General features: G+C 43.0%; 2 protein-coding genes and 1 pseudogene across 2 annotated transcripts; 2 read left to right on the top strand and 1 right to left on the bottom strand.

The window, feature by feature from the left end:
• Positions 1 to 59360: 59360 nt before the first annotated feature.
• On the bottom strand, positions 59361 to 217154 carry LOC145391857 (protein argonaute-2-like). Its single transcript, XM_080266344.1, has 17 exons — positions 216948 to 217154; positions 215572 to 215788; positions 166512 to 166695; positions 147003 to 147144; positions 143935 to 144069; positions 140917 to 141109; positions 135306 to 135445; positions 98150 to 98374; positions 95054 to 95239; positions 85469 to 85644; positions 84447 to 84619; positions 83870 to 84036; positions 68726 to 68910; positions 66582 to 66782; positions 63201 to 63318; positions 59773 to 59945; positions 59361 to 59514 (listed from the first exon to the last, which is right to left on the bottom strand). The coding sequence occupies exons 1-17, from the start codon at positions 217152 to 217154 to the stop codon at positions 59361 to 59363; spliced, it is 2976 nt and encodes a 991-aa protein (XP_080122470.1).
• Positions 217155 to 244250: 27096 nt separating this feature from the next.
• LOC145391855 (uncharacterized) lies at positions 244251 to 245381 on the top strand. The gene has a single exon (XM_080266343.1). It carries the CDS (start codon positions 244251 to 244253, stop codon positions 245379 to 245381), a length of 1131 nt encoding a protein of 376 aa, XP_080122469.1.
• A 14758-nt stretch (positions 245382 to 260139) lies between these two features.
• Positions 260140 to 260258, top strand: LOC145392008 (5S ribosomal RNA; annotated as a pseudogene).
• Positions 260259 to 288358: the final 28100 nt, after the last annotated feature.

Here is a 288358-nt window from a genome sequence, read left to right as displayed (position 1 = left end):
GAAAATTTTGAAAAAATAAAAAATAGAATGCAAAGAAAAAGTAGGAAAAAACAGAAGAAAGGGAGAAGAAAAAGAAGAAAAAAACAGAGGGAAAAATAACAAGAAGAGGAAAAGAAGAACAGAAGATTGGTGAGAGGGTGAAGGTATGAACTTGGTACAGGTGTGGTCGAGTCCCACGCCGCTCCACCAAACTTCATCTCGCCTCCTACATTTCTTGCAGGTTGTGATGCTGTAATTTAGCGCCTAGATCTAATGTAACTCTTAGTGGTTGTGATGAAAGTGTTGATAAATGTTATGATAATGATCACGTGGATGGTGACTGTGATCGTGGTTGTGATGATGGTGACGGTGGTGTAGGATAGTTTTGAGCAGAACAATGATAATTGCATGGACAAATGATAGTGGCTGTCATCGTAGTGATATGGTGAGGATTATTGTGATGATAATGATAATGCAGGCTGGTTTAGACGATAACTTTTTTTTTTTTTTAATGTATCCCAGCAATTTACAATGGTATATTAGAGACAGAGAAGAGAAAGAAAAATGATGGGTGAAAAGACAAATTAGGAAAAATATTAGAAGCAAACAAAGGAATGAGTAATAAGAGATTTAATACAGGAAATGAGAGGTAGAAATGAGAAAGGAAAATAAAGAACAGGTCATAAAAGATGAAAGACAAGAGAAAGAAAGAAAAACAAGAAACGAAAAAGAAAGAACAAGGAGAAAGTACGACAAAAATGGAGACATGTAAGAAAAAGAAGAAGGCAAAAGTAACGTAAAAGAGAAACTAATAGTAAATTAAAAAAAAAAAAGTGAGTCTTATCTGAATCCAGAGTGGAAATAGAGACAGCTTGGTAGAATCTCCGGCCGCTTCACCTTACTTCACCTCTGCTCTTGCTTCCTTGTTGCTGTATTGCTGTAATATAGTAAATTAAGAAAAAAAAAAAAAAAGATCAAGAGCGAGGACGAACGAGAAAGGGTACTGGGAAAATTAAAACAGAAAGAAAAAGAGTTGGATTCAGTAGTCCTGAATCGTTAATGTGAAAGTGTACCAGTGATGCCTATAAACCCAGGCTGACTCCACCCGTGTGTGTCTTACTGATGCTGGGATATTAACTTTCTCAGGTTCCTATGACTCACCCGTTTCTGAATTAAAATGTGTTGCTTTGGCAGTAACAGGGTATTAGATCCACCCACAATGGCAGGATTAATGTCAGAAGTATTAATTTTTTCACGCTTATCTGAATACCGTCATCTACCGTTACCTTCCTTACAATACAACACTTGTTACCACCTGCATAGTGGTAACCAATTTACACCTCAGTTACTACCGTGGCAACAGATTACCATTATCAAAAAGCTTTATTATTATTATTTACTTATTTTTTTTGCTTAAATGAAGACTGAGAATCTCTATTCCAGCCAAGGGATGGTTTTTTATTTACCTGACAAGAATTCAGAGGATCCTGAGAGTATTTATAATGTTACCATTAACTCACATATAATGGGGTCAGCTCTAGTGTTCTATTCCAATTAACGCCAGACGCTTTTATTTAGGTATGAGTGAAGTGTGGGAGACTGTGATTTTTATTGTTACCATTAACGCTATTACGGTCGACGAATCTAGTGCTCTACTCCATCTTACTCCACACAACTGCAGTTAGCCAGAAGAAACTGCTATATAAACAGTGTGTCCTTGTTTTAACTCATGGAAACGTGGAGCCTTACAAAATTCTTGGATGGTAAACTGAGGAATGCTCGGAGTTCAGTTGAAAGGATTTCGTTAGGTGCTACATGGAGAGATAAAAAGAGAGCTTCCTGGATGAGAGGATAGACGAAAGTACAGAATATATTAGAGTCAAAAATCATCAATGGATATGGGCAGGTCACGTCCTTTGTTGAAAAGATAACAGATGGACAACGAGGGTAACTGAGTGGCGGCCCAGAGATGGAGTGACAGGAAGATGCAGGCAGAGGAAATGATTGCGAGATGAGATTCTAAAATTTGCTAGGACTGGATGGAACAGGCTTACGGCCAACGGGTCAGAAAAGAAAAAAAAAATGGGAGAGGTATTTGTCCTGCACTGGACTGACTCCGGCTGATGGTGATGATGATGATGATGACGATGATGATGATGGTGAACCTACTTTTTCACTTACTTTATTTAAATTTCTAGTTTTCTTTTTTCTTTCATTCAGTTCTTATATATTTCTCTTCCACGTTTCTTCCCCTTTTTTTCATTATTTCATTTCTTTTCCATAGATTAATTTTCACAGTTTATTTCCACTTTCTTTCTTCACTAGATGGCACCAATAAAACCACAAGATCAGATGATGAATGAATGATGAAATAGGGGCCAAGATGCAGTAAGGTGTCTCGTGTTCCACTCCACTGCTGTGCTGGATCCTTCTCTCTCTCTCTCTCTCTCTCTCTCTCTCTCACCCTTGTTTCTCTTTCGTTCTTCACTCCCGTTTTTGTCCTTATTTCTTGATCTCTTCATGTTTTTTTCCCTCGTGTTTCCTCCTGTCTTGGGCCTTACTATATTGTATTCCTATCATTTTTTAACTCTGTTTCTTTCTGTCTGTCCCATTTTACCAGTAAATCTCATATTTCTATCCATGTATTTCTCTTGTATTTTTTCCTGATGTTCTTTGTTTTTCCACTTACTCCCGTCCTCTTTTCTTTTATCATTACTTTGCAACATCACAAGCTTCAAGAAAGGTCGGAGGCGAGGTGATTTAACGGTATCATGATCAATAATAACCTACCGTAAGTCTACACCACCATCATCATCACTACCACCACCAACCCCATTATCATCACCATTATCATAATGATCAAAATAACTATTAGGTATCACAATCATCATCAGAACAATCATCCATACGGTTATCATTGAAAGGCTATCATCATCACCGCCACCATCAGCAACAGCTACATAGTTGTATGCACTATATAACAGCATTACTACTATAACAGAGGTAGGAGACAATGTCAAGTAAGTGGCAGGGAACTATCATAATGTACGTGTGCATCCGTTCTGTACATCCTCTGCCTCCTTTTCTGTTTTTCTTTCCTCTCTAGATTCTTTCCCTCATGATTTCATATTTGTTTTCTCTCCCCAGTTTCCATTGTTCCTTGTCTTTTTCGTGTTGTTACTTTCTCCCTTTCTTTCCTTTTCCTTTAATTAAGGTGGAAGGTGAGAGGAAATAAGATGCAACGGCCTGAGACTCTACTACAGGCTTACCTAGCGCGTACCGTTACCTGCTGAGTTAATCGATACTCATATTCCTGCTATATTTCTCCTTCTGTTAAATTTCTCCTTCTTCTCTATCCCCTCCTGTTTAATTTCTCAGTTTTCACTCCTTTTGAATTTTTCGTTCGTTCTTCATTTCATTCTTCTTTTCTTTTTGACCTCATCTTTCTCTTCTTCGTTTTGCCACATATTCGGTTTATTTGTCAACGTCATATCCTTTCTTTCATTCTAAATTTTTCGTTGTATACTCTCATTCCTTCTTCTTATTTCATTACCATTTTTCTTTATATATCTCTACTGTCTTAATCTATCTTCTCAACATCTGTGTTTATATATTATATCATTTCTTTTTCTCATTTTATACATTTCATTTCCTTACTTCAATTTTCGTCTTTCTCCTTGTTTTCCCTCCATTTGTGGGGGGAAATTTAGAAAAATTTAGAATATACCCCCGGTAGTGTCGTAAATATTTAACTGGCTAATCACTTGCACTAAAGAAGACAAAAATAGGCCTACAATTTGTCCGGATATATATGTCTTACTCCCAGGACTCACCTGGATCGTAATGACGTGTAGGTTGTGTTCCCTACTAAGCAACTAAACGATCTATTTAAGGATCCTCAAATAAAAGCTGGAAACCCTGGTGAAATATTATTCGCCCAGTCTTTCGCCACTAAGGGTCATTTAGTTACTTAGCTTAAGAGTAGCAATGGAGAGGCTTTTAGGTTGTTGCCATATGGTCGGAGTTGTTGAAGATGTTGCTAGTTGCTAGTGCTTGGCGGATTACTGGAGGTTACAGCCTGGACCAAATACGTACTTTTTACGTAAGCATTACTATTTACACTATTTATAAATTAAAGTGAATTGATAATGTTCATTCCCATCTAGGAGGAAGCACTGTCGTAAATTAATTAATCAGTTCAGTCTGTCCCAACCGAATTCCCTCTCAATACCACGTGAGTGGTTAGACTGCTTCCAAGCGTGACTAAGGCAAGACTGGGACTGCCTTTGACTCGACTCGAGATCATCTGAGACTAAGACTCAATGAATTAGGACTGAGAGCGTGGGCGAGAGCCCGAGCAACTGAGGTCTCGAGACTCATAATTGACCGAGGCATAGCCGAGACTAAAACTTAAGACCTCTGGAGAGAAGAACAGAGGCGATCCACCAATCAAATAACTAAAAATGCATATGTGCACATTCCATCCATGGCTGGGAAACAGACTAAATTATGAACCATAGTATAAATATACGTAATCCTATATACCCATCACCCTGGGTTACGTATAATACATTATACTTCCAAAATACGACTGCCCATCACCAACTAAAATAAAAAGTGGGAGGAATTATTCCTAAATTTCCGACATCCTGGGGGCCAAGAAATCTAAACATCACCCCGTTTAATTAACTCCCCCAGGTGAGCTCGGAACCGTTGTGCGGCTCCCCGCTGTGGTCTATCTGAGCTTCCCGCATCTGTATCCCTACGGCCATGAGTAACGTCTCCGAGTGTTGTATTAAGCGCCTCCGGACGGGAACTCACGGCTGTTTCTAATGGATATAATTTATTGATAGTCCTGAGTACAAGGCCTTGGGCAGTCTTTAACTTCACTGTACGAACTATCCCTTGCTTATCCGGATAGCATTCAATAACTTTCCCCAATGGCCAACTATTCCTTGACTTATCAGTGTGAATTAACACTACATCCCCCTCCTTAATATCAACATCCTTTTTATTAGCCGACTTTTGGCGTACATGTCTATCGAGAAGGGATGACAAATATTGAGTTTTCCATGAATCCTGCCATTTGTTAATCAATTTGGATAACTGATGGTACTTAGTGTTCAATTTATCAGCTTCAACGTAAGAGGGATCCAAATCATAGGGTGCCGTAGTTATTGCAGGCAAGGAGTCCAATCGATATCCACAAATAAGATGAGAAGGAGTGAGGGCTTCTGGCTCATCGAGGCTGTTAAGGACATACGTTAAGGGGCGGTTGTTAACACGGCATTCCACTTCCGTAATTATAGTGTGTAAATCATCCATGTTTACTGGTTTTCTGAATAATACCTTTTTAAGACACCCTTTTACTATGCCTATTAGTCTCTTCATAGAAACCACCGAACCATGGAGCTCTCGGCGGTATGAATTTCCACTCACATTCTCTGCTGGTGAATTCATCTTGGACTTCCGCACTCTGCAGGACCTGATGTAGAAGTTCGGATCCTAATTTAAAATTAGAAGCGTTGTCACTGATAATTAATTTCGGGCAAGATCTTCTCGACACAAATCTCCTAAAAGCATTCAAAAAAGTTTCGGCAGTTAAATCTGTGACCAACTCCAAGTGAACTGCCCTGGTGACAGCGCAAGTAAACAGTACCACATACACCTTTTGCTCTTGTAGGGTGTCTGGTTTCAAGACTTCCATATAGCCTGTATAATCTAAACCGATTATTTCAAAGGGTCTAGCTTCTTCCACCCGCTCTTTAGGTAAGGGTGGTGGTGAAGGATAATGATACGGTCGTCCTTCTAACCTCTTACATGTATAGCAGGATTTAATTGTAGATTTCACAACTTGTCGGCCTTTAGGGATCCAGAAGTTTTCTCGCAATTTGCACAATGTATCAGAAACACCACCATGCAAAGTGGTTTCATGAGCATATAGGACCAATAATTTCGTCAAATGTTGCTGTCTAGGCAACAACAGTGGAAATTTAGTGTGAAAGGGGAGACCAGCTTGGTCCAGCCTACCACTACATCTGATCAAATCATTGTGCTCAAATAAGTTTAAACTCTTAACCAAATCTGGCATCCTTGTTACAAGTGGTTTCTGAAAATATTGGTAAACTTCGGGGAAGCTACTCTTCTGTAAGTATAGCAACCAATATTGTTGGGGTTTCATTAGGTTTAGAGTTTTGTTCCCCCTAATCTTTTGCAAAAATTGGAAAACCAAACTGGTCATCCTTATTAACTTCTTCCAACTACCAACTCTTTCCGGATCAAACAAGGGTTCAAGTTCTTTTTCCTGAACTTCTAGGACAGTCAGCGCATTAGGCTCCATCTTCGTCTTAAATTTCTGTTCTGGCCAAAGATCTTTATTATTCAACCATTCCGGACCATGAAACCAGGAGTCACTATTTATAAATTTATCATAAGTTAGGCCTCTAGTTAACAAATCAGCTGGGTTATCTTTAGTTGTGAGATGGAGATAATAACAGTCAGGATCAGCATCTCTCATATCTTGTACTCGATTTTTGACATACAAGATGTTACTTTTATTGTTCACTACCCATTGAAGGGCTACTTCACTGTCTGACCATATATAGGTGGTATTAATCTTTATATTACTTAAGGTCTTCCTGATATACACCCCAAAATGGACTGCTACATACATGGCTGTTAGTTCTAACTGAGGTAAAGTTTTACCTTTTAGAGGAGCTACTCTTGCCTTAGAAGATAAAATTATAGGAACATCCTCATAATTACTGATGTAAGCAACTACTCCATAAGCCTTGGGTGAAGCATCACAAAACAGATGTAAATCATAGGAAGAACCTTTTCCCACCATTCTCGGAAATTTAACACTTGCTAGGTTGTTGCATTCTTTTGAGAGGGTTTCCTAACTCTCCAGCAAGTCTGTAGGTAAAGGGTCATCCCAGCCTAATTTTCTGGTCCATGTTTGTTGAATTAGAATTTTTAAAGGAATAGTTAGGGGAGAAATTAGTCCTAGGGGATCAAAAATTTTACTAATGTTACTTAATAAAGATCTTTGGCTATCAACTGTATCCCACTCTACATTTTTTACATTAAGGACATCAATGTCTGGATCCCACCACAATCCTAATATTTTATTACAGACTTCAGAATCAGAATTTATTTCAGTGGAGTTAGATGTCCACTCCTACAATGGCATGTTAGCCTCTTGCATAATCTTGTTGACTATCAGATGAAATTTCTTTAGATCCTCCTCAGTATTTACTGTCCCCTGAAGATTGTCCATATATAGCGAATCTTTAATTTGGTTAGCCACTTCTATATTTTCTTTTTGCTGCTCTAAGTGATAATTTAGCGTCATTTGCAACAAGAAGGGTGAGCTAGTGGCTCAAAAAAGGACTGATTTAATTCTGTAAGTTACCAGAGAACTGTTATCATCATGAGGATTACTTGGCCACAAAAATCTGGTGAAATCCCTGTCTTCTTCTTGAAGTCCTATCCGTAAAAAAGCTTTGCTGATGTCTGCTGTAAAGGCATATTCATTAGTTCTGAATTTTAGCAGCACATCTAATAGATTTTTGGTTAGAGTTGGACCAGTGTACAAACAATCGTTCAAGCTGTTAGTGTGGGAGCCTAATTTGGCACTACAATCAAATACTATTCGCACAGGTGTAGTCTTACTGTTTCTCATTACTGCCAAATGAGGAATATAATGAGTATTTTGTCCAACCTGTGCCTGCTTAACTTCCTCGATAAACCCCTTTTCTAAATGACTCTTGATTAACTGATCATATTTATCTAGTAAATCTCCTTCACCTTTGGGTCTCTTTAAATTTGAATTTAGGCGATTAAGAGCTAATTTATAATTTGTGGGCAAACTAGGTCGATTAACTTTCCAAGGAAGTTTTACCCAATATTGGTCATCATAGTATTGAACAGTCTTTTTATAATTTTCAAGCACAAAAGCTTCTTCGTGAGTTACCTGTTCAGGTTTAATGCCAATGCTATCCATTTTCCACAAATTGGAAATGTCGGGCTCTTCTGAATTTAGTGAGGCCTTAAGTTTAGTGTAGTCTTTGTCAGAGGATTGGAATTCATCATTTACTTTACCACTGAGAGTGGTGACATAGGCCTTATGGCCTGCAATCCTCCTTGACAAGGACATATTGAACCAAGTCTGAAAATCAAAATTAATAGAATCACTAAATGTAGCCTACAGCAATGAAACCACTAGAATTAAATTAACTAAATGTACATAGAAGAATTCAGCATCAAACAGCAATACTAAGAATGATACATAAATCTGAACAACTAAATTAATAGTACAATTAAATTTAGATTACAAATTAAAGCCTTCTAGGGGTTACTACAAAATTAATCCATATTTAGTTTGTGTTAGCAACCCACTGATCATAATGAAATTTAATAGCTCCTCGCACCTTGGCCCAAATTCTACGTCTTCCTTCCCAAGTAGGGTGAATTTGGTCCATGACTCGTACCTCCAGAGGATAGGTCTTACCACCAAGCAAAATAATTTTCCCTTTTAGTTCCTTGGTTATTTTCTTATTAACCGCGTTCATGATCTTATTGTAAACAATGGGATCCACATATCGAGGATGATTATGTGGATATTCCCTCTTTTCTACAGTGCATATCACACATTTAGCACCTGCATCTTCTATAGCCTTATTAATTTGTAGTAGTGTAGCCACTAAGTCCTGCACGTCGGTTGACTCATTAATATCGTTTCCCCCCAACATGACTATAACCAAATTATAGCCAGGTCTAAGTACTTCTGCAAATTCCTCGTACTCAAAAAACTTGTCTGCTCTGGCACCCCCTACTCTGATCATCTCCATGGTCACCAAGGGCCATGGTGAAGGCACAGACAACAAGGTGTCACAGGTGACCAGAGAGTGGCCTATATAAGCCACCCGATAATAATTTAATTCCAGAGCAGTCGCCATGCTGGAGTGTTAACAATCCGGTTCGAAGGACCACTTTCTGGGGGGAAAATTAGAAAAATTTAGAATATACCCCCGGTAGTGTCGTAAATATTTAACTGGCTAATCACTTGCACTAAACAAGACAAAAATAGGCCTACAACACTACATAATTTGTCCGGATATATATGTCTTACTCCCAGGACTCACCTGGATCGTAATGACGTGTAGGTTGTGTTCCCTACTAAGCAACTAAACGATCTATTTAAGGATCCTCAAATAAAAGCTGGAAACCCTGGTGAAATATTATTCGCCCAGTCTTTCGCCACTAAGGGTCATTTAGTTACTTAGCTTAAGAGTAGCAATGGAGAGGCTTGTAGGTTGTTGCCATATGGTCGGAGTTGTTGAAGATGTTGCTTGTTGCTAGTGCTTGGCGGATTACTGGAGGTTACGGCCTGGACCAAATACGTACTTTTTACGTAAGCATTACTATTTACACTATTTATAAATTAAAGTGAATTGATAATGTTCATTCCCATCTAGGAGGAAGCACTGTCGTAAATTAATTAATCAGTCCAGTCTGTCCCAACCGAATTCTCTCTCAATACCACGAGAGTGGTTAGACTGCTTCCAAGAGTGACTAAGGCAAGACTGGGACTGCCTCTGACTCGACTCGAGATCATCTGAGACTAAGACTCAATGAATTAGGACTGAGAGCGTGGGCGAGAGCCCGAGCAACTGAGGTCTCGAGACTCGTAAATGACCGAGGCATAGCCGAGACTAAAACTTAAGACCTCTGGAGAGAAGAACAGAGGCGATCCACCAATCAAATAACTAAAAATGCATATGTGCACATTCCATCCATGGCTGGGAAACAGACTAAATTATGAACCATAGTATAAATATACGTAATCCTATATACCCATCACCCTGGGTTACGTATAATACATTATACTTCCAAAATACGACTGCCCATCACCAACTAAAATAGAAAATGGGAGGAATTATTCCTAAATTTCCGACATCATTGTTACTGCATCACAAGCTACACGAGAAGAAGCTGCCTGAAACTTTACCTCAAATATATTAACACCTTTACCATTAATACATTTTCATTATGATTATCTTCCTTTCTGTCCTTTCTTTCCTATTCTTTCCTGCTAATCTCTCTGTCTTTTCAGTTTCTATGTCTGTCATTTTCATTACGACATCGTGTATTTACGTCCTTATAAATTCAATACATATCATCCCACACTGTCGCTGTCTTTCATTCTCTCTTATCTCTACTTCGTCTTGCATTATATGAACATCTCGATCTGCTGACACTCCATATTTCCTTATTCTTATAATTGATTTTTTTTTTCTGTTAGCCTAAATTTTAAATTCATCAGTGTCATTCTATTTCCACTATAGTATACCATCACAGTGCCCAGGTAAGGTCGGAGAGTAAATAAAGTAAGGAACAATGGCCTGGGATTCTACTACAATGATACCGAATTCAAACCTACTTAGGTCTGACGTCCCTCTTTTTATCAAACCCACAACTCGCGAAGCAAGAGCGAGTGCCTTGTTTTAGTCAGTCTTCGTGTGTGTGTGTGTGTGTGTGTGTGTGTGTGTGTGTGTGTGTGTGTGTGTGTGTGTGTGAGCATTCATTCATTCATCATCCAATCCTACGCTGCCCCATGAGAAGCGTAGGAGCCCGAGGCTAGGCAAGTTGGTCCTGACATATAAGATGAGAGTGCCCAGCCTCACTCATCCCTGAGTGGCATTACGTGAGCAATCAACTCCAACCATCCCTTGGACATAAACCTTTACCGGCTCAGTCCGATTGGAGCCCTGTAATTACCCACTAAACCACCAGGCGCCAAAATTTTGTTATATGGTTACCACCTAGCGTAGTAAATGGTTTCCTGGTGTACAGGAAACCATTTGGCTTGTCACTCAGTGTAGAGTCACCCACAGGCAGAAGGAATAGGAAAGAATGAAGGAAAGAAAGACAGAAGAGGGAGCGTAAAGTCACCCGTAGGCAGAAGGACGAGGAAAGAATGAAGGAATGAAAGATAGAAGAGGATGGAAGGAAAGATGGATCAAGGAGATGAAAGGGCAGACACCCGAGAGCAGCATTACATCAAATTAATTAAATTGTTTTAGTCAATATTAGTTAACTTGGTGGATGTGCTAAGGGTTAACTTATGAAAAACAATCGTTTTGAGAAAACTAAGTCAGAGGTCAAAATCCCAGGAAAGCTCAAACACTGACCAGTAAAGTCAACTTAAGCAGTTTTAATGCACTTTTGATCAAACTTAAGGGAAAGAGCTTCAGGATATGGCCAGAATGAAATGGTTCAGTATTGAAAGAAATTAGTCAAAGGTCAAGGTCACAGGGCAAGATTAAAGTTGGACCCATATGTGTGTTTGTTAACAAAATAACACAAGCAGTTTTGATCCAGTTTTAATCAAACTCGGTGGAGAGTTTAAGGGTCAGTAAATGAGTGTAACTAATGATTTGAGATCTCAAAGATCAAGGTGACAGGGACAGGTCAAAGGTCAACTTTACAAGACAAAAGTCAACTTCAATAGTTTTGATGTGATATGAATAAAACCTGATGGAAGGGTTAAACCAAGGAATCCAGTCTTGAGAACAATCGGTCAAAGGTCAGGGTCGCAGGGCAAAATAAAAAAAGGACCAGCGTGTTTGGTTGTGAGAATAATAACTAAACAGTTTTGATATGAACTGGATCAAATTAGGTGCATGAGTAGACGATCACCCAAGAGGTTGACTCCTTGGTTTTGATAACAGTAGTCAATGGTCAAGGTCACAAGGCAAAGTACACTTAAATACTTATAATTACATGTAGATTATACTTTTTGCAATTGGTCAGGTTCATAAAGTAGTACAGATATTAGATTTCCACAACAGCCATTCAGAGGCCATTCAAAGGTCAAGGTCAGAGGGAAAGGTCGAAGCCCAAGATCACTGGGGAAGGTCAAATATCAGGGTCACAGGAAATGGTCAAAGGTCATGGTCACTGGGAAAGGGCAAAGGTCAAGGTCACTCGGTATAGCAAACTCAAACGGATCTGATGTGATTTTGACCAAGTTGGTGGTAAGGTTAAGAATTAGACAAGAATGAAGTATTTTTATTTTGGTAATCTGTCGAAGGTCATGGGCAAAGGGCAAAGGCAATTATTCAGTCCTTAGACCAGCTGGTGGTCGCAGGTGTTGCACTATGTGTGTGCTCTTTTTCTTTTCTTTTTTTTCATTGTCTCCCTTTCGCTTACTTTATTTTCTGTCATTTTTTTCTCTCCTATTCACTTTTTATGTTCCTTATTGTCTCTTTCTTTTTTTTTTCCTTGCCTGTTTCTTTCGTCCATTCATATACCTGGTCTATTTTTTTTCTTTCCTGTAATACATCGTCACACCCTGCCATAAAGGAAGAACTCGCAATCATATAGGTTATCTTACATACACTTACCGGCTGTACTATTGCGGTCAGGAGCTGTTAGCCACCCTCGTCCAGCCAACCCGTTTATGTGGCAGAGTCGCATTCACGAGCACGGAAGTTGCCTTCTATGTATTTCTGTCGAAAAATATCCTTCCAGCTTTGGGCTTGTACTTATGGATAAAGCAATAGTAATATTTACTCTGAAAGTTTGACTCTGATAACACGACTACATCACACTTAATAACTTGCTTCTCGTACAGAGCCAAGCAAGTGACAGATATTTGTATTTGGTTCCACTCCATGACTTCCTTTAGGTTTGAACCAGCGAACACAGAGTTAACAAGTTCGAAGCACTGTTGCCAGCACACACACACACACACACACACACACACACAGGTGGGTGCCTCTGTTAAAAGTTGGATATTTTGTCCCATCTATTTTAAATATCTCCATGCATGTTTACAGTACGTGTATGCCCCTATGGACCTATTTTCACCCCATGAATATTTTTATCAATGGACATTTTCACCACTCGGAGCATAATCCGCCATGGACCTATTTTCCTTAATGATTATTATTTTTTTTTTAAGACTCCTACTTTTCTACGTAAACCTATTTTCCCAGGAACTAATTTTCCCAATTGATGTATTTCCTCATCGTGGACCAATTTTTCCGTCGACCTTGAATCTCTCCATGGATGCTGGTTTCCTACATGGACATATTTTTCACAATGAACCTATTTTCCCCATAAACCTGTTATCAGACGTGGTTATATCACCCACTGATGCAAGCAGTTGAAACACAGACCTCTTAACCAACAGACAAATTGCAGGATGGACCTGTTGTAACCCACTGGATATATATATACCTACTTCAGTAAGATTTCAGAATAATATTCCCTGTGGACCGATTTTCCACACATTGATCTATTCCCAATTCCGACATATTCACTCAAAGGACCTAAACCCAGAGGCCTGTTTTCCCACAATCTGTCCATCCACCTATACACCCATCCAATAACGCACATACCCACAACCTTACTCAATATAGTATGTCTCAAAATTAGGACGAGATAAACCCGTCTTTTGCCTTGTCCTACAGGTAGCTCTACCACCCACCCCACTTGAACAATACACGAACCCCACTCCACCCCACTTAACCAACCCAACAACCCTTTCCCTCCCTCTCGGCCACCCACTCCACCTAATCCGCCTGTGAAACCACCAGCCTACATTGACCAATTCACCTACCCAGTCACCAACCTACCAACCCGCATACCATGCTCCACTAGTCGGATGACATGGAATTCATTTCACACACACACACACACACACACACACACACACACACACACACACACACACACACACAGGCAGGGTGGATTTCCTTACACGAAAGATAAGTCTCACCGCTTAACTCAGTCTATAGGTAGAAATTAGGACTCTACAAGGAGGTTGCCAGGCCGATACAGGGATAGATATGGGCTTCATTCCGGCTACATACACATGATTTTATTCGATACGAGTTAATAACCTGCTCGAGCTAAACAGGGAATTTTTCTTTTGGCTGATGACGAAGGAGTTTATTTATCCCAGGATAACGTCTCGTCGGACAAAATGAAAGATGGGTTTTATTCTGGGTAACGCCAGATGACTTTGTCAAATTATTAGCCAGGCCGCGTAACTGTTAAATGCCTTATGTTCGCATTTTTTTCCCCTGGTGGTTGGCAACTGGAGATTTTTGGCAAATTCATGAGTATTTTTCTCATTAACCGGATATCCCTTTCTGGACAGAGAGGCAAACTACTTTCTTAGCCCATTAGTGCCCAGTGTCCTCAATGTAGGACGGAACTGGGCATTGTCAAAATTTATTAAAGAAGGGAACCCGGGGAAGGGACCTATGAGCTTCGCGACTATGAGCCGACAGGCGGAGGGCGGTACACCTAGCACCCTTCCAGCAAAATCCCTCGCACAGGAACTCTGGGAGCCAAATGGGATAAGCACAGCTTTTTGTTAAATCAACAGCATTTATCTCCTAATTCATTATTCCTCCGATAGCAATAAAAAAAAAAAAAAGACCCTTTCTCACAGAGCAAGGCAAGTTCTAGTGACTGATGGAAGAAATATTCATATTGTGGCCTGTTTTCAATGAAGCACATGAATCTAAGGTTTCTCATTCTTTGAATTTCCCTGCGCCAGTGTGCCTCCACCTCATTTCTCCAAAATTCACAGGTGTCCACCATACACGCTCTCTCTCTCTCTCTCTCTCTCTCTCTCTCTGGGTAACAAATGAATGCTTCAGACTTGTTCACTCCTTGTCGCTGATTCAGATCTACAGTACAGGAAGTCGTGGATTGAAGTCAAAGATACATATTTAAGTCACTTGCTTGGTATTGTATGAGAAAAAATAGTTACTAAATAATAAATGTGATATATTCGTGCTATCAGCGTCAAACCTTCAGAGTAAATATTACTATTGCTCTATCCATTAGTACAAGCCCAAAGCTGAAAGGATATTTTTCGACAGGAATGCACAGATGGCAACTTCTGTGCTCGTGAATGCGACACTGCCACATACACGGGTTGGCTGGACGAGGGTGGCTAACAACTCCTGGCCGCAATAGTACATCAGCATAATCATCATTATTACTACCATCAACACCACCACCACCACAATCATCATCATCATCATCATCATCATCATCATCATCTTCTTCTTCGCTTCTACTATCTTCACAATCTCTCTACCGTCTTCAATAGTATCCCAAAATTATCATTATTATATCAAAAGCTGATCTATTTCATTTCCAGCAGCAGCATCTCCAACACTACGCCATCACCACCATTAGGTACTGTACATTAGATCAAAGCCACAAATACATTACATAGTCACAAGCTACAAGAGAGGCAGGAAGGTAGATGAAGTAAGGTGCAGCCACCGGGGACTCCACTACAGGTGTACACAGTTCACACCTTTACCAATCAGGTTTGGTTTTCCTTCCGTCTCCCTTCCTTTCTGTCTTCGTCTGTCATTTCACGTTCTATTTCATTATCGTCCGCCTGTCCCTCTTGTTTAGTTATCAGTTTTCGAGGTTCTTTCCCCTTTTTAATTTAATCTCTCTCTCTCTCTCTCTCTCTCTCTCTCTCTCTCTCTCTCTCTCTTATTATTATTATTATTATTCTATCTGCCTTTACTTCTTTTCGCCCTCCTCTTCTGCTTTATTTTCTTTGTAGCCCTTCCTTATTCACCATGTTATGGCAATAAGACACCAGAGCCCAGATGTACAAACGGCCTTAAGGATACTCTCTGCCTTAAGTCGTGTGGCTTAAGGCCGTATATCGCTAAGGCCCATGCACGAATCTCCTACAGGAGGAACAGCCTTACCGTATTTTGAAAGTAAATAATGTAGCTCCAATTTTATAATCTCTACTACACACACCGGACCAAACTTGTTAATGTTTGGCTCGGTATGGAGTTGGTGGATGTGTGGATTAGATCGTGCTTTACGAAGGGAATGGAGGTTTAGGAATCCACTGAATCCCGTTAATATAAATGATGAACATCTTTTGCTACGGTCTTTCGTCCCAAGGAACAAAATCCCTGATTTAACAGAACCTGAGCCACTCGACACTCCCATGCCATGCCTACCCACACAAGTTTTGGCAGCCTAACGCAAGTGAGTGTTTTCAGAGTATTGTTAGACTTATGGTATTCATCAGTCAAGTGTATACAGAGTGATATCAGGTGTGACAGATGCTTTAATGCCAAGCGTTGAAGCCGAATGAGGTTCGAGACTACCCCTGGGCATCAGGTTTTGCAACTCGCGACAAATACGCACGCTTTGTTTAAAACATGTTGTTGAGCAGGTGTCCAGAGTACGTCTTGCCAATAGGATGATGGATGCTGGATGTTAAATATATATCTTTGCGCTAAGATAATACATTATCAGAAAAAAAAGTGAAGAAATTGTGGTGAAGTTTTCATCTCTACTCCTTGATACAAGGATAGATTTTTTTTTGTTTTTTGTTTTTTTCAAACAATGTACATTTAAATTGCACGATTCAACTGAATGTGTGAAATGATGTCTAAACTCGCTTATAATATTGGCTACGAAACTGACTCGGTTTTCTGAGGACAGGATATTAATAAGTTAATCATTAAGAGTCAGTGGCATGGCTGTGGCGCATCCTGCATGGCGTTCAATGCGGCACAACTATAAAGAAAAATAAAAAGCAAAACAATATGATTTGGAAGAAAATTCCAATTTCTCCTTAACAGTCACTCGATTTCAGCTTGGATATGTATATACATTAACCCGTTCTCAGAAGATGAAAACAGGAAAAATCATAATTATTTGCGATATTAAAAAAAAAAAAAAGTCAGAACTCTTTTGAAAAGGTTAATCCCTGATCTCGCTCTCAGGAGTACCTTGGCACCAGCATGAAATTTTCGTTGTCAAGAACAGACCTTGGGGACAGGGTTAAGTATAGTGTGTGTGAAGCGTACACCTTGACGCCAGGATTAAATGTATTTTGTGTCAAAGATACACATTGCGGTAAGGTGACAGTCTCCTGGTAAACACGAAAGCTTTATATCAAACTTTATTGTCGAATAAGTGGCAGGACGACAAATTGGTTGCAAGGTGTCTCTTTTTCGGCAAATATATACGCTATATGTAAAAGCCTGACCCGAGCTAATTTCCAAAATACATCTTACCGCTAGGATGACGCATTCTCTGTTGATTGAGCTGCTTTCCAACATGATGACACATTAACTGCCAGGAAAAAAAATATATATAAAGATCTTAGAGCCGAATAGTTATCACAACTACATCTTAGCTCTAGGACTGTTCTCTTATTGTCTTAAAGAATGAACGCATAACTGCAAAACTAAAATGAATAAACTCTTCTGTTGAACAAATCTCGTCAAGAAAGATGTCATAACTCGGTTACTATATTACCGAAGAAACTGATCTTGTTTTCTTCTCAGAGAATATTAAACATAAGCTTAACCATAAACTGTGAAGGCCATAGCTGTGGTGCATCTAACAAGGTGTACAGAGCGGAACAAGCAAAAAAAAAAAAAAAAAAGACGCAAAACATAAGAGTGACTCTCTTAAAGCATACTCTGCTTACATCTAAGAAACCACCAGATTGTAGGTTGGCTATGTGTACCGTACATTAAGGCGTTTCCAGACGCTAAACACATTAAAAATATGAAATAAATGTGAGATCGAGTAACGAATCTGTACTCTTTTCAAGAAGTTTTTACTTGTCCTAGGAGTCAGGAATAAACCCTGACGCCAGGATTCGTGAGTACACCCTGATGCCAAGGATAGTTACATTTGGTGACAAGGGTACACCATGGTGTCAGGATGATAGTTTCTCGGTAAAAATGTAAACTTAATGTCAGGCCTTGAAGCCGAATAAGTCTCAGGACTACACCTGGGCAGCAGCGTATGCTACTCGAGAAATACGTTCGCTTTGTATAAAAACATTTTGCCGAGCAGGCGTCCAGAGTACATCTTGCCGGTATGATGATGGATTCTGAACGTTAATGTATGTTTTTGCGCTAAGATGATATATTACCAGTAAAATAAGGGTTTCAAGAACTTTGAGGCGAATAGTTTTCATAACTACGTCTTGAAGCAAGGATAATACTATCTTATTTTTAAATGATGTACGCCTATTTCGTACGATTCAGCTCGGTGTTTGAAATGATGTCTATACTTGGCTACAACATCAGCTATGAAACTATTTTAGTTTTCTGAGGACAGCATATTAAAAATTAAGTTAACCATAAAGGGTCAATGGCATAACTGCGGTGTATCCTGCATGGCGTCCAATGAGGCACAAACAAAAAAGGAAAAAAATTAAGCAGAACACAAGACTATTTAGAAGAAAACTCCATTTTCGTCTAAATAGTTACACGATTTTAGATGCGGTATATAATATATTAACCATTTTTCACAAGATAACAACAGGAAAAACCGATATTATATACATATGACAAAAAAAGGAAAAACCAATATTATATACTTATATATATAAAAAAAAAAGGAAAAACCAATATTATATCTATCTATCTATCTATAGCCCGACGCCCTAATCCCGCAAAGGGTGGCCGCAGACAAAACGCCTCCAAGTCACTCTGTCACCCACCATTTGACTACCCTCCCCCCAACTCACGCCCCCCTCCCTCATATACCTCTCAACTCCATCCCTCCACCTCATCCTCGGTCTACCCCTCCCTCTCCCTCCCTCCACCTCACCTACATACACCCTCTTAGTCAGTCTTTCATTCTCCATTCTCTCCACATGTCCAAACCACCTCAGTGTATTTCTCCTAATTTTCTCAACCACATCCACATCCACCCCACAACGTTCCTTCACTTCTTCATTCGTCAACCTGTCCCTCCATATCACTCCACATGCACCTCTCAAGTAACTCATTTCCACTGCTCTCATTCTTGACTTGTTCCCCTCTTGCAAGGTCCACGCCTCGCTTCCATACGTCAGGGTAGGGATCACAATACTATCATGCAGTGACTTCTTACCTTCCATACTCACCTCCTTATTTCTCACCTCTGCTTTCAGTGAACCAACAACCTTCCTTCCCTGCTGTACCCTTCACGCACTTCATCCCCCAAATTTCCATCCTTACTCATCACACTACCCAAGTACTTGAATGCACTCACATTCTCCATATCCTCACCATCCAACCTCACTGCACACTCTGTGACTTCATTCCTCTCAAACACCATAACTTTACTTTTGTTTACATTAACTTTCAGCTTCCTCCTCCTACACACTGTCCCAAATTCATTCACCAAACCTTGCAACTCCCATTCATCTTCACTCAACAATACTGTATCATCAGCAAACAGCAACACCGGAAGCTTCCAAATCTCACCCTCATTCATTAGGGCCAGCTCCACATCCACTGCCCTACCTTGCACCTCCTTTACAACCCCATCCATATATATATTAAACAGCCATGGAGACATCACACACCCCTGTTTCAGTCCCACATTGAGATCAAAGAACTCACTCAGCTCACCATCCACTCGCACCGTAGCCCTAGCTCCCTCGTACATACTCTTCACAGCACTCAACAATTTCCCCTCCACTCCATATATTCTTAATACCTTCCACATACCTTGCCTATCTATTCTGTCATAAGCTTTCTCCAAGTCCATGAAGGCAGCATACACTTTCCTTCCCTTCTCTAGATACTTCTCTACTAAACATCTTAGAACAAATATCTGATCTACACACCCTTTTCCCTTCTTAAATCCCCCTTGTTCTTCTCCAACTAGCTCCTCTGTCATATGCCTAACCCTATCAATGAGTATTCTACCATATATTTTACCAGTCACACTAAGAAGGCAAATACCCCTATGGTTACCACATACTTCTCTCTCTCCTTTTCCTTTGTACAGAGGAACAATTATACCTGATTTCCAGTCCTCTGGAACCCTTCCCTCTTTCCAAGCCAATCTACGCAATTTCCACTTCCACTCCACAACAATCTCACCCCCATATCTCAGCATTTCACCACACACTCCATCAATTCCTGGGGCCTTTCCCAGCTTAATCTTCTTCATCGCTTCCACTGCTTCTGCCCTACTGATCTCTTCCTCCCTCCTCTCATCTCTTCTTCTCCCAGCCATTCCGCAACCACTTATACTCACACTGCTCTCACTCTCTACATTCAACAAATCCTCAAAATGCTCCTTCCATCTCCTCAATTTCTCTCTCTTCTCCACCAACAATCTATTATTCCTATCTTTCACTCCCCTATTAATTCCCCTTTCACACTGCCTTACTTTCTTTACCTCCTTCCAAAACAATTTCTTACTCTCCCTCCATTTCACACTCAGATTCCTCCCAAACTCTTCATCCACTTTCTTTTTACTCTCCTTCACCAGTCTCTTAACCTCCCTTCTCCTGCTGACATATACCTCTCTCTTCTCTCTCTCATCTTCTCCCCTATCTCTACTCGCCAACCATTCACCATATGCCTTCTTCTTTTGTTCCACAGCTCGTTTCACCTCATCATTTCACCATGCTGTCCCTTGCACACCCTTGCATCTCCTCCTCACTCCACAAACCGCCTCATATGAAAAAAAAAGAAAAAAAAGTCAATACTCTTTCGAAAAGGTAATTCCCTGGCTTCGCTCTCAGAACTACATCTTGGCGCCAGCATGACATTCACGTTGTCATGAGCAGACCATGGCGACAGGGTTGAGTAGAGCATGGCGACAGGGTTATGTATACTTAGTGCCAAGGGTACACTTTAACACCAGTGTTACGTATTCTTTGTGTCAGTTATACACAATGGCGTTAGGTTGACGTTCTTCCGGTAAATATGTAAGCTTAACCCAGTGGCTTCAAGATTTCCTGTGCGAGGGATTTTGCTGGAAGGGTGCTAGGCATACCGCCCTCCGCCTGTCGGCTCATAGTCGCGAAGCTCGTAGGTCCCTACTGCGGGGTTCCCTTCTCTATTAAATTTTGAAAAAGCCCAGTTCCATCCTATATTGAGGACACTGGGAGCTAATGGGTTAATTGATATCAAACTTCAGTGTCGAATAAGTGCCAGGACGACAAATTGTTTTCAAGTTATCGTCTTTTGGGGAAATACAGTATATACATTTTGTGTAAAATCTTGCTCCGGGTTTATTTCAAAATATACATCTTACCACAAGGATGGTGCTTTGTGTGTTAATTGAGAGACATTCAACCATGATGACACATTCACTGTAAGTAATAATAATAATAATAATAATAATAATAATAAAAATTTTAAAAAATGTGAAGATCTTAGAGCTGAGTAGTTATCACAAGTACATCTTTGCCCAGGGACTGTTCTCTCTTTATCTTAAAAAATAAACGTTGTAGCTCAGACACAAGTTGATCTTTAACCTTACTCTTAAATTGACCTTTGTACTGAAATTTGTGTCCCAGTGTTCTTGCCTGACTCATAACTCTTGCAGAAAACTTTATTCATATCAGATAAAAACAGACCATCTTTTTTCTTCAGATAAAAACAGACTTAGTGTAGCTTGCCGTGTGCTGTTGCTATTTGATCTTTCCTTCTGACCATTATATTTGGTTGACTGCTCTCACAATCGAATCCTTTTTGTTTTACCTGATATCAGCTATCCCAGAAAGTTTGTTCTAAATCACATAAAAAGTTTTCAAGTTCCCCTTGCCCTGTGATCGTGATCTTTGTCCTATTGTTATAAAAGCAATAAATTAACTCTTTGGATGACCTCCAGTCTCTCTCCTTAATGTTGTTTAAAATCAGACCAGAACAGTTTCAGTTATTATGCTCACACACACACACACACACACACACACACACACACACACACACACACACACACACACACACACACAGGTCGAAATTTGTCCTGGCTGTGACCGTGCGTTTATACTGACAGTTCTCAAAATTGAATCAGCTAATTCTTGCTTTAACTTCTCCTCACCCCCCCACCCCCCCAAAAAAAAAGTTTGGTCTGAGTTAACAAACTAAACAAAGTTTTAAGGTAATTTAGCTGGCCCAAACTTTGACCACGCCCTGAGACCTTCATGTCTGACCTGCATTAACAAAAAAAATAAATAAATAAATAAATAAAATAAGGGGGGAGAGACGGAGGCTTTATTCACTGAAAAATCATCAGTCCTTTCATCAGTATTAAAAAATATGGAATAATCGCACAGTTCTTTGTTGCTTTCTTCATAAGTCCATACGCCAATCAAAACATGACACGTGCCTTCGCTTCGCGAGGGCGAATGTATTGCTCACCTACAAAAATACTAATTAATAACCCATGACACCAACAGGATGAACTAAAACTACAATGAAAAAGTAAATTCTACAACAGGACCTAAGACAAACTATTGATAAAACATCTACAGAAAATAGCTGGAAATAAGACAAATGATTCAGCGACTTCTACTTATGCTCACGTCTCTGTTTGTTATCACTGCTTTCAAAGAACCAGCAATCTTTTTTCCTTGTTGTATCCTTTCAAGCACTTCACCCTCTAAACTTCCACTCTTACCCATCACACTACCCAAGTACTTAAACGCACTCACATTATCCATTTCCTCCTCATCCAACCTCACTGTACATTCAGTGACTTCATTTCTCTCGAAGACGATAACTTTACTTTTCCCTACATTCACCTTTAGATTCAGTTTCTGACACACCTTCCCAAACTCATCCACCAAGCCTTGCAGCTCCCCTTCGTCTTCCCTTAACAACACAGTATCATCTGCAAACAACAGTACAGGAAGTTTCCAAACACCGCCTTCTCTCATTAGGGCCACTCCAACATCTACTGCCCTACCTTGTATCTCGTTTATAACCCCATCCATATACAGACTGAACATCCATGGAGACATGGCGCATCCCTGTTTCAATCCAACTTTCAAATGGAAAAATTCACTCAGTTCTCTGTCCACACACATTGCAGCTTAGCACCCTCATACATACTCTTCACGGCCTTCAACAACTCCCATTTACTCCTTATATTCTTAGTACTTTCCACATCCCTTGTTTGTCCACCCTGTCATATCCATTCTCCAAATCCATGAAGGACACATACAACTTCTTTCCCTTCTCTAGAAACTTTTCCACTGAAGACCTAAGAATAAGTTTCTGATCTACACAACCTCTTCTCTTCCTGAAACCACCCTGTTCTTCTCCAACCTCTGTCATTTTCATAACTCTGTCAGTAACTATCGTACCATATACTTTTCCTATTACACTGAGAAGACAAACACCCCTATGATTACCAGACACTTCTTCTTACCCTTTTGAAATGCTAAAGTAAATAAATATATGTAGTTTGTGAGTTATGGACAGATGAGTGAGTGAGTCTGCTGTTGTCATCATTGGTCTCCGTCACTCTTACTGTGCAGGTAATTCGATGGCAAGGCACCACATGCATATTTTCATACTCAAAACTCGGCCCTGCACAACTCTGACACGATGGATCACTCTAAACTAAACTGAACACTAAAAGTACTCGATTGTCAAGTGTTAAACGAAATCTTTCTAGTTCATTTTATGAATCGATTTCATTCAGTAGAACTAACGCTGGCGACTTACTGTATATAAGCCAAATATAAAACATCTATCTGTCTATTGCCAGACGCCTTAATCCCGTAAGGGATAGCGCCATCATCTACTCACTCAGTGCAGTGATACTATATTCCAAGATAACTACACTAAGTAACAAGCTAACTGATTTTCTTTAAACAAGAAATCTTGTTTATGTTTATGTTTACTTGATTTATATATTATTCAGGGGTTTTCTGAATATGAATGTCAATCTTGTTAATGTTCTGAACATAGATTCAACTTAGTTTTTTCGAGTAATTTTATTTTCATGATACTGTTTTTTTTTTCTTATGGTATTATAACTGATAATACAATTATTTTATTATGTTAAAAGCATACTGAATGAATAAAAATTATGTAAGCTAAAAATATATGCCACAGTATTCATTACATGTGCAAACTCTCAAAATTTTTGCAGAAATTAATAAAAATTTTACTTACAGAAAAATTAAACATAAGGGAAACATGGTGGATTGGGTGCACGTGCCGTGTCCTGGGCAACATATGTGCAAATTTTAACATTTGTAACTTTGTCCATATGGCAGAAAGCCACCAATTAAGCTGGGGTCTTTCAAGATCCCACTTGGCGTTCCGGGTTACGAATTTCCACCTGGCGTACGAAGGGTTAATACACTGGGTGGTAGCCTTATAGCCAACCAATACGTGTTCCCTATGTGTAACAAGTGGGTTGGGGAGGGTTAGTGCCCCTCTCCAAAAATAATAATAATAATAATAATAACTAAAAAGACAAACAAAATAAGAAATGAAAAACTGCTAGTTCTTTTATCTCTGTGGGAATACATACCCAATAAAAGAGAGAGAGAGAGAGAGAGATTCATAAAAGTCCTCAGTATCGAATATCTTCTCATCATCCAAAATATTTCTTGCATATTAGCTCGCTGACTGCGTACGACTGCCGAATAAAACGTCAGACGTCTACCCAGAATACAGTACCAACGATATGAAAAAGTTACATGAGTTACATTGAAACCTTTGACAAAGTATGTCTTCTCCCCGTGGAACAGAGTCGTTTCCAGTTGATGAGAATGAAATATCTGCATTTGAATACTGTACAGTAGTAGAATGTTTGATAATTTAGCGGAACAACCAGTCTCTCTAACAGTGAGGGGGAATAAGGTAACTAAGGTACATACGGGGAGAAAAAACAGACTTAGTTTCCCCCATCAATTCGACTGAGTGCAAAATAATATATACTTTGCTTGTAACGTATTCTGTTAAATACATATCTGAACAGATGCTACTTGTCTGGAGCTAGGAAAATGGTCCTTTGCATAATTGCATAACTAAGAATTAATATTGAATCATCATAGTTGAACTAAAAATGAGTACCTTTGCGTTGTCATTCGTTGGTCGAGCACACATCATCCTTTATAATCAGCGCAACACAATCAAGAAAAGATGCATTGAGACCACTACGTTTTACGATTATGGCTCAGAGTGACCTTTTGTTAACTGGCAATTCTGGTCAGGTATACATTTGCTTGAATGCCAAATCGTCACACTCATTAAAAAAAAAAAAAAAAAAAAAAAAAACTGCCTGTCATTTTTCGGCGATTTCTGGATTTTTGCCTAAATTAGTTCTTCATCACGTGGCGCACCTATTGGTATAGCTGCCTTTGTCAGGTCTAGGGTGTGAGCGGTCTAGGGTATGAGTGAATAAACATTGAATTAATATGAAAACTAAGAAAATTAGACTTTTTTTTTTTTTTCGATTTCCAGAAAAGTAGAAAAAATGATTTAGGCAGTTTTTTTTTTTTTTTTTAATGGAGGTGACGAAATACTATTAAGTAAACGAGTGACGGAGTAGAATAATATGCAGCAGAAGAGAATAAGCGGTGAGTGAAATATGAATCACGAACTACCAGTTCACAAATCATTTTGTCCTGTGTTAAACTAGAGCAGAATTTCTCTGGGACCTGCGGCGTGGCTCATGTTTCAAGAAGTTTGCTGTAAAATGTAACTAGTCTTAACAGAGAGATCCAGTATATACAATTATATGGAACCACTTTTGTCTCAGTAGGAGTAGACTGTAGCACCAGTCGAGCAGGGCATTACTCCCAAGGTGGATGGAAAGCTGATGACAGGGAGAGCTGGAGCTCCCATTTCATCAGCCCTAAGGACTAACTCCTGACCATCCCGCTTTGCTGAACTTTTTCAGTGTTTCAGTAACACAGAGAGTAGGCCATCATGCTCTCCAATACAAGTTCCTCTTACTGTCAGCACCAATCTACATACCCAGTACACACTACACGTCCTATTCAAAATTAGCAAAATGGCGTCGCAGCATCAAGCCTCGGAGTCCCCAGGGAGGGGGACCATAAATGCCCCCACCATCTAGTCCTCTTCCGGTGACGACACAGAGATATGCCTGGAACTATTGTCTGACCCACTTCTTCATTTCTGCAACAATCGCAGCCTTTCCTCTAACTTTCTGTTGAGCACCATCTCACCTCCTCTAAACCTCACCTTCTTTTCCTAACTGAGACTCAGCTGTCTGAGACGACTGATAGCAAACCCTTCTCTGTATCCTACTACCTTTTATATACTCATTTCAAGGCCAAAGGTGGCTGTTGTGCATGCAGGTATGTACGCAACGATATATCTTGCTCTCGTGTTCCTGAACTTGAATCTTCCCATTTCTCTACTCTCTGGCTTTGGCTTTCTTGTCATTCTTTGACTAAATATATCTGTATTGTTTACTTATCCTAATTCTACTGACAATCAAAAATTCTTCGGCTACCTTACTTCCAACATGGAACACATTCTATCTATTTCTCTTTTCTCTGAAATCTCCATTCTAGGAGACTTCAATGTTCACCACCACCTTTCGCTCTCCTTTTCTCTCACTCATGCACCTGGTGAACAAGCCTACATCTTTTCTATCCTTAATGACCTAGAGCAGCTTGTACAGCACCCTACCCGTATCCCTGACCGCCTTGGAGAGAGTTCCAACATATTTCACCTCTTCCTTACAACTAATTCTTCAGCTTACACTGTTAATCTTTTCTTTCCGTTGGGTCCCTCCGACCACAACATTATCACTTAATCTGTCCTATCGCTCCAGTGCGGCCTGTGGATCCTCCAAAGAAACATCGGTTGTGGCACTTTAGAACACTGATTGGGAGGCCCTAAGGCAGTACTTCTTTGATTTTCCCTGAAATGATTATTGCTTCCATGGCCGAGAGCCATCTGAGTGTGCCTTGTTCATTACTGAGGTTATTCTCTCGGGCATGGAAACATACACGCCTTTCTCAAATCCTTTGACTAATGCAAAAAAAAAAAAAAAAAAAAAAAAAACTTGGTTTAATCACGCTTGTTCTAATGCTGTCAACAACAAGGGGAAGGCCTACAAAAGGTACCAGAGCCAACTCCCTCGTGAACCTTATCTTCTTTATGTTTCTGCCCGGAATCGCACTATTTCTGTTCTTCGCTCTGCTAAAAATAATTTCATCCGTACTAAATGCTCTCAACTTTCCAACTTGAATTCTTCCTGCTCCTTCTGACACCTTGCCAAAAACCTTTCTCATAGCTTTACCTCATTATCCTTCCCTCCTCTTTTCCATGTTGATGAATCTAAAGCTATTTCTTCTACTGATAAAGCAGAACTCTTCGTCCAGTCTTTCTCCTCCAATTCCACTAGACGATTCCGGCACTGTCCCTTCATCACTTCCCCCCCTCTGACTTCCTCATGGCTGACATTAAAATATATTCAGTTGATGTATTCACTGCCATAACTGGCCTCAATACTAAGAGGGCATATGGGCCTGATGGGGTCCCTCCTGTTGTCCTCAAGAACTGTTTTTCTGTCCTTACACTCTGCCTAGGTAAAGTCTTTCGCCTTTGTCTCTTAACTTATATCATTCCTTCTTGCTGGAAGTTTGCTCTCATTCAGCCAGTCCCAAAGATGGGTGACCATTCCCAACCCTCTATCGTCCAATTGCTTTAACATCCTGTGTCTCAAAAGTTTTCGAGTCAATTCTTAATAGAAAAATTTTAAAGCACCTTTCCTATATCACAATCTTCTTTTCGATCGTCAGTATGGGTTCCGTCAGGGTAGTTCCACTGGAGATCTTCTCACCTACCTTTCAGACTCCTGGCCATCCTCCTTTCGGGACTTTGGCGAAAGCTTTGTCATTGTAGTTGACATCTCAAAGGCTTTCGATTGAGTCTGGCATAAATCTTTAATTTCCAAACTACCCTCTTACGGTTTCTATTCTTCTCTCTGTGCCTTTAGCTTCCTTTCTGTTCGTTTTATAGCTGCAGTTGTAGACAGCCACGTTCTTCCCCTAGAGCTATCAATAGTGGTGTTCCTCAGGGCTTTGTCCTATCATCAACTCTCTTTTGCTCATCAAATGGCCTTCTAAGCTGTACAGTCACGCATAAAAGAAGTGATACCTCGCTAGCCAACCCCTCCGCGTTTCATGTAGTACTACTGTAACCTTTACAACTTCAGGTGATTCGAATTTAGTTTCACATCCTGATGAACAAACGTAGACATGCCGTGTGCGAAAATGCTCTTCATAATATTGCTTTGTATAATAAATACTGTAATTTAAAAGACGGCATGTCTTCATGATGTGTAATTTCGAAGTAGGCTACAACACCATGGTGAAACAGAGACACCTCTATGGTTTAATTGTTTTGACGAGGTTTGTAAAGCAACTACATTGTCTGCGTGTAGCATTATTTATAGCACCTGATGCTAATATATATATATATATATATATATATATATATATATATATATATATAAATATATATATATATATAGATAGATAGATAGATAGATAGATAGATATAGATATAAATAAAAAATATATATATATATATATTTATATATATATATATATATATATATACTGTATATATATATAGATAGATAGTTAGATAGACAATAGATAGATAGATAGATAAATAGATAGACATAGATCCATCCATCCACCCATCATCCAGTTCAACGTTGCCCCATGAAGGGCGTAGGAGCCCGGGGCTAGGCAAGTTGGTCCTGACATTTAAGATGAGAGTGAAATATATATTGTTACGGAACAGAGAAAGATAATGTACACTTTAAGTGAGAATACTAAAAATCACTACTGTCCCGTAAAGTTCCAGGTTCAAAACAAAAGAGTTAGGTAAAATTACAAGTTAAAGTTTAATGCTCAAACTAACAACAAAACATTCAGGACTCATAAGGATAATGTAATAGCAAAAAACAAGTTAAATATATGGTTAACTGCAATAGCCTCTATTAACACGAAATTAGCAAGAGTAAATTTATCTAAGTCAGCCTTGATAAAATGAGAATACTAGATAATACTCAGTGAATGCAAGATATATTATTACAGATACAAATATTATTAATAAGGCCTGACACCCAAAACACATGAATCACAAAAACCTCACTAGGCCTAAGAATTAACACCGTATGCTACACAGTACAAGAAAAAATGCAATAACAGTAATACTCAAATTACACAGCTGCTAGATGGTTGGAGACTTCCTCAGCACTCACAATAATAACAACTGTACAGGGGAGGACAGAGAAGTGAACAAAATGAGAAGTAGATCTAAGTGGCAATAATGCAGAGACTGAGCTCATTATATAGGGGCCGGCAGAGCTTGATACAACTTGTAAGAAGGACGCGCAAATGAAGCCATGGGGACAAAGAGTTGACAATCCTGCTCTGAACAACAGAAAGAACGACTTACTTTACTATAAGGGTAGAAGGGGGGAGTGAGGTAGAACACGCTCGTGATCAGACATGCAGCATACTGTACGTTAGAATTACACAAAGGATGATGAAATCATAGGCTATGTAACACCTCCCCACAAAGAAAAAGAAATTTACAAAGGAAATTTCTTATTACTCTAAAACAATCTGTCTAAAGTCTAGATAAGCAATCTGCAATAACATTTTCTTTCCCCTTGACATGTTGTATGTCTAATGAATACTCCTGAAGAAGTAGACTCCATCTTGTCAATCTCTGATTTTTATCTTTAAACTTACTAAGGAATTTCAGTGGGTTATGATCGGTATAAATGACTATGGGGACAAAACCAGAACACAAATAAAATGAAAAATGCTGTAAACCCAAAATCAAGGCCAAAAGCTCTTTCTCAATAGTTGAGTAGTTCTTTTGAGGTGGAGAGAACTTCTTACTGTAATAAGATACAGGGTGTTCAATACCCTGATCATCCTCTTGCAGCAAAACAGCCCCAGCTCCTGTATCACTTGCATCAACAGCCATCTTAAAAGGCTTAGCAAAATTTGGAGTAGCGAGCACTGGCTGACTTAATAGGATAGCTTTAAGTTTGTTGAAAGAAGATTCACAGTTATCGGTCCAGACAAATTTAACTCCCTTTTTCAGTAGATCTGTAAGTGGTGATACAAGAATTGAAAAGTTAAGAACAAATCTCCTGTAATAACCTACCATTCCCAAAAATCTTTGTAGCTCTTTCCTACTTTTAGGTCTGGGAAGATCACTTATAACCTGAACCTTAGCTCCTGGTGGTGCAACATGTCCATCACCAATTACGTACCCAAGGTACTGAACTTTAGCTTGACCAAACTCACACTTTGATAAATTAGCTACAAGATTAGCCTAAACCAAACGCTCAAGAAATTTACTGACATGGCATAGGTGATCTTTCCAGTTGTCACTGAAGATTAATACATCATCAATATAAACAACACACCCTGCCAAACCCTCTGTTACAACATTCATGAGCTTCTGAAATGTGGCTGGTGCATTCTTCATACCATATGGCATTACAGAACATGCAAAAGTCTTTCCTAGTGTTACAGAACATGAGATCTCCCTAGCACGTTCAGTCATAGGTACTTGCCAGTATCCCTTTAACAAATCAAATTTACTTATGTACCTAGCCTTTCCGATCTTGTCTATGCAATCTTCCACGCGAGGGAGAGGGTAAGTGTCTGTTTTGGTTATCTGATTAACACGTCTGTAGTCGATGCAAAGCCGCTGTGACCCACCTGGCTTAGGGACTAGATTGACAGGAGAACTCCACTCTCTCTGACAGGGCTCAATCATCTTGTGGTCCAACAGGTAGCCAAGCTCCTTCTGGATGAGAGGAACTTTCCCTGGGTTCACACGGTAAGGAGGCAGTTTAATTGGCTCTGCGTCTCCAACATCGACATCATGCATCAACACAGTGGTTCTTCCTGGAGTAGCACGGAACACTTGGGTACTCCTGCAGTAATGCCGAAAACTCCTGCCTTTCCTCGGGAGCTAGATGAGAAAGCTTAGTCTGGAGATCATTCATGATATCAGGATTCTTCCCCAAACTATCACTCAGGCTCATGCTGCATGGGAGAACTTCACTTGCAGACTCGGGTGGAACAGCTACAGTGCAGACTGGGTTATTTTCCTCCCGCCTGTGATATAACTTTAGCTTGTTGATGTGACAAAGTTGCTTGTTCTTTCTACGATCTGGTGTGGCGATGACATAGTTGACATCACTGAGTTTCTTCTCCACGAAATAAGGACCACTAAACTTGGCTTGAAGAGGTTGCCCATGCACCGGTAGCAGAATCAAAACCTGATCTCCTGGCTGAAAGTGGCGTAACCTGGACTTCTTATCATACCAAGTCTTCATCTTCTCCTGAGCAGCTCCTAAATTCTCTCTCGCCAGCTGTAAAGCAGTGGACAGCCGTTCTTTGAACTTCATCACATACTCCAGCAGGTTGACGTCATCTTCCTCCGACAGCCAGCATTCCTTGAGTAACTTAAGGGGTCCTCTTACTTCATGGCCAAACAGTAGTTCAAAGGGTGAGAAGCCCAGGGATTCATTTGGAGATTCTCTTGCGGCAAATACAACCAATGGAAGACCTTTGTCCCAGTCTTTCTGATGTTCCAAAACAGTATTTCTTGAGCATCAATTTGAGTGTTTGATGATATCTCTCCAACGCTCCTTGGGTCTGGGGATGGTAAGCTGAAGACGTGATCTGGGTGATGCCCAACTCTTTCAGAGACTGCTTGAAAACATTTGACATGAAATTACTTCCCCGGTCTGACTGCACCTCCTTGGGCAGACCAAACTTTGTGAAGAACCCTAGCATTTCCTTAACCACGTTCTTTGCTGAGGTATTTCTAAGTGAAATGGCTTCAGGATAACGAGTAGCCATATCAGTCAGGGTCAACACATAAGAAAATCCTGAAGAAGTCTTAGGAAGAGGGCCCACAATATCCACCAACACACGGGTGAAAGGCGCCTCAAAAGGAGGAATGGGAACTAGAGGTGCAACCTTTTCGGTCTGATTACACTTCCCCACAACTTGACAGGTGTGACAAGACTTACAATACCAGGAAACATCCCTGAAGATACCTGGCCAGTAGAAGTGTTTCAAAATGCGTGCCACAGTCTTCCTCACTCCAAGGTGTCCTGCCAAACTGGAATCATGAGCCACTCTAATGATATCCTGCCTACAAACACGACGGATGACAACTTGAAGTACAACCTCCCACTCACAGTCGGCTGATGCTGTTGGGGGTCTCCACTTCCTCATAAGTACTCCTGACTTTATATAATAACAAGTAGAAGCACCAGCTGACTCTTCCTCACTGCAAGCAGAGTTAGCTAGACCTTTCGACTCAGGGTCAGCAACCTGCAACTCAACCAACTCTTGACGAGACAAATTATCAACACTACGGGGTACTGTCTCATCTGGTGAGTGGTCCAAATTAGCAAGAAAAGTGTCAGCTAGGATAACATCATCATCATCATTATCCTCTAAGTCACCAGTAACTTTAGACTTAGCCCTAGTGACAGCACATGCAGGGAACACATCAGGGACATCACAATTCTGGGCCGCAGCCACTGGCTCACTAGACAACTGAGGAGCTGGACACACTTGACTTCCACCAATATCATTTCCAAGTAAGAAAGTTACACCTGACACTGGGAGTGTCTCAACCAACCCAACCATAACGGAACCATTAACAAAACCAGACTCTAAATTCACTCTGCACAGAGGGACAGAGAAGTAATTATTCCCTACACCTTGTAAGATTACAGTTTCATCAGAGGAATTAACATTAGAGCCTAGAAAACTGGTCAGCATAAGGGATTGGCAAGCACCTGTATCACGATATATTTTAACTAATTTCCTGTCATTACTGTCCAGAGGACTGACAAAACCATCAGACAGGAAATTAGCACATGAACTCTTGAGAGTGTCACCCACGTTACTGCTCAAAAGAGGAGCTCCATCATGAGAATTTAATTTACCCCTCAAAGCAGGTTCAGTTAACTCAGTTAAAGAATTCTGGGAACTCTCAAGGGTGGACACTAGACCAATTGACTGAATATTTAAAGACTCCTTTTTGTTCACATCACGCTGTCTCCTGAAACATTTCTCCGTAGTATGACCAAGCTTACTACAATAAGTACATTTGCTTTTCTGAAATCTAGAGGTGGAGCTGGTATTTACTTCCTGAGAAACATCATCTTTATTCTCTTTCCTGTTACCTGTACTCTGAGTAGAGGCAACGTACTTACTCTCAGCTTTCCCTTTTTCTTTAGAATATCTCTTGTGAGTGAGAACATATTCATCAGCTAAAACTGCAGCATCAGACAAATTTTCTATTCTTTTCTCATCAAGATTTAGGCTTACATCTTTATTAATACACCTTTTGAAGTCCTCCAGCAAAATCATCTGTTTAAATTTGTCAAAATCAGAATCCACATTCTTAGAATTTAACCACTGCTCTAACAGATCTTCTTTGATTTTTGCATACTCAACATGGGATTGTTTATCTTGCTTGTAAGTTGTCCTAAATTTTACTCTATAGGCTTCAGGAACAAGCTCATAGGCCTTAAGAATCAAGCTCTTAACTACATCATAATTATCAGATTGATCCTGAGGCAAAGATGCATAAGTTACTTGAGCTTTACCGGTGAGAACAGTTTGAAGGAGTACTGGCCAATACTTTTTGGGCCATTTAAAACCTGTAGCTACCCTCTCAAACAACTGAAAATACTTTGTTAAATCAGATTCATTAAAAGGAGGGACAAGTTTAACATTTTTAGCCACATCAAAATCATCAGAGCTAGATGATCCAGTTCCACCTTGTTTCATGCGATACTCATGGTCTGCCTGAATCCTAGCTAGTTCAATTTGTGCCTGAGCCTGTGCCTGTGCCTCCTGAATACGAGCCTGACACTCAGCCTCAGCCTCAGCCTCCTTAGCACGAGCCTGAAAGTCAGCCTCCTTAGCGCGAGCCTCCTGCAGGGCTAGCTGTAACTTAGCTAATTCAATCTGCGTTTGCTCATTTGGAGGAGTTACATTAAACAATCTTTCATTAATCATGTCAACAATTTGATCTTTAGAATGATGAGAGTGAACAGCAATTCCCAATTGTTGAGCAACAAGCTTAAGTTCATTCTTTGTTCTGTTTTCTATATCACACACTGTTTGCACGTTTGACAAAAAATCTTTGGCTTCATCAAGCGTAGTAATAGTGGACATCATGAATAAATCACAGTCACAAAATATCAAGCAATATCCTTATGATAATATCCTGAATATCCTGATAAGAGGTCGCCAAATTTATGTTACGGAACAGAGAAAGATAATGTACACTTTAAGTGAGAATACTAAAAATCACTACTGTCCCGTAAAGTTCCAGGTTCAAAACAAAAGTTTGGTAAAATTACAAGTTAAAGTTCAATGCTCAAACTAACAACAAAACATTCAGGACTCATAAGGATAATGTAATGGCAAAAAACAGGTTAAATATATGGTTAACTGAAATAGCCTCTATTAACACGAAATTAGCAAGAGTAAATTTATCTAAGTCAGCCTTGATAAAATGAGAATACTAGATAATACTCAGTGAATGCAAGATATATTATTACAGATACAAAATATTATTAATAAGGGCTGACACCCAAAACACATGAATCATAAAAACGTTACTAGGCCTAAGAATTAACACCTTACGCTACACAGTACAAGAAAAAATGCAATAACACTTATACTCAAATTACACAGCTGCTAGATGGTTGGAGACTTCCTGAGCACTCACAATAATAACAACTGTACAGGGGAGGACAGAGAAGTGAACAAAATGAGAAGTAGATCTAAGTGGCAATAATGCAGAGACTGAGCTCATTATATAGGGGCCGGCAGAGCTTGATACAACTTGTAAGAAGGACGCGCAAATGAAGCCATGGGGACAAAGAGTTGACAATCCTGCTCTGAACAACAGAAAGAACGACTTACTTTACTATAAGGGTAGAAGGGGGGAGTGAGGTAGAACACGCTCGTGATCAGACATGCAGCATACTGTACGTTAGAATTACACAAAGGATGATGAAATCATAGGCTATGTAACACCTCCCCACAAAGAAAAAGAAATTTACAAAGGAAATTTCTTATTACTCTAAAACAATCTGTCTAAAGTCTAGATAAGCAATCTGCAATAACATTTTCTTTCCCCTTGACATGTTGTATGTCTAATGAATACTCCTGAAGAAGTAGACTCCATCTTGTCAATCTCTGATTTTTATCTTTAAACTTACTAAGGAATTTCAGTGGGTTATGATCGGTATAAATGACTATGGGGACAAAACCAGAACACAAATAAAATGAAAAATGCTGTAAACCCAAAATCAAGGCCAAAAGCTCTTTCTCAATAGTTGAGTAGTTCTTTTGAGGTGGAGAGAACTTCTTACTGTAATAAGATACAGGGTGTTCAATACCCTGATCATCCTCTTGCAGCAAAACAGCCCCAGCTCCTGTATCACTTGCATCAACAGCCATCTTAAAAGGCTTAGCAAAATTTGGAGTAGCGAGCACTGGCTGACTTAATAGGATAGCTTTAAGTTTGTTGAAAGAAGATTCACAGTTATCGGTCCAGACAAATTTAACTCCCTTTTTCAGTAGATCTGTAAGTGGTGATACAAGAATTGAAAAGTTAAGAACAAATCTCCTGTAATAACCTACCATTCCCAAAAATCTTTGTAGCTCTTTCCTACTTTTAGGTCTGGGAAGATCACTTATAACCTGAACCTTAGCTCCTGGTGGTGCAACATGTCCATCACCAATTACGTACCCAAGGTACTGAACTTTAGCTTGACCAAACTCACACTTTGATAAATTAGCTACAAGATTAGCCTAAACCAAACGCTCAAGAAATTTACTGACATGGCATAGGTGATCTTTCCAGTTGTCACTGAAGATTAATACATCATCAATATAAACAACACACCCTGCCAAACCCTCTGTTACAACATTCATGAGCTTCTGAAATGTGGCTGGTGCATTCTTCATACCATATGGCATTACAGAACATGCAAAAGTCTTTCCTAGTGTTACAGAACATGAGATCTCCCTAGCACGTTCAGTCATAGGTACTTGCCAGTATCCCTTTAACAAATCAAATTTACTTATGTACCTAGCCTTTCCGATCTTGTCTATGCAATCTTCCACGCGAGGGAGAGGGTAAGTGTCTGTTTTGGTTATCTGATTAACACGTCTGTAGTCGATGCAAAGCCGCTGTGACCCACCTGGCTTAGGGACTAGATTGACAGGAGAACTCCACTCTCTCTGACAGGGCTCAATCATCTTGTGGTCCAACAGGTAGCCAAGCTCCTTCTGGATGAGAGGAACTTTCCCTGGGTTCACACGGTAAGGAGGCAGTTTAATTGGCTCTGCGTCTCCAACATCGACATCATGCATCAACACAGTGGTTCTTCCTGGAGTAGCACGGAACACTTGCGGGTACTCCTGCAGTAATGCCGAAAACTCCTGCCTTTCCTCGGGAGCTAGATGAGAAAGCTTAGTCTGGAGATCATTCATGATATCAGGATTCTTCCCCAAACTATCACTCAGGCTCATGCTGCATGGGAGAACTTCACTTGCAGACTCGGGTGGAACAGCTACAGTGCAGACTGGGTTATTTTCCTCCCGCCTGTGATATAACTTTAGCTTGTTGATGTGACAAAGTTGCTTGTTCTTTCTACGATCTGGTGTGGCGATGACATAGTTGACATCACTGAGTTTCTTCTCCACGAAATAAGGACCACTAAACTTGGCTTGAAGAGGTTGCCCATGCACCGGTAGCAGAATCAAAACCTGATCTCCTGGCTGAAAGTGGCGTAACCTGGACTTCTTATCATACCAAGTCTTCATCTTCTCCTGAGCAGCTCCTAAATTCTCTCTCGCCAGCTGTAAAGCAGTGGACAGCCGTTCTTTGAACTTCATCACATACTCCAGCAGGTTGACGTCATCTTCCTCCGACAGCCAGCATTCCTTGAGTAACTTAAGGGGTCCTCTTACTTCATGGCCAAACAGTAGTTCAAAGGGTGAGAAGCCCAGGGATTCATTTGGAGATTCTCTTGCGGCAAATACAACCAATGGAAGACCTTTGTCCCAGTCTTTCTGATGTTCCAAAACAGTATTTCTTGAGCATCAATTTGAGTGTTTGATGATATCTCTCCAACGCTCCTTGGGTCTGGGGATGGTAAGCTGAAGACGTGATCTGGGTGATGCCCAACTCTTTCAGAGACTGCTTGAAAACATTTGACATGAAATTACTTCCCCGGTCTGACTGCACCTCCTTGGGCAGACCAAACTTTGTGAAGAACCCTAGCATTTCCTTAACCACGTTCTTTGCTGAGGTATTTCTAAGTGAAATGGCTTCAGGATAACGAGTAGCCATATCAGTCAGGGTCAACACATAAGAAAATCCTGAAGAAGTCTTAGGAAGAGGGCCCACAATATCCACCAACACACGGGTGAAAGGCGCCTCAAAAGGAGGAATGGGAACTAGAGGTGCAACCTTTTCGGTCTGATTACACTTCCCCACAACTTGACAGGTGTGACAAGACTTACAATACCAGGAAACATCCCTGAAGATACCTGGCCAGTAGAAGTGTTTCAAAATGCGTGCCACAGTCTTCCTCACTCCAAGGTGTCCTGCCAAACTGGAATCATGAGCCACTCTAATGATATCCTGCCTACAAACACGAGGGATGACAACTTGAAGTACAACCTCCCACTCACAGTCGGCTGATGCTGTTGGGGGTCTCCACTTCCTCATAAGTACTCCTGACTTTATATAATAACAAGTAGAAGCACCAGCTGACTCTTCCTCACTGCAAGCAGAGTTAGCTAGACCTTTCGACTCAGGGTCAGCAACCTGCAACTCAACCAACTCTTGACGAGACAAATTATCAACACTACGGGGTACTGTCTCATCTGGTGAGTGGTCCAAATTAGCAAGAAAAGTGTCAGCTAGGATAACATCATCATCATCATTATCCTCTAAGTCACCAGTAACTTTAGACTTAGCCCTAGTGACAGCACATGCAGGGAACACATCAGGGACATCACAATTCTGGGCCGCAGCCACTGGCTCACTAGACAACTGAGGAGCTGGACACACTTGACTTCCACCAATATCATTTCCAAGTAAGAAAGTTACACCTGACACTGGGAGTGTCTCAACCAACCCAACCATAACGGAACCATTAACAAAACCAGACTCTAAATTCACTCTGCACAGAGGGACAGAGAAGTAATTATTCCCTACACCTTGTAAGATTACAGTTTCATCAGAGGAATTAACATTAGAGCCTAGAAAACTGGTCAGCATAAGGGATTGGCAAGCACCTGTATCACGATATATTTTAACTAATTTCCTGTCATTACTGTCCAGAGGACTGACAAAACCATCAGACAGGAAATTAGCACATGAACTCTTGAGAGTGTCACCCACGTTACTGCTCAAAAGAGGAGCTCCATCATGAGAATTTAATTTACCCCTCAAAGCAGGTTCAGTTAACTCAGTTAAAGAATTCTGGGAACTCTCAAGGGTGGACACTAGACCAATTGACTGAATATTTAAAGACTCCTTTTTGTTCACATCACGCTGTCTCCTGAAACATTTCTCTGTAGTATGACCAAGCTTACTACAATAAGTACATTTACTTTTCTGAAATCTAGAGGTGGAGCTGGTATTTACTTCCTGAGAAACATCATCTTTATTCTCTTTCCTGTTACCTGTACTCTGAGTAGAGGCAACGTACTTACTCTCAGCTTTCCCTTTTTCTTTAGAATATCTCTCGTGAGTGAGAACATATTCATCAGCTAAAACTGCAGCATCAGACAAATTTTCTATTCTTTTCTCATCAAGATTTAGGCTTACATCTTTATTAATACACTTTTGAAGTCCTCCAGCAAAATCATCTGTTTAAATTTGTCAAAATCAGAATCCACATTCTTAGAATTTAACCACTGCTCTAACAGATCTTCTTTGATTTTTGCATACTCAACATGGGATTGTTTATCTTGCTTGTAAGTTGTCCTAAATTTTACTCTATAGGCTTCAGGAACAAGCTCATAGGCCTTAAGAATCAAGCTCTTAACTACATCATAATTATCAGATTGATCCTGAGGCAAAGATGCATAAGTTACTTGAGCTTTACCGGTGAGAACAGTTTGAAGGAGTACTGGCCAATACTTTTTGGGCCATTTAAAACCTGTAGCTACCCTCTCAAACAACTGAAAATACTTTGTTAAATCAGATTCATTAAAAGGAGGGACAAGTTTAACATTTTTAGCCACATCAAAATCATCAGAGCTAGATGATCCAGTTCCACCTTGTTTCATGCGATACTCATGGTCTGCCTGAATCCTAGCTAGTTCAATTTGTGCCTGAGCCTGTGCCTGTGCCTCCTGAATACTAGCATGACACTCAGCCTCAGCCTCAGCCTCCTTAGCACGAGCCTGAAAGTCAGCCTCCTTAGCACGAGCCTCCTGCAGGGCTAGCTGTAACTTAGCTAATTCAATCTGCGTTTGCTCATTTGGAGGAGTTACATTAAACAATCTTTCATTAATCATGTCAACAATTTGATCTTTAGAATGATGAGAGTGAATTGCAATTCCCAATTGTTGAGCAACAAGCTTAAGTTCATTCTTTGTTCTGTTTTCTACATCACACACTGTTTGCACATTTGACAAAAAATCTTTGGCTTCATCAAGCGTAGTAATAGTAGACATCATGAATAAATCACAGTCACAAAATATCAAGCAATATCCTTATGATAATATCATGAATATCCTGATAAGAGGTCGCCAAATTTATGTTACTGAACAGAGAAAGATAATGTACACTTTAAGTGAGAATACTAAAAATCACTACTGTCCCGTAAAGTTCCAGGTTCAAAACAAAAGTTAGGTAAAATTACAAGTTAAAGTTTAATGCTCAAACTAACAACTAAACATTCAGGACTCATAAGGATAATGTAATGGCAAAAAACAGGTTAAATATATGGTTAACTGAAATAGCCTCTATTAGCACGAAATTAGCAAGAGTAAATTTATCTAAGTCAGCCCTGATAAAATGAGAATACTAGATAATACTCAGTGAATGCAAGATATATTATTACAGATACAAAATATTATTAATAAGGGCTGACACCCAAAGCACATGAATCATAAAAACGTTACTAGGCCTAAGAATTAACACCTTACGCTACACAGTACAAGAAAAAATGCAATAACAGTTATACTCAAATTACACAGCTGCTAGATGGTTGGAGACTTACCTGAGCACTCACAATAATAACAACTGTACAGGGGAGGACAGAGATGTGAACAAAATGAGGAGGAGATCTAAGTGGCAATAATGCAGAGACTGAGCTCATTATATAGGGGCCGGCAGAGCTTGATACAACTTGTAAGAAGGACGCGCAAATGAAGCCATGGGGACAAAGAGTTGACAATCCTGCTCTGAACAACAGAAAGAACGACTTACTTTACTATAAGGGTAGAAGGGGGGAGTGAGGTAGAATACGCTCGTGATCAGACATGCAGCATACTGTACGTTAGAATTACACAAAGGATGATGAAATCATAGGCTATGTAACTATATATATATATATATATATATGCATGCAGAGACTTCACTTCACCGTGAAGATATGTATGCAAACTAACCACAGGAGAAATGAAAGGAGCGACAGTGAGTACTTTCGTATATTACATCTTCAGACAGAGTGAGACAGAAACGTAAAGGGTAGAGGTCTTTTATGCACACCCGCAGCAGGTAGTGGCACACAGAACAATGGATGACCTGAGTTTTTACCTGCAGCTTAACTTATGGTCACCTGCAGCAGGGAGTGGAACACAACAAAGGATGACCTGAATCTAAAAATGCATGTGACAAAAGAGAAGGGATTAGGAGGGGAGGAAAGGGGAGTGGGAGGGAGAGGGAAGGGGGAGGGGAGGAGGGGAAGGGGGAAGGGGAGAGGGGGGAGGGAGGAGGGGATAAATACTGCTGCTTAAGGCCTAGAGGATTAATGCTTGGTGTGTCTCACACAGGTGTGACTACACCACCAGGAGATGACAGGGAACAATCACGTGTTAGTCTTGGGGATACTGCTTTAAAATTAATTTAGTTAGCAATTTATCACACTTAAAATGACCATAGCTCATGTTTACATTCTTTTCATATGTGCAAGAAATTAGACAAGATTCTATTACATTTCTTTCATCTAAGCTTTTTGATCCTGCTAGAATCTTGGAGCCTGTCCAGTCAGTATGGTGATCACTGGATGCTTTGTGCTGAAATAAACCACTACTCTGTTGGGCTGTCCTTACGGTGTATTTATGTTGTGAGATTCTAGTTTCCAAATCTTTTCCAGATTGTCCTATGTAAAATTTGTTACAGCTTTTACACGGGATTTTGTAAACAACGCCTGCATTACTGAAAGGGCTGTTCTTGATGAGGGTTTTTTTGATGGTGTTCTCATATTTGAATACTACTTGTACACTGAGTTTCCTCAGTATGTGAACAACATCAAGAAAATTTTCATGGAAGGGGAGGACAAGGGTTCCTTGAATGTTCTGGCGATCAGGCTTATTAGTTTTTCCTTCAAGGAATCGTTTCTTGGCTGTATTATGGCACTGAGTTAGTATGCTTTGTGGATATTTTAGCTTCTTTCCAATACTCTGAATCATTTTTAGTTCATCTAAAAATTCTGGGTCTGAAATTCTATATGCTCTTAGGTACATGGATTTGAACACATCTTAGATGAAAGAAATGTAATAGAATCTTGTCTAATTTCTGGCACATATGAAAAGAATGAAAACACGAGCTATGGTCATTTTAAGTGTGATAAATTGCTAACTGAATTAAATTTTAAATCAGTATCCCCCAGACTAACACGTGATTGTTCCCTGTCATCTCCCGGTGGTGTAGTCACACCTGTGTGGGACACACCAAGCATTAATCCTCTAGGTCTTAAGCAGCAGTATTTATCCCCTCCTCCCTCCCCCCTCTCCCCTTCCCCCTTCCCCTCCTCCCCTCCCCCTTCCCTCTCCCTCCCACTCCCCTTTCCTCCCCTCCTAATCCCTTCTCCTTTGTCACATGCATTTTTAGATTCAAGTCATCCTTTGTTGTGTTCCACTCCCTGCTGCAGGTGACCATAAGTTAAGCTGCAGGTAAAAACTCAGGTCATCCATTGTTCTGTGTGCCACTACCTGCTGCGGGTGTTCATAAAAGACCTCTACCCTTTACGTTTCTGTCTCACTCTGTCTGAAGATGTAATATACGAACGTACTCACTGTCGCTCCTTTCATTTCTCCTGTGGTTAGTTTGCATATATATATATATATATATATATATATATATATATATATATATATATATATATATATATATATATATATATATATATATATGAGTGTGTGTGTGTGTGTGTGTATAAGTGGATGTGAAAATTTGCACCGTAAAATCAGGTTGCGCGTTCTAACTATTAATACACCGTACATCCGCCCACTCCACTCAAAAGTTGGACCACCTGTCCACATCAGCCGCTGAGGGTATCTGAAGGTGACTATCTGACGCACATCTAGGATATTGTCGTTAATGTCAAGCCGAATGGGCGTACCTCAAAAAAATGGCAAATTGAGTTACGATCACCATGATGTTCCTTGAATTAAGCTCTATAATGTCACAAAGTGACGTAACTGTGGCGTGGCTGGTTAGTGACATACTGCCTGTATGACTGTCGACATATCTCAGGAAAGAAAAGTCATGACATACTGACGTAACTTGAGTTACGGTCATTAGTCACGATACTAAATTATCAACATTAACAAGGTGACTGGGTGTAAGATATGCCTGTTTGTCCTAGCAATCAAGTTATTCTGTTACTGATGATTTTGACGTATGCTTCCCCCAAACAACACTGAAATACCTACCTGAAGGCGACCCAGACACCCCCACCCCAAGAGGAGACCAGGGGGAGGCTTACAGGTGTCCCACGCTGTCCCACACTACACCGTCTCATGTCCCCTGTGACTGTATGCCCCTCTTTCATGCAGCCAGACCCCCGGGAAGTGCTCCAACTCAGTGCATTACCCTCTGACGGGGATAGCGCTCACCAGAATCAGGGTGGGACTTGTCTTTTGACAGTCCCAAGTAGGCCCTCGGAGGCAGGGTCCACCGGACCTGCCTTCACAAGAGGAAGAGCAGTAACCAGAGCTCACAGTCCTACTCTACCCCCAGGGGAGCAGTGGCACAGTAGTATCCACTGGATCTACTGTAGGAGTGTCCACCAGATCTCCTCCCTCTGCCACCCACCTTTGGGAGTAGGCGTCTTGGACTGTCACTCTGACGACCTTCGCCTGCGATTCCCAGGAGGGCGATGGGCCCGTGGTAGTGTCACCGGATCTGCCGCCGAAGGAGAGACCACCAGTCATCCCCCAGCTGCACTTTTACCCCGACAGCAGGAGGGCGGCAGAGTCCACCGGACCTGCCGCAGAAGCCAGAAGGTCTGTCGGGCCTTCTCCTCCTACTGTCCCCAGGACAAGAGGTCCCCCGGCAGCGTCCCCCTGACCTGTCAGCCTGATGGAGTGTCCACCAGATCTCCCTCGACCACTACCCCAGGAGGGAGCCTGTATAGGGTCCCCAGGCCTACCAGGTGGAAGCAGTGTCCTCTGGACCTCTTTCCTCTGCCCTGGAGTGGGGATTCGGCAGGGACCGTCAGGCCAGCCAGGCTGGGGGACAGACCACCGGTTGTTCCTCCTCCATTATCCCTGAGGCTCCCTATGAGGGCGCCGTCTCTTGCTTGGCCCACTCCTCCAGAGGCCGAGAGAGATGCCCCTCCAGCTACCCCTCCAGTACGAAGGGTAGAGACTGCTCCCCAATAGGGCCCCCATCAGAGAGTACCTGGGATGGACCCATCACAAGCCTAGGCATCCTGTCCCTGCAGCCCAGCCCCCGATGCCCCCAGCAGCTGACAGACTCCCCCAGGGCGAGCGGCCGTAGCCATCCCCTGACAGTCTCTTCCTCCTGGCGAGACCACAGCCCCCGGACAACAAGGGGCACCTTACAGCCAACCCATAGCCCAGACCAGCCCGGGGTCCCCAAGACTCCCACTACGGCCAAGGGCAGGCACCATACCGTGCATCTCTTAGCCCTGTTCGGCCCCAGTCCAGAGGGCCATCACACTCCCAGGGCCCTCACCAGGAAAGGGCCGCCCACCACGCCATCCTCCAGCTTGACCAGGGCTCCTGATCGCGTCGTACAAGACTTGTACTGGGAACGCACCCCTGACGGCCCTCCTCCCACACTGGGCCGTCACCTGTGTCTACGTGTGCCGTAGCCTTGGGCACGCCCCTAGTGCCCGCCGGCGATCCAGCCTACACTGTGAAATACTCCCCTACGATTCCCAGTGCTACAGACCCTGTGTGAACCCCTTACCCTCCCTCCCTCATCCAGAGTGTCGTGCCCCTGTGTCCGAATTCATACTAGACCCTGTGAAGTGTTCCCTGTTTGTGATCCCTTGTGTACTGCCCCTCACCCCTGGGTAACCCTCCACCCCATAAGTAATACTCATATCCCCTGTGTAATACCTGTGGCCCCTCCATGTTGTACCGCGACCCCTGCATCATAAGAGTGGTGATTTAAAGTGTCTTCGTTCTGTGGAATATCCGCTCCCTTGGTATATGTACATCTATGTAAAAGACTCATGTGATATACCTTGTTTGTAGTATATTTCAGTGTTGGTAACATACTATATCTGGATCGCAGATCGTGTTGTTCCCCTGTGCAATATATACCTTCTCTGTGTTGTATGACGTATTAAGTGCTATATTGTTTGTGATATATAGATAGGTAGTGCCGTGTGCTATACTGTGTTTGTGTTATATATGTGTATAGTGCTGTGTCATATATTGTACTTGTGTCTCATATAGAATTGTCCATGCATTAGTGTGTAAATCCTGTTGTACTCTGTAAGGTAATATACGTGTGGAACTGGTTTGAGCCCTATCTCTTGTCTGCATGCTCTAGTCAGGTCCAGAATAAAGGAACCCAAGGCCTGTGCCCGTATCTGAGCCCAAGGAGTTGGGTGCAGAATATGCTACATAACAAACACAATCTATTTTGTCTGTTACTTTTATATTTTAAAGTACAGTAACACAATAGGCTTAAATTTAATGTTAATAAATTTAGACTGAAGTACAAAGACAACAACGTTGAGTCATGAGAAGATTTGAAAAAGATGGATGTCTTGGTTATGTACCCCCTCCACAATATGTCTACCCCCAATGTATATATGTCCCCCCCCATTGTATACATGCCCCTACTAAACTTGCTGACCTAGCACGCTTTCCCAGGGCCCCACACCTGGGAACACGGCGCCACTGTGTCAGTTGAGAGCAGACACTCAAGACGGGCAGACTATTTTGTTGTGAGCTCGTAAAAAACTCCTTATCTAGCTGTTTGTACACGGAGTTTCTATCACCAAAGTATTGCAAGTTACATTTGGTAGCAGCGGTGTTTCGGACTATCAGATTCTGACCGCCTCCTACAATATTTAGTGACACCAACAGATACATGACGTCTCGCATCTCACAGCCTCACCCCTCCCCAGTGCCTCTTGTTGTGTAATACCTCGCTGTGCTTTCCGGGTGTACAATTTCTCTCCCCAGTGCTCACCTCTCCAACAGCTCCACCCACACACCTTGTTCCTGCCCGCAAGTGTCACCATCACCGACCTACACACCTGTTTCACCTGTTCCCGGCACCTGTTCCGAACTCATCATAACTCCTGCCCTCACGGTGCCACTTATCGCTGTCTGCCCACTGTCTGCCCACCGCCATTCTCTACATTTGCAACTCAACAGCTCTACACCTGCATTGAACCAACATCTGCCCTCACAACCCACCACCGGCCCCGACGCCGCCACATGTGGTCTGAATTCTGTGAGCCTCCTACGACCGCCACTCCCTGCTGGTGACTCATTGCAGCGTCTCTTCCCGTCTTGACTTACGACTCATCCAACATATCGCTCCAGTCTCGTCACCAGCCACTCTCCTCTCCGCCCAGCTGTCTCTCTACCGCCGCCCTGCCCCGCCCCGCCCCGCCCCAGCCCCGCTACACCCAGCCACACCTGCACGTCATACATCTCGTCAATCCCGTCTCTACTGTGTAACTATAGTATACCTTACCTTTCTATAGAGATTATCCTCGATTTTCTCTACAGAGTGGATATTGTAAATATTCCATCTCATTTCCATTCCCCCGTTTTCATCTTCACCTACGTTTTTTATTATTCATCTCATCCTTCGCCTTTTATTCAACCCATCCATCTCCGCACCTTCATTCGTTTTCACCTCTACTCGTGTATTCCATTCTCTCATTGTTATATTATACATTTCCACCTATGTATCCATCTTCATCCTTCATCTCATCTTCCATTGCCGCATTAAATGTCATACTTTCCACGTCAACCGCTTACCGCCAGCCCTCTCGACCCGGAAACATCACCTGATCATACACCGTCTGCCGACTCTAACACGATCACTCATTTACGAAGTGGCAAAGAGTACCACCGCCCTGTATCTGACATTTCCGTTTCACTTCCCGCGGACCCACTTCCTACCCACCCTACACTCGTAAATCCAGATACCTCCTCCTCTACCCCTCCCTCTCCACTCCCTTCTTCTTCCTCTACTCCTTCCCCTGTCGTTCACTCTCCTGCCTCCCTTCATACCCCGTCTTGCTCACCCTTCACTACCACTACCTTCTCTCTCTCCCACACCTCCCCTACCGCCACTTCTGCTCTTCCAGCCATGGCCAACCCTCCACAGTCTATCTATTTCGATGATGCCAATCGTCCCAAATTTATCGGCCAGGACCCAACTTGGTCTGTCTATGATTTCCTCAGGGAAGTCGAAACAGACATCCACAATAGGCAGATCACCGATGAATCGCTCAAAGTAGTCTACCTCATGGGTCGCTTGCACCACGGCAAATCGGACATCGGATCCTCGATCCATGCAGGACATTTCGATAGCATTCATACCTTTGCTGATTTTTGTACGGAACTCATCAGCCTTTGTTGCCAGCATTCAAATACCGCGTCTCTCATGGGATTCATTAATCTCCTAAACCAACTAGATGAGGACTTGAGGGTCCCAGCGCAACATGCCAAGCTCCGCGAAGCTGCCGCCGCCATGAAAGCAACTAGTAGCGAGATGCTCCAATTACTGGTAGGCACGAAATGGTTAGAAGACAAAAATGGTGTTCCAATGCTTTCACTCACAAACTTTGCTGACTTAATTGGTTAGCTGAGATTCCTTCACTGGCTTACTCCTAAACAGCGAGAGCTAGCCTTGGAAATCGGTTTCAATCCAGGAGATAATATTATTCAGGTCACTAAAGCCATTCATGAATGAACCAGTTAGAACTACACGCGTCAGGGCACCACCCAACCCTTGGCCTCCTCAGTTTGTCACACCTCCACTACCCCAGACCAATCTCGCTCCCGTCCCACCACACGCAGCAGACCTGCCACACATCGTTCTCCTACCGCAGGTCGTGATCAATCTAGCGCCCGACAGAACAGACAATCTTCGATTCTTTGCTGGCACTGTGGTCATCCTGGACATCGAGCATCCAGCTGCGACCATACATACAGGCGTCCTCACTCCCAAACCAGACAGTGTTTGCCTTCCCGCTCACGTCGTCCCAAATGCAAATGCCACAAATCCAGCATGACTCACACCACTGAGGAATGTCGTTACCTCAACCGCCAACAGTCGAGGGAAGCGCCGCGCCCATATCGGACCAATATCACGTAGAACCAGAAACCCAACTCCCCATCCGCCATGTAGGTTCCATAACATCCTCGAGTTTAGTCATTCTCGGATGCAGTCATGACATACCAACGTCATTCTTCTTGGACACACGATCTATAGTAAATCTGATCTCCGACAATTCCTTACATCTTATTCATCGACATCACAACCACGTCAGTTTCCTAGAACCACCAGACATTCGCATATGTGGTGTCGAAGGCTCAGAGTTTAAGGTTAAGGGAAGAGTCACCCTAGAAGTCAAACTACACAGAGATTTGCCCCCTATCCCAATTGAATTTCATGTCACTAATGACTTGCAGTATCCTGCAGATGCCCTTATTGGTTTCTCCACCATGGCACAACACTCCATTGCATTATTACCTACTTGTGGTAGTATAGACATTTCTGGATTCCCAGTACACAGTATGGAATGTCCCCGTCCTGTTCTAACGATCAAATCAGTCCTTCAGTTACCATTGTCCCTATCGCTACCAAAAAGTCCAGACCAGCCCAAACCACCACTATCATCATCTGAGAACACAGAGATCATTCCTTCACTGACTGCGAGCAAGGACATAAATTCCTCCATATCTACTGCTACATCCTCTCAGCCTTCAGAAATGGCTCTTACCTCCTCTCCCGACAGCACTATCGCTGACTCAGACATGTCTCAATTACCTACCTCACACAGTGTGAATGATCTTCTCCAACACGCAGAGATGAAACGTGCAGTAAGGAATATGTGCACAATTTTGTTACCGCATGAGTTCACCAAAGTCTCTGTTTGTGTTGCTGGTGCGAAAGAAGGAATGGATGTACTAACACTACCTGAGACGTGTTGTGTGAATGGCTTGACTTATGAGTCAGCATGGTGTACAGTCTTAGAGGACAGTTTATGCTACCTGTACTTGCTCAATGTCACAAATGCTCCACTAAAACTTAAAAGTGGTGTAAAGATTGGAGACTTCCTAGTATACCCAGCAGCCGTAAAGTGTGCCAGGATTCCTCAATTCCTACTATTCAGACTGATGACAGTACGCCAATCGGAGTATGTACTATTAACTCTACGGGATCTGCGCCGACATATTCACCCGATGTGCTCTCACATCTCACTTGCACAGATTTCCCAGAAAATACGCCTCAGCTACTCGACCTTCTGACCTCGTACAGAAACGTGGTTGCCTTACCCAGTGAACCGATGGGTAGAACAGACCTTGTCAAACATACGATTGAACTACTACCAGGAACTCAGCCGATTTACATACCAGCGTATCGATTTCCTCACAGCCAGAGAAAGCAGACAGATCAAATGGTACAGAACATGTTAGACCAGGACATTATTGAGCCCTCCGTCAGTCCATGGAATAGCCCACTTTTCTTAGTACCAAAGAAGGACGGCAACTTTAGACCAGTAGTCGACTATCGTAAGGTCAATTCTGTCACTGTTCCAGACCGTTTCCCGTTACCCGTCCTCACTGAGTTGCTAGAATCCCTTGGTGAAAATAACGTAGCCTTTTCATTTTTAGACCTCCTCAGCGGGTACTGGCAGGTCGAAATGGAAGAGTCCTCTCGCCCAGTTACAGCTTTCAGCACCCCTTCCAGACATTTTCAGTTTAAGAGACTCCATTTTGGTCTGAGAAATGCTCCTTCCATGTTCATGCGACTTATCCATTCAGTCTTCAGCGGTTTGATGGGACACTGTCTTTTTGCTTACCTAGATGATATTGTTGTGAGTAAATCCATCCCTGACCATTTCACCAAGCTCCGGCAAGTCTTTGAATGCCTCCAGCTTGCAGGCCTGAAAATCAGTCTCAGTAAATGTGACTTCCTGCGAAAGAAAATCAAATTCCTAGGCCATGACGTAGATGCACAAGGCATTCATACTAATGAGGATAAAACTAAGGCGATTATTAACTTCCCAGAACCTACCACTACCAACGTTTTACGAAGTTTCCTGGGCTTCAGTGGCTATTATCATAGATTCATACAAGGCTACGCAAAGACCGCCGCTCCTCTGACCCACTTACTCAAGCAGAATGTGCCCTTTGCTTGGACTAACGACCAGTCACAGGCTTTCCAAAAGCTAAAGACAGCTCTTGTAAATGCCCCTGTTCTAGCGTTCCCTGATTATACCACACCCTTCCTTCTCTGCACAGACGCCTCAGGCACTGGACTTGGTGCCGTTTTGATGCAACTCGATGAAGCATCAAGGAAGCGCGTAATAGCATATGCTAGTCGCACCCTTACAACCGCTGAAAGTAACTACAGTGTCACAGATCTCGAAGCGCTAGTGGTAGTCTGGTCCTTGAAACATTTCAGAGATATAGTCTATGGTTATCCAGTGCATATCCAAACAGACCACCTTCCACTATGTGATTTGTTCAAGAACCGCAACCTAACAGGTAGGTTAGCTAGATGGTCCGTCATCATCCAGGACTTTAATCCCACTTTTCAATATGTACCAGGCAAGTTGAATGTAGTCGCAGACGCACGTCACGTAGCAGCAGCTATAACATCAATGCAGCCCGAAGTAACTGAAAACACTACACTAACGTCAGAAGTTGTTCGAAACTTTCAGCGCCAAGACCCCGTATGGTCCACAGTCATTTATTTCCTAGAATCTGGCGATGCCTCGACCTTACCTACTCTGCCAGTATCACTAGATGAGTTCATGCTAGATGATGATCTCTTGTACAGGAAAACACTACTAACAGGCAAAGACATGCCCAGTCGCGAAGTACGCCAACTTGTTGTCCCCACTGCCCTGATACCAAAGGTTCTTCACATTGTTCATAATACCCCTCAAGCTTCCCATCCAGGTAAAGACCGATGCTTGCGCCAAGCACGTCTCAAATACTATTGGCCAACCATGCACTGCGATATCAATGCCCACTGTGACTCTTGCCTCTCCTGCCACCACCACAAAGGATCAACTGGCTTACCTGCATCTCTCTTACAATACCCAATCCCGTCACGACCATGGGAAACTGTCTCAATCGATCTCTTAAAACTACCTCTCACGGAATCCGGCACTGAGTACTTGTTCGTAGCGGTCGACCACTTCTCCCGCTACTGTGTCCTTGTACCCCTCTCCGACAAGACCGCGAAGAGCGTTGCACGTGCCTTTGTAGATCACGTAATTTGCCCGTTCAGTACCCCTCATACCATTCTTACTGACAACGGTACGGAGTTCAACAATAGCCTTCTAGATGAGATCTGTCGCCGCTTTCATATCAGTAAGTGCAATGTCGTGCCTAACCATCCGGCTTCCAGTGGCCTTGTTGAACGCCACAACCGAAAGATCTTAGAGTGCCTCAGACATCTAGGCTCCCATAGTTCGTCCTGGAATTACTGGATTCCCCAAGTGGCGTCCTCAATCAATAGCTCCATCAATGCATCCATTGCTGGATCTCCCTTCTTCGTCCTCTTTGGTTTTGACAAGGACCTCCTATACTCTCTCTTATCCTCAAAGCCAGAACCCATCTACAACATGGATGATTATGTTAAACTAAAATTGGCCAACTTCCAGACAATCCACCAGTATGTCCAATTCACTTTGGCTTCCTCTCAGGAGGACATGCTGCAGCGCCAACATAAGTCTGCCTCTCCTATCACTATCAATGTAGGTGATCTTGTCTTTGCTCATTCCCATACGCGTTCCTCTAAGTTGGATGACAAATTTACAGGGCCCCACCGCGTCCTCACTCAACAAGGCAACAAATTTCACCTCCAGGACCTGTCCACTAAGGACACCAGATGGGTCCACGTCGATGACTTAAAGCGAGCACCCCGTGGCCTCGTGTTGGAAGAGTCACTTACACAACCTCCTGACCCACCTTCCCCTCCACACATCCCTCAATCTACTTTGTCTCCACCTATCCCTCAGTCTCTTTCATCTCCACCTCCACCGACTCATTCATCAACCAATCAATATCAGTCCAAACTGCGCTCTGCCCATCAACCTCTTCAAGACCTCCCCCATTAACTCTACCCTGATTTTCTAGGTACGATGTTAGCGATCTCCCTGCTGGCAGTGCTGACCCTCCTGGGGTCTGGGTCAGGTCAGGACGATGGTGGAGTACGTCCCAGGGCCTTGGTCGGCTCAGGAGGCAAGGTAATGATTATCGAGAACTAGTTCTCCCTGTGCTACGATCTTGCGCCCCTGGCCGACGTAGCCATTGCCCTACCTGCCTACGCACACCAGCTCCACGGAATCTAGACCCATCTCACGGCCATCATGGGGACACACAACCCGAATGAGTATTTCTATAACCTTTTCCTCCCACTCTCCTGGTAATTGCAATACATAAGTAACAGATTCACTGAGCTCAATGACACATTTTCCATTCAGACACCCGTTGGTCATTCTCGTGTGAAACGAGGTCTCTTCGACTTCGGCGGTGAGATTCTGAGTGGCTTGTTTGGCGTTGCTACAGCCCGTGACATTTCTGGCTTCAAATCTGATCTCACTCATTTAGCTTCAGCTCTCGAATCCCAACGCCGAGTCATTAAAATCCAACACACTATGTTACAGAAGCTTACGACCCACCTAAATGACGTCACGTCCACTCTAAACAACTTCACCGATATCTTACAACGCCACCTTTCAGATCTCAACGTTATCTCTCAGTTCTTCTACCTCAAACTCAACATGGATAATCTCCAACTGGCCATTGACTCTCTCCTGTCTCAAGTCTATACCTTGGTTCGTATCCTGGTCGATGCTATAAATGAACGTGTCACTGCCGATTTAGTACCTGTCTCAGCTCTCCGTTCTGTCCTGGAATGGGCTCACTCCACCTTCGGTCTATCCCCAGTCCTCCCCTACTCTTCCCTCGAATATTATTATCCTGTTCTCGAAGCCACTCTTCTCACCAAATACGTCGTCATCCATATTCCTCTCCGATCTGCCATAACCTTTAACCTTTTCCACATCATTCCCTTCCCTTTCCGCCTGAACAACTCCTTGTTACAAGTATCTGTTCCTTCAGAATATTTCCTCCTCTCCCATGATCATCTTTCAGTTGCCTTCCTTTCTTCCACAGACCTCCAGAAATGTTCCTCCCCTACTCCGACCTCTCGTCTCTGTGCTGCCCACCTTTTCGCTATCTTCCCTAGCAGTGCTACACCCTGTGAGTCTGCTTTAGTTCGCAACCATTCCATCTACTCGGCCTGTTCTTTTGTACCAGCTCCTGAACTCCCGGTCCACCATGCTCACCTGAACCATGTCCAGTACTTCTTCTTTGCTGTTCCCATCTCTGACACAATCATGTGTCCTAGTTCTTCGGTTCGATCCGTCCCCGCTAGTGGTCTCTACAAAGCACCAGACTATTGTACCGACAAATCAGCGTCCGTCATCACTTACGCCACTCGCTGTCACCAAGCTGTCCGTAAACACTCCTATGACATCTTTCAACCAATCGACATGCCTTCCACCCTACCATCTGCCAACATTACCGTCACCTCCCCTAACTTGCGCATGCTAACATTCCTCAATGACAGTGATTTCATTATGGATCACTTTTCTCTGGCCTTCAGCCGTTCATGGATTCATCCAACAGTTGTGTTTCCCCCTGTGGTTATCGCTTTCATAGGTTTTCTACTCATCATATGTGCAGTGCATTGTTGTGTCAGAAAAATGAAACGTCGACTCCAGGAAATCAGAGTCGCTACAGGCATAGTACGCCCTACACACGACGTAGAAACTCCCCGTACTTAGTGCCCTCACATTCAGTGACTACCAATGCCATCTGACAATTAACCAACTGTGAACAGAACTCTGCCTACTAGAAAATGATGGTATTTCTTTCATGCATTATTGAGTGACAGTGTATCCTACAGAACCTACCAACAAAAAAACAAAAACAAAAATGAACGAAGGACAACAAAAGAACTCTCATATCTACTCCTTGTTTATCATGTATCAAACTATTATTGTATAATCCCCATTATATCTATGTATATCTTCGATCCTTACTGGACACATACCTATTAATCCTTGTATATCTTATCTGTATATATCCTTCTAATTCCCTCCCCTCAACATGGCCATGTCTCCCCTACTGCCCCTGTATCATACTTATCCCTTGTACAAACCTCCCCGACCTTGTCTTAATACTATAATCAAACACCATTTAACTCCTGGTGTCAGGAGACACCATCTCAGCTACCCGGGGGAGTAGTGTACCCCCTCCACAATATGTCTACCCCCGATGTATATATGTCCCCCCCCAATGCATACATGCCCCCACTAAACTTGCTGACCTAGCACACTTTCCCAGGGCCCCACGCCTGGGAACACGGCGCCCCTGCGTCAGTTGAGAGCAGACACTCAAGACGGGCAGACTTTTTTGTTGTGAGCTCGTAATAAACTCCTTATCTAGCTGTTTGTACCCGGAGTTTCTATCACCAAAGTATTGCAAGTTACAGTTAATTGGGAGGATCGTTCAAGAAGAGTTGTGGTACTGATGAACTTGAATGTGTTTGAGATGGAAAAGAATTTAAGAAAGGGCAGGAAGCTAGAAAGCATAGGACAGCGTTTCTTAACCTTTTCCGACCTCAGCACTCTCCTTGTAATAAGGTCTCAGTCCAGCACCCCTCTACATCTGGTTACTGGGACTGCAGTTGCTACACTACTTCAGGGTTAAAGTGAAGTGAAGTACTGCCTAACAGTTTATTTTATAGTCTCAAAAAAAAAAAAAAAAAATCACGGATGCCAATACTAAGCAAATCCAGTAAGAAAAAATATAATGCAGCATTTTCTCTTAAAATTGATTTCAGCACCCCCTGGGGGTGCTAGCACCCCAGGGTAAGAAACGCTGGCATAGGAGGAGAAAATACTATTATGGTATAATTTTAGAAACTGATTTAGGCAAACCTATGAGTGACAGTAGCGACTGTGATGACAATTTGCCTCTCAATGCTTTTAGAAATGAAAGACAGGAAATAGATGAGGGTGTAAGTTTATCAAAAGGAAATGAGAATGTACAAACTGTTAGTGGAAGTGATGAACATCTGCTTCTCAACAGTCATGATGAAAAGACTCCTGACAGATGAAAAGGTGGCTTTATCTGTTGTGGAGGGAAATACACAATCGGAAGGAACTTTGAATGTACAGACTGAGGAATAATGATAATGGCGATAATCATGATGAAAACGTGCCTCAGTAGCTGCCTGCAGATGAAGCGGACCTGCCATTATTACTTTCACAAAAAATCGTCAGTATGGGTTCCGCCTCGGACGCTCCACTGGCGATCTTCTCACCTACCTTTCAGACTCCTGGTCATCCTCCTTTTGGGACTTTGGCGAAAGCATTGCCATTGCACTTGATATCTCAAATGCTTTCAGTCAAGCCTGGTATAAATATTTAATTTCCAAACTGCTCTCTTTCGGTTTCTATCCTTCCAACTGTGCATTCATCTCCTTCTGCAAGAGGACATTTTAGGTCCGCAGTCCACCGGGTTCTCGTGTCAAATAAGACTGGGATTCCTCCCAACCCCCTCTCATATACCTCTCCACCCCATCCTTCCACCTCGTCCTCGGTCTCCCCCTCCTCCTCACGTACACTCCTAGTCAGTCTTTCAATCCCCATTCTCATGTTAAAAGGGTTCATAATGGCTGAATTTCATCTCTCCAGTTGAATAAAATTGTCTGATATGAGACAGTAGAATCGAGATGAGAGAGACCAGTCACTAAGCCCTGAGCGGCATTGTGACCAATTTAACCCATTTTTTGGACCTGAACTCCTCTGGACAACAGCCGGCTGGAGCACCTTAATCCACTAGACCACTTGGCATCCTACCAGTTCGAAGGATAATGAAAATACTACAGGCGTGGCTTTTAAAATTACTGTACTCTCTTGAAGATATTATTGTGCCATAGGATTAGGTTAGTGGTTCATATCCAGAGATGTGGTGAAAACACTGGGAATTTCAACATATGTCTGATTCTCTCTCTTCTAAGAAATTAGTTCATGTCATTATTGTTGTGTATTGTTTATTTAAGTGATTTATTGAACGGGAAAATGACTTCTCTCCAAGGTTCTAGAATATTCTGTAATGTTCTAGTGGTAGAGGCGGGGGAATTTAGAAGGACTACCCCGTCCGGGGGAAGAGTGAGTTAGGAGAGAGAGAGAGAGAGAGAGAGAGAGAGAGACAGAGACAGACAGACAGACAGACAGTGTTTTGCTAGGGTACCTCAGCTTTGCGTGGAAGGAATAAAACCCTGAAGTGTTGAGTTGCCTTTAATTAGCACTCTAACTTGGCAACGCGTCATGCATGACATCCACGAACCATATAGCCCAACAATGTATTATGCACGAATAATAATAATAATATTAATAATAATAATAATAATAAATAGCAATCTGGTCTTAGTAGTAGTTGTTGTTGTAGCAGGAGTAGTAGCAACAATCTGGTTTTAGTTGTGGTGGTGGTGATAGCAGCAGCACCGGCAGCAGCACCAGCAGCAGCAGTAGTAGTAGTAGTAGTAGTACTGGTAGTAGTAGTAGTAGTAGTAGTTGTAGTAGTAGTAGTAATAATAATAATAATAATAATAATAATAATAATAATAATAATAATAATAATAATAATAATATTCTGCTCTTTCGTTTATCAAAAGTGTCACTTCGAAAGGAATTTACTGTAACTCTTTCCCATTAACTTGACCCATATTCTCGTTCTATTGCAGCTTATTTCACGTAAAATAAGACAATGCTATGGCTTGTTACAACTCAGCATTCAAGATGGAGAGATGGCAGTTTAAGGCCAAGTAAATGGAATATTACACTCGAGACACATTTGTATTTTTGCAGTTAAAATAATTTTCATTATTTGTAAACAGGATAGTCTGTAAACAGTGCTTCACTAGAAACTCATTTTGAGGTACCTTGTGTTGTGCGGATGGCTCAATCTGCTGATATGGGCATAGGTGTGGCAGTAAGAGTAGGAAATGAATAAATGATGCAAGAGAGACACATGGTGCTGACTGACCCATCCAATCAACACATGAAATTGCCTAGCGGAGTGAAAAAGGAGTAGTGCTTTATATGGACCATCTTCTACAATACAAACTTTATCTACAGAACTGACAAGTCAGCTTCTTCCCACCTGAAGGAATTGGAACACTCACAGCTACAGTACTAAGCCTTGGCTGCATGCGATGAATGAGTCTCCTTGGCTAATAGTCAGTTATAACCCCCAAACCCATTATAGTCAGTTTGTTTTTAACTGAGGCAAGTAGGTCACTTTCACAACCTGAATGCTGCGTCATTGTTGTGCAAAATTCACTGAATCTCAGCTATGGGATAAGAATGAGTTGCCTTGGCTACTGGGCAGAATGTTAGCCTCCAAACCCAGTACAGGTGGTTTGTTTTCAATTGAAGGAAGTAGATCAATATCAGCCACAGTACTAAGTCATGGCTGCGTAAAATTTGTCTTAATTATAATGTAGGAAAGAATCTCCTTGGTTACTAGTCAAGCTTATCCTCAAACATGACTACACCTGGCCATCAACAAAGCTGAAGAGGGGTTACGGACCTTTACCTCGCCCGAACGGAATCCGGCGAGGTATTGTTTTTGGTTGAATTTGTTTGTTGTTATTAACATTACGGAAAAACGGCTGAATGAAATTGCATGAAACTTTCAGGATATGTGGGCATTTGTCCCCAAAGAAAGTGATTGAAATCTGGGGATAACTGAGTGACCCTGAAAGGTCAAAATCAAGGTCATGGATTTTTAGAGGGCTATAACTTGAAAACGGATGAATATATAGATATTTACTGTTGTGAACATACAGGAACTCGCAATATGGGCTTATTTGGTACCAAGTCCTTTGACCCTGAATGACCCTGAAAGGTCAAACTCAAGGTCATGGATATTCAGGGGGCTATAACTCAAAACTGGTTGAAGATAGAAAGATGTTTACTATTATCAACATGCAGGAAATCCCACATGGGTTTTTAATTGGTATCTTGACCTTTGACGTAAGTGTCCTTGAAAGGTCAAACTCAAGGTCACGGATATTCAAGGGGTTATAACTTGAAACTTGTCAAAGATAGAGATATTTACTGTTACCAAGATATTGGAAGTCTCATATGGGATTTCATTTGGCAGCATAACCTTTGACCTTGAGTGACCTTCAAAAGTCAAACGCAAGAACACGGATTTTCAGAGGGCGTAACTTGAAAACATTTGCGCCGTTACCTTAGACTTTAACTGTGCACTGACACTAAATGGCAAAAACGAGGCAGTATTTAACAGCAATAAAATAACTGCTGTTGGGCGAGGGTTGTTGTGCCTGGCACCACTTAGTATCATTTGAAAACAAACCTATCGTAGGGGGTAAAACTACAATCTGTTCGCTTTAACTAGGTGTAAAATATATATCTCTCCATTCTGGAAGCTGAGCTATTACTAGAAATTAACATGATTACAGTATGGTGTTGGTCACGAAGAAGTGCTAAGGAAAGGAAGCAGTGCCCATTCATTGTCTTATTCTGATAGTGAGCTATGGGAAACAGACTGCAAAAGGACGAAAACCTAGGCTAAGATGAAAGAGGTACAGTCACGAAGTAGGCTGCTGTGGAAAGGAGACCCTGCCAGAGTATGGTATTGCTTAATCTTGCCACTGACCTACGGGTGATAAGCTCCAAAACGACGAAAATCTCTTGCTGTTAAAATATGAGGAAAGGCTGCAGGGCTGTACTATTGCTTTCTGCCACTGAGCTACATGAAAAAAGATGCAAAATGTCTACGATCTTTGCCAGGTCAAAATATTATGTCAGCAACAAAGAACTGTATCGGAAAGGAGTCAAGGCCGTAGCACTGTTGTATCCTGCCACTGAGCTGCAAAAAAGAAGGTGCAAGAGGATGAAAATCTCCACCAGGTTAAAATATGATAGTCACAATTAAGTGTAACATGGAAAAGATGTAGCCGTAGCACTGTTTTATGACACTGAGCTAAGTGAAATAAACTGAAAAAGAATTAAAATCTCTTGCCAAATTAAAGTGAATGAACAACAGACAAAATACAGATTGGATGTAATGTTCTGTTAAAAAACTCTCATAGTGAAGGCTTTCACCATCATTGTCATCGTCATTATCATCCAGGGCTCTTTTCCCACTTAAGGATGGGTGAGGTTGGATAAAAAGGATAGAAAGCCTAACCATGAGCCCGCCTAACTGAATGGGCCACACTCTCATTGGGTCACACTCTCATTCATTCACAACTCAACCCTCCGAAATCCTGACTCCTCCAATCACAGGCATAAACATCAACAATTACCCATCTGGAAGCAGCAAGAACGAAAGAAAACCTTTGTCATGGACTCTGTAACTTAATATCTATACTAAAATTGACATCTTAATAGCTTCAGTACTGTGTTGTAACATTAGGCTGGTATTTGACTATGATGCTAGTTACAAGGAACAGCTGTGGAAACGATATTTAACCGTAACACTGTCTATTTTCTGTCACTGAACTATAGGAAGCAGGTTGCAATAAGTAAGAAAATCTTTCCACTTAAAATATGTTAGTCGCGAAGAAATGAACCATGAAAAGGATGCTGGGCCGTAGTAGTCTTCTTCTAGCACAATGCTACAAATAAATAGTATAAAAAAGGAAGAATATTTCCTTCAAGCTAAAATGATGCTAGTCATAAAGAAGTATATTGTGGAAAGGATGGAGGGCCGCTGTAGTCTTATTCTTTGTTAAAGTGAAACAACTCTAGACAAAGTACAGCTTGGAGGCGATGTCATCATGGTGGTCGATATTGGCCACTTGGGACAAAATGTCATAAGGCACAGCCACTGCTTCAGTTTTTTCAGATGAATCTGATGATGTTTCACTGGGGCAAAGGTCCCGGACGTGCACCTTGGCTCTGGAACAAGAAGAGGATAATTTAGGGAAATGCCTATCTACCTCACAAAAGGGAGAGAGAGAGAGAGAGAGAGAGAGACACACACACACACACACACACACACACACACACACACACACACACACACACACACACACACACACGCACGCGCGCACGCACGCACGCACGCACGCACGCACACACACACACACACACACACACACACACACACACACACACACACACACACAAACCTTACTGGCTATAAAGGACACATACCTATAGGCCGCCAAATGGGCGTAGTAAACTGGCGCTGGTATGGACACAGAGCGAGTGCATCGGGAGTAGAGGTGGCACATGGCATAGGTCATGGTCTGCAGCTGATCCATGGTTAGGTCATTGTCATCCCACAGCACATGGTAGTGGGCGGGTCGACTGGTTCCTTGTATGCCCTGAGGATTAAACAAAGTCTGTATTTACACTCAGGTTCCTATGCCTTACGGTACATCATGGTTTCCAGCGGATCCATGGTTAGGTTACTGTCACCCCAAAGTACATGGTAATGAGAGGGTCAACTGGTTCCTCGTATGCCCTGAGGATTAGTGGAAGCCAGCATTAAGTATTAACACACTCGGGATCCCATGAATCACTGTACATCATGGTCTACAGCTGAACCACGGTTAAGCCACTGTCATCCCAATGCATATGACAGTGGGTAGGTCGATTGGTTCACTGCATGCCTTGGAGATTATAGGATAAACACCCTCAGGCTCCTATGACTCACCTGAATAAAACCCGACTGGCATTAACTGGAACAGAATACTAGAGTTGTCTTGACCATGAGAGAGTTAATAGGGGTAGTTGGTGGCCTGGGTGATTCCTTGTATGTACTGTTGATTACAGAAAATAAATATTAACACTTAAGCTTGAAAGAAATGTCTTTAGGTGTGGCTCCGATATAACCGGACGACTACACAGCCTAATTATACATACGACTCTTAGCTCCCTCCCTATTCTCCAAAATGATGGCCAACAGGCGAAGGCCGACTCCACCAGATTCACATTTAGATGAGCCTGGGGTCATAACAACAAGAACAACCCCAACTACACTCAGGCTGAACTCTGAGTATACCGGGGGTATGTCTGTCGAAGGGTCCGAAACTCACTCTGAGCAACTTTGATCTCTAGTTCGTTAATTTAACTTGACGGAGATTTTCGACCTTTTGCAACCTACTTCACGCTGTTCAGTCGCAGAGTAACAATAATACAGCTCAACAAATTTTTATAACACTTCTAATGATAATCTTTTAGTGTTAATATAAAGATCGTCACTGAAGGTGGAGATATGGCATTGTAGGCATAGTTAAAGTGAACATCGGACCTCAAGAGCTGAAAAGCCATTTAAAGTAATTCTTAAGGTATTATATGCACTCATGATGTAGCATTAAGAACATATCACCTAGCACTTCACACACCCTTTTAACACTTATTTTTCTTCAGTACTTCTAAAACACTTGCCAGAGTTCTCTGACTGGGTGGAGTTATGGGTTAACTGGTTGTGGTCAGAGGTGGATCGAAGGGTGGGCCAAGGGCCCACATGCCCTTCCGGCAATTCTCTAAAAATATAAGGACACACACACACACACACACACACACACACACACACACACACACACACACACACACCTCTCTCTTCCTATTCTACTCGCCACTGCCCACCTAGCTCACAACCACAACCAAGGATAAAGTATACTCCACACTGCAGATCATGACCCAGTCGGTGAGATGGCATCAGAGAGTAGATGGTTCAGGTTCAGTGTTTGTGAGTGTCCACACTACTATCAACAGTATACTGTACTGTGCTCAGGTGTAGGAGAGATGAGGTGAGGGTGGTTGGAGGGGAAGGTAGAGAGGAAGGGAATAGTACGGAAGGTGAGCCTCGTAACACTGTCCAGAAATGCCCAAAACTCCCTCTCCGCACACAACAAACACAACGGACCTATGACCAATTCCCTGTTTTAACTAGCTGTCTCTCTATTGCCAGACGCCTTAATACCAGAAGGAGTGCTGACAAACAAATTGCCTCCACGTCACCCTGTCATGTGCCATTAGGATGTCTTCCTTACAACCCAAATACCCTTTTTCATAAATCTCTCCACTCTGCCCTTCCATCTCATCCTTGGCCTCCTCTTCCCCCCCTCCCCTTCTGTCCCACTCCTGTACACTCTCCTAGTCAGTTTCCCATTCTCCATCCTCTTCACATTACAAAACCATCCCAAAGTATTTATAATAACACTTCCAATCATATCCACATCAGTACCACAACGCATATTATCGATAAGTGGGTTTGTGTATCTCGGCCTTGGGGTGCTGGTATTGAGGCGTCTGGCAATTGAGAGACAGTTCGTTAAAACAGGGAATTGGTCATAGGTCCGTTGTGTTTGTTGTGTGCAGAGAGGGAGTTTTGGGCATTTCTGGGCAGTGTTACGAGGCTCACCTTCCGTACTATTCCCTTCCTCTCTACCTTCCCCTCCAACCACCCTCACCTCATCTCTCCTACACCTGAGCACAGTACAGTATACTGTTGATAGTAGTGTGGACACTCACAAACACTGAACCTGAACCATCTACTCTCTGATGCCATCTCACCGACTGGGTCATGATCTGCAGTGTGGAGTATACTTTATCCTTGGTTGTGGTTGTGAGCTAGATGGCAGATAAGGAAAAGGTGTGTGTGTGTGTGTGTGTGTGTGTGTGTGTGTGTGTGTGTGTGTGTGTGTGTGTGTGTGTGTGTGTGTGTGTGTGTGTGTGTGTGTGTGTGTGTGTGTGTGTGTGTGTGTGTGTGTGTGTGTGTGTGTGTGTGTGTGTGTGTGTGTGTGTGTGTGTGTGTGTGTGTGTGTGTGTGTGTGTGTGTGTGTGTGTGTGTGTGTGTGTGTGTGTGTGTGTGTGTGTGTGTGTGTGTGTGTGTGTGTGTGTGTGTGTGTGTGTGTGTGTGTGTGTGTGTGTGTGTGTGTGTGTGTGTGTGTGTGTGTGTGTGTGTGTGTGTGTGTGTGTGTGTGTGTGTGTGTGTGTGTGTGTGTGTGTGTGTGTGTGTGTGTGTGTGTGTGTGTGTGTGTGTGTGTGTGTGTGTGTGTGTGTGTGTGTGTGTGTGTGTGTGTGTGTGTGTGTGTGTGTGTGTGTGTGTGTGTGTGTGTGTGTGTGTGTGTGTGTGTGTGTGTGTGTGTGTGTGTGTGTGTGTGTGTGTGTGTGTGTGTGTGTGTGTGTGTGTGTGTGTGTGTGTGTGTGTGTGTGTGTGTGTGTGTGTGTGTGTGTGTGTGTGTGTGTGTGTGTGTGTGTGTGTGTGTGTGTGTGTGTGTGTGTGTGTGTGTGTGTGTGTGTGTGTGTGTGTGTGTGTGTGTGTGTGTGTGTGTGTGTGTGTGTGTGTGTGTGTGTGTGTGTGTGTGTGTCCTTATATTTTTAGAGAATTGCCGGAGAAGCATGTGGCCCCTTGGCCCACCCTTCGATCCACCTCTGACCACAACCAGTTAACTCATAAGTCCACCCAGTCAGAGAACTCTGGCAAGTGTTTTAGAAGTACTGAGGAAAAATAAGTGTTAAAAGAGTGTGTGAAGTGCCAGGTGATATGTTCTTAATGCTACATCGTGGTGGAGAGAGAGAGAGAGAGAGAGAGAGAGAGAGACAGACAGACAGACAGAGAGATACTGTACCAGGTGAGAACACAGGTAGAAGTCTCTCTCAGCTGGGTGTGTTATCGTGTTGTCAACAGCGGTGCCGGGTGGAACATTCTTAGATGGACCTGTTCTGTCATCCTCATTGCAGAACAACCTGCCCGACAAAAAATGTGTTATCATCATCATCATAACATCATACTCCCAACAAAATGCTGGGGAAGAAGAAAATGATAAAGGCAATAAACAAGTTTTTATTAACCACAGTATTATAAACGGAGAAAGTAGATAAACAAAAGTGATCATCACTATCTCTTATACCCGGTTTTCTCCTGGGATCCCTCAGGCAGGGGGTGACTAGGACAGAACGGCCTGTAGGCTAGGGCCTACTTTATCCTCCCCCCCCCTCTCTCTCTCTCTCTCTCTCTCACACACACACACACACACACACTTAGCGACTGTCACATGCAGCCTCTAATATGGGTCCTGCACCAAGTAGTTAGCAGGTTCGTGTGGCCTGGTGCATTGTAAGAAGTGAGAATGATGACTGTAAGAGAGTGGGCGTGATAAATACCCTGATGGTACTGTGTGAAAACAAAGATAAAAGAGTTTGAAGTGGAGGAGTAGAGGGTTGTGATGTGTGTAAGGTCAGGTATGAGCAAGTTGCTCTGATGAATGATGAATGGCAGAGGAGACTAAATGATTATAAATATATCAGCTCGAGGTGTATGTTGCTATATCACATTCAATTATAAGAAGGTGCAAGTAGCGGCGGTTGTATTGTTCCTCAGTGCCCTCTCCCATCCCCCTAAAAGAAAGATGGTGGAGTGTTCAAAGACAATTTCAGCCTGTTGTCCATTAGATTCACATCCATATAAGCGTGGGGTAACAACAACAACAACAGCAATCTAATCCTTCTCCTGTTCCAAAGCACAATAACATTACACAGAGACATCACGAATGAGGATATCTCTCAGTGACATAATTTTCAAACATTTTCCTCGAATTCTACCAGCCTCTTTGCTTTCTTGGTTCTCTTCACCTCGTAACAATTCCTTGTTTTGTAATACTCTCCACGCTTTCTAACAGTCTCCTTGAATTCTGATGATCTCGTTTTCTAACATTCCCATGGCTCTGAGATTCTCCTTGTTTTCTATCAGTCTCTTTGCACCCAACATTCTCATCACTTTTGGAATATTCCCTTTGTTTTCCAACAATTTTCTTGATTTCTCAAATTGTTTTTGCTTTCTAATATTCTCGATGCTTTCTAAAATTCTTGCTTTCTAACATTCTCCTCATGTTGCAATGTTTTCCTTGCTTTCTAACAATTCCCCTTTCTCTAACATCGTCTTTGCTTTCTAATAATCTCATTACTTAATAAATTTCACTTCGTTTTCTAACATTTTCCTCATTTTCCAGTATATTCCTTGCATTCTAATAATTTCCTTGCTTTCTAACATACTCCTTACTTTCCAACACTCGTCTCATTTTACAACCCTAATTTGTGTGCTGTCTCTTCTGCACCACGCTAAAAGTTGTGCCGGGTTTGTTCTCCTCCCAGCTGTAGCTCCGAGCGGGCTTCCCGCATCACCATCAGTTGAAAGTACAGAATGAGAAGGCACAAATAATAATAGAAAGCACACAACAGATAGAAAAAGAACGCACACGGGATACAAAAAGACAAAGACAAACAAAAGCACATAAAGGCAAAAGCACACAAATTACACAAAAAGAGAACACACACACACACACACACACACACACACACACACACACACACACACACACACACACACACACACACACACACACGCGCGCGCGCGCGCGCGCGCTTGTGTGGGGGGAAAAAAAGAAAAAAAGGAAATGAGAATAGTACTATGGGGTAATTTACTCATCATGGAGGGAAGTGACTAGCCGAATTCCACACAAGGAATGATCTCCCCACTAGAAATGAACGCTATCTAAATATGTGCGCTGATGATGCAAAAATACAGAGGAGAATAATAAACACAGACTCTCGTTGAGAGCTACAAAAAGAATTCAATATGCTTCATGAATGGAGAACAGATGGCAAATGGAATACAGTGTGGACAAAATGCCATGTAATTAAGTTTGGTAAAAGTAAAAAAAGACAAGATTAGTATTATAAGCTAGGAAGTTCAACCCAACACACACTGCAGAAGGAGAAGGACCTAGGATGATTATCAACAGACTACCTCCGGCAGACCACATAAATAGAAAGTACGGAACATGCATACACTGCTTTTTTTTTATGCAAGGAAGAGGAATCAAAGGCCAGGAGCCCGCAAACCGTTCCTTCCAAGGAGGAAAAAAAAACAAAAAACAACAGACAGTCAAATTCAAGATCTGTTATTTCGAGATGCCTGGACACACTGCGTTTGAAAGAATGGAATCATAGGAAGTAGGAAATACAGACAGACAAAGACAGTTCCAGAGTTGAACTGTTGCATAAATGAAGGAATGGGAGTAACGGATAACTCTTGCATTAGAGAGTTGGACAGAAAAGGGACGAGAGTTTGTTGCTAGACGGGTGCTACACGCCCGTCGTAAAGGTGGTGAGATGCAAGCAGACAGTTCAGAGGAGCAGTGACCATTGAAGTAGCGATAGAAAAGAGACAAAGGTGCAACAGTGCAACGAAGAGACAGAGGTTGAAGGTAGCCAGTAAGAGGAGGAGAGTTAATGAAATGAAAAGCCTTTGATTCCACCCTATTGAGAAGAGCTGTATGTGCTTGCTAATATAATAGCATTCACATATATAAATGAAGACATGCTGAGAATGATAATAACATCATTCATCAGACCAACCCTGGAATAATTATCAGTGGTCTGGAATCCTCATCTCAAAAAACACACAGATAATATTGGAAAAGTACAAATGGCTGCTACAAGATGGGTAACAAGCTTAAAGGATCTAAGCTATGAAGAAACTTTAGAAAAACTGAGCCTGCCAACACTACAAGAGAAAAGGAGAAGGAGACATAATTATGCTATATACTGTATATGCATCTCAAGGAAAGAGAAAATAAACATCAGTGAGTATATAACCTATGGGGAGGGGTCAGCAAGAATACACTGCAAAAAAATGCATAAAAAGGGAGGTGACAAAGACATAAAGAAACTCAGTTTCCCAAACAAGGCAACTGATCAGTGGAATGCACTTCCGAATGCAACAGTGTGTGCCAAAACTATTTACAAATTAAGGGATATGTATGATAAAAATTGTTTAATACACGGGACAATATGAGCTTGACCCATTCCTGTAAAGATACAAATAGGTAATCACTCTCTCTCTCTCTCTCTCTCTCTCTCTCTCTCCTTGCTATCTATCCTACCTTGTGTGATGTCTCTTCTGTAAGCACACACTCTCTCTCTCTCTCTCTCCTTGCTATCTATCCTACCTTGTGTGATGTCTCTTCTGCACCACAATAAATGTCATGCCGGGTTTGTACTCCTCCTCCAGCTCATTGCAAGCTGCCCGCATTGCCTTCAGCTCAAACGACAGAACCTCCAGGAACCGTGACTCGCTGACGCCATCCCGGTACATGATGATGCGCACAGGTTTCCCTTTGTTTGTTCTGTCGTAGGTGAGTATCAGGTTCCTGAAACCCAAAATGGCAACTATCAACACTCTCAGGTTCCTATTAGTCACTCCTGTATAAAACCATCCCTGAGATGTTTCTACCACTTCTTTAAATCTTCAAAAATCAATAAGTATACCTACCTGTTCATTATCCCATCCATCACTGCCTCATGAAGATAGTAGGGGACTGGGACTGGGTTAATTAGTTCAGGCATTTAAGGTGAGTGACCAGTTGCTCGTCCCTGAGTAGTAGCATGTTAACAATTAACCCCTACCACCTATAGGACAAAAACTCTAATAGTCCACATCCAAATGGAGTAAGGTAAATGTAAAGATGGGAGCAGTTACCTTGAGGCATTAAACCGTGGTGCTCATCTCTATAACAAAGGCATTAGAAATTGTGGCTGGTTATCCAGCCACTATCCTGGGATACAAGGCCACTGCATCATCCGGGTTACCACAGTTACCTCGCCTAGGTGTTACCTTAGGTACTCATTTTATCAATCAGTCCACAAAGGGATGAACACCTAAGTTGTGTGACGCCAGCTGGCCCCTCCTGGAATCGATCCCTGGAGCCAACAGAACTGCAGCTGTGCAGTCAACAGCGCTAATGGTGGTAATGTCTTAACACAAGAGACTACCAGGTGTTTCATTATTATATGGTTGCCACCCAATGCCGCAGAGGGTTTCCATGGGTTGCAGGTAATCATTTATCTTGTTACTCAGCATAGTCCCCTGAACGTAGTACTATAGTCAGTGATTATTATTATTATTATTATTATTATTGGCGCCTGGTGGTTTAGTGGGTAATTATTGTCCTCCAATCGGATTGAGCCGGTGAAGGTTTATACCCAAGGGGTGGTTGGGGTTGACTGCTCATGTAATGCCACTCAGGGATGAATGAGGCTGGTCACTCTCATCTTAAATGTCGGGACCAACTGCTTAGCCCTGGGCTCCTACGCTCCTCATGGGGCAATGTAGGATTGGATGATGGATGAATTATTATTTTTATTATTAATTATTATTATTATTATTACTATTACCAGCATTCTGTGATAGTTAGGGGTGCTCACCATCCACTCACTCGATGTAGTACTGGTCTCGGGTGTCTGCCCTTTCCTCTCCTCCATCCTTCTTCCCTTCCATCCTCTTCTGTCTTTCTTTCCTTCATTCTTTCCTCTTCCTTCTGCCTGTGGGTGACTCTACACTGAGTGACAAGCCATATGGTTTCCTGTACACCAGGAAACCATATGCTAGGTTGGGTGGTAACCATATAACCAAATTTTGGCGCCAGGTGGTTTAGTGAGTAATTACAGTGCTCCAATCGGACTGAGCCGATGAAGGTTTATATCCAAGGGTTGGTTGGGGTTTATTGCTCACGTAATGCCACTCAGGGATGAGTGAGGCTGGTCACTCTCATCTTAAATGTCAGGACCAACTGCCTAGCCCCAGGCTCCTAAGCTCCTCATGGGGCAATGTAGGATTGGATGATAATGATAATGATTACCGGTATTATTATTATTACGATTATTATTGTTGTTGTTCTTCCTAGAGGTCCTGCATCAGAACAGTGCAGTGTTGTTGACATACTTCCAACACAACCACCCTCAAACCTAATCCCTAAAGACATACTCACTTGAGAATTTCCTTGAGGTGTATCATTTCAGCGCGGTGTTGCTGATGCTGCACTTCTGATGCATACTTGCTTGCATAACGATTCAAAACCATCACTTAAGCTTAAACCCATATACTCAGTCGTTTGCTTGACACCCTGTGTCATAGTTTCGTGTTGCTGGCACCTTACTCCCAACACAACCCTCCCTCAAATTTAAATCCATATAATCTCAATGCAGTGTTGCTGGTGCCAAGTTGACATGTAATTATCCCTCAAACTTAAACCCATATACTAATTTACTTATAATGATGCCCAGCCAACCCTTAGACTTTTACCTATACACTCACTTGGTCATGTTTTTGAGGTCTTGGATCATCTCCGTGCGCTGTTGCTGGCAGCGCACTTGTGAAGCATATTTGCAGGCAAACGGATCCAATGAGGCAATTACGGCTGCGAACGATGGTGTGGTCTTGTCGTAAGCAGAAGGATGGTTAACATCTGCTCCCATGATCATAACTGGCTTGTCAAAAACCTGTTGGGAACGAGTTAAATACAGCCAGGATTCAAGGGGTCTGAATAGTGAATGAAAGTGTTTTCTTTTTAACTGGACAGACACATGCCAGTTCTTCTTCTACTAGTTTTTCCCAAGCTCTCTGTGCCCTATATACCTCACCCCATCCTTACATGAAAGAAGAGGTCTGGATGGTGATGACTATCATAACAATAATTTGTTCTCTAACTTCGTCTAAAATTGCAATCTCCCCACCTCGAACGCTAAATTTTAACAATATACTAACACAGAAAGTGATGCTATATTCTTTTCATTTTAACTTGGTCCAGAATTTAGTCCTTCTGCAGCTTATTCCACGTTGCTCGAATTACACAAATAGTTATTTCTTCTCAACTTGAACAAAATTTTCAACCATTTGAGACTTTGCACGTTACTTAGTGGAAGAACAGACGATGCCAAATCTCTACAGCCCCAACTCATACACCAAGTCGACCCACTCTGACTCCATAGACTAGTGGAATATCTGGAAAATGTGGCTGTATAAAAATCCTCAGGCATTTTGGAGCCAAAGTTGGCAAATAGGCTTTCCTAGGGTGTTTTTTTGCGCTGAATCCATTTTTGCTGTTTGCCAAGCTGTATCTCGTGCGGTTTTGCTCCTAGCGGACAAAATCCAAGATGACCGCCATTTTTCTAGAAAATGCATATTTTGAAGAATTGCTTCAAATATAAAATATATTAATGGATATAATGCATTGCACAAGCTCCTAATGTACATATTGATAAAATATGTAAAATGTGTGTCTTTGTGTGTAAATAAAGCATCATAAACAGTGAAACCGCAGTTTTATTTGATTGTTGATATCTTTGCTTCCGGGAACGATGTATATGATATGTTTTTGTTTTATTCTTGTCCCTTTCTCAACATTACTCTCTGAAAAGGAGGAACCAACACTGATACCAAAATATCAGGCTCAAGAAGGATTTATTGAGATGATTCATGTGGCTTTGAGACTGAGAGGTGATATACTGGCACATCCCATGTACAAGGGATTTGTTGTCAAAATGATATCCTGCGTCTCAAATAGCCTTTTTATGTTCCTTCGGTTGATGTTTGGTGGACAGAGTCTTTTGGAAGCAGACCCAGACGACGTAGCAGACGATACAAAACAGGATGACAGTCAAGCAAAAGTTCTTAGTATTGCACAAGACTTGGTTTACAACGTCACTGGAGGTAAGCACTGGACTCCTAAACATCTTGGGCTTGCCAGCATTTTGCACCAGGCTACACGGTCTAAAGAACTTGTTGAACTATTTCACAAAGCTGGACACATCATAAGTTACCCGAAACTACTGCAGGTTGACACATCCCTGGCTGAGAGTACACTGAAAACAATGGATGCAGAGACAGGAGCAGTGATTCCACCAAACTTTGTACCAAACAGATTCGTGCACTTCACGTGTGACAACACTGACATCAACGACAACAGTTTTGATGGTAAAAACAGCTTCCATGCCACACAGATCGCTGGATGGTAAAGAGGTCCCGAAGCTGACACAGGACTGAAGGACCTTCGACCTTCCCCAAACACGAGTCTGAAAGTTCCCAAAGTCATGGATCAACTTCCACCTGCTGCAGTGGTAACAGGAAGACTAGAACTTAGAGCAACTGAGGGCATCAACAAAGAATGGTACAATAAATCAAATGATGACAATCCATCAGCAGCTCAAGCCATTGCCAAGGACATGGCCTTTTTCCTGAAACGACAAGATGTGGACATCAAGACAGGCTGGACACATTTTAACCAAAGCAACTGTAGCGCCAATCCTGAAATGACGAGTGTTGGTTACATACCAATTGTCCAGGCCCCAGCCCATGAACTTGACACTCTCCATACGGTGGTTCAGAGATGCAAACACATTGCAACACAACTTGGACAACACCATGTCGTACTTACAGTTGATGAAGCCCTTTATTGTAAGCTGATGGAGCTCAAGTGGGCAAAGGACGAATACCAGGATTTCCTGATCGTCAGAATGGGCGGGTTGCACATATCGCTGAACTTTCTGAAGGTATTGGGAAACATGTTCAATCATCTGGTCTACTGGAGGCTTGGGTTGAAAGCAAAATCCTTGGTCCTGGTACAGCAGAACAAGTCCTCACGGGCAAAGGCAAGTCATACTCCAAAGCAATGCGAGCACATAAGCTAACCATCCAGGCCATGTGGAGAATCCTGATGCCAAAACTCCTGACCTTCATCCAATACGAAGCACAAGGGCTGAGGGCTGAAATAGAGGCAAAAGCAAACAGCGAAGACATTGAAGAACTGTTATTGCATCACTGGTGCCAACGCTGATGTCCCTACCCCCAGTCCCAGACTCATGTGTGGAACTGATCACCTGCAACTGCGCCAACCGATGTATGAGTGCACGTTGCAAATGTAAAAAGTCCCACTTGCGTTGTACAGCAGCATGCAAATGTAGAACATCCGATGACGATTGTAGCAATGTCGAAGCCCAACAATGACACTGTGTAAAACACACTGCCACTATGCCTGTTCTTCAATTTGCAATCTGAAACTTGTTGTAATATAAATGTGTTGTCAGCCATCCTGGATTTATGTTTATGTTTATTACTTAATTAACAGAAAAGTAATATCAATAAAATAAGTAATGTACAATGACTTTATAGTGGGTTTTAATAAGGTTTTACGGTCGTCATAATGATATACGGACGAGACACCACTTGTAAAAATGATGCTTTTGAGTTTAAGGCAGCCATCTCGGATTTACCCATCTGACGGTGTCAGCTTGAGAGATACAGCTTGGCAAACAGCAAAAATGGATTCTGCACAAAAAAACACCCTAGAAAAACTTAATTTCCAACTTTGACTCCAAAATGCCTGGAGTTGTCCAAATACCTGAAAACCAGACTAGACTATAAAAACGGACCTGGGAGAGCAGGCCGACTTGTGACGTCACGTGACCCTGAACCTCAGTTGATCCGAGACCTTTGCTGAGTGAGCACGTCCCTCCCATCAGCCTCCCACTGCCACTCACTGAATAATATTATGTATTTGTGTAGATGGTGGCGACCATCATCCACTCACTTGATGTAGTGCTGCCTACTTCTTCCTTAGCCTTTATCATTCATTTTCTGTGCCTGCCCTCCTCTCTTCCTATTTCTCTTATCTTTCCTCTCACTTCTTATTGCTTTTCTTTCCTTTACAGGTGGCTTTACATTGAGTGACAAGCCAAATGGTTTCCTGTAAGCCAAGAAACCATTTACAACGCTGGGTGGTAACCATATAACCAAACCATACGTGCTCCCTACGTGTCAACATGTGGGTTGGTGGAGGGTTAGTGCCCCTCCCCTTAAAACAAATAACTCAGAGTCAACTGGCCACCCCTTATGGGATTACGGCGTCTGGCAATAGATAGATAGATAGATATCCTGTTCACTGAGCTCTGATAGCTGGAACCAAGAAACGTGTAAATTAAGGCAACTCATTGCAACGCTGAGGAGCGTGGCAAATCTTCGATTCTTTTTTTAACACACACACACACACACACACATATATATATATATATATATATATATATATATATATATATATATATATGTATATATATATATTGGGGTAGGATCCCGCTGCTACCTGGCGCGTCCCCGGGTGGCGGATAGGGGAAGGCCTTGTACCGTCTTAGATGGTGAGGACCTTGGGACCCCCGTAGATATTTAAGGCTCCACCGAATATAATGAAAATGAAAATTACATCTCACCAGAAACTATGTGGCACGGAGGTGAGATTATTTGCCACAATCCTCACAACCAAACATAAGTTCTATTGCAAATGAGCTGACGGGCGTCCCTGTTGGATCGTCATCTACTATATAGGTCCAACCGCACTGCCTCCTGTGCTTACGGGCAGTGTGCCACCGAAAGTGAGTAGGCACTGTGTTGGCAAATTAAAGACTGGGATATTAAACAATCTGAAATCCATGAAGATCTATACATACAGTGTAAGAAGCCTCGCAGAAGATTACAAACTTGATAAGTGAATGACTGGACCGGAGAACATTAATTGGGATATTGTAGGTTTGAGTGAGACCCACAGAAAAGAAGAAAAAGTAATTCAGCTGGAAGACAGGAACCACCTATTTTACTACAGAGGAAGGCAAAATGAAAGAGTTCCTGTTGTAGGATTTCTAATTAACAGAAATCTTGCAAACAACATTGTTAAATTCAGCAGTGTATCTGACAGAGCAGCACTGGCTGTAATTAGACTATGCCAAAAATATACCCTGAAAATAATACAGGTATATGAACCAACTTCTCAAAGCTCAGATGAAGAAATAGAAACATTCTATGACGACATCTCCCAGATTATGGAAGACAACAATACCACATATTCTATACTAATGGTAGACTTCAATGCAAAAGTTGGGAAATAAAAAAATGGAGAAGCATGTATGAGAAAATTTGGAGAGGGAGAAAGGAATCAAAGGTGAGAAATGGTGGTAAATTTTGCTGAAATGTATAACATGAGAATAATGAACAAATTCTTCCACAAAAGAACAGGGAGAAAGTGGACCTGGCGAAGCCCAAATGGAGAAACAAAGAATGAAATCGACTTCATTTTAGCAGATAAGAATAACACGATCACAAATGTCACAGTTATCAACAAAGTAAATATAGTAAGTGACCATAGAATGGTGGGTTGCACAACCAGATTCAATTTCAGAAGTGAAAGAAAGAAGATGATTAAAAATACTGTATAAAGATAAGCCCCAAAAAAGTAAACGAAAACAAAGCAGCCTTTCAGTTGGAAATACAGTTAGGAACAGATATCAGGCTCTAAGTAATGTTGAATGTGACACTGATGAGTTGAATGACAGACTAACAAAAGTGCTAAGAGAATCAGCGGAGGTACAGTAGTAGGAAAACCCAATACAACCAAAGCCAAAAAGTATTCAGAAAAGACACTCGAGCTTATGGAAAAAAGAAAGGAAACGAAAGTAAAAACAAAGCAAGAAGAAATAGAGCGAGCGGCATTAAATACGCTTATCAACAAGAGGCAAAGAGGAGAAAAAAGAAAGAGAAACATGGATCAGATCAAAGAACCCATCAAAAAAGGAAAAAGTCTGAAATTGGTCCGAAGTAAAATGGCACTAGGAAAGCAACAAATTACATCACTGAAAGACAAAAACGGTGAAGTCATTAGATGCAGAGATAAGATGGTGAAGAGAGTTGAAGAATTTTACAAAGAACTGTATGCATCAAAGCCAGTAGGGCCAAAAGATAACTTTTCAGCTGACACAAGTGAAATACCTGAGGTAACACCAGACGAAGTAAATATTTCTCTTAAAAATATTAAAAGAGGGAAGGCTCCGGGAGAAGATGGAATAGTAGCAGATTTACTGTAGGATGCAAGAGTAAATTATAAAACAGGCTTGCTCAATTATTTACTCAATGTATGGAAAGGAAGAATATTTCCAAAACATGGTGTAATGCAATAGTTATTTTACAAAAAGGGTGACTCTAAAGGTATTAGTAACTATCGACCCATTAGCTTATTATCAGTCATTTACAAACTCTTCACTAAAGTCCTTACGAACAGAATGACAACAAATTTGGAGGAAAACCAACCTCGTGAACAGGCAGGATTCCGAAGCGGAAATTCGACTACTGATCATCTACACATAATGAATCACCTAATTGAGAAAACTATAGAATATAATAAACCACTGAGCTTACTTTTAGTTAATTACGAAAAGGCTTTCGCCTCAGTGCAGCACATAGCAATTATAAATTCATTGAAAGAACAAGGAGTGAATGAGAACATTGTAAAACTGCTCGAAACATTTATATAAAGAGGGAACTGCTACAGTTAAATCACATAAGGACTTGGAAAAGATTAAGACTGAGAAGGGCGTGAGTAAGGGAGATACAATTTCACCAATATTATTTACAGCATGCCTAGAAAGTATTTTCAGAAAGTTAGACTGGGAATACAACGGCGTAAACAAAGATGGAGAAAAGCTAACCCATTTAAGATTTGCATATGGCATTGTCCTAATCCCAGAAACAGCGGAGACATTGCAAGAAACGTTAAATGACCTGAACGTCTCAAAGTAGGGCTACAAATGAACCGGAGTAAAACCAATGTTTAATCCACAAACACCAAAAAGCGTCATCAGAATAAGGGAGGAAATTCTTTATGAAGTCGAGGAGTACAATTACTTGGGGCAAATATTAAAATTAACGGAAGATCATGATAGCGAAATAAAAAGACGCATTACAATTGGATGGAAAGCTTTCGGTAAACATAGAGGCATTATGAAAAGTAGCTTGCCAGTTTGTATGAAACGAAAATTATATAACGAATGTATAATGTCACATGGAGAGACAGACTGACAAATAAGGAAATGAAGGAGCGTTGAGGTGTGGATGTGGATGTGACAGGAAGCGTTAGGAGAAACACACTGAGGTGGTTTGGCCATGTGGAGAGGATGGAGAGTGAGAGACTGACGAGGAGAGTGTATGTAAGGTGGAGGGGGGGAGGGGGAGGCCAAGGATGAGATGAAGGGATGGAGTGAAGAGGTATATGAAAGAGAAGGGTGTGAGCTGGGAGCAAGGCAGTGAAATGGCGAGGTCAGGGTAACATGGAGGCGATTTATTGGTGGCCACCTCTTACGGGATTAAAGCGTCTAGCAATAAACAGATAGATAATTCCAGCTATGACGTATGGTTGTGAGACCTGGAAACTGACAAAATTCCATCCATCCATCCATTGCCAGACGCCATGTATCCCAAACGGGGTGGTCAAGGGCTTAGAGTTAATTGTTTTACAGGGAGGGGCACTAATCCTCCACCAACCCCACTTGACACGAGGAAAATAAATTAATTCGTTCTCAGAAAGCAGTGGAAAGGTCATTGCTGGGAACAGCTTTAAGAGATAGGAAAAGATCAGCTTGGGTGAGACAGCAGAATAAAATCAAAGAAACTGTATAAGTTATAAAAGAACAGAAATGAAGATGAGCAGGCCATGTAGCAAAAATAAGGGATAACCAATGGAACAAGAGGCTGACTGACTGAACACCAAGAGATTGTAAGCGTAGCAGAAAAGGGCCAGACAGGAGGTGGAGAGATAAGATAGAGAAATTTGCAAGGAAAACATAGCAAAGATTGACTTAGTCAAGGAATTCGTGGATAAGGTTGGGGGAGGCCTTTGTTCAACAGTGGACTTGTAACGGCTGATGATAATATATATATATATATATATATATATATATATATATATATATATATATATATATATATATATTGCATCATAAGCAGTCAGGTTAAATATGGAATAATTTCCGAAGCTAAAGAGGTAAAAAGTAGCTTTAAATGTTTATTGTTATGAACGAAAATTAAAGTTAATTAGTGTTTTATAAACGATGAGTGACGTTTGAAGTAAATTATCCACCCACGGTGTACACCTACATCCGCATGTTGCACTGCATCATCCCACGGTGTTCACCTACGTCCGCATGATGCACTACATCATTCCACAGTGTACACCTACGCCAGCATGTTGCACTACATCATCCCATGGTGTACACCTACGTCCGCAAGTTGCACTACATCATCCCATGGTGTACACCTACGCCAGCATGTTGCACTGTAATACATGCCTGTATTTATGTTTTTGTTAGCCCTGTACTGGCACGTTTTCTTTGTTTTAGGGTCAATGACGTTACAGACAGGCTCCCCACAGATGCGTATGGGTCGACTTGGTAGGCTATATATGAACTTAGCAACAGCCTTTCCATAGCTCGAGGACTGATGGTCGTGGGGAGCAAGTAGCCGACCTAATACTACAGTCCAACCTCTGTCTTCTGAACGATGGTAGAGCGACTCGTGTAGATGATCGTACTGGTAACTTTTCGGCCATTGACTTATCTTTGGCCTCCCTTGGTATACATCAAGATTTTGTATGGAATCCTTATGACGACTCCTTGGGAAGTGATCATTTACCCATCTGTCTTTCTTATACACGCGACATCATTTCGGACCCTCCACCTCCAAAATTTAACTATAAGAAAGCAGATTGGGGATCCTTCTCAAGGATCGCCAATTTAGATATATCTGGGGAGACCATGGATGTTAAGGTCGAAAATATAACCCAATCCATATTACACGCAGCTGAGGCTGCTATTCCTAAGACTTATACTGTTCATGCGAAGCATAGAGCACATTGGTGGACGCCGGATTGCCGACAAGCATTAAGAAAACGCAATAGGAGATACAGGATTTTTGATAGACAGCCCACTGAGAAAAATTTTATTGCATACAAACAGGCACGGGCTGAGGCAAGGAGAATAATAAGAAGGGCCAAACATGACTCCTGGCGGTCCTTTGTGTCCACGGTGACTCGTACAACACCATTACGTAAAGTCTGGTCCACTATAAGAATATTAAATAATAAAGGCCCATATTTCCCGATCACCACCCTTCAGGTAAATAGTAACATCTATGACGAGCCCGTGGACGTTGCTAACATCCTCGCCAGAAGTTTTTCTCATGAAAGTAGCTCAGCCAATTATGATCCGCGTTTTCAACATCATAAACGCATGGCTGAGCTACAGATATTAGACTTTGCCACACAAGACGTAGACTCCCCGTACAACCAAGAGTTTACGCTAGATGAATTGCTCCTTGCCCTTAAATCCTGTAAAGACACCAGCCCTGGACCAGACACCATCACGTACGGTATGATCCAGCATCTTAATCAGGACAACCTGATTAAGATGTTAGCATTGTACAATGAGATTTGGGCGTCTCGAACGTTCCCAAACTCATGGCACTTTGCGCACGTCATACCGATACCCAAAGAGGGTGGTCGTCTTATGAATCCCACTTCATTTCGTCCTATTGTGTTGACTTCTTGTCTATGTAAGGTCATGGAACGTATGGTAAACAATAGGCTTCTTTTTCTTTTAGAGTCGAAGAATTTGTTAAATGATCAACAATGTGGCTTCCGTAAATACAGAAGTTCACAAGATCATTTAATGAATTTGGAGCATTGTATTGCAGAGGCATTTGCCAATAAAGAATTCATGATAGGGGTGTTCTTGGACATCCATAAAGCCTATGACATGACATGGCGACACGGTATACTAATAAAGCTCTATGCTTATGGTTTACGAGGAAATTTGCCTATTTTTATTTCAGATTACTTAAGGGACAGGACTTTCTCTGTCAAATTGCCCCGTAACGTAACATCGGATATATTTATCCAGGAAAACCGGGTGCCACAGGGAAGTGTGCTTAGTCCTACTTTATTTAGTATTATGATCAATGATATTCTGTCATCAGCTCCCATCCCGAGGAATCTTAAATACTCGCTCTACGCTGACGATTGTGCAATATGGCACTCTTCCTGTAATGCACAATTTTCGGCTGGGCAGATTCAAGCAGCCCTTGACTCCGTCCACCAATGGGCCTTGCAGTGGGGATTTAAGTTTTCCGTCCGTAAGTGTGCCGCTGTAGTCTTCACTAATCGTAACGTACCTAATTTGTGCTTAACTTTGGATAATCAGGCGGTACCTTTTCAAAATTCTTTAAAATTTTTTGGAATATATTTTGATCGTAGAATGAATTTTAAACTTCACGTTAATACTTTGCTTGCTCGTTGTGATAAACCGTTAAATGTCCTCAAGTACCTAGTGGGTACTACCTGGGGTGCCGACAGAAAATCTTTATTAATGGTGTATAAGTCCCTTATTCGATCGAAGCTAGACTATGGCGCACAGGTGTATGGCTCGGCATCCGATGCCACGCTGAAAGGATTGGATGTGCTACAGAATAAATGTTTGCGAATGTGTCTTGGAGCCGTCCGGTGTACCCGTGTGGCTCGTATGGAAGTGGAGGTGAATGTGCCTCCCCTCCGTATTCGCCGTGACCACCTGGCCTTGTCCTACGGCGTAAGGACACTTAGGAAAAGTAATATCGGCAATGTGGCCTGTACCCCCCTGCGTCAATATCACCACCTTCTGCGGGGGGTGCGTCAACCACTTGCCGTTTGCCTCCACTTACTGACTCAGGAGTTTGATGTGGACCCCAGTGACTGTGACAAGTTGGTGTTAAAAAATATAGCGCCTTGGGAGCCACCTGGCTTTACTGTTGATGTTACATGGCTCCCAGCACCAAAGGCCAAGGCGCCGGAGGCAGAGGTCCACCACTTGTTTCGTAACATCATCATTCGTCACTTGGGGTCCCACCACTTGTACACCGACGGCTCCAAGTCGAGTGAATGTGTGGGTGCAAGTGTGTGGTCGACTGAATGTGCCCTCAGGTATCGGTTTCCGACTCATACATCTGTGCCTGGTCATTGTCGTATCTACGGCAATGAGCAGGTTGACTTACTTACAAAGTCGGTTGTAGAGCTCTAGGAGACTTGGGACGTTCCTCGTGATCTACGGTCGAGTGTCTCTCTCGGAAAGAAATCAATAAATCTTCTGTGGCAAGGTCAGTGGACCAGACTAAATATTCCAACTTGTAAGCCGTACACTGCCAACCGTCCCAGTCGCCTAGAATAAAAAGTGTTGGCACAGTTACGGCTCAATGCCACCGTTTTAACTCACATGAAACCATATATGGAAAGACGCTTCCCACCGCACTGTGACATCTATAATGCGGTGTTATCTATCAGTCATATCATCCTGCGCTGTCGGCGATTTATTCGTGAACGTGCTTCACTTATAAATTACTGCGGCGCATTAGACGTCCCCTTCACCCTTTCCACCATCCTGGGTGATGGGGACATTGTTATGACTGATAAATTGATGGCTTTCTTGAGAGAGACCGTACTGATCAGAGTGATGTGACTTTTTTACTGTGTGGTTATGGTTTTTATCAACGGTAAATATGTATATATTGTAATATTAATTAGGGTTGACAGTTGACATATTTTAAATAGTTCCTCCTCCCACTGATCTATTTCTAATATAGATGTCCCCTAAATTAAGCCAAGTTCCTTGCCTGACAGTCACCAGCTGATGAGTGCAAGTGTGCAATATAGAAAGGTATTTGGCACTTGCAGTCGATGGTGGTCTGCTGGGCGAGGTTCTTCACTTTTTGTACAAATTATGTAAATACATTATACCATCTTGCTTTAGTTATTCTAATTAGGGACGACAGCTGACATATATGGAAATGTTCCTGACTTGTCTGGTTCCCTTTCATATATTGATGTCCCCTATATTAGGTTGAGCCTCGACTGACAGTCACCAGGTGATGAGTGCAGGTATGTAATGTAGAAAGGCATTACATATCTGCAGTCGATGGTGTTCTCTTGGTCGAGGCTTTTTTACCATTAGTGTAGGTCTAGTTATTTGTCTCTTAGGATTTAGTATAGGTTAGCGATTTGTCTGTTAGGTGGTTAGTTTTAGGGTCTTTAAATTAGGTATTTTTCATTATAAGTAATATAAGGTTAAAAATATAAAAAACTAAATAAAAATAATAAAAATAAAACTACAAAAAAATAATAAAATAAAAATTATCATATATATATGTACGTGTGCATGAAAGTGTGTATGTTTATATGCATGGATGTGTGTGTGTGTATATATATATATATATATATATATATATATATATATATATATATATATTTGCCTTAATGAGCAGGGGCTCCGGTCTCAATGGTCGACGGGCAAAAAAAAAAAAAAAACTTTCCACAGTCACACACACCAAAAAGCCAGCCAGAAGACAGGGCGTGTGTGCTGGGCAGTCCCCAGGCCCTGTCTTCCCCCTTACTATTTTTTAAGTCAGCCCATACCCCACTGACTGGGCTATGTATGGCCCGGCCTGCACTATAGGCGCAGGAAATCTTTAAACGATAAACTTTCCACAGTACTTCATCGTATGTAAGTACCGCAGCTAACAAACGAGTGGTTTTGTCATGGGTTGTAGGGTGGTTGATATCTGCTCCCATGATCATTGTGGGGGTGTTGAAAACCTGCGTGAATCAAGGTAGTGAACAGGATGTCCCAGGAAACATGTGAGAACGTTCAGGAAGGAATTCTTGAATTAACTTTGAGTAAAAAATAGTACAGTCAGACGGCCTATAATATGGCTAATTAGTCCATAACTTGAAAAGCGTTGTGAGAATCTGTCTTATTGGAGACACAGAGCCTATGAGACAAAAGGCGTTCGGTTAGGAACCTCCCTAGAGGAAGAGTCCTAACCGCCATAACCATCCATCCCAGAGTCTGCTCTGACCACCTAGAGCTGGCCTTAAGTACACGAAACATTAACCACACCATCACCTAGACCACACCATTTCCCAACATCACCCAAACCACACCATCTCTCCACACAATCACCCCATCATAACCCCAAGCCATCATCCACATCAAATCATCACCCACACCACATCATCACCCACACCACATCATCACCCACACCACATCATCACTCACAGCACACCATCACCCAGCAACAGTATGCCTCTGAGCAGTGGCCTGTACTGTGACACATGTGCATGGAATGACATAAAGCCATATCCGAGCTGCAGTCCTTGTTGCTACGGATGTACTAGTAACCACACTGTAGTAGTTGTAAGTACTTAACCAAGTGCCCATCACAATATTTATGATCATTATTAAGGAAAAGCGTTTATAGGCGACCTAACTGCAGATGCAGTCCAAGTCTTATATGAGCATGAACCCAATAGACTGTAGACTAAAGCTGCCCTTCTTCCACAGTCCATTATCCTCTTTTCGGGGGAGAGCAACGGGATTCAGGGGCGTTGGAATAACTGGCTCTCTCTATTGTCCCGCCATACCGGTGCCACCACGTGAAGGCATCCCTCTCCAGCACCTAATTTTGAGTAAAAAAATGCTAATGGGTCCGATTCTCAAGCCACAACGAGAAAGCATTAAGAGAGAATACCTCCACCAAAGCCAATAAAATTTAAGATATACTCCTGTAATTCCTCCTTCTTACCAGATGAATTTTTAGTCTCGCACAGTCAGTCAAGGAACTGTATGGTCTTAGTCTGCCCTATTACTGAATCGGAGATCACATACCTCCACTGAAGTCAATGAAACTAATTATTTACTAGCAGGGGTACCCAGTGTTATTCGGACAAAACCATATTATCCTGCATAACGACACTGCCTGGGACACTGGATGGCCACCCACGGTGAGAGAAGACCCCGGGGTTTCATCTTACCCACCGAACCAATGTTCATCCCTGGGATCAGTCATATAATCCCCATAGATCTATTTGTACCATGGACCTGTTTTCCCACTACCCACCCACCCACCAACCCTTCCCACCCACCCTGCTAGCCCACCCACCCACCTACCCTACCCATCCATCCACCCACTTTCCCACCTACTCTACCCATCCATCCACCCACTTTTCCACCTACCCTACCCACCACACCCACCCAACTTTGCCCACCCATCCCACCACACTCGTCCTCCCAACCACTCCACCCACCCTGCCCCTCCACATTCACCCATCCACTCAACTCTGCCCACCCTACGAATCCGTTCACCCATTCAACCCGGTGTAGCTAACAATGATACAGTAAAAAAAAAAAAAAAAAAAAAGAAAAGTTTACCATACTTTCCCGATGTTGACTCGAGTATTTCTAATTAGTTCTAATCTAGGCCACCAGGGGCCACTTTAGCAACTGTAATTAATACATTTAAATTCCTCGTACAAAGTTACAAGTGTTACAGCTGTTTAGGGAGCTTATTATGTATCTCCCTCGATTTCCTTATAGGAAAGACAGACAGACAAACATTCTTTTATATATACAGACAGATATATGGATTGGTAGATAGACTGATACAGTATATATATATATATATATATATATATATATATAACTTTTGGACTGGGGCGTGTAGCATTTTATGACCGGATGCCCTTCCTGATGTCTACCGAATCCACCCAAGGGTCATTGGTAGACATCAGGAAGGGCATCCGGTCATAAAATGCTACACGCCCCAGTCCAAAATTCCTTTACCCAGAGGCAACGCCTTAGCCCTTCGGGGGTACCTGGCGTAAAACCATTTTATATATATATATATATATATATATATATATATATATATATATATACATACAAACACGAGTATATACGGATACATGTATCTGCATCCGGATCCACCTCAGAATCTAATAAACTTTTCTTTGATCCAGTACTACATATTCACCCAATTTCATGTGAAATCCGATGACAACTTTTTATGATATCTTGTCAACAAACAGACACTCAAACACACACACACAGGTGATTACATAACCTCCTGCAAGTTTGTTGTTGGAGTTAAATACCAATGACCTTATGGAAGAGAGATCATTCTCGCCCATATGTTCATCAGTAACTGCAGCTCCATGACGACTGAGATCTGGACACTGTGTTGATATAGCATTCCTAATAAAAAATTAGCCCAAGAATAATCTGAAGTTTCTTAAATATTTCCTGGAGCATCCTGCCTAGTTTTATCTTTTGATAATTCTCACACTTTAATATTTGTTTCCGGCTCCCACCTCACTCCACTGTTTGTTGATGATAATGGTAATGATGATGATGATGATGATGATGATGATGATGATGATAATGATGATGATGAAACTGACAAAGACACTGAAGATAACAACAGATTTGCTGGTGACGATGGTGATGAGTAGATTGAAAATGGCAATAACAGTGATGATGAAGATGTTTATAATGACACTGAAGATGATCATGAAAAAGACAATGATGATGATGATGACGATAAAAAAGAAAAAAGCAGCGGCGGCAGCGGTAACGATGATGATGGTCATGAAACAGATAAAGATGGTGGTAGTGGTGGTGGTGGTGGTGGTGATGATGATGATGATGGAGAAGAAATGGCAATGATGAGAGAGAGAGAGAGAGAGAGAGAGAGAGAGAGAGAGAGAGAGAGAGAGAGAAATCTACTCACAATGGGTTGTGAAGCCTCTCCCAGTACATTGTTCGCGCCACCCAGCTTAGCATTGATCTTCAGTAGGATGTTGCTCACAGTGGGAGGGCTGCACTTCTGTACGTTGTTACTCTTCACACACTGCGTCAATATCTTCACTTCTCGGTCTCCTACTTTCTTTACTCGATCTGGAATAAGATTAGACTATTTTTTTCCTTCACCTGATGGAACTAGGCAGCACTGCTCTTAAGTAAAATGTTGCCCACACTCCACACACTGCATCACTACAATTACTTCTTGGTCTCCTACTTTCTTCACTCGGATGGGAATTAGAGGATTATTGTCAATTCTCCCAGATAAACACAAAACAAATACAGTATAGCATGAATATAAACTAAAAACGCGTCACAGAAGTGAAAGGGTTAATGCTAACAGATAAGCCAGTAAATATATGACTGGGTAAAAACACATACAGTAATAGCTTCCATGACTGCACTGTTTGATCTCATGCAGGTAAGAATACACACACACACACACACACACACACACACACACACACAGTACATACATACACACATATACACATAGCAACACTCACGGTAATAGTATCCATTTTTGGGCACCACCACAAGGATGAGCTCGGTGTTGGAATAGTCTTGTTTAATTTCAGGCAAGTCCTTCTCGGGGTTGCGGAAGTTTCGGACCAAGGCTGGGTCACTGATTTCCATTCCTCGTTCCTTCCCCATCGCCATCAACTTGTCCAAGAACCTCCTGTGATGAGGGAAAATTATGAGAGGAGACGAACCGGGGAAATAGGAAGAGGATAGGGAAGGAGAGCAGAGAATGGCAAAAACTAATTCCCATTCCTGGCCCCATGCCTATCCTCATCAGCACTTCCAGGAACTTTCTAATGTGAGAGATTATCAGAGGACAGGATGTCAGGACTCTAAAATATCACAACACAATACATAACAGCTAGTAACCTACATATGTAATCTAGAGGTTAGATGAAAGTCATGCCTGGGCGAGATGGTTGGAGGAAATGGCGGAGAGGTGAGGTTCTGATCTTTCTTGTTAAGTCTCTCTGAGGCTGGGTTCCGTGTAGCCCAAAACATTAGACAAAAATAAAGAATTCAGACTTCATCCTGTGTGTACCACCCGACTTATCCAACTGTCAGAGTGAATCAGCCATCATCCACATATATGTTTCACACACACACACACACACACACACACACACAGTTTCGTAACCAAAACCCACATTACTACTCTGTTCAATTCTTCACTAATATAACTGCCATCAGAGTAAGCAACCACCCTATTTATACTCAAATTGTTCATATCACCACATCATCCACCTTGTTATCAACAGACTTCTCGGTTCATATCTTTTTTACATTTTCATCATCATCACCAACTCCCCAAACTCTTTTTCTCACCCAAAGATATGGTGAGATAGGATCCAGAAAGCACGAAAAACATGACAGAGAGACAGCTAATTAACAGCATGCCTGATGAAATAGCCCACACACTCATTCCTTCACCATACATGATTCTGGAATCCTGCCTCCACCTAACAGGCAAAACCACCCACACATAACCAACACACATCTCACTAACTTGAGCGTTTTTTCATCAATAAAGCTGCCATCATAGTTTGCCACCACCCAGTTCTTCATGTCAGCAGTTAAGAAGAAGGTGCGACCACGGGTGTCCCAAACCCCTTTGTTCGGCTCAAACTCCTTGTTCATCTTAAGCTTTGGGGCAGGAATCACACGTCCATCAAGATTCACAGGCTGTAACAAGAACAGGAAAAAGAAGAATGTTTAAATTATGTCTATCATGTGCTGTCCCCCTCAAAAGTTCTTTTCCTCCTCCTGACTTCCAGTAACCCATAACATCATATTGGTTTGAGTAAAACTGCAGGTAGGCACCATAATCTATTTGGTTAGCTAAAAGAGTTACATTAATCAACTGTTACTTTGAACTACCAAAACTGATATAATGTTATAAGCTACTGAGAGGAAGGAAGAGGAATAGAACTTTTGTAAGCAACTGTACATGAGGGTTTTGGTCATTCAAATCATATCAAATAATGCCAATGTCCCTACTAAACCCACAGAACCTGGGAATGTCTTTTTAGTCTTATTCTTGCCATTTCAAAAGGTAGTACTGTAGATGATTTGCTACCATCGACGTGGGAGGCACTACCGTGAGAGTGAAGTGTGGCTGTAAGCCGGATAACTAGTTACACAATCATCACTTTTAGACAGGAAAACTTAACCACAAGTACAAAGAATCTAAGTCCAAAGCTTCACCTGTACCATGGCCAACTAAATAATGGAGATTCCGTAAGAGGAAGTGTGGTATTTTATGTATTTAAGTATCGTTCTCCCTCTACTGGGTGTTTTCTTGCTCTCTGGATCCTACCTCACCCCATTATCAGATGAAAAAAAAAAATTAGGATGATGATGATGAACATTTCTTTTTCAGGTGCTTTTTGACTGACTGGCTTATTAATGTTTGTCTTACCTAACTAAACAGATTATAGTGGCCAGACATATAACCTTTTCAAGCTGGACAACTTTCATTTTCGTTTACACTTCATTCATTCATCATTCATTGCCAGACGTCATGTATCCCAGACGGGGTGGCCAATGGCTTAGAGTTAATTGTTTTACAGGGAGGGGCACTAATCCTCCACCAACCCCACTTGACACGTAGGGATGCCAACACCATCTGGTGTTCCCAGGCGGTCACCCATCCAAGTACTAACCAGACCCAACGTTTACACTTACTCTGACCAAATAAGTTTAAAATTTCAACATCTGTTTTTCTGTGCCAAGCGCTATTCCTTCTTATTTTTTTCCCTGCCAGTTTCAGCTGGAGGGTTTGGTGGGCGGGGGAGAGCATTTTTCGCTGCTATCCTTCTTATTCTGTGTTTGGTTTATCTCCAGCTGACGGAATTGGACCACTCGGTCAACTTAAATACTTATTTGTGGTTGGTTGAAATTCGATGAGACTTCCTTTTTAGGTAAGAATGAGTCTCCTTGGCTACTAGTCAAATCCACCCTTCCAGTCTGATTACACTTAGCCATCAACTGAGCTAAAAGTAGGTTACGGATCTCTGTCAGGAGAAAACAGGCCAACTATAGCATCTCAGTCACACTCATAATAGGAGCTACCGTACCTAATATGGGCCATCAAGCTTAAAGCAATTATCCTCTCTTCTTATGTTCTTAACTAAAGAAAGATCTCTCGTATTATCATTATTTGTAGTAGTAGTAGTAGTAGTAGTTGCAGTAGTAGTAGTAGTAGTAGTAGTGGTAGTAGTAGTGGTGGTGGCTGCAACCCCAGATTCATCTGAACGTGAACCCAGTGGACAGCAGGCTGAAGCTACCCTTTTCTTGCAGTCTACCATCCTCCTTTCTGGGGGGATGGTGAGGGAACTGATGGGATCACCAAGCAGCAAAGCCACCTGGTCATACTGGTGCTAACAAGAGAAGACATCCCTCTCGTACTGGAGGGGATTGGCGACGACAGGGTGAATGCTATGCCTGGTTTAATACTGAAAACTACAAGGCCTTAAGGAGTATGTGAATCCAATGAACTGCATGCTTAAGGTGTTCTTCTCCCGCAGATCACCATCCTCCTCTTGGGCAACAGGAAAGTAGTCAGGGATGTTCATATAACCCGGCAGTTGAGCAACCCATCCAAGGCAATAAGGATGGAACCATTACGTTACTGTACTGTCATTAAGTTTCAAAACAATGCTGCCGTTATAAGCTGCTGTATTCTTTTCACTTTAACTTGCTTAAAATTACCACCTCTTCATATTGAAAACTGAGTTGTAACAACAGATTAACAGAAAAATACAATGCTAATTACCAAGAATTATTACGGAAAGGATGTAGAGCTGTAGCATTGTATTTTCCTGCAACTGAGCTACGTGAAATTAGTTGTAAAGGGGTAAAACTCTGGGCCAAGGTAAGATGAACAGATTATAGAATTCTAGCAAGATAGTGGGTGGTGGATGTGTAAGGGCGCGTCCACACGCGTCATCGAACACGTGTTAACACAGCTGGCAGTATGTTTAGATGCATGTATGTAGCATTATTTAGACAGATGTATGCACATATTCTTTAGTGCTTCGAACTTACCAGCAGGAGAGGTGATGCAATCAGCGTGTTCATACGAGGCAGCTGAGACTTCACTATGATGTTGCCTGCGTGATTAGGAACCTGCGGTTCCGAACATGCTTGCAGCTTGTTCAATACTGTGCTGTGCACATGTTGCAGGCACTTTTTCGAGCACACGTGTGGATGTGCCCTTAATACGCTACCTGCATTTATTCTAATCTGACAAAGATTAACCTCTTGTAACCAAGGTGATGACGAAGTTGATGACCAACTGTAGTCTGACTGGATTGTTGATTTGACTATACACTTTATACTCTGACTTCACCTAAAATTGCCATCTCTATATCTTGAATGCGGAACTGTAACAAAAGATTATCACTAGAATATGATGCTAGTCATGAAGATGTGCTACTGAATGGACAAAGAGTCACAGTACTAACTTATCCTGCCTGGGAGCTACATGCTAGAAGCTTCAAAATCAATCAATCAATCATTTCCTGTAGCACCCTCGGGGATGCATAGGGCCTCGATGAACTCACACCACCACATCCTATCTTGTGCTAACTCCTCAAGATCTCCCCAACACTCATCTCCAGCTTCCCGTCTCATTGTCCCACCCACGTCTCTTTTGGGCTTCCTCTACCTCTCCTACCAAGTGCCACCCACCCTGGTGTACCTCGTACTATTCCCTGTCTCCTATACACATGTCCTAGCCACTTCCATCGTGAGAACCTAACATATTCATCGACCGGCTGCACTCCCGTTATTTCTCTAATTCTACTATTTGGTATCCTTTCCCACCACTTAACTCCTAATATTCTTCTAAGTGCTTTGTTTTCAAACACCAAGAATTTATTTTCCAAAGTCACTGTGCTGTACCAAGACTCGTGTCCATAAATTAAGATACTCCTAACCACTACCTTATAAAGTTTGATTTTTGTATGCACAGAAAAATTGTTATTATTCCAAATATTTTTAAGCATTCCCATTGCCTGATTAGCCTTCTTTAACCTTTCCTCGAATTCAAAGTTCAAAGAACCATCCTTGGCTAAATAAGTACCTAAATATTTAAACCTATCAACTTGCTTTACAACCATACCTCCAATTACACATTCCTGCGCATTTTCCATATTCATATTGATTATTTCAGTTTTTCCACAATTAATAACCAAACCCACCTTAAGACCTTCACTCACCAAACAGTCCAACACTCTCTGCATCTCTTCTGGCCCATCACAAATCAAAACTATATCATCTGCATAATCTAAATCCAAAAGTTTCCTGTTCTCTTCCCAAAGTATACCTGCACCGGTTTCTGTTCCAACACGTTTCATAATGTAATCAATGACCAATATAAATAGTAAAGGAGATAGGACACCACCTTGAATTACTCCGGACTTGACTTCAAACGAATCACTCAGACAACCATCAACCATCACTTTACAAAATGTGTCCTCATGCATGTTCATAATGACCCTCACAAACTCCTCTGGTATTCCATAATGTCTCATGATCTTCCCCATAGTCTCTCTCGAAACACTATCAAAAGCCTTTTCAAAATCAACAAAACAAAGACTTAATGGTACTCTCATTTCATTAACTTGCTGCATCAAATGCCTAACTATAAAGATCTGATCATTGCAACCACGTCCCTTTCTAAAACCAGCCTGTTCATCCCTCAGAATACCCTCAACCACCGGCTCCAACCTATTTAACAACACTCTACTGAAAACTTTCAAAGCTATCGGTGACAAAGAGATTCCCCTCCAATTACCACATTCACTCAGGTCTCCCTTCTTCGGAACTTTAACAATTACACCATTCTTCCAAACTGATGGTAGTAACCCTGTCACCCATATCTTATTGAATAGCTTGGTCAAGATCATTATTAATCTATCCCCCTCCACTTTAAACATTTCCGGAAATAAACCATCCTCCCCTGGTGCCTTATTATTCTTTAACTGTTTTACTGCAAGCCTCAACTCTCTTGTTTCTATATTTAAATCTTCCTAAGCAGACGGTATATCCTCTTCTGGTGGTATTGGTCTATTAAGAACTGTCTCAAAATGCTCTTTCCATCTATTTTTAATATCTCCATCTTTGGTCAATAAATTTCCTTCCCTGTCTCTAACTGGTATTTCCTTGCGTTTACCTGCATTACCACTCAGTTCTCTAATCGATTCATATGCTATTCTTTGACTCTGTCCATCATTTTTGTTTATTAAGATTTCAGTCTCTGCAACCTTTTCATCCACACATCTTCTTTTATCTCTCCTAGCTAACCTTCTTACTTCTGAATTCAAACTCCAGTACGCAGCTCTTGCTAATTCAATCTCTCGTTCATCAACGCATTGCATCTCACTCCTCAATTTAGCCTCACCTCTCTTTTTTATCATATCCCACGTTTCCCCTGATATCCATTTCTTTCTCCTGAATCTATGTCTCCTTCCAATCGTACATTCAGCAGTCTCATGCAAAACTTTGTTCACATCCTCCCACATCTCATCTACACTTATCTCCCCCTCTTCCAACGTTTCCAACACCAAAAACCTATTTCTGCATTCTAATCTGAATTCCTCCTTTTCTTCTCCTTCCCTTCTAAGCTTAACAATATCGTATCTACCAACACCAGATTTTTCCTTCTTCTGATTTTTAAGTTTAAACCTTATTTTTGCAATGCTGAGTTGATGGTCACTACCAATATCCGCTCCCCGTTTAACATGAACATCTAGCAGAGAACTTCTATGCCTCCTACTGATAGCGATGTGATCAATCTGATTTTTATATTTTCCACACGGCGACACCCAAGTTGTCTTGTGTATATTGCAATACTGAAAGAGTGTGCCCCCGATGACTAAGTCATTTGCTAGACAGAAGCTTCCAAACCTCACTCCGTTTTCACTCATCCTACAGTACTACCAACTCCCATCTTACCCATACATGCCTCAAATCCCTCATTTGAACAGCCCATTACTGCATTAAAGTCTCCAACGCAGATCAAAACATCATGTCTAGGTACCCTTCCTACTCCTTCTTGCAACTTTTCATAAAATGTGTCTTTCCTTTCATCGAGTGCATCATTAATAGGTGCATAACACACAAACAGACTGATGTTGCCATGATTTGATTTAAACCGTGCGTATAACAATCGCTCATCTATAGGATCCCACTCACATAAAGCCTTATTTGCCTTACAACCCAGCAACAATCCTATCTATCTATCTCTATCTATTGCCTGACGCCTCAATCCCGTTTCGGGTGGCCACAAACAAATCGCCTCCAAGTCGCCCTGTCCCCCGCCATTTCACTGCCCTGCTCCCAACTCACACCCCCCTCTCTCATATACCTCTCCACCCCATCCCTCCATCTCATCCTCGGCCTCCCCCTCCCTCTTCCCCCCTCCACCTCACTCACATACACTCTCTTCGTCAGTCTTTCACCCTCCATCCTCTCCACATGGCCAAACCACCTCAGTGTGTTCCTCATAACACTTCCTATCACATCCACATCAACACCACAACGCTCCTTTATATCCGCATTCGTCAGCCTGTCTCTCCATGTGACTCCACAGGCTCCTCTTAAATAACTCATTTCCACTGTTCTCACTCTTGACTTGTGTCCTTCCAACAACGTCCAAGCTTCACTTCCGTACGTTAGAGTTGGTATCACAATACTGTCATGTAGTAACTTTTTCACTTCCATGCTCACTTCTCTGTTTCTTATCACTGCTTTCAAAGAACCAGCAACCTTTCTTCCCTGCTGTACTCTTTCAAGCACTTCACCCTCCAAACCTCCATCCTTACTCATCACACTACCCAAGTACTTAAACGTACTCACATTTTCCAATTCCTCACCATCCAACCTCGCTATACATTCACTGACTTCACCTCTCTCAAAGACCATCACTTTACTCTTCCCTACATTCACCTTTAGATTCCGTTTCTTACACACTCTCTCAAACTCATCCACCAAGCCTTGCAGCTCCCCTTCGTCTTCACTCAACAACACAGTATCATCTGCAAACAACAGTACAGGGAGTTTCCAAACACTATCCTCTCTCACCAGGGCCACTCCAACATCCACTACCCTACCTTGTACCTCTTTTATTACCCCATCCACGTACAGATTGAACAACCATGGAGACATGACACATCCCTGTTTCAACCCAACTTTCAAAGAGAAAAATTTACTTAGTTCACCATCCACACGTACTGCAGCCTTCGCACCATCGTACATACTCTTCACAGCATTCAACAACTTCCCATCTACTCCATATATTCTTAACACTTTCCACAATCCTTGTCTATCCACCCTGTCATATGCTTTCTCCAAATCCATGAAAGCCGCATACAACTTCTTTCCCTTCTCTAGAAACTTTTCCACTAAAGATCTAAGAATGAATATCTGATCTGCACAACCTCTTCCCTTCCTAAAGCCTCCCTGTTCTTCTCCAACTAATTTCTCTGTTCTTTCTCTAACTCTGTCAATAAGTATCCTGCCATACACTTTTCCTATTATACTAAGAAGACAAATGCCCCTATGATTACCACACACTTCTTTTTCCCCTTTTCCTTTGTACAAGGGAATAATTATACCTGACTTCCAATCCTCCGGGACTCTACCTTCCTCCCAGGCCAATCTGCACATCTTCCACATCCATTCTACTACTATCTCTCCCCCATGCTTCAGCATTTCACCACACACTTCATCAATTCCTGGGGCTTTCCCCGATTTAACTTTCTTCATTGCTTCCACAACTTCCATCTTACTGATTTCTTCCTGTCTTCTCACCTCCCTCCTTCTCCCAGCCATTCCCCAGCCACTTATACTCGCATTACTTCCATCCTCATGTTCAACAATTCCTTAAAGTGTTCTCTCCATCTGCTCACTTTTTCTCCCTTCTCCACTAGTAATCTACCATTTTTCTTTCACTCCCTGCTAACTTCACTTCCACCCTGTCTTACTCTTTTTCACCTCTTTCCAGAACATTTTCTTACAGTCCCTCCACTTTACACTCAAATTCCTTCCAAATTCCTCATCCACTCTCTTCTTACTCTCTCTTACTAATCTTTTCACTTCTTTCTTTCTTTCTACATATAACTCTCTTCCGCCTCTCAACTTCTTCCACGCCCCTATTTCTCATCCATTCATTGTATGCTTTCTTCTTTTGTGCCACAGCCTGTTTCACCTCTTCAGTCCACCACTCTGTTCCTTGCACCCCCCTCCGTCTTCTCTTCCTTCCACACACCACATCACATGCTGCACATATTTTTTCTGTAAATATCCTACACACACCTTCCACGTCTCCCATCTGCTCCAATTCATAATTGTCCAATCGTTCCTCTACTTCTCTCTTATACTCTGCCTTTTTCTCATCCTCTTGTAACCTTTCCACTCTCCTTGCAACTACTCCTTCCTCTCGTCTTTCCCTTCTTCTATTCCTCCATCTTACTTGAATTTTAATTCTGGCCACCACCAAGTAGTGGTCAGAAAGTCCACTCCCCCAGCCTCTATAAACTCTTGCATCCATTACACATCTTCGCATCCTTTCATCCACACACACATAATCAATCATTGCCTTCCTTTCATTCAGTTCACCACCCACCCTTCTCATCACTCGCCATGTATACCTGTGGATCATTTTATGCCTGAAGAGGGTATTGGCTATCACCAACCCCCTCCCAGCACAAATGTCCACTAACGCACTCCCATTCTCATCTATCTCAGCAGGCACACCTCACTCACCAACTATTCCATCCACCTTCACATTCCCAACTTTACCATTCATATCACCAATCAAAAACACTCTCTCATTCCTTCCAAACTTTTCCATGCACACTTCCACATTTGTCCAGAACTCTTCTCTCACTCTTCTAGCACGATCTTGCATTGGCGCAAACACACACACAATCGCCCACATTTGTATTCCAACTTTCAATTTTACCCACACAATCCTTGACCCAACTGATCCATACTGTCTTATGCTCCTCTTCCATCTTTTACTCACAACTATACATACTCCTTCCTTTGCCCTCTCATTCTCACCTACTCCTGCACATATACCCCATCCATACTCCCATTCTCTCACACTTTCTCCTCTCCATTTTGTTTCAGTTATTCCACATACATCCACTTTTGCACCCTCAAGCACCTGGACAATCTCTCTCTCTTTCACCTCATCATTCGCTCCTCTTACATTCCACGTAGCCATTACCAAGTCCTCTGTCCGGTCCTGGGTCGTCATCGTTTGGTCAGTCCTTGTCCGAAGCTTGTTGTTTGTTTTTTTAGTTAGTTGTTTTCCGGGGAGGGGCACTAACCCTCCGCCAACCCTTTTAGTCGCCTTTTACGACAAGCAGGGATACTGGGGGAGTATTCTTGGAAAAAAAACCCAACCCCCACTCCCTGATAATGCATTCCATCCTGTCGGCCAGATATCAATAAACGTATACCATCCTCCAAATCCAACTTATCGACTCCAGTTAATCTAGTTTCTGTCAGAGCACAAATATCAAGCTTCAAAAGTTAAAGTAAATTAGCAGACAAATGAAGGAAACTCATTCCTGCTTTATAAATAAGGCTGATCGAAGTTTATGCCACCACGACTTCGTATTCAAGTTGTGAGTGGCCCAGTTCCCTCAGATGAAAAAATACCAACTTCAGTAGCCTATTACACAAGCTACTAGTACTACATCATGTGAGTGGATGATGAATGATTAACTGTTCGACTGTCACTGTACAACTTTACTCTCATAAGCTTTCACCTTAACTTGGCAAAGAATCCATCCTTCCGTAGCATATTTCACGTAGATCAGTGCCAGAAAAAAGACAGTGCCTTCCAAACCTTCCCCATGGCATTTCTTCGTGGCTAGCATCATATTCTAATGTTAACCAACTGCTGCAACTCGGCATTCAAGATGGGAAGATGGCTATTTTATGCCCAGTTGAAGTGAACAGAGTATAGTATTATGAGACGGAGAGATGGCAATTTTATGTCTAGTTAAAGTAGTACAGTACATCAAGTGGGCGGATGGTGGAAGGCAAAGAATCTACTGGATTAACACACTACCTGGTCTGATACAGAGAACTCCAGCGCCTTAAGGATGGGGTCATCGTTGTACTTGCGTGTCTTCACAACGTTGCGTATACTGTTCAGTCGTTCATAGGGCATCTTTGCTGTACCACGGATGTACTGGGCCATTTCGCTGTCATGCAGTTTCTTTTTCACTTTCTGTCCCTTGGTTATCTTGCAAACCTGTAAATAAAAAGTCAGTCATCATTATCATCATCACCTTTATCATTTTCATCATTATCATTATCATCAATAACAGTCATCCTCGCCGTCCTCATCATCATCATCATCTTCATCATCAAGAAGGCAGTGGATAAGTTGAAAAGTGGTAAAGCAACCGGTGTTTGTGGCATCCCAGTGGAACTAATTAACGTTAGGGGTGGCCCAGTGGAACTGATCAAAGTTGGGGGTGAAGCCATGGTCTGGGCATTATATACACTCACAGAAGACGCCTAACGGACTGGTTTTATTCCTCCTGACTGGACAAGAGGTATAGTCACCCCTGTCTGGAATGGAAAAGTAGACCTGTGTGAATATAATAACTACCATGGTATTACAGTGCCCAGTGTGGCAGGCAAGGTTCTTGCTCACCTTCTCCTGATGCATATCCGGGACCATCTAAAAAAAAGTTTCAGACGTCTGAGCAATCCGGATTCACACCCTAGAAGTCTACAACTGACCGTATCCTGGCTCTTCTAGCTCTTGTGGAATGTTGTCTTGAGTATCGACAAAGTATACTTGCAGCCAATGTGGATCACAAGGTGTTTCACTCAATTATCAGGAGGTGCAGAGTACTAAGGCAACACCTGCGACTCCGTGGGATCCCCAAAGGGATAATCTGACAGAATGCTGGCCTGTACTCAGACACTGAGAATGTTGCCAAGCGTGAATGAAGAACATCCAACTGCTTCCCAGTAAATGCTGGTGTAAGACATGGAATGTGTCCTTGCTCTCACGCTTCTTAACATGTGCATGGATTGGGTACTTGGCCAGCCTGCACATCGAGGTCACTACGGAGTATCAATTGACAGGGTTACTGACCCTGACTTTGCTCATGCCGCAGTTATCCTAGCAGAGTCGCTGGAGATGCTACTAAGTGCCCTCAAGGAATTTCACAACAATGTGAATCCATTGGGATTCAAGGTCTCTTGGACCAAGACCAAGGTTCAAACATTTGGTGGCTTGTTGGATGAGGCAGTTCAGTCTGTCCAAGTATGTAGTGAGAATGTAGAAGTCTTGGACTGATTCACCCATCTTGGCTGTGTGCTCCATGGTAATCGGGGGTCAGATGATATTTCTCATCTCATCGGTCTGGTCTGAGGAGTTATGAATTCACTCAGCTTGGGTATCTGGCATTGTCATTATTTGAGTAGAACAAAAATTCGTATCCCCAAGGCATTAGTGCTGCCTCTCTTACTCCATGGCTGTGAGACATGAACACTAAACAGTAACTTGAAGCAGTGTATTGACTGCTAAAGGCCTTTGCAGGATCATAGGATAAAGCTGGCGTAACTAGGTGCCTAAGGAACAAATACTTCGTAAAGCTGAACCGAGGCCTATTACCCACGTAATACGTTAGCGCCAACTCCAGTTATACAGACACCTGGTCCATTTTCCTGAGGTTGATCCTGCTCACAGGGTAATCTTTGAAAGAGCTACGAGTAAGAGTAACCCAGGGTGAAGGAAACCAAGGAGAAGGCCATGGAACTCATACGTACAGCAGGTCGATCACCCCTGTTTAGAGACACTTAGAGAGGGAAAAGTTGCTGCCTGGAGGGTTGTACATAGTAACTCATGTGGATGGAGTCAGAGGGTGAGTGAAGCTATGCGACCCATGGCTTTTGCTACCATCATCATCATTATCATCACCATCATCTTTGTTGTACCAGGGAAGAACTCAGATGTTTCCCTGTAAGTTAATTTCCTCTTAACCTTCTATCTATGCCGCGCACCTGACTCCAGATTAACAATCTATATTATAAAGATCCGATTTCTGTATGTCTGCTTGTTTGTTACGGTAACACAGCAACAACTGGCGCATGCAGAGCAATTTTTGTTAGAGCAAATCGTTAAAATGCTTTAACTTGAAGAATAAAACAATTTCCAGTCCAGTCGGGCCACTGTATGACTTATTTCTGATTGAAGATGGGAGGTGATTTATCAAGCGCAGGCCGCCGAAGGCGGCCTTTCAGCGAGTAATAATAATAATAATAATAATAATAATAATAATAATGGAATATTTAAAAATAATAATAACACCACCACCATCACCACCACAAACAACAACAATGCCCTTTTTATTTAAAAACAACCTAGAATCGCCATCTCTGCATCATCAATGTTGCTGTAACAAAAGACTAACACTAGAATAAGATGCTAGTCACGAAGATATGCTGTAGATAAGATGCAGAGACATAGCATTGCCTTTTCCTGTCACTGAGCTACGTGGAATAATCTGCAAAAAGGACTTAAAGTGAAAGAATTACGATCAAATCAACCTCCCAGTCTGACTACATGTAGCCACCGAGCACTGAGATACTCATTTCACTCTAACTTGCTCCAATCATTCATCTTATTGCAGCTTATTTTACTTACTATAGCTCAGAGGGAGAAAATGAAAATACCCAGGCTCTACATCCTTTCCATGGCACTTCATCGTGACTAGCACAGTATTTTAGTGCTAATCACATGCACAAAACAGCAGCAACATTTATAGGCAGGTAAATATTCCTCTCCTCAAGGCCGACTTTCAGGGAGTTGAGTTTGTGCAAGGTTTATACATAGATAGATACACAGACAGATAAACAGACGGATTAAGAGACAGACATATGGGCAGATAGTAGTGATTTATCTCTACAGGTAGGTACCGGTAACCTTTCCACAGAGCCAACTTTCACGCAGTTGGGTATGGGGACAGATATTTTTTTCCGAACGGCTGATTTATTGATAGATGGATAGACAGATAAGTAAATAAATAGACAGATAGACAGACAGACAGACAGAGACAGATGGATAGATGAATGGATGGATGGATAAATAGAAAGACAGAGGAAGGCTGCTAGGTAGACAGACAGATATGCAGCAGCGATTTACCTCTATAGGCAGGAAAACATTCTTCTCCCCAGGGCCGACCTTCAGGCAGTTGAGTCTGGGGTACCTAAGTTTTGTGTCATACCGCTCCAGAAAATAATCCTTCACGGTAATTTGTCTGGGTCGCCCATCGCCAGAATCTAAAAAGAATTCTTGCCTATCCGAACCAACTGGAGAGACATCGTTGACCTTGTACGTGCGACGTAATGGGGTGTGTGTTACTTGGATCTAGAAACAGGAAGATAATAATAATCATAATAATAATAGTAATAACAGTAATAATAATAATAATCATCATCATCATCATCATTAAACAATGCAGAACCTCATATGAGGCACAGTGAAGGTCTGCACGGGCCCTGCTGCAAGCCTCATATGAGTACAGTTTGCACCGGTTATGAAACAATGACCCAGGGGAGGTAAACTACCTGACAAAGAATCACCACGGCAGGGGTTAATTAATCATAATGTTGTTATTATTATTACTTCTGTATATGCCAAGGACATGAGCCTCTGTTACTTGCATCTGAAAACAAGAAAACCATCACTATCACCATCACCACCATCAGTTGGCGTGAACTCTAGTGTGTGTTAGATCTGAAATAGAACTATCATTATCATCATCATCTTGGCCTTTTTATGGACAAGCAACTGGGGTGTGTCACTTGGATCTCAAAATCGGAGAATCATCATCATCATCATCAGCTCCCTCTAACCAACCCTCTTGAACTTTGCATGTTTGTGAGAGAGGAGTGTGTGTTAGTTTTCATCTCAGGCAGTAGAGACGCCATGCACAAAGCCACCTATCAGCAAGAAATATATGAAAACACGTTTGCCTAATGCATTCAAACCTATGTATCATTTTTATATTTTATTCTTACCATATTTTGACAGTTATATTCAGCTTAGGAGGAATTTTTCAAATTAGAGGGGTTAGATATACAGTAAGCTGTATCCCCTAGCCCCTTTTCCTTGGTGATTCACTTTTAGATAAAGCAGATTAGTATCCCTCTCTACGTTATTTCTGCAGACTATGGTGATATTCGAATCCAAGTCTATATATATCAAATCGACCCACTTTGACTCCAAAAAACAGAGCCGGCCGCATAGGCCGACTTGTGACGTCACGCGACCCTGAACCTCAGTTGTAGTGATGGGAATTCCGGCTCTTTCAAGGTTTTGGCTCAGTTCAGCCAAGACAGCCGGCTCTTTCGGCTCCCAAATGGCTCCTCATTTAGTACCACATTGGCTTTATGAAATTTGCCCCAATTTAGCAATACTGCACTATATGTACAAAAATAAAAAATGGATGCAGTCACAAAAATCTTAATTCCGCAAATATGTTTTTCTCTTCAAACATCCTGAAACATTCTCAATGCAAGTAAGATTATGCATATTCAGCATTTACAGTTGCTGAAATCAAATTACCCTTACATATACATTATATTTCAACTTAAAGGCCGCATGGAGGACTTTGCTCTTGTAATGCAAGAGGAGAACTTAAAAATGTACATCTTCCATTTGTAGTGTAAATAACGAATAAAACCTTCATTATCATGTAAAAAACAAAACAAAAAAATATTAGCTAAATCTCGTAACCATAGAGGAGTAACTTACTTTGAAATGCAATGGAACATAATCTGCATATTCATGAAAAGACCCTAGGTTTGATTAAAGGAAAATAACAAATAGAAATAAATTATAATCCGCAAGCAAAGCAGCGCAACAAGTTTTACTTGTATCTGTTAACAATGAAACACCAACATTATAAAAGAAGACTGTAAGTGGCCTCTTGAACCATGTAACTCATTTTTTCTTCATGGCAGATTGGCATGAAGAAAAACCAAGCGCCTCAGCTTACAGGGGCTGATCCGGTTTCTTCTCTCTAAATTACTCGTAAAGTATCTCCAAAAGTCGCAAGTAGCAGATTTCATATGTTGGTAGCATACAGTTGCAAAAAGTAGCCCAATCCGCTACTTTTCGCCCAATCTGGCAAGTCTGTGATGGTGCCTTGTGACTAAGCTTCCACATGCGCAGTTGAGGGTTACCAGCATAGAATATCTTTTACAACAAACAGAAGTCTCACTCTGCTTGGTTTTTAGTAGCGACTGAGATGCGGTGTTTCTGGGTCGTTTTTAACAAATGATTGACCATCCTCCCATTCCCTCTTTCATTATTTTACCGAGAAAATGAAGGAAAAGTAAACGGCTCCCATCGTTCACCTAAAAGAGCAAGCTCTGTGAGACGGATCGTTCACGAACGACATCACTACTCACTGACTCAGTTGATCCGAGACCTTGGCTGAATAAATACGTATCTCCTATCAGCCTCCACTCACTGAATAATATTATGTATATCCTGTTCACTGAGCTCTGATAGCTGGATCCAAGAAACGTTTGAATTAAGGCTGCTCATTTGTTTATGCTGCGCTGAGGAGCGTGGTAAATCTTCAGTTCTTATTTTAACACAAACACAAACACACACTCTATATATATATATATATATATATATATATATATATATATATATATATATATATGTGTGTGTGTGTGTGTGTGTGTGAAATGCTTGCAACGTAAGCAGCCAGTTTAAATATGGAATAATTTCCGAAGCTAGACAGGTCAAAATTAGTTTTAAAAGTTTGTTGTTATCAAAGAATATGAAAGTAGATTATAGTGTTTTATAAAACGATGAGTGACGTTTGAAGTAAATTATCCACCCACGGTGTATACCTACGTCCGCATGTTGCACTGCATCATCCCACGGTGTACATCTGCATCCGCATGTTGCACTACATCCACCCACGGTGTACACCTACGTCTGCATGTTGCACTATAATACATGCCTGGATATATGTTTTTGTTAGCCTTGTAGCGGCACGCGTTCTTTGTTTTTGGACTAATGACGTTACAGACAGGCTCCATCCACATGCATATGGGTCGACTTGGTATATATCAGGGTTGCCATTGCTTGGGATTTTATACAAGATCTTGGGTTTTTGACCTCTAAAATGGGTTCTTGGGAATTAATTCGAAATATCAGCTGGATCTTGGGGTTTCTTGAAGTTCAAATCAATGTACACATGAAACCTGAAAAATATGTTATAACTTTAATGATCAGTATGAAATGTTCGTCTATAATAACGTGTACAAACCCTGTGAACTGTGTGTACAGATGCAAAAGCACTTTCCTTTTGACGAGGAAAATGTGCTGGCACTACTCAGTAATTTTTTATCCAAAAATAGTTCTATCTCCCAGAAGAACAGAAACAATTGCAATATTGGTGGTACACTTCCCTACTCTTGTAAAGGAAAAAATTTGATTCTTTACAGGAACAGTGGCAAGATCTGTTGCATTCCAGATCAACTCTTCAGCATCTCAATCAATCAGCAACATATTTCTGGCATGAAATGCTTGGAATTACTGATGGGAATTGAAATACCACCCGCAACGAAACACCACCTGGAAGTCGCGACCCCCCACCCCAGGGGGAGACAATGGAGGGGGCTTCGAGGGCGCACGCACTACCCAGGTAGTATGGGCCTATGTCCTCTACTAGCCTGCACCCTTATTCCCTTCAACGGACCCAACCAGAAGTACTCAGTGCTAGGGTATTACCCTCCAGCCAGACCAGCCCTCACCAGGTTCGAGGTGGGGCTGAATACTCAGTCCCAAACAGTGCCCGAGTGACGGCCAGTAGCCACTCACTAGCTGCATTCCCCCCCTCTGCAGGGACCAGTGACGGCCACTAGCTGTGCAAGTGGAGACAGCCACTAGCCGCTCCCCTCCTGCAGCTGCCACAGGGAGCGGGACCTCAGTGACGGCCATTAGCCGCACCAGCATGCAGGTGACAGCCACTAGCCACACTGTGTCTGCCATCCCCTCTCCTCTCAGGATCTTGGTGATGGCCATTAGCCGCACCAGTGAGCAGGTGACGGCCACTAGCTGCACTCAGCCCACAGTCCACCCAAAGAACAAGGCCCCAGCAACAGCCACTAGCCGCACTTCCCCTCACAGGACCTCGATGACGGCCACTAGCCACACCTATGGACAGGTGACGGCCACTAGCCGCACCTGTGGACAGATGGCGGCCACTAGCCGCACCTGTGGACAGGTGGTGGCCACTAGTCGCACCTGTGGACAGGTGGCGGCCACTAGCCACATCTCGCCCTCAGTCCTGCCAAGAAGTCGGGCCCCGGTGACAGCCATCAGCAGCACCGGCAGGAGAGAGACGGGCACTAGCCACCCTACCCTTGTTGCCCTTGGGACCTTGACAACAGCCACTAGCCGTGTCAGGTAGAGACCAGCTACCAACTGTCTCTCGCCCACTATTACTTCCCCTTCGGAGGACGTCCCTTGCTCAGCCCGCCCTTTTTGTGGCCGAGTGGGACGCCCCTCCTGTTCTCCCCACAGAGGCAGCCCCCAGGAGGAACTACCCTGTCTGGAGGAAGTCTGACAAGGCCCAATCATGACCCCAGGAGTGAGAGCAGTCCAGCCGGTGCCCAGGTGAGACCACCCACTGTCGAATTCCCAGAGAGGACACTGCAGCCCACACCTGATGGCAGCCTGACCCGAGGGAGACCGCAGTCCTCGTACTCCCCAAGGAGCCCCTCAAACCCCGGGGCGTGACCTGCCCAGTCCCAAAGGACAATGACCCTCTCTCCAGGGTGGGCACAGACAAGCGTGCCTACTCTCCCTATTTGGTCCCAGTCCCAGGGACCGAACGCCCCACAGAGGCCCCACTAGAAAAGGACTCCTCTCCACGCCGCCCAGCAGCCCACTCAAGACGAATCAGACCCTGAGGACGGTCCCGTGCCCTCCAAGGGAAGGCACACCTGACGGGACCCCTCCCACATCCGGCCGACACCTGTAGGAGCCCAGGACTTCAGCAGCCCTCTATAAACTCTCCTGTCCCAAGACTGACTTTGTATCCAGACAGTGTATTGTGTCTTTGTTGTATCTACATTGTATCTAGTGGTTTGTGAATTTAAGATAATACATGTGTAAGGTTTGACCAGTGTTTTTATGCGCTGTTCCTCTCGTAGTGTATTCTAGTTCCGGTCTCGAAAGAGAACCCCGGCTCAGCAGCAAGTGTTCTTAGGGCGAGGAGTCGACCTAAAAACACCTTGCATAACAGGAATAACCAATTTAAATTTGAATTTCTTTCCAAATTAACGTGTGCTCTTTTAGTTCTACAACATTCTTCTGTGTCAGTCGAGAGATTGTTCTCACAAATGAGTATACTAAAAACCATGACCACGAACAGATTGTTGACCCACACAACTGTCAATCGGTTGTTTGCAAAACAAGCCATCGCTCAACAAGAAGTACTGTGCTTTCAATGGAAACCATCAAAAGAACTCATCATTGACATGGAAAGTTACAATATTGGCCAGCGTTATGGAGATGTGTTGCAGCACACACCGGGCAACACGTATCCTGCCAACGAGACCGAAGTTGCCAGCGGCAAAGAGGAAAACACAGAAGTTTATGTACAATAATTCTGCTGTATAAAAGCTTAAAAGATGAGTTTAAGGAGCTATACATGTATTTGTATGTACATGTAAATATTGTTACGTAAATCTTGTTTTTTCATTCGATTTTGGAGATTTTAGGTGAGCCATCTTGGATTTTTGTATTTTCCCCAGTGGCAACCCTGATATATATAGACTTAGATTCGAATGAGGCAAATAATACAGAAGACGAGAGTAAGGTGTAATAAGCAAAATAAATCGCAGAGGAACGGGTGTTAGGGAACCTCCTTAAGCGAGGAAATACGGCCTACATATACAGTACAGTGCAGTACAGAGCTCCCAAGAACCATCTCTTGAGAGTTACTGATTCAGTGTACTGTATGGATGGATAGGGGGCCTCTGTGACATAACGTAATATGGTGGTGGGATGCGGGTGTAGAAATGGCATTTAAAGAGAAAAGACTTTTCCGGGAATGGAAAAGGGTGGTAAGAGAGTGCAATAATTGGCTGGAGGCGTAGAGCTAGAAAGGACCTATACTATACTTTTTTTTCTTCTTCTTCTTTTTTTTTAGGCGAAGATGCACGTGACAGGTTGATGATGATTGGCTGAATGCAACATGTCCAAAAAATATTTACTAACCCAAATTTCCCCCACACATATTTGTTGTCAGTTGACAATGCTAGATTATGAAGTAATTTTGTATTCAGCCAATCAACTCCATTCTGTCAAGTGCATCATCGCCTCGATAAAAAAAAAAAAAAAAAAAAAAAACTGATTATAGGAATATCTGAGTCTCAGGGACTTACTGGATAACCTAAATAATGCTGAAAAGAATAAGTGGTATTTAAGGTGACAGATCGGATGAAAAATGAAAACAGAGATATCACAGGTAAGCAGTGTGTGAAGAATGATGAAGGAGAGGTAGTGGTGAACAATGAGGATGCCCGTAAAGAGCATTATAATCGGCTGCTGCATAAAGAACTGAGAAGGTGTGGCGTTAGCTGATCCTTCATCTGGCTCTTGGTTTTTGACTGATGCTGCCACTATGAGGAGGACAATAGGCAGGGTGCAGTTGGGGAAGGCAGCTGGTATGTCTGGGCTGACTGCTGAAATGCTGAAGGCCTCAACATATGCAGAACTGGGTTTAATTATTGATTTGATACACTTGGTTATATACGAATGTGTTGTCCCAGATGACTGGCTGAAGAGTGTGGTTGCAAATGTGTGTAAGGGGAAGGGTGATGTCCTGAAAAAGGGAAATTATAGAGGCATAAAACTTTAGGCCCAGATAATGACGGTAATGGAGAGAGTCCAAGAAGGTATGATAAGGGAAAGTGACTATTTATGAGATCCAGTTTGGGTTTATGCCAGGCAAAGGGTCACTGATATCATATTCATTTCCGACAGCTTCTGGAGAAATACATCAGAAAGAAGGGAGAGCTGTACTTTGTTTCTGTTGATTTGGAGAAGACCTTTGACAGAGTACCTAGGGAGGTGGAGATATGGGCAATGAGAAGGCCTGGGGTAAAGGAATGGCTGGATAGAGTGGTTCTGGCTAGGTAAGTTGGTGTCTGCACCCAGGTGAAAGTGAATGGAGATTTGAGTGATGAGGTTTCCGTGAATGCTGGCATGCATCAGGGGTCAGTCGTGAGCCTCTTGTTGTTTGTCATGGTGTTTGAAGCCCTCTCACTTGACTTCAGAAATGAACTCCCATGGGAGAGGTTGAATGCTGATGATTAGATGTTGATTGCAGTGGATGAAAGGGAGATGGAGGGAGGAAAGATTAAGGAAATGGAGTGATGGAACGGGGCACACGTGTTTTAGAGTAAATGCGGATAAAATAAAACAAAAGTCATGATATTTAGGGCTGGTGGAGGTACTGTCAAAGCAGAAGAAGTGTTGCTATGTGCAGTTTGCCACAAGGGTATGGGAAGTACCTAAATTTTGTGCAGTGTTTGTGATAAGTGGGTGCATAAGAGATGTAGCAGTATTAGAGGCAGACTGAAATAATGCTGATTTTGTGTGTGCAGTGTGTTGGGGAGAGCATGTAGAGACGAAAGGATTGATCTTAATGGAGAGTCTCTTGAGTGTGTGGAGGGGTTATGTTATTTGGGGGACATGTTATGTGATGGAGGTGGACTAAATTGAATTCTGTGGCTAGGGTAAGGAGTGGTTGGAGGAAGTTCAGGGAGCTGTTACTTCTCCTAACATTGAGGGGGCTCTCCCTCCATGCTACTTAGGGATCTTTGTATGCGGCATGTGTCAGGAGTGTAATGCTGTATGGTGATGAGACGTGGGTAGAAAGGGATGAGGATACTAGTAGGCTCAATCATATAGAAATAACAGTGATCAGATAGATGTGTAGTGTGTCCTTGAATGCGAGGTCTGGGGGGGCTAGAATTGCGATTGAATTGTTGAGAGGAAGGATGGGACTGGAATGTAATGGCGTTGTGATAAGGAGAGGTTGACTGAGATGGTTTGGGCATGTGGAGAGGATGGAAGACGACAATCGGTTGCAGAAGGTGAGAAGTGTAAATGTCGAGGGTAGGGTTATGAAAGGTAGACCAAAAAAGACCTGGAACGAGGTCACAGAGTGTGACCTTAGGGATAAGGGACTGAATATGGAGGCTGCCAGAGACTGAGCAGCCTGAAAAGCCACCATTAGGTGATCAGGGCCGACGCATGCAAACATGTTTGAGCCATTTATGACGGATACGATGCAATACGATACACTGTAGTTTTAAACCCTTCACTCCGATGCCTTTAATTTTATTATCATTATCGATGTTGTGCGCTTTTTTATAAATTCTTGCTACCTTCAGATGACTGTATTCAGCTTGGGACAGACTTTTTTTTTTTTTTTTTTACTGAAGAGGTTAGATATAATCTTCCTTTATCCCTTCCCGATACTGAGTTGAATTGAAGGCCTGGAGTCAGTGAGAGTAAAGAAAATTGTATGTCATCAGACTGAGAGGGAGCTAATAACCACATGTAAGAGAAGTCTTTCCCAGACTGAATAAAGTCATGTAATAAAAAAAAAAAAATGTCACTCGGATGCAAGGGGTTAATTTAATCTTTTCATTTCAAGTTCCTTCCTGCTCATTTCAAGTTCCTTCCCTGTGAGGCGCAGTCAGACTTTCGGGGGCCTTGGATGGTCAGTGAATGAAAGCGTTGACCATTCACTGAAACAGACTTTGGTTAGTTTCGCCGTCTGTCAAGTTCCATCTTGCTACCTAGACCCTATCTCACCTCATCTGATGGAGGGGAAGAAGTCTGGATGATGATGGATGATGACGATCCTTCCCAAGGTAGTATTTTCCCTTAACATATGGCAGCAGCTGGAATAATAAATCATCATCCACTCCAGTGCTGCCCCATCGCAGCACAGAGGACCAGGGCAAGGCTGCTCAGCTCTTTCGGACATTGAACTTATTTTTTTTATTCAAGGAAGAAGGAACCACAGGCCAGAAGCCCGCAAACCGTTCCTTCCAAGATAAAAACAAAAACAATACAAAAAAGCCTAATTCAAGATCCGTTCATTTCGAGATGCATAGACACACTGCATTTGAGACAGTGATCATAGGAAACACGAAATACAGAGGGGGACAGTTCAAGAGTTGACCTGATGCATAAATGAACGACTGGGAGTAACGGTTAACTCTTGCATTAGAGAGCTGGACAGAAAAGGGATGAGAGTTTGTTGCTATACGAGTGCTAAGCGCCCGTCGTAGTGGTGGAGGGGTGCACGTAGAATGTTCAGAGGAGCAGTGACCACTGAAGTAGCGATAGAAAAAGAGATAAAGATGCAACAGTGCACGAGGAGACAGAGGTTGAAGGGTGCCAGTAAAATGAAGAGAGTTAAAGTGATGAAAAGCCTTTGACTCCTCCTTCCTGAGAAGAGGTGTATGTGGGGAGCCTCCCCGCACATCAGAGTAGTACTCTACACAGGGACAAAAAAAAAAAAACTCGTGTATTAAGTCAACAATTGTGCTGGGGGAAAGCAGGTAAGGAGTCGGCTTAGCACAACTAATATCTTGGAAGCAGATTTTACAGGAGATGTAATATAATCTTTCCAAGATATATTCCGAGAGAATGAAATCCCAAGTATGTTTAAAGATGGTGCAAAATTGAGCTGGATATTAAACATTAGTGGGTACTCGTGTGGAAGATTTTGGTGTGTTGATAGTTGCAAGAACTGAGTTTTTGACGCATTAAAAACAAGATTACTTTCGCCCCAGGCAGAGAAAAGAGCCAAGTCAGAAAAGTGTGCCAAAGCCTCATCCCTTGTTTGCTGCAGTGACTGCTGAGAAAGACACCGCGGGATGTGAACGGAAAGGTGAAGGGTGGAATCATCAGTGTATGAGTGGATAGGATTAGCTGAACAGCTTAGAAGGTCACTGATGAATAAAAGGAAAAGAGTTGGTGATATGACAGAGCCCTGAGGAACACCGCTGTATATAGATCTAGGAGAAGAACGGTGGCTGTCTACACCAGCAGCTATAGAAGGATCAGAAAGAAAGCTAGAGATGAAGGCACAGATAGAAGGATTGAAACCGTAGGATGGCAGTTTGGAAATTAAAGATTTATTCCAGACTCGATCGAAAGCCTTTGAGATGTCAAGTACAATGGCAAAGCTTTCGTCAAAGTCCTGAAAGGAGGATAATCAGGAATCTGAAAGGTAGGTGAGATCACCAGTGGAACATCCCTGACGCAACCCACACTGACGATCAGAAAGAAGGTTGTGACAGGAAAGATGCTTTAACAATTTTTTGTTAAGGACAGACTCATGCATTTTTGAGGCACAGGATGGTAAAGCAATTGGACGATAGTTAGAGGGCTGAGAATGGTTACCCTTCTTTGGGACTGGCTGAATGAGAGCAATCTTCCAGCAAAAAAGGAAAGGTACATGCTGGTAGACAAAGGCAAAAGAATTTACCTCGGCAAGGTGTAAACACAGAAGCACAGTTCTTGAGAACAACAGAAGGGACCCCATGAGGCCCTTATGCCTTGTTAGTACTGAGGCTGGTAATGGCAGAAATTACATCAGCTGAAGAAATCTTAATGCCAGCCATAAGGAAATCAGACGGGGGAAGTGACGGAGGAACAGCACTGGAATCATTTAAGGTGGAAATGGAGAAGAAAGTATGAACAACGAGATCTGCTTTATCAGAAGAAGAAATAGCTAAAAAGCCATCAGAGTAGAAAAGAGGAGGGAATGATGACGGGTAAAATTGTTAAAAACGTTTTTGGCAACGTGCCAGAAGGATTGGGAAGAATTCGAGTTGCAGAGTTCAGAGCATAAATTTCATTCATCCATTCATTCATCAGCCAAGCCTACATTGCTCCCATGAGGAGCGTAGAAGCCGGGGGCTATGTAGTTGGTTCCGACATTTAAGATGAGAGTGACCAGCCTCACTCATCCCTGAGTGGCATTACATGAGCAGTAAACCCCAACCATCCCTTGGATATAAACCTTCACCGGCTCAATCCGATTGGAGCACAATAATTACCTACTAAACCACCAGGCACCAAAGTTTGGTTATAAGGTTACCACCCAGCGTAGTAAATGGTTTCCTGGTATACATGAAACCATTTGGCTTGTCACTCAGCGCAGAGTCACCCACAGGCAGAAGGAAGAGGAAAGAATGAAGGAAAGACAGACAGAAGAGGGAGTGTAAAGTCACCCGTAGGCAGAAGGACAAGGACAGAATGAAGTAAAGAAAGACAGAAGAGGATGGAAGGAAAGAAGGATGGAGAAGAGGAAAGGGCAGACACCCGAGAGCAGCACTACATCGAGTGAGTGGATGGTAAGCGCCCCCACCTACCAAGCATTTAATACGGATGAAATTATTTTTAGCAGGGCGAAGAATAGACTTAACACGATTCTGGGCAGAACCATAAGAAAGATGAGATTTGGAGGTGGGTTGCCTCTGGTACCTTTTGTATGCCTTCTCCTTACTGTGGACAGCATTAGAACAAGCGTGATTAAACCAAGGTTTCTTTGCATTAGTCAAAGGATATGAAAATGGAATGTAAGCTTCCAGGCCCGAGAGAACAACCTTTGTAATGTGCATGGCACACTCAGATGGCTGTCGGCCATGGAAGCTATAATCATTCCAATTAGCAGCTCCAGAGTGCCACAAATGACGCGTTTTTTTTTTTTTTTTTTTTTTTGAGGGTCCACAGGCCATACTGGAGCAATAGGACAGATTAAGGTGAGATGGTTGTGATCGGAGGAGCCCAAAAAGAGGACAGATTAACAGCATAAGCAGAAGGATTAGTTGTAAGGAAGAGGTCAAGTAAGCTCGACCTCTCTCCATGGTGGTCAGGGTTATGGGCACGGTGCTGTACAAGCTGCTCTAGGTCATTAAGGATAGAAAAGATGTAGGCTTGTTTACCAGGTGGATCAGTGAAAGAAGAGGAGAGCCAGAAGTGGTGGTGAACATTGAGATCTCCTAGAATGGAGATTTCAGAGAAAGGAGAAATTGATAATATGTGTTCCATTGTAGAAGTAAGACAGTTGAAGAGTTTTTTATAGTCAGTAGAATTAGGAGATAAGTTAACAACACTGACATATTTAGTCAGAGAATGACAGGAAAGCAGAAGCCAGGGAGTCAAGAATTCAGAAAAATCAAGTTCAGGAACACGAGAGCAAGGCAAGTCGTGTACGCATACACAATTGCCACCTTTGGCTTTCAAATGAGTCAAGAGAAAGTAGGAGGATGCAGAGAAAAGTTTCCTATCAATTGCCTCAGACAGCTGAGTCTTAGTTAGGGAGAGAAGGTGAGGTTTAGAGGAGAGGTGGTGCTCAACAGAGAGACAGCTAGAGGAAAGGCTGCAAATGTTACGAAAATGAAGAAGTGAGTCCGACAGTGGTTCCAGGCATCTGGCTGGGTCGTCAGTAGTTCAACCCTGCCCAGGACTACGCACGAATAGTCCTTGGAAGGGTTGTATTGGGCCACGCCCTCAAGCAATCCCCACCATCCCCTCCCTCCTCCTCCTCCTCCCAGCTTAGTACTGGGCATACCCTCAAGCAATCTCCCTCCCCCCTCCTCCTCCCACTCATGTGTAGTATTGAGCATACCCCAGTATTGTCTATAATATTGGGCATCCCTGCAAGCAATTCCTCCTGCCATTCATTCGTAGTACTGGACAGCTCTCAAACAATCCTCCCCCCCTCCTCCTCCCACCCGTATGTAGTACTGGGCCTGCCCAATATTGTCTGTGTAATATTGGGCATGCCCGCAAACAATCCCCCTCCCGATTATAAGGCCACACACCCACTGTCCAAATCTGTGCAGGTTGAAGATGTTTTAATCACGAGAGGACACACACGTCCACTTCCCACTGTGGCTGGTGGGTAAATGACCTAGGTGAAAGCCGACTCTGAGTAAGTGGCCTTCACTAACTATCATATCCGGGTAGCTAACTAGCGAAAATTTCTCTCTCTCTCTCTCTCTCTCTCTCTCTCTCCATTCTGTTTTCTATCTACGTTCACTTTACAGCTACAGTACCGGTAACTACAATTGACACCACCACCACTATTACCTGATTTAAGAAGCGTCTTTTCATAATTATATAGGACATAATAAAACATGGTTTTGTTCTGAAGTGTGGGTCGTCACCTTCATTCTAGAACTTGGGCAGAGCAAGAACAAACGTAAAACACACACACACACACACACACACACACACACACACACACACACATATAATAAACTTGGTCATAAATTGCTTAGTTTTGTGTATCACTGCCTTAACAGGACGTGGAGAAACATTGAACCAAAAAGGTCGGATTTGCGGAGCTCGCAGAAGTGCTTTTGATTATTGAGTAAAAAGATTAAATAATTTTGTCTTGATTACTTGTTGTTTACAGAGAACTGGTGAGACAGGTCAGAGGTATTGTACAGTATTGACACTTTAGTGGCTTGATTAGGTTATGTTTACGGAGAGCTGGTAAGATAGGTCAAAGATGTTTACAGGTATTTACAAGGGATAATTCTTTTGACACTGGCTGTAAAAGGGCAACATGTTATGGATAGGATAAAGGATTGTATACTGAGTGGCACAGATTTCGTAACGCCTCTTGCCTAGCGATTGATCCGGAATATAACACTTCAGTATCGTCAGTGTTTTACTTATGCATACACCGTCGAGATTATAATTATACAGACAGCATACACGAGAATTGTAAGGTGTTATAGCAAACTAGATCGCTGAGAAGATGGGACGAATCTTCCAGTGCCATCTAGAATACGACCTAAAATGATGAGCGGTTCCCAGTAAATAATGATGATGGCGTTCGAATAAGTAAGGTAGATAGGGAAAAAAAAAAAAAAAAAGGAGAGACGAGGATGTGGAAATGGTGATGATGATGGTAATGATGACAAGTTGTCGATTAGGTGGTGAATTATTGGTGAAGGGCGGAGGCGAGAGATGTAGCGTGGTGATGACGATGATGATGATGTGCAGTTAAACTATGCAACATTTTCAGTCGTTAAAGAAGAGATATGGGAGACGCTGAATGTAATGATGATGATGATGCACTTTTAGGTTACGTGGTCAGTCGTAGACAAATGGGAGCAGTTAGGTATGATAAAGGTGATGGTAACTTTTTTTTTTTTTTTTTTCCCTTAAGACGGCCAAAGAAAGATGAGATGGTAGATGAGGGATTTCTTCGACTGAGTACAACAATAAATCGATGACAGGGGGATGTGGAGTAGGTTAACTGCATTTCTCTCTCTCTCTCTCTCTCTCTCTCTCTCTCATTTTGTCACCACCAAGTGCTGTAACCAATACGATTCGCCGAAACCATATATCGCCGATATTTGCATTTTTTCCGATTCAGAACCGATACCGATATTTACTGCTGATATCGGGATGTTGGATATGGACGGAAGAAACATTAACATGACTTATTATTTCGGTCATTGTTTTGTCCTGATTTTGTGTGAAAGAATGTTGTTACCTTGACACTGTTTTGCAGCCCAATAGACTTACTCAAAATCAATAAATGTTCATAATAAGTGGGCGAGTGGGAGAGAAAAAAAGAACTGAAGGCCGCAAGCAGCAAGGTGAGAGTAAAGTATACTGGGTACGTGTACTGGTGGTGTGTAAGTGTGATGGCCGTGTGGGTTTATGTACGTAAATAACGTATACTCGCTGGCGAAATAAGCGCGAAATGCCCGCTCCTATTTGTTACTGTATGCTTTATCTAGTCGTAATAGTCACTCTTCTCACTGAGTCTAAATAAGAAGTTATTTGCTGCATATAATAAGGAAGAAGACAGTAGATGGTGGCAACAAGAGGACTGTGACTCTGAGACATGGGATGAACATCTAGCTACAGTACTTTGTTGAAGCTCAGCATAAATAGTGAAAGAGTACTTGATGGAAAAGTTACGTATAGATCTTGCCTAGGCTTCTTCATTACTACGCTATACATTTAGGGTTTGCAATCTGGTACTTTGTGTGTGTGTGTGTGTGTGTGTGTGTGTGTACACATAAATACATGGATAGATAGATGATACCGTATACACAAAGGAAAGATGGTAGATCGAAGGGTGTGAACGTCTTTTGATGATGTGTATGTATGGTCGATCGTGTGTAAGCTACTAGTGTCTGTGTACGTAAATCATGTCCAGATTCGAGGGTCATCTCAGAACGAATACTTCACATGACTGATGGGGTGATCCAAAGCGTCGCTTTCTTTAACCACAGAACCCTCAGTGCTTAGCTTTTCAAAGTAAATAAGATATACTTGACTGAAGACTGTCTTAATATCTACAGAAGCATAAAAATGTGTGTGTGTGTGTGTGTGTGTGTGTGTGTGTGTGTGTGTGTGTAATGTGAGCCACTACAGTACCTACTGTACATTATGTGGTTGGCATACACTGAACTTAGACATTTATTCTTTATTTCATGGAAAGCGGTTTTAATCAGGATATGAGGATCAGTCTTTGCCTACTAGTGTCTTAAATCCAATCTCAGCAATGAAAGCAGGTGTATTCTTCCATTATGCACTAACTCTCGGCTGGCCTGGCCTGAATTGGCTTATGATCAAAATGTTACGTACTGTGGGTCACAAAAGTATCGGTGCTCAGGGGTCCAATGCCCACCGAAAACATTCGAACAACTGCTTACATTACCAATGTCACTTTTGTATGAACAGTGTTTATATAAACATACCATTTGTTAAAATGTTTGCATGAGGATATTGTTAGTTGGCGATGACACCTCCCGACGGTGGGCTCACCAGCGTGTGGTAGGTCGGCTTCTAATATTTCACTGGCCTTCGTCCTGTGGTCCAAAATGTTTCACGCATATTGTGCACCGATACCTTTGTGACCTATGGCACGTTTAAATACAAATGTTTATTTCCTTGGCTAATGGCCAGCCGGCCAAGACTTTACATACAGCACGGAACTTTGAAGTACAAATGTTTTATTATATGGTAATCACCATTAGCTTGTACTGTATATGTTATGCGTTTCACATATCGTTAAATCACCATGATCTGGCTTAGATATTTACTGTTTGTCTTATGACTTAAGTGTTCCGTACTTTTAGGGGAACAAAAGTTATGGTATATGCTTTATGTTTCCTATTAACTTGCCTAGTTATCATTTTATAGGTTCTTTATAATAAAAATCCAAAGATAAAAACTAAAGGAATTATTATGCGATGTAATTTGATATTTTAATATAAATTTTTTAAATTAAACACAATTAGATTTTCAAGTAACGACCAAATTTGGCAATAATTTTCTTAAACTCAAAGAAAGCCAACTATAATTAAATGTTTTATTATTTAATCGTATGCATTTTACTGAAGATTAATAGAAAAACATAAAAAGAAACCGTTTTCTGCTCACAGCTGTTGTACCATCGAATGTAATCATTAAGTTTTAATCATATCACCGATGAAACATCGCCAGTTTGTGTGTGTGTGTGTGTGTGTGTGTGTGTGTGTGTGACTATACAAATCTGCTGATATATGTTTATAGCCGTGTTCATACACACCTTAACAGTCACACATACACATATCCATGTGCACACACACACACACACACACACACACACACACACACACACACACAAAGTACAAAGTTATACCGGTAGCGTTAAATCACTGAAAAAGGTAATCGATTAAAATTAAACTATATACTGTATCTATCTACCTATCAGGCGAAAGTTAGTTAGGTTAAAAGGTAAACAAGTAACAGCACATACTACACAAGTAAATATAATTCTATATCATTCAGAATCTAATAAAAAGGTTAATATATTCATTAATTATAAAGGAGGGCTTGTTACAAAGTAAGGAGAACAGCACGCAAGACAGGCCAAGACAAAGCTATACCAACCCAAAGCTACCCACTGAGCTTATCGTTTCATTCATCACAGAAAAACTATTGCACAAACTATTCTACTCACCTTTTTTTTTTTTTTCTATGCAAGGAAGAAGGAACCAAAAGCAGAAGCCCGCGAGATTGTTCTCTCCAAGAAAAAATAAATAAATAACAGAAAGCCAAATTCAATATCAAAATCTTAAACAAGCAACACATACCACATAAGAGCAAGACAAGGCTTCTCATATCAAAGCTAATTGGTTTTTAGCAATATATATATATATATATATATATATATATATATATATATATATATATATTCCTAATAAGGCTACGAAAGAAACACGACACAAGGCCAGAACAGAGCTAATCCAAGGCCACTCTGTATAATGCTATTCATCACAGAGAAGAAGAATCAGTAATAAAGTAACGAAAGAACCATTATACATCACACAAAGCTAATACAGAGCTAACCAGTCATAAGCTAATCAATGAAAAGCCAATACAGCCACATACTATATCACAGGAGAGGAAGTTAAAAAAGCCGTGGAGGAAATAGCATACACCATACAGTGCAAGAGAAAGGTTTAACAGTCCATAGTTAATGAGGTAATCTATTCATTTACGTATCACAGAAAATAGTTACGGGATAAAAATAACTAAAGATGGAACAACACACACACACACACACATACACACTGGCAGTGTTCCATCGGTGATATGATTTAATCTTAATGTTTACATTCGATGGTACAAGAGCATCATTATCATCATCAACGCTCCCACAACTTCATCTCTTCGATTTACAGTCCTTGTGAGAATAAATGACCGTCGCCAATAAGCTCTTAACCACTTCACTCCAATGATTCTGTTACTGCTTCCGTCAAACCATTTTTGGAAACTATGAACAGATTTTTCGACCCGGAAGAGTAGACTATAGCTTTCAGTAACCTTTCCACTGCTAAAGCTCTGTTAAAATTTTTTAATAAAGTCGGTCGGTGTTTAGTTGTAAATCGGCAGCCAAAAATCGATTAATATCGGTATCGGTATCGGAAGGGGAAAATTATCCGATAATCGGATTCGGATCCTGATCGGCTGAGAAACTATTGCTGTATTTTGGCGGACCAAGCGGCGGATCGGATTCGAAGCTGGTCAACGGTGAAACCAAGCTACCCCGTTTTGGCGGACCAAAGGATACGAAGCTCGGCCCAATCCAAGGCCATAGAAACCAAGCGCGTCTTCGTATCTCACCGAAGCGTGATTGGGAGCAGTCTTGGTGGACAAACAAGAAGGAGAAGACTCTGGTGTAGCAATTCACAATGGCCAGCAATGACAAGTAAATATATCATGAAATTATTCATACTTACATCTGGTTGCTGGTGACAAATACCAACGACATAATCATATAGAGGTTCAGTTGATATAATTAAAAGGGCAGACTGTGAATTGTGAATTAATATCACATCAAGCAGGTTAATTCTCGAGATATTTCCACTCTTGCAGGGGAATGAAAAACAATTTTGATTTGTAAAAACTCTGTGATGGTCTTGCCTAATGCAGGTCTGCTGTAATCTCTAGAATGAAAGTACAGGTAAGAATAGGCAAAACATTGTTATGGCTGGGTGGACGTCTAAAGAAAACACCAAAAGTTTGGTAGATATAAAAAAGGACAGGAAGGGGAATTCACTCCAATTATTAACATGGTAAAAGAAAAAAAAAAATGGGTAAAGCATCAGGTAATTGTTTAGTTCAAAACAGTTGTGTATCTTTTTTTTCTTCTGAAATTTTTAAGTGAGGCGGGTTTTCATCTTAACACTGTTTGGTTGCAAATGCACATTTAAGGGTAAATTTATAGTTTCAACCATCCCTATTTTACAACTTTTAACTATCATTTTCCACTATTTCCGACCAGTCTAAGGCACTTTTCTTCTCTGGCATTTCCGTCGCAAAATATTTTTATTTTACTCTTGAAAACAACCAACCAATCTTAACCTAACCTGGAGAAGTTCAGTGAAAAAAATTTGCAACAGAAATGTTATAGAGAACCCCCATCCCTCACCCCCAATTAGGCCAACAAGTAGCGTGGAAAAACCTAGAAGACCGGCTGGTTGAAAGTAAAGATTCCCATTTATGGTGGTAAAATACTTGTCCTGTGTTGAAGATCCATGCTTAAAGTAAGGAAAAAAAAATTGTAAAGCAACAGGTAATTGTTAAGTTCAACACAGTTGTGTACTTTTTTCCCACCCTTTTATAAGTTTTTAAGTGAGCGGGGTTTTCATCATAGGTTTTTTGGTCTAAATGCACATTTACGGCGGTAAAATACTTGTCCTGTGCTCTATAGAAAATGACCAGTTCATGTTAAGAAGAGATTGTGGCCTGTTTACACCGCAATCGGCAAGTGTAATTTTTCGGCTTTCTGTTTTGGCGGAAAAAAAAATGATTGTTTTAAATAAGATAAAATCCTTGAACTAAAACATACGATATATATATATATATATATATATATATATATATATATATATATATATATATATATATCAAATTACATCGCATAATAATTCCTTTAGTTTTTATCTTTGGATTTTTATTATAAAGAACCTATAATATGATAACTAGGCAAGTTAATAGGAAACATAAAGCACATACCATAACTTTTGTTCCCCTAAAAGTACGGAACACTTAAGTCATAAGACAAACAGTAAATATCTAAGCCAGATCATGGTGATTTAACGATATGTGAAACGCATAACATATACAAGCTAATGGTGATTACCATATAATAAAACATTTGTACTTCAAAGTTCCGTGCTGTATGTAAAGTCTTGGCCGGCTGGCCATTAGCCAAGGAAATAAACATTTGTATTTAAACGTGCCATAGGTCACAAAGGTATCGGTGCACAATATGCGTGAAACATTTTGGACCACAGGACGAAGGCCAGTGAAATATTAGAAGCCGACCTACCACACGCTGGTGAGCCCACCGTCGGGAGGTGTCATCGCCAACTAACAATATCCTCATGCAAACATTTTAACAAATGGTATGTTTATATAAACACTGTTCATACAAAAGTGACATTGGTAATGTAAGCAGTTGTTCGAATGTTTTCGGTGGGCATTGGACCCCTGAGCACCGATACTTTTGTGACCCACAGTACGTAACATTTTGATCATAAGCCAATTCAGGCCAGGCCAGCCGAGAGTTAGTGCATAATGGAAGAATACACCTGCTTTCATTGCTGAGATTGGATTTAAGACACTAGTAGGCAAAGACTGATCCTCATATCCTGATTAAAACCGCTTTCCATGAAATAAAGAATAAATGTCTAAGTTCAGTGTATGCCAACCACATAATGTACAGTAGGTACTGTAGTGGCTCACATTACACACACACACACACACACACACACACACACACACACATTTTTATGCTTCTGTAGATATTAAGACAGTCTTCAGTCAAGTATATCTTATTTACTTTGAAAAGCTAAGCACTGAGGGTTCTGTGGTTAAAGAAAGCGACGCTTTGGATCACCCCATCAGTCATGTTAAGTATTCGTTCTGAGATGACCCTCGAATCTGGACATGATTTACGTACACAGACACTAGTAGCTTACACACGATCGACCATACATACACATCATCAAAAGACGTTCACACCCTTCGATCTACCATCTTTCCTTTGTGTATACGGTATCATCTATCTATCCATGTATTTATGTGTACACACACACACACACACACACACACACACACACACAAAGTACCAGATTGCAAACCCTAAATGTATAGCGTAGTAATGAAGAAGCCTAGGCAAGATCTATACGTAACTTTTCCATCAAGTACTCTTTCACTATTTATGCTGAGCTTCAACAAAGTACTGTAGCTAGATGTTCATCCCATGTCTCAGAGTCACAGTCCTCTTGTTGCCACCATCTACTGTCTTGTTCCTTATTATATGCAGCAAATAACTTCTTATTTAGACTCAGTGAGAAGAGTGACTATTACGACTAGATAAAGCATACAGTAACAAATAGGAGCGGGCATTTCGCGCTTATTTCGCCAGCGAGTGTACTGTACGTTATTTACGTACATAAACCCACACGGCCATCACACTTACACACCACCAGTACACGTACCCAGTATACTTTACTCTCACCTTGCTGCTTGCGGCCTTCAGTTCTTTTATTCTCTCCCACTCGCCCACTTAATATGAACATTTATTGATTTTGAGTAAGTCTATTGGGCTGCAAAACAGTGTCAAGGTAACAACATTCTTTCACACAAAATCAGGACAAAACAATGACCGAAATAATAAGTCATGTTAATGTTTCTTCCGTCCATATCCAACATCCCGATATCAGCAGTAAATATCGGTATCGGTTCTGAATCGGAAAAAATGCAAATATCGGCGATATATGGTTTCGGCGAATCGTATTGGTTACAGCACTTGGTGGTGACAAAATGAGAGAGAGAGAGAGAAATGCTGTTAACCTACTCCACATCCCCCTGTCATCGATTTATTGTTGTACTCAGTCGAAGAAATCCCTCATCTACCATCTCATCTTTCTTTGGCCGTCTTTACGGGAAAAAAAAAAAAAAAAAAAGTCACCATCACCTTTATCATACCTAACTGCTCCCATTTGTCTACGACTGACCACGTAACCTAAAAGTGCATCATCATCATCATTACATTCAGCGTCTCCCATATCTCTTCTTTAACGACTGAAAATGCTGCATAGTTTAACTGCACATCATCATCATCGTCATCACCACGCTACATCTCTCGCCTCTGCCCTTCACCAATAATTCACCACCTAATCGACAACTTGTCATCCTTACCATCATCATCACCATTTCCACATCCTCGTCTCTCCTTTTTTTTTTTTTTTCCCTATCTACGTTACTTATTCGAACGCCATCATCATTATTTACTGGGAACCGCTCATCATTTTAGGTCGTATTCTAGATGGCACTGGAAGATTCGTACCATCTTCTCAGCGATCTAGTTTGCTATAACACCTTACAATTCTAGTGTATGCTGTCTGTATAATTATTATCTCGACGGTGTATGCATAAGTAAAACACTGACGATACTGAAGTGTTATATTCCGGATCAATCGCTAGGCAAGAGGCGTTACGAAATCTGTGCCACTCAGTATACAATCCTTTATCTTATCCATAACATGTTGCCCTTTTACAGCCAGTGTCAAAAGAATTATCACTTGTAAATACCTGTAAACATCTTTGACCTATCTTACCAGCTCTCCGTAAACATAACCTAATCAAGCCACTAAAGTGTCAATACTGTACAATACCTCTGACCTGTCTCACCAGTTCTCTGTAAACAACAAGTAATCAAGACAAAATTATTTAATCTTTTTACTCAATAATCAAAAGCACTTCTGCGAGCTCCACAAATCCGACCTTTTTGGTTCAATGTTTCTCCACGTCCTGTTAAGGCAGATACACAAAACTAAGCAATTTATGACCAAGTTTATTATATGTGTGTGTGTGTGTGTGTGTGTGTGTGTGTGTGTGTGTGTGTGTGTTTTACGTTTGTTCTTGCTCTGCCCAAGTTCTAGAATGAAGGTGACGACCCACACTTCAGAACAAAACCATGTTTCAACTTGTCCTATATAATTATGAAAAGACGTTTCTTAAATCAGGTAATAGTGGTGGTGGTGTCAATTGTAATTACCGGTACTGTAGCTGTAAAGTGAACGTAGCTGCAGAGAATAAGAAGAAATTAGACAGAAAACAGAATGGAGAGAGAGAGAGAGAGAAATTTTCGCTAGTTAGCTACCCGGATATGATAGTTAGTCAAGGCCACTTACTCAGAGTTGGCTTTCACCTGGGTCATTTACCCACCAGCCACAGTGGGAAGTGGACGTGTGTGTCCTCTCGTGATTAAAACATCTTCAACCTGCACAGATTTGGACAGTGGGTGTGTGGCCTTATAATCGGGAGGGGGATTGTTTGCGGGCATGCCCAATATTACACAGACAATATTGGGCAGGCCCAGTACTACATACGGGTGGGAGGAGGAGGGGGTGGAGGATTGTTTCAGGGTTGTCCAGTACTACGCATGGGTGGGAGGAGGAGGGGAGTTGGGGGGACTGCATAGTCCTGGGCAGGGTTGAACTATTGTCGTCGCCGGGAGTAAACAGTTGTCCTTCCCTAAGTAGCATTATGTTAGCATTAAACCCCAGACCACATTACTCATTATTTTTTTTTTATAAATAACAGAACGGAGGAAGGAAAAACAAATAAGTGGAAAAAAAAAAAAATCCATACACCAGATTACTGGCGTCCTCCGTTCATAAAATATCTGTAACAGTTAAGACTTGAACAGCTGTGGGTTGAAATTTGGAGGGAAACAACTCGGGGGAAGCGAATTCCAGAGAGATGCAGTTCGGGGAATGAAAGAATTCTGATAGGCAGAAGTTCTGCAATATGGCTGAGTGACATTCCAGTCATGAGCGCTACCAGATGCCCGTGTAGCACGAGGGAAGGCATGGAGAGGTGGCACCACAGACGCAACTTCGTCTGAGCATTTGCTAAAAAAATATCTGTAAAATAATGCAAGGGAGGCAACATTCCTTCTTACTTACAGGGGAGGTAGTTTATTTGTAATGGCAGGGTTGTTAATAATTCTAACAGCTTTGTTCTGAATTTTGTCTAGTTGTTTTAATGCAACCTCTCCACATCCATTCCACAAGGGTGAGCAATATTCAAGCTGAGAGCGCACATGACACTTATAAATTATAGCTAAATGATCGTCAGTGAAGAAGTTACGGACTCTGTACAATAATCTAAGTTTCTTTGAGGCGGTTTTAGCAAGTGATTGACATGAGAGGTCCAGCTGAGGGCACTGTTAAGTGAGACGCCAAGAATTTCAATACTTTTGGATATGGGAATATTAGTAGCACTGAAGGTAATGTACAAATCTGGCAATATCTGTCTATTAGTAAATTGTATATATTTAGTTTTACTAGCATTAAAAGAGACAAGGATGTTTTGTCCCCATTCACTGATCGTAGATAGATCTTGATTTATGGAGATGGCTGTACTGAGTTGAGAGGTAGAGATACAAGACTTTGTAAATGGGCGTCTGAGTGTGAATGAACTATGTAGTGTTGAGTCATCTGCATATGAGTGAATGGGATTGTGGGTGACAGATAAGAGATCATTAACATGAACCTGAAATAGGGTTGGCGACAGAACTGATCCTTGTGGCATGCCGGCGTTAATGGAGTGGAATTTGGAATATACATCATCTACTTTTACTCTTACTTTCCTGTCAATAAGATATGAAGAAGTCAAAGGAACAAAAGACGTTAGTCCATAGCAAGGGAGTTTGGACAGCAGGGAACAGTGCCATACTCTATCGAAAGCTTTAGAGATATCAAGAGCTACTGCATGAGTTTCTCCAATCAATTGATTGATGGATGGTATGAGTTAAGAGATTGAGTATATCAATGGTGGATCTTTCATGGCGAAAACCATATTGTCTATCACTAATTAAGTTGTTGGATTCAAGATGTTTAACAATGTGCTTATTAATTAAAGTTTCAAATACCTTACCAAAAGAAGATGTGACAGCTATTGGTCTGTAATAGGAGGGGTCAGACGAACTTCCTTTCTTCGGAATTGGGTAGATATTGGCTTCTTTCCATGAATTTGGGAATAAAGAAGTACGTATGCATAGTCTTAATAATTTAGGTAGGACAGAGGCAAGTTCAGGGGAACACTTTTTCAAAACAATTGGCGGAATTCCATCTGGACCTGGAGCTTTGTTGGTAGGTAAATTGTCTAGGATGGATTTTACGTATCTTGTCTGTATTTTAAATGGGGCAATTTCGGGAGAATCAAGTTCCAGTACTGGGACATTCTGGCTGGTATCGTCTATGGTAGAGTTTCTGGCAAAGGTACTGGCAAAGATATCTGCTTTCCCACGCGGGTCATTTGTAATGTTGCCATCTGAAGATTTTCGTGGGGGAATGGAAGATGACTTGTTAAAGTTATTATTGAAAGAATTAAGAGTTGACCAGAATATACTACTGTCATTAGGGTTGTTAAGTAGTTCTGATGCTTGCTTTTGAAGAAAGTTTGATTTAGATAGATTTAATACAGCTTTTGCATGATTTTAGCAATTTTAAATTGGGAGAGTGATTAAGATGTTTTTTATTTTAAGTAAGAGTTATATGCTAATGACTTTTGGGCTGTTGCTCTGGCACAGTTCCCATCAAACCATTTTGGAGAGTTCGATCTTTTAGTGAACTGTTGACTTGGTATGAATAAATCCATACCAGCTAGTATTAAGTCACAAATGTGGGACTGGGTAGAATTGGGATCACTAGAGAAGAAAGACTGCCATGGAATGTCAGCAAGACAATTTCTACATCCATCCCAGTCTGCCCTATCAAAGTGCCATCGGGTCACCCTGACAGTTTCAGAACGGGAAGGTGTGTCTAAAAAAACACAAAATGGCAAGGTGGCTAATGAACTACATCAGTACACAGCACAAAGGCCGACCCTTGATCTCCCTAAGCTCATCAGAGGAATGTCTTATGATGGGGAGAGTACCCAAGTGTCACAGAGTAAATTGAAAAACTGCATAAAACCTGTATAGAACCATCTGGGAGTACCAAGAATGGAGATAAAACATTCAGTTTTACCAGCATGTTTTTCAGTTCCTTTTTGAGCCTGTTTATCTCTGCACTAAATCATCTAAAAAAAAAAAAAAAGCTCACAGTGCAACACCCTCAATCATCAACTGGTCTAAGTGTTGAATATTTGACTCTTCCCTGTGATCTTGACCTTCAGTAGAGTACTCTCAAACTCAAATTACTTTATTCTTGTTTAACCATTAACTCTTGCACCCACTGGGGTTCAAATTTAATCTTATCAGCCCGAGTTGACCTTGCCCACTGACCTTGACCATTATGCTTTCCCTGTCACCTTGACCTTTGCTCTTTCCGTCCCCTTGACCTTGTTCTTTCCCTGTCACCTTGACCTTTGCTCTTTCCCTGTCACCTTCACCTTGCACTTTCCCTGTCAATTTGACCTTTGCTCTTTCCCTGTCACCTTCATCTCGCTTTTTCCCTGTCACCTTGACATGTGCTCTTTCCCTGTCACCTTGACATGTGCTCTTTCCCTGTCGCCTTGACATCTGCTCTTTCCCTGTCACCTTGACGTGTGCTCTTTCCCTGTCACCTTGACATTTATCTTTCCCTGTCACCTAGACATTTACTCTTTCCCTGTCACCTTGACATTTGCTCTTTCCCTGTCGCCTTGACATTTGTCTTTCCCTGTCACCTTGACATTTGTCTTTCCCTGTCACCTTGACATTTGGTCTTTCCCTGTCACCTTGACATTTGTCTTTCCCTGTCACCTTGACATTTGTCTTTCCCTGTCACCTAGACATTTGCTCTTTCCCTGTCACCTTGACATTTGCTCTTTCCCTGTCACCTTGACATTTGCTCTTTCCCTGTCACCTTGACATTTGCTCTTTCCCTGTCACCTTGACATTTGTCTTTCCCTGTCACCTTGACATTTATCTTTCCCTGTCACCTAGACATTTACTCTTTCCCTGTCAACTTGACATTTGCTCTTTCCCTGTCACCTAGACATTTGCTCTTTCCCTGTCACCTTGACATTTGCTCTTTCCCTGTCACCTTGACATTTGTTCTTTCCCTGTCACCTTGACATTTGCTCTTTCCCTGTCACCTAGACATTTGCTCTTTCCCTGTCACCTTGACATTTGCTCTTTCCCTGTCACCTTGACATTTGCTCTTTCCCTGTCACCTAGACATTTGCTCTTTCACTGTCACCTTGACATTTGCTCTTTCTCTGTCACCTTGACATTTGCTCTTTCCCTGTCACCTTGACATTTGTTCTTTCCCTGTCACCTTGACATTTGCTCTTTCCCTGTCACCTAGACATTTGCTCTTTCCCTGTCACCTTGACATTTGCTCTTTCCCTGTCACCTTGACATTTGTTCTTTCCCTGTCACCTTGACATTTGCTCTTTCCCTGTCACCTAGACATTTGCTCTTTCACTGTCACCTTGACATTTGCTCTTTCTCTGTCACCTTGACACTGGTCTTTCCCTGTCACCTAGACATTTGCTCTTTCCCTGTCACCTTCACATCTGCTCTTTCACTGTCACCTTGACATTTGCTCTTTCCTTGTCACATTGACCTTTCACTGACTGTTCTCAGAACTGAATATCTCCATCAGTGTTTTAATATCAATACTTCCACAAAATTTAGTCTACATCAGATAAAAACTTTGTTAACCTTGCCATATGAACTTGACCTTTGACCTGTTATTCTTAAAAGAAAAAAATAGGGTGATCCTCAACTCGTCTATCAAACTGCATCCAAATCAGATCAAAACTGTTATAGTTATTTCATCACACACAGGTCGAACTTTGACCTTGCCCTGTGACTTTGGCCTTTGAGTAGCGCTCTTAAAACTGAATCCCTTCGTTCTTGCCTTATCCTTAACCCATCCAGTAAGTTTGGTTCAAATCAGATCAATACTGTTTGAATTGACACTACTCTGTAACCCTGGCCTTTGACCTTTCCCTGTGACCCTGAGCTTTGACTAATTATTATCAAATTCGGTCCATTTTGCTCTTACCATATCCTCAACACTTCCATAAAGTTTCATATAAACAGATGAACTTTAAGTAGACCTTACTCTGTAACCTTGACCTCTGACCTAATGTTCTCACTAGCAATAGGTTTACTCGTTGGCTGACCCTCAATACTTCCACCAAGTTAGGTTAAAATCAGATGAAAACTATATGAGTTATTTTGTTAACCAATACACACGGATCAAACTCTGACCTTGCTCTCTGACCTTGGCCTTTGATTGTTCTCAAAACTGAATCACTTCACTCTTGCTTATCATCAGCCTGTCTTCCAAGCTTTGTCAAAACTGGATAAAAACTGTTCAGGTTGACTTTGATGGGTCAAACTTTGTTCTAGTCCTGTGGCCTTGATCTCTGACCTAGTGTTTTCAAAAACTATAGGATTATGAGCACTTGGCTAACCTTCAAGCCTTCTACCAAGTTTGGCTGAAATCGGATAAAAACTATATGAATTATTCTGTTCACACATAATGCACACGCAAGCGCTGATCAAAACACAACACCCTCACACTTAGTAGTCACAGGTGTAATGAATGGTAGAGCAGACACTGGTCCTGTGAATGATATAACGGGTAATAATGGAGTACAGGAGAGAATGATAATGGGGAGCGACTGTAGGACATGTGTCAGAAAAGAAGGTTGTGCATATGTACTTATTTTCAACACAAAGATGCACATAAACATGCGTGGTATAGAGGGAATGGAGATCATGTTGAATGGAGCCTGAATGACTACGTGCTCGTAGACACATCGATGCTGGGTAGTGTTGTTGATACGAGGGCAGTGAGAGAAAGATGTGGAGGATTGTCAGATCATATGATTGTGGCATGCAAGGTCAAGATGAGAGGAGTATGGTGGACCAAGAAAGAGAGGAGCTGTCAGGGACTGAGACTGAAAGTTGAGAAGCTGAGGATCAAAGAAATGGCAGATTAATACAGGGCCAAAGTAGAGGAAGAATCAGAATTAGTGAATTGGACTGAAATGGATCTTGACAGCTTGTGGAATGTTAATAGGGACTACTTCTTTAGGAATGCTAAAGTGATGTGTGGCGTGCGAAAAGTAGCAACAAAGAAGAAAAATATGGCATGGTGGGATGAAGAGGTTAAGAGAGCAATGAAGGAAAAGGGGAAGAAGTGGCTAGAGTGGACACAACACAGCTGTTCAGTTGCAATAAGAAATGAATATACTGAGATCAAGAAGCACGTGAAGAGAATAGTCTATCTATCTACTGCCAGACGCTTTAATCCCGTAAAGGGTGGCCACAAACAAATCGCCTCCATGTCACCCTGTCCCCCCCCCCCATTTCACCGCCCTGCTCCCAGCTCACACACCCCCTCTCTCATATGCCTCTCCACTACATCCCTCCACCTCATCCTTTGCTTCCCCCTCCCTTTCGCCTCCTCCATTTCACTCACATACACTCTCCTCGTCAGTCTTTCATTCTCCATCCTCTCCATACGGTCAAACAATCTCAGTGTATTTCTCCTAACGCTCTCTATCACATCCACATCCACATTACAACGCTCCTTCACTTCCTCATTTGTCAGTCTGTCTCTCCATGTGACTCCACATGCTCCTCTAAAACTCATTTCCACTGCTCTCACTCTTGACTTGTCTCCCTCCAACAAGGTATAAGCTTCGCTTCCATACATTAGAGTTGGTATCACAATATTGTCATGCAGTGACTTTTTTACTTCCAAGCTCACTTCCCTGTTCCTTATCACTGTTTTCAAAGAACCAGCAACGTTTCTTCCTTGTTGTACCCTTTCAAGCACTTCACCTAAACTTCCATCCTTACTCATCAGTCATCACACTACCCAAGTACTGAAAAACATTCACATTTGCCATTTCCTCCTCATCCAACCTCAATGTACATTCAGTGACTTCATTTCTCTCGAAAACCATAACCTTACTTTTACCTACATTCACCTTTAGATTCCGTTTCTTACACACTCTCCCAAACTCATTCACCAAGCCTTGCAATTCTCCTTCGCCTTCACCTACAACATAGTATCATCTGCAAACAACAGTACAGGGAGTTTCCAAACACTGCCCTCTAACATTAAGGCCACTCCGACATCCACTGCCCTACCTTGTATCTCTTTTAATTCCCATCCACATACAGATTAAACAACCATGCAGACATGACACATCCCTGTTTCAATCCAACCTTTAAATAGAAAAATTCACTCTGTTCACTGTCTACATGCAGTGCAGCCATAGCACCCTCATACATACTCTTCACGGCATTCAGCAACTTCCCATTTACTCCATATTCTTAATACTTTCCACAATCCTTGTCTATTCACCCTGTCATATGCTTTCTCCAAATCCATGAAGGCTACATACAACTTCTCTCCCTTCTCTAGAAACTTTTCCACTAATGACCTAAGAATGAATATCTGATCTACACAACCTACTTCCTTCCTAAAACCTTCTTGTTCTTCTCCAACTAATTCCTCTGTTATTTCATTAACGATTTCAGTAAGTATTCTACCAAATACTTTTCCTATTACACTAAGAAGACAAATGCCCTTATGATTACCAAACTTCTTTTTTCCCCTTTTCTTTTGTAGAGGGGAATAATTATACCTAACTTCCAATCTTCCGGGGCTCTACCTTCCTCCCATGTCAAGCTGCACATTTTCCATATCCATTCTACTACTATCTCTCCCCCATGCTTCAGCATTCACAACACACTCCATCAATTCCTGGGACTTTCCCCATTTTGACATTCTTCATTGCTTCCACAACTTCCATCCTACTGATTTCTTCCTCTCTTCTCGTATCCCTCTTTCTCCCAGTCATTCCCCAGCCACTTATACTCGAATTACAACAATTCGTTAAAGTGTTCTCTCCATCTGCTCACTTTTTCTCCCTTCTCCACAAGCAACCTACCATTTTTATCTTTTACTCCCCGACCACCTTCATCATTCTGTGTAACTCTTTTTACCCCTACCCCTGGGGGTAGGGGGGTTTCAAGAATACTCCCCCAGTATCCCTGCTTGTCGTACGAGGCGACTAAAAGGGTTGGTGGTGGGTTAGTGCCCTACCCCATAAAAAGAACTAACTAAAAAAGCAAATAAAGCGCCTCGGACCCGGACGGACCATACGTTGACGACTAAGGAACGGACAAAGGACATTCTGAGAGTAGGAACGTGGAATGTGAGAGGAGTGAATGATGAAGTGAAAGAGAGAGAGATTGTCCAGGTGCTTGAGGATGCAAAAGTGGATATATGTGGATTGACTGAAACTAAATGGCAAGGTAAAAGGATGAGAGAATGGGAATACGGTGTAGGTATATGTGCGGGAGTCAGTGAGAATGAGAGGGCAAGAGAGGGAGTATGTCTGATGATAAGCAAGAAGTGGAAGGAGAATATAAGAGAGTATGGAACAGTGGGTGCAAGGATTGTATGGGTGAGGATGAAAGTAGGTATACAAGCATGGGCGATTGTATGTGTGTATGCTCCAACGGAGGATCGAGTGGCAAGAGTGAAAGATGAGTTTTGGGCGAGAGTAGAAGCATGTATGGACAAGTTTGAGAGGAGCGAGAGAGTGCTGTTGATTGGAAACATGAATGGCAAAGTCGGGAATGTACGAGTGGATGGAGTGGTTGGTCAGTGGGGTGTGCCAGCGGAAGTAGATGGGAATGGTAGTGCTTTGGTGGACATCTGTGCTGGTAAGGGGTTGGCAATAGCCAACACCTACTTTCGTCATAAGATGATCCACCGGTATACATGGAGAGTAATGAGGAGGATGGATGGTGAACTTGTTGAACAAAAGGCAATGATAGACTACGTGTGTGTGGATGAGCGAATGAGAAGACAAGTGTTGGATGCAAGGGTGTGGAGAGGGTGGGGGAATGGAGTCTCGGACCATCACTTAGTGATGGCCAAGGTGGAGCTGCAAAGAAAGTGGTTGAGGAGGCGAAGGGGAAGACAGGAGGAAGCAGCTCCTGTGAGAAGAGTGGAGAAATTGCAAGATAGTGAGAAGAGGACAGAGTATAAGAGCATAGTGGAAGAAAGATTGGGAAAGTATGAGCTAGAGCAGATGGAAGGGGTGGAAGACGTAAGATATTCACGGAAGAGATAAGCGCAGCGTGTGAGGCGGTTTGTGGAGTGAGGAGATGCAAGGGTGTGCAAGGGACAGCATGGTGGAATGATGAGGTGAAACAAGCTGTGGAACAAAAGAACAAGGCATATGGTGAATGGTTGGCGAGTAGAGGTAGGGGAGAAGATGAGAGAGAGAAGAGAGAGGTATATGTGAGCAGGAGAAGGGAGGTTAAGAGACTGGTGAAGGAGAGTAAGAAGAAAGTGGATGAAGAGTTTGGGAGGAATCTGAGTGTGAAATGGAGGGAGAGTAAGAAATTGTTTTGGAAGGAGGTAAAGAAAGTAAGGCAGTGTGAAAGGGGAAATAGTAGGGGAGTGAAAGATAGGAATAATAGATTGTTGGTGGAGAAGAGAGAGAAATTGAGGAGATGGAAGGAGCACTTTGAGGATTTGTTGAATGTAGAGAGTGAGAGCAGTGTGAGTATAAGTGGTTGGGGAATGGCTGGGAGAAGAAGAGATGAGAGGAAGGAGGAAGAGATCAGTAGGTCGGAAGTAGTGGAAGCGATGAAGAAGATTAAGCTGGGAAAGGCCCCAGGAATTGATGGAGTGTGTGGTGAAATGCTTAGGTATGGGGGTGAGATTATTGTGGAGTGGATATGGAAGTTGTGTAGATTGGCTTGGGAAGAGGGAAGGGTTCCAGAGGACTGGAAATCAGGTATAATTGTTCCTCTGTACAAAGGAAAAGGGGAGAGAGAAGTATGTGGTAACTATAGGGGTATTTGCCTTCTTAGTGTGACTGGTAAAATATATGGTAGAATACTCATTGATAGGGTTAGGCATATGACAGAGGAGCTAGTTGGAGAAGAACAAGGGGGATTTAGGAAGGGAAAAGGGTGTGTAGATCAGATATTTGTTCTAAGATGTTTAGTGGAGAAGTATCTAGAGAAGGGAAGGAAAGTGTACACTGCCTTCATGGACTTGGAAAAAGCTTATGACAGAATAGATAGGAAAGGTATGTGGAAGGTATTAAGAATATATGGAGTGGAGGGGAAATTGTTGAGTGCTGTGAAGAGTATGTACGAGGGAGCTAGGGCTACGGTGCGAGTGGATGGTGAGCTGAGTGAGTTCTTTGATCTCAATGTGGGACTGAAACAGGGGTGTGTAATGTCTCCATGGCTGTTTAATATATATATGGATGGGGTCGTAAAGGAGGTACAAGGTAGGGCAGTGGATGTGGGGGTGGCTCTAATGAATGAGGGTGAGATTTGGAAGATTCCGGTGTTGCTGTTTGCTGATGATACAGTATTGTTGAGTGAAGATGAATGGGAGTTGCAAGGTTTGGTGAATGAATTTGGGACAGTGTGTGAGGAGGAAGCTGAAAGTTAATGTAAACAAAAGTAAAGTTATGGTGTTTGAGAGGAATGAAGTCACAGAGTGTGCAGTGAGGTTGGATGGTGAGGATATGGAGAATGTGGATGCATTCAAGTACTTGGGTAGTGTGATGAGTAAGGATGGAACTTTGGGGGATGAAGTACGTGAAAGGGTACAGCAGGGAAGGAAGGTTGTTGGCACACTGAAAGCAGTGATGAGAAATAGGGAGGTGAGTATGGAAGTTAAGAAGTCACTGCATGATGGTATTGTGATCCCTACCCTGACGTATGGAAGCGAGGCGTGGACCTTGCAAGAGGGGAACAAGTCAAGAGTGAGAGCAGTGGAAATGAGTTACTTGAGAGGAGCATGTGGAGTGACATGGAGGGACAGGTTGACGAATGAAGAAGTGAAGGAACGTTGTGGGGTAGATGTGGATGTGGTTGAAAAGATTAGGAGAAATACACTGAGGTGGTTTGGACATGTGGAGAGGATGGAGAATGAAAGACTGACTAAGAGGGTGTATGTAGGTGAGGTGGAGGGAGGGAGAGGGAGGGTAGACCGAGGATGAGGTGGAGGGATGGAGTTGAGAGGTATATGAGGGAGGGGGGGGTGAGTTGGGGGGAGGGGAGTCAAATGGTGGGTGACAGAGTGACTTGGAGGCGTTTTGTCTGCGGCCACCCTTTGCGGGATTAGGGCGTCGGGCTATAGATAGATAGATAGAAGAACATTTTCTTACATTCCCTCCACTTTACACTCAAAGTCCTTCCAAATTCCTCATCCACTCTCTTCTTGCTCTCTCTTATTAATCTTTTCACCTCTCTTTTCCTCTCTACATATGACTCCCTCTTCTATCTCTCAACTTCCTCCATGTCCTTGTTTCTCATCCACTCACTATATGCTCTCTTCTTTTGTGCCACAGCCTGTCTCACATCTTCATTCCATTATTCTGTTCCTTGCATCCCCTTTCGTATTCTTTTCACCCCACACACCACCTCACATGCTGCACAGATTTCTTCTGTGAATATCTTGTTCACACCTTTCACGTCGCCCATCTGCTCCAAATCATATTTACCCAATTGCTCCTCCATTTCTCTGTTATATTCTGCCTTTATTCCATTCTCGTGCAACCTTTCTACCCTCCTTGTATGAACTACTTCCTCCTGTCCTTCACTTCTTCTATTCCTCCATTTCATTTGAACCTTGACTTTCACCACAACCAAGCAGTGGTCAGAAAGTCCACTCCCCAACCTGTATATGCTCTTGCATCCATTACACACCTCCCCATTCTGTCACCCACACACACATAATCAATCATTGCCTTACGTCCATTTAGTTCACCACCCACTCTTCTCATCACTCGCTACTTACTGTATATCTATGGATTATTTTTTGTCTAAAAAAGGTATTGGCTATCACCAACCCCCTCCCTGTACAAATGTCCACTAGAGCACTGCCATTCTCATCCACTTCTGAAGGAACACTCAACTCATCAACTACTCCATCCACCCTCACAAACCCTACTTTCCATTCATATCTCCAATCAAAAACACTCTCTCATTCCTTTCAAACTTTTCCATGCACGCTCCCACATTTGTCCAGAACTCTTCTTTCACTCTATTTGCATGATCTTACATCGGCACGTATACACACAATCGGCCACATTTGTAGCTCAACTTTCAATCTTACCCACACAATCCTTGAACCAACTGATTCATACTCTCTTTTATTCTCCTTCCATCTCTTGCACACAACAGTACATACGCCTTCTTTTGCCCTCTCATTCGCACCTACTCCCGCGCACATACCCCATCCATACTTCCTTCTCTCACTCTCTCACCTAACCATTTAGTCTCATTTCTTCCACATACACCCACTTTTGCACCCTCAAGCACCTGGACAATCTCTCTCTCTCTTTCACCCCATCATTCGCACCCCTTACATTCCACGTCCCAATCCGTATCATGCCCTTTGTTCGGTGTTTAGTCGTCACCTGTTGGTCAGTCCTGGTCCAAGGGTTCTTGTTCGTATTTTTAGTTAGTTTTCCGGGGAGGGGCACTACCCTCCGCCAACCCACCTCTTGTCAGGCAGGGAACATATGTTGGTTGGTTATAAGGTTACCACCCAGTGCTGTCAATGACAGTAAAGAAGAAAAAGAAGGAGGTAAATGATGACGTAGGAAGAAATATAAATGCAAATTACTCTGAAAATAGGAAGCTATTTTAGAAAAAGGTGCTGAATTGTAGAAGTGACAGTGGAAAGAAATGGGAAGGTGTGAAGGATGTGAGTGGTTGATTATTAACCCATGGGGACGATGTAAGGACCAGATGGAAATAATATTTTGAAAGTCTGATGAATGGGAATTGAGAGACCAAAGCGACTGTTCACATTATTGGTTTGGGGGGTGTACAAAGAAGGAATGCTGTGCCACGAAACGTGGCATTCGCACAGGTGAAGAACGCTGTGATGCGGCTGAAAAATGGCAAAGCAACTGAGGCTGATGAGGTGTATGCAGAGATGATAAAGTGTAGTGGAGAGGGGGAATGAAGTGCTTTTTGGAGATATGTAAGAAGGCATGAATGAATGAAACTGTGCCTGTAGAGTGGGAAAAGGTAATGATTGTAACCCTGTACAAAAATAAAGGTGAGCGAAGTGAATGCAAGAATTATCGTGGCATAAGTTTATTGAGTGTGTGTGTGTAGGGAAGGTATATAGAAGAAGTACTACAGAGAAAGAGAGATATCAGGAGTCCTAGTGATTGACGAACAGGGTGGCTTTAGGAGTGGTAGAGGATGTGTGGATCAAATATATGCAAAAAGACAGAGAGTGGAAAAGACGTGTGAGAAGGACTATAAGGTGTTTATGGCATTTATGTATCTTGAAAAAGCATACGACCAAGTAGACAGAGAGGGACTGTGGAAGGTTTTGCGTATGTACGGTGTAGATGGTAAGCTGCTAGGTGCCGTCATGAGTTTAAATGATGGTAGTGAGGTATGTGTAAGGGTTAATGGGCATCTAAGTGATTGGTTCACAATCAATGCGGGCATATGACAAGGCTGTGTGATGTCCCCATGGTTGTTCAATATATATATTTATGGATGAGATGATGAGAGAAGTAAAAACACGAGTAATGGAGAGAAGGATGACGCTGGTAATGAATGGTGATGGATGGATTATCTCAAATTTGTTGTATGCTGACGATGCAGTACTACTTGTAAATGCCGGACAAGAGCTTGGTAGACAAGTGCGGAGTGTTGTAAATGTCTGTGACCGTCATGCTTTGAGAGTAAATGTAGAAAAGACTAAAGTGATGGTTACAGAGAGAGAAGGTGACTCTCAGTGCGATGATGCAGTGAATGGAGATAGACTGGAATCGACGAGAGAGTTCAAATACCTGGGTACACTGACAGAAAAGAGAGGAAAATGTGCAAATGATGTCGAAAGTTAAGTGACGCAAGGAGGAAAGCAGCTAGTGCTATGAAAGCCTTGATTAAAACAGAGGCTTGGGTGTTGCAGCTGCGCGAGGCTAACATGAAGGAGTGTTAGTGCCAGCTTTAACATACGGATGTGAGACTATGGTGTGGCATGAAAATGAAGTCAGGAGTAAGAGCAGTGGAGATGGGACTGCTGAGGAATGTATGTGGAGTACAGAGAGTGGATAGGATACGGAATAATGTGATTCGTGAAAGATGCGGAGTGAGGACGTCGGTGGACACCAGTATCGAAGAGAGTGTACTGAGATGGTTTGGTCATGGGGACAGAATGGATGACAAGTGGTGAAAATGGTATATCTGAGCAAATCTGAGGGAGGGAGGAGGCGAGGTGCTACAAGAAGAAGGTGGAGGGATATGGTGGATGAGTGTGTGAGGAAGACAGGTATGGAAGATGGTGAGGCTAAGGGACTGAAGAGATCGAGCTGGCTGGATGAACTCTGTGCGGAGAAGCGCATTCCCAGGGATTGGGCAACCCATTTTAAAGTGACAGCGTTCGGGTTGACTATAAGATACGTATATGTGAAGCTACGAGACGTGGGGATTTTTTTTTTTTCTTGTTTTTTTTTTTTGACTCTCTGATGGAGCCAGGATTTCATGGGCTTGAATGATGTGTGAATAAGCGTAGTCCACTGAACTTGGCAAACTTAGGCTGTCTGGGCGTTGCTACTCCTCACCCTGCCCCAGGATGGGAAACGAGCTCCGGATGATGATGATGTTGAAAAATTAAATAAACTAGCATATAAAAGAAGACACATTCAATTTTACCTTCAAATTCTTTAGTTCCTGCTTGAGTCTGTTCAGCTGCTTTCGATCCAATGGTTTGGTTAACTCTTCCTCCCTGAACCTCAAGTCGTTCTTCATGAAATCAATGATGTTCTGCTCTTTGTAGACGGCAGCGTTGGCCACTGAAAAGCAGGTAAAATTTAAATTTTAATTGTCTTCATCATCATCATCATCGTCGTCATCAGAAAAGTTGGTTCAAATCAGTTCTTGTTCTTGTGTCTCATTCTTATCTAGACATGAACCCAGTGTCTCGAGCTTATCTGGATGTGAACCCAATGAACTGCAGGCTGAAGCTGCCCTTCTCCTACATTCCACTATCCTCCATTTACTGGACAGGAAGGGAGTTTTTTTTTTTTCTGCAGTCCACAATCCTCGCTTTACAGGACAGGGAGGAAGTTTTTCCTTTTGAGGATAAAGAAAAAATTAAAGTGTATATTTCTGTATAACCAGGCAAGGGAGCCTCCCAGTTTTATCAGCGCCACAGTGTGAAAACTTCCCTGTCCAGCACCTCAGATGAACAAGTCTGAACGGTTTATGCAAGTCTTCATCATCATTATCATCACCAAGTCATTCCCCATAAAATAAATAACATACTGCTCTTTGTAGAAGGCTATGTTGGCCACACAAAGATACGCACAAGTCAGGCACAAGTCAACACTTTTCCTATACTCTCTCCACTTTAATTTGGACTCAAAATGTCAGCTCTCTTGGATGCTGACCTGTAACAAGAGATTAACACTAGAATATGATGCAACATTCTCTTTGCTTCAACCTGATCAAAAACCTACACACACACACACACAGACACACACACGCACACACACACACACACGCACACACACACACACACACACACACATAGATATATATATATATATATATATATATATATATATATATATATATAAATATATATATATATATATATATATATATATATATATATATATATATATATATATATATATATATATCCCATTGAAGCCCAGTGTCCGCAGTACTGGACGGAACTGGGAATTTTCAAATCTTGATAAAGTAGGGAACACCCGGGTAGGGACCTATGAGTTTCGCGACTACGAGCCAATAGGCGGAGGGCGGTACGCTTAGTACCCGCCCAGTGCAGTGCCTCGTCCAGCTACGGGATCCACTGGGATATATATATATATATATATATATATATATATATATATGTCTATATATATAGATATATATATATATATATATATATATATATATATATATATATATAAGTTGTCTGTCTATCCATCTATCTATTATCTATGGATCTACCTATGTATCTATAATATATATATATATATATATATATATATATATATATATATATATATATATATATATATATATATATATATATATATATATATATATATATATATATATATATATATATATATATATATATATATATATATATATATATATATATATATATATATATATATATATATATATATACACCGATGTATGGGCTAGGTTCATTGTGAAAAATGACCCAAAGCTCAACTGAACGTGAGCCTTGTGGACTGCAGACTGAGGTAGCACTTATCCAGCAGTTCACCATCCTCTTTTCTGGGGACAGATTGGGAGTAGATGGACTTTTATTTAACTGGTCAGTGAAGTCTGGTTGAGGGACTTTTGTATAGCTGGTCAGTGAAGTCTGGATGAGAGACTTTTGTACAACTGGTCAGTGAAGTCTGGTTGAGGGACTTTTGTACAACTGGTCAGTGAAGTCTCCCAGTTATATATGAGTCACCACAAAGGGTCAGTGAATGTTACATCTAAACCCCTAATTTGAAAATTATCCTTATACTAGTCGTCATGTGGGTTGCTTTAACTGAAAAGAATGAAATGAATATTACAGTACAGTCACTGGAAGAGGTTAAGTACAATAGGTCGCGTAGTGCTTTACTGTTTACTGTACCTAGTGGTCAGGTGGGTTACGGTGCCTACATCAGATGTGGCCCATTAAGATTCTAAATCCATGGAATGGTTAGAGACGCTAAAGAAGCTTCAGCTTGTGATTGTACGGTCCGTGTTACAAGTGGTGATTTATTTTGTTTATTACACCTTAACATTTTCTTGTATATGTGTTATCTACCATTTGTCATTTCAAAATCGATGTAGCTTTCATCAGTAACATAGTAAGGAATAGTGAGGTGTAATATCCAGATTAAATTGCTTACGAAGATGTATTATGAAGTTTACCCTACCTTACCCTACCCTAACCAAACCTATCCTACACTATCCTACCTTACCTTACCCAAACCAAACCTACCCAACACCATCCTACCTTACAGTACAATACCCTAACCAAACCTACCCTACCTTACCCTAACCAAACCTATCCTACACTATCCTACCTTACCCTACCGAAACCAAACCTACCCAACACTATCGTACCTTACAATACCCTAACCAAACCTATCCTACACTATCTTACCTTACCCTACCCTAACCAAACCTACCCTACCTTACCCCTACCCTAACCAAACCTATCCTACACTATCCTACCTTATCCTACCCTAACCAAACCTATCCTACACTACCCTACCTTACCCCTACACTAACCAAACCTATCCTACACTATCCTACCTTACCCTACTCTAACCAAACCTATCCTACCCTAACCAAATCTATCCTACCTTATCCTACCCTAACCAAACCTATCCTACCCTAACCAAACCTATCCTAGATTATCCTACCTTATCCTACCAAACCAAACCTATCCTACACTATCCTACCTTACCCCTACACTAACCAAACGTATGCTACTCTATCCTACCTTAACTTACTCTAACCAAACCTATCCTACTCTATCCTACCTTACCTTACTCAAACCTAACCTATCTTTCCTTACCCTACCCTATCCCTAACCTAATTTAGCCTCCCCTAACCCATCCTATCCTATCCCTAACTTAATCTAGCCTGCTCTATCTTACTCTACCTTACCTTACCCCAACGTATCTTACCCTAACTTACCCTACCCTACCCTGACCACCATCGTCTTCTTGCCTCTACCCATATCCTACAATCAACCAACTCCTCCCACCCTTGAACTTAAACCATTATTGGTCACATACACTTTGTCTTCAAGATTCCATAACAAGGTTGCTCCTATGTTGCATTTAAAGAAAAACTATACATTACATAATTACACTTTCCTTATGATGGGATGCTGGAGAGAGACATCTTCACGTGATGGCACTAATGTAACTGGGTGGCTTAACTGCCAGGTTATAAAAGTGTCCCCTCACTTTCCTCCCATCACTCGAAGGGAGGATGGTGGACTGATAACCGGCCTGCAGTCCACAGTGTTCATGTCTAAATGAGCTTGGGTTGCAGCTACGACTACTTACAGTGGTGGAAGGAAAAGTACTTATAGTACAGAAATAGTTTATGTGTAAATTTCATTCTAACCATCTGTACTGAGTACAAGTGTATCTTTCCATACAACTGGCCTAACAAAGCAGTACAAAAATGGTCATGTGCAACTCCTGTCCTAACCGTCTATACTGTGTAAACGTGTATCCTACTTCCATCCATCGCTGCTCTTGGGAATTAAAAGGTTTGTCTCTTTTTATGCACGAGAGAAAGAATCAAAGGCCAGGTGCCCGCAAGACCGTTCCCCCCAAGAAAAAAAAAAATGAGATCCATATTCAAGATCTGTTCATTTCGAGATGCCTGGACACACTATGTCTGAATGACTGGGGATCATAGGCAGTAAGAAATGCAGACAGGAGGTGACAGTTCCAGAGTTGACCTGTTGCATACATGAAGAACTGGGAGTAACGGTTAACGCTTGCATTAGAAAGATGGACAGAAAAGGGATGAGAGTTTGTTGCTAGACGGTTGATACGCGTCCGCCGTAGTGGTGAAGGGATGCAAGCAGACAGTTCAGAGGAATAGTGACCACTGAAGTAGCAATAGGAAAGTGATAAAGATGTAACAGGGCGGCCAAGAGACAGGGGTTGGAGGGAGTCAGTGAGAGTTTGCTAATCAACTCCGTGTGCTTTATGCTTCAAACTTCCCTCCTTGATGCACCATATCAAAGAGAATCACCCATGGCCACAGTCACATACCAAGTCTTTCTCAGCTTAGGAATATTGACCACCAGGGGAAAGTGACAAGTAAAAGAGATGAAATACCAGAGAAACATATCAGACCCCTCTCAGTTTAAGAATATTAGCCAGCAGAGGAAAGTGACAACAAATGAAATATTAGAGATTCATACTAAACCTCTCTCAACTTAGAAATATTAGTCAGCAAAGGAAAATGACAAAAAAATAAGATGAGATACTAGAGAAACATATCAAGTCTCTCTCAGCTTAGGAATATTAGGAATGTAAGGCTGTACGGTGGTGAGACCTAGGCAGTAAAGGAGGAGGATATTCGGAAGCTCAAATAAGAGAAATGACAATGATTCGATGGATGTGTAGTGCGTCCTTGCATGCGAGGCCTGGGGAGGCTAGGATTACGACTGAAGAGTTGACATGAATGATGGGACTGGAATGTACTGGTGTTGGGATGATGAGGGGTAGACTGCGATGGTTTGGGCATATTGAGAGGATGGAGGATGACAACTTGGTACGGAAGGTCAGAGGTGTGAAAGTCGGTATTAGGGTTGTGAGAGGCAGACCGAAAAAAAACCTGAGACGAGGTCACATAGTGTAGGATCAGGGACTGAATAGGAAGGCTGCCAGCGGTCGAGCAGCATGGACAGCCACCATTAGGGGACCAAGGCTAATACATGCAAACATGTTGGAACCATTATAAATAATACGACAACAAAAGGACTCTTACAAGAGGCGAAATATTTGAGAAACATACCAAACCTCTCACAACTAAGAAATGTTAGCCAGCAAAGGAAAGTGACAAGTATGAGAAGTAAAACAGAAAGAAAAATACCAATCCTCACTAAACTAAGGAATATTAGGCAGCAGAGGAAAGTAACGAAATAAGAGGTGAAATACTAGAGAAAGATATCAAGCCTCTCTCAACCTAGGAATATTAGGTAGAAGAGGAAGGTGACAAGTAGAAAAGGTGAAATATTAGAGGCATATCCAAATTTTCTCGGCTTAGTAATATTAGCCACCAGAGGAAAGTGACAAGCAGAAGTGGTGAAATGTTAGAGAAACATATAATTCCTTTCTTAACTTGGGAATATTAGCCAACAGAGGAAAGTAACAAGTAGCAGAGTGTGGCATACTGTATTAGAGACACATGCCAAGCCTCTTTCAGCTTAGGAAAGTGACATGAAATGATACACAGCAACAGGCAATGTTTCTCCTCAAGTCCTACACTTCATCAAAAACTACCATGGCATTAAGTAAAAGTGCATGCTTCTTCCACCGAACCTAACCTGACTTAACCTACCATCGACACTGAGCAGCAGTGTTTCATTTCATCCAAACGAACCACACCTAATTCAACCCAAGTCAACAATCATCAATAAGCAGCAATGTCTTTCCTTCTATCCAGTCTAACCTAATCTAACTTAACTTGACTCAAGCTACCATCAAAACTAAGCATTGTGTCATCTTTACTTAACCTGACTCAACCCGACTCAACCTACCATCAATGTTAAGCAGCAGTGAGTTGTCCTTCCAAGCAATTGGTCTCAGGGACTCAAAGAATCCTACTACCACCTCCTTCCCCCTTCCAATGCCTACCGATCGACCAAACTCCTCGCCCAAGGAGAAAAACGAGTTGCGTCCGATCTTTTCATACTCGACCAATGGGAAGTGGTGAAGGAGCACCTCCAGCATCTGAAGAAAAAAAGAGAACAAAGCTGTGACATGTGAAGATACTCGACCTCAGGGAATGGGCTATCTAGTCTATGTCCAGAGCTGGATATATACAGTATACTGTATAAAAAAAAAATCTCAATCTCCAGCTACTGTGGAACAAGAAACTAAGTGGTGACATGTGAAGATGCCAGTGTCACAGAAAATATTGACCCTCATGGAAAACCGACCCACGGGTCGCTTTTCTATTACAGAATTCTGACCCCCATTATGGAAAAGTGACCCACAGCCTAACCTAACCTAACCTAACCTAACCTAACCTAAATTTCACATAAGGGGTCTATTTTCTATAGGGTGGGTCAGTTTTCGATAATAGAAAAGTGACCCGGGGGTCACATTTCCATGGGGTCAGATTTCTATATGACACCAGGATACAGTGAATGGGCTCTCTAACCTATGCTTAGTCACAGAAGAAGAAAATTATCTAAGATTACAGTGGTCTACCTGTATGTGTAAAAAGAAAGAAGTGACATGTGAAGGAATGGGACATGTTGGATTGTAGAGGCGCTAAAATATTATAACACACTACATAACAGATTGAGACATTAATATGCTGTTAATCTATATATATAAAAGACCCACGTTGTTTGTTTGTTTGTTTATCCTTCAATCACGCCCAAACCAAGGCCAGAGACCCCAAGACCCGTATATATTCTGAATCAGGGTGACCCAAGGATGGTTTTAGGGGGGTCAAAATTCGTATCTGGGTCATTTGAAGTCACCGGTAGGGTGTTCGCCTTTTTTAGTTCGGACAATTCCGGGTGCCCCTGCAGCCCAGTTTTTGGTATGGAGACTCACGTGACCTCCAGTTCGGACATAAGCTATGTGAAGTTGACCTCCGAGGTCATTTGAGGTCACTGGTTGGAGGTAATTTGAGGTCACTGTTAATACACACTTGAACGACTGGACCCAGCAGCCCAATTTTTGGCATGGAGACTCACATGACCTCCAGTCTGGACATAGGCTATGTGAGGTTGACCTCCGAGGTCATCGGTTGGAGGTCTTTTGAGGTCTCTGATAATATTAAACAAGTGTGCACAAAAACTACATTAGTCTGTGAAAGCTGAAACAGAAAAGTCCTGGACCTCTTACAATCCCTCTTCAGAAGCATGATTGGTACATGGTCTTCCTGGAGTACAAAGATTCAACCAGAACAAGTAGGCTTAGAGTGTTCGCCTTTTTGGCTCGGCAACGCCTGGTACCCCTGCTAGTCTGTAATATAGAGGTTTGAGGAAAGTCGTGCCTAAATTCGAGAGAGCTGGGGGAAACAGCAATGGAATTTCTAGCTAGGGAATGTCGCACAAAGCACAAGGTGACGTCACGGTAGCTAAGTTACACAACACACCTGATGGAAATCTCCACAGACTTATACACGTGCCCACACACATGATCCAACCAGACATATACGGGGGAAACTGAAGAGACTGGTCAGGAGGGGTTGGGACGCAATAGGAGAGAGAAAAGGCACAGTGGAAAAGACAGAGTAGAGGGCATGGCGTTAGCTAGCATAACCCCTCCTCATCGGGCCAAAAAAAAAAAAAGGCGAACACTACCAGTGACCTCAAATGACCCACATCCGAATTTTGATCCCCCTAAAACCATCCCTGGGTCACCCTGATTCAGAATATATATGGATTTGGGGGTCTCTGCCCCTTAGTTTGGGCGTGATTGAAGGATAAACAAACAGACAAACAACGTGGGTCTTCTATATATATATAAGGATAAACAAACAGACAAACAACGTGGGTCTTATATATATATATATATATATATATATATATATATATATATATATATAGAGATAGATAGATAGATAGATAGATAGATTAACAGCATATTAATGTCTCAAACTGTTATGTAGTGTGCTATGACATTTTAGCGCCTCTACAATCCAACATGTCCCATTCCTTCACATGTCATTACTTAGTACTTGTCAAGATAATTCCCTTTTGAGAATAAAACTGCAATCAAACCCCAGATTCATCTTTATCTTTCTCCTGCCATCCACGACAAGACCAACTTGATAATTCTCTCCTTTTACAACCCTATAATCAAACATTTTTGGAAACGCCTCGGCTACAACTACGAGAGGATGACTGCTATGGTTCTTTCACCTAAACTGGCCCAGACTGTCATCCTTTTCCGGGATATTTCACATAGTTTAGGGCCAGAATAAACAATTCTATGGCCCTATATACTTTCCTGAACACTGTTTTGTGACTGTCATTATATCCTAGCGTTAATTTTATTGTTAAACCTCAGCACTCAAGGTGGAGTGATAGTAACCTTAGACCAAGTTAAAGTAAAGAGAGTATGGGCCTCGGGTAATGGGTCTGTGACAAGAATCTCTCTCTCTCTCTCTCTCTCTCTCTCTCTCTCTCTCTCTCACACACACACACACACACACACACACACACACACACACACACACACACACAGAAGTCTATGACCACACCATGGGCAAGAAAGGGTTACATCTGCTATTATCAAACCCAATGGTATGTTTAAAAGGGATGCCTTAACGTGGTGGCATCACTGCGACCGCGCAGTGGGGCTGCATGGTTATTCAAACGTCCCTTAACTTCCCCCTGTCCCATGAAAGAATGAGGGTGGACTGCAGGAAAAAGGCGCCTTAAAACTACAGTCTACCAGGCTTATATTCAGATGAACATGAGGTTATAACTACTACTACTTCTGCTGCTGCTGCTGCTGCTGCTGCTGCTGCTGCTACTACTACTACTACTGCAGCTTCTAATATTGCTGCTGCTACTGCCACTAAAATTTACCTGGTTTAATGGAATGTGTCTGCTTTCTGCCGGTCTTCCGAGGGCTTGAAAAAGCGTTTCAAGATGTCCTTTGTTCACCACCCTCAGGCTCACGTGGTAGGTCATGTTTTCGCCTTCCTCCTTAGGAAGTTTGACCTGAAACAAAGAACGATTACGCCATGCGTGATCTGAAATGGTGAATGAATAACCCGTGGATGAAATAAAATAGAGAACAATTTACCTATGCATGAACTGAAATAATAAATGATTAACCTGTGCATGAACTGAAACAGAGACGATTAATGACCGAAAAGGAGAAAAATTAGACATGCACGTACCGAAAATGAAGGATGAACCCGCGCATGAACTGGAACGGCGAATAATTAACCTCTGCATGATCTGAGGGGAAGAATGATTAAGCCGTGCATGAACTGAAGCAGATTGCTAACCCGTGCATGACCAGAAAAGGAGGAGGATTTACTCGTTAATGATCGTAAATTTTGTCAAGCGAAAATTAAGACATTCGTCAAAATGAACAACGAAAAAAACCCTAAACAATCAACCGTCCTTCTCCAAGTCAAGGGAGACGAATCCAGCATTGTAGGCGTTCGTTCCTAGTCACGAAGAGTGCTTTGAGGAAGATCCAAGACTATAGCACTGTTTTAATCCGCCACTTAATTACGGGAATTAAGCAGCAAAGGAGGAAAATCTCCGCCTATAGTTGATTCACTTTAACTAGACGGAGATTTTTATCCTTCTGCAACTCATATCCCCTTGTTCAGTGGCAGAATGATTCATTACTACAGAGAATTCATTGACCTAACAAACGTCCTAACTTCCTAACAGTTTGGTCAATGGCCAAGTGTAAACAGACAAAGTTTGTCTGGTAACCAAGGAGACACTCCAACTTCATAAAAGAAGGTTCCGTTAATTTCATGCAGTCACATCTTATGCAAGCTGTGCAAGTGACCAAGTTCCCTCATGAAAGAAGCGATTATATGACTCTGCATACTCTTCATGACACTTTTTCGTGACTACCATCGCATTCTATTGTTCATCTCTTGTCACAGCACGGCACTCAAGCCGGAGACATGGCAGCTTTACACCTTGCTAGCAATGGAGAGAGAGAGAGAGAGAGAGAGAGAGAGAGAGAGAGAGAGACAGACAGAGAGACAGAGAGACAGACAGACAGACAGACAGACAGACAGACAGAAACTTCCTTTTATTCAACTTTTGTATGCGTGTCCGACTCTGGGCATAGGTTCAACAGTCTGGGCAGCGTTTGGTCATCAGCCAAGCTGAAAGGGGTTAAGACTCTTTTATTGTCAGATGGTAATAAACCAACAACAGTTAAAATGAATTATACATTACCTTAGATTTTGCCAGGTAAAAAGGAAAAAATCCCGAGGCTAACTGAATATAGTCCAGCAGCAGAAGGAATTACATTACTGTATACTCTTTTCACTTCATCAGGTCGTAATATTGCCATCTGTCGATCGTGAACTTTGAGATGTCACAATAAAACAAAATACTAAAATACGGTGCTAGTCAAGAAGTTGTATGGCAAGTAGACGGTGTTATAGTATCGTTTTAAGACTGATTCATATTGTCCTTCACGCCACCGTCTCATTACGTCACGTCAGTATTTCTTCCATGTAGTCGAATGGAACTGTTCACATCACCGTCGCATATCAGTTCTGTCCCGTCACAAATTCTTGGAAGAATACTCTGACTGACAAGACGGTACCAAGCCTGACTGTTGCCGACACATACTGACAGTGTGAACGACGCCCCAGAGCGGTTGCACAAACTTTATACAGATATACTGACCAGGAGGTACAGTGACAATGTGCTTAGGGGAAAAAATGTGCACTCGTATAGAAGAGCTAAATAAACCAGGGAAAAAAAAATATTAGTTTAATGGTCTGTGATGTAACAGCTGTAATCGAGGCACTGTTGTTCTATTTTAATGATCTAAAGCACTCATGAAAAAAAAAAAAAAAAAAACTGCCTAAGAAATCAGTGTTTGGCTGCTAAGATACAAAATCAAAAAGTCTACTTAAGAATTTTCATGAATGTTTTATATACTTATTTATTTTTGTATAACATCGTCCGGCTCCTCGTAAAGTGTCCTGTAGTCACCTTCAACTGGTCGAAAACCTTGAGGCTTTACAAGTATATACCCATAACCGCCTCTCTTTAGGGTTCAACTCCTTTTCTTCATTTAACAGAATAGCAACGAATGCAGGTTTCTTAAACTGTAATCTGTGAGGCGCCATGCCTACCTGGGGGTTGAGCGCGAGCTGGACTGAATTGTGGCGGATCCTGCATGAATACAGTCCACGGCACGGTTGACGGAACGTTGACGAGACGCGATGGCACGATGACGTGATGTATACAGTAGTGTGAATCAGCCTTTATTCTGAACTGCGGGAGGTAAGCTGCAAATGGAGGAAAATCTCCATCAATAGTTCATTCATTTTTACACAGGCGGAGATTTTCGTTCTATAGCTGCTATTTCCCGAAGCTTTGTGGCAGATTATGACAATACTGTACTATGGCTCAACATTCTTTCCACTGAACTGTGGCAAGCACCATATTCTACCGTTATTCTATTACAGTATTACGGCTCAGTATTCAAGACGCAGAGATTGTAATTTTACAGTTAAAGTGAATAGACTTAAAGTGAATGAACTATACCTTAAATAATCTACCATCCTTCTTCTCCAGCACAAGAGACACTGATCCAACACTGCAGACTTGTTACAAGTCAAGAAGTGCTATGGAAAGGATGTAGGGCCACAGTATTGTCTTATTTTGCCATTTAGCTATGGATAACAACCTTCGCCTAGTTTTTGCTGTTGTTGTGGCCCCAGTCTCACCTGAAATGTGAACGCTGTGTACTGCAGGCTTAATATGTCCTGTAGTTCACTATCCTTCTTTACGGGGACAGGGAAGTACATGAGGGAGATCCGTATAACACGGAACCAGGAAGTGGATCAGCTTGGTTGTATTAGTATGGTACCTTCACATGAAGGCGTCCCTGTCCAGCACCTTCACCTAGTTCAAATAAATTAACTACAGATTACCTTAAAAACTTTTCCATCGTTATCCAACTCAGGAGAGAATAATCCAACACTGTAGGCGTTACTTCTACTGTCAAAACCAATGGCAGCATCCTTGAAAGTCGCCTTATACTGTTCCTTTTTTCTCACTGTTTCAAATATCTGCCTGAAAAAGTAAGAGGTTAGGATTCCAGGGGCTTGAATAGTTAGTGAATGAAAGTGTGGCCCATTCAATCGGGCGAACTCTGATTAATTTCTCCTATTACTTTCACTTACCCCCCCCCTAGGGGTAGTTTTTTTTTTTTTTTCAAGAATACTCCCCAGTATCCCTGCTTGTCGTATGAGGCGACTAAAAGGGTTGGCGGAGGGTTAGTGCCCCTCCCCGGAAAACAGTTAACTAAAAAGACGAACAAGAAGCCTCGGACAAGGACTGACCAAAAGATGATGACCAAGGACCAGACAAAGGACATGGTACGGATCGCGACGTGGAATGTTAGGGGTGCGAATGATGAGGTGAAAGAGAGAGAGATTGTCCAGGTGCTTGAGGGTGCGAAAGTGGATGTATGTGGAGTAACTGAAACTAAATGGAGAGGAGAAAGTGTGAGAGAATGGGAGTATGGATGGGGTATATGTGCAGGAGCAGGTGAGAATGAGAGGGCAAAAGAAGGAGTATGTATTGTTGTGAGTAAAAGATGGAAGAAGAACAAAAGAGAGTATGGATCAGTTGGCTCGAGGATTGTGTGGATAAGATTGAAAGTTGGAATACAAATGTGGGCGATTGTGTGTGTATATTCGCCAACGTAAGATCGTGTAAGCACAGTGAGAGAAGAGTTCTGGACAAATGTGGAAGTGTGCATGGAAAAGTTTGGAAGGAATGAAAAAGTGTTTTTGATCGGTGATATGAATGGTAAAGTAGGGAATGTGAAGGTGGATGGAATAGTTGGTGAGTGAGGTGTGCCTGCTGAGATAGATGAGAATGGCAGTGCGTTAGTGGACATTTGTGCTGGGAGGGGGTTGGTGTTAATCAATACCCTCTTCAGGCATAAAATGATCCACAGGTATACATGGCGAGTGATGAGAAGGGTGGGTGGTGAACTGAATGAAAGGACGGCAGTGACTGATTATGCTTGTGTGGATGAAAGAATGCGAAGATGTGTAATGGATGCAAGAGCTTATAGAGGTTGGGAGAGTGGACTTTCTGACCACTACTTGGTGGTGGCCAGAATCAAGACCCAAGTAAGATGGAGAAATAGAAGAAGGGAAGGACATGAGGAAGGAGTAGTTGCAAGGAGAGTGGAAACGTTACAAGAGGATGAGAAATAGGTAGAATATAGGAGAGAAGTGGAGGAACGATTCGGTAAACATGAACCGGAGCAGATGGGGGAAGTGGAAGGTGTGTGCAAGATCTTCACAGAAAAAATATGTGCAGCATGTGATGTAGTGAGTGGGGTGAAGAGAAGACGGAAGGGGATGCAAGGAACAGCATGGTGGAATGAAGAGGTGAGACAGGCTGTGGCACAAAAGAAAAAAGCATACAATGAATGGATGAGAAATAGGGGTGTGGAGAAAGCTGAGAGGCGGAAAAGAGAGTTATATGTAAAAAGGAGGAGAGAGGTGAAAAGATTAGTAAGAAAGTAAGAAGAAAGTGGATGAGGAATTTGGAAGGAATTCGAGTGAAAAGTGGAGGGACCATAAGAAAATGTTCTGGAAAGAGGTGAAGAGAGTAAGACAGGGTGGCAGTGAAGTTAGTAGGGGAGTGAATGATAAAAATGGTAGATTACTAGTGAAGAACAGAGAAAAGGTGAGCAAATGGAGAGAACACTTTAAGGAATTGTTGAACATAGAGAATGGAAGTAATGCAAGTATAAGTGGCTGGGGAATGGCTGGGAGAAGGAGGAAGGTTAGAAGCCCGGAAGAAATCAGTAGGATAGAAGTTGTGGAGGCAATAAAGCAAGTAAAAATGGGGAAAGCCCCAGGAACTGATGGAGTGTGTGGTGAAATGCTGAAGCATGGGGGAGAGATAGTAGTAGAACGGATGTGGAAAATGTGCAGATTGGCCTGGGAGGAGGGTGGAGTCCCGGAGGATTGGAAGTCAGGTATAATTATTCCCTTGTACAAAGGAAAAGGGGAAAAAGAAGTGTGTGGTAATCATGAGGACATTTGTCTTCTTAGTGTAACAGGAAAAGTGTGTGGTAGGATACTTATTGACAGAGTTAGGGAAATAACAGAGGAACTACTTGGAGAAGAACAGGGAGGCTTTAGGAAGGGAAGAGGTTGTGTAGATCAGATATTCATTCTTAGATCTTTAGTGGAAAAGTTTCTAGAGAAGGGAAAGAAGTTGTATGTGGCCTTCATGGATCTGGAGAAAGCATATGACAGGGTGAATAGACAAGGACTGTGGAAAGTATTAAGAGTATATGGAGTAGGTGGGAAGGTGTTGAATGCTGTGAAGAGTATGTATGATTGTGTTAAGGCTCCAGTGCGTGTGGATGGTGAACTGAGTGAATTTTTCTCTCTGAAGGTTGGGTTGAAACAGCGATGTGTCATGTCTCCATGGTTGTTCAATCTGTACATGGATGGGGTAACAAAAGAGTAGGGCAGTGGATGTTGAAATGGCCCTGGTGAGTGAGGGTAGTGTTTGGACTTTCCCTGTACTGTTGTTTGTAGATGATACTGTGTTGTTAAGTGAAGACGAAGGGGAGCTGCAAAGCTTGGTGGATGAGTTTGGGAGAGTGTGTATGAAACGGAATCTAAAGGTGAATGCAGGGAAGAGTAAAGTGATGGTTTTTGAGAGAGGTGAAGTCAGTGAATGTACAGTGAGGGTGGATGGTGAGGAAATGGAAAATGTGAGTACGTTTAAGTACTTGGGGAGTGTGATGAGTAAGGATGGAAGTTTGGAGGGTGAAGTGCTTGAAAGGGTACAACAAGGAAGAAAGGTTGCTAATTCCTTGAAAGCAGTGTTAAGGAACAGGGAAGTGAGCATGGAAGTGAAAAAGTTACTACATGATAGTACTGTGATACCAATCTAACTTATGGAAGTGAAGCTTGGACGTTGCTGGAAGGACAGAAGTCAAGAGTGAGAGCAGTGGAAATGAGTTACTTAACCCTTTAACCGCGGGTATTGTTTTGGTCTGACTGTCCTCTCCCGCGGGGGTTTCAGCCAAATGTAAACAAACCTTTAAACCTTAATAACTCTGCACAGAATAAAGCTAGAGAAAAAAAATAAGGTACCATTAGAAAGTACTAACCTTCAGCTTTCCATTGATGTAGGTTTCATGACTGTTGACTTTCACAGGATGGGGAGAGCCGTTAGAAGTGAGGGGTGTGAAATAACTATTTTACGCCCCACACACCAGTACCAAATGCCAACCACTCTCTCATAATAGTAATATAAACATATATGAACACTGTACATACGATAAACACCCACTCTGTGTTCACTGAGGTAGGTAAAAGGCACTTCCCTGCGGCTGCGCCCGCTCTTCACTGCGGCTGCGCCTCACTTCACTGCGGCGGCACCCGCTCACTGACGTTTCATGCGATCTTTTCATTCTTTCTAACTTCTAATATTATTTTACATATAATATGGGCAATATACATTATATTTACAATGCACTTATTACTATATTGCGTCACTGGCGCATCACAGAATTACATAAGTGCCGCAGAATTCCACAAGTGCCGCAGATTCTCTTATTACAATATCACTTATTATACTGGCCAATATTTCCTTTTTTTTCTAGGCAAAATATCCCTTATTACTACATTATCCAACATACAATTATTGGCAAAGCACGTCACTGTCGCATCACTATATATCACTGTCACTTTCAGTATTTACTCAGAGAGTGGTACTCGGCAAAGCACGGAGTTACACATAGAGCGACTTGGCATTCAAGGCACTGGTGTGTGCTCATTTTTCTCGTCCTAGGCCTCCGTGTGGTGGTAGAACATACTCTGCAGCGGCCCTGTGACAACCTGCTGCCTGCTGTAAGAGGCAATTTCACAAGCTGGTGCCGGCTCATGTAATTGCGGCACTGAAGACGGTCAGGTTGTGTGTCAGAGTGTCGCCTCGGGATCAATGCCGTCACCTGACCAAATCGTACAAGTAGCTGCTGCACGACAGTCTTGGAAAACTGTCTCAGTGATGGTTGCCTTATGCCCCCGACTTGTGTCTTGTAGAGAATGAAGGCACTGAGCATGCACATATCGAGCATGTGCAGGCAAGCCTTCCTGTACCATCGGGTGTTTCTCCTGAGACAGTCAATTTCGCCAATCATCATAACAGACTTATTAACAAGTCTCATATTTACATTATAATCAATGACGGCATCAGGCTTCATGATTGGCTCTCCTGTCCTGTAGCTGACCTTCCCAGTTCTCTTCAATTCCCCCTTGTGGATGGTGCTGATCATATTCACGACCTTCTTGTCATGCCACCTGATCGCAAGAAGCTTGTCTGACTTCTTCAGGTGAACATCTCCCCTGGATGATGATGATGCTTCGGGGAAACTAGGCCACTCTTTCCTATAGCTCCGTACAGTGCCAACAGTGCCAATGCCATGTTCAGCAAGGTATTTGGAGAGTTTCGGTGCTGTGTAGTAATTGTCTGTGTACAGCACATGATTACCACCAAAATACCTCTCCATCAGCACTTTTCCAACAGAGCCAGAGAAGCCAAGGGGGTCTTTCCTGTTCACATCCATTGTGCTAGCCGAGTAAATGACAAAATCCAGGATATACCCCATCTCACAGTCACACAGCACAAAGAACTTTATCCCAAAGCGGTGGCGTTTGCTGGGGATGTACTGCATGAATTTGAGACGTCCTCTGAACAATACCAGGGATTCATCTATGACGACTTTCTGCATAGGCCGGAAAAATCGCATAAATCGATCCCTAATCCTGTTGAGAAAATCCCTCACTTTCCACAAAGGGTCAGTTTGGGATGGGTTGTCATTGTCAGTGAAGTGCAGGTATCCAAGCAGCTGTCAGAACCGATCCCGTGACATATACTTCCCGAATATTGGGATAGTAGTTATGTCATCCACGAGCCAGTACTCCTCCAACTCATGTCTCTTTATATGGGGCATCAAAAACATTAGTGCGAGGAACACATACAGCTCTCTGATCCCGACAGGCAACCACGACACTTGCTTTGGTGAGCCAATAGGTCCCAGCCCTTCTGCTGCACACTGAGCTGCATACCTATTGGTCTCATCGCTGACATGCTGCACGATTTCATCATCCATGAAGGCCAGGAAGTAATCAACAAAGTCATCTCCTGCATTGCATGGGAAGGCAGGCTGTATTCCAGCATTTGTCATATCAAACGGTGGATTGTGTGGCTGAAAATCTCCACCGTCAGACCAAACAAATGCACTTGCCCTGTGCGTGGTTCAGTGGCAGGGGCAGGTTGCATTCCACTCGTTTCCCCGTGAGAAGGAGCTGAGGTGGAGGCAATGGGTGAGGCAGGAGGTGAGGCAGGAGGCAAGCGGGAGGTGGGTGAGGCAGGAGGCAACGGGGAGGGGGGTGAGTGGGGGGGTGGCGCAGGTGAGGGAGTTGAGCGGGGGGCAGGCGGGGGGCAGGCGGGGGGGTTTCTGACCTGGTGCGTGGTGAAACTTGACCCTTTCTACCCCGCTTATCACCTCGCTTATCGCCACGCTTATCGCCCAGCTTTGTCCTCCAACTGCCACGCATCCCCTTTGTTCTAGGCCTGCCTGCACGGCCTGCACGGCCTGCCTTCCCTCGCTTTGCAGGCTTTGGTAATTCGTACTCCTCAGATGATGTAGACTGAGGAGATGGCACGACAGATGATGATGATGATGATGTGAGGGCAATAGGGCTAGGGGAACGGGAAATTGATGGGAAATGCGTACTAGGGCCTGGTGTGGGAGACATGAGCCTGCGCTTCACTCCCTTCCCACGTGCAATACCAGATTTACCCATAGGAGCCTTTCCTTTCCCAGAGTAAGTTGGGGGTGGTGGTGGGGAATCAACACGATCACTTTCATCACTGTCACTATCAATGGAAAATGGTTCACCACCAATCACTGCCAAATCATCACTGCTTGCTGTGAGTGTGTCACTTTCACTGCCACAGTCAAGAGTAGTACTTACAGTTTTGTCCAGCTCAGTTCTAATTTCAGGAGTGCTCAATCCCTTCTGCCTTGCCGTCGGCAGTTCCTTTACCGGTGTAGAGGTAGAGGGAACACTAGCACTAATCATTGTAGAGGAAGAAGCTAGCAACGATGAGTCGGGACGGAGCGCCATTATCACGCACAGAGCTGGACAGATACTGACTGACGCAGGTCAGGGCAGGGGTGGGGGGGGCCCCCTCGGGGTTGGAGGAGGGAGGTGTGGGATGGCTGGCATGAAAGAACTCGACAGCTACTCTTGCGTGAGACTATTTGCGCGCCGGGAAAACGCGCGGTGTTCAAAATATTCACGATCATTCCAGAATGACACCCGCGGTTTGGTCCAGTTTTGTCACTGTCATTCTGGAATGACACCCGCGGTTAAAGGGTTAAGAGGAACCTGTGGAGTCACATGGAGAGACAGGCTGACAAACGAGGATACAAAGGAGCGTTGTGGTGTGGATGTGGATGTGATAGGAAGCGTTAGGAGGAACACACTGAGGTGGTTTGGCCATGTGGAGAGGATGGAGGGTGAGAAACTGATGAGGAGAGTGTATGTGAGTGAGGTGGAGGGGAGGAGAGGGAGGGGGAGGCCGAGGATGAGGTGGAGGGATGGGGTGGAGATGTATATGAGAGAGGGGGGTGTGAGTTGGAAGCAGGGCAGTGAAATGGCAGAGGACAGGGCGACGTGGAGGCGATTTGTTTGTGGCCATCCCGTAAGGGATTAAGGCATCTGGCAATAGACAGATAGATAGACTTTCACTTACTGTATTTATATGTGTATTGGTTTTCCAGACCATACCTCTCCTCCTAGGATGGAAAAAAAGAGGTATGGATGATGATAATGATGATGATGATGATTATTATTATTTTTTTTTTTTCCATTTAAAGAAGCACCCAGACAGTGCAACACCCACACCCACCAGCTAAGGACTTCACATTTGAATTTGCTTTGTGATTTTAACCTTTGACTTATGGCTTGGGAAGAGGGAAGGGTTCCAGAGGACTAGAAATCAGGTATAACTGTTCCTTTATACAAAGGAAAAGGAGAGAGAGAAGTATGTGGTAACCATAGGGGTATTTGCCTACTTAGTGTGACTGGTAAAATATATGGTAGAATACTCATTGATAAGGTTAGGCATATGACAGAGGGGCTAGTTGGAGAAGAACAAGGGGGATTTAGGAAGGGAAAAGGGTGTGTAGATCAGATATTTGTTCTAAGATGTTTAGTGAAGAAGTATCTAGAGAAGGGAAGGAAAGTGTATGCTGCCTTCATGGACTTGGAAAAAGCTTATGACAGAATAGATAGGCAAGGTATGTGGAAGGTATTAAGAATATATGGAGTGGAGGGAAAATTGTTGAGTGCTGTGAAGAGTATGTACGAGGGAGCTAGGGTTACGGTGCAGGTGGATGGTGAGCTGAGTGAGTTCTTTGATCTCAATGTGGGACTGAAACAGGGTTGTGTGTTGTCTTCATGACTGTTTAATATATACATGGATGGGGTTGTAAAGGAGGTGCAGGGTAGGGCAGTGGATGTGGGGGTGGCTCTAATGAATGAGGGTGAGATTTGGAAGCTTCCAGTGTTGCTGTTTGCTGATGATACAGTACTGTTGAGTGAAGATGAATGGGAGTTGCAAGGTTTGGTGAATGAATTTGGGACAGTGTGTAGGAGGAGGAATCTGAAAGTTAATGTAAACAAAAGTAAAGTTATGGTGTTTGAGAGGAATGAAGTCACAGAGTGTGCAGTGAGGTTGGATGGTGAGGATATGGAGAATGTGAGTCCATTCAAGTACTTGGGTAGTGTGATGAGTAAGGATGGAACTTTGGGGGATGAAGTGCGTGAAAGGGTACAGCAGGGAAGGAAGGTTGTTGGTATACTGAAAGCAGTGATGAGAAATAGGGAAGTGAGTATGGAAGTTAAGAAGTCACTGCATGATAGTATTGTGATCCCTTCCCTGACGTATGGAAGCGAGGCATGGACCTTGCAAGAGGAGAACAAGTCAAGAGTGAGAGCAGTGGAAATGAGTTACTTGAGAGGAGCATGTGGAGTGACGTGGAGGGACAGGTTGACGAATGAAGAAGTGAAGGAGCGTTGTGGGGTGGATGTGGATGTGGTTGAGAAGATTAGGAGAAATACACTGAGGTGGTTTGGACATGTGAAGAGAATGGAGAATGAAAGACTGACTAAGAGGGTGTATGTAGGTAAGGTGGAGAGAGGGAGAGGGAGAGGTAGACCGAGGATGAGGTGGAGGGATGGAGTTGAGAGGTATATGAGGGAAGGGGGGTGAGTTGGGGGGAGGGTAGTCAAATGGTGGGTGACAGAGCGACTTGGAGGCGTTTTGTCTGTGGCCACCCTTTGCGGGATTAGGGCGTCGGGCTATAGATAGATAGACTTAATGTTCTTCAAATCGAATAAGCTTTTTCTCGTTCCTGAACCTTAACCTTTATATCAAGGTTGGTCAAAATCAGATAAAAATTGCATTAAGTTTGTCCCTTGACTTTGACCTTTGATCTTTCCCTGTGACCTTGACCTTTAACTGATTCTCAAAATCGAATTCCTATATCTCTGTCTTACCCCGAACACTTTCACAAGTTTTATATTAATCGGATAAGAAAATGTTTAGGTTGGCCTTGACACGTGACCTTGACGTTTGACCTATCACTCAAAAAAACAACAAGCCAATGCCTTGGCTGAGCCTCAACACTTCCACCGTTTGATTCGTCAGATGATGGTTGTTGACTTATTTTGTCCACACACTGACACATGAGTTGAACTTTTACCTTGCCCTGTGACCTTGACTTCTGATTGATTTTTTCCCAAAATAAAACTCCTTCGTTTTCGCCTTACCCTCAACTCTTCCACCAAGTTTGGTTTAAGTCTGTTAAAAAGTGCTTAAGTTGACCATCCTAGGTCAAACTTTAACCTAACCCCGTGACATTAATCTTTGACCTAGTGCTCTAAAAAAAGTAATATCATAGACGATCCTCAACCCCTCGAACAGGTTTAGTTAAAACTGGATAAATACTGTTGAATATAACATAACACCCGTTCTCGCTTCGCGAGTGCGGGTGTAACAAGCTCGTCCCTCTTATGGTCAAAGTCTTTAGTCTGCCTGTAGCCAGACGCCTTAATCCTGGAATAGGTGACTGCAATTGAATCGCCTCCATGTCACCCAGTCCTGTGCCATCACGCAACCATCTCTCCATCTTACGCCACCGTCAGTCATATAATTATACCTTTCCATCCCATCGCTCCATCGTATCCTCGGTCTCCTCCCACTGCCACTCACCAAAAATGAATTATGTATGGTACATAATTCTTAGTTATAACATAATCCGTTTTGGGGGAGATGATGATGATGATGATGATGATGATGACAACAATAATAATAATAATAATAATAATAATAATGTCCAATTAGAATGGAGAAATAGAAGAAGGAGTAGTTGCAAGGAGAGTGGAAAGGTTACAAAAGGATGAGAAAAAGGCAGAGTATAAGAGAGAAGTGGAGGAACGATTGGGCAAATATGAATTGGAGCAGATGGGAGACGTGGAAGGTGTGTGTAGGATATTTACAGAAGAAATATGTGCAGCATGTGATGTGGTGTGTGGAAGGAAGAGAAGACGGAGGGGGGTGCAGGGAACAGCGTGGTGGACTGAAGAGGTGAAACAGGCTGTGCCACAAAAGAAGAAAGCATACAATGAATGGATGAGAAATAGGGGCGTGGAAGAAGTTGAGAGGCGGAAGAGAGAGTTATATGTAGAAAGAGAGAGGTGAAAAGATTCGTAAGAGAGAGTAAGAAGAGAGTGGATGAGGAATTTGGAAGGAATTTGAGTGTAAAGTGGAGGGACTGTAAGAAAATGTTCTGGAAAGAGGTGAAAAGAGTAAGACAGGGTGGAAGTGAAGTTAGCAGGGGAGTGAAAGATAAAAATGGTAGATTACTAGTGGAGAAGGGAGAAAAAGTGAGCAGATGGAGAGAACACTTTAAGGAATTGTTGAATGTAGAGGATGGAAGTAATGCGAGTATAAGTGGCTGGGGAATGGCTGGGAGGAGGAGGGAGGTGAGCAGACAGGAAGAAATCAGTAGGATAGAAGTTGTGGAAGCAATGAAGAAAGTTAAATCTGGGAAAGCCCCAGGAATTGATGGAGTGTGTGGTGAAATGCTGAAGCATGGGGGAGAGATAGTAGTAGAATGGATGTGGAAGATGTGCAGATTAGCCTGGGAGGAAGGTAGAGTCCCGGAGGATTGGAAGTCAAGTATAATTATTCCCTTGTACAAAGGAAAAGGGGAAAAAGAAGTGTGTGGTAATCATAGGGGCATTTGTCTTCTTAGTATAATAGGAAAAGTGTATGGTAGGATACTTATTGACAGAGTTAGAGAAAGAACAGAGAAATTAGTTGGCGAAGAACAGGGAGGCTTTAGGAAGGGAAGAGGTTGTGTAGATCAGATATTCATTCTTAGATCTTTAGTGGAAAAGTTTCTAGAGAAGGGAAAGAAGTTGTATGCGGCTTTCATGGATTTGGAGAAAGCATATGACAGGGTGGATAGACAAGGATTGTGGAAAGTGTTAAGAATATATGGAGTAGATGGGAAGTTGTTGAATGCTGTGAAGAGTATGTACAATGGTGCGAAGGCTGCAGTGCGTGTGGATGGTGAACTAACTGAATTTTTCTCTTTGAAAGTTGGGTTGAAACAGGGATGTGTCATGTCTCCATGGTTGTTCAATCTGTACATGGTGTCACGAATCAAATTCGCGACATTTCCCTTTTGTGAGAAGCCACGAACTATTAGTGGAAAACTCACTGTGTATCGCTCAGTTAACCGTTTCTCTCTCCATTTCAGGGTATACTTTTCAAAACATTCGTCACTGTTTCAAAAGTAACCGATTTAATGCACGTCACTATGTGCTCTACTGAGCGATACTATTGTTTCTTTATTATTCGCCCCTGCTTGCCTCAACCGTTAGCCACGCCTTCTTCCGGTGGCTTGTGTGTCCTGCCCATACATCGTATTTTGAAAGCAGTCGAGTGTTTGCTGTGATGGAGTGAGGTACTGTGCTCCAGAAGTGTGAGAGAGAGAGGTCAGCAGCACCCAGACTCCACAAGACTACAGTCTCCAGACTCCCACCTTAGTTGGTGATGCACCGCATTCATCGACCAGTATTTCCTTTTTGTATTTTCCTAGGTTATGAGTTTAGTTAAGTGTGCTGTTTCCTTACATGCTGGCCAGCTGTGCCGCATGTTGTGTTCTTTTCTAGGTGTAAGAATTTAGCTCTTGTGTGAGTGAGTGAGTGCGATTTCATTAATTTGATTTTGAATTGTAACGTTAAATTTATTTTGTAATCAATAAATTTAACAGTTCTTTTTCTTGAGCTTAATGTAATGTAAACTCTTGTTTCATTTCTCCACAATTAAGCTTATTTTCCATATAGCTCCTAGCTTGCATAAACGTTTGCCTTTCATAACTGGTACTTAGGCCAGTCTTGTGTATTAAGCCTAAAATCCGTTGTGCCACCTAGGAGTTAAGCATCAGCAAGAACCTGATATTATTATTAGTATTAGTTATTTATTGTCAGGGGTGAAGTAACTTTCTCCAGAGGCTAACAGTACTAGTAATCAGCATTTGTGAGTAATTAGTCTCTGCTGTGTACTGTTGAGAAAGTTTATAAATTCTCGTTCTGAGAAAATCGGCGAAGTAAGCCAGCATAAAGAATCATTGCTTGATGTAGCAAGACAATCATTGTCCTTGCTCTTCAATATTATTGAATATTATTATCAATTAAATAATATTTAGCATTTATTTTTAAAAACCCCATTTTATATTTTAAAAACCCCGTGACAATTGGCGACCTCGCCAGGATATTAACTCCTAGCTCTAAAGCTATTCACGAGATAGTGCTCACTCGTTCATATTTAGGTATTTATCATTAAAGTTTATAGGCACAAGTTTACTGGTGGTTACCGTTAATTTAACAAGTGTATTTTTGCGTTATTAATCCATAGAGTACTTAACTTTATTTAGTACTTTATTTTTGGTAACGCTAGACGATTTTATTCGCTCCTGGGTAGCCGCCGTACCCATTGTGTTAATTATTGAGTCTTCTCAGTTATTTGCATTTTTGTTTTATTCTTTTCCAGTTAACTAGATAAGACTGGTCACCACTAGCTTGTGTCTGTATTCTTAACTTGTGTTATTAGCATTCGTTTGCGAAGCAGTCAGTACTCAGTTTCGGTTTACTTAGTAAATTAGCACCATGGCTACCACTGTACTTTTACAGGAAGCCAAAGATATAGGTCTTACAGACCCAACTGAAATTAAAGAGTACATACTCTCAAGCCATAATCAGGAGCAGCAGCGCAAGAACGATGCCCGTGAAGAGCGTAAGATTCAGCACGAATACGAGCGAGAACAGCGTGAGGAACGCGAAAAGAAGCGCGAATACGAGCAAGAACAGCGCGAACACGAGCAAAAACAACACGAACTCGAGCTAGTACAAGAGCGAGAACAACGCGAATACGAGCGTGAACAACAAGACAGAGAACGAGAACACGAATGTGCCGAGCGAGATGCATGCGAAAAACATGAACTTGAAATGCTGAAGCTCAAGCGAGATTCCTTGGCTTCAGACACATCTGGTGCAGTTAATCCAAGCTCCACTAGCGCTCTTCCTACACATGTCCTGGCGACCCCACGCATCAAGCTTCCTTCATACAAGGAAGGCGAGCAAATCGAGCCGTACATAGCTCGTTTTGAGGACATGGCAGACATGTATCAACTGGATGAGGCAGCTAAACAGCTCCAATTTCTTATTTTATTTGAGGGCCCTGCCCTCGATATTCTCCACAGAATTCGTGGGGACAATCTCACATATGAGATGATGAAAGCTGCACTCATTAAGGCATATGGTCTCACAGTAGACGACGCCAAAGTTCAGTTCATGCGAGCTCGTCTCCAAGACAAGGAGACAGCTGTTCAGTTCCTCGATCGTCTCACTGCTTACTTAAATGAGTGGATGGAGAAAGATGAAACTCCTTCCACGCGTGAGGGGATAATTGACCTTATGCTGCATACACAGCTAGCGAGGTCGTGGCCTGCCGAGCTCATAGCACAGCTTAAGATCTGCCAAGTGAAAGATGCCAGCCAAATGGCAGAAAAGGCTGACGCATTCTTTACTGTATACGGGTATCAAACTCGTAAGCAAAACACCTGGAACAACAGAAAACGTGATAAATCTGGGAAATCATCTCAGACTGAACCCCAGCAACAAGGCCATTCTCAGAATAATGGCCAAGGTCCAAAACTGCAGTGGAAGGACCAGGGGCAAAACACTCAGAAACCTGAGTGGAAGAGGTACAACAAGTACCCTAACCAGCAGCAGTATCAGCCACGCAACCGACCGTCGGGACAAACTTTTTCACCACCAGCTCAAAAGAGGCAGGAAGCGAACGCAGCCTTCATTCCTCAGCAGCAGCACGGTGGTCACGTCCCTACCAGTATGGGTACTCCCCCACAGTTCACTAGTCCCACAGTGACAGTGAACCCCCCTCCACAGATGGCCAATGTTCCATCTTCCCAGGCAGTGAGTACAAACCCTCAAGTATATAACCCTCAAGGCACAATGTTTGCCGCATCAATTCAGCAGCCTCATGAGTGGCTAGCTGCTTCCTCCACAGGCCCTCCCACAGGTGACAGTACCTTCCTTGTTTAGCCAGGGTTTGTGGGAGGCATTCCTGTGAAAGTCCTGAGAGACAATGGTTCCTCAGGTTGCTCTGTTAAGCAGAGTTTAGTTCGGCCTGAGCAGTACACAGGTCGACAGATCCATGCAAACCTTATTGATGGATCAGTGAGATTGTTCCCTGAGGCATGTATCCAGGTGGCATCTCCATTTTATACTGGTACGACACTTGCAGTTGTCATGCCAGAACCTTTATTTGACCTCATCATTGGCAATATTTATGGTGTCAAGGATAGTTGCACCGAACATGACACTACTCAGACTTCGGCTGCTGCGGTAACACGAGCCATGGCTGAGGCTCCAGACTGTGTCACCCCAGTGATCACTGAATCGCCGCAAGATATGATGTGTAGTCAACTTGTTGTACAAGAACAACATTTGACCCGACACTTGCTGCCGTGTGGAACAAACAAAAGGGTCGAGTGACTAAGTATTCACGGGGAGGTCGAGCCAAGTTCCTTCGTAAACAAGGACGGCTCTACCGTGAGTCATGAATACCCGAGGGCGAGGTTCGACTGCAGTTTGTCGTTCCCGACAAGTACCGCCTAGCAGTGTTACAATGGGGTCATTGTTCAGCCTCAGGAGGTCACATGGGCAAAAGGAAGACCCAGGGCCGTATCCGAGCTGACTTTTTCTGGCCAGGGATGGGACGAGACATAGTTTTGTCCGTTCCTGCAGTGTGTGTCAAAGTAACACCACTAATCAGGGAAATGTCCTTCCTGTGCCATTTGTAACCACACCTGTAATCTCTGAGTCAGTTGAGAGACAGGGTAGTGGTGAAGTGGGTGCAGACCTGACGTCTCGCCCATTGGCCCCACAGGACACATTATGTCCAGGGCCTGTACATACATATTACGTACTGTAGGTTAAGGGGGAAGTTGAGAGAGAACTCCGCGAGGCGACTCGAGGCTATGGAAGACCCGAGTTTGCACAGGGATTCTCAGCTCCCCGATACTAATATAAGTACTGTAGGTTAAGAGGGAAGTTCGAGAGAGAACTTCGCAGAGGCGACTCGAGGCTATGGAAGACCCGAGTTTGCACAAGGATTCTCAGCTCCCCGATACTAATATAAGCACTATAGGTTAAGGGGGAAGTTCGAGAGAGAACTCCGCAGAGCGACTCGAGGCTATGGAAGACCCGAGTTTGCACAAGGATTCTCAGCTCCCCGATATTAATATAAGTACTGTAGGTAAAGGGGGAAGTGAGAACTCCGCAGAGGCGACTCGAGGCTATGGAAGACCCAAGTTTACACAAGGATTCTCAGCTCCCCGATATTAATATAAGTACAGGTTGAGGACCCGTGTGCAGTTCGAGGCTATGGAAGACCCAAGTTTGCACAAGGATTCTCAACTTGCCGACACTAATCGTGTGCTATAATTAATGGCGACCTCGAATGTACGAAGCTTAGGCTGTCACTTGTATTTTCAGCTAGAGCGTACTTTTCGTAGCATGTACTGATTGCTAGGCAGAGAGAGTAATTGTAACGTAATAAGAATTTTGTCTCATTGACACTTTTGATGCTCCACCTTAATTGGTTTTGCAGGTACAGCAATGGGTGTAGCAGTTTTGCTGTGCGGGCCAGCTGATCGTCTGCCACACGCTGCTGCCTCTTCTCCTCTGCCTTCGTCATCGCCATATTATTATTTACTGTGTCATTTTACATGTAGGTACAGTTACACTACAACAGTTACACCTACTCCATGTATTACATACATCACGCTACACAACAATTAGTTGTCAGTGTAAATGTAGCGAACTTTCACTCAGTTTGACCTGAGTACAGGATTTTCACTGTCGTCACGGAGTTTTTCCCTCAAGCTTGCTTTTATTAATGTAAATACGAGGTTTTTTCGCTCACTGGCGACTGCAACTTTCTCCTGTAGCAGGATACCACACACACCACAGTGTCAATCTTGTGTGAATGAGTTAGGATATGTACGTATATATATATATCCACAAATTTTTTCCCATAAAGGAAAAATTTAATTTTGTAGGGGCGTAATGTCACAAATCAAATTCGCGACATTTCCCTTTTGTGAGAAGCCACGAACTATTAGTGGAAAACTCACTGTGTATCGCTCAGTTAACCGTTTCTCTCTCCATTTCGGGGTATACTTTTCAAAACTTTCGTCACTGTTTCAAAAGTGACCGATTTAATGCACTTCACTAAGTGCTCTACTGAGCGATACTATTGTTTCTTTATTGTTCGCCCCAGCTTGCCTCAACCGTTAGCCACGCCTTCTTCCAGTGGCTTGTGTGTCCTGCCCATACATCGTATTTTGAAAGCAGTCGAGTGTTTGCTGTGATGGAGTGAGGTACTGTGCTCCAGAAGTGTGAGAGAGGTCAGCAGCACCCAGACTCCACAAGACTACAGTCTCCAGACTCCCACCTTAGTTGGTGATACACCGCATTCATCGACCAGTATTTCCTTTTTGTATTTTCCTAGGTTAAGAGTTTAGTTAAGTGTGCTGTTTCCTTACATGTTGGCCGGCTGCGCTGCATGTTGTGTTCTTTTCTAGGCGTAAGAATTTAGCTCTTGTGTGAGTGAGTGCGATCTCATTAATTTGATTTTGAATTGTAACGTTAAATTTATTTTGTAATCAATAAATTTAACAGTTCTTTTTCTTGAGCTTAATGTAATGTAAACTCTTGTTTCATTTCTCCACAATTAAGCTTATTTTCCATATAGCTCCTAGCTTGCATAAACGTTTGCCTTGCATAACTGGTACTTAGGCCAGTCTTGTGTATTAAGCTTAAAATCCGTTCTGCCACCTAGGAGTTAAGCATCAGCAAGAACCTGATATTATTATTAGTATTAGTTATTTATTGTCAGGGGTGAAGTAACTTTCTCCAGAGGCTAACAGTACTAGTAATCAGCATTTGTTAGTAATTAGTCTCTGCTGTGTACTGTTGAGAAAGTTTATAAATTTTCGTTCTGAGAAAATCGGCGAAGTAAGCCAGCGTAAAGAAGCATTGCTTAATGTAGCAAGACAATCACTGTCCTTGCTCTCCAATATTATTGAATATTATTATCAATTAAAACCCCGTTTTATATTTTAAAAACCCCGTGACACATGGATGGGGTAATAAAAGAGGTACAAGGTAGGGTAGTGGATGTTGGAGTGGCCCTGGTGAAAGAGGATAGTGTTTGGAAACTCCCTGTACTGTTGTTTGCAGATGATACTGTGCTGTTGAGTGAAGACGAAGGGGAGCTGCAAGGCTTGGTGGATGAGTTTGGGAGAGTGTGTAAGAAACGGAATCTGAAGGTGAATGTAGGGAAGAGTAAAGTGATGGTCTTTGAGAGAAGTGAAGTCAGTGAATGTACAGCGAGGTTGGATGGTGAGGAATTGGAAAATGTGAGTACGTTTAAGTACTTGGGTAGTGTGATGAGTAAGGATGGAGGTTTGGAGGGTGAAGTGCTTGAAAGGGTACAGCAGGGAAGAAAGGTTGCTGGTTCTTTGAAAGCAGTGATAAGAAACAGAGAAGTGAGCATGGAAGTGAAAAAGTTACTACATGACAGTATTGTGATACCAACTCTAACGTACGGAAGTGAACCTTGGACGTTGTTGGAAGGACACAAGTCAAGAGTGAGAGCAGTGAAGTTATTTAAGAGGAGCCTGTGGAGTCACATGGAGAGATAGGTTGACGAATGAGGATATAAAGGAACGTTGTGGTGTTGATGTGGATGTGATAGGGAGCGTTATGAGGAACACACTGAGGTGGTTTGCCCATGTGGAGAGGATGGAGGGTGAAAGACTGACTAAGAGAGTGTATGTGAGTGAGGTGGAGGGGGGAAGAGGGAGGGGGAGGCCGAGGATGAGATGGAGGGATGGGGTGGAGAGGTATATGAGAGAGGGGGGTGTGAGTTGGGAGCAGGGTACTGAAATGGCGGGGGACAGGGCGACTTGGAGACGATTTGTTTGTGGCCACCCCAAACGGGATTGAGGCGTCTGGCAATAGATATAAATAATAATAATAATAATATTATTATTATTATTATTATTATTATACTAAATCATTCCTCTCTCTCTCTCTCTCTCTCTCTCTCTAGCTGCTAGAGTCTAGTGTATATAATTATATAGCACATTATAAATTACAAATTCACTGCGAGAACAAGGAGTAAATGGGAACATTGTAAAACAGCACCAAAACATATATAAATGGGGAACTGCCACAGTTAAATTACATGCAGACGAGAAAAATTAAGATTGAGAAGGGTGTGTGTCAGGGAGACAATTTCGCCACAACAGTTTACAGCATGCCTAGAAAGTATTTTCAGAAAGCTAGACTGAGGGGAAAAAAAGGAGTATACATAGATGGAGAAAAGCTGAACCATGTATGATTTGCAGATGACATTGTCCTGATCTCAGAAACAACAGAGACACTGTAAGAAATGTTAAATGACCTGAACAGAGGAAGTCTTAAAGTACGGCTAAAGATGACTCGGAATAAAACTAATGTTTAATCCAAATACACCAAATAACGTCATCAGAATAAGCAAGGAATTTCTTAAAGAAGTCGAGGAGTACAATTACTTGGGGAAAATACTAAAATTAAAGGAAGACCATGATAGCGAAATAAAAAGACGCATTTCAATTGGATGGAAAGCTTCTGGTAAACATAGAGACATTATGAAAAGTAGCTTAACAAAGTGTAAGAAACGAAAAGTATATAACGAATGTATAATCCCGGCTATGACGTACAGTTGTGAGACCTGGAAACTGACAAAATCGATGGAAATCAACTAATTCTTTCTCAAAGGGCAATGGAAAGGTCAATGCTGGGAATATCTTTAAGAAAAAGAAAAAGATCAACTTGTGTGAGAAAGCAGACTAAAGTCAAGGATGTCACAGAAGTAATAAAAGAACAGAAATGGAGGTGGGCAGGTCATGTAGCAAGAATAAGGGATAACCAATGGAGCAGGAGGCTGACTGACTGGACACCATGAGATTGTAAGCGTGGCAGAAACAGGCCAGACATGAGGTGAAGAGATGAGGTGAAGAAGTTTGCAAGGGAAACATGGCAGAGACTGACTCAGTCAAGAAAATCATGGTGAAGGTTGCGGGAGGTCTTTGTACAGCAGAGGACTTGCAGTGGCTAATGTTATATATCTCTCATCTCATCAGCAGTTTGAGTGTCCACTGCAGGACCGGCCTATCCCTACCGAAGTGGGAACGATACAGCCATTGTATCTCTACCAAGTGGCGTAGGCTGTATGATAGAGATTGTATGTAGGGTGAGAAATGCTAGTAAGTGTAATTGTTGTGTTGGAGTGGCTTTGGATGTGTGTGTAGTCTGTGAACCAAGTGTAATCGGCCCGCGCAAGCCGACTGGGTGCAAGCATACTTTAGGATGCGACACTGGTTCAACCACAGCACCCCTTGTGTCCGCCAATGCAGTACGTGGCCAGAAGAACGCTCCCAAAGTTTATTACCCTGGCGGAGCGCGAACCCTCGTTCTTCAGTGTACGAAAACGCACACTTTACCACTGTGCCACAGAGGCTCCGATGATTATATATATATATATATATATATATATATATATATATATATATATATATATATATATACACACACACACACACACGATATATCATTATATCATAATATGATCACTCATGATGATGATGACGATGATAAATCAAGGATAACACTTACATTCTTTTCTTCTTGGGCTGGACGCTCTCCAACTTGCCATTAACATACTCTTTAATGTCAACATGGTAGTGAATCAAAGTTTTGTCTCGATTTTTCATTTCTACAGGGAAAAAGTTTGCCTGAAGTCGAATGGCCTTCCCAGTTGTGCCCACATCACTTGAGCGACGACAAGGCGGTTCTGGCTCTGGAAGAAAAGAGGAATATTAACACTCAGGCTATTTAAAAAAAAAAAATCATTACTCAGATTTCTGTGAACAGCTGAATGAAATATAAAACATTCAGCAAAGTTGAATGGCCTTTCCGACTGTGTCCGAGACATTTGGTTAACGATGGGGCAGCTGTCTGCATAAAATATTAATGGAGTTTGAGCAAAGTTGAATGGCCTTCCCAGCTGTGTCCACGTCATTTGGCTGATGATACGACGACTGAAAAGTAGTAGTAGTAGTAGTAGTAGTAGTAGTAGTAGTGGTGGTGGTGGTGGTGGTGGTGGTTATTGTTACTGATGTTGTCCCAGATTCATCTAATATGTGAACTCGGTGAAAGCAGTTGCAGGCTGAAGTTGCCCTCATCCTCCATCTCACCATCCTCCTTTCCAGGAATTAAATATTATCTACTGACACTTTTAACGTTGCAAGACTCCTAATAATAACACTTTTATGCTCTAAAGACACTTTTAACACTCTAAGGCTCCTACTAAATTTTTTTCAGGCTGTGTTTCTGAAGCAATAATGGCAACATGTTCGTGCATCCATCAGTCATTCAGTTCGATTTTGCTCCTACCCTGGGACTAGGTTACTCAGTCGCGACATATGAGACGAGGGTGACCAGCCTCATTCGCCCCTGAGGGGAATTATGCGAGCAATAAACCTCTACCATCTCTTATTTACACCTTTGCAAGCTCGATCCAGCTTGAGTGCCTTAATACACTAAACCACCAGGCGTCACATTCGTAGAGAATTTGCCGCATAACTTCAAGGTATAATTGCTGTTTCCAGCAGTTGGTTAGGTTAGGTTACTTAGGTTATTTTAGTTAGGTGGTGAGACAGACAAATGGAGGAAAGTGTGTTGTTCATGTGGATGTGACTGAAGAAGAGACACAAACCTATAAGGAAGTGAAGGAGCGTTGTTGATGCGGATGTACCTGAAGAAAATCAGAGACAAACTAGAATGGCACTCAGTAGAGCGCATACCTCCGCCATCAACATCTATGCAATATTTACTGAAAATTTTACGAAAATGTCGAAAAACGCCCTATCGCGCAATATTAAAGAAACTGAAAAAAAAAAAAAAAAAAAAAAAAAATGGATCCACACCTTTATCCAGATCCACACCAAAATTTAATGAGTCTATTCTGGGCCAAGGCCCATTCTTCTATCAAAATTTGTGGAAATCCGTGTGATCTTGCTCACAAACCAACCAACCAACAAACAAATGGACAGGGGTGAAAACATAACATCCTTGGCGGAGGTAATAAGGAAGTGAAGGAGCTTGATGCTCAGTGGCGGATCCAGCTGTCCCTCTTGAGAGGAGGGGGGACGGTAATCAGAATGGGGAGGGATGGCGAGTGAAGCGAGCCTATCCAGCTGGGGGGTTCGAGAGGACGCTGTAAGCCCCCCCGAGAAAATTTTTGACATATAACCAATTTCAGGTGCATTTTAAGGCCATAATCACTGGATATGTGAACATATTTTTTGCTCTTAATCTCATGACTGTCAGGGGCGGATCCAGCTGTCCATCATAGGGTGGAAGGTTGGGGAAGGGGTGGTAATAAGCCACCGACATCCTGTAATCTTGCTACACCCAGCCCCTGGCTTCATTAACTATAATTGGATGTCAAGTTGTAAACACTCAAAGGCCACTGTAAGATCGAGGAATAACGCTAGTCTCCTCAAAATAATCTGAAAACATAAGAATACTGTACATACCCAGATCTGGCCTGTTTTTGCTTGGCCCCACAAAACCAGTCTCTCAGGGTCTGATGACGCTTCATTTGTTGTGCACGCTGTGGCATATGCATCAAGTCAATAACCCTTCCCTGAGTCCCTGTCTGTCGCCCGCTGAGTGAATAAGTCCGTGAAAACGTGTACTGTACAGTACAGTCGGAACGCGCGAGTTATTAGGCAGTAGGCACGCACAGCGTATTAATTGTACAGTTGGGCAAGTAGAAAGTACGAAAAAAAATATTGGAGCATATGGAGACATCTGGCAGTTCCCTGTAAGCCCACGTATCTTTATGAATGAATCATTCAGAATCTAGTGCCTGTGTCAGGTGGAACGTGATTGGCTAAACTTTTGAGTGGTGGTGAAGCAAATATTCTCATCATATTATACTGTACGCTAATGAAGGTTAATAACTATTAAGTGGTAGGAAAGAATTTGCAGAGAATACTACATTATTTGATGTACCAACTTGGAGTAAAATAATAAGCGTCAGCAATCTGTAAAACGTAACTGGCAACATAGCACAGAAGAGCAGCGCGTCGGCTGGTAGCTTCGTTTATTCATGATCTTTGAAGCTGTTGAAGCGAAACCTAGTGAATCAGACTAATAAATGTTGACCTCTAACGAAGAGAACAGGCAATGCTTTCTTTAACAAATCTGATATTGATATTATAATTCATCAATTTCTAGGATTAATACGTTCTATGACACATGATGTCTATTAAAATGTAATAAATACTAAATCTGTTTCCATATTACCTTTTACACTTCTTCCCAGTATAAGATATTGAAATAGGAAATAGAAGACTGCGCTAGGCCAGAAAGACCTTGTAACACAAAGAAGGAGACAGAGAGGAGGGATGGCAAGCACAAGGGAAAAAGAAGGAAAGGAGGGAAGCCTGAAGAGGTAAAATGGACTGACTCTGGACCGAAGGGGCGCCAAAACCCTTTTAACTATCGCCCACGTTTCTGAAGGCAATACCCCCCTACGGGATTCATCTTAGTATAAATGCACTGCATTGGAAACTCAAAAATATAATCAGATAATCAGTAACATTCATATATTATGGGATGGTTAGCTTAATATTCTCAGCAGCTCCTCTTGGTTACTTTCACGTCCATGAGGTGCATACATCGTTTTGTAACATCAAATATGGACTAGGTGGCCAAATATCGAGTTTTAATTAGCAACACCTAACTAACACAGATCCTTCCTCCACACTGTTTGGAGGAGAGAGTGGGAAAGAGACAGCAATGAAGACAGTGAAATGAAGAGGTTACGAAATGAATACCTAGTGTCATTTAACACTGGCAGCCGTGGGGTTGTTTAGTCATTTGAATATGTAATTATTTTGCTTGACGCTAGTTATTCCCCGAAATGAAGTTGTTAAGTCCTGTCCACACTATCGGGCGGTGACTGACGGACTATGCTCTCATCGGGCACAGCTGGTCGGGCATGATTGTGATGTTGTCCACATTGCTGAGTAGGCTAGCTGGTCAAGCAGTAAAGTCGGCCAGTTGTTAGTGGGTGGTCGGCAGCGCTTGAATGTGGTATCACCATGGGCAACAGTTGAAAAGAAAAAGCAATAGCTAGGTATGCATATAAATGGTTGCAGTTGTAAAAAATAAAGGAGGGCGTGCAGAATAAACATTCTGGTTAAAGAGCCAACTTTTTGAGGATGGCAGGGTCATCGGCCCATGCCCGGCGCCAAATCACCGGGAAGCGGCTGGTGATTTGGCTGAACTAAGGGCACTGGCAGTTTGCTCGTTTGCTCGTTAAAGTTGCCGTAGAGCTTTCGATGACGGGCTTATCATTCTTGCCCGCCGGGCACTGCCCGATGGTGTGGATAGGGTTTTAGAATCATGCTTGCTTTGATTTGTTGCATAATTTTTGTGTATAACTTACAAGTATTCATTGTCGATTGCCAGGATGTTTACCGCGTACGATATAGCTGCGAGATGAGCACAGCGCCGATTCCAACACATATATATCTCACAACGGTTTTACCTTTTTCATTCATTCATTCATTGCCAGACGCCATGTATCCCACACGGGGTGGCCAAGGGCTTAGAGTTAATTGTTTTACAGGGAGGGGCACTAATCCTCCACCAACCCCACTTGACATGTAGGGATGATAAAGGAAGCAATCATTCAATAGGACATGTTTTTTTAATGTGGTGAAAATGAATACAGGGACGGCATGGTAATCAGTTACGAGGGTTTGTTTTTGCCTAACATATATTTGCCACTGTTGATAATTTTTCAACTTTGATATATCTCATCATCGGCAGGCTTAGAATAAAATCACAGTAATTTACAGTAAGCTTATTTCCTCTGACAAAATATTCATTCCTAACATTATAAAATAATGTTCTCTCCAAATAACATGTGTGATCTTTATACGACAAACAGATAAATAATAATCCTGTTTTAATTACCTCTTCAACTGTCCCTCCTTTCCTTCTTTTTCCCACATGCTTGCTGCCCCTCCTTTTTATCTCCTCACTTGCGCTATAAGATCATTGTGGCCTAGCGCAGTCTTCTTTTTCCTATTTCAATATATTATAAAGAAGAAATGTGAAAAGTAATATGGAAACAATAAATCCAGTATTAATTTACTGTCTATGCATTTCAATAGACATCATGTGTCATAGAGAAACTGATGAAATATAATATCAATATCAGATTCGTTAAAGAAAACATTGCCTGTTCTCTTCGTTAGCGGTCAACATCTATTAGTCTGATTCACTAGGCTTCGCTTCAGCAGCTTCAAAGATCATGAATAAACGAAACTACCAGCTGACGCGCTGCTCTTCTGTGCTAATGATGTGTCGTTCGTGAACGATCCGGCTCATAGAGCCGGCTCCCATTTGGGAGCCGTTTACTTTTTCTTTATTTTCTTGGCAAATTAATAAAATAGAGAATGGTAGGATGGTCAGTCATTTGTTAAATACGACCCGGAAACACCGCTTTTCAATCACTACTAAAAACCAAGCAGAGTGAGACACTTGTTTGTTGTTAAAGATACTCTATACTGGTAACCATCAACTGAGCATGTGGAGGTTTAGTCACAAGGCATCATCATAGAGTTGTCAGATTGGGCGGAAAGGAGCGGATTGGGCTACTTTTTGCAGCTGTATGCCACCAACATATGAAACCTGCTGCTTGCGACTTTTGGGGCTACTTTAATTTAGAGAGAAGAAACCGGATCAGCCCGTATAAGTTAAGGCACTTAGTTTTTCTTCATGCCAATCTGCCATAAAGACAAAATGAGTGACATGGTTAAGGAGGCCACTTACAGCCGTCTGTTATAATGTTAGTGTTTCACTATTAACAGATACAAGTGAAACTTGTTGCTGCTGTTTTGCATATTATAATTTATTTTTATTTGTTATTTAGCAAGATGTGTACCATTTTCATTTGATCAAAACTAGTGTTTATGAATATGGAGGTTATGTTCCACTGCATTTCAAAGTTACTCCTCTTTAGTTGCCACATTTAGCTAATAATTAGTTTTTTATATGATAATGAAGGTTTTATTCGTTACACTACAAATGGAAGATGTACATTTTTAAGTTCTCCTCTTACATTACAAGAACAAAGTCCTCCATGTGGCCTTTGAGTTGAAATACACTCTATGTTAAGGGTAATTTGATTTCATCAACTGTAAATGTTGAATATACATAATCTTATTGGCACTGAGAATGTTTCAAGATTTTTAAGAGAAACATACGTTTGTGGAATTCAGATTTTTTACTGCACCCATTTATTTAAATATAAGATGCAATATTGCTAAATTTAAGCAGATTTTATAAAAGCCAATGTGGTACTAAATGAAGAGCCTTTGGGGAGCCGAAAGACCCGGCTCTCTTGACTGGACTGAGCCAAATGAGCCAGCTCCTTTCATTTTTCAAAAAGCCGGAATTCCCATCATTATTCTATGATATGTTGCCAGTTACGTTTTACAGATTGCTGACGCTTATTATTATACTCCACGTTGATTCATCAAATACTGTAGTATTCTCTGCAAATTGTTTCCTACCACTTATTAGTTATTAACTATCATTAACGTACAGTATATGATGAGAATATTTGTTTCACCACCACTCAAAAGTTTAGTCAATCACGTTCCACCTGACACAGGCTCTAGGTTCCGAATGATTCATTCATAAAGATACGTGGGCTAGGGCATACTACAGGGAATGCCAGATGTCTCCATATATCCCAATATTTTTTCGCACTTTCTACTTGCCCAACTGCACTTTCCACATCAGATACGGCGACATAAGGACAGCACCAAAATTATGCATGATCAGTACCAATTACCATCCCCCCTCAAAATAATAATCACTCCCATTAGCTAGTGTGTTATGGTAGCGGTACTTGGGTCATGCAATGGCTAAATATTAATATAGTAGATGTGCTGGGGTGCGTCACTACCATAACACCCCAGCATACCCTGCTGAGCGATGTGAAGAGGCTGACATCCTCACTACACTTATACACTACTCCCATTATCCTCACCACACTTGTACGATCGCCCAAATACTGTAAGTCTCCCTGGGTCCGGCAACGTTCACTTGAATGAGACTTAGGTGACGGAAACAGTCTTTCCCTTCCATGCAAACATTATTTTTATGGTGTAAAAAAAAATAATAATAATCTTCCGAAAATATTAGTTCAGTTTAGCTTTTATTTCTTCTTAGGCCAATAACAATAATTAAAAAGCGACACCTGGCATGTTTCCACTCGACGTCACAATTCATACCAGCATTGTTACCAATGTATCAATTTTTCCGCTAAATTTACAGGTTTTAAAAGCAATCTAGATGGTAAAAATTTAAATATTTTTTGTGTATCTGGCATTCTTTTAAAGTCCTGTCTAGCACATTGTTTTCCTTAATTTCTCTCAGTCTGGCGGATTTTTACTACTTGAGACCAATCTAGCGGATTTCTATGGTTTTCCTTTGGCAACACTCCGCGGAAGAAGCGTTGCCAGATGTACGATAATTATCGTAAAAATACGATAATTTTGCACTATGTAAATACCATGATACGATAATGCGATAATTTACGTATGTGCAATATTTCATTCAAATAATGCGATATTGTTTACTCAAGACTTTGGAAGATTTTCACTTAATGATTTATTTGTCTAACATATCATAAACATGCGACATGGATTCCCTACGAGGGTAAGTGCCGAACGCGCCACGTACTACAGACCAGTGAGAGCGCCGCACGACGTCGTACGAGAGTTAACGATCACCCCTCAAGGGCGATTCACAAACGCTGTATTTGGCTCCCTTCCAAGTCTCTTCCGTAGCGAGTAGGGATTTTTCTGGGGAAAATTTACTCCACCAATCACCAGGCACCGATGTATCACGTGACTTAATTTAAACAGACCACACCCTCCCCCTTTCTCCTCCCTCCTCCTTCTTTCCCTCCCTCTTCCCACAAAACAAGTACATACTGTACACAAATACGTTCATATGCATTTACGCAAGTGATTACATATGTACTTAAGGACAAATGTATTCCAAGGCGGACTATAAGTATTCACGTACGTACGTAAGTACGTGAATACTTACATAAGTACATACTTATGTACGTACGTCAACTCATGTAAGCACGCACCTACGTACGTACGTGAATACTTAGGGAAGTACGTACGTGAATACTTAGGGAAGTACGTACGTGAATACTTAGGGAAGTACGTACGTGAATACTTGCGTATGTACGTACTTACGTACGTGAATACTTACGCAAGTACGTACGTACTTCCGTAAGCACGCACATACGTGCTTACGTACATGAAAGCGTTAGTACGTATAGTTGAACACAGAAATTGGTACCACGGTTCACATCGGGGGAAAGCAACCGGTCCATCGTTACTGCGAGGTGAGCATGTGTATTTAACTCCTCCCACCAGTTCACAGTCGACTCATGGAAGCGTGTTTCGATGAAGGCTTCACACAGAAATAAGAAGCGAGTTATTTAATTGCCAATGTAATTTCAAGCATATCAGCTGTATCTTTGTCGAAACAAACCGTTTACATTATATTTCCTTTATACATTTAAGTCTAACAGATAAGGAAAGCAGTATATGTAGCTTTAGTTGTGTCTCCACACACACACACACACACACACACCAGGATGTTGTGCACTACACTGATGCTTAATCGTGGTGTTGTCATCACCGTTACAGCCAGGAAGGGTCAGAGTTTAGTTGGTCACGCAATGAATCGGAGACAGTAATCTATTGGAGCGAAATCGTATTATCACCCTACGTGACAATGGTATGTCGATATGGGCTATCGCTCATGAAGTTGGTGTATCTACCAGGACTGTGCAGAAATGGACACGAAGGTGGGAGGAAAGTGACAAATGACTTGGGTGAGTTTATATTGCAAGACACGGGTGTCAATTCCTTTTATTTCTGCATATACCCCAGCGCCACTGCTGGTAAGAGGTTGAGAATACCTACGAATTCATGCTAATGTGCCCGATTGACAGCAGATAAAGCGTTACTGGGACACGCAGTTGCTGTCATCTCGTACGATGAGCAGTTGCCTACGTGCTGTGTTAATTGACTTTTAAGCTGGTCGTGGTGCAGAGATAACGAGGTATTCTCCTCCAATATGTTTATATTTTAATGTGGCAATACCTGTAATTTCTACAGATACGGACCATACCATACGTGATAATTGATAAAAAAGATAAGAAAAAGTAATTTAATTGATAGCACGTTAAGGCCACTGTAAATATGTTATGAATAGTGGCTTAAGAATGTTAAAACCTAACTGGAAGTCGCAATAATTATTGTAGGTTCACTGGGCTTTAGTATGCTTCTTGCAAAAGGGATAGCCTACAAAGTTGTTTAAACATCATGATGTAAATATTCTAAACGTCTTTGGCCTTACTATACGTAATTTAAAAAACCGGTATGTTATCACTCCAGGAGTAAGTTCAAATTACACAGTCAAGGATACAGTATACTCTGTATATTTTCATCACAGCGAGGTCGGGTGCCCCTCGGGCAACTTCTCCAGGGGAAGACAATGCTATAGTCGCTGCGGCTGTAGAAGACCCCGTAACCAATGCAGTGGCCATTCGTGATAACCTACACCTGTAGGTCTCAGCAATGACCGTCAGACTTAGACTTCATAATGCAGGTATACATCACAGAACTCAAGCGACGAAGAGATCTTGACGGAGTGACAGAAGGCAGGAAGGCTGGAGTATGCTCAACGTCACGCTGAGCAAGGCATGGAGTTCTGGGGCCGAGTTGTGTTCAAGGACGAGAAATGTTTTTCGTCGACCACGCATGGCAAGTTTATCTGTTGACGGCGAAATAAGACACGGTAAGATGACTCTAATTACGTAGTCTCTAAAAATTTGGTCCTCATTGTTGCATCATGGCCTGTTTATTTCGACATATGTAACTGAATATGCTAGCTTCCCTATACATTTGTTTCATAATACTGTGGAGGGTGTCGTCTGTTCAAAACCCCATTTCACACGTATTACGTATTACACACACACACACACACACACCACACACACACACACACATATATATATATATATATATATATATATATATATATATATACACGTTTCCCTATTATTTTATAATACACATTGGTTTCTTACTCAGATACGACCCCGCACACATCGTTCAGGTAGCCCGTTCCGGTCAGATCACCTGCAATGTATGGGGTTGGGTGTCGCTACATGGTATGAGGGACGTCTTCCGCATTGAGGGACGATTTACAGTAGCAAAATATGTGGAGCTGTTACAAACCTCCTTCTTGCTTTCTCTTAGGGAGAAAGATTACCCTTTCCCAGAGGGACCCATTTTATTCATGCGTGACAGATGTCCCATTCACACCGCTCATCTTGTTCAAGAGTGGTTTCAGGAACAAGACAGTATTCAACTTCTTGACTGTCCAAACAAAGATAACATTCAACTTCTTGACTGGCCAAACAAGAAGCTGATATGAATGTTCTTGAACATATATGGGCTCAAATGGTACCTGGACAATGGGGCACGAGTGAACACCACAGCAACTCATGAATCACGTCAACGCCCAGTGTGAAATTTGCAGAAATAGGCCTGCACAGATCCGCTCCCTTGTATATTCCGTGCCAGACAGACTGAGGGATGTTTGTGAGAAAGGAGGTGGATGGACGAAATATTAATATCACAGCAACTCATGGATCACGTCAACGCCCAGTGTGAAATTTGCAGAAATAGGCCTGCACAGATCCGCTCCCTTGTATATTCCGTGCCAGACAGACTGAGGGATGTTTGTGAGAAAGGAGGTGGATGGACGAAATATTAATATCACAGCAACTCATGGATCACGTCAACGCCCAGTGTGAAATTTGCAGAAATAGGCCTGCACAGATCCGCTCCCTTGTATATTCCGTGCCAGACAGACTGAGGGATGTTTGTGAGAAAGGAGGTGGATGGACGAAATATTAATATCACAAAAAAAGGTTGCATTTTGTTTTACTTAACCGCTGTAGTTACATAGGATTTCCTCGGGAATTAAATAACCCTTACTGTCTGTATAGAAGTCAGGTAATTCTTTTCACGAACATTAAAATGTTTCATCCGCATTATGGGGTATAGATTGTCACCCTTCGTATGATCATATTCAACAGACGTCTTGATTCGGTTCACACTGTCCCGTAAAGTCTCGACTGTGTGAACTGGTGGGCGGAGCTAAACACACGTACTCGCCGCGCAGTAAGTATGGATCGGCTGCGTTGCCCCGATGTGAAGTGTGGTATCAATTTCTGTGTTCAACTGTACATAGGTGCGTACGTAAACACGTGCATAAGGGTGTACATAAGTACGTATACATGTAGTCACGCGTACTAATTTCTGCTCAGGGGTTACCCCTTCCTTCCCCCCTCTACCCTGGACAGAGGGAAGGGGGGAATCGTGAACAAGTCTACCCCGCCTTCTGTCCCCAACTCCCCCACCCTCCACCTCCAGCTGCCAGTTACTGATTAGACGCAAATTTTCTCATGTCCCGTAAACATGACTAAACTGTCGTCGCACACGCTTTCAACGGCCAAGATTTGGACTATATTTTTAGAATAGATTATTACCGTATTGAACTGCATTCTCAAATTGAAAATATTCGCCATCATTGTAATCCAGTGTCGTCCGCTGCACAATTCTGGGTTCCAGTGCTTTCCTTTTCACTTTCCCCAGCTCTCTTTCTCTCTCTCTCTCTCTCTCTCTCTCTCTCTCTCTCTCTTTCTGAATTTAACTTTCCCACTCACTCTTTCTTTTTTAAATTTATGTAACTTTCTCTTTGCTTCTCTCCCCCTCTCCCCCTTCTCTCTCATTCTTTGTCTTAAGTCTTCCCCGCCTCTCACTCCTCCCCTCCCCCCACCTTAAGCCTGATCAGCAGTCAGTTATACCGTCACCGCTCCTTCGTATATCGTGTGCAGGCAACATTTATCACACACACTTAGGTCAGATGTATGGAAAGCTAATTATATATATATATATACTGTATATATATATATATATATATATATATATATATATATATATATAATTGTATTTCTCATTATGTGCCAAGTTCAAAGAGAGAACACCAGACCAATATTCGTAATTTTTATTAGAGTGACCGTTCCACTTCACATAGCTGGGTAGCTGGGCTTATAAACTGCACACACACACACACACACACACACACACACACACACACAGGACTTAAATTTTGCACTGACAGCGTGGCGACAACAAATATAGTCATTCTAACAACTGGATCTGCTGGCTCCAAACCATCCATGTCCCAGTCAAACTCCTCATTCAATAACCGGTTATTGAATGAGGAGTTTGACTGGGACAGGGAAGGTTTGGAGCCAGCAGATCCAGTTGTTAGAATGACTATATTTGTAGTCGCCACGCTGTCAGTGCAAAATTTAAGTCCTGTGTGTGTGTGTGTGTGTGTGTGTGTGTGTGTGTGTGTGTGCAGTTTATAAGCCCAGCTACCCAGCTACGTGAAGTGGAACGGTCACTCTAATAAAAATTACGAATATTGGTCTGGTGTTCTCTATTTGAACTTTGCACATAATGAGAAATACAATTTATATATATATATATATATATATATATATATATATATATATATATACATTGTTACATAGCCTATGATTTCATCATCCTTTGTGTAATTTTAACGTACAGTATGCTGCATGGTTGATCACGAGCGTGTTCTACCTCACTCCCCCCCTCCTCCCTTATAGTAGAGTAAGCCATTCTTTCTGTTCTTCAGAGCAGGATTGTCAACTCTTTGTCCCCATGGCTTCATTTGCGCGTCCTTCTTACAAGTTGTATCAAGCTCTGCCGGCCCCTATATAATGAGCTCAGTCTCTGCATTACTGCCACTTAGATCTACTCCTCATTTTGTTCACATCTCTGTCCTCCCCTGTACAGTTGTTATTATTGTGAGTGCTCAGGAAGTCTCCAACCATCTAGCAGCTGTGTAATTTGAGTATAACTGTTATTGCATTATTTCTTGTACTGTGTAGCGTAAGGTGTTAATTCTTAGGCCTAGTAAGGTTTTTGTGATTCATGTGTTTTTATGTCAGTCATTTTTTATAATATTTTGTATCTGTAATAATATATCTTGCGTTAACTGAGCATTATCCAGTGTCTTCTCATTTTATCAGGGCTGACTTAGATAAATTTACTCATGCTAATTTCGTGTTAATAGAGGCTATTGCAGTTAACCATATATTTAACCTGTTTTTTGCCATTACATTATCCTTATGAGTCCTGAATGTTTTGTTGTTTGTTTGAGCATTAAACTTTAACTTGTAATTGTACCTAACTCTTTTCTTTTGAACCTGGAACTTTACGGGACAGTAGTGATTTTTAGTATTCTCACTTAAAGTGTACAGTATCTTTCTCTGTTCCGTAACAATATATATATATATATATATATATATATATATATATATATATATATATATATATATACATATATATATATATATATATATATATATATATATATATATATACATCTGACCTAAGTGTGTGTGATAAATGTTGCCTGCACACGATATACGAAGGAGCGGTGACGGTATAACTGACTGCTGATCAGGCCTAAGGTGGGGGGAGGGGAGGGGTGAGAGGCGGGGAAGACTTAAGACAAAGAATGAGAGAGAAGGGAGAGAGGGGGAGAGAAGCAAAGAGAAAGTTATATAAATTTAAAAAGAAATAGTGAGTGGGAAAAGTAAATTCAGAGATAGAGAGAGAGAGAGAGAGAGAGCTGGGGGAAGTGAAAAGGTAAGCACTGGAACCCAGAATTGTGCAGCGGACGACACTGGATTACAATGATGGTGAATATTTTCAATTTGAGAATGCAGTTCAATACGGTAATAATCTATTCTAAAAATATAGTCCAAATCTTGACCGTTGAAAGCGTGTGCGACGACAGTTTAGTCATGTTTACAGGACATGAGAAAATTTGCGTCTAATCAGTAACTGGCAGCTGGAGGTGGAGGGTGGGGGAGTTGGGGGCAGAAGGCGGGGTAGACTTGTTTGCGATTCCCCCCTTCCCTCTGTCCAGGGTAGAGGGGGGAAGGAAGGGGTAACCCCTGAGCACAAATTAGTACGCGTGACTGTACGTACGTACGTAAGTACATACATGGGTGCATTCGTAGGCATGTACATACGTTCATACATAAACATACGTAATTACGTACGTACATGCGTACGTACTTACGTACTTGAATACTTACGCAAGGACGTACGTACCTGTATGTATGTACTTCCGTAAGCACGTACATACGGGCGTACGTAAGTACGGACATAGGTAAGTACATGAATGCGTTAGTACGTACATAGCTGCGTATGTAAATACGTGCATGGGCGTGTACGTAGGTACGTATACAGGTGCATAGGTAGGCACGTACATACGTAAGCACAAATGCATGCGTACGTAATTATGTACGTGGATGTGTACGTAAGTACGTACGTAGATCCAGACGTATGTACACAGGTGCGTATGTAAGTACGGTACGTACATAGGTACGTGTACACCCGCGAACCAAAGTTTCGGTACCCCCTTCGATGAAAGGAAGTGGAAGTCAGGGTTAGAGAGAGGGCAGGTGAACGGACAACCGTGAGTGGTACTTTGGAACTGAGCTACGAGGCGAATAGTGAGATACCTAATGACACTGGATTCGAAACATTTCCATGCAATTCACCTGCAAAACATTATGCGTTCGTAACATACATACTGTAACATATAACATAGACTACTGTGTTATCATGGTGTCCTGTGATTCTGACCCATCTGTTTCGGATCATCACACAAATAAAGCACCGAGCCAGTTGTATATAAGTTGCAACTTGTCATTATAACTGCAGTCATAATTTTTGTGAATGTTATCCCTGGATTGTCTATAGCTATAATAAAGAATGATTGTGAATTTAATGTTGATTTTCACAGTAGTTGTGCGGATGGTTATAAATGTGGCAATTATTTTATGTGGACGACTAAACCACATTGTGATGGACAGCGGAGAGCATTCGCCAATAATTTACTATAACCAGATTAAATTAGATGTAAACAACACAAAATATTATGAGACAACGAAGACACAGCTATGGTATCCTGCTCCCCCTTGTTATCAAGGCCTTAACTGTGGCTTCACCTCATACGTGCATTATTTTCCTTCAGTCTCTGCCTCTTTTATTACTCTTACTTCCCGGTATCCTCTTACTGCGAGTCGTCATATTCCTTGGAGGGTTTCTTGTCGTCCGATCCTATAACCCCTACTGTATTACATTATTCCTCGCATCATCACTCCCAGACAAACAACGTTAGCACAAGACTGCTGAATTTGTTAATACCATTATTGCCACTGACACTACTATTCCCCCTTTGTGTCTACTGCAATTCCCCTCACACTACTACTACTGCTACTCCTATTACTACTCCACTATAAATCTGTATAATAATACATATGATTGTCCTTATGTCTGTGTATCTGTTAATCATATTGTCCCTGTTCCATCGTCGACAACTCGTCACTTACCCCGCACCGCTACCCCAGTTGCACCCCACCCCCCTCCGGGCCCTCTCTCCCACAAGCCATGAGTTCTATTCCTCCCCCACTCCGAACCATTTTACCCCTCACCTCCTTCTTGGGCCACCAGGCCTGTTGTTCACCTTTTACCGGTGAATATACGTGGCATGCATTAATAAGAATAATTATAAAATTGACAGCAACAACATACATCTGCAGTATTCCGAACATTACATAATTATTAAAGTCGCAGACCCAAACGTGCCTATATTACGGAGTTCTGATATATTAACCACAGAACCGACCACAGACCGTTCCTATCATTGCCACTGGACCTTACCTGTAGCACTTCACCATAGTAATACAACCCATTGAAGTCCTTTGTGGGATCACTACACATGTTTGGGAAAAATAACAGCGCACAACATGCCTACAACCCATTAAAATACACCTGTGACGTTTCACTGACATCCAGTAAATTGCCTAGAAGTTAGCGGACAAACACACGGCTGGACATAGACTGAGGCCGAATGTCTCGCATTGGTATATGACAACCTGACAAAACTATTACGATCCTGCTTTGTAGGTGTCATCATAGTTATATTAATAATAATAATAATAATAATAATCGTATTAATAGTAGTAGCAGTAGCAGTAGTAGTAGTAGTAGTAGTGGTAATAATAGTAGTAGTAGTAGTAGTACTAATCACATGTTAATATCCATGATACAGAGGAGGACAAACACCATAATCTCCCTGATAAAACAAGTGAAAACAGCTGTGACATATAAAACCAACCAGTGCCATAATATGCTGTAATGGTAGGGTTATAGTAATACTAAATTAATGTTTGACAGCAACACAACCTTCTGTCATGGCAAACAGATTCTGCATTGCGTCGACACATGCTATTCCAGTGTGTGTCCTTCTCAGTATCGTGCCTAATAACATGTGATTAATTATTATTATTATTATTATTATTATTACTGTGATGACACCTGCAATGCAGGATCACAAGAGTTTTGCCAGGTTGTTACATACCGATGCGAGACATTCTGCTACTGTCTGTCTGTGTCCAGTCGTTTGTTTGTTTGTCCACTAACTTCTCCTAGGCTATTTGATGGATGTCAGTGAAACATCATATGCTTATTTTAGTGGTTTGAAGGCATGTTGTGCACTGTTATTTTTCCCAAACACGTGCAGCGATCTCACAGAGGACTACAGCGGGTTGTATTACCATGGTGAAGTGCTATAGGGAAGGTGCAGTGGTAATGATAAGAACTGTCTGTGGTTGGTTTTGTGGTTAATACTCGTATATCAATGCTCCGTAATATAAGCACGTTTGGGTCTGCAGTTATTAAGTGTAATGTTAGGAACACTACAGTACACATCTACGATGTTGTTGTTATTATTACATTATTATCGCCTACCTTTAGAAGGCGGAGCGATCATGTTTTTAACTGCATCTGTGTGTGTGTGTGTGTGTGTGTGTGTGTGTGTGTGGTGTGTGTGTGTGTGTGTGTGTGTGTGTTCCTATTATATCTCATGAACGGCTTGAGCCATCAAAATAAAACCTTCTTGGTATCAATATATGGCCTAAAGTTTGGATTTGGCAAACAGAATATTTTAGAGGCCGATTACCGTTTAGCTCTTAAATGCCTTCTTTTTTATTATTAATGCATGCCACGTATATTCACAGGTAAAGGGTGAACAACAGGCCTTCTAGCCCAAGGATGAGGTGAAGGGTAATGTGGTGTCGGAGTGGGGGAGGAGTAGAATCCATTGTGGGTGGGAACTGGAGTAGCGGTGCCGGGTCAGTGACGAGTTGTCGACGGTGGGACAGGGACAATAATTATGATTAACAGATACACAGACATAAGAACAATCATATTTATCATTATACAGATATTTAGTGGAGTAGTAATAGGAGCAGCAGTAGTAGTACTGTAAGGGAAATTAGACACAATAGGAAACGGGGGATTACAGTAGTAGTGGTAGTGGCAATAATGGTATTAACAAATTCAGCAGTCTTGTGCTAACGTTGTTTGTCTGGGAGTGATGATGCGAGGAATAATGTAATACAGTAGGGGTTATAGGATCGGACGACAAGAAACCCTCCAAGGAATATGACGACTCGCAGTAAGAGGATACCAGGAAGTAAGAGTAATAAAAGAGGCAGAGACTGAAGGAAAATAATGCACGTATGAGGTGAAGCCACAGTTAAGGCCTTGATAACAAGGCGGAGCAGGATACCATAGCTGTGTCTTCGTTGTCTCATATTTTGTGTTGTTTACATCTAATTTCATCTGGTTATAGTAAATTATTGGCGAATGCTCTCCGCTGTCCATCACAATGTGGTTTAGTCGTCCACATAAAATAATTGCCACATTTATAACCATCCGCACAACTACTGTGAAAATCAACATTAAATTCACAATCATTCTTTATTATAGCTATAGACAATCCAGGGATAACATTCACAAATTTTATGACTGCAGTTATAATGACAAGTTGCAACTTATATACAACTGGCTCGGTGCTTTATTTGTGTGATGAGGATCCGAAACAGATGGGTCAGTATCACAGGACACCATGATAACACAGTAGTCTATGTTATATGTTACAGTATGTATGTTACGAACGCATAATGTTTTGCAGGTGAACTGCATGGAAATGTTTCGAATCCAGTGTCATTAGGTATCTCACTATTCGCCTCGTAGCTCAGTTCCAAAGTACCACTCACGGTTGTCCGTTCACCTGCCCTCTCTCTAACACTGACTTCCACTTCCTTCCATCGAGGGGGGTACCGAAACTTTGGTTCGCGGGTGTACATTCCCTTCATGTCGCACATCTCACAATTGTTTTGGTCGGGGATCATGTAATCGATACAATGGGCTTCTATTTCCGAATCACGATCCTGTAAGGGAGGTCTGGAGGACCCTTAGCGAAAGGGAGACGCTACGACAAAAAATGGCGGCCGACACAGTTTGTGCATGCCGATGTAACGCCGAAAGGGAGCGGCGCGACCGGTAAGGGAGGCGCCAAGAGCGTGCGACCGTTTGTGAATCCGGGCGGCTCACGTGTCGAGTTTCGGTCCGTGTGTATCGTTCACTGTGTGAGCGTCATAGGTCTACCCCTATTCAGCTCCCGTTGGCCTGCGGCTGGTGGGAGCACTGGGCTCCCTGTGTCGTGGCTGTAAGGGCAGTTTTTATCATGGCTGATTCAAGTGGGTACTTATGATATTTATCAGTTTCCAGTGACTTCTGGTCATCTCCAATACCTAACTGAGCACTCACCTTCACTTGGCATTTTCTGAAGTTTGTTTCCCCTTCAGAGATAATGAATGGTTCTCTAGTCCATTTTTTTTTTCTTTTTCATTGTGGGGATACGCTTTCGAGTGTTTCGGCAGGCCTAATATATGCTATTATTTATTTTCATGTATGTGAAAAATAGGCTAATTTGCATAAAATGAATACTTAAAACCCGTGTGCAACTGTAGTTGCCCAAGGTGATTTAGCCACTCTAGGTAGAATAGGTACTGCCTTAAGTTTCAGGCAAAGCTTGGGTCATTAGCCTATATAATTTAGACATCAAGTAAACTTACCCTAAAGTAGACGATGTGCATTATTCATGTGCGTATATGGAGTAGTAATACGGCGAAACAATAAATTTGAGGAAAAGACTTAGTTGAATGTGTACGAAAATTTTGATTAAAAGACGATAATTTTAACAAGCTTTGTACGATAATATGGGCTTGGGAATCTAGCAACGCTGCCCGGAAGGCCTTAGCCGCCTTACGCAGTGCTGCCAGACATGGGGAATTTTCCCTAGATTTGGGGAATTCATGGTGTTCATGGGGATATGGGGAATTTAGGTCCGATTTTGGGGAATTTTTACTGTGAATTGGATTTTCCTTCAAAATTTGGGGGATACTCACTGTGAACAAAATATCTTTCTTTATAATTACATACTACTACTTTAGAAACCTATCGTGTAGCATGTACCGTAACTGGTTCATGTAAGGAAATGAGATTTTAAAGGTAAAGGGCTAAACAGTATCTGAGGTATTTACTATACTTTTTAATTACATCCTTTATTATTGGCATTTGCGTAGTTTGTAACTTGCCAGTGTTCTGTTATTAGTCGACCTGGACTAAACAGACACGTAGCATACGGGAATAAGACCAACAACTAGCGCACTCCACTGGTAGGACAAGGACAAAAGCTCACGGGGAGTGTACGGGTACACATCGCGACTCCACTGCTTTCGTTCTAGGGTAATTCACCCTAACCTAGGGCAGTCACACACCCCTCTAGGGGGTAAACAACATGAAAACAAAACAGAGAAATTTACTGTCAACAAAAACATTAGTTGGATTACTGCATTCTCAGTGCTACTTGACAGAGGATTCTTGTTTCAGTTTCCTAGTTGACAACACCTTATTAGACGTATGAGATCAGACATATATGACGATAAATAGAGTGAGCCAGACTGAAGTGTTTATAAAAGACAGTAGCTACTGTGTAACATGTCAGAGTTAACTTAAGTGTTAAATGATGAAATGTACATAGCTGTGAACACAACAGAACAGAATGTCCATCAATTATAAATTTAAAATATATAGGTTTATGTATTTTATAGAAAAATGGTAAAACTAATTATTACAATGAAAAGGTTTTTAGTGTCCAGCAAGGAGTCAGGTACGATTTTTGTAACTGAAGATTGTTTTGTTTCTCAAAGCATTAAGTTCATAATTATGTAATAAACCAAAGATAAACCAACTCATGTGCTGTTTTGGTTTTTCACTATTCCAGTCCTCGTAATCTCCCCTTCCTACATTACTGTATATGAGTATATATTGATCAGTGTGAGCTGATGCTCACAAGTGGAACAATAATTATACGTTCTGCATGCAGTATTATGGATAGGCGTGATGAATAAAGACTTTTTATAATAGTATAGTAGTGTGCAATTTACAATGTATGCAATTCTCTTTTCCCACAACATATCATTCATGTACAAAAACATTAATTACATACAGCTATAACTCTTAACATAGAAATATTAATTAGAAACGGAAGGAAAAAAAAATTGGGAACTTCTTTTCAATTTGGAGAATTTTGCCCATCCGGAGAAATTTGAACCCGAGCGTCTGGCAGCACTGGCCTCACGTTAATCGGGCAGTGTCATGTCATGGGAGTGGGTGGAGGTCTCGGCCTTTGTCTCGATCCCCCTTCCCCCCCCCCCTCCTTTTTTTTTTCTACAATCCTTTTCGTCTGAAGTTCTCTTTGTTGCCGCACTCTTGGTTTTGACTAACATCCTTTCCCTGTTTTAATTCTTTCATGAAACTGCTCTACGTATTTTATGTTGGATTTTCATCGTGTGAATAAACTGACCATTTTTCCTCCAATAATTACATTGGTTTCACTAACTGAATACCGTCAGACTAATCTGCGTCTTGATAGCAACACAGGTGGTTAAGGGTTGTTCTTAGACATGCAATAATTTGTCTTTTGGTCTTGTGCTAGGAGGGGCTACATTTGGCAAATTTTCTGTGTTGTACCTCTCTATATCGCTTATCTATCCGTTAATTGTCTTCCTCAATGTTAAGTTGCCGGGATATCTGTCTTGCTGGAATATTTGCTAAATAAACGGCAATAATCTGCTTGCACTGACGAGCAATAGTATCGTGTTGGCGATCCATCTTGCTACAGCACTCACGGGTTCTCCCGCGTAAACATCCCGCAGAGAGAATTATGTGGACAGTAATGTATTTTTAGATGTTTATATTTCTGAGTTGATAGAGCTCGTGATTTTGACTTTATCATTATCTGTGTGATATATGTTATGAGACATTTTTCCTTCAGTATTGTTGACTCAGGATGTAAAATAAGTATTATGAGAGTTTCTCTGCATTTTAACCCTGAAACCGTTGAGCGATAGGCTGTGCGTTTCACATTCTTTCGTACTGCTAAGCCTAAACTTTTGTATAGTGTGGTTTGCTCTTCCGTAATGTGAAATATACACGGTAAAAATGCGTATATATTATTCTTTGGTGTTGTCTCCCTAAATACTGCTCTTTCCGGTGTGCAATAAAGGAAATATAGCAAGGCTGCGGCAGTTGCCAGATACCGCTTTCTGAGCGAAAGGTACTGGGAATCGGGTCATCACTGCTTTGGGCGTTTTACACTATTCTTAGTATCCCCGCTACAAGTATACAGTATTCCCAGTATTCACACTGAGCCAAGAATAATGCTGAAATGCTGGAACATTATGCAGTCACTGGAGTATACATAGAAAGTAACCTAGTCTTCCTCTTAGGGGAAATAGTTCCATCATTTGGGGGGGGGGGCAAAAGATGCTTTTATCCCCCCCCCTCTTTCGACTTCGGGGTCATGGCCTCTTTGCCCCCCTCCCTCCTGGATTCGCCACTGGTTATGCTGATGCGGATGTGACTGAAAAGAGACAGATAGACAAATGAGTTGAAATAAAGGAGCGTTAAGTTGATGTGGATGTCACTGGAAACATCAGGAAAATACTCTGAGATAGTTTGGCCATGTGGAGAGGACGGAGACTGGGAGAATAAGTGAGTGAAGTAGAGGAGGGCAGGGGGATGGGATGACAGGGGATAAGATGATGAGATGGAGGATGGGGTGGAGATATGAGAGGACGATTTGTGAGTTGGAAAGGTGGCGTGATGGCAGAGGACGGGGTGACATTTGTCTGAGGCCAACCCGTACACGATTAAGGTGTCTCGTTATAGACAGTCTGTTTGGCTTGGAGGTAGATCGGGGGGGGGGGGATGGAGGGAGGTATTTCCACTGCATCTGGATCAGGGGGGATGTCCTTTGTAATCACTCCTTCCCCCACCCTGCAATTCGGGCAATCCAGAAGTAATGCAAAATCAAACTAACAATTACAGTAATGAAGTCTTTACATGAAAATGCAGTAATTTCAAAATCAAGAAAGCTGAAACTACAGAAAATGTATGTTAGCTGATCCTACGTAAGAAGCAAAGCCCTTAAAACAGTGGTTTCCAACCTGTGGGGCGCGCCCCCCTAGGGGGGCACGAAGGGCTGCCTGGGGGGGCGCGAAGGCTTGATAAAGAGGGTAATTATATTTGAAACCTATGAATTATGATGGAATTCAGTCATTTCTTAATATGAAGAAAATATATTAAATATGAATAAGAAATTTAGTTTTCTGAATACATAAACAATTTCAAAGATTAAGAATCTATTATATTTATTGACATGTGCCAACTACGAGTATGCCAGTAAAATTCAGTATTTGAGGAAAGGGGGCGCAGGGAACGTGTCATTCAGTGAGGAGGGGGGGGGGGCGAGAATTAGAAAAGGTTGGAAACCACTGCCTTAAAACAAGCACGTGTGGTGATAATGTCAGATGTGATTACAAGAAATGATTTACTTTCATGTCCTCGTGCTATCTAAGCTGCCTTTTCGCCTACTTTAATAAAGTCTATATACAAGCAGGTGTATCAGCTCACTTTCCTCGGCAGTGGCCCTCTCGTCTCTCTACATCTAACTGCTCTTTAGTCTTACAAGTCATCCCCCTCGGGGATCAGAGTAAACCTACGCCAATGCTGTTAGGTCAATGTTAGCTATAATGGGTTATGTTAGAAAAGATAGGCTGTCTTACCCCGGAACTAGGCTACCTAGTTCTGACATTAGCCTCAGAGAGGTATTATGTGAGAAACTCCAATTTTCTCTCTGATATTAACCTCCATAGGCTCAGTTCGGTTGGAACACCTGAACCCACTAAATCGCCGGCGTCATTTGGTTTTACGGTTACAACACAACATGGCAAATGGTTTCATAGGAAAACATTTGGCTTGTCACTCAGTGCAAAGTCACCAAAAGGCAGCACTACATCATGTGAGTGAATGGTTTGCGCCCCATCTTCAAGAAAATAATATATATATATATATATATATATATATATATATATACATATATATATATATATATATAATACATACATATATATATATATATATATATATATTATATATATATACATATATATATATATATATATATATATATATATATATATATATACAGTGGACGAAACCCAAAATTTTTCGGAAAACAAAACACAAGAAGCTACTCAAGCTTGGAACACTGTTACACACTGAGAAACTGCTATACTTGCTCTCAGAAAGTGCTTTGAATGGTGCTAGATACAAAACCCTCCAAATAATCGGTAGGAAAATATATATATATATATATATATATATATATATATATATATATATATATATAGTCTTCAGAAGACTGCAAAACCTTTGTAGATACATCAACTTTAAAATATTCCGCTAAAAGGAAGTAACTAATTCTAGATCTTGCAGGAAGACCCAACGTTGGCAACTGTGCGCCTTACACAGTTGCCATATCAACCAGTGAAAAACACACAGTATCGACAGAAAGTAGCCCAAAATAGCCCAATCACTCTTATCAGCTGTTCCTTCAGTGTTTGCCATTAACTTTATTCCTGTCGCCCTTAACTGTGAATAGTAATGCCTGTGATGTGGAACAAAGGTTCTTGGGACTTGAAAGCGAATGGGAATGGGACTCCCTTCGGTTGGAGACTTTTTTTTTTTCTTTCTTTCTTTCTCTCTCTGGACCCTACCTCACCTCATCCTAGGGTGGGAAAAGAGGTCTGGATAATAATGACGATGATAATCATGTTCCCGTATATTCTTCAAAACTATTCTCCTTTCGAGGTTGAAAAAATAGGTTAACATTCGGAAATGATGCTTGTCACGAAGAAGTGCGATGGAAAGGATGTAGAGCTACAACACATGCCACTGAGCTACGAAAAATATGCGAAAAAAAAAAAAAAAAAAAACTGAGCGAAGGTGAAAGAATTACAGTATAGGCAAACTTTATGCGATAAACGCGTCCGTGACAACTCTGGCCCTACAATATCAAGCACAGGTCCATGTTGGAGGCTTCGTAATACCTTTTCCTACGCGCTTTATTTTGTATACTGCCCGTGAACATTCCGTTGTTTGCAATTTATAACGATAAAAAAAAATGACGTTTTCCTAAATAACATACAAAATGTGTATTGTGCAAATCATGTTGGAGGCTTCTTAATACCTTTTCCTACGCGCTTTATTTTATATACTGCACGTGAACATTCCGTTGTTTGCGATTTATAACGATAAAAAAAAAAAATGACGTTTTCCTCAATAACATACAAAATATGTATTGTGCAAATCCCTAAAGTGCCCCATAAATGGTAAACCATGATTGCGCAATCATGGTGATGGTGCATCGTGCAATCTCGTTACCGTGGGTGGAGCGCCTCGCACATATACGTACTGAGGCAGCATGTGTAACCATTAGCATTGCTCTAAGGAACACAGAACATAAGAAAGCAAGAAAATGAAGAGTATGGATGAAGCACTGGAGTAAGAAAGATCTAGATTCACACACGCGACCTTTTTCCTGTGTTAACCTAAGCTGTGTGGCAAGACCCACCACCTTTTGTTGTATGTACTCCGTATGCCTTTACAATAATAACCGTTTCAATCTAACAAGCAGTGAAGTTAAGAGAGAAAGGAGGGGAGGAGGGGGTGTTTGCCATCACTGTACCGATCCCGTACGACCCACTGGTAAGGTGGTGATATCGTCCTAGGTTGTGGCAGATGCCTGTATGTTTATGCATATACTGTACAGTATACTGCTCTAGCGCAACTTTTTCCCCTGTATATATCGCATGAATTTCTCTGAATTTATAGTATATACTGTATATACTGAAGGGGTGGGTGGCAAGACTTTTCTTTTTTTCCTGCTTGCACAAATTTGTAACCATTGACTGGGTATAACTATGTTTGCTGACCCACCACATACTGTACATATATATATATATATATATATATATATATATATACATATATATATATATATATACACAGTATATATATATATATATATATATATATATATATATATATAATATATACAGTATATATATATATATATATATATATATATATATATATATAGTATATTATATATATATATATATATATATATTATTATTATTATTATTATTACAAATATTTTAATCAATCCTTTTACATGACCATGATTGCGCAATAATTCCTCTGCACCGCCAGACATGACTGTGCAAGCGTCTTGATTGACAAGAAAATATCAAACCATGTACTCTTCACGCATTTGCTCAAGCCTTCAGTCGTTGTTTTCGTTGAAAGATTCCCTGCATATATAGTGCAGGCCGGGCCATACATTAGCCCGGTCAGTGGTGTATGGTCTGGTTAAAAAACAGTAAGTGGGGAGGACAGGACCTGGGGATTGCCCAGCACACACGTCCTGTCTCCTGACTGGCTTTGTGGTGTGTGTGACCAGGAGGCGTTCGTTCGTTGAAAGATTCCCTGCACATATACTGCAGGCCGGGCCATATATTAGCCCGGTCAGTGGTGTATGGGCTGATTTAAAAACAGTAAGTGGGGAGGACAGGACCTGGGGAATGCCCAGCACACACGTCCTGTCTCCTGACTGGCTTTGTGGTGTGTGTGTGCCTTCAGTCACACCCACAGACAACACGACAGTTATGCCTGCACAGTCATGACCGAGTATGTATTGGGCACTTAAGGAGGAGGTATTACATAATCTCCAGAACCATGTTTTTCTTGTCAACATTGTTTATTTTTATTATTATTATTATTATTATTATTATTTGATACATAAGTAAAGTTCTTCAAAAAAAAAAAAAAAATCAAATTCCACTCACTCGATAATGCTGCCTTCATGTGAGAAGTCGAATGGTTTATTGTAACCCAGGAAACATTTACTACGCTGGGTGATAAACTAAACCAAAGACGCCTGGCGACTTTTAAGTTAAAGTACCTCCTATCGGATAGCGTCCGCAAGGGGTATATCTAAGGGGAGGTTGGGGTTTACTGTTCACATAATGCCACTCACGGAAGAGTATGGCTTGTCACCCTCCCCTTGAATGGACAAAGGCTCATAATTTAAAGCCATTTCTGTAATCATCATCATCATCATCATTATAATGACATCCATCCTTAACAACAACGGACACTCATAATTTAAAACTAATAATAATAATAATCGTCCACTTTCGATAATTCAAAACACTCACTGTCTGGCAACGGCTTCCACATCTTAATCTCCTTCACACTCATGTTGCTTAATCTCCTTCGCAGTTGCTTGACAAACTGATCACTTCACTCCTCACGTCTTCACTGCTTGATGCCAACTGAACTGTTGCGGGAGGTGGCAGCCGGCCGCGGTTGTCTAATCAGTGAATGAGATACTGTCAGCCGTGCCGTACACATTCACCTCCGCATGGCGTAACGCACGCAGGCTACAGTCACAAACTGAAGTCCGTTTTCCTCTCTTGCATCGATTTCGTCATTAATGGATTCGCAGACGCTTAATGTGACATAAGGCGTTTTTTGTAGCACCTCGGAAAGTCAAAAGGGTTTGGGTTTCCGCTGTTGGAGTTTACAAAACGCTAAGCAATAGCACAGCCAGACGAACGAGCACTGTGAGCCCTGGAAGAACTGTCGTACATAGCCAGTCTGCAAGGAAATGAGATGACACCTTTTTCATAATGACATTTTATGCTCCTAAGATAAACGTAGGAGCATTACTTACAATTTTCGTTCAATTCCGAAGCAGAAATTAAGGCCAGTAGAAACCATTTACACTCTTATTCTTTTTCAAGTAAGCCCAACCTCGCGGTGGATTTGTAAACTTGTTTCAATGGCTGCAGTTCCTGCGGTAAGACGTATGATAAACTGGAAAATTTTGGGATCCAAGCACATTTCACGTTTTGGAAATGCATCTATATCCCTCAAAAAACACATAACATGAAAATACTTATGACTGACAGACGTTACGTAAGAATTTTGTAATTTCGTTGGAACGAAGCCAAAACCACAGTCAATTCATTGGACGCCTATGCCATTTTGGGGCTGGAGGTGCGAGCTGGTGCGAGACGGAACATTTAAATTGATTGATTTTCGTAATAAAGCAATGTTAGAATTCCTTATTGTCATATAGTCATTAACATGATTATTTGTTATGCATTATAATATAAAAAATGAATAGTTATCTTCTGATATTGCGAATTAAACACCATGCTAAAGTCCCTAACTGGCTATACTCCGCTACACAACACGCTGATTGGTAGTTTGGGTATGCACCACAGCAGAGGCAAACTCCTCGGTGAGGAGTTTGACTTTCCAACAGCGGAATCTCAAACCCTTTTGACTTTCCGAGGTGCTACAAAAAACGCCTATAGTGGACTGAGGCGTATATTTTAATTCAACTGCGGGTGATAATATAAGAAAGAATAAGACAATACTATGACTCTGCATCCTGTTCATAGTACTTCTTCGTTACTAGCATCATGTTCTAGTGCTAACCTCTTGTTCTATCTATAGCACTGCCGTGCACAGGATCTGTCAGACAGGGGTGCTCAAAGTTTGCAAAAAGGGCACAAATCTCTGAGAGAGCAGGCGAACGAAGCGAGTCCATGCAGCTTGGGGGTGCAGGGAAGGGGGTGTAGCGTAATCTGTACCCCTGTCCGCCCCCTACGGCGCATGCGCGGGAGGTTGCCAGAGGCCGCCACAAATATGCCATTTGTCCTCTGATCTCTGTAGGGGTAACATGATCGGAGCCTCTCGCCCTTTGTTTACAAACGGCAAATGGTCATTCCGGCTTCTCATATCATTCGTCTCAAAGCTTTCTCGGGTAGTTTCCGCCCTTAAATTAAATTAGGTTAGGCAGAAAGCAGTAAAAATTCGAATTTTTAAGGTATGAATGAGTTAGGTTGGATAAACATAGTTATAATTATTCATCTGGGGACGAGTTATCTAATCTCTTAGGCGTGAGGATTGCCTTAGCTTTGTTCTTACCCAATTGTATCTTTACAGGAATGAGTCAAGCTCGTACTGTCCCGTGTATTAAACCATTTTTATCATACATATCCTTGAAATTATAAATAGTTTTGGGCTTTTGGCACACACTACTTCATTCGGTTGTGCATTCCACTGATCAATTGCCCCATTAGAGAAACTGAATTTCCTTACATCTTTATCACCTCTCTTTTTATGCTGTATTTTGCAATGTCCTCTTGCTGATGCTTCACACATATGATATATATTCATTTATGTCTAGTTTCTGTTCCCCTGATATGCATTTATATACAGTAGCATATTCATGTCCTCCTCCTCTCTTGCAGCTTTGGTAAATTCACAGTCTTTCTCAGTAACTTAAATCCCTTAAGCTTGGTACCCATCTTGTAGCGGCCTGTTGTACTTTTTCAATCTTATCTGTGTTTTTTGAGATGAGGATTCCAGACTACTGTGATGCATACTCCAGAGTTGGTCTGATGAATATTATCTTTCTCAGCATATCTTCATTTATATATGTGAATGCTATTCTCATATTAGCAAGCAATGTATACATGTTTCGTACCTTCTCACTGATGTGATCATCAGGATATAGTCTGTTACTGATAATTACCCCTAGGTCCTTCGATCTCCTTTTCTGATATGTGTAGGGTTGATCTTCCTAACTTATAATACCAATCTGGTTTTTTCTCATTTTTACCAGATTTTATTACATGACACTTATCCACATTAAATTCCATTTGCCATTTATTGCTCCATTCATGAAGCTTGTTCAATTCCTCTTGCAGCTCTTTGCAAGAATCTATGTTAGTAATTGTCTTTTGAATTTTTGCATCATCTGCAAACATATTTAGATAGCTTCCTCTCTGCCTTCTATATTCACTTTAATACCCACCCAACCCCTTTTAAATGCCATAGAGTCAATAAGTGGCTTGGTGCTAGCTTTTCCTTTTCCTTTTTTTTTTCCAATTATCCAATCCAATCCCTTTAGTTTGAGAAATCTTACATCTCTCTCTAGTTTTGAGAAGTCTCACATAAGAGTGTTAGGCTAGTCCAGTATAGTTCAAGTTCAGTCAATGTGAAATAAAAATCAGCCTCTAAATTTCATTTATGGAAAAGTACTTTTAACTCTAAATACTATGAAAACAGTATGCACTCCAGTAGGGTAAGCTTAGTGAAGTTTCCTGTTCACACTGTTACAGCACTTCTACTGATTCAATGGATAATGATAAAGTAAAAACCCTTATCAGTTACATTACTGAGATCACTACAGATACTAGTTGCTATGGGAAATTTAAAAAAGAAAAATCCTAAGTTAGGGTATTCAGCACATTGGGCACATTACTACACATCACTGATTGGCATATTTTAATACCAATCGTTTACTTAAATCTGCACACATGTGCAGTAATATAAACCCTGTCGTGTCCAGTAGCACAGGATATATTTATATACTGTACTATCAGTGGAAATGCATTGAATACAGTAATAAAAAAATAAAAATAAAAAAAGCAAAAGTTAGCACCAAGCCAATGAAAATATGGCACTGAGGAGGAAGGGGGTTGGGTGGTTATTAAAGTGAAAATATAAGGCTGAGAGATAAGACACATGAAGTACGAGAGGAGGTGAATAATAAGCGCCAGTACCAAGCTAAAACAATGACTACATGGCACTATAATGGAAGAGGGTTTGGTGGGTATTAAAGTGAAAATGTAAGGCAGAGAGGTAAGACAGATAAAGTACAGGAGCAGAGTGGGAAGAGGGGAAGGATGGAGATTAAAGTGCCCCTTTTGCCACAAGCAGGGATACTGAGGAAGTATTCTGTCCCCCCTCCCCAGAGGGGTACTATCAATGGAAACTAAGCCAGCTCCCAGTCACGGTTATCTCACGAATCCTTTCCCCTCGGGGAGGGGGGGATAGAATACTTCCTCAGTATCCCTGCTTGTCGTAAAAGCCGACTAAAAATCCTTCCCCTTTTCCCCCTCTGCTTCTTGTACTTTATCTGTTCCACCTCTCTGCCATATATTTTCAATACCCACCCAAGTTAGTGCCATATAACTTAGTCATTGAATGGAATGGAATATTTAAAAAAAAAAAAAAAAAAAAAAAAGGAAAGCAAGCACCAAGCCACTCAATGACTATATGGCACTACAATAGGAGTTGGGTGGGTATTAAAGTGAAAATATAAGGCAGAGAGGTGGGACAGATAAAGTACAAGAAGCAGAGGGGGAAAAGAGGAAGGATGAAGATTAAAGTGCCCCTTTTAGACGGTTTTTACGACAAGCAGGGATACTGAGAAGGTATTCTATCCCCCCCCCCTCCCCAGGGGGAAACTTAGTCATTGAGAGGCTTGGTGCTCGCTTTCCTTTTTTTTTTTTTTTTAATTATTCCATTCCATTTCATTCCCTTCCATTCATGAGTCCTTTACTCATCCCTCTTAACCACCTGTGAGGTCTACAAATACCTGTACACTAGTCAAATTTAACACAATGAGAACTACTCAATAACAGACCAGTATCACTGACCAGTGTTGTAAGATACTACAAAAGCTGATAAGGGAAGTCTGGGTAAAACATCTAGAACATGGTATGATAAAAGAGAGGCAGTTCGGATATAGGAAGGGAAAATCATGTGTTACTAATGTTCAAAGCAATTATGACAAAGTTAGAGAAACATTACAGAATAGAGAAGGATGGGTGGTCAGTATCTATTTAGATTTTAAGAAAGCATTTGAGAGAGTACCGCACCAAAGACTTTTATGGAAGTACCATCAAGGAGGTATCCAAGGCAATCTCCACTGTTGGATGCAGGATTTTCTCAGAAAAAGGGAAATGAGAACAATATTAAGGGGAAATTACTCATCATGGAGGGAAGTGACCAGTGGAGTTCCACAGGGCTCAGTTATGTTTTTAGTATATATAAATGACTATCTATCTATCTATTGCCAGATGCCATAATCCCATAAGGGGTGGCCACTTGACTTTGAGTTAGTTGTTTTACGAGGAGGGGCACTAACCCTCCACCAACCCACTTGTTGACACGTAGGGAGCACGTATGGTTTGGTTATATGGTTACCACCCAGCGTTGTAAATGGTTTCTTGACTTACAGGAAACCATTTGGCTTGTCACTCAATGTAAAGCCACCTGTAAAGGAAAGAAGAGCAATAAGAAGTGACAGGAAAGATGGGAGAAATAGGAAGAGAGGAGGGTGGGCACAGAAAAAGAATGATACAGGCTAAGGAAGAAGTAGGCAGCACTACATCAAGCGAGTGGATAATGGTCGCCACCACCTACCACAATATATATAAATGACATAGACAGTAATATTGGAAATGGAAGCTATCTAAATATGTTTGCAGATGATGCAAAAATTCAAAAGACAATTACTAACATAGATTCTTGCAAAGAGCTGCAAGAGGAATTGAACAAGCTTCATGAATGGAGCAATAAATGGCAAATGGAATTTAACCCTAGAATACATACGTTAATTTTACTGCATCTTAGTACATATGCTGGGTTTGATAAACCCATTTTTCGGAAAGTCATACACCTATGTGAAAATCCAAATTTAGTAAAACCATATACATATATAAAAAATACAAGCTTTGTACTTTCACTTGAACCTTATGTACATGAGTTTGTATGATATCTTAAATGTTAAATGGTAACTTGAAAAAAAGTATCAAAAATGGGGAAAAATTCTGATGTAACTAAAAAAAAAAATATGTGGAAAATTTGAAACAGGAGCTGTGGACTTCTGCACTTGCACACACACACCTGGGTCATTGGAGCTGCAGCACATGGCACTCTAATCCTTACAGACTCAAAGTGGGCTGTGGTGGAGGTAGACAAAAAGTGGGCTATTTTTTTAGAGTAAAAAAATGGAGTACGAAGATTGGTAATTTTTCATGCAATCCCAGACCCTTGAAATTGAACACTACATATACATGGTATTTGGTCCTCTCTAAGGCTTTACCCTGTGATTTTGACCACCCACCCACCCCCACAACCTTGTTTTAGGGGGTAATTAGGATAGAACTTACAATTATCAGGAAATGTCATTTCTTGAGTAGTGAATGTTATTATTTTACTACTGAAACATCATAATTGCAAAACACAGTGGTATGCAATCCAAAATAGTTGCTATTTATCATTTGTGGTGTATTTATGGCCGTGAGAAAAATAAATTGTTCGAATTTTCCTTGACAATTCTCAAAATCATGAGCACTTACTTGGACTCACAAATAATCACCACAGACAGGGTAATAATGCCCCTGGCAGACAGCCTTCTGACATTTGGTGCACCGGAAGCATGTCTTCCTGTCAGTCCGAACAGGGCACTCCAGGCACTGGACAGGTGGACTCTGATTCTTAGCACCCAGTGGTGTTCATTATTTTATCAATTTCTTCATCACTCAAAAAATGGTGGGCCATGATTTCACAGTTCACAAAGAAATATCTGTGTTCTAAGAAATATTCACTTCCTGCAAGGAAAAGCACTTTAGAAATCATACTCAAACTACTTGCTGGATATGACAAACCCTGTGTCACATATGTACAGGAGTACATACGATGAGTGTAAGATACCCAAGGGCGCCGATATGGTAATTTCCTTCGAAGAGAGCGGAGCAACACTACCTCTCCCCACTAGGACAACACGTGGAAGGAGGGTATCTGGGTGCCCAGCCGTCTCAGACAATAACCCACTCGGTGATCACTGAACTCTGGTACGCGTCGGGTGTGATACGCCCGCGTATGTATTAAAGGGTTAATGTGGATAAGTGTCATGTAATAAAATTTGGTAAAAGTGAGAAAAAACCAGATTGGTATTATAAGTTAGGAAGAACAACCCTACACATATCAGAAAAGGAGATCGAAGGACCTAGGGGTAATTATCAGTAACAGACTATATCCTGATGATCACATCAGTGAGAAGGTACGAAACATGTATACATTGCTTGCTAATATGAGAATAGCATTCACATATATAAATGAAGATATGCTGAGGAAGATAATATTCATCAGACCAACTCTGGAGTATGCATCATAGTAGTCTGGAATCCTTATCTCAAAAAACACAGATAAGATTGAAAAAGTACAACGGGCCGCTACAAGATGGGTACCAAGCTTAAGGGATTTAAGTTACTGAGAAAGACTGTGAATTTACCAAAGCTGCAAGAGAGGAGGAGGAGACATGATTATGCTACTGTATATAAATGCATATCAGGGGAACAGAAAATAGACATAAATGAATATATATCATATGTGTGAAGCATCAGCAAGAGGACATTGCAAAATACAGCATAAAAAGAGAGGTGATAAAGATATAAGGAAATTCAGTTTCTCTAATGGGGCAATTGATCAGTGGAATGCACAACCGAATGAAGTAGTGTGTGCCAAAAGCCCAAAATTATTTATAATTTCAAGGATATGTATGATAAAAATGGTTTAATACACGGGACAGTACGAGCTTGACTCATTCCTGTAAAGATACAATTGGGTAAGAACAAAGCTAAGGCAATCCTCACGCCTAAGAGATTAGATAACTCGTCCCCAGATGATTAATTATAACTATGTTTATCCAACCTAACTCATTCATACCTTAAAAATTCGAATTTTTACTGCTTCCCGCCTAACTTAATTTAATATAAGGGCGGAATCTACCCGAGAAAGCTTTGAGACGAATGATATGAGAAGCCGGAATGACCATTTGCCGTTTGTAAAAGGGCGAGAGGCTCCGATCATGTTACCCCTACAGAGATCAGAGGACAAATGGCATATTTGTGGCGGCCTCTGGCAACCTCCCGCGCATGCGCCGTAGGGGGCGGACTGGGGGACAGATATAACGCTACAGGGGCACTGTAAGCCTCCCGAGGATTTTATATATATAAAAAAAAATGATTTAAACTGTCTGAGAGTCATTTTCACGCCATGATTTGTGCTGCAGTTGCTATGAAATTCATTTGAATATTGGTATATATCTTATAGTTTGTAATACAAAATATAGTTAACGTGCAATAAACGCAACATGCATCCTGCTTCTTTATAAAATACTGATTGCCAGTATGTATTTCAACTTTGTGTATAAGAAACATAATGAACGACAGTATTAGACAATTTATTTAAAACAACGTTAAAGAAACAGTATCGTTGTATGTTACTTTACAGTTCAACCATGGGTAAAACATTTTTTTTTTTTTTCCAGTGTTGGAGGTACTGACACGCAGTATACAGTATTTCACATGTTCTGGTGCCAACATCGTTTCCAATGACGAGTTGTAGTTTCACACTATTGTTACATATTACATACAAAGTTGTTTATTCATAATTAACTGTGTAATAAAGTGTGCATGATAAGGAACCAAACACCATTTCACTGTAGTGTGGCTTGGGATAGGATGCGCAATCATACAGCCTTTTTCAGTCAAAACAGCCTAGGGTAAAGGAAAGGCGACAGAGAAGTATAATGTATATAAAATGCGTGGCATGAAGAACAATGCCCCCGAAGAATACCATAGTACCCCCGACGACAGGGCAAGCCAAACACAGCTTAGTATGCCCGAAAATGCGCCGACACCCCCACACGGACCCCACGGGGTAGCTGCCACCAGTCACCAACACTCCCGGCAACAGCAACATATGTCAGCCCGGGCCGTGCGCCCCTGTGTCATGCAGCCACCACGCCGCCGCCACCGTAGAAGAAGGACACTACCTTCGTGGAGTGGAATTGCTGAGCCAGCTAGGGGTGGAGTTAGAAAAGATACTCCAGACGGCGCCCCTCTGGTAGAGACGATCTATGGTTGCTCCCAAAGTGTTCCGGTAGAGACGATCTATGGTCGCTCTCAAAGTGTTCTGGTAGAGACGATCTATGGTCGCTCCGAAAGTGCTCCGGTAGAGAAGATCTCTGGTCGCTCCCATCCTCGTGAGACGATCTATGGTCGCTCCGAAAGTGCTCTGGTAGAGACGATCTATGGTCGCTCCCATCCTCGTGAGATGATCCATGGTCGCTCTGAGAGTGCTCTGGTAGAGACAATCCATGGTCGCTCCCATCCTCGTGAGACGATCTATGGTCGCTCTGAGAGTGTCTTGGTAGAGACGACCTATTGTCGCTCCCTTCCTCGTGAGACGATCTACGGTCGCTCCGAGGGTGTGCAGAGAGAGGTGAATAGAGAGACGCCCCCACGGCAGGAGACTGGAGCCCAGGCTTCCTGTCCCAGAGTGATCCAGACAGGCCTCCCAGCCTCCCCTGGTCTCTGTTCCCTATGCCTGGCTCTAGAGCAGATGCACCTGACGGACGCCAGTGGAAGTCGCTGCCGCAGCCCTCCCCTGTCGGCGCCCCTAGACGCTGGAGACCGCAGCCCACAGTCTCTCTCGGTTCTCCCCAGGACACCCGGGCGTGATCTCTCTACGCCCCCACGACGCCGGGACTTATCACAGAGGTTCCTGGAGCTATTCGGCCCCAGTCCCGAGGGCCACACGCCTGAGCCAAGCCCGGAAGCCACGGGAAGCCCAGGACGCGAGAGGACGCCCTTACGAGTTATCCCGTGCCCTCTCAGCACACCTCGCATTGGCGGTGTCCCTAGCCCGGCAGGATCGCCGACGACGTGTTTCTGCCTATCCCCCTGATGAATACGTGTGATATTGTAGCACGAGTGATTTAGGTTAAGTGTGATTTCCCCTAATGTAAGTATTATGCAGTGATTTCATATAGTGAATATTGGGGTAAATAAGATCACAGTGAGAGGTTAAAAGACGAGAGTGTGGAACAAGATCTGATTGACTATACATGTGACATCCCTGTTATACAATTAATAAGCCTGTGCCGCTGGGAGATTCCCCTATAAAGACATCCCCCCATTACTGTGAAGGAATATTGTGAAAGGAAGTAATAATAGTATTCTCTCTCCCCCACGCTACCCATAAATCTTGTTTATCACCCTCTCTCACTCCAATATCTTGAGTAAGTGTAAATCAAGAATAAAATCAATTACCAAAGTCTTTTGGCTAGTGGAAACCATATAAACTTCACGGCTAATATCTGCCGCCCTCCGGTATTACCATAACTTTCCCCTAGCCGTCACAAGTCACTCCCCGCACCTCCCCTATCTCCTCCTAGTGAGACTCAACCCCCCTCCTGCGCACCGCGCACGCCTATATTTACTGCACTCCTGATACACTAGGATTGTTTGTGTTGTCATTACCATCAGAGAAGCAAGTATCCTGCGAGATACACATATCCTAGATAAGGTTTTATATTGCTATATATTGTGCTGTAATATCTGCTGATTTGTCCTGTGTCTGACTGTGGTAATATACGTGTAAAGGTTGTTGCCTAGAGTTTTTGTGTCCTGCCTCACTTTATTGCACTAGCTCCGGTCTCGAAAGAGGACCCCGCTCCTCGTTAGGTGAAATAGGAGTGAGAAGTCGAGCCTAATTTCACCTAGCATTACACTGGTGGCCAGCGGTGGTTCTAGACTCGGGCGTAAGAGAGAGGTAATCTGGAAACATTTGGCAAAATGGCAACCAAACCGCACGTTCGGTTACCCAAGTTTGACCCCGACCAGTATGATATACACACATATCTGGCAATAATTAAACCCTTACTGGATATTGGCTTTGAAAATGACCAACAAAAAATTGCAGTCACACTACCACTATTGGGTAAAGCGGCGGCGAACATAGCGCCGAAAATCGTCCCAGAACTCACCTGGCAGAACTTTACAAAGTTCACTGTACAAGCCATCACCCCATCGTTAGGGAAAGTAGTGTCTCTATCCAAATTGGTTAGTTTCGCATTCAACGGGGATTTAGATAATACCCTGATACAGGCAAGATGCCTGGTTACTGCTGCCTACCCGGAGGCAGATGAGGAAATCCGGGATCAGCATACATTTAATACTCTGCTCAGAGTACTCACAAGTGTTGTGAAACAACACTTCACTATCCATGACCCAACAGGAGACATGGATAGAGATATACAGCTGATGCGGCGCCTCCTGACCGCCTGCCCTTCACAACAAATTAACGTTGTTAAGAAATTCCCCACCCGACCCCTGGCTCCCCCAGCCACACCGCGTCCACCTCTGCCTCACACCAGCCCGACCCCGACGCCTAGCCCGCCCAGGGCACACCCCTCCCATCGGCGCCCTGCCCCGCGAGAAAACCCGAACCTAATTCTTATCAACCCGTGGGAATTCACAGCCTGCAACTCCCACTGCCCCCTTCATGACATACGGGACCAGCTTAAAGCTGCTCGCCGCAGAATCACAGCCCCGGGTTCGCATAAAGTGTCCGCCTTAGAAGGCGAGGCCCCAGAAGACGAGCTGACGCCCGTGGACGAGCCTCATCCAGGAGAACTAGAGCAGGAACAGGAGAACTAGAGCCCTAGCCAGCTGGATTTTTAGGCCCGCCCCCGCACCAACCCACGGTGGCGGGGGCCATCACCCCTAAGTATCCCCACCCAGTATACCACAAGATGAAAATAAACGGTGTGAAGGCCAGACTACTAGTCGATACAGGAGCGGCCAGGTCCTGCCTTTACAGCCACTATTTCTCCCGCTACAGATCGCGGTTTGGCCCACTCCGCCCTACTACCACTCACCTTGTGGACGCGGGGGATGGCCCCCTGCCCATCCATGGGGAAACTCGGGCCCTATGGGTCGACACCCACCAGCCAGTGTCCGCCCAACATCCATTCATCATTTTTTATTCCTCCTGCCGGAGTTATGATGGGTATTTAGGGCTAGACTTGCTCCAAAAACTCGGAGCCACGATCGACTGTCGCCACTGACAACTCCAGTTCCGCCCCCCCACCCCGTTCCACCCCAGCCGTTTGCACATGCACGCCGCGGCCCCGGTCGGAGGATTCGCCCTCTTCCTTCCCCCAGTGCCCCCCTTCTCCCCCCCTTTTTCCACCTCCCTCTCCTCCCCCTCCCATGCCTTTCCACCCCACTCCTGCCCCCTCTTTCCCTGCCACCATCTCCGCCGCTGTTACCATCCCCTCCCACCATGAGGCATGGGTGCCCCTTAACAGGCCCTCAGGTCCATCCGTTTTGTTCTCCCCCCTCCTCCCCTCCGGACCCCTTTCTGCCTGCCTTGTGTCCCCCACCTTCCTCCCTCCCCAACACGCCGCCATCTGCATCGCCAATCTCGCCCCATCCCCTCTCACCCTCCCCAAAGGGCTTATCATCGGAGAGATGGAGGAAGCCGAGCCCTGTGCCCCATCCTCCTCCCACCACCCCACCCCTCTACCCTCCATCCCTGACCATCTCTCCAACCAGCAGTCAGACACCTTACGCCGCCTCCTCCTGGATTTCCAGGATTTGTTTGCGACAGGACCAGCAGATATAGGGCATACTACGTACCTGTCGCACGAAATCCATACGACAGGCCCACCTATACGACAACCTTCCTGACGCAAGAACCCCCGACAGAGAGGAGGACCGCCAGGTGCGCGAAATGGAAGAGGCAGGTGTTATCTCCTCCTCCACCAGCCCGTGGTCCTCCCCCGTCGTTCTAGTAAAAAAGAAAGACAGCACGATGCGGTTTTGCATTGACTACCGCCGTGTGAACGACATCACCATTAAAGATGCCACCCACCTCCCCCGCATTGACGATTCCCTAGACTCTCTCTACGGGGCGTCTTGGTTTTCTACCCTCGACCTCCAGTCTGGATACTGGTAGGTCCCCGTCCACCCGGACCATTGAGGCAAGATGGCCTTTTCCACCAGTAATGGCAAACATTACGAATTCAATGTTCTGCCATTCGGCCTCTGCAACGCCCCTGCCACTTTCTCCAGACTAATGGAATCTGTCTTGAGCGGCCTCACTTGGGAAATATGTTTAGTTTATCTTGACGACTTCATTGTTTTTAGCCAGACCTGGACCGACCACTTGCAGCGCCTCCGTCGAGTTTTCACCAGAATTCACCAGGCAGGCCTCAAGCTACATCCTTCTAAATGTGTCCTGGCCGCTAAGACTGTCTCGTTCCTAGGACATACTATTTCCCAAGCAGGAATTTCCCCAGATCCCAACAAGCTCCGTGCCATAGCAGACATACCACCTCTGCAGGATGTCCACGGCGTCCGCGCCTTCCTGGGACTCACGTCCTATTACCGTCGCTTCGTGAAGGGATTCGCGCAGATCGCTAAGCCTCTTCACGACTTGACACAAAAAGGGGAACCTTTCCTCTGGACCGAGGATCGGCGAGCTGCTTTTCAACAGCTAAAAGACAAGCTTGTCTCGGCCCCCATCGTGGCCTTCCCCGACTATGCCCTCCCTTTTCGCCTCTACACGGATGTATCCCTTACCGTGATAGGTGCCGTCCTAGCCCAGGTACAGGCCGGCCGGGAACACATCATCACCTGCGCCAGCCGCACTCTGAACCCAGCCAAAAAAAATTATGCCGCCACCAAGCAAGAATGCCTCGGCACAATCTGGGCCTTCCAATATTTTAGGGCTTATCTTTCCGGGACCCAAGTCACGATAATCACCGACCACCAATCACTCCAGTGGTTGCGCCAATCAGACTCCCATAACGCCCAACTCGTCCGGTGGCGTGACACCCTAGAGGAGTTTCAGTACGAGATTACATACAGACCCGGAAAGCTCCACACCAATGCAGATGCCCTCTCCTGCCTCCCCATCCACACGGTACAACCGGACCCCGACCTACTACAACTCTGGCACCACAAGGAACGGCCTCCCTGGATCCCTGCTCACCTATTCCCCAAGCTGTGCCGACAAGGCGACCACCTTCTAACCCCGTCCGGACACATCCTCTTGACCCCGATGCGGCACGTGACACCCCGTGACACCTACATGCTCACAACGGCATCCACTTGGGCACCAAAAAATTACTCCAGGTGTTCAATGATATTTACTGGGCCCCAAATCCCTCCACCCTCGCCAAGGAAATTATCCAGACTTGCCGCGCCTGCGCGCTTGGGAAAGATATCACCCGGACCGCCGGGCCATCTGGCCATATCACTGCCCACAAGCCCTGGCAACTCCTGGCGATCGACGTAGTAGGCCCTCTTCCCCCTAAATCTGGATATAAATACGTGATCACTTTTGTAGACACGTACTCCAAATTCGTAGTAGCCTGCCCAGCTAAGGAACATCATGCCGTCGCTGTCGCCGATGCCCTGCTCCGACACGTGTTCCCTTACTTTGGCATTCCCCAAGCCATCCATTCCGATAATGCCTCCGAGTTCTCGGGAAAAGTCTGGGAAGAACTAGCCAGGATTTTCGGGTACAAGATCTCCCACTCCTCACCATACTGGCCACAAGGGAAGGCGGTATGTGAACGTAGCCATCGTACCCTTATCAATCAGCTATGCACCAGAATCGAGGCTACAAAAGACGACGATTGGCCGGCACATGTAAAAATTGTCCAATGGGGCATGAATTCGTGCCCCCAAGAAGACAGGGTTTCCCCCCACGAAAGAATCTTTGGCAAAACCCCCCTCCTACTACCCCTACACCATCACCTGCAACCGCCCACTTCCGCTCCCACTACAGACCCGCTACACCTGCTAAAAGGGCGGATATACCACCTACAAAAGAACCTAGACCTTGGACCCAAACCAGCCACCAACCCTTTCAACCCGGGTGACACAGTCGTTGTCGCCCAACTTCCCACTCCCCACGAGCTCGCCCCCCATTTCACGGGGCCTCACACAATCACCAAAGTCCCCAACCCATACCAAGTAGTCGTAGACTATCACGGCACTCCCCGTACCCTCCGCAACCGTCACGTGCGGCCTTTCCGCACACCCACCTCCCCCACTCCGGCCCCACACCCCCAGCCCCCTCCAGCTCCCGCACCACCCTCTACAGTCACATATGAGTGCTATGTTTCCTCCTCACCCTCCCACTCTGCCCCCCCTACCATCTCCACCTCGCCGGCCACCACCACCCCCAGCACCTCACCTGACGCCTCCCCCGCCACCCCTCCCTCACCCTCACCCCTTCCTTCCATGGCCTCCCCCTCAACGTCCACTCCCACATCTTCCGCCCACGCCACCACACCCTCACCACAATCCACTACCACCCCCCCTCCCCCACCCACCATCCGTACACCCACTCCGCCAACATCGCGCCACACAGCGCCCACAACACGCAAAACAACCCGCCCATCCCAGACGCCCACTTCTCCCCCCACCCCGACCCTCAAGACCACCACCACCCGCTCGGGCCGCCTCTCACGCCCGCCCGCCCGATACTCACACACCCCTACACCACCCACCCCTCCACAACTTCACACCGTCAAGCTACATCAGGCCCAAATCCCCTCTACCTGTACTCCCCAGAGACAACGCCACATTACCACGGCACAAAACCCGGCCCTTACCTGCAGTATCCAGCATTCAGCCCCCAACCACACTGACAGCCACACCAAGCAAGATGAGAGTGAAGCGGGCCGTATGGGCACCTACCCTTGGCAGGAACCACAGACTCCGCGGGCCACACCACCTGCTAAACCTCCTCCAGTCTACCACCGCCACCTTCACACTCTTCCTCACCTGCGACCCAGCACAAGAAGAGAACCCCTACACTGTCGCCTGGCAAACTATGCTGCAACACCTCCAGCCCATCTACACCACCTCCAACACACAAGCGTTCCACCTCCAGCCACGAGGACGTGACTTTTTACAGGGGGAGTGGTAAAATGCGTAGCTTGAAGAACAATGCCCCCGAAGAATACTATAGTACCCCCGACGACAGGGCAAGCCAAACACAGCTTAGTATGCCCGAAAATGCGCCGACACCCCCACACGGACCCCACGGGGTAGCCGCCACCAGTCACCACCACTCCCAGCAACAGCGACATGTGTCAGCCCGGGCCGTGCTCCCCTGTGTCATGCAGCCACCAAGCCGCCGCCACCGTAGGAGAAGGACACTACCTTTGCGGAGTGGAATTGCTGAGCCAGCTAGGGGTGGAGTTAGAAAAGATACTCCAGACGGCGCCCCTCTGGTAGAGACGATCTATGGTCGCTCCCAAAGTGTTCCGGTAGAGACGATCTATGGTCGCTCCCAAAGTGTTCCGGTAGAGACGATCAGTGGTCGCTCCCGTCCTCGTGAGACGATCTATGGTCGCTCCCATCCTCGTGAGATGATCTATGGTCGCTCCGAAAGTGCTCCGGTAGAGACGATCTATGGTCGCTCCCATCCTCGTGAGACGATCTATGGTCGCTCCGAAAGTGCTCCGGTAGAGACGATCTATGGTCGCTCCCATCCTTGTGAGACGATCTATGGTCGCTCCCATCCTTGTGAGACGATCTATGGTCGCTCCGAAAGTGCTTCGGTAGAGACGATCTATGGTCGCTTCGAAAGTGCTCCGGTAGAGACGATCTATGGTCGCTCCCATCCTCGTGAGACGATCTATGGTCGCTCCCATCCTCGTGAGACGATCTATGGTCGCTCCGAAAGTGCTCCGGTAGAGACGATCTCTGGTCGCTCCCATCCTCGTGAGACGATCTATGGTCACACCGAGAGTGCTCCGGTAGAGACGAACTATGGTCACTCCCATCCTCGTGAGACAATCCATGGTCGCTCCGAGAGTGCTCTGGTAGAGACGATCCATGGTTGCTCCGAGAGTGCTCCGGTAGAGACGATCCATGGTCGCTCCCATTCTCGTGAGATGATCTATGGTCGCTCCGAGAGTGTCTTGGTAGAGACGACCTATTGTCGCTCCCTTCCTCGTGAGACGATCTACGGTCGCTCCGAGGGTGTGCAGAGAGAGGTGAATAGAGAGACGCCCCCACGGCAGGAGACTGGAGCCCAGGCTTCCTGTCCCAGAGTGATCCAGACAGGCCTACCAGCCTCCCCTGGTCTCTGTTCCCTACGCCTGGCTCTAGAGCAGACGCACCTGACGGACCCCAGTGGAAGTCGCTGCCGCAGCCCTCCCCTGTCGGCGCCCCTAGACGCTGGAGACCGCAGCCCACAGTCTCTCTTGGTTCTCCCCAGGACACACGGGCGTGATGTCTCTACACCCCCACGACGCCGGGACTTATCAAAGAGGTTCCTGGAGCTATTCGGCCCCAGTCCTGAGGGCCACACGCCTGAGCCAAGCCCGGAAGCCACGGGAAGCCCAGGATGCGAGAGGACGCCCTTACGAGTTATCCCGTGCCCTCTCAGCACGCCTCGCATTGGCGGTGTCCCTAGCCCGGCAGGATCGCCGACGACGTGTTCCTGCCTATCCCCCTGATGAATACGTGTGATATTGCAGCACGAGTGATTTAGGTTAAGTGTGATTTCTCCTAATGTAAGTATTGTGCAGTGATTTCATATAGTGAATATTGGGGTAAATAAGATCACAGTGAAAAGTTAAAAGACGAGAGTGTGGAACAAGATCTGATTGACTATACGTGTGAGTGACATTCCTGTTATACAATTAATAAGCCTGTGCCGCCGGGAGATTCCCCTATAAAGACATACCCCCATTACTGTGAAGGAATATTGTGAAAGGAACTAATAATAGTATTCTCTGCCTCCCCCACGCTACCCATAAATCTTGTTTATCACCCTCTCTCACTCCAATATCTCGAGTAAGTGTAAATCAAGAATAAAATCAATTACCAAAGTCTTTTGGCTAGTGGAAACCATATAAACTTCACGGCTAATATCTGCCGCCCTCCAGTATTACCATAACTTTCCCCTAGCCGTCACAAGTCACTCCCCGCACCTCGCCTATCTCCTCCTAGTGAGACTCAACCCCCCTCCCGCGCCCCGCGCGCGCCTATATTTACTGCACTCCTGATACACTAGGATTGTTTGTGTTGTCATTACTATCAGAGAAGCAAGTATCCTGCTAGATACACATATCCTAGATAAGGTTTTATATTGCTATATATTGTGCTGTAATATCTGCTGATTTGTCCTGTGTCTGACTGTGGTAATATACGTGTAAAGGTTGTTGCCTAGAGTTTTTGTGTCCTGCCTCTCTATTGCACTAGCTCCGGTCTCGAAAGAGGACCCCGCTCCTTGTTAGGTGAAATAGGAACGAGAAGTCGAGCCTAATTTCACCTAGCATTACAGTATATATGTTTAAAGTCTTGGGGGAAAATTTACCTTGTTGGTATACTTGAATGTAATCAATACTACTTTACTGAGGTGTATAATGTACATGGTAAGGTTTTGATGCTTCTATTCATGTATAAATCCCGAGTATCTGTGATGCTTGGCATCTCTATTTTATGCTGATTTCAGTGCCACTCCCCAGTGGGGGAAGGCAGCTAACAGCAGAACGCACTTATCATTCAAACGGGAGGGACGTATATACTCTGAGCTCTCTGTGTCGCAGTTGTATCTTTCTGTGGCCAATATAAAGAGAGAAATCTGCTCAGTTTTCAGTTCACCTGCACACGCTACCTACCTCTACAATTCCTTCAACAGGATCTACACGATTCCCACCATCTCCAGTGTGTGAGAATGACTTTTAGTGGAGTGTCAGCCGGAAGTGACTTCGACCTGGAGCAACTTTACTAACCTTGCTTGGAACAGTGAGGTCACATCTAAGCTGATATATAATTGGTGATCAGCTGTGGGGTTCCAATAAGCTGATATATTAGTGACCAGTTGAGGAATTTATACAATCTGTATACCTAGGCTGCTTCCCCCAAGGAAAGGGAGGTAGCCGAGACAGGACGACACACTCCCTCATTTACTCATCCATTCAAACACATTCATTTGCATCTTAGCCCCAAAGGGGAGAACGGACAGATCCTCACCGCACCACACCGCACAAGGGTCAACTGCGCAATGCAATCAGTGACATAGGCAGCAGGGTCCGACAGCAGAGCTGGTTTACCCCTGCCACATCATAGCAGACCCATCCCCTTACCCACACCTGACCTGAAAGTTGATCAGACCAAATGCGGGAGAATATCCCCTCAGGGCTGTGTCATCACTTATTCATTCACAATTTCTCTCCATGTATTTCTATCATGCACAGCCACTCTTCCTTGCTCAACAGACATCCCTCTCGCATCCAGCACTCTCTTCACACTGTCCATCCATCATATTCGTGGTCTTCCTCTCAGCCTTACACCTCTCACATCAGATCTAGTTATCTTTTTCACCAATTGCTTATTATCCATTCTCTCCATATGCCCAAACCAACGCAACACCCTCTGCTCAACTCTACCAGCCATCTCCCGAACAACTCCAGTTCTCCTTCGCACTTCATCATTTCGCACTCGATCCATACGCGTCACTCCACACATACTCCTCAGACACCTCATCTCCATTACATTCAAACTTTCCCTCTCTGCTACACCCATATTCCATGTTTCAGCCCCATATAATGCAGTCGGTACCACAACACCCTCATACAGCCTTCCCTTTACATCCATTCTAAGCGAATGACATCTAAACACTTTTTTCATTCCTCCCAGCACCTTTCCTACTTCATTTATTCTAAATTTCACTTCTGCATCTATTCTTCCATCCACTGCAACATGTGACCCCAGATATTTAAAACACTCTACCTCCTCAAGCAACTCGCCATTCAAAACTATATTCATCCCCCTACCATCTACCAACCTCGTACACTTCATCACTTTACTCTTGTTCTCATTTACTTTCAATTTCCTCCTTTCACACACTTTTCCAAACTCCTCTACCAACTGTCTCAATCTCTCCTCTGAATCAGCCACCAGTGCAGTATCATCTGCAAACAACAGCTGCTTCAGATTCCACTCTCCACCATCAACATTCACCAGACTCAGACCTCCACCTAAAACTCTTGCATTCACCTCCCTTACAACACCGTCCATGTAAATATTAAACAACCAAGGCGACATCATACATCCCTGTCGCAGCCCCACTCTCATGGGAAACCAATCAATCACAGCATTTCCCACTCTTACACACGCTCTACTATTTACATAAAAACTTTTCACCCCTTTTAGTAACCTACTATCAAGTCCGTACAATCTTAAAACAGTCCACAAAGCCTCCCTATCAGTTCTATCATACACTTTCTCTAAATCCATGAATGCCCAAAACACATCCTTACCTTTCGCTAAATACTTTTCACACACTTGTCTCACAGAAAACACCTGATCCACGCATCCCCTCCCTTTCCTAAAGCCACACTGCTCATCACCAATCCCTCCCTCTGTACCCTCTCTAACTCTCATAATTAACACTCTACCATACACCTTACCTACAACACTCAACAGACTTATACCCCTAAAGCTAGTACATTCATACTTATCACCCTTGCCTTTATACAATGGGACCACACAAGCACTTGTCCAGTCAACTGGCCCCATACCTTTCACAAAGCACACATTCAACAATCTTACTAACCAGCCAACAATTGTCACTCCACCACCCCCCAGGCATTCCACAGCACACCCATCCATACCTGCAACTTTCCCTGTTTTCATCTCCTTTACTGCCTTCTCCACTTCCTCCTTCGTGATCAAAGAATCATTCAACTCTCCCAACACATTTATTCCTTGCACCGTTCTATCTGCCACAGTCTCAGCCACCCTTTCCTCCTCTACATTTAACAGTCTTTCAAAATACTCTGCCCATCTCTTCCTTACTGCATCCATCTCAATTAACATCCTTCCATCCTCTGCTTTTACTCGTTCTTCCTTCCCAGACTCTCCCTTTCGCACCCTTTTCACCTCCTTCCAAAACATTTTCTTATTCTGTTGAAAATTCTCTGTCAGCTGCCTACTCCATCTCTCATCTGCTGCCACTTTAGCATCAGGCACAGCCCTTCTCGCTCTATTCCTCTTTTCCTTATATCTTTCATATGACATCTCATCCTTCCTCTGGAGCCACTCTTCATATGCATGTCTCTTCTCAGCCACAGCCATACTTACTTCCTCGCACCACCATTCACTTCCTTTTCTTACACCACCACCCACATGTCTCACACCACACACCTCTTCTGCATGCCCCACCACAGCACTCTTAAACAACTGCCATTCCTCCTCCACACTGCCATTTTCCCGATCTTTCACTGCATTCCACTCATCTTTCAATTTCTCCTGATACTCTATCTTTTTCTCTCTTTTATCCAACTCACTCACTTTCAAAACCTCCCTGCCACACCTAACTCTCCTAGCTCTCACCCATCTCTTACCTACTCTTAACTTTCCCTCCACCAGGTAGTGGTCAGACATACCTCCACCCTTCCCTCTCAGAACTCTCACATCCAACAATCTTCCTATTACATTCCTAGACACAACCACATAGTCCATCAAAGCTCTGTCAACAACCCTTCCACCCTCCTGTCTCACCCATGTATACTTATAAATATCTTTCTTCTCACATAGCGTATTTCCAATCACCATCTCTCGCTCAACACACATCCCTATCATTCGTTCCCCATTTTCATTTCTTCCAGGCACACCATGCATATCACCTACACCTTCAACTGTTACATTTCCCACTCTAGCATTCAGATCTCCCATTATTACCACATTCACATTCGCTCCAAAACCCTGCAGACACTCATGAACATCATTCCAGAAAGACTCCCTCTCTTCTTCATCCCTTTCGCTACCAGGCCCATATGCACTCACAAACACCCACAACTCACGTTCAAATTTCGCTTTCACCCACATCAGTCTCGATGACACCTCCTTCCATTCAATCACACACTGCTGTACTTCCGGACTCACTAACAAGGCCACACCTTCTCTTGCCCTTCCTCTATCAACACCTGACAATCTTCCATTCACACTTTCAAACTTAGACTCACCTTTCCCTTTCATCTTCGTTCACTCAAAGCTAACACATCCAACTTTCTTCTCACAAACATTCTCCCAATCTCCTCCCTTTTAGCCTCATTCGTACTACATCCACGCACATTCATAGACCCAATCTTCAGGATACAGGGATAACTCCATCCCCCATCCCTTTCTCTGGCCTGTCTCTTTTTAGGAACTAAAAAACAGAGGAGGGGTCCCTAGTCCCCTCACCCCGCCCCTTTTCGTCGCCTTTTACGACACGCAGGGAATACGGTGGCAATATTCTTCCTAACACAACCTGGCTGCAGAGTAGTAGTACCACCCTATAGAGCGGCCAGATTGTGTCCCCCCTGCCACAGGGGGGACACAATTTATACAAACCGACACATAATATTGGTGCCAGTGGTGGAACGACACACATAAAATTGGTGTTCAGTGCTGGGATATGAAAAGGTGCTTGTTATGTGGGATGTTTTTAGTCCGACTCCTCGTCCTAAAAATGCCCGCGACTGAGCGGGGTCCTCTTTCCGGACCGGAAATAAAGCACCCACAAAGGAACAGGGCATAAAAACTAGGCAGTACACCTTAACACGTCTATTGTCTTAATTCAATACACTGTTACAATATAAAAACAAAGAGTTACAGGATATGATGGAGACAGGTTTACAGAGTTAGCTTCTCAATATAATGTATCACACACAGCACAGGCAGAGAATGGAGATCTGCAATTATACATCAATGGTGAGCTATAATTTCTCTATACCCGTATTATGTTCATGGGCAGAACTAGCATTTAATAGTCTAAATCAGATGCACTAGGGGTAAAGAGGGCCAGGGGTCAAGAGAGTAAATATTACTATAACTTGTCAGAGCGCGAATCGCGACACTCGGGATAGTTACTTAGTCGCGGAGACACTGTTCACAGGTTTTTGGTTTTTCCTCACGCCCTCACTGTTTCCGTATGTCTCTGTACCCGTGTTTACTAGTCTTTTCTGTTCTGCCTGGGTATTATTCTGGCCTTACTCTTTCACTGTCACTGTTCACTCCCATCTCTGTGGTTTTTCAAGGCTCACGAGATGCGTTAAAGTCACTACTTGCCCTTGTTTCCTGGACTTAACAGAGGAGGTGCCCAGGTGTGGGAGGGGGCTCTGCTGGGGAGCCCTCCTGCAGGAGACTGCACCACCCACAGGGGTGTCACTGCCCGGGCCTTCTTCGTCAGGGGGGTGCGGGAAGGCTCTCCCATCTGGGGGCCTTGACCTGAGAGGCCCTCATCCTGGAGCCTCGTCGGTGGGGTGCAGGGAGGCCCTCCGACCTGGGGGCCTCAACCTGAAGGGCGACCCTCAGGGCTGGGGCTGAACAGCTGCAGGAGGTGGGCCTGTCGCCTCTTACTCTGGGCAGAGAGCCATGAGGGAGTGAAGCCTAAGTGGCCTGGCTCTGGGGCCTGCCGGTCCGGTCTAGGAGCCTGGGTGCTGTGGTCACCTGTAGGGAGGGGCGCCGTCAGGGGCAGACTGAGGCACCTCTTCTGTCTGGCATCCGTAAGAGACCGGGACCAACCAGGGGTAGGCGGCAGGACTGACACAGGGCCGCGCCACCACTCCGGCAGCACCTCCGAGGAACCACACCTGGAGGGAGTAAGTAAAGGGTGTCCCACACAGCCGAGAGGTGAAAGGCCGGCCGCACAAGGGACCTCCTTCTCCGGGATGACCCCAGGAATCACGGATGAAGGGTGTACAGTGGCTGCTTCTTCCCCCACACGTACAGTGGCCATTGTGGCAGTTCTGCAATTCCTAAGGTCCACAGCTGAAGGGCGTACAGTGGCCGCTCCTTCCCCCATACGTACAGTGGCCATTGTGGCGGTGTTGCTCCTGAAGGAGGAAGAGGCAGATGAGGGGCGTACAGTGGCTGCTCACTCCCCGGCATGTACAGTGTCCATTACCACGGGTCTGCCTGCCCAACGAGAAGTAACTGAAGGGCATACAGTGGCCGCTCCTTCCCCGGCACGTACAATGGCTGTTACCGTGGTGTTACTCCCGTAGGAGGAGGAGGTAGTGGATAAGGGGTGTACAGTGGCCACTCCCTCCCCGACATGTACAGTGGCCGTTATCGCGGTTCCACTCCTCCTTCCTTTGCCAGTCAGAGTGCACTCAATAGCTAACACTCTGAGGCCATCTCCAGATGTGGCTGTAGCTGAAGGGCATACAGTGGCCGCTCCTTCCCCCACATGTACAGTGGCCGTTGTGGCGGCGCTACAGGGCGAAACAACTGAGGGGTGTACAGTGGCCACTCCCTCCCCGGCGTGTACAGTGGCCATTACCGCAGTGTTGTCTGGGACTGAGTCTGGCTCAGTCCCACCCCGAACCTGGTGAAGGCTGCCCCGCCCGCAGGGTCGTGTCTTTTGCCTGCGTAGCTTCCGTCGGACTGGTTGGGTGAAAGAGGGACTCAGGACAGGGGAGCACTGGCGCCTTTCTTGCTCCGGGTCGGTCTCTCGATGATCCGGCCCTCCGTGGTGTCCTCCTGGGGTGGTGGTGAGGCGGCGGCTCGGTGGTAGGGTGGGGGGTGGCGGGGTGGTCGGTCCAGCAGCGGTGGGTATTTTAGTGCTAAAGGGATTTGTTCAGTGAAAAACCCTTGCAACCGCTCGTGATCCTTTAGGTGAAACAGAAAATCTTACTCTCCTGTTGCAAAGGGACTAATTATGGAGCGAGTAAGTGAAGCAGATATATCAGAGTAATCTCCTTCTCAATCTCTGCCTGGCAAGATATCTTTACCTTCAAGCGCGAACTGACAGTTATCTTGCTCTCGTCACCAAGGCCAGTGTGATGAACGGTGGTATCGTCTAGACTCATCTGGCAACTCTGGGCACGGAAGCTGGAGTGAGACAGGGCGAGTGTGCGGTGTGTGGAGGGCTGTGTGGCGTGGTACGGCGTCCCGCTGCTCCCGCAGTTACCCGAGGACCAGCATGGGGAGAGGATCATCATGTGTTTGGAGAAGAAACCTTGCGGAATGTGTGGACTTACAGTACGAATCTACCGGGAACTTCAGCATCATATGACACCTAGGTAGGTACACCCACGCACCAAAGTTTCTGTACCCCCCTCAGTGGCAGGAAGTGGAAGTTACGGTTAGAGAGAGGGCAGGCGAACGAACAACTGAGAGTGGTAGTTTGGTCTGAGCTATGAGGCGAATTGTGGGAAACTTATTGAAACTGGATTCGAAACATTTCCATGCTGTTCACCCGCAAATCATTCTGCATTTGTGGCATACATAGCATGTATTATAACACAGACTACTATGTTATCATGGAGTCCTGTGAAACTGGTCTAGACACAACTCGTATGTTTCGGATCCTCATCATACACATAAAGCACCGAACCAGTTGTATATAAGCTGTGACTGGTCAGCGATAATTGGGACTTTGATGAATGGTTGTGGAGAGGACGGTCGTGTGCTGAACTCTCCTCCAGATTCTAGGGCTGCCACACCGGCAATAGTTTTGCACTTTCCCTTAATAAAGTTAGGTTAGCTAGCGTTCACATTCCTCCCTACCCTTATTAAAGATATAGTAGGTGTCTGTATCTGCTTACTGAGATTGCCTTTGCTTTCTCGCATCTGGAGTGTACCCCCCACTGATTGCTCTGGGGTGTGAGTTATACACAGGCGCATCCTCCCGAGAGTGGTTTGAGAGGGTAATCTCAGGCTAGGTGTGTCTTTCCCAGGTACTTTGTCCCTTGCTTGTTTTTCTCGTTCTTCCCACTTCCCCCTCATGGGGGGAGTGGTTACTATGATGGAAACCCCTGCGGCCTCTCCCCCCTTCAGGGGGGGAGGTGGTCCTGACGAATGTAGGAACGACCGGACTGACCACCCCCAGACTGACGGACGCCAGACTCGAGCCCCACTTGACATACCTATAGCTAATGCGACATACATCACTATTCATGCGCTAGGTTCCACTCCCCTGTCCAGTCTCAATCCTTTCCTTATCAAGAAGGTGATTGACCATTGTGTGGGAGAAGTCGAACAGGTAAAAAAAACTTGCTAATGGAGATCTCCTGGTCAAAACTGTAAACTCAGCACAGGTAAAGCATTTGTTGAAACTGCGCAAATTCCATTGTTACGATGTCGAAGCCAAAATCCCAGTCTCCATGAATTTCTTGCAAGGGTGTTGTCACTTGCAGGGATCTCATGGTGATGAGCGAGGACGAGATCGTAAGTGAATTGGTGCAGCAAGATGTCACTGAGGCTAAATTCATAACTCGTTACTCGGAAGGCATAAGGACGAAGACAGCAACTATCATCTTGACGTTTGCCAAATCTTCTCTTCCTAGTGATATCAAAGTTGGTTACGAAATCACTCACGTTCGGCAGTACATCCCTAACCCTTTGCATTGCTTGAAATGCCAGCTGTATGGGCATGGTACAAAGACTTGTTGGGCTTCCCAGCCAGTGTGTGGCAAGTATGCAAGCCAGGGTCATGATGCAGAAAGTTGCACATCAGAGACAGTACGTTGCTTTCACTGCAAGGGTACTCACTCCATTTCCTCTAGGGATTGTTCCAAGTGGAAGGAGGAGAAGGATGTCTGCACAGTGAAGGCAACTGAGGGTATTTCCTTCTACGAAGCTAGGAAAAAGGTGAAGGAGTTGCATGCAACTCCCACGCCAAATAGGTCCTATGCTTCAACGGTAATGTCCCGTCCTGTGATGTGCTCTGTCGAGACGCAGACTGACCTTGTCCTTCCCCCTCCTGCCACTCACAGTACATCTCCATCTCGACCTCCTGTCCGCTCCAACTCTCTCACTGACATCCCTAAGGCTTCAACTTATTCTCAGGCTGTTGCTGCCTCTCCATCAGTACGGCCTAAAGCAAAGCCTGACAAGCCTACTAAGAATAACATGACCACCCTCACGAAACAGTCACGTCCTCATGTCCTTCCGGTTCCTACTCCAGCGAGGGAGAGAAAGGTTAGCTCTTCCTCAGGGGAGGCTGGGAACCTAGTTATTGGTGAAATTATGGAGGTTTCCATCAACATGCACCAGGATAGGTCCCCCGGTAGTTGCTCGCCTTCTGGCGGGTGACAAAAAAAGACGAAGCACACTGGCCCCCAACGAAAATCTTAAACCGCCACATTCACTCTATTACAGTGGAATTGTAGAGGTGTCGGGAATAAGTTACCAAATATAGCAATCTTGCTGTCAATACACAGGCCAGACATTATTTGTTTACAGGAGACGCGCCTGGAGGATCACCCTGATCCTCCACAGTTAAAACACTACCACTCGTATAGAAGATACGAAGGTCACGGAATCACCATATACACACACAAATCACACCCACAAACGGAAGTGATTCTAAATTCTACTCTGGAAGCTGTCACGTGCAGAGTAAAATTTAATAACACGTATCTGTCTATTTGCTCTCTGTACTGTCCTCCACATGGCCCAATTGATAGTGATGCTTTAAATTCACTAGTTGAACATCTCCCTGGGAATAAGTTAGTGTTGGGCAATTTTAACGCCCATCACTATCAGTGGGGTAGCTTGAGGATTGATGGTCGTGGGGAGCAAGTAGCCGACCTAATACTACAGTCCAGCCTCAGTCTTCTGAACGATGGTAGAGCGATTCGTGTAGATGATCGTACTGGTAACTTTTCGGCCATTGACTTATCTTTGGCCTCCCCTGGTATACATCAAGATTTTGTATGGAATCCTTATGATGACTCCTTGGGAAGTGATCATTTACCCATCTGTCTTTCTTATACACACGACATTGTTTCGGACCCTCCACCTCCAAAATTTAACTATAAGAAAGCAGATTGGGGATCCTTCTCAAGGACTGCCAATTTAGATACATCTGGGAAGACCATAGATGTTAAGGTCGAAAATATAACCCAATCCATATTACACGCAGCTGAGGCTGCTATTCCTAAGACTTATACTGTTCATGCGAAGCATAGATCACATTGGTGGACGCCGGATTGCCAACAAGCATTAAGAAAACGCAATAGGAGATAAAGGATTTTTGATAGTCACCCCACTGAGAAAAATTTTATTGCATACAAACAGGCACGGGCTGAGGCAAGGAGAATAAGGGCCAAACGTTACTCCTGGCGGTCCTTTGTGTCCACGGTGACTCGTACAACACCATTACGTAAAGTCTGGTCCACCATAAGAATATTAAATAATAAAGGCCCATATTTCCCTGTCACCACCCTTCAGGTAAATAGTAACATCTATGACGAGTCCGTGGACGTTGCTAACATCCTCGCCAGGAGTTTTTCTCATGTAAGTAGCTCAGCCAATTATGACCCGCGTTTTCAACACCATAAACGCATGGCTGAGCTACAGATATTAGACTTTGCCACAGAAGACGTAGACTCCCCATACAACCAAGAGTTTACGCTAGATGAACTGCTCCTTGCCCTTAAATCCTGTAAAGACACCAGCCCTGGACCAGACACCATCACGTACGGTATGATCCAGCATCTTAATCAGGATAACCTGATTAAGATATTAGCATTGTACAATGAGATTTTGGCATCTCGAACGTTCCCAAACTCATGGCATTTTGCTCACGTCATACCGATACCCAAAGAGGCTGGTCGTCTTGTGAATCCCACTTCATTTCGTCCTATTGTGTTGACTTCTTGACTATGTAAGGTCATGGAACGTATGGTAAACAATAGGCTTCTTTTTGTTTTAGAGTCGAAGAATTTGTTAAATGATCAACAATGTGGCTTCCGTAAATACAGAAGTTCACTAGATCATTTAATGAATTTGGAGCATTGTATTTCAGAGGCATTTGCCAATAAAGAATTCATGATAGGGGTGTTCTTGGACATCCATAAAGCCTATGACATGATATGGCGACACGGTATACTAATGAAGCTCTATGCTTATGGTTTAAGAGGAAATTTGCCTATTTTTATTTCAAATTTCTTAAGGGACAGGACTTTCTCTGTCAAATTGCCCTGTAACGTAACATCGGATATATTTATCCAGGAAAACCGGGTGCCACAGGGAAGTGTGCTTAGTCCTACTTTATTTAGTATTATGATCAATGATATTCTGTCATCAGCTCCCATCCCAAGGAATCTTAAATACTCGCTCTACGCTGACGATTGTGCAATATGGCACTCTTCCTGTAATGCACAATTTTCGGCTGGGCGGATTCAAGCAGCCCTTGACTCCGTCCACCAATGGGCCTTGCAGTGGGGATTTAAGTTTTCCGTCCGTAAGTGTCCCGCTGTAGTCATCACTAATCGTAACGTACCTAATTTGTGCTTAACTTTGGATAATCAGGCGGTACCTTTTCAAAATTCTGTAAAATTTTTAGGAATACATTTTGATCGTAGAATGAATTTTAAACTTCACGTTAATACTTTGCTTGCTCGTTGTGATAAACCGTTAAATGTCCTCAAGTACCTAGTGGGTACTACCTGGGGTGCCGACAGAAAATCTTTATTAATGGTGTATAAGTCCCTTATTCGATTGAAGCTAGACTATGGCGCACAGGTGTATGGCTTGGGATCCGATGCCACACTGAAAGGATTGGATGTGCTACAGAATAAATGTTTGCAAATGTGTCTTGGAGCCGTCCGGTGTACCCATGTGGCTCGTATGGAAGTGGAGGCGAATGTGCCTCCCCTCCGTATTCGCCGTGACCACCTGGCCTTATCGTACGGCATACGAACATATAGGAAAAGTAATATTGCCAATGTGGCCTGTACCCCCCTGCGTCAATACCACCACCTTCTGCGGGGGGTGCGTCGGCCACTTGCCGTTTGCCCCCACTTACTAACTCAGGAGCTTGGTGTGGACCCCAGTGACTGTGACAAGTTGGTGTTTAAAAATATAGCACCTTGGGAGCCACCCGGTTTTACAGTGGATGTATCATGGCTCCCAGTACCAAAGGCCAAGGCGCCGGAGGCAGAGGTCCACCACTTGTTTCGTAACATCATCGTGCGTCACTTGGGGTCCCATCAATTGTACACCAACGGCTCCAAGTCGAGTGAATGTGTGGGTGCAAGTGTGTGGTCGACTGAATGTGCACTTAGGTATCGGTTGCCGACTCATACATCTGTGTTTACCTCCGAACTTTTTGTTATTGACAAAGCCATAGACTATGCTCTCAATTCTAGGCATGACTCATTTGTCATATTTTCAGATTCAAAGTCAGCCCTTCAGGCAATTGCATCTTGCGCTATGGACTCTCACGAGATCCAGGGCCGCATCGTTAATAAGTTGCATTCATGCAACAAGTCATTCACGCTGATCTGGGTGCCTGGTCATTGTCGCATCTACGGCAATGAGCAGGCTGACATACTTGCAAAGTCGGCTGTAGAGCTCGAGGAGACTTGGGACGTTCCTCGTGATCTACGGTCGAGTCTCTCTCTCGGAAAGAAAGAAATAAATCTTCTGTGACAAGGTCAGTGGACCAGACTTAAAATTCCAACTTGTAAGCCGTACCTGGGCGACTGGGACACTGCCAACCGTCCCAGTCGTCTAGAGGAAAAAGTTTTGGCACGGTTACGGCTTAATACCACTATATTAACGAACATGAAACCTTATATGGAAAGACAATTCCCACCGCACTGTGACATCTGTAATGCGGTGTTATCTATCAGTCATATCGTCCTGCGCTGTCAACGATTTATTCGTGAACGTGCTTCACTTATAAATTACTGCGGCGCAGCAGACGTCCCCTTCACCCTTTCCACCATCCTGGGTGATGGGGACATTGTTATGACTGATAAATTGATGGCTTTCCTGAGAGAGACCGGACTGATCAGAGTGATGTGACTTTTTTACTGTGTGGTTATGGTTTTTATCAACTGTAAATATGTATATATTGTACTGTTAATTAGGGTTGACAGTTGACGTATTTGAAATAGTTCCTCCACCCACTGATCTATTTCTAATATTGATGTCCCCTACATTAAACCCCGTTCCTCGACTAACAGTCACCAGCTGATGAGTGCAAGTGTGCAATATAGAAAGGTATTGGGCACTTGCAGTCGATGGTGGTCTGCTGGGCGTTCGTTCGTTCATTTTAAGATTTCCTCCACCTATAGTGGAGGCCGGGCCATACATTAGCCCGGTGTCTGCTGGGCGAGGTTCTTCACTTTTTGTGCAAATTATGTAAATACATTATACCATCTTGCTTAAGTTATTCTAATTAGGGCAGACAGCTGACATATATGGAAATGTTCCTGACTCGTCTGGTTCCCTTTCATATATTGATGTCCCCTATATTAGGTTGTGCCTCGACTGACAGTCACCAGGTGATGAGTGCAGGTATGTAATGTAGAGAGGCATTTCATATCTGTAGTCGATGGTGTTCTCTTGGTCGAGGCTTTTTTACCATTAGTGTAGGTCTAGTTATTTGTCTCTTAGGATTTGGTATAAGTTAGCGATTTGTCTGTTAGGTGGTTAGTTTTAGGGTCTTTAGATTAGGCATTTTAGTTTATAAGTAATATAAGGTTAAAGGTAAAAAAAATAAAAAAAAATAATAAAAATAAAATACAGAAAAATAATAAAATAATTATTATACATATATGTACGTGTGCATGAAAGTGTGTATGTTCATATGCATGGATGTGTGTATGTATATATGTATGTATATATATATATATGTATCAATGTATATACATATATAAATATTTTTGCCTTAATGACCAGGGGCTCCGGCCCCATTGGTCGATAGGGGGGGGAAAAAAAAAAGAAAAGCGATAATTTTTGTGAATATGTTATTCCTGGATTCTCTACAGCTATAATATAGAATGATTGTGATTTTAATGCTGATTCCCACAATAGCTGTGGGGATGGTTACAAATGTTAAAATTATTGTATGTGGACGAATAACCCACACTGCGATGGGCAGCGGAGAGCATTCACCAGATTAGAAGTAAACAACAGAAAATATTATGAGGCAACGAATATACAGTTGTGGTATCCTCATCCGCCTTGTTATCCAGGCCTTTACTGTTGCTTCACCTCATACGTGCATTATTTTCCTTCAGTCTCTGTCTCTTCTATTACTGTTACTTTCCGGTATCCTCTTACTGCATGCCGTCTTATTCCTTCGGGGGTTTCTAGTCATCCGGTCCAATAACGCCTACTGTATTACATTATTCGTCACATCATCACTTCCACACAAATAATGTTAGCACAAGACTGCTGAATCTGTTACTATCATTATTGACACTGCCACTACTAATCCCCCTTTTCCCACTGACTGTGTCTAATTTCCCTCACAATACCACAACTGCTACTCCTGCTGATAATCCACTATTCATTCATTCATTCATTGCCAGACGCCATGTATCCCAAACGGGGTGGCCAAGGGCTTAGAGTTAATTGTTTTTACAGGGAGGGGCACTAATCCTCCACCAACCCCACTTGACACGTAGGGATGATAATCCACTATAAATCTTTATAATATTAAATTTGATTACCCTTATGTCTGTGTATCTGATAACCACAAATTCCCTGTCCCATCGTTGACAACTCATCACTTACCCCCCCACCTCCTATGCTGTCCCAGTTACACCCCCTCTTTCCCATCCACCATCGACCATACTCTCCCACTCCAACACCACACTACCCCTCCCTCATCCCGGGGCCACCAGGCTTGTTGTCCACCCTTTACCGATGAATATACGTGGTATGAATTAATAATAATAATTATAATAATAACACAGATGTGTAGTGATCCTAACATTACATGTAAAACACAGATGTGTAGTAATCCTAACATTACATATAAAAACTGCAGACCCTAACATGCCTATATTACGGAGCACTGTTAAATTAACCACAAAACCGACCACAGACCATTCTTATCATTACCTCAGGACCTTTCCTATAGCATTTCACCATGATAATATAATCCATTGTAGTCCTTTGTGGGATCTCTACAGCTGTTTGGAAAAAATAACATAGTACACAACATGCCTACAACCCACTAAAATACACCTGTGACGTTTCACTGACATCCATCAAATATCCTAGGAGGAGTTAGTGGACAAACAAACAAACGACTGGACATAGACAGAGGCCGAATGTCTCGCATCGGTATAATGTTGACCTGACAAAACTGTTACCATCCTGCTTTGCAGGTGTCTTGATGATGATGGTGATGATGATAAAAATAATCACATGTTATTAGGCACGAGACAGAGGAGGACAAACACTGAAACAGAATGTGTTGACGCAATGCAGTATCTCATATGTCAAAGCTGTGTTCACGTGTTTTATCAGGGAAATTATGATGTTTTTCCTCCCCTGTATCGTGCCTAATAACATGTGATTACTACTACTACTACTACTACTACTACTACCACCACCATTATAACTATTATTATTATTATTGCTATAACAATGATGACACCTGCAAAGCAGGATGGTAACAGTTTTGTCAGGTCGTCATATACCGATGTGGGACATTCGGCCTCTCTCTATGTCCAGTCGTTTGTTTGTCTGTCCACTAGCTTCTCCTAGGCTACTTGATGGATGTCAGTGAAACGTCACATGTGTATTTTAATATGTTGTAAGCATGCTGTGCACTGTTATTTTACCCAAACAGCTGAAGTGATCCCACAAATGACTACAATGGGTTGTATTGCCATGGTGATGTGATGTAGGGAAGGTCCAGGCGTGATGATAAGAGCGGTCTGTGTTCGGTTCTATGGTTAATATAACAGTGCTCCTTAACATAAGCATGATTAGGTTTGCAGTTTTTATACGTAATGTTAGAAACACTAAACACCTGTGTTGTTGCTGTTATATTTATAATTATTATTATCGCCCGCCTTTAGAATGTGGGGGGATAATGTAACTGCCTGCATTTGTGTGTGTGTGTGTGTGTGTGTGTGTGTGTGTGTGTGTGTGTGTGTGTGTGTGTGTGTTCTTACCTAATTGTTCTTACCTAATTGTATCTTTACAGGAATGAGTCAAGCTCGTACTGTCCCGTGTCTTAAACCATATTTATCGTATATATCCTTAAATTTGTGAATTGTTTTGGCACACACTATTTCATTCGGTAGTGATTCCATTGATCAATTGCTCTGTTTGGGAAACTGAATTTCCTTACGTCTTTATCACCTCTCTTCTTATGCAGTTTTTTGCGGTGTCCTCTTGCTGATGCTTCTCCATATGTTAAGTAATCATTTATGTCTATTTTCTCCTTTCCTGATATGCATTTATATAGCATTATCATGTCACCTCTTTTCCTTCTCTCCTGTAGTGTTGGTAGATTCAGTTTATTTAGTCTTTCTTCGTAGCTTAGGTCCCTTAAGCTTGATATCCATCTCGTAGCGGCCCTTTGAACTTTTTCAATCTTGTCTATGTGCTTTTTGAGATGAGGACTCCAGACTACTGATACATATTCCAGGGTTGGTCTAATGAATGATGTTATTATCCTTCTTAGCATGTCTTCATTTATGTATGTGAATGCTATTCTCATATTTGCAAGCAGTGTATACATGTTCCGTACCTTCTCGCTGATGTGGTCAGCCGGAGATAGTCTGTTATTGATAATTACACCTAGGTCTTTCTCTCTTTCTGATGTGTATAGGGTTTTATTTCCAAACTTATAATCCCAATCAGGTCTTTTTCCACTTTTACCAAACTTGATTACATGACACTTGTCCACATTGAATTCCATTTGCCATGTACTACTCCAGTTATGAAGTTTATTTAATTCTTCTTGTAGCTCTTTACAAGAGTCTGTGTTAGTAATTCTCCTTTGTATTTTTGCATCATCTGCAATCATATTGAGATAGCTCTCATTTCCAGTGTTACTGTTTATATCATTTATATACACTAAAAACATGATTGGTGCCAGCACTGAACCCTGTGGTACTCCACTAGTCACTTCTTTCCATGATGAGTAGTTTCCTCTTAGTACTGTCCTCATTTCTCTTTTTATGAGAAAGTCTTGCATCCAACAAAACAGTTTGCCTCGAATTCCTCCTTGATGGTACAGTTTCCATAAAAGTCTTTGGTGTGGTACTGTGTCAAAAGCTTTCTTGAAATCTATATAGATACTGTCCACCCATCCTTCCCTTTCCTGTATTGTGTTTCTTACTCTGTCATAGTAGCTCAACAGATTAGTAACACATGATTTTCCTTTTCTGAAACCAAACTGTCTTTCTGTTATCATACTGTGTTCTTCTAGATGATTTACCCAAGCTTTTCTTATAAGTTTTTCTAATACCTTGCTTACAACACTGGTCAGTGATACTGGTCGGTAGTTGAGTGGACTTTGTCTATTTCCTTTCTTGAATAAGGGGACAATATTTGCTTTTTTCCAAATATCAGGTAGTTTACCTTGACTCAAGAATTTCTTGAAAATTACAAATAATGGTTTACTTAACTCCTTTGCACATTCTCGTAATACCCAACATGAAATTTCATCAGGACCACTTGCTTTTCCTCTGTCTAATCTACTTAACTCCTCCTGTATTACTTTTTCTGCTATTTGTATATCTGGTAGTATGTGTGGACATGCGTGTTCCGCATAGTCCCTCTCAAAATTTTTTTCTTCTGTAAAAACTAATTGGAAATTCTTATTTAGTGCTTCACAAATATCTTTCTCTTGTGTATAAGTGATTCCCTCGTCCGTAATGGATTGTATTATATCTTTTACTTTAGTTTTGCTTGTGATATAGCTGTAAAACAGCTTTGGTTGATCACTACTTTTATTTATTATATCCTCCTCAAACTGTTTTTGGGCTTCCCTCCTTATTCTTGTATAGTCGTTTCTTGCCTGTTTGTAATTATTGTACGCCCTTTCACTATTGTGTCTTCTGTATCTATTCCACAACAAATCTCTTCTTTCTTTTGATTTTTTACATTCTGTATTGAACCATTTCTGTATTTTCTTATCTGCTTCTTTGTGCTGTGGGATGTACTTCTGGACTCCTATTTCATAAAATTCACAGAATTTTTTATATACAGCATTTAAATCTTGTCCTCTAAGCTCATTTTCCCAATCAACTTCTAAGAAATACTTCTTTAGGTCTTGATAATTTCCCTTTTTATAGTTTAGGCTCTTTTTGTAACTATCATTGCTGTTTACTATGTCATATGCTATCCTGAAGTTATAATTTAGTACTGCATGATCGCTTTTACCGAGTGGAGGGTGATATATTAAACTGTCAATATCATTTTCTTGCCTTATAAATATTAGATCTAGCACTGAAAGTACATCAAGTCCTCTTTTTCTGGTGGTTTCCCTCACATGTTGCGTTAAGAAAAACTCTTGTACGAGATCCAGGAGCTTTTGGTCCCAACAGCTTTCTTGGCTATTTATATCTAGAGTATTCCAATTTATATTTGTATTGAAGTCCCCAGTTAGTATAATTCTTTCCGATTTCTCTTCCATTTTATGTAGCAATGATCTTATACTCTGAATTGTACTCTCTGCCAGGTCCTCATATTCGTCTCTTTCCCATGTGTTTGATCTGGGTGGCATGTACAAATTGGCTACAATTACTTTACCTTCAGATGTGTCGATCTCTACTGCAATCAGTTCTACTTGTGATGGTATATCTAGTTTTATTTCCTTGACTTTTAGATTTTTCTTAGTTAATATTATAATTCCTCCTCCTTTTTTTAAATATCTGTCTCTTCTCCATATATTGTATTCCTCTAAGTTTAGTATGTCATTTGATATCCTTGGTATTAATTTTGTTTCAGTTAGGCATATTATTTGTGGTTCATTTTCTCTGACATAATCTTTCATCTCTAGTAATTTAGATACCATTCCATCCACATTTGAGTACATCAACTTTATCATCTTGTTTATATACTTGTCATGACATGGTTCTACTACCTTCCTCCTTTTTCTTCCATCCTGTTTGTGTACCACTTTCGTACCTGCAATCCTATTACTTTGTAAAAAAAATTCTTCTTGTCCTCTTCTGATCTTCCCTCATTTTTTGTTTTTGCTTCCTCCCTTTTCTCTTTCAGTAATTCCAGTTCCTCTTGTGTTAGGCATCTTTTTATCCATACATTTTTGAACTCCTCTTTTTCCTTAAGATTCTTTGCATTTTTTAGTATCTCTTCCACAGTGTTTACACTCTGGAAAGTCACCTTTAGAGGTCTTGTCTTGCTTTTCTCGTATTTCCCTAACCTTTTGTGTTCCTCTATGTCTTTACTACAGATTTCCTCTGATACTTCTTTCAGTAAGCTCATTACATTTGCCATCTCCTTTTTGTCTCTTGTGATCTTGTTTTTAACTTCATCCTCTTCTATACCAGTGATTACTATTGATTTGTTTATCTCTACTGAATCTCTGACTAACTTTGGATTGTTTTGGATTATTCTTTTCACCTCCTTTTTAATGCTTTTTTCCTCCACCCTTGTTTCTAAGTCTTTCTTTACTTTCACCATTTCTGCATACGTGGTTTCTACATCATTTTTGTAGCTTTGCACAGCTTCATTTACTTGTGTTATCTTCTCCTCAATATCACTGCTTTGGTCAATATGACTGCTAACTTGCCTAATTGTCTCTGTGTCATTTTTGAACTCTTTCATAACACTCTCGTGATTGACTACTGTACTTGCCATTTCACTAATTTTCTTCCTAAGTGTACTCAATTCCACGGTTAGTTCACTGATGGTTGTGTCTTTCTTATTGGCCTCCCTTCCTGGTTTTTCTATTTCTTCCTTTTGCAAGTGCATCTGCTTCTTTATTTCATCAATTTCATTTTTGAAAGCCATTTCTAGTTTGTTTACACGTTCAACCAGTCTATTGTGGGTCTCTACTTCAACCAGTTCTTGGTAGAAATCATCATTTTGCTTTTTACCTTTATCCCTTTTCTTTTCCAAATTTGTTTTACTGAAGTATGTATCCATTTTGCAATACTTAAAGTGCAAAGCATATACTTACAATCTCCGTCTTGTTGTAAACAAACCTCAGAGATGACTCAGCGTATTCTTTCGTCTTGGTTCTATTTCCTGTTTTTACAAGTCTTGTTGAAACTTATTATTTTTTTTCCTTTTTATAATGAACAATCATTTAGTCTAACCTGGTACTGAGCTTGACTCATACAAAGATACTATTTAGGTAATGCCACTGGCCGTGATGATTTGGTACGGAGCGCCGGTGTCACACGTCCACCTAGATTGAATCCCTCTGTGTGTGTGTGTGTGTGTGTGTGTGTGTGTGTGTGTGTGTGTGTGTGTGTGTGTGTCCCCATTATATCTCATGAACGACTTGAGTTATCAACATGAAACCTTCAGGGTATCAAGATATGGCCAAAATCTTGGACGAGTTCGAAAATGGGCACTCAGGGTCAACGTCAGGTCATCAAAATGGCTGCCAAGGTGAAATAGTTCTTATCGCCCTCCTTTAGCACCATTATATCTAATGAACGGCTTGAGCTATCAACATGAAACCTTCAAGGTATCGAGATAAAGCCCAAATGTTGGACTTGGCCAACAGTATGTTCTGGCAGGCGATTAGCATTCGGCTCCCGAATGTCTTTCATTATTAATGCATACCACATATTCACCGGTAAAGGGTGGACAACAAGCATTGTGGCCCCGGGATGAGGGGAGGGGTTGTGTGGTGTCGAAGTGGGGGAGGAGTAGGGTCGATGGTAGCTGGAAAAGAGGGGGTGTAACTAGGGCAGCAGTAGGAGGGGGGAGGTAAGTGACGAGTTGTCGGCGGTGGGACAGGGAAAATGTGGTTAGCAGATACACAGACGTAAGGGGGTACAGAAACTTTGGTGCGTGGGTGTACATGTACAGTGAACCTTCAGACACACTTTTTAAGCAGCACATGTTAGTTAGGTAGTGTGTGTAAAAAAGAAAAAATTAAGGTTTGTCAGTTTCCCCTAAATAGATACATTTTCTGTACGTCTTATCTGTGTCCCATTCTCTGTTGCTAAAAGTCATAACTAATCTATTTGTGTCAGTTTAATTTTTCCTGTGACTGGGAAGGGAATAAATTCTGACAAGGTTAGATGGATACAGTGAAGAAGTGGGGACGAAAATTAAGGGGAGATTCAGACAAACCAACTACGACGGAAAGTGAATCAGACTCAGAATTGTGTGAGTGGGTTGAAACTCTGGACAAGGGCATCCAAACTTAACGTAGTGAGGGACATATTTGGGCTGGAGATAGACAGGACACTTCTGAGGAACTGGTTAGTGGGGATTTGAAGATTTTACATTTACATTCTGGTCATTCTTTTTCTACAATTGCTGAAAGTTCAGTTAGGTCCAAAATGGCCACTAGTCTTGCTAATGAGAGTACTCCTAGTGAAGAGACTGAAGATGTTGAACAGGCTACAACAGCACCCGTGGTCACTCAGGATAACCAAGGTCCAATAATCTCTGCTAGCTGTGCAACCACTCACACACCCACTTACACCTCAGGCATGTTCAGTACACCATTACACTTTGGACAGCGAGGACAAGACCATTTATTTAACAATGTTCCTGATGCTAATCCAGGGGGCATGAATACTAACAGTATTGGCATGCAAACCCAAGATCCTTCTGTTAATCCATGGGGCATCAATACTAACTTTATTGGGATGCAAACTCTGATGTCTTCCTCCCTTACGGCAAGTACCTAATACGGCAACCACTTATCTTAACCAGGCCAAGGCTAAAAAGCCAAAGGTACAACGATGGTGTGTTATCCATGGGCGGTGTCCTTATTCTACGGACTATTGCCCAATTGTTCTTACCAATTGGGAAAAACTGGGCAATCAGGTTAATTCGGGAAAAGTTCAGTGCCACACGCAGATGTAAATAAAATCGTACAGTCCACTGATGCGTGTGTGTCAGCTATGAAAAAGGTGAATTTGCTCTCGATACCTTGGATCACAGGGAAAGGCCAGATGTCTTTGATAGTGGACACCGGGGCATGTGCAAATATTATTTCTAGTAAAGCGCTAGAGAGGTTGAAGAATGAAATGCCTCGAGCTAAGTGGACGTTGTCAGAACCTGACGTGATCTTGACAGGTGTATCAGGGAGTAAAATGAAGATCGTAAGCCAGGTACCGTTGACACTGAGGGCAGATCAATAATCTCCTGTGTTACGAACTACATTTTATGTGGTTGAGGATTTCCCTCTGCCAGCTGATGGGTTATTGGGCTTTGAATCCATGGAGGAGTATAACGTGATTTTACACCCTGAGACATTCTGTTTCCTTTAATGGAAAGGAGTTTGTAGGCCTTGATCCCTCAGCAACACAAGCTGGAACTGGCATCCAGTCAGGAGCCGTTCAACCAGTAGTGACCCCGACAAGTGAAGTGTCAAGGGAGTCCCCGGATGCACACGAAACAGAGGGTATGGATTGGAAGCAGGTCAGGGCTATAGTGAGTGGGAATCACCACTTACCCAGTTGAACTGTCTGCAAAATTCCTGTCCGAGTACCTGATGTGTCGGAGGGAACTGATGTGGCATGTTTACAAGAGACCTTAAAACATAAGGCATTGTCGCTGAAGTTCACCCTGAGTAGTGTCGGACCAGACCAGAAGATGCCCCTCTTTATCGCAAATATGAGTGCTGGCGCAGTTAAGCTCAGAGATGGTTGTTATATAGGCGACTTGATGTCCTATGGTGCCCATGTAAAGGAAGTCAATGACGTACCAGTGATCTCTCCTGTAGTCACATCACAAACAACAACTGAGTCGGAACCTACACGTCTTGGGAGAGGAAAGCTACTAGAACAATACGTGAAGGTAACAGATAATGTTGCTCATAAAACGCGGTTACTAGCATTTCTTTAAAAATTCTCCGACGTAGTGGCACTTCCAGGAGAACCGCTGGGTAGGACAGACAAGATGAAGCATTATATAGGGTTGTGCCCTAGAACAAATCCGATATATGTGCCTGCATACCGCCTACCACACAGCCAATGGAAAGCAGTGGAAGAGGAAGTTGAAAAGGTGCTTCATGATGAAGTCATTTAGCCTTCTTTCTCACCTTGGAATGCACCACTCTTTCTAGTGCCTAAAAAGGACGGTGGTGTGAGACCTGTTGTGGATTTTCGGCAAGTGAACAAGGTAACCATACCGGATCGTTACCCTATTCCGCATCTCAGAGACTTACTGCAGTCCTTGGGTAAAGGAAATACCGTGTTCACCTGCCTGGATCTAGCGTCAGGGTATTGGCAGGCGGAGCTGACCGAAGAGTCGCGTTCCATCACTGCCTTTAGCACTCACTGTGGGCACTTTGAATTTCTCCGGATGTCTTTTGGACTGAGTAATGCTCCTTTGACATTTCAGAGGATGATAAATCAGTTGTTTGGTGACATGATTGGGCAGGACGTCATGGCGTATCTAGATGACTTAATTATTGTAAGCAATGACATACACACTCATTTTAGTAAGTTAAAACGAGTGACGGAAACCTTAAGATCCACGGGTCTGAAAATCAAGCTATCGAAGTGAGATTTTCTAAAGGCAAATGTTAGATTTCTAGGTCACTTAGTTGATGGCGATGGCATCAAGACTCTGCCGGATAAGGTTACAGCCATGGTAAAATTTCCCTAGATCCAAGTCCAAGGATGATGTTCACTCATTACTAGGGCTCACTGGTTTATACAGGAGCTTTGTCCAAAATTATGCTGCTATCGCATCACCATTGACGACGCTACTTGAGACGGATGCTGCATGGCAATGGAGACCATCGGAAGAGAAAAGCTTCGACGACCTCAAGAAAGCCATGACAGAGGCACCTGTGTTAGCATTTCCTGATTGTACTCAACCTTTTTACCTGTGCATGGACACCTCAGGTTTGGGACTGGGAGCGGTGTTACAGCAAAAGAATGAGGAAGGCAAAACGCACACCAATGAGTATGCCAGTAGGGCACTAAGACCCCCAGAGAAGAATTATTTGGCAACGCATTTGGAGACATTAGCAGTCATGTGCACGTTAGGACATTTCAGGGATATCATCTTCGGGTACCGGATAATTGTCTTAACTGATCATGCACCCATACGCGACTTGTTTAAAAGGAAAAACTTGCACGGTAAGGTCGAGTGTTGGATCAGCAAGGTAATGGAGTTTGACCCAGAGGTCAGATATTTACCAGGCCGACAAAATGTCGCTGCCTACGTGCTGAGTAGAAACACTGCTGCTGCCATATCTGAGGATATCCCTCTTTCTGGGTATTCCTCGGACACGGTAAAGCCGGAACAACGTAAGGATATGATGTGGTCTCAAGTCATCAATGCCTGGGAGTATGGTGACGAGTCATGTCTACATGAACTCCCGGTACCGATGACTCACTTCCATCTTCAATGGGGCCTTTCGTATAAACAGCTCCCAGGGAAGGACACTGTGTATCAGTTGGTTGTTCCTGCTACACTACAGCAAGCCGTGTTATAGTTGGTTCATGACGTACCTCAAGCGGGTCATCCTGGACGCAACAGATGCATACGTGAGGCAAGAAAGAAATACTATTGGCCGATCATGAGGAAGGACATAGAAGCCCACGTTAGTCAATGTGTCAAGTGTGCGGAAATGCGAGGAACGACGGGACCTCCGACTCCCATTTTGGAATATCCCCTACCGGAAAAACCGTGGGATACAGTCTCCATTGATCTCTTAGCGTTGCTAAGGAGTCATCAAGGCTCATGTTATATATTGGTGGCAGTGGACCATTTTTCGCAATTCACTGTTTTAGCACCTTTGCAGACGAAAAGTGCAGAGGAGGTGGTGCACGCTTTTGTAACCTCAGTGATTTGTCCATACTCAACACCTAAGGTATTGCTCAGCGATAATGGCAGTGAATTTCGTAACCAAGTGTTAGAGGAAATCTGTCGTACGTATGGGGTAAGGCAAGTCTTTATTACGCCTTATAGTCCCAAGAGCAATGGGCTGGTGGAGAGGACAAATAGGGAGATACTGGAAGTCTTGAGACCGGTGATACATGCACAAGAAGACTGGCAAGACTGGTTACCACATGTAGCGGCGGCCATGAACTCCTCAGAAAATTCGTCAATGGGGAAATCTCCTCATTATATCCTTTAAGGAGAGAAGAATGTGTTACCCTAAGATTTGCTGGCTGGACCTCTTACCCATGTGTAAAATCAAGAGAATTATGCCAAGGTCCAGCTTGCAAAGTTCCAACGCATACATTGTGAAGTACGAAAAAGATTAAAAGCCTCAACAGCGTAGATGATGGTGAAACAACACAAAGGTAGTCAAGAAAAGATGTTGGAGATAGGCCAGAAGGTTATGATAAACAACCCTGAGAGAACTTCCAAGCTCAGACCTATGTTCCGCGGACCATATGCCATTGTAGAACACGTGCGTGGACGTACTTATCGAATAAGAGATGATGCAAATGGAACTCAGGAGGCAGTACATGCTGACAGGATCAGACCAGTAAGCCAAGAGCTAGGCTTAACTAACCAATCGTCTGAAGTGTTGTCCCCACTGTCTTCGTCGCAGTCTATGTCATCGTCCGTACCTGTCCCTAACCAAGAGTATCGCAGCAAGCTATGATCCCACAGTAAGAGCGATTAAGGGAGTATCTTCTCTTACAGACATGTGGCTCGCAGTTGGACTCCTCTTGCATTGCATGGAGTGGACCTGCGGAACGACGTCAGACACGGACACGACTGTGTTGATGCCAGGAACACTGAAAAGCCCACTTGGAGAGGTAGTAGTAGTAGAGGATGCAGTATGCATCTACTGTCCAATGAAAGGATATCTCCAAGCTCCAGATATTGTTAAGGGATTGTTTCACCTCAGACAGCAACTGTCGGAAGTCTGCAAGTTATTATAACCGATACCCACAGTTGACGACTTCGGACAGTGAAGCTTTGGTACAAACCTTGCATGGTATAACCAAGCTTCACACTGGACATATAGATAGACTCACAGACAGGCTCACAAAATTGCATGTCGCTTTACCTAATGCAAATTCTGATCTTTCCAAGCATGTCCACGCACGTACTAAGAGAGGACTTGTGGATCTCTTAGGTATCCTGTCTCAAAAGCTCTTTGGTACAGTGCAAGACAAGGACGTAGTGCAATTGGGTAGACAGATGCATGATTTGGCATTGGCGGCTAAGGCGAATAACAGGCTAATCGTACACACGTATGAACAGTTAGGTGAGTTCACTAACAAAGCTAACGAGATAATTAAGACTACAACCATTTCGTAGGAGCTGTGAACAACATCCAAACCAACTTACCAACCCTGACTAACTTAGTGTTAATCGGTGAGTACATACATGCTCTTGATGAGTAAACCACTGCTTTGGAGTCGCATGCAGCCAATATGGTGGACTGCTTAATCGATCCAAGTTTGAATAGGGTTAATGCTTTATTGCTTCCTACTCACATTTTAATCAGTGCTCTTGACGAAGCTATGGTGAAGCATGGATTTATGCCACTTTTTGGTATGAGTCAACTGGAATATTATTACCCATTGTTACAGGCCCAGTTGACCCATGATGGCATCCTGATATTGGTACCTATGAGGAATGCTGTAACATACCATGCATGGCTGTTCATTCCTTTCCCTTTTGCCTATACTAACAATACACTTGTCATTCTGAATGAGGGACCAGAGATGCTAGTTGTGTCGGAAGACAAAGGGTATATAGCTGAAACGACTGTGGATGAATTTGAGAAGTGTAAGGCCTCATTTCTTGATCCCCATGTATGTCCTGCTTTCCATTTTGTCTTCATTCCGTCAGAGGTAGAGAAATGTAAGATGACCTTGTTGGCACAAACACTTCCTCTGCACTGCAACATTGCACTTTCCAACCCATTCAGTTGAGGTCAGTTTTCCATGCTCATGTACATGCGATACAATACTTCTTTTTTCCTGAGACAGAGGACGTAACATTCATATGTGCCTCACAAAACCAGTTCCTTAAGGTAAAGGGTTACTATGCAGCACCAGATTATTGTGAGTTGCACAGTAAAGAGATAGCAGTTCTACCTAACAAGCACCATCTAGCTTTGTCAGTGAACTTCTTGTCCCAGTTACGACCCTTTTTACCTTTATTCAGTGTTTCTACCTTGAATGTGACTAGGCTGTCTCATGTGCTCAAAGAGATACAGTTCCTCGCCCACCTGAAGAAGACTAATTTAGAACCATATGTACTGTCCTATCTCCCTTCATACCTTTCTCCTTCCTATTTTGATCCTGGCGTTGGTATTCTACTTGTTGTGGTCTTGTCTTGTGTTTGTGTTTGGGGCTACTATCTACGAGGCCGAATGAGAAACCCACTAAAACCAAGGGTCCGTACTCGCGGATCGCAAGTGGACTTGCCTTCGTAGTTAGCTCTATACACTGGTTAGGCTACGCAGTAGTTAGGACAACAATGTTGACGGGGACGTCGAAAGGTGTGACCGAGCAATGTTCTTGTGCCAACATTGTTTCCCATGACGAGTTGTAGTTTCACACTATTGTTACATATTACATACAAAGTTGTTTATTCATAATTAACTATGTGTAATATAGTGTGAATGATAAGAACTAAACACCATTTCACTGTAAAGTGTTGCTCGGGACAGGATGCGCAATCAGACAACCTTTTTCAGTCAAAACAACCTAGGGTAAAGGGAAGGCGATAGAGAAGTATATTGTATATATGTTTAAAGTCTTGGGGAAATATTTACCTTGTTGGTATACTTGAATGTAATCAATACTACTTTACTGAGGTGTATAATGTACATGGTAAAGTTATGATGCTTCTATTCATGTATAAATCCCGAGTATCTGTGATGCTTGGCATCTCTATTTTATGCTGATTTCAGTGCCACTCCCCAGTGAGGGAAGGCAGCTAACAGCAGAACGCACTTATCATTCAAACGAGAGGGGCGTATATACTCTGAGCTCTCTGTGTCGCAGTTGTATCTTTCTGTGGCCAATAAAGAGAGAGAAATCTGCTCAGTTTTCAGTTCACCTGCACGCGCTACCTACCATATCCTTCAACAGGATCTACACCGATTCCCACCATCTCCAGTGTGTGAGAAAGACATTTGGTGGAGAGTGTCAGCCGGAAGTGACTTCGACCAGGCGCAACGTTATTAACTTGCTTGGAACAGTGAGGTCACGTCTAAGCTGATATATAATTGGTGATCAGCTGTGGGGTTCCAATAAACTGATATATTAGTGACCAGTTGAGGAATTTATATAAACCGACACACACGCCTTTTACTGTAATTACATAATTATCCAAAGAACCAGTTTGAAGAAATAAACACATCTTTCTTACTTCATCTCATCTGAAGTAATCATTACAAATCATATAGTTCTATCTATTGCCAGACGCCTTAATCCCGTAAGGGGTGGTCACAAACAAATCGCCTCCATGTTGCCGTCCCCCACCATTTCACTGCCCTCCCAACAGCTCACCCCCCCCCTCTTTCATATACCTCCCCACCCCATCCCTGCATCTCATCCTTGGCCTCATCCTTCCTCCTCCCCCCCTCCACCTCATGTACATACACTCTCCTCGCAGATTAACTGTTCAAGATGAGATACGAAATAATGAATGGGTCTGCACTCTCTTCCATATTTACTGAAGAACTATAATGCCAAGTGCTTCATTTAACCCACTGGAGTCCAGTGTCCTCGATATAGGACAGAACTGGGAATTTTCACAAGTCAATAAAGTAGGGAACCCCCGGGTAGGGACCCATGAGCTACGCGACTATGAGCCGATAGGCGAAAGGCGGTACGCTTAGTGCCTTCCCAATGCAATGCCTCGACCGGCAACTCTGGGATCCAATGGGTTAAAGTACGAAAGCTCAATAGCAACCCAGTAACTATAAACTACATAATTATTATATGAAGCATGTGACTGCTATAAACTGGGTAGTTTTCATAACCAATACCATTGACATTACGGCTAATTAACTATTTCCATTCATGAAACAAGGTTTTAATATTAAAAAAAAAAAATCTCACATGAATGATTTTCACTTCCGTTTCAATGTTCTTCCTGCACTTTGCTCGGTAATATCTATTTGACTGAAAATATATTAGGTATTAGGTATATGAGCCTTTGTGGCACTTCTTCCTTTGTGATGTATTCTGCAGACTACGCTTCAGTGTCTTCTGAGTCAATAGAAACTATGACGTCTAAGAAGATGCAAGCGAAAGTTAGACCATAATATGAAAAATAATAGCAAAAGCACTTTGTGTGTGTGTGTGTGTGTGTGTGTGTGTGTGTGTGTGTCCAACTCTGGGCATAGGCTTCACAGCCTGCTCTCAAAGCCCAGTAGTCCTACATACCATACACCTCTCTACATGTCACCACTTCGGCATTGACACCCACCGTCCATCTTGAATACATGCTAGGGCTGTCTCATACTCAGCGTAAGAGGCGTCCTAGCAAGTCTAATGTTCTGAAATTTCTTGTTTCTTATATTAAAATAATGACATAGTTTAAATCGGCAGCTTAACGAGAAGGTACTGAGGTGCAATGTGTAGAATAATTTGTCAAGGAAGAGGTGCTACGAAATATCCATTGTCACATAAAATACGACCTGCAGCTTGGAGAAAAAAAATAGGTACCCCCCCCCCCCAATCTTTCTCTCATGCCACGAGTTACTCTCTCACAGTGACAAGCTAATTCCTATTTACAATCGCTCCCTTGTCCTGACTTACATCCAGTTTTGAAGGAAGAACTAGACATGGGAAGACTTTTAATTTCATTTCCTTGTCATTCTTCCCAAAACAAATATAACTAGAAAGCCTCGGAGAGTGCATACCTCCGCACGAAGAAATGAACATGAGAAATTATTTCCTCTCGTTTCCTGTCTTGCCAGCTATTAAAGTAAAATGGTGTAAATTAACCTACGATGTTTCCTCTCGCACACTCTCTATAACTTGGCACGTAATTGTCATCTCTGCACCTTCAATGCTGAGATGTAGGAAAAAAAATATATAATATAGTGCTAGTCACCATGAAGGACTAGGGTAAGGATAATGATCTGCACCATTTCCTCATTCCACCACTGAGTTACGTGAAATAAACAGCAAAGGAACGAAAATCTGGGTCAAATTAGGGTGAAAGGTTCATGATCGAAGATCATTTCTGTAGAATGAGCAACAGTAGAAGGAACACTTTGCTGTCTCCTTTCCGCATCCATACCTGAACAACTAATCGGCATTTAACATTAACTTAAACACATGAATAATCAAGAACAAATCATAACTTTAGATAACGAAATATGCATTTACTTATAATTTATGACAGAGATCTCTATGGCAAGACTATTTCATCACAAAAAAAATAGCAGAATCCTTCCCTCTGGAAGGGTTCATAAACATAAAGGCACACAAGCACCGTAATCATTGTCAGCTGAATATTTTTCAAAACGTTAATGTACAGGGTGGTCCATATATAACCCTCCTCTTCCACTGTGATGGAATATTTTTCATCTGGTTTGGAGACGACTTATCGTTCAGTATCTATGCTGCATCATTTGTAACCCGTCCCCACCCCGGAGGGGATCAGGGACGGGTATTGTTTTCACTCGGGTTGTCTGCCTGTCTGTTAACAACTTTATTCGAGAACTATTGGTGCAATTTTGACTAAAATTACGGGGATGATGGGCTATGACCGTCTGATCGCCTGAAAAATTTTTGGGTCAAATTGGGCCAAGGCCCAGGCTGTAGGGCCAAAAAATGTTTTTAAAATGGGGATGGGTAAAAATCATTTTTTCTCCATAACTCCTTTCAGATTCGTCATATCGATATGAAACCAAAACCTGAAGGTGCATCTTTCAAAATCTGCATCCCATAACATGTCTCATTACATCAGGGGGGGTCATCCCCCAGTTAGCGGTAGGGGGGTTAATGTTAGGTGGGTCGGGCCTAAAATCTAAAATGGGCATAAAATCGTTAGTTTTCACCCGATTTGCTCCAGATTTGATATGTGACATCTTTGACTGGATATCCTATTGTGTTATAAATCATCATTAAAATGACTGCCGGGGACGGGTTTGCTGTGCCTTGGCATTGCTTCTTGTTCATCTGCCACACTCACACTCAAACCATCAGAATGAACATTTTCCATAAGGTACTACCAGGTGTTTCAAGTGGAGCGCAATTTTTGGACAACCCTGTATAACTGAGGTATGAATGGTAATATCCACATGATTGATGGTGCCCAGGGCATGGAAGGTTTCATACCGCCTCCTTCCTAATCATTCTGCGCAATACTCTTCAGTATCATCAATGTTTTTCATACAAACTTTGTTGACAATAAAAGGATATAAACAAGATACAAGCCAATGATAGAGCTTAATTTGCAAAATAAGTCGCTAGGGAGAATGTAATACTAAGCCTTCCATTCTTTCGATATGGTCAACCATGTCAATATAAACAACCATAGCAAAGTTATATGTGAAAACTGATAAATACAGGGAGAAATTGTAGTGCCATAATTTCAAGTATAGTATAAGTTAGTGTCAGCTATAACTCTGTTCCACGGAGTCTGACGCACTGATTTTGCCAGCCGAGGACAGGTGGATCTGGTAACACTGCGCGATGCACTCGGGCGGTGATTGGTGGATTTCCGTTGTGTTTGAACGTGCGACCTGTTGACTTTGTATTCCTGCCACCCCTCACATTTATTTGTAAGATACAAGATTATAAAGATATATATTAATGCAATGATATCTTTAAATGATAAATATGTCCCTTTTAATTTATTACAGATAAACCTGAACGACACTGATAAAAAAAAAACTAAGTAAAGTCGCAACTGGACGCATACGGACAAGTGTTGGCGATTGTCGCGGGAATTCAGACGTTCGGAGCAAGGTGGTTTCGTAGGTTCTTTGAAGGCTCGAATGTTTTTCCCACTACTACACTGTCACAGTCTACACCATGCCCTTCATTAGCTCATCTACTGTAAGAATTTTTGGTATCATTAGTTCTAACTTTAGTCCTAACTAATACCCCGTTCACACATCGCCGAAAGAGAAGCCGAATGCATGCCGAATAGGCTTCGGGAAACGTTCGGCGGTCAATTCTGGGGTATTCGGCGCACTTCGGGAACGTTTCGGGGTGTTCGAAATGGGTTCGGGCAAGTCACCGAATATTTCATCAAATACCCCGTTCACACATCGCCGAAAGAGAAGCCGAATGCATGCCGAATAGGCTTCGGGAAACGTTCGGCGGTCAATTCTGGGGTATTCGGCGCACTTCGGGAACGTTTCGGGGTGTTCGAAATGGGTTCGGGCAAGTCACCGAATATTTCATCAAACATGAAATATTCGGTGTGACCTGCCGGAACTCACTTCCTCGGGACCCCCTCGGGTCGCATTCGGTAATCCTTCGGTATGCATTCCAAGCATTCAGTACGCATTCGCCAATGCATCGCCGACAAAATGACCGTTAAAAATCGGTACGATGTCGGCGATGAATCGGCGAATATGGACAGAATACATACCAAAATTATACCGATTGTCCCAAGAATGTATACAGAATTTTGAACACCGCCCACCGAGGCATAAATAAAAGACCAAAGCATCCCAGTCACACTTTCCAGAGCTAGGAGAACGGGCGCACTACACCATCTACAGCAGAATGGAGGCGGCATCCGAAGACCTGTTCCCAGAAGACTCCAACCCCCACTTCCAAGACTGCGGCCAAGATTGATATATAGACACGTCTGACATTTGTAGACATCAAAATTTCACTTACCTGTTCGCGAGGATGCCGAAGGCGTTCTCGACCACTCGTCTTGCTCTGGAGAGGCGGTAGTTGTAGATGCTCTCCTCGTAGGTGTGACCTTGGTTGGGGAAGGGCTTCATCAACCATTCTTGAAGGGCGAAGGCATCATCTCCAACGATGAAGTAGGGCACTGGGCGTTCGCCGTCAATCAGAGGTTCTTGGGGAGGCAGTCGAACTTGGTTATTCGAGAGCGCTTTGTGTAGGGTTGAGTTGGTAAATACCTGGGCATCGCAAGTTGACCCATTGGCACGCACATCCACAAACATGAATTTGTAATCATTGTCGACCACAGCAAGCAGGACCAGGGAGAAGAAATCCTTGTAGTTGTAGTAGTAGGATCCACTTTTGCTAGGAGCACGCATACGAATGTGCTTCCCATCTATCACTCCAACGGTGTGATGAAACTGCCACCTTCGTGGGAAGCCCTTCGCAACTTGTTTCCATTACTCGGCTGTCGATGGGCAAACGATCACCTTGTCCATGTACTTGTCCATGTAGTGTGTAATGATGCTATGTACAGTTCATAATTCAAAAATTGTTCTCAAGCAAATACTTTCTGTACTCTTCGGTCGTGTTAATATTCATCGTGGGTTGTAGTTCCATTACTTGTTGGTAATAAATAGTAATAAGGAAGAGTGATTATACGAATTAGTACAATCAATTAATAGCAGTGCTGGTGTAGTGGTAACAGCGAGCGAGACAGTAGGCCATGTTTGCGAACGTGATAGCGCCCGAATATGGCCTGTAGGCTAGCTGCAAACGCCTGCACAACTTACGTAGCCCTGGCTGGTAGGATAACAGAAAGGAGCAAAAAATATCTGTAGATTTTCTTAGTTGTGTTATATAGACATTACGTAAGCATCCTTTAAAATTTATGAAGCTGTTGTAATAACCATGTCAAAAGACTTGACTGCCCAAAATCCTTTTTAAAATAGTGCCATAAACACTGCATAATTGATGACCTATATTATAACAGAAAGCAGCACGAGAGTCAAGTATCGCATAGGTTTCCTATACTTGTTAGAAGTATGGAATTATTTATATATAGTATAATCTTTACGATTGACGGGTTCATCTGTAGGTTTTTCGTTTATTTTTAATATATTCCTGCTTAGGATGTGTTGCCTGAAATAAAGATTTGTCGGCAGGTATGTATTGGACAACATGCATGGAACCAGCATGACCACTACCACCACCACCACAACACCACCAACAACTACTACAGCAACAACAAGTAGTAATACTATTACTACCACCACCGCTACTACCACTACCACTACCACTAATACTACCGCCACCTGCACTTCAAGTACAGAGCAACACACAGGCCCTGACAAAAAGTTCCAACGGTCCCCTCACAAATATGGAAGTCAGAGTCGAAATATTATAATGAACGTTCACCGATTTTTTACGAGGGAGGGTCAGTGTGAAACACAACCACAAGTGACACTGAAAACAGCACAAGCAACTGGGGTCAGCTACAGAACTATCCAGAGGATAATAGCAGAGGCTTCCAAGTCGCCTAATGGTACAATGTGTTCACCACCTAAACGTGTACGACCATCACCCATCGTAGGAAATCTGGACAGTTTTGACCAAGGATGCATCAGACGAGAGCTGCTGGCATTTTATGAACGAGGTGAACTGCCAACGATTTCGGCTTTATTAAAGAAAGTCCAGGAGCCTCCTGTCAATTTCAAGGGGTGTCGAACTTCATTATTTAGAATAATAAGACAACTGGGATTTCAGATTAAGAAGGTGCAAAGTGGAAGGAAAATTTTGATGGAAAGGAAGGACATTGTGTCAGCCAGAAAGGAATACCTTCGAGAAACGAACAACAGCAGAGCAAGTTCCCATCCCCGTCCGGTGGTCTTTTTGGATGAAACATGGATCAACCAAAACATCTGTGTTGAGCGTTGTTGGACTGATCCAGACGGAACAGCTGACCCTAAACTTAAGACGGGGAGAGGTGCCAGATTCATCATCGTTCATGCTGGTTGTCACCAAGGTTTCATACCTGGAACTCTTTTGATGTTCCGGTCCAAGAATGGATCAAACCGGGACTACCATGATGCTATGGACCATGAACGGTTCAAGATCTGGTTCCAAGAACAATTACTTCCCAACATCAATGAAGGATCACTAATAGTTTTAGAAGATAATGCACCATACCACTCAAAAATCACCCGTAAAGTGCCAACAACCAGCAGCAGAAAAGATGAACTACTACAGTGGTTAGCTTCAAACAACATCTCCGATGATCCCTCTGCTACTAAAGTACAGTTACTTCAGATCTGTAAAAAACACAAGTCAAAGCAAGAATACGAAATTGATCACATAGCAGTTAGTCACGGACATAGAGTACTCAGGCTACCCCCCTACCACTGCATGCTGAACCCCATTGAACTAATTTGGGCACAGGTGAAAACTGAAGTGAAGCAGAAAAACTCTAACGGTAACCAGTGCCTGAAGAGAATTGAGCAAATAGCCTACGAGGCAATCAACAACATTAACATCTGAACATTGGCGGAAATGCATCGACCACACACTAAAAATTGAGGCTGAATTCAGGGCCAAGGACATTGCACAAGATCATTATGTTGAAAATTTTGTAATTAATGTGGCATCTGACGAAAGTAGTGTGGACGATCCAAGTGAAGAGGAAAGTGATATGGAGACCTAAATATACAACCTTACCTTAGATATGCTTAGCTTTTCTTGATTATGATTTGTGTGAGCACACACACACACACACACACACACACACACACACACACACACACACACACACACACACACACAATCTCACTGGGGTCAATACATGCTGTTCTTAATAAACACATTTTCAATACCTTCATAGGTAACAGCTGCTTTACACAGCTACATTATTTTGTTTGTATTCTTAGTCAGATTCAGTAAATTTTTTTCTTACAGTAATACGTTTGGTGTTTATTTTCCTGAGCCATTTCATAAGACAGTATCATGAGAGAGAGAGAGAGAGAGAGAGAGAGAGAGAGAGAGAGAGAGAGACCTGGAAAGTAATGGATTACATTATTGCAGAATGAACCGAGTATTTGTTAACGGCGGAATAAAGGAAAGATAAAAGCAAACCCCATGAGTAAATAATAACTTGTACCATGCCGCTACAATTAAACCGCGTAAAGTGTGAACGAAATTAATCATAGTGAAATGACAATATAAACAAATAAATCATAATTATCATTAGGCCTGCTTGTCCTTAACTGTTGTCCGTATGCTTCCAGTAGCGCCTTAGTTTTGTTATCAGTGTCGTTCAGGTTTATCTCTAATAAATTAAAAACAACATTTTTATCACTAAAGATATCATTGCATTAATCTGCAGCCGTATAATTCTGTATCTTACAAATAAATGAGGAGGTTGGTAGGAATACAAATTCAATTTAGCGCAGGTTCAAATACGATGGAGATTGACCAATCACCGCCCGAGGACACGGCGCAGTATTACCAATTCCGCCTGTCCTCAGCTGGCAAAATCAGTGCGTCAGACTCCGTGGAACCGAGTAGGTAATGTTATCAATATAATCTGTATACTTCATTTACCCGTCGAGTCTTATATTTAAGTTTAGTCTTAGTTGATATTCATAACGTGAACATGATTCTGTTATTGATAGTACTTAGTTGAGTATTGGTGTGAATATGATTAACTTTTATTACATATGAACCAGCCGTTTCAATAAAGACGTATAACCACGGTAGTTTTAGTAGGGATTAATAATCGCGAATGCCTTTCTTCGTATTCTGATCTAGAGATTTATATGTCATTGTTAATAGTGCTCCCCTTTTGAACTATGCAGAGGTGAATTGAGAATATCTGAAGTAAGATTGTTGAAGGTAGTCATTTGTGAAGCGCGAAATGCATGTTACTGAGTTGTGTCATCACACGGGTAATAAAACCTTTCGAATTCCTAATTGATTTGGCTTCGTTATGATTAAAGTTCCTGTACGCTTATTACAAAAATTTTGAACACTGTAAGTCATTTACCTACGTATGTTAAGTGCAAGCGTATCTCTCGTATTCTTTGAAGATCTTAGAGAGTCGATAATAGTACAAAGTAATCAGTTAAAGTTTTAGCCGATTTCCGATACGAGTATAAAAATGCAGGGGGGTAGGCCAGATCGCCGTTCCTATCTCCAAAGTTCACAGGTTAGTGCCAAACTCTCATCCCCCCCACCCCTTCTCCCTCGTGTAATGTAAGTCTTCATATACGTTCGTTAGTTAAGTTGGTGATATATCCCCTGATCTTTACTTGTACTGAATAACGAGATCGCCTTTCCTCTCCATCGTGCACAAGTCAGATTGCTGTTCCCCTTCGTATAGTTCACAGAGATCATGTGTTCAAGCCACTGGCTAACCACTAACACTACATCACCTCCACCCCCCTTTTCCTTAGTTCATGAAATCAAAGTGCTTATCGTCTGGTCCATTTGAATAATGTCCATTTGAATAATGGATTCAGTTGTATATGATTCTTGAGTTACTGTACAAGTTTAGTCTTAAGAAAATGATTTTGGTGGTAATTTTTAGGTTTCCTGAACCCACTCGGCTGTGTATGAGCAGCAGTAATCCTTCTAAAGGTGATTCTTTCTCAACACCCATGAAAAGTAACATTTATATACTCCTTCTTGTGTTTGTTCTGCTTAGGTAGACTATCATTACCTGAAGGGGTTGGAGAATGTCCCTGAACTTTAGAGGCACTGCCAAGTTTCTTATTTTTAATTGTACAAGAGTGAGGAAAGTGAACTGATCTAAAATCATAAAAGATCTCAGTGGGTGCTACCCCCACCACAAGATTCAGTCTACTGATCAAATAAATGACCCAGCTGTATAGCAAAGAGGTCATAGGTTTCGCTAACTTTGATCAGAGCTGATTTGAAATCCTGTCTGTATTCAAACGATGTCTTAGTAATATCTCTTAACAAAGCCTGCTGTAGAAGGTCATAGTCTTAAGGATCTCATCAGATAAACTTGTGTAAATTTCTACACGGTACCAGTTAACAGGCTACCAAATTGAAAAGCATAAATACTTTTATCTTTGCAACAAACTGGCAATTCTTTCAGACCTAATGAGGTAAGCAACTATGTCTTTAACATTCTTATAGACTGGCAGATTTGGTTTATTAACATCATCAATAACGTCAGGATCAAGACGGGCTCCACGATTTGTCTTGGCCAACTGTAACTCGTAATCATTTTTCAGTCTCTTCCTTTCTGTCTCTTCTTTCTTTGTCTTTCTGTCTCTGCCTCTGTCTCTAGTTTCTCTTTCTCTAATTTCTGTTTCTCTAGCTTTCTCTCGCTAGCACTTTCCTCTCTGGCAATATATATATATATATATATATATATATATATATATATATATATATATATATATATATATATATATATATATTTTTCCTGCATTATGTCAACCCCTTTCTTTCTGTCTCTGCCTCTGTCTCTAGTTTCTCTTTCTCTAATTTCTGTTTCTCTAGCTTTCTCTCGCTAGCACTTTCCTCTCTGGCAATATATATATATATATATATATATATATATATATTTTTCCCTGCATTATGTCAACCCCTGTTAGCCCTAACACTTCAGCCTCAGCTTTCAGCCATGATCTGAATTATGACAAACACAGCGAAAGAAAAATATAAAAATTACGAAATGAACGTCTCCAAAATTTTATGGAGTCAAGACTCTCACGTCATACCAGTGAGGAGATTAAAGATAAGTATAATATAAACAAAATCTGTCCTTCCTTCAAAGGTGGTCGTCATAAATTTGCCCACTAACATTCCCTGTGAGAGGCGTATTATACTACTACCTACAGTACATCAAGGGAAACAGTATGTTAGGTAGATTTACCTGTGGGCCCCAGTGACGGTAATGAATAATGGTTGAACAACCTAATTGCATATACTTATATCAGTGCACAAGGTAATGCTACAAGGTACACATGTCAAAACAAATTCATGCAGTAGACTATACCCAATACCATCAAAAAAGATAAGTTACCATCTTGGCGAGGTCACCACCTATGAATACCAGGGTTATTAAAGATAACTATTGGTTACCATATTTAAGGCATTGTGTACAATTAAATTTACTTAAAGACATAAACTTTACCTGGATACATTTTGCATGTAAAATATAGCCTCGTTTGACCAATTTCATACCCAGACATATACATACACATATACAACCCTCTCAGCTTCTAAGTAGGTAGGTAGGTGAGGGTTACTTGACTGGTGGATAAAGATGACCAGACACGACTGTGGTCTGCACAACAGGTATCATCAGGCCCACATGTCCCCTAGGCCAGTTCCACTCTGGACTGGGTCACCTTAGGCAGTCTAACTTCGAGATGCTTCTCACCCCCGGCCCTCTACGTGGGGTGGAATCCCTCAGTGCACTCGGGCTGAAGTTGGAGAGTAAATTGAAGGCAGTTCCAACGGAGCTTTCCCACATTACTTCATACGGGACATTGTTCTAGTGTCTGACATTTTTTTCCACATTGGAGCATGTCTGTCGCTACTGTACACATTATATTATTCATATTTAGAGAAAATGTGTTGTAGCGTTGAGATAAGAAACCAAATACCACTTTAGTATAGTGTGGTGTGGGAATGAAGATGAGCACTAGATATGCAGAGCCCAGCATTTTCTATTACAAACAGCGAGGGTAAAGGAAAGGCGATAGAGAAATATGAATTGCATATATGTTTAAAGTCTTGGGGAAATATTTACCTTGTTGGTATACCTTAATGTAAGCAATACTACTTTACAGAGGTGTCTAATGTGCATGGTAAAGTTGTGGTGCTTCTATTCATGTATAAATCTCAGTTGTCTGTGGGGTTTGGCATATCTGAATATGTTGACCTAAGTGCCACTCCCAAAGGGGACGCTGGCCAGCTAGGGCAGAATGCACTTATTCAAACGAGAGGGACATATTAACTCTGAGCTCTCTGTGTCGCAGTTGTATCTTTCTGTGGCCAATAGAGATAAATCTGCTCAGTTTTCAGTTCACCTGCACTACTACCTACCTCTACAATTCCTTCAACAGGATCTACACCAATTCCCACCATCTCCAGTGTGTGAGAAAGAATTTGGTGGAGTGTTTCAGCCGCAAGTGACTTCGACCAGGCAGAACTTTATTAACCTTTGCTTGGAACAGTGAGGTAACATCTAAGCTGATATATAAATTGGTGATCAGCTATGGGGTTCCAATAAGCTGATATATTAGTGACCAGTTGAGGAACTCATACAAGCCAACACAATATTGGTGCCAGTGGAGGAACGACACACATAATATTGGTGTTCAGTGCTGGGATATGAAAAGGTGCTAAAGGGATTTGTGCAGTGAAAAACCCTTGCAACCGCTCGTGATCCTGCAGATGAAACAGAAAATCTTACTCTCCTGTTGCAAAGGGACTAATTGTGGAGCGAGTAAGTGAAGCAGATATATCAGAGTAATTATTCTTGTTCCCTCTCTATCTCTGCCTGAGAGAGATATCTCTACCTTCAAGCGCGAAGGCAATTATGTCGCTCTGGTGTGCGAGATATCGGCTCACCGAGGCTAGTGCGGTGAAGGGTGGTATCGTCTAGACTCATCTGGCAACTCGGCGCGGAGGCTGGAGTGAGGGAGAGCGAGTGTGTGGTGGGCTGTGTGGCGCAGTGTGGCATCTTGCAGTTACCCAAGGACCAGCTTCGGAAGAGGATTGTCGTGTGGTTGGAGAAGAAACCTTGCGAAGTGTGTGGACTTGCAGTACGAATCTACTGGGAACTTCAGCATCATATGACACCTAGGTAGTGTACATTGTTACATAGCCTATGATTTCATCATCCTTTGTTTAATTTTTAACGCACAGTGTGCTGCATGTTTGATCACGAGCGTGTTCTGCCTCAGTCCCCCTTCTACCGTTATAGTAGAGTAAGTCGTCCTTTCTGTTGTTCAGAGCGGGATTGTCAACTCTTTGTCCCCATGGCTTCATTTGCGCGTCCTTACAAGTTGTATCAAGCTCTGCCGGCCCCTATATAATGAGCTCAGTCTCTACATTAATTGCCACTTAGATCTACTCCTCATTTTGTTCACATCTCTGTCCTCCCCTGTACAGTTATTATTATTGTGAGTGCTCAGGAAGTCTCCAACCATCTAGCAGCTGTGTGTAATTTGAGTATAACTATTGTTGCATTTTTTCTTGTACTGTGTAGCATAAGGTTAATTCTTAGGTCTTGTGGTTTTTTTTTTTGTGATTTATGTAAGGTTCTTATGGTCAGCCATCATTAATAATATTTTGTATCTGTAATGATTTATCTTGCATTAACTGAGCATTACCCAGTGTATTTTCATTTTATCAGGGCTGACTTAGGTAAATTTACTCTTGCTAATTTCGTGTTAATAGAGGCTATTGCAGTTAACCAAATATTTAACCTGTTTTTTTGCCATTACATTATCCTTATGAGTCCTGAATGTTTTGTTGTTAGTTTGAGCATTAAACTTTAACTTGTAATTTTACCTAACTCTTTTGTTTTGAAACTGGAACTTTACGGGACAGTAGTGATTTTTAGTATTCTCACTTAAAGTGTACATTATCTTTCTCTGTTCCGTAACAGAAATTTGGCGACCTCTAATCAGGATATTCAGGATATTATCATAAGGATATTGCTTGATATTTTGTGACTGTGATTTATTCATGATGTCTACTATTACTACACTTGTTGAAGCCAAAGATTTTTTGTCAAATGTGCAAACAGTGTGTGATGTAGAAAACAGAACAAAGAATGAACTTAAGCTTGTTGCTCAACAATTGGGAATTGCTGTTCGCTCTCATCATTCTAAAGATCAAATTTTTGACATGATTAATGAAAGCTTGTTTAATGTAACTCCTCCAAATGAGCAAACGCAGATTGAATTAGCTAAGTTACAGCTAGCCCTGCAGGAGGCTCAGGCTAAGGAGGCGAAGTCTCGTGCTAAGGAGGCTGAATTTCAGGCCCGTTCTAAGGAGGCTGAGGCACAAGTTTAAATTGCTAGGATTCAGGCAGACCATGAGTATCGCATGAAACAAGGTGGAACTGGATCAACTAGCTCTGATGATTTTGATGTGGCTAAAAATGTTAAACTTGTCCCTCCTTTTAATGAATCTGATTTAACGAAGTATTTTCAGTTGTTTGAGAGGGTAGCTACAGGTTTTAATTGGCCCAAACAGTATTGGCCAGTACTCCTTCAAACTGTTCTCACCGGTAAAGCTCAAGTAACTTATGCATCTTTGCCTCGGGATCAATCTGATAATTATGATGTAGTTAAGAGCTTGATTCTTAAGGCCTATGAACTTGTTCCTGAAGCCTATAGAGTAAAATTTAGGACAACTTATAAGCAAGATAAGCAATCCCATGTTGAGTATGCAAAAATCAAAGAAGATCTGTTAGAGCAGTGGTTAAATTCTAAGAATGTGGATTCTGATTTTGGTAAATTTAAGCAGATGATTTTGCTGGAGGACTTCAAAAGGTGTATTAGTAAAGATGTAAGCCTATATCTTGATGAGAAAAGAATAGATAATTTGTCTGATGCTGCAGTTTTAGCTGATGAATATGTTCTCACTCACAAGAGATATTATAAAGAAAAAAGGGAAAGCTGAGAGTAAGTACGTTGCCTCTACTCAGAGTACAGGTAACAGGAAAGAGAATAAGGATGATGTTTCTCAGGAAGTAAATACCAGCTTCACCTCTAGATTTCAGAAAAGTAAATGTACTTATTGTAGTAAGCTTGGTCATACTACGGAGAAATGTTTCAGGAGACAGCGTGATGTGAACTAAAAGGAGTCTTTAAATATTCAGTTAATTGGTCTAGTGTCCACTCTTGAGAGTTCCCAGAATTCTTTAACTGAGTTAACTGAACCTGCTTTGAGGGGTAACTTAAATTCTCATGATGGAGCTCCTCTTTTGAGCAGTAACGTGGGTGACACTCTCAAGAGTTCATGTGCTAATTTCCTGTCTGATGGTTTTGTCAGTCCTCTGGACAGTAATGACAGGAAATCAGTTAAAATATATCGTGATACAGGTGCTTGCCAATCCCTTATGCTGACCAGTGTTCTAGGCTCTAATGTTAATTCCTCTGATGAAACAGTAATCTTACAAGGTGTAGGGAATAATTACTTCTCTGTCCCTCTGTGCAGAGGGAATTTAGAGTCTGGTTTTGTTAATGGTTCCGTTATGGTTGGGTTGGTTGAGACACTCCCAATGTCAGGTGTAACTTTCTTACTTGGAAATGATATTGGTGGAAGTCAAGTGTGTCCAGCTCCTCAGTTGTCTAGTGAGCCAGTGGCTGCGGCCCAGGATTGTGATGTCCCTGATGTGTTCCCTGCATGTGCTGTCACTAGGGCTAAGTCTAAAGTTACTGGTGACTTAGAGGATAATGATGATGATGTTATCTTAGCTGACACTTTTCTTGCTAATTTGGACCACTCATCAGATGAGGCAGTACCCCGTAGTGTTGATAATTTGTCTCGTCAAGAGTTGGTTGAGTTGCAGGTTGCTGACCCTGAGTTGAAAGGTCTAGCTAACTCTGCTTACAGTGAAGAAGAGTCAGCCGGTGCTTCTACTTGTTATTATGTAAAGTCAGGAGTACTTATGAGGAAGTGGAGACCCCCAACAGCATCAGCCGACTGTGAATGAGAGGTTGTACATCAAGTTGTCATCCCTCGTGTTTGTAGGCAGGATATCATTAGAGTGGCTCATGATTCCAGTTTTGCAGGACACCTTGGAGTGAGGAAGACTGTGGCACGCATTTTGAAACACTTCTACTGGCCAGGTATCTTCAGGGATGTTTCCTGGTATTGTAAGTCTTGTCACACCTGTCAAGTTGTGGGGAAGTGTAATTAGACCGAAAAGGTTGCACCTCTAGTTCCCATTCCTCCTTTTGAGGCGCCATTCACCCGTGTGTTGGTGGATATTGTGGGCCCTCTTCCTAAGACTTCTTCAGGATTTTCTTATGTGTTGACCCTGATTGATATGGCTACTCGTTATCCTGAAGCCATTCCACTTAGAAATATCTCAGCAAAGAACGTGGTTAAGGAAATGCTAGGGTTCTTCACAAAGTTTGGTCTGCCCAAGGAGGTACAGTCAGACCGAGGAAGTAATTTCATGTCAAATGTTTTCAAGCAATCTCTGAAAGAGTTGGGCATCACCCAGATCACGTCTTCAGCTTACCATCCCCAGACCCAAGGAGCGTTGGAGAGATATCATCAAACACTCAAATCGATGCTCAAGAAATATTGTTTGGAACATCAGAAAGACTGGGATAAAGGTCTTCCATTCGTTGTGTTTGCTGCAAGAGAATCTCCAAATGAATCACTGGGCTTCTTACCTTTTGAACTACTGTTTGGCCATGAAGTAAGAGGACCCCTTAAGTTACTCAAGGAATGCTGGCTGTCGGAGGAAGATGACGTCAACCTGCTGGAGTATGTGATGAAGTTCAAAGAACGGCTGTCCACTGCTTTACAGCTGGCGAGAGAGAATTTAGGAGCTGCTCAGGAGAAGATGAAGACTTGGTATGATAAGAAGTCCAGGTTACGCCACTGTCAGCCAGGAGATCAGGTTTTGATTCTGCTACCAGTGCATGGGCAACCTCTTCAAGCCAAGTTTAGTGGTCCTTATTTCGTGGACAAGAAACTCAGTGATGTCAACTATGTCATCGCCACACCAGATCCTAGAAAGAACAAGCAACTTTGTCACATCAACATGCTAAAGTTATATCACAGGCGGGTCGAAAATAATTCAGTCTGCACTGTAGCTGTTCCACCCGAGTCTACAAGTGAAGCTCTCCCCTGCAGCATGAGCCTGGGTGATAGTTTGGGGAAGAATCCTGATATCATGAATGATCTCCAGACTAAGCTTTCTCATCTAGCTCCCGAGGAAAGGCAGGAGTTTTCGGCATTACTGCAGGAGTACCCGCAAGTGTTCCGTGCCACTCCAGGAAGAACCACTGTGTTGATGCATGATGTCGATGTTGGAGACGCAAAGCCAATTAAACTGCCTCCTTACCGTGTGAACCCAGTGAAAGTTCCTCTCATCCAGAAGGAGCTTGGCTACCTGTTGGACCGCAAGATAATTGAGCCCTGTCAGAGCGAGTGGAGTTCTCCTGTCACTCTAGTCCCTAAGCCAGGTGGGTCACAGCGGCTTTGCATCGACTACAGACGTGTTAATCAGATAACCAAAACAGACACCCTCTCCCTCGCGTGGAAGATTGCATAGACAAGATCGGAAAGGCTAGGTACATAAGTAAGTTTGATTTGTTAAAGGGATACTGGCAAGTACCTATGACTGAACGTGCTAGGGAGATCTCATGTTTTGTAACACTAGGAAAGACTTTTGCATGTTCTGTAATGCCATATGGTATGAAGAATGCACCAGCCACATTTCAGAAGCTCATGAATGTTGTAACAGAGGGTTTGGCAGGGTTTGTTGTTTATATTGATGATGTATTAATCTTCAGTGACAACTGGAAAGATCACCTATGCCATGTCAGTAAATTTCTTGAGCGTTTAGTTCAGGCTAATCTTGTAGCTAATTTATCAAAGTGTGAGTTTGGTCAAGCTAAAGTTCAGTACCTTGGGTACGTAATTGGTGAGGGACATGTTGCACCACCAGCAGCTAAGGTTCAGGTTATAAGTGATCTTCCCAGACCTAAAAGTAGGAAAGAGCTACAAAGATTTTTGGGAATGGTAGGTTATTACCGGAGATTTGTTCTTAACTTTTCAATTCTTGTATCACCACTTACAGACCTACTGAAAAGGGAGTTAAATTTGTCTGGACCGATAACTGTGAATCCTCTTTCAACAAACTTAAAGCTATCCTATTAAGTCAGCCAGTGCTCGCTACTCCAAATTTTGCTAAGCCTTTTAAGATGGCTGTTGATGCAAGTGATACAGGAGCCGGGGCTGTTTTGCTGCAAGAGGATGATCAGGGTATTGAACACCCTGTATCTTATTACAGTAAGAAGTTCACTCCACCTCAAAAGAACTACTCAACTATTGAGAAGAGCTTTTGGCCTTGATTTTGGGTTTACAGCATTTTTCATTTTATTTGTGTTCTGGTTTTGACCCCATAGTCATTTATACCGATCATAACCCACTGAAATTCCTTAGTAAATTTAAAGATAAAAATCAGAGATTGACAAGATGGAGTCTACTTCTTCAGGAGTATTCATTAGACATACAACATGTCAAGGGGAAAGAAAATGTTATTGCAGATTGCTTATCTAGACTTTAGACAGACTGTTTTAGAGTAATAAGAAATTTCCTTTGTAAATTTCTTTTTTCTTTGTGGGGAGGTGTTACATAGCCTATGATTTCATCATCCTTTGTGTAATTTTTAACGCACAGTGTGCTGCATGTTTGATCACGAGCGTGTTCTGCCTCAGTCCCCCTTCTACCGTTATAGTAGAGTAAGTCGTCCTTTCTGTTGTTCAGAGCAGGATTGTCAACTCTTTGTCCCCATGGCTTCATTTGCGAGTCCTTCTTACAAGTTGTATCAAGCTCTGCCGGCCCCTATATTATGAGCTCAGTCTCTACATTAATTGCCACTTAGATCTACTCCTCATTTTGTTCACATCTCTGTCCTCCCCTGTACAGTTATTATTATTGTGAGTGCTCAGGAAGCCTCCAACCATCTAGCAGCTGTGTGTAATTTGAGTATAACTGTTGTTGCATTTTTTCTTGTACTGTGTAGCATAAGGTTAATTCTTAGGTCGTGTTTTTTTTTTTTTTTTTTTTGTGATTTATGTAAAGTTCTTATGGTCAGCCATCATTAATAATATTTTGTATCTGTAATAATTTATCTTGCATTAACTGAGCATTACCCAGTGTATTTTCATTTTATTAGGGCTGATTTAGGTAAATTTACTCTTGCTAATTTCGTGTTAGTAGAGGCTATTGCAGTTAACCATATATTTAACCTGTTTTTTTGCCATTACATTATCCTTATGAGTCCTGAATGTTTTGTTGTTAGTTTGAGCATTAAACTTTAACTTGTAATTTTACCTAACTCTTTTGTTTTGAACCTGGAACTTTACGGGACAGTAGTGATTTTTAGTATTCTCACTTAAAGTGTACATTATCTTTCTCTGTTCCGTAACAACATGCACAGTGAATCTTCAGACACACTTTTTAAGCAGCACATTTTAGGTAATGTGTAAAAATATAAAGGTTTCTCAGTTTCCCCTAAACAGATACACATTCCGTACGTCTTGTCTGTGTCCCATTCTTTATTGCTAAAAGCCATAACTAATCTATTTCTGTCAGTTTAATTTTTCCTGTGACTGGGAAGGGAATAAATTCTGACAAGGTTAGATGGATACAGTGAAGAAGTGGGGACGAAAATTAAGGGGAGATGCAGACAAACCAACTACGACGGAAAGTGAATCAGACTCAGAATTATGTGAGTGGGTTGAAACTGTGGACAAGGGCATCCAAACTTTACGTAGTGAGGGACATATTGGGGCTGAGGATAGTCAGGACACTTCTGAGGAACTGGATGGTGGGGACTTGAACACTTTACATTTACATTCTGGTCATTCTTTTTCTACAGTTCCTGAAAGTTCAGTTAGGTCCAAAATGGCCACTAGTCTTGCTAATGAGGGTACTCCTAGTGAAGAGACTGTGGATGTTGAACATGCTACAACAGCACCCTTGGCCTCGCAACCAGATACTCGAGGTCCATTAATCCCTGATATTAATGTAACCACTCACACACCCACTTACACCTCAGGCATGTTCAGTTCACCATCAACCTTTAGACAGCAAGGAAAAGACCATATATTTGCTAATGTTCCTTATGCTTACCCATGGGGCATGAATACTAACAATATCGGCATGCAAACCCAAGATCTTTGTGCTAATCCATGGGGCATGAATACTAACAGTATTGGCACGCAAACCCAGGATCCATCTGCTAATCTATGGGGCATGAATACCAACAGAATTGGCATGCAAACCCAGGGCCCTTCTGCTAATCCATGGGGCATGAATACCAACAGTATTGCATGCAAACTCAGGTGAATTTTCCTTCTGCATGGCATGAACCTAATATGGCAACCACTTAACCACGCCAAGGCTAAACAGCCAAAGGTACAACGATGGTGTGTTATCCATGGGCGGTGTCCTCATTCTTCGGACTATTGCCCAATAGTTCTTGCTAAATGGGAAAAACTGGGCAAGCAGGTTAATGCGGGAAAAGTTCAGGGCCCGTACCTACAAAAATACTAAGTATTGTTGAGTGCACTTAGCAGACGATTTTTTTTTGGATGTTGCACTTAAATCTGAGTAGAATACTTAAGTCATACTGACAAAAATACTAACTGCCCTTGAGTACACTTAGCAGACGACAAAGTTGAGTGTCCCCAGTGAGGTGACTTAAGTGCTCCTCCTGAATACTCAAACATCAAGATGGACGGACAACAACAAGCAAGAATCCGAAGAGTGCGGCGTTATATAGAAAGAAAAGACGTTTTGAACCTTTATAATGATACAGAAATAGTGAAGAGGTATAGATTAGACCGTGCCGGAATAATGTTAGTGACTGATTTTGTGAGAGATGCTGTATTACCTCGAACAAATAGGAATAAAGCCATCAGTGCAGAAATGAAAGTGCTCATTACACCAAGATATTTAGCAACTGGAAAGATGCAAATGTGCAATGGTGATGACTTAGGGCTATCCCAGCAATCGATCAGCACAGTGATAACTCAGACACTCAATGCTCTCGTAACACCAGCTTTCCTGACAAGATTTATTAAGTTTCCAACCCGGCCACAAGACATTCATCAAAAGCAAGCCGAATTTATGCAAAATTATGGATTCTGGGGAGTAGTTGGAGTAATTGACGGTACCCACATTAGGATTGTCGCCCCCAGAGATTATGAGGCTGAGTATGTCAACAGGAAAAACTTTCATAGTCTTAACACACAGTTGGTTTTTTATGCCAAATACAGAATACTGGATGTGGCAGCGAAATGGCCAGGGTCAACCCATGATGCACGAATTTGGAGTGAGTGTCGCCTTAAACAACTATTTGAAAGAACACATGTACCTGCTGGTTGTTACCTTCTCGGAGATAGTGGGTATCCATGTCAACGATGGCTGCTGACCCCATACCTCCAACCACAGACTGAGGCACAGGAAGCTTACAACAGGTAGGATGCATATTGTCTGCTTACTAAATGAGTTGGAAAAAATAATGAGGAGTCTTTATACTAAATATGGTACTGGTAAACTTGTAGAATTGCTCTGTCAGTCTGTTTCAACTTGTCCTACATAAGTGTGGTATTTCACCAGAAGTGCACAGTCACTTGTACCATATTTGCTTTTATTACCGACTGTATGGCAATATCACCTAAAATAATGGAGAGCACTGATAGACGATATGTACACAAATGCATTGTTACGATTTTAGTAGTGCTGCATAAGTACAGCATTAATCTTTACTTGGAGGGGAGATTGGTTAGGTCTGGATGGGTAAGGTTAGGTTTGGTGGGGTCAGGTTATGTCTAGTTAGCCAAGTTATGTATGATTATGTTTGGTTAGGTCTGGTTTAGTTAGCGTAGATTAAGTTTGATTAGTGTACAAGAACAGTATCACAGGAACTATTTTCGTTCTTTGGGGGTATTTGGGCTTTCTTTTATATTTGCAGTAGAGTTCAGTCAGTTAACACCTCTACTTTGGGGTTTCTGGCAGCATCATATAAAAATTTTACCAAAAAGATGGATGTGCACTTCTTGAGGAATTCCAGATTTTATATTATCCACTTAGAACTTAAGTTAGTAAATATTACGGACTGCTTTTGCTAAAACTTTACCTACCCTACAGTTCACCTAACTAAATGATTTCCTTTAGCAAACCTAATGCTATACCCTGACAGTTAACCTTAAGTTAACCTAACCTTAGTGTTTGTTATTTATTATTTATTGTGCTCTTCAATTCCAGGGCACACAAACAGACAAGATGTGTAGTTGAGAGGGGTATTGGCCAACTGAAACGCAGGTTTCATGTGTTGCATGGTGAGGTGCGAGTAAGCCCACAGAAAACCAGCAAAAATATAATGGCATGTGCTGCTCTACATAACCTTTGCAAAGAGAGAAATTTGGATCAGCCTTTGCAGGAGGAACACATCGAAGATGAAGATGTTCCTGATGAAGTAAACCAAGTACGGCAGCTTCCTCCTGGGCTGGCTGAAGATGGTCTCTTTATCAGAGATCACATTGCAAACCTTAACGGCTATGCCACGTTGAGTACACCGCTTCCCGTCCGATCAGCAAAGTTAAGCAACGTTGGGTCTGGTTAGTACTTGGATGGGTGACCGCCTTCGAACACCAGATGCTGTTGGCATCCCTACGTGTCAAGTGGGGTTGGTGGAGGATTAGTGCCCCTCCCTGTAAAACAATTAACTCTAAGCCCTTGACCACCCCGTTTGGGATACATGGCGTCTGGCAATTAATGAATGAATGAAAACTTCCGGTAAGAGGTCATGAGAACATATCACCTTGGTCAGCGGCATCTTACCAAAATGTGGAATTGCAATTGTGGTTCACATAAGCAAAAAAAATGGAAAGTAGGCTTAAGCACCCATGCTGGGAAAAGATATTTATTAGATTATTGCACTTTTGGAGTAACATGTGTATTAAGGTCCTTGAACACCTTGAGGATCCCAAAATTAGGAAATATACTAATGATAAAAAAATATCTATTCCGCAATGAAATTCATTCAGCATTGGTAGCCGCTCTACTTAATTTCTCATACCCTTCAGTCCAGTCATATCAGATAGTTAAACTCAACATCATTCACCTTACTGTGCTCTGCTTCATTACACTTCTGAAGTTTTTTCATTAAATGGAAATTTTCAACTTCCTCAAATCTTTCACAGCCCTGAAGCATGAAGGTCCTGCCAGAAGATGATCAACTTGGTTTCTTCGTGTGGATCATACTACAGTTGCTGATTATCGTGTCCTGTTGGGAGTGGCAGGGGGTAGGTGTGGCAGTTTGGCCTCCAGCACTCTCTCTCCACAGGAGACATACGCGCAAGTACTTAAATACACTCACATTTTTCATTTCTTCATCATCTAGCCTCACTCTGCATTCACTCATTTCATTCCTTTCAAACACCATAACTTTACTATTACTTGCATTCACTATAAGATTCCTTTTCTTGCATACCCTCCCAAACTCACTCACCAGTCCTTGCAATTCCCATTCATCTTCACTCAACAACACAGTATAGTCTGCAAACAACAATACTGGGAGTTTCCACGCTAAGTTCTGCCATTTGGTCGTATTTACATTAAAAGTAGGATCGGTGGAGTATGGTTAGCTTATTTATTTGAGTTTTGGCTGTTAATTCTGTTTTTGTACTGGCATTAAATTTGTCAGGAATGGTCAACATATTTCAAGCACTGAAATTAGGGTCACTTGAGCATTGGTTTGGTAGAACCATAAAGTTAGGTTGCATATTTTTTTTGGTTTCCATTAAATGTACATTAAAATTGGGGAGTTCCATCAGTTGTGCACAGTCAACTTATTTCAACCCCAACCAATCTTATTCTAACCTAACCCACTGGTAACCCAACTCAACCCAACCTTACCTTAGGTTGGAAAACCCTACTGATTGGGATGTGCATATCTGGAGGAACCCTAATTAGATTAGGTTAATATGGCTAGGTTATTCCTATGGTAGGAAAATTAGGTTAGATTGGTCATGGACAGCAGAACACTGCTGCATCCCACACCTCACCATTAACAATCAAATGCATCATGGAAGACTACATGCAGATAATGAGAGTGACTTAGTATTAATTTCTAATATGAATAATAAAAATGGCATGACTGGATGTATATTTTATTGACCTTTGGTTCCTTATTTGCTGCATAAAAAAAAAAAAAAAAAAAAAAACTTTACAAGCAACACAACAGCCTGAGGAATGTCAAAAACAAAAACAACAAAACCTAAGGTTTTGTTATGGATTTATAATAATTTGCTATTTCTTTACAGGCTGCCTCTTGAGCTCTAATGGCTGCTTGCTGAGCTCTGTACGCCTTAGTTGCTTCTTTAACCAACACTGCAACATCTTCTCTAAGCTGGCTATTAATAAATGTTCCGAGCATAGGGTCCATGGGCTGTATCACTGGAGTCCTTGTTGGATGATCTGGCAACAATGGTATAGTTACTGAAGGCCTTGGTTCAGCTCTTCCTGCGGCTTCCACTGACCCTGTTGTCGCAGCACCATTCCCTGCAGCTACTGTTCTTCCTGGTGCTTCTCTCCACTGTGTCATCCCACCACTATTCCCAGCATCTTCTACCTGCAGTATGACTGTGTCTTCCACCCTGAAAGAAAATATCTTTTTTTAGTGGCCTGGTATACTAAAAAGGAAAAACAAATGCTACAGCTTTTGCTTGACCTATGGGGAAGGAAAATCTAAGACAAAATCATATGTATATACAATATATGTTGTTAACTTGAATAATGAAGATACATTATATGATACTTGAATGTTCTCGCTACCATACCGGTATAGTCCTGTATCTGACTATGGTTCTGTAGGAAAGTTTGAGTAGTGAGAATTTTTGTTCATAAATGTTTAGTATGTGTCTTAGTAAGGATTTGTGACTTGGGTGGACATCCGTCATCAAGTAGGTTTACCGGCTATGACGTCATCAATAATGGCGGCTGCTCGATCACGAAACCTGTCTTATCTCTGTTAATATTTTTACTATTTGCTTCAATTTTTTTTTTATTTCCACAAAGTTAACCTTTGGGAAGTTAAAAGGAGATGTATAAGTGATGATCTTTACAAATACATCTTAAATAAATTTATTTAAGCGTATTAATTCTAATATTTTCATATTAGAGTTTAGAGATGAAAGTCAACACATTGTTCAGATATGTTTTGCAAAAAGGTAACCCATTTGATATGATTCCTAATCCACTGCACAATCTTATCACAAAAGAACTGGTTTCACAAGAGACTAAGAAACAGATTTTGAATGCTTTTCACAATGGAGGTGATTTGTATTCTACACAGCGCAAAGCAAGGTATGAAGATAAAACAACAAGGATCTCAAGTACGATCCACAAAGTCATGCTACCAGCATTTGATAGCAACAAAACACGAAGTACAGGTCTCAGACATCTGTGAAAAAGAAGTCAACAACTTCAGCTCACCGTATGATACAAATAGCTCAAGCTTGTGGATATGACATGCAGGAGCTGTTCCGATTTGATCTATCTGATAGCGCTCACTATTTGATGAACAAGGGCTACTTAAAAAAAACACAAAAAAGTGCATTGTTAAAAGAGCTGGAAACCTCTTATTGCAGCACCAACAGTGATCAATTGTTCCAGTCTGATGAGGAGACTTGCTACGTTGTGGATGTTATGAATTCCTTACGAAAAGTTATGACAAGTGAAAAGAAAACCTTTAGTAGAGCAGCTTCTGCTTTCTCTTCATATGTTCAAGGCATCACAAAGGACTGTGGCAGAGTCGATTATGTTTTTGACAGTTATCACAAGCTGTCACCAAAACAACCTGAGAGAGTACAAAGGCAGAGTACAGGAATTGTTATTGATATCAGTCACATTTCTGAAGAGGTGCCATTGCCTATCCAACTTAACAGTTTTGGGGGATCATCGAGAAACAAGCTGATGCTACAAGAGTTCACTGCTAATACACTAATATCTTCTTTGACTCAGACACCATGTGCTACTAACCACACATTTAGTGCTTTTTCCAATAATGAAGAAGAGGAAATAACATTTAACTGTATATCAGTGCAAAATGGTAAGCAAGTATAGCATCCAGAGATAAACTGTTTGTCAGTTGAGGAAGCTGACTTTAGAATGATGATTCATGCAAAACATGCATCCCAACATGGCTTTACAAAAATTGTTCTTGTTAGTGCTGATACTGATGTAATGGTTTCACTGGCCTTCTCTTCATCAACTTGGTGTACGAGAAATGTGGGTGCGTAATGGAGTTGGCGATTCCACAAGGCTTTTGCCTGTTCATGTTATTCATAAAAAACATGGGTCGAGACTTATGCTCGCTGCTTCCCGCCATCCATGCATTATCTGGATCAGATTACACAAGTAAGGTTGGGACCAAGAAAGCAGCTCTTAATATTGCAACAAGAACATATTTGGAAAATTTTGGAGTGTCTCATGATCTAGAAGATGTAGCCAAAAGCCTCCAGTCTGCAGAAGAATACTTAGTACAGTTATTATGAAAAGGATCACCTTGCAAATCTTTAGATGAACTCAGATTGTGGCTGTACCATCATGGAAAAGACACAGGCATTGAAGACTTGCCACCCACAAGCAGAAGTGCCAAGGGACACTTGTTGAGGTCATACTTTTATACATATCTTCAACATCACTGCATTGGAAACATGTTTGCTCACTTAGATCCTTGTGAATTCGGTTTTGAAGTAGAAGAAATTGGCTTGGTACCACAAGCCAATTTACAGAAATATCCCAGTGACTTTACTGGGGCATGTACCTGTGTAAAATGTGCCAAATGCTCATGTATTTGCAGGGAAAATGACGTTACCTGTTGCTCCTTTTGCAAGTGTAGGAGTGTAAAAGGGTCTGATACAACTTGCAAAAACCCTTTTTGATAGCATATGCACACGTCTGTAAAACAATCACTATTTTGTAAATATCATTTTTTGTATAATTGTAAAGGGGTCTGAGACCACTTGCAAAAACCTTTTTTGATAACATATTCACATGTCTGTAAAACAATCACTAATTGTAATATTATTATTTGTATAATTAAAAAGAGGTCTGATACAACTTGGAAAACCCTTTTTGATAACATATACGCACATGTCTGTAAAACAATCACTATTTGTAGATATTATTTTTGTATAACCATATCACTTTATGTACAATATTGAGAAGAACTGATGCATTACATATATATAAAAGTAAAAAAAAAATGTTCACGACAGAAAGAGTTATAAATGCATTCTTATTTACCTTCTACATACTAATAACAACACACTGACCCAATTTCCAAGCAAATATTAAAAATATTAACAGAGATAAGACAGGTTTCGTGATCGAGCAGCCGCCATTATTGATGACGTCATAGCCGGTAAACCTACTTGATGACGGATGTCCACCCAAGTCACAAATCCTTACTAAGACACATACTAAACATTTATGAACAAAAATTCTCACTACTCAAACTTTCCTACAGAACCATAGTCAGATCCTGGATTAGTACTTGAACTGTAGCTATTAATGTTAGAGAACCTTTTGCTATTATTACTCTCTCATTACCTACATGCCAGCTCCTTCTTTACAAGTTATGTACGAAATGTTAGTTTTTTTTTTTTTAATATGTGAATTGGTGTTAAAGGTGATAACTGGCACGTTACAAATAGTGTTCAGTTTCATGCATCAACTGTGTAAACATCCGGACCCATGGTAAATATGTTAAACTGCTCGTTTCACCAGGAAGAATGTGACAGTCAATAGCTTTCCCTTGCTATTGTGCCGGATAAAGAACGTCACTTGGTGGTAGCGTCCAGTGATAAATAAACTGTAAATATATGAAAAAAAAAAAAATAACAGAAATGAGTAATTCTGACGTACGTTCGTTTTAAGATTTCCTCCACCTATAGTGGAGGCCAGGCCATACATTAGCCCGGTAATTTCTGACATACCTCTCCAGTTCTTCTAGTTGTACGACTGCCAAATCACCAGGGGAGCCAGTTTCAAGTCCAAGGATTGAAACATTATCCTTGCATATTATTTTCCCCACACCATCAACCACAAAATCATCATCTTCCTTTTCTGGGGGGCCACCACCTGATAATGAAACAACACATGTAGACCATGATTATTGAGAATTACTTTGACATAAATGACTGCATTGGGCAAAGATTCCTTAGAAAAACACCGTGGGACAATGTGACCAATCAGCAACACAGTGAGTTTATTATTTTTTTCTTTATGTGTGTGTGATAAATACCCTTTTCTGTTCATATTAGGGTTAGGTTAGGTCTAGTTGGGATAGGTTAGGTCTGACAGAAATCTAGGGAATTATATCAAAGGAGAAACTTTTCAGAAAGACCACAAATTCCTTAAAATGAGTAAATTCCCCTTATTAGTCTTTTTTTTTATGTAGGTGAAAATAGGGAAAATTTTCACTAGACCCATTTTTAAGCTATTTGCAATTCATTTTGTCACAAGCAATCCCCAGTGCGTTCCCCGCATTTCCCTCGAGTCCCCTATGATTGTTGGAGTATGGGGAATGGGAAAAAAAAAAGGGCATTTCTGCAAGAGACAAGCATCAAAATCTGATCAACCACCTGGAGAACAATACAAAAAAGTTTCATCTTGAACATTCACACGTTTGAAATGGACTGTTACGTTTGTTTAGGTTAGGTTATTGCTAGATTTGAACTCTGTGTAAACTACGGTACTCCTGACCACTATTGGGTGCCACGGCTATTAGAGTAAGTACTCATACTTAGCACAATCATCTCAATGTTGCATTTCCGACAGAAATTCCATACAGAAGAGCTACCTCAATATGAACAGAAAAGGATATTAAAGAAATGGAAATTGCTTTGTTGCAATCAGTAATACGGTACTGACTACAGTGTGATATCTCCTTTCCTCATGGGGAAAGTGACTGGTCAAAATCATGCCAAAAAAAAAAAAAAAAAACTATGTTGAATAACTAAGTACCTATAGTCACCTTAGGAGTTGCTCATAAAAATCTTTACCCTGCATTATGGCAAACTATGACATTTGTGGCATATTATTCAACAAGTGTGTTCTTGCCACTTGACAGAAAGCAATGATTTTCTTTTACCAATAAGGAAAGAAAACCAAACTACCTGTTTGGTTATACTGCCTCTTTCTGGCACTTAGATCCCTCTTTCCTCGGCTGAGGAGATTCTGCCACTTTTTTTCAGTTTGCTGTGTTGTCCTTGGTACAGCAAGAGGGAAGGACGCATTTACACGGTGGGCAATTTCTTCCCAAGCTTGGCGCTTGTGTTGCATAGTTAAATTAGAGCCAAATTTTCCCTTTATGATGTTTCTTCTCTCTTCAATAAGTTGCAGGAGCAACATCACTTCATCCTTTGACCAGTTGGCAGTCCTCTTTGGGGTAGATTTGGGATGAGCTTCCATTTTTATAGAGTAACGCGTTGTTGGTTAAGTTCCTCCACGTTTGTAAAGAAAACAATGCAGATGACGGCGACAGAAAAATATAAATTTGGAAAAAATGTACTTATTAGAAATTCCACTGTACTCTGATTTACTGCTACAAAAATTTATAGTGGATGATATTTTAATTTTTAATAAATAAATATTAAGCATTTATGCATTCATTATACCGTAAAGCACAAAAATTCTGTGTGTAGGTTTGCTATTATTGCTTTTCATACTAACTGAGAGTACCTATGTATTTTATCCCTAAACTCCGCTAAGTGCCACACTCAGCAGCTTCGAAAGCAACAGTTAAGTACTCCACTCACTTGAGTGCGACCTCACAATACTTATGTGGAAGTCTCAGATGAAGTAAATAAAATCGTACAGTCCACCGTGTGTGGCAGCTATGAAAAAGGTGGAGTTGCTCTCGATACCTTGGATCATAGGGAAAGGCCAGGTGTCTTTAATAGTGGACAATGGGCATGTGCAAATATTGTTTCTAGTAAAGGGCTAGACAGGCTGGGGCCGTAGCACCAAAAATACTTAGTATCGCTAAGTACACTTAGCAGACGAAATTTTTCACGAGTTGCACTTAAGTCTGGGCAGAATACTTAAGTGATACCTACCAAACTTTTTACTGGTCTTAAGTATACTTTGTAGACGACAAACTTAAGTATCCCCGATGAGGTTACTTAAGTGCTTCTCATTCTACTCAGTCGGATGCCCGCACAACAAAAACAAGGAGTGAGAATATGAAGGGCGATAAATTATAAAGAAATAGGAAAGAAAAGATATTTTGGGCCTATGTATGGCGTTTCCAACGAATTAATATATATAAAAATAAGACGAAGTTGAAAAAATATTACAGTATAATGATAGATTTGGAGATGTTACGCCACACTCAACCTATGCAATATCACTAGCGCAAAAATGAAAGTATTTGCAATACTTTGACTTAGAAATTAGAAAGATGCAGTTGTTTAATGGAGATAATCCTTTACTTCTCTTTTCCCAAGTACAAACAATTTCTGTTAAACATTTCCTCGTTGGACGTTTTTGCACCATTCGGCCACAACTTATCAAACAAAGCTTGTGTCGTACTGTTGCAGATACTGTGGCTGTTTTACTGATGGGAAAAAAATTGCGGAGAACAGTATGCCACACTAATCGAAGAATAATCTTTTGTGAAGTGATGGAAGCGATTCGCAAATAATTTTGTCCCAAGATTCAGCTGCAGCTGTACTCCATGGTGATGAATCCTCATGACCAGTATATTCATTCAGTAAATTAGTGGGTATGTACAAAATAACCGCGAAATGTTTTGTACAGTCGCGAGCTAATGGGACAGAGACACGAGCACACACACCTTGGGGTCTCTTCTACCTGTCGAGATATGCGGGGGGGGGGGGTGAGAGAGAGAGGAAGGGAGGGGAGAGGTTGTGGAGGGGCCGGTGGAGGGAGGAAGGGCAGGAGGGAGAGGGAAGGAGAGGCGCAAACGAGCATGGCTGGCTGAGTTGGAAGGTGGTAGGTGGTTATCAGGTATTACGTTGTCTTACGGATTTAGGTTTAATATTGGGTGAGGTGTATGAATCATGACATCTATGATATCATTGATATGGGCTTTTCATTTAAATTTACCCTCAGTTTAAGGATACAGCAGAACGGTGCCTCATTAGATTCGAGCATAAAGCCACGAACGTGAACCTAAGGGTTCATAATGGCTAAACCAAAGTGAAGAGGGCTATAGCAGCACTATGGGTATCAAAATATCTATAGTGCTGCTATAGCCCTCTTCACTTTGGTTTAGCCATTATGAACCCTTAGGTTCACGTTCGTGGCTTTATGCTCGAATCTAATGAGGCACCGTTCTGCTGTATCCTTAAATTGAGGGTAAATTTAAATGAAAAGCCCATATCAATGATATCATAGATGTCATGATTCATACACCTCACCCAATATTAAACCTAAATCCGTAAGACAACGTAATACCTGATAACCACCTACCACCTTCCAACTCAGCCAGCCATGCTCGTTTGCGCCTCTCCTCCCCTCTCCCTCCTGCCCTTCCTCCCTCCACCGGCCCCTCCACAACCTCTCCCCTCCCTTCCTCTTTCTCGCCCCCCTCCCCCGTAACTCGACGGGTAGAAGCGACCCCAAGGTGTGTGTGCTCGTGTATCTGTCCCATTAGCTCGCGACTGTACGCACAAATGGAGAACCGTTCATAACCTAACCCAATTGTGTAAAAAATTTAGCTGTAGCTGTGCCCCATGGTAATAATTCTGTATCATAATCCTTCAACAAATTAGAATATGCGTGTTGAATAACAGTAAAAAAACAAGAAAATGTTTTTACGAATACCGTCCACAACCTAACCTAACCATTCTTTGACAGGGAAACGACCAGCCAAGACCATGCAAACGATCCACAATGGTCCTAAGTTTCAGTTATGTCTGTGCTCAACGGTAATTACTCTGTCTTACTACATGCAGTAAATTAGAATACATGTAGAAAATAACTGTTAAACGTCATGCAAGCATAAAGAGTGGGGAACCTATCATAACCAAACCTATCCTATCCATGTTTTGACGGGGAAACGACCGACTCGTCAATGTGAGATCGTGAAGAGATTCATAATGAATTTTGTAATCATATGCAGCACTAGTTTTGGCGCATGGTAACCATTCTTTATCACATGCATTCAGTCAAGTAAGGTATATGAAATACCTGCCGCCGCCGGGCCACTCACCCTGCCACCCCCCACCCCACCACCGAGCCACCACCACACCACCACCCCAGGAGGACACCACGGCGGGGTTAGTGACCCAGGACAAGAGGGTCACCAGGACACCTATTCCCAGAGCCCCTATTCCCCGCAACTGTCACAACACCAGGTGAGCGGCAAAAGGCAACGACCCTGCCGGTGGGGCAACCCTCGGCAGGTTCGTGGTGGGGCTGATCCAGAGTCAGTCCCAGGCAACACCGCGGTACGGCCACCGTACGTACCGGGGAAGGAGTGGCCACCGTACGCCCTTCAGTTGTTTCCCCCTGTGACACCGCCATCACGGCCACCGCACGTGAAGGGGGAGGGAGCGGCCACTGTACACCCCTCAGTCACAGCCACCTCTGGGGAAAGCCTCGGGGCGTTAGTTATTGAACGCCCCCCGACTGGCAGAGAGAGGAATAGTGGAACCGCGTTCACGGCCACCGTACGTGACGAGGAGGGAGCGGCCACCGTACGCCCCTCATCCACTATTACCTCCTACGGGAGTAACGCCTCAGTTCCTTCCCGAAGGTCAGGCAGGCCCACGGCTACGGCCTTAGTGCGTGCAAGGGTAAGCAGACCCTCGGCTACGGCCTCAGCACGTACCGGAGAAGGCGCTGCCTCTGTGCACCCCTCTCCTGCCTTTTCTTCCTGTGGGGGCAACACCAGACGGCCACTGTACATGACGGGGAAGGAGCGGCCACCGTACGCCCTTCAGTTGCTTCCCACCAGGTGGGTAGGCCCACGGCTATGGCCTTAGTGTGTGAGAGGGTAAGCAGACCCTCGGCTACGGCCTCAGCACGTACTGGAGAGGGCGCTGCCCCCATGCACCCCTCTCCTGCCTTTTCCTCCTGCGGGAGTAACACCGCGTTTATGGCCACTGTACGTGATGGGGAAGGAGCAGCCACCGTACACCCTTCAGTTGCTTCCCAACAGGTGGGCAGGCACACGGTTACGGTCTTATTGCATGACAGGGTAAGCAGACCCTCGGCCACGGCCTCAGCACGTACCAGAGAGGGCGCTGCCCCTGTGCACCCTTCTCCTGCCTCTTCCTCCTTCGGGAGCAGCACCGCATTCACAGCCACCATACGTGACGGGGAAGGAGCGGCCACTGTACGCCCTTCACCTGCAAGCCCTAGGAGTCACGGAACCGCATTCACAGCCACCACATGTGACGGGGAGGGCGTGGCCACCGTACACCCCTCATTCGTGACTCCAAAGGCTCTCCCGGAGCAGGAGGTCCCTTGCACGGCCAACCCCTTTCCTCTCGGCTGCGTGGGACGCCCTTTGTCTTCCCACCGGAGCGATTCCCCAGAGGTGCTGGCGGAGTGGTGGCATGGCCCAGTCCAAATCCTACCACTTACCCTTGGGAGGTCCTTGTCCCTGACGGACACCCAACGGAGGCGACGCCGCAGTCCAACCCTGACGGCGCTCCTTCCTGCAGGCAGCCGCAGCCCCCGGACTCCCAGGTCTGGCCAGCAGCCCCCAGGCCCAGACCACCCAGGCTCTCTCCTAGGAGCCAGAAGTGCCAGGCCTGCCTCATGCAGCTGTTTGGCCCCAGCCCCGAGGGCCACCCCACGGGTCGACGCCCCCAGATCGGAGGGCCTCCCTGCACCCCATCGACGCGGCCCCAGTGTGAGGGCTACCTCTCAGGTCAAAGCCCCCAGAGTGAAGGGCCTCCCTGCACCCCAACGACGACTACAGGTCGAGGGCCCCAGACCAGAGGGCCTCCCTGCACCCCACCGATGCGGCCCCAGTATGAGGGCCGCCTCTCAGGTCGAGGCCCCCAGAGTGAAAAGCCTCCCTGCACCCCGACGACGACTACCATCCAGGCAGTGATGCCCCTACGGACAGTGCGCTGCCCCCTTCAGGAGGGCTCCCCGTAGGGCCTCTCTCTCACACCCAGGACACGCAGCAAAGTGATACCCAAAGGATATACGGGTACGCAGTGACAATGATACAGTGAACAATCACCACAGTAGTGTATAGTGAGAGAGAATAAAATACGGCCCGAATGATAAGTGAATCTATAGACCCATTCAGTGTACAGTGATCCAATACTTGGCAGAACAGAGAAGACCGTATACAGGAGGGCGTAAAGAAAACGTGGGTTAGAGCAGGTGCGAGCGGGGCTCATTAGAAACCTGTGATTCAGTGCTACTGGGACTAAGTAACTCCCGCGAGTGACGCGACCTGCATTCTACCCACTTATGGTACTATTCGTTTCCCCCACTCCTGATCCCATCCTCCCACAGTGAAACAGACTCAGTGAATTAAAAGCCATCTCTGCCAAGGTGTATTATTCGGGTACTGTAAAATCCATACTAAATATCCCTGTACAAGTGAATAGTAACTTACTGTGTGTGCCATTTTGTCTAGTGTATTAAAGGCTATTCTTTATTCCCTGTCTTTTACCAGTATCCAATCTCTCTTTGTCTATATTGTCACGGTGTCAGAATTAAAGTAATAGATGTGTTAAGGTGTACTGCCTGGTTTTTATGTCCTGTTCCTCTGTGTTGGTAGAGGAGTTTGGAAGGGTGTGTGAAAGGAGGAATTTGAAAGTAAATGAGAATAAGAGTAAAGTGATGAAGTGTACGAGGTTGATAGATGGTAAGGGGATGAATATAGTTTTGAATGGTGAGTTGCTTGAGGAGGTAGATTCTTTTAAATATCTAGGGTCACATGTTCCTGTGGATGGAAGAATAGATGCAGAAGTGTAGTTTAGAATAAATGAAGTAGGAAAGGTGCTGGGAGGAATGAAAAAAGTGTTTAAATGTCGTTCGCTTAGAATGGATGTAAAGAGAAGGCTGTAAGAGGGTGTTGTGGTACCGACTGCATTATATGGGGCTGAAACATGGAATATGGGTGTAGCAGAGAGGAAAAGTTTGAATGTAATGGAGATGAGGTGTCTGAGGAGTATGTGTGGAGTGACGTGTATGGATCGGGTGCGAAATGATGAAGTGCGAGGGAGAACTGGAGTTGTTCGGGAGATGGCTGGTAGAGTTGAGCAGAGGGTGTTGCTATGGTTTGGGCATATGGAGAGAATGGATAATGAGCGATTGGTGAAAAGATAACTAGATCTGATGTGAGAGGTGTAAGGCTGAGAGGAAGACCACGAATAGGATGGATGGACAGTGTGAAGAGAGCGCTGGATGCGAGAGGGATGTCTGTTGAGCAAGGAAGAGTGGCTGTGCGTGACAGAAATAAACGGAGAGAAATTGTAAATAAATAAGTGATGGCGCAGCCCTGAGGGGATATTCTCCCGCATTTGGTCTGATCAGCTAGTCAGGTCAGGTGTGGGTAAGGGGATGGGTCTGTTATGATGTGGCAGGGGTAAACCAGTTCTGCTGTCGGGCCCTGCTGCGGATGTCACTGATTGCATTGCGCAGTTGACCCTTGTGTGGTGTGGTGCGGTGAGGATCTGTCCGTTCTCCCCTTTGGGGCTAAGATGTGAATGAATGTGTTTGAATGGATGAGTAAATGGAGAGTGTGTCGTCCTGTCTCGGCTACCTCCCTTTCCTTGGGGGAAGCAGCCTAGGTATATAGATAGATAGATAGTTCCTCTGTGGGTGCTTTACTTCTGGTCCAGAAAGAGGACCCCGCTCAGTAGCTAGTGTTCTTAAGACGAGAAGTTGACTTAAAAACACACAGCATAACACTGGTGGCCAGCGGTGGTTCTGGATCTGAATAAAGCACGGAGGAACAATAAAAAGAAACTTGCACAATGGCAGCCAAACCTCACATCCAATTACCGAAATTCAACCCGGAGCAATATGACATAGATGTCTATTTGGATATGGTCAAACCCCTTTTAGATATCAGGTTCGACTCTGACAGAGAAAAAATAGCCGTCACTCTACCTAACCTGGGAAAAATAATCACCACTGTCGCAACAAAAATCGTCCCAGAGCTAACGTGGGAACAATTCACCCACATTGTAAAGCAGGCTGTCATGCCTTCTATGGGCAGAGTCGTCGCTCTCTCTCAACTAGACGCTCTTGCCTACGATGGTAATTTGGACGACACTTTCGTCCAGGCATGGCGCCTCGTCACTGCAGCTTATTCCGACGAAACCACAAATACTCGGGACTTGCACACCTTCAACGCCCTGCTGAGAATTCTCCTTAGTAGAGTCAGGGAGCATTTCACCATTACGATCCATCAGGGAATATGGATCAAGACCTACAACTCGTCCGACGCCTCCTCGCCACCCGTCCCACACCGCAACCCATACACGCGGTAAGCAAATTCCCCACCACCAAAACTCCACCACCAAAGGTTGCACCACCGCCCCACCCACCCACCACGGATCCGTCTTCAACAATTCCCAGGGCGCACCCACAGAGAAGACGCCCCAATCCTAGGGACCAGGGCAACCTCATTTCTATTAATCCCTTGGAATTCACGGCCTCCAGTCGCACCTACCCCCTACACGATATTAGGGAACAACTCAAGGCAAACAAATGCAGAGCCCTTACCCAGGGGCGCAGGAAAGTATCCTCTCTGGAGGAAGACGCCCAGGAAGACGACGCCCCATCCCCAGTCTACCCCAGACCAGACGACGAGGAGCACGATGACCACATCACCACTCAGCAGATGGATTTTTAGGCCCGCCCCCGCACCTCCCCATGGTGGCGGGGGCCACCTCACATCTCTACCGACCCTGGGTCTATGACCAAATTTGCCTGAACGGGGTCAAGGCTAGGTTACTGGTGGACACAGGAGCTGCCAGGTCATGCCCATACTCCCATTTCTACTCCCGTCGTTCCTCCACTTTTGGCCCCCTCCTCCCCACCTCAGCCAACCTCGTAGAAGCGGGGGATGGCCCCCTGCCTATCCGTGGGGAAACCCAGGCCCTCCAGACCGACACCCATCAACAAGTCTCCACCACTCACCCCTTCATCATTTTTGACTCTACCTGCCGTCAGTATGACGGAAACCTAGGGCTGGACCTCCTTCAGACACTCCGCACCAAGATCGACTGTCACCAACGCCGCCTTCACTTCAGTCCAGCCCCCCCTTCAGAAGCAAAAAAAAAAAAAAAAAAAAGGAAATGCAAACACAGACATACAACAAAACAACCCCAACACCAGCACCACCACACACACACCCCACACACATACACCCCCTCCCCTAACACTCACGTCTCCCAACGCCTCTGCACATGCAACACCACCCCAACCTCACCCAACACACCACTCCCCCACCCCATCCACTCCACCACCTGTACCACCCGCCTCCCCATCTTTTCCTGCCTCCATCGCCTCCACCATCACCATCCCACCCCATTACGAAGCTTGGGTGGAACTAAACAGACCCTCCGGTACCTCCGTCCTTTTTTCCTCATCCCTACCTACCGGACCACTCTCCTCCTGTCTAGCATCCCCCACCTTCCTCCCCCCTCAGGCCCGAGCAATCCGTATCGCTAACCTCGCCACAACACCATTAACATTACCTAGAGGACTCATCATTGGTGACACAGAGGAAGCCGAGCCATGCCACACACCACCTTCTCGCCACCCAACTCTTTTTTTTTTTTTTTTTTTATGCGAGGAAGAAGGAACCAAAGGCCATGGCCCGCAGTAACAGTTCCCTCCAAGAGAAAAACAAAATACAATAGAGAGCCAAATTCAAGATCCGATCATTTTGAGATGCCTGGACACACTGCGTTTGAAAGACTGGAGATCATAGGCAGCAGGAAATACAGATAGAGGGAGACAGTTCCAGAGCTGACCTGTTGCATAAATGAAAGACTGGGAGTAACGGTTAACTCTTGCATTAGAGAGTTGGACAGAAAAGGGATGAGAGTTTGCTGCCAGACGGGTGCTACGCGCCCGTCGTAGAGGTGGAGGAATGCAAGCAGACAGTTCAGAGGAGCAGTGACCATTAAAGTAGCGATAGAAAAGAGATAAAGATGCAACAGTGCGGCGAAGAGACAGAGGTTGAAGGGAGTCAGTAAGAGGAGGAGAGTTAATGAGACGAAAAGCCTTTGACTCCACCCTATTGAGAAGAGCTGTATGTGGGGAGCCTCCCCACACATGAGAGTTGTACTCCACACAGGGGCGGATAAAACCCCTGTATAGAGTCAACAATTGTGCAGGGGTAAAGAAAGAGCGGAGTCGGCTTAGCACACCCAATCTCTTGGAAGCAGATTTTACAAGAGATGTAATATGGTCTTTCCAAGATAAGTCCCGAGTAAATGAAACCCCAAGCATGTTCAAGGATGATGCAGGATTAAGCTGAATATTATTAAACATTAATGGGTATACCTGTGGAAGATTTTGTCAGGTTGATAGGTGTAAGAACTGAGTCTTAGATGCATTAAAGACAACCATATTATTTTTACCCCAGTCAGCAATACGAGCCAAGTCAGACATTAGGTGTGCCATAGCCTCATCCCTTGTTTCTTGAAGTAACTGTTGAGATGGGCGTTGCGGGAACCGAATGGAAAGGTGAAGGGTGGAGTCATCAGCGTATGAGTGGATAGGGTTAGATGTACAGCTTAGAAGATCATTGATGAATAAAAGGAAGAGAGTTGGTGATAGGACAGAGCCCTGAGGAACACCACTGTTGATAGATCTAGGAGAAGAACGATGGCCATCTACAACAGCGGCTATAGAACGACCAGAAAGGAAGCTAGCGATGAAGGCACAGATAGAAGGATAGAAACCGTAGGAGGGCAGTTTGGAAATTAAAGATTTATGCCAGACTCGATCGAAAGCCTTTGAGATGTCAAGTGCAATGGCAAAGCTTTCGCCAAAGTCCCGAAAGGAGGATGACCAGGAGTCTGAAAGGTAGGTGAGAAGATCGCCAGTGGAGCGTCCCTGACGGAACCCATACTGACGATCGGAAAGAAGGTTGTGATAGGAAAGATGCCTTAAAATTTTTCTATTGAGAATTGACTCGAAAACTTTTGAAATACAGGACGTTAAAGCAATTGGACGATAGTTGGAGGGTTGGGAGTGGTCACCCTTCTTTGGGACTGGCTGAATGAGAGCAAACTTCCAGCAAGAAGGAAAGGTACAAGTTGACAGACAAAGGCGAAAGAGTTTGCCTAGGCAGGGTGTAAGCACAGAAGCACAGTTCTTGAGAACAACAGGAGGGACCCCATCAGGCCCATATGCCTTGTTAGTACTGAGGCCAGTGATGGCAGAAAATACATCAACTGAAGAAATTTTAATGTCAGCCATGAGGAAGTCAGAGGGGAGAAGTGATGGAGGAACAGCACCGGAATCGTCTAAGGTGGAATTGGAGGAGAAAGTCTGTGCGAAGAGATCTGCTTTATCAGTAGAAGAAATAGCTACAGAACCATCAGAGTAGAAAAGAGGAGGGAAGGATGATGAGGTAAAGTTGTTAGAAAGATTTTTGGCAAGGTGCCAGAAGGAGCGGGAAGAATTCGAGTTGGAGAGTTGAGAGCATTTAGTATGGATGAAATTATTTTTAGTAGAGCGAAGAACAGACTTAGCACGATTCCGGGCAGAAACGTAAAGATGATGTGATTCAGGGGTGGGTTGGCTCCGGTACCTTTTGTAGGCCTTCTCCTTGTTGCGGACAGCATTAGAACAAGCGTGATTAAACCAAGGCTTTCTTGCGTTAGTCAAAGGATATGAGAAAGGAATGTATGCTTCCATGCCCAAGAGAATAACCTCCGTAATGCACAAGGCACACTCAGATGGCTCACGGCCATGGAAGCAATAATCATTCCAGGGAAAATCAAAGAAGTACTGCCTGAGGGCCTCCCAGTTCGCGGCTCCAAAATGCCACAGACGACGTTTCCCTGGAGGGTCCACAGGCCGTACCGGAGTGATAGGACAGGTTAAAGTAATAAGGTTGTGATCGGAGGAGCCCAACGGAGAGAAAAGATTAACAGAGTAAGCAGAAGGATTAGTTGTGAGGAAGAGGTCAAGTATGTTGGAGCTCTCTCCAAGGCGGTCAGGGATACGGGTAGGGTGCTGTACAAGCTGCTCTAGGTCATTAAGGATAGAAAAGATGTAGGCTTGTTCACCAGGTGGATCCGTGAAAGGAGAGGAGAGTCAAAGGTGGTGGTGAACATTGAAATCTCCAAAATCTGCCGAACCTACCCTCGCATCTATTCCCCTCCCAAACCAACAGCCTCCAACAATTACTCCTGAACTTCCAGGACCTATTCTCCTCTGGCCCAACCGACCTCGGCCACACCACTTACCTCAGTCACGAGATACATACGACCGGACCACCCATTCGCCAACCATCTCGCCACAAAAACCCAAAGCAGCGAGCAGAGGAAGACCGGCAGGTCTAGGACATGATTGATGCCGGCGTTATCTCCAACTCCACCAGCCCGTGGTCCTCCCCAGTCGTACTCGTGAGGAAAAAAGATGGAACCAAGCGATTCTGCGTTGATTACTGCAAAGTAAATGATGTCACCATCAAGGACGCCACACCCCTACCCAGACTCGACAACTCACTCGACTCCCTACATGGCTCCACTTGGTTCTCCACCCTTGACCTGGAATCGGGTTATTGGCAGGTTCCCGTCCACCCAGATGACAAGCAAAAGACCGCTTTCTCGACCTCAAACGGGAAGCACTACGAATTCAACGTCCTCCCATTCGGACTCTGCAACACCCCAGCCACGTTCTCCCGCCTGATGGAATCAGTGCTAAGCGGCTTAACCTGGGAAATTTGCCTGGCCTACCTAGATGTCGTCATCGTTTTTAGCCACACCTGGGCCGGCCACCTCCACCGCCTCAAACAGGTGTTCCTACGTATCCGCCAGGCAGGCCTCAAGCTCAAGCCAACAAAATGCGTCCTAGCCGAACGATCCGTCTCCTTCCTAGGACACATAATCGGAGCCCAGGGCATCTCACCTGACCCCGACAAACTGCGCGCCATCGCCGAAATCCCCCTACCACGAGACGTCCACGAAACCCGGGCCTTCCTAGGCTTTATGTCATACTACCGGTGGTTCGTAAAAGGGTTTGCAAACATAGCCAAACCACTAATGAACTGACAAAGAGGGGCGAACCTTTTGTTTGGACCGAAACCAGAAAGACCGCATTCAACAATCTCAAATCCAAACTGATCTCAGCACCAATAGTAGCTTTCCCAGACTACAACCTCCCTTTCTGTCTGTATACTGACATTTCCCTCATAGCCATAGGGGCCATCCTCGCGCAAGTACAAAACGGGCGCGAACATATCATCGCCTGCGCCAGCCATACCCTGAACCAAGCTGAGCGAAACTATGCGGCCACCAAACGCGAGTGCCTCGGTATAATCTGGGTGCTAGAGTACTTCCGTTCCTACATATCCGGCACCCACGTAGTCATCATCACAGACCACCAATCACTACAATGGCTATGCCAGTCCAATACTAACAACGCCCAACTCATTTGATGGCGGGAAGTTCTCGAAGAATTCGATTTTGAAATCTCATACCACCCAGGCAAACTCCACACTAACGCCGACGTCCTCTCATGTCTATCCATCAATGCCGTCTGCCCAAAACCAGACTTGATTCAAATGTGGAAGAACAAGCAGCGCCCTACCTGGATCCTGCCACGTACATTCGCCAGGTTACACCTCCACAGTGAACACCTGTATGACTCAGACGGCCACATTGTCCTCGACCCCGCCTCGGCTCATGATGCTATGATACACCTCCACGCCAATAACGGCATCCACCTCGGCATCAAAAAGCTCTTACAAGCGTTCTCTGACATGTATTGGACAGCCAACCCATCCACCATTGCTATAAACATCATCCAAGCATGCCGCGCCTGTGCTTTAGGAAAGGACATCACGCGCACCCCTGGCCCATCAGGCAATTTAACTGCACAAAAACCGTGGCAGCTGCTTTCCCTTGACGTCATCGACCCCCCTCACACCACAATCAGGGTACAAATATATCATCATGTTCGTCGACGTCTACTCAGAATTCGTCATCGCTTGTCCTGCCAAAGATCATAATGCTGTAGCAGTTGCCGATGCCCTGGTCCGCCACGTCTTCCCGTATTTCGGCATCCCACAAGCCCTACACTCGGACAATGCCCCTGAATTCACAGGAAAAATCTGGGATGACCTAGCCAAAATATTCGGCTACCGAATCTCCCACTCATCCCCCTACTGGCCCCAAGGTAACAGCGCATGCGAGAGGAGCCATCGATCCCTCCTCAATCAAGTCAGGACCAGAAACCTGCAGACAGGCAATAACGATTGGCCTGCCCACGTCAAACTTGTTCAATGGGGCTTAATACCTGCCCACGGGACGACGGTGTAACCCCACATGAGCGAGTATTCGGGGAATCCCCAGTCCTCCTACCCCTCCGCCACCACCTACACCCTCCAACCCCCCCTCCTCTACCGACCCCCTCCACCACCTTAAACGACGCCTCCACCACCTCCAATCCCAGCAGGACCTTACACCAGACTCCAACCCCTACAAACCGGGCGACTCAGTAGCGGTTGCACACCTGCCCATCCCCACCAAGACTTCCCCCAGGTTTGATGGCCCCTTCAAAATCATCAAAGCCCCTAACCCCTACCAGGTTGTCATAGACCACCACAGACAACAACGCACCTACCGAAATCGTCACGTGCGCCCATTCCATCCCTCCAACAATGACCACCCTCACACCCCGCACCTCTCCACACAACCTGGCCCATCAGCATCTTCTCAGAATTACCCCCCCCCGACTCCTACTCCTACTCCTTCTCACCCCCACCCTCGGCATCCCCCACAAGCATGCCGCCTCTCACTTCACCCACCCCCACCACCCCAACTCCCCATGATGACACCAACCCCCAACCCCACAACCCCACCCCTGACCTACCCACACCTAACCCCACCTCTCAACCACCAGATCCTGCACCACCGCCATCACAGCCCATAACGCAACCTCCACCACACCAACTCAGCCGACCAACGCCAGACACCAGCACGCCACCCTCACCCACCACCCATCAACCGCCCAACCGCCAAGGCACCACCACGCCCACTGCACCACCCTCCATCACAATCACCCCACCTCACAACCCCCAAAATACCACCCCACCCACTACACCACCGCCCAACCCACCACGTGCAACCACTCCATCACATGCACCCGCAGACCGCCCACCTCCACCCCCCTTACCCCACGACCATTCTCACTACACACGACACACTGCACCCCCTCCCACTACCCCACCCGCCTCCGGCCATACCCCCTCACCACCATGTGCTTGCCCACCTTCACCACCAACACCAACCCTCACCACCACCACCAGCAGATCGGGATGCCTGTCATGACCACCCTCCAGATACACCCGAACCCCACCACCCACCACCCACAAAACCCCCTACTCACCACCTCAACCCACCTCAAACACCACCCCTATCACCCTACACCTCCACCAAGCGAAATGGAATATCCCCAAGTCCCAATTCCCCAAAGCCCAACGCTCCTCCCACTCACCCAGACCCCATAAAACCCCCACACTCCCCTCACTCGCCAGCATTCGCCTCCTACCTCCGCACCACACACAACCACCCGAGATGAGCATCTACCAGATCCACTGGCAACCCCACGACCGCCCACAGGTCAGGCCCAGGGCAACACACCAGCTTCTCCGGATCCTCCGCCGGACAGACCACCCATCCTCCCTCCGGCTTACTCTCCACCCACACTGAGAGCCGAACCCCACCACCCTCCACTGGGCCAACTTCCTCCGACACCTCACCTCGGCCCACCAAACGTCCACCACAACGACATACCACCTCCAGCCACAGGGCCGTGACTTTTTCGAGACGGAGAGTGGTGAAATACCCGCCGCCGCCGGGCCACTCACCCCGCCACCCCCCACCCCACCACCAAGCCACCACCACACCAGGAGGACACCATGGCGGGGTTAGTGACCCAGGACAAGAGGGTCACCAGGATACCTATTCCCAGAGTCCCTCTTCCTCACAACCGTCACAACACCAGGTGAGCGGCAAAAGGCAACGACCCTGCCAGTGGAGCAACCCTTGGCAGCTTTGGGGTGGGGCTGATCCAGAGTCAGTCCCAGGCAACACCGCAGTACGGCCACCGTACGTACCGGGGAAGGAGTGGCCACCGTACGCCCTTCAGTTGTTTCCCCCTGTGACACCGCCATCACGGCCACTGTACGTGAAGGGGGAGGGAGCGGCCACTGTACACCCCTCAGTCACAGCCACCTCTGGGGAAAGCCTCGGGGCGTTAGTTATTGAACGCCCCCCGACTGGCAGAGAGAGGAATAGTGGAACCGCGTTCACGGCCACCGTACGTGACGAGGAGGGAGCGGCCACCGTACGCCCCTCATCCACTATTACCTCCTACGGGAGTAACGCCTCAGTTACTTCCCGAAGGGCAGGCAGGCCCACAGGTACGGCCTTAGTGCGTGCAAGGGTAAGCAGACCCTCGGCTACGGCCTCAGCACATACCGGAGAGAGCGCTGCCTCTGTGCACCCCTCTCCTGCCTTTTCCTCCTGTGGGGGCAACACCGCGTTCACGGCCACCGCACATGACGGGGAAGGAGCGTCCACCGTACGCCCTTCAGTTGCTTCCCACCAGGTGGGTAGGCCCACGGCTACGGCCTTAGTGCGTGAGAGGGTAAGCAGACCCTCGGCTACGGCTTCAGCACGTACTGGAGAGGGCATGGCCCTCGTGCACCCCTCTCCTGCCTTTTCCTCCTGCGGGAGTAACACCGCGTTCATGGCCACTGTACGTGACGGGGAAGGAGCGGCCACCGTATGCCCTTCAGTTGCTTCCCAACAGGTGGGCAGGCACACGGCTACGGCCTTAGTGCGTGACTGGATAAGCAGACCCTCGGCCACGGCCTCAGCACGCACCAGAGAGGGCGCTGCCCCTGTGTACCCCTCTCCTACCTCTTCCTCCTTCGGGAGCAGCACCGTGTTTATAGCCACTGTACGTGACGGGGAAGGAGCGGCCACCGTACACCCTTCAGCTGCGAGCCCTAGGAGCCACGGAACCGCGTTCACGGCCACCATACGTGACGGGGATGGCGTGGCCACCGTACACACCCTCAATCATGACTCCGAAGGCTCTCTCAGAGCAGGAGGTCCCTTGCACGGCCGACCCCTTTCCTCTCGGCTGCGTGGGACGCCCTTTGTCTCCCCACTGAAGCGATTCCCCAGAGGTGCTGGCGGAGTGGTGGCGTGGCCCTGTCCAAACCCTACCACTTACCCATGGGAGGTCCTTGTCCCTGACAGACACCCGACGGAGGCAACGCTGCAGTCCAACCCTGACGGCGCTCTTTCCTGCAGGCAGCCGCAGCCCCTGGACTCCCAGGTCTGGCCAGCAGCCCCCAGGCCCAGACCGCCCAAGCTCTCTCTCTCTTAGGAGCCAGAGGCGCTAGGCCCGCCTCCTGCAGATGTTTGGCCCCAGCCCCGAGGGCCATCCCACAGGTCGAGGCCCCCAGACCGGAGGGCCTCCCTGCACCCCATCGACGCGGCCCCAGTGTGAGGGCCGCCTCTCAGGTCGAGGCCCCCAGAGTGAAGGGCCTCCCTGCACCCCGACGACGACTACAGGTCGAGGCCCCCAGATCGGAGGGCCTCCCCGCACCCCACCGACGCTGCCCCAGTGTGAGGGCTGCCTCTCAGGTCGAGGCCCCCAGAGTGAAGGGCCTCCCTGCACCCCGACGATGACTACCACCCTGGCAGTGACGCCCCTACAGACAGTGCGCTGCCCCCTTCAGGAGGGCTCCCCGTAGGGCCTCTCTCTCACACCCAGGACACGCAGCAAAGTGATACTCAAAGGATATACGGGTACGCAGTGACAATGATACAGTGAACAATCACCACAGTAGTGTATAGTGAGAGAGAATAAAATACGGCCCGAATGATAAGTGAATAATTATACACCCATTCAGTGTACAGTGACCCAATACTTGGCAGAACAGAGAAGACCGTATACAGGAGGGCGTAAAGAAAACGTGGGTTAGAGCAGGTGCGAACGGGGCTCATTAGAAACCTGTGATTCAGTGCTACTGGGACTAAGTAACTCCCGCGAGTGACGTGACCTGCATTCTACCCACTTATGGTACTATTCGTTTCCCCCACTCCTGATCCCGTCCTCCCTCAGTGAAACAGACTCAGTGAATTAAAAGCCATCTCTGCCAAGGTGTATTATTCGGGTACCGTAATATCCATACTAAATATCCCTGTACAAGTGAATAGTAACTTACTGTGTGTGCCATTTTGTCTAGTGTATTAAAGGCTAATTCTTTATTCCCTGTCTTTTACCAGTATCCAATCTCTCTTTGTGTATATTGTCACAGTGTCAGAATTAAAGTAATATATGTGTTAAGGTGTACTGCCTGGTTTTTATGTCCTGTTCCTCTGTGGGTGCTTTACTTCCGGTCCGAAAAGAGGACCCCGCTCAGTAGCTAGTGTTCTTAAGACGAGAAGTCGACTTAAAAATACACAGCATAACAGTATATTTATAATACACCAGGGAAACGTCTTGAACACAGGGAACCGTCTATGTTTTTATGTTGGGAAACGACTACCCGTCCGAAGCGTCGTTGTTAGGTGACGCCTAACGAAGTTTGACTTAATCAGCTCTTGTTGTGCCCAGCAGTAATGATTATTTATCTTGATCATCCAGTAAATCAGAACACATGTGTAAAAGATCAGAGAGACGTCCACATCTTTACAGGGAAACTTCAGTAGGTGATATTGAGTTTTTACTTATGTAAAACTTCATTGAGAACATTGCTGTACACAACAGTAAGAAAATGTTTACCATTTCCATCCAATAAAATAAAATACATGCGTAAAATTACGAACAAACGTCTTGAGATGGTACAAATCAAAGTATAACGACGGTAGGTCGGTGACAGAGATGACAATTTGGGAGAAGACATACTACCAAGAAATTCAAATTTCACCCTACACCCGATACTCAAAAAATTATAGTACCTCCTGCCCGTGACGTTAGTAACAAAATTTTGATTGGTCATTCACTCTGTTTGAAATAATTCATTGTTTTACTGATCATGAGATTGCTATGCACTGCTTTTCATCCAGCCGTACTACACTTAGGACTTTTGTACTTTATTTTGCTGAGTGGAGCACTAAGCAGTATAGATGGTAGTACTTACGTAGTCCACTCAGTAAAGTACTACATGCTGGGACTTAAGTAGAAGTCAAGCCATATTACTTAGTAATTTTGTAGGTACCGGACCTGAAGTATGAAATACCTTGAGCTAATTGGACGTTGTCAGCACCTGACGTGATCTTGACAGGTGTATCAGGGAGTAAAATGAAGATCGTAAGCCAGGTACCGTTGACACTCAGGGCAGATAAACGATCTCCTGTGTTACGTGCTACATTTTATGTGGTTGAGGATTTCCCTCTGCCAGCTGATGGGTTATTGGGCTTTGAATCCATGGAGGAGTATAACGTGATTATACACCATCGGAGATATTCTATTTCCTTTAATGGAAAGGAGTTTGTAGGCCTTTATCCCTCAGCAACATAAGCTGGAACTGGCATCCAATCAGGAGCCGTTCATCCAGTAGTGACCCCGACAAGTGAAGTGTCAAGGGAATCCCCCGATGCACACGAAACAGAGGGTGTGGATTGGAAGCAGGTCAGGGCTATAGTGAGTGGGAATCACCACTTACCCAGTCGAACTGTCTGTAAAATTCCTGTCCAAGTACCTGATGTGTCGAAGGGAACTGATGTGGGATGTTTACAAGAGACCGTAAACCATAAGGCATTGTCGCTGAAGTTCACCCTGAGTAGTGTCGAACCAGACCAGAAGATGTCCCTCTTCATCGCAAATACGAGTGGTGGTGCAGTTAAGCTCAGAGATGGTTGTATAGGCGACTTGATGTCCTATGGTGCCCATGTAAAGGAAGTCAACAACCTACTAGTGATCTCTCCCGTAGTCACATCGCAAACAGCGACTCAGTTGAAACCTACATGTCTTGGGAAAGGAAAGTTACTAGAACAATACGTGAGGGTAATAAATAATATTGCCCATAAAACGCAGTTGCTAGCATTTCTTAAACTATTCTCCGAAGTAGCACTTCCAGGAGAACCGCTGGGTAGGACAGACAAGATGAAGCATTACATAGGGTTGTGCCCTAGAACAAATCCGATATATGTGCCTGCATACCGCCTACCACACAGCCAATGGAAAGCAGTGGAAGAGGAAGTTGAAAAGGTGCTTCATGATGAAGTCATTTAGCCTTCTTTCTCACCTTGGAATGCACCACTCTTTCTAGTGCCTAAAAAGGACGGTGGTGTGAGACCTGTTGTGCATTTTCGGCAAGTGAACAAGGTAACCATACCGGGTCTCAGACACTTACTGCAGTCATTGGGTAAAGGAAATACCGTGTTCACCTGCCTGGATCTAGTATCAAGGTATTGGCAGGCGGAGCTGACCGAAGAGTCGCATCCCATCACTGCCTTTAGTACTCACCGTGGGCACTTTGAATTTCTCCGGATGCTTTTTGGACCTGAGTAATGCTCCTTTGACATTTCAGAGGATGATAAATCAGTTGTTTGGTGGCATGATTGGGCAGGACGCGTCATGGCGTATCTAGATGACTTAATTATTGTAAGCAATGACATACACACTCATTTTAGTAAGTTAAAATGAGTGATGGAAACCTTAAGATCCACGGGTCTAAAAATCAAGCTATCAAAGTGCAATTTTCTAAAGGCAAATGTTAGATTTCTAGGGCACTTAGTTGATGGCGATGGCATCAAGGCTCTGCCGGATAAGGTTACAGCCATGGTAAATTTTCCTACATCCAAGTCCAAGGATGATGTTCGCTCATTCCTAAGGCTCACTGGTTTCTACAAGAGCTTTGTTCACAATTATGCTGTTATCACATCACCATTGACGACGCTACTTAAGAAGGATGCTGCATGGGAATGGGGACCATCAGAAGAGAAAAGCTTCAATGACCTCAAGAATGCCATGACACAGGCACCCATGTTACCGTTTCCTGATTATCTATCTATCTATCTATTGCCAGACGCCTCAATCCCGTTTGGGGTGGCCACAAACAAATCGCCTCCAAGTCGCCCTGTCCCCCGCCATTTCACTCCCCTGCTCCCAACTCACACCCCCCTCTCTCATATACCTCTCCACCCCATCTCTCCATCTCATCCTCGGCCTCCCCCTCCCTCTTTCCCCCTCCACCTCACTCACATACACTCTCTTCGTCAGTCTTTGACCCTCCATCCTCTCCACATGGCCAAACCACCTCAGTGTGTTCCTCATAATGCTTCCTATCACATCCACATCAACACCGCAACGCTCCTTTATATCCTCATTCGTCAGCCTGTCTCTCCATGTGACTCCAGAGGCTCCTCTTAAATAACTCATTTCCACTGCTCTCACTCTTGACTTGTGTCCTTCCAACAACGTCCAAGCTTCACTTCCGTACGTTAGAGTTGGTATCACAATACTGTCATGTAGTAACTTTTTCACTTCCATGCTCACTTCCCTGTTTCTTATCACTGCTTTCAAAGAACCAGCAACCTTTCTTCCCTGCTGTACCCTTTCAAGCACTTCACCCTCCAAACCTCCATCCTTACTCATCACACTACCCAAGTACTTAAACGTACTCACATTTTCCAATTCCTCACCATCCAACCTCGCTGTACATTCACTGACTTCACCTCTCTCAAAGACCATCACTTTACTCTTCCCTACATTCACCTTTAGATTCCGTTTCTTACACACTCTCTCAAACTCATCCACCAAGCCTTGCAGCTCCCCTTCGTCTTCACTCAACAACACGGTATCATCTGCAAACAACAGTACAGGGAGTTTCCAAACACTATCCTCTCTCACCAGGGCCACTCCAAAATCCACTACCCTACCTTGTACCTCTTTTATTACCCCATCCATGTACAGATTGAACAACCATGGAGACATGACACATCCCTGTTTCAACCCAACTTTCAAAGAGAAAAATTCACTTAGTTCACCATCCACACGCACTGCAGCCTTCGCACCATCGTACATACTCTTCACAGCATTCAACAACTTCCCATCTATTCCATATATTCTTAACACTTTCCACAATCCTAGTCTATCCACCCTGTCATATGCTTTCTCCAAATCCATGAAAGCCGCATACAACTTCTTTCTCTTCTCTAGAAACTTTTCCACTAAAGATCTGAGAATGAATATCTGATCTACACAACCTCTTCCCTTCCTAAAGCCTCCCTGTTCTTCTCCAACTAATTTCTCTGTTCTTTCTCTAACTCTGTCAATAAGTATCCTACCATATACTTTTCCTATTATACTAAGAAGACAAATGCCCCTATGATTACCACACACTTCTTTTTCCCCTTTTCCTTTGTACAAGGGAATAATTATACCTGACTTCCAATCCTCCGGGACTCTACCTTCCTCCCAGGCCAATCTGCACATCTTCCACATCCATTCTACTACTATCTCTCCCCCATGCTTCAGCATTTCACCACACACTCCATCAATTCCTGGGGCTTTCCCTGATTTAACTTTCTTCATTG

Source organism: Coenobita brevimanus, chromosome 20, assembly GCF_032717465.1.
Source record: "Coenobita brevimanus isolate Jiangsu-jjx chromosome 20, ASM3271746v2, whole genome shotgun sequence".
Lineage (NCBI taxonomy): Eukaryota > Metazoa > Arthropoda > Malacostraca > Decapoda > Coenobitidae > Coenobita > Coenobita brevimanus.
Note: the sequence above shows the minus strand (reverse complement) of the source record. Positions and strands in the feature narration are given on the sequence as shown.

Coding starts and splice junctions, on each gene's coding strand:
- LOC145391857 (XM_080266344.1), bottom strand. CDS start 217,154: ATGATCCTCTCCCCATGCTGGTCCTCGGGTAACTGCGGGAGCAGCGGG. Junction 144,070..147,002: donor ACGATGGAAAAGTTTTTAAG/GTAATCTGTAGT, acceptor TCTTTGTTTCAG/GTCAAACTTCCTAAGGAGGA. Junction 84,620..85,468: donor ATTGATGAAAAAACGCTCAA/GTTAGTGAGATG, acceptor CCCTCATCACAG/GAGGTTCTTGGACAAGTTGA.
- LOC145391855 (XM_080266343.1), top strand. CDS start 244,251: ATGAACGTTCACCGATTTTTTACGAGGGAGGGTCAGTGTGAAACACAA.